At 42.5% G+C, this 288,358-nt stretch overlaps 1 protein-coding gene, 1 long non-coding RNA gene and 1 other non-coding gene across 3 annotated transcripts; 2 read left to right on the forward strand and 1 right to left on the reverse strand.

Moving 5' to 3' along the window:
• The first annotated feature begins 78,548 nt into the window (after positions 1-78,548).
• Positions 78,549-78,621, forward strand: TRNAG-UCC (transfer RNA glycine (anticodon UCC)). Its single transcript has one exon. It is a non-coding gene; the product is annotated as a tRNA-Gly (tRNA).
• A 29,665-nt stretch (positions 78,622-108,286) lies between these two features.
• TRIB2 (tribbles pseudokinase 2) lies at positions 108,287-134,230 on the reverse strand. Its single transcript, XM_060169030.1, has 3 exons — positions 132,649-134,230; positions 127,497-127,789; positions 108,287-110,715 (listed from the first exon to the last, which is right to left on the reverse strand). Exons 1-3 carry the CDS (start codon positions 132,916-132,918, stop codon positions 110,247-110,249), a joined length of 1,032 nt encoding a protein of 343 aa, XP_060025013.1. The 5' UTR covers positions 132,919-134,230; the 3' UTR covers positions 108,287-110,246.
• A 208-nt stretch (positions 134,231-134,438) lies between these two features.
• On the forward strand, positions 134,439-239,287 carry LOC132531520 (uncharacterized). Its single transcript, XR_009544121.1, has 4 exons — positions 134,439-134,507; positions 134,984-135,130; positions 149,455-149,534; positions 238,739-239,287. It is a non-coding gene; the product is annotated as an uncharacterized LOC132531520 (long non-coding RNA).
• The last annotated feature ends 49,071 nt before the right edge of the window (positions 239,288-288,358 follow it).

A 288,358-nucleotide genomic window follows, 5' to 3' on the forward strand; every position in this document is an offset into this window, starting at 1 on the left:
TATAAAGTTTCTCTCTCTCTTGATTTATCTTCCATTTTCTCATTCTTGTTCCTTTATTCTTATAAAGAAAAACATCAAGACTTTGCCTTGCTTGGAAAGCACTAAACCCTGTAACCTCTTTTTTCCCCTCATTTAAAAATGCGCCTTACTGGGCTTCCCTGGTGGCGCAGTGGTCGAGAGTCCGCCTGCCGACGCAGGGGACGCGGGTTCGTGCCCCGGTCCTGGAGGATCCCACGTGCTGCGGAGCGGCTGGGCCCGTGAGCCATGGCCGCTGGGCCTGTGTGTCTGGAGCCTGTGCTCCGCAGTGGGAGAGGCCACAACAGTGAGAGGCCTGTGCAAAAAACAGCAACAAAAAAAAAACAAAAAATGTGCCTTTCTACTTTCTCAAACGGTAAAAAAAATAACTACATTCTGGTTTCCTTCAGTTAGTTGCTTTCCCCTAAAATAATCCATTCACACAAAGGATCTCGTGAGCAATATATAATTCACTGGAGAGTGCCTAGAGCCAACAGAGGGTTTATACTGGCCTAGCGAACAGCAAATTGAAATCCCCCTTAGACATCTCCATAGTGCCAAAAATTTTCCATGGCGGAGGCTGGGTGGTGATTCTCTTCATTCTTTCACCTCTCTCCCTGCCTCTTCAGCTCTTTCTATTCTACCTTTAGTTTTCATATGACTGTCCAAACTCTTCTCTCCTGCATGAGGCAATGCAGGGCTGCCTTGCTCTATCTTTGTCTTGAAACTCACCCATCTACCCACTACCTTACCTGCCCAAACAAAAGGCCCCTCCACTTGCTAGGACCTATGCTATTTAGAAACGAGAGGCTTTAAGTAACGAAACTTATTATCTTCTCCCCTGCTGGATATTTCAGAATGTCTGTGTATTAGTTCAACAATGTTCCAAATTATTACAACCATGTTCCACTAAACAGAGATGTTAAACTGGTATTATACTATGCTTTTAAGCATAATCCTTTGGTGAAAGATAAGTGAAGCCATTGTCCGTGACTGTGCTCTACAATGTAATGTCTGTGACATGGTGCTTTCTCTTTCTGGCCTTACGTGCTGCTGACATTTTTATCCTAGTTTTTACCCCAATCTCTCTACTCCCCCTGATTACAGCCTCCCAGCAAATTCAACTGCTTTTCAGCACATGAAGAGAAATGAGGAATTCAATTTTCAAAGTAGAAATACAATGGGATTTCCTGTTTGTTTCCCACAGGCAGTGGCCTTTTGAGGACAGGAGGCATATGTCTACTTTCCCGGTAATAAATCGTAGGTTATATAATGACACAAAATATTTGGGTTAAAGGAGAGTAACTGGTTCCCTGCTTTCCTTCTTAAGTATATTATCTGGCCCCATTCACTTTATAGAGAACGTCATCTTATCATTTATTCCTTTTTCTCATTAATTTAAAAATGTATACTGAGTATCGGTGCTATTCTAGATGTTATGTTTGGCGTCAGAAATACCAAAGTGAATGTCCTGACCTCTGCTCCAAGGAAGGCTCAATCTAACCATGCAAGAGAAAAGACAAGCAAAGATCACTTATTAAAATTATGGATAATAATGTTTAGATGGTGATGATGATGACTTACATTCATTGTACCAGGAACCATGGTAAACAATTGACCTTTATCTCATTTAATCCTCCCAACAATCCCACGAGGTGTGCACTGTTAATATTCCTATTATATCAGTGAGGTAACTAGAATTAAAGGGGATCCAGTAACTTGCCCTAAATCAGAAAGCTACCATGAGGTAAAGCCAGGAGTGAATTCCAGGTCTGTCTGAGACTGAGTCTAGGCTACTAACTCTTCCAGACGAAACGCTATAGAAAGGAACGAGGGGCTGGATCAGAACAGAGAGAGTAATAACTGCCCTTGCCTAGGAGCAGTCAGGGAAGGCTTCACAGAGGAGGTGGGATTTTTGCTGGCTCTGCAGGAAGAGCATTTTGTGGCAGAGTTGTGTAAGCAAGGGGAAGAGCAGCGTGGCCAAAGGCCATACTAAGGAAATGGGCAAAAACAGATACAGTTTTGGTAAGGAGGAGTAAGTGAATGTGACGAGAGCTTGAGATAATTCATCAGGGTTGTCCTGCAGACAGTGTGGTCTCAGGTCCCAGCAGACTCCTGACAGCGCAGTCAACTGTACTCAGCGCTATCTGTGAATGTCTGTCCAGCGCCACCAGCACCGCACAGGGCTAAGATGCAGAGAAATTGATAAACGAACTGACACAAAGAATCCCGTCACTCTCCACTCACATTCATCACCGAGTCTTGACATTTTTAGCTCCAAAGCACACCTCAAATACATCCACTTCCCCCAACTCTATTGTGTGCCCCCTAGTCAAAGCCCCTCTCCTTTCTTATCTAGGCTGTCATGACAGCCTCCTGAGTGGTGGTCAGCTCCCAAACTTGCCCCTCTCCAGGACAAGGTCCACCTACACCCCAGTCAGGGAAAACCCTCTTCAAACACCAGTGTGATGCTGCCACTCCTCTGACTCAAAACTTCGCACTTAAGGTAAAGTCCAAAAGCATCAACAGGATCCAAAGCCCTGTGGTCCTCCAGCATGTTGACACGCCAACACCCTTCCCGTCCCTGGCCTTCACCCACACTGTTCCCTCGATGCAGGGCTGCCCCCAGACTCTTCCTTTGCCTGAGTCCTGTTCAGCCTCCTTGGGTTCATCACCCCTTCGTGGGAGCAGCCCTCTTCTGTCTCATCTCGATTTTGGTCTCCTTCGTAGTCTGCCTCCTCTTCATACCACTGACCAGGGCTTGAACTGACATGTTCATTTGAGTCATTATTTGTACACCTTCCTCTAACGTAATTAGGACAGAAACCTTGTCGTGCTTGTGTCCACGCTGTGTCCTCAGTGCCTACTGGCGCAGCGCATGCTTCATGCAAGGACACGGTAAGTATATTTGCATGCATATTTAATGGGCTAACTGGACAAATGAATGAGTACATGCTGGAATTTTTTAAAAAAATTTTATTTGAATATAGTTGATTTACAATATTGTGTTAGTTTCAGGTGTACAGCAAAGTGAATCAGTTATATACATACATATATCCACTCTTTTTAAGATTCTTTTCCCATACAGGCCATTACAGAGTATGGAGTAGAGTTCCCTGTGCTATACAGTAGGTCCTTATTAGTTGTCTATTTTATATATAGTAGTGTGTATGTGTCAATCCCAATCTCCCAATTTATCCCCCCCTTACCCCCTGGTAACCATAAGTGTTTTTTCTACATCTGTGACTCTATTTCTGTTTTGTAGATAAGTTCATTTGTACCCTTTTTTAGATTCCACAGCGATATCATATGCTATTTGTCTTTCTCTGTCTGATTTACTTCACTCAGTGTGACAAATTCTTGTTTGAAAAACCCATCTTGAACCCTGAAAGCATCTTGCTCCTCCCTACGCAGAAAATGAACAGTTATCCTTGTTCCCCAAAGTGGATTTGGGTTTTGGAAAAAGCTCAGAGTCATCAGGAGGCAGGACTGTTAAGAAAAGCGCTGACCAGACTAGAGGAGACCCTGACACTGCCGATCAGGGGCCCCGTGAACCAGAGAAAAGGTTATCGTGTGGTCCCGGCAGGTCACTGATGGGGTCTATGCAGAAGAGGCATCCTGCAGCTATTTCAGCAGTGGTTTCCCTAGAAAATCATTTCAAAGGCGGAGCCTCCATCTGCATGTGTGTTTTGTCTGGCACATGTTGTAAGCGTCAGGCTCAGGATCTTCACTGTTAAATTGCCTTTTGCATAAACTGCAATTCTGTGACTGTCCCTCCACCCAAATAAATGTGTTATACAAGGCGTTCATTTACAAGAAATGTCTAAAAGCCTGCATTTGGTTATAAAGGGAAGAACAGTAAAGACCAATTCGCTACAATGTTTCTGGTGTCGTCTTGCTCATGGGAGATGCATCAGGAATTTCCCTGCATGTTATTCCTGCCAGCTGGAGGCTCATGGAAGCCTTGCTCTCACCTGGAGACAGAATCATCTCTGTCACATGCAGCCAGCTACGGGCACACCGTCTCTATCTGCTGCTTGATCACGGCAGCTGAAAAACGAAAGCCTCCTCTGTCTGAGGGCATGCCTTTAATACGAAAAGATACTCCTCTCTTTGATTCTATCTACTCTAGAAAGGCACCTCAAATTCCAAAAACTGAGCACCATAAAAAAGAAAAAGCAGTGCCCATTTTAGGATAGAAATAGCTATGTTCCTCTGCTCTTATAAGGGAGACCCGGAAGGAGCCTCAGAATAGAGTGGACCTTGTTCCCAAACAGGCGCTGCCATTGATGACCTATATTGTTTGAGGCAAGCCTCTTGGCCTGAGTCTCCTCACAGATACGGTTTGGGACGGGAGGGATGTTGCTGGGATTCCTCTCGTTGGCAAGATCCAACATAGTACAATGATAGCCCAGTCATTTAGACTGTAAATTATGTTCTATGGAAATAACAAGTTGCATCATTTGTTCATCTCTGGAACCTTTAATTTCCAAAACTATGGGCTCGGTGTAAAAAAAAAAAAGCAGAAGAGAAATATAAATGGAAGCCACAAAAAAAAATATGGGAATGAATGTCAACAGATTCATCCAACCCTTTGGCTTATGGATTCTCCCCTCGCAGCCCTGTGGGGCTCCCATGCTGCACTGGCGCCCACTCCTGCCCTCTGCTCTGTTCCTGACCTGCCCTCGGGGCTCACTCTATGGACTCTGATCTTCCCCTTGCCGGTCCTTCCAAATGGGATCGTGTGCTCTTTTTAATAGGCTTCCTGTGTGAGCTTTTTGTTTTTGTTTTCGTTTTTTTGCGGTACGCACGCGGGCTTCTCACTGCTGTGGCCTCTCCCGTTGCGGAGCACAGGCTCCGGACGTGCAGGCTCAGCGGCCATGGCTCAGGGGCCCAGCCACTCTGCAGCATGTGGGATCACCCCGGACCGGAGCTCGAACCCCTGTCCCCTGCATCGGCAGGCAGACTCTCAACCACTGCACCACCAGGGAAGTCCTGTGTTTTTTTTTTTGTTTCTTTGCTCATCTTGCTTCTGCTTCTTCTAGGAACGGCCCCTCTTCACCACCCAGCCACCATAGACCTCAAACCTGGTCAAGTGGCTTCAATTCTAAAGTTTTCCTTGTCCCATTCTCAAACCTCTCCTCTATCCTGGTGGGATTTCTGTCATTTACTGAATCTTGTAAACTTGTGCATTCTGTTAATAGCTCTGCCAAAGAAGCACGGTTCCAGATATAGGAGTCAGAAGACCTACCCTTAAACTGAGCCCTAGTGGCTCCTGACGATGTGACTTTGGGCAAGTTACCTTGCTTCTTTGAACCTCACTTCCTGTCAGTAATGTGAGAATAGCAATATGTACCTTAATAGACGCTGTAAGCTTTAAACGGAGCAACCTACATAAAGTCCCTGATATATAAAAGCTCTTAATATTCGTGGCTTCCTTTCCTCTCCACCATTTTTGGTATTCGCCATTTAAAAAAAAATATCTATATATATATATTTTTTTTAATTTTTGCATCATAATTCTTTGGGCCTTTCCCCTTTTTCTCCACTTCTAAACTGTAAGCTCCCTGAGGGCAGGAAAGATGCCTATGCAACTTAATAACCCCACAGTACACTTACAGCTAGAAAGAGATTAATATTGTTGGGTAAATTAAATGGAACAAACATAATGCATATTGCCATTTCCAGAGAGGGACATTGAGATTAAAAGGGACAGAAATCTGAAGTTCTCAGGCGAACTATCCTCCCCCGATGACAGTGGTGGATTGGTAAGTTAAAGAAAAAGGCCCATACTGCTTTCACCCACATGAAACACAAAACATTCCACCCATTTTAATCAGGGCCTTAGCTCACACATTATATACATTTCTTTCATTCTTAGCCTCCCTCTAACGCAGTCACAATAGCCCACTATAAAGCACCATTCCCATGGCTCACTCAGTCTTTCTTCTCCTCATACTGTACAAATACATAAAACCAAAAATGCCCACCCCTGCAGCATTTTACAGGGTGGCCTTTACTCCTTAGTGGCAAGGTTTCTTCACACACTCTCACCCAGTCTTTGACCCACATGCTTAGTCCTTTGGTGCAGAACTATGGGATCCTCCAACATCCAATGTCCCTCCTCTGTTCCTTCAGTGTCATATGTGTCTGCTTGAGAAGATTTACCCATACTCCCTTATAGAGAGGACCATGAACTGCAAGAAGCCCATCATTTGTAGGTCTGGGGACTATTACACCCTTGGCCCTGGGTCTGTGATCCAGCCAAGGTGGAGAAGGCAGTAATGCTAATAGCCATCAGCCATACTGGGGCTAATTTATCTTCATTTCTTTGAAACAGGTTTTTGAACACCTACTCCTTAGATAATGGATGGAAGAGAAAATGGTTTAGTTTAATGTCACCAGGGAAAGAGGGAGGAGAGAGGCAGATAATAGGACTCAGGAATGCTCTCCACGGCTTTGATTTCGCTTGTGTTTATTGACACCTTTTAGGATGGACTACTCTTGCTGTGACTTTAGGAACTTTTAAAAAAAATTTTAAGTTCTGATTAGATAAGTGCTACCAGAGTTATAAAAACAGCACAGAACCTGACGGCAGATGAAGTAGAGATTGACCATCCAGTTTGCCATTTAAGAGCTACTTGACCTTGGAGAAGTGACCTAATGTCTCTGACTCACAGCGTCCTATTCAATGGGTGTTTTAAGTGTGTGTTGCTGGGTTGTTATCAGGGTCTGTGCTAATGAACACAAAGTAGCTGGCAGGGCACTTGGTATAAGCTCTCAGGTAATGGTGGCAGCTCCGATCTTTTTTAAATCGATTGCTTTTGATCTGAATCTGACAGAGAAAAGATAAGCAGATACAAAAGGGCAGAAAGCTTTTCAATCTTTCTCTAAATTACCAGCCACTTCTTTGTGGACCGTCCAAAGGGTTCCCATGCTCTCCCAGGTACTGCAGAGGGCTGAAATCTGCAAACACAGTCCCCAGGCTCCCATTCCAGCTGGTTTTCCTTTGCCTTTTGCCAATGGGGGGCGCTGCTGACAGACTGGAAGGCAGAGGGGAGGTGGCCTGTTCTTTCTGGCTGCCAGCGGCATCTCTGGTGGTGGTAGAGGTGGCTGAAACCACAGCAGCCAGTGAGTGAACCCATGCGTTCCTCCCCCGCAGCGTGGTCCTGGGAAAGGCAGCCGGGGGCTCTTCAGCAGCCAGGGCAGCGAGGTGCTGCTGAGCTGGGCGTCTCAGCAGCTTGAGGAGCAACATTGGCTCCTGTGACATGTTTTGGCTCTGATGGTTCCAGCAGTAGCCTCAGTGGCACAGTGACCTTGGGCTCTGGGTACCAGTTTCTACCTCCTCCATTTTTTTGCTCTTACAGCCCCAAGGATGGTAGCATCTTCCTAAAGTTATTAACTCTGGGTACACTTTCCCCTCCTTTTTATTAAAAGGACTTTTTTTTAGAGCAGTTTTAGGTTCACAGGAAAATTGAGCAGAAAGTAAACAAATATTCCATATACCTGCTGACCCCACCGGGGACAGCTCTCCCCATCGTCAACAACCTTCGGCACAGTGGTACCTTTGTTTCAGTCGATAAATCTACCTTGACACACCATTAATGCTCAAAACCCATAGTTCACATGAGAGTTCGCTCCTGGTGTTGTACAGTCCATGAGTTTCACGACTGTATAACGGCATGTGTCTGATATTACAGTATCCTACAGGATAGTTTCGCCGCCCTAAAAATCCCCTGTGCTCCACCTGTCATCCCTCCCTCACCCCAAACCCTGGCAACCACTGATCTTGTTATGTCTCCATCGTATTGCTTTTCCTCAATGTCGTGTCATTGGAATCGTATGCCATGCTATAGCCTTTTCAGATTGGCTTCTTTCACAAAGTAATATATATTTACGGTTCCTCTGTGTCTTTCGGTGCCTTGCGTAGCTCATTTCTTTTTAGAGCTGAATCATATTCCATTGTGGTCTGGGTGTACCACAGTTTGTTTATCCATTTACTGGCTGAAGGACGTCTTTATCGCTTCCAAGTTTTAGCAGTCATGAAGAAAGCTGCTGTAAACATTCATATAAAGGTTTTTGTGTGGACCTAATTTTTCAACTCCAAGTTTTCAATAACAAGAAGTGGGATTGCTGGATCTTAAGATGAAAGTATATTTAGTTTCGTAAGAAGCTGACAAACTCTTCCAAAGTGTCTGTGCCATTTTGCGTCCCCGGCGACAATGAGGGAGAGTTCCTATTCCTCAACATCCTCTTCAGTATTGGTATTATCAGTGTCCCAGATTTCGGCCATTCTAACAGGTGTGTGGTGGTACCTTGTTGTTTTAATGTGCATTTTCCTAATGACACATGACCTTGAGCATCTTTTCATATGCTTATTTTCCATCGGCATATCTTCCACAGTGAGGTATCTGTTCATATCTTTCACCACTTTTTTGTTTTGTTTCACTTTTATTTTTTTTAGTTTTTTCCAGCTTTATTAAAATATAATTCACATATAAGTGAATGTTGTAAGTTTAAAGTGTATATGTTGATTTGATACACTTATATTTTCAAAATGGTTACCACCAGGGTATTAGCCAATGCCTCTGTTATGTCACATCTTTACCATTTATTTTTGTGGTGAGAACATTTAAGATCTATTCTCCTAGCAACTTTCAAGTATATAATACAGTATTATTGACTATAATCACCAAGCTGTACATTAGATCCCCAGTTTACAGTCGTACCAATAGTGCACAGCTGTTCCCTTTTCTCCACGTCCTTGCCAACACCAGTTATTTGTTGTCTTTTTGACGACAGTCATTCTACCAGGTTGAGGTGATATCACAACATGCATTTCATTTGCATTTTCCTGATGGTTAATGATGTTGAGCACCGAGGGATCTGGGAGGGACTCAGGCCTGTGGCATCAGGGACTCTGAAGCTGGTGAAATCTGCAGGGGTCTGCAGTGGCTGTGCTGGCCATTGGTCTCTTCAGTGGCAAAATCTGCTGGGTTTGTTGCAGAGGAGGTCGCTGTGAATCTTGATCACGCCCACTGCTTGGCTGCTTCTGGAAGTGGGACATTTGTGTGGTGCCCCAAAGGCTGGAGAAGCTGCTCCCTCATCCTACTCTTCCTTTCCTGGTGAGGGGAACTCTTTCTACTTGGGAAGTTCCCTCTTGGTGCTGAGAAGTTCCAGCTTGGGGGACGGGATGATGCAGGCAAAATGAAACTCTCTTCCTTCTCTTTTTGTGCGGTTATTCTTAGATCTTTTGTTTTACTGTGCTGCTGAAGAGCATTCGCTGGACTCCAGAACTCTCCCAGAGCTGTTTTTGTTCATGGACAGCTGTCTAATTGTTGATCTTTGTGGGAGGACAGAGGCTGGTGTTTCCTATATTGCCATATTGGTGACATAACTGTTGCCCACTTTTTAAAAGGTTTTTTGTTGTTCTTTTCTTACTGTTTAGTTTTTAAAGTTTTTTCTACAACCCTTCCAAATTTAGTTTCTTTAGCTCTTCTGTTTCTTTTGTAACTAATTCTCCATATTAAATTCCCTCTTTTCATAGTACTATAATACTGTTTATTTTTCTGACTAGACAATGACTGAGACCTTTACCACATGCCTCAATTTTTGTGATTTTTAAACAATTATTCCAAGGAACCCTGAAATATAAAGAGAGCTATAAAATACCTCCCAAGAGGACAAGTTCTATCCACTGTGGAATTTGAAACCATAATTTTTAAACAAATGAAGAAAAATATCATAAGACTTTTTTGGGGATTGCTTGACTTTCATGAGTAATTAAGTTGCAATGATCATTAATAGCTTGGAATTCACTCATTTGCTCATTCATTCATTTGAAATGTGGTTAAAGCCATTTCCCTCCTCCCCCAGTGAGTGTGATAGTTCTATTTACATAAACAGGTCCTTTTTTCCCTTGTTCTAGTGATATTTAGAGATTGAACTGGTACATTATAAAATGTACTAGCCGAATAGAATTTTCTGAGCAAGTGGGCCACAGCTCTCCATGCTGCGTCATATTCACGAATAGAGGTCACTCGCCGTGAGACAGCAGAGTGCCAGGAAGCTCGGTGCCCTCCTACCCGCCTCCATGGAAGTCTACAAAACTACTCTCACACACAGGGCTCTGACCTGACCTGACCTGCTGTACCATAACTTTTCCTGTTTTTATCTACCTGCTTCAGCACAAGTTTCAGATATATCCCCTCTTAGCCTCCAGACTGGCTGTAAAACAAACATACACACAAATCAATGAAGAGATCACATTCAGATACAATGAGTTTCAATCCACACTAACACTCGCTCAGACTTCAAGAGCAGGTTGCTGGCATCGTCAGGGTAAGAAAACCCTCTCAGTGGAGAGTCCTTACCTGATTTCCAATCCGTGCACATTTTCTCAGGTCCCTGAGCGCTTTCAGTTAATGCATTTGCTTCTGTTGGCACTGAGAAACTCAGGTGAAACAGCAGTGCCTTTTTGTTTGTTTGTTTGTTTTCACGAGAGAGACAGAATTGGCTTATTTCAGTCACCAAGCAATTTCAATTAAGCTGGGCTGCTTTCAGCAAAGACAGCCACTGCTTCACCTGGCATCTTTATCTTGTGTCACCAAACAGCGTGCTTAATTTTATTTTTCCATTGAAAATGTAATAGTTTGCTGGTGCTTTTCAATGTCTAGAGTCTTCATAACACATCTCTTTGAAAGGCTACCACTCCTTTTTAACCTTATAACCGCCACCCCGCTTTCAGCTTCTATTCTGCTCTTAAGATATGACAGTAGCTTCCTGATGGCTCTCATGCCCCACTCTGGCTTCCCTTAAATCCTTCCTGTAAAGCCAGTCAGTTCTGACCACCTGAATGCTGCCATGGATATGGAAATGGAAGTGGATATGGCTCTTATCACTCCCATATCAGTGTTCTCAGTGTGGAGTCCCATGGCACACTGGACGTTCATGACTCGTTTTCTGCTTCTCCAACTTCATCTTCTACCACTTCCCTATGTCCACCCAAATTATTCAGAGAGCAAGTCCATTTCTCTTCCCTGGTTCCCACCTTTTCATCCCTTAAGATTATGCTTGAACTTTGTTTCTACTGCAAACCCATGACATCCCTCTTCCCCACAAATATACCAGTTCTTTCCTCTTTAGGCTTCTAACACTGTGTATATTCACCAGTTATAATGCTTGTCACATTGTGTCATAAACTTTTGCTTATGTACCTCTACCACTATTGATCTGTGAGTGTCTTGAGAGCAGAAAACATATATCTGATTCATTAATGCATCCCTAGTAACTGACAAAACTTCAGGCATATAGTAGGAGAACTAGCTGGCTGAGTTTGCAAAGCCTTCAGTTTTTATACAAATTGTCTTGCATTTGTTAAAAGGCCAGATTCTAGACTCTTGCAGAAATATAAATATGTGAGAGATACACTTTCTGCTACCAAGCAACATAGGATGTACAGAAAGGGTTAAGCTACATGCACAAGTACCCTCATTAGAAGACAGCATGGGAGAAGCCAAGGCAGAAAGGGAAGCAGCTCTAAAGTAGACAGAAGTATTAGTCAGTGAGGTCAAGGGCATTGTTTCAGTCCAGTAAAGTATAGTTATTCTTCCAGAAAGACAGCATGTCTTGGTTTCCCTGCATCCCTCTGCAGGTGAGACAGTGATGAACTTTTCATTGAAAAATGATGGTGTAGTCATCACATAATTGATTATACCAGCTGCAGATCCCCAAGCTGAACATTGCTTTGAGCTGAAAGGTGCTAGAAAATGAAATTTCTTGACAAATTCACTGGAGATTCTCCATGAAAATGAACATGTCCCATTTTCTTCAGGTAGCATACATTAGGTATCTTATTATCCCTCCTCAGTAATTGCAGCCTCTGGGCTTTTGGGGCTAAAATTACATAAAGGTAAAATGGAATCTTAGAATTGTATTACTGGGAGGAAATTAGAAAAGACTCTATGGATGTTTCATTGGCTTCATTTGAATGGAGAAAAGTCATTCAACTCAAATCTCGAACTGTACGCCTTAGTTTTCTATTGCTGCCATAACGAAGTACTCAAGTTTAGTAGCTTAAGACAACACCCATCTATTAACTCACAGTTCTGTGAGAACTGTCAGAATTCTAGATACAGGATGGTTTCTCTTCTTCTCTGCTTAGAGTCTCACAAGGCCAAAATCACGTGTTGTCCATGCTGAGCTCCTTTTTTTTTTTTTTTTGCTGTATGCGGGCCTCTCACAGTTGTGGCCTCTCCCGTTGCGGAGCACAGGCTCCGGATGCGCAGGCTCAGCGGCCATGGCTCACAGGCCCAGCCGCTCCGCGGCATGTGGGATCTTCCCGGACCGGGGCACGAACCTGTGTCCCCTGCATCGGCAGGCAGACTCTCAACCACTGCGCCACCAGGGAAGCCCCTGAGCTCCTTTTTGAAAGCTCTGGGGAAGAAAGTGCTTCTAAGCCCATTTGGGTTGTTTACTAAACTGGGTTATTGCAATTGTGGGACTGGCGTTCCCATTCTCTTATTCCTAGAGGTCACTTGTCTGTCTTCTCATGCTTTCCATGTGGTCCACTTCCATCAACAGTAGATCAGGTCTATCTCATGCTTTAAATCTCTCCCAACTTCTTCTACTTCATCTCTTTGATTCCAGCATGAGAGAGCCGTCTGCTTTTAAGGTATCCTGTGATTTGGTTGGGTCCACCCAGATAATCCAGGATCATCTCCGTATCTTAAATTCAAAAAGCTTAATCATATCTGCAAAGTCTCTTTTGCCATGGAATGTAACGTAGTCACAGGTTCCAAGGATTAGGCTGTGGACACTTTGGGAGCCATTATTCTGGCTAAGACACTATATATGTGTAGTTTACCAAGACATAAATGTGTGAAGGTTAACCAGTCAATTTGTTTTTTTATTTATGTATGGAGATCAATCAGACAGGTGTTGAAATAAAATGGTAACTACTTGAAGATACCCCAAGCAGATAAAACCAGTTAAGCCATGTAAACAAAGTTTAGTCTAGTTTATTTCATGAACACAAGTAAAATTTAACTTAGGTTGTGTCTTGTAAATACCTCTAATCGTCATAAAGGAAACATAAGTTGTCTTCCTAAAATGGCATAAATAATTTATTTTAGCAAATCCTCTGCTGTTTGGAAATCCCCATTGTCATAGTCGATCATGGTAAAAGTTAACTTGCTCATTCTCGCTCTATAAGCCATCCTAAAACAACATTCCTCTGAGCTTCATGCCACGTGTGGGTTTGAAGTCTCCTGGTTTTTGGAGACCTTGTTTCTCATTTGATAAAATATTTGTATCAAGCCAACCTCTCTGAATTTTCTTTTGATACAAGTCTGTGAATGAATGTTGTAGATTCAAGCACAGAAAAGGTGTTTGATAAATACAGTTCTTAAAGATGTTGATGAGTTTGTTCAAATACCTCCACAGCTAGCCAATAAACCTAGTTGAACACATGTTCAGACATCAAGACAGACATAATGATTGCCTCTGTGCTCCCTATTCTTGCTGCTTCCCAAGGAATATTTTTGTAAAGTTTCCAGGTCAAAGGATGATTTCTACTTTATCATGCCAAGAAAGAAGCAAAGGAAGCAACATCACAAGACAGGGATATTATTGTCTCTGCATCCTAGACCCTCAATACTTCCTGCATCTTTGGATGATTCAGTCACTTCCAATCTCTATAAATATAAATCATGCCTGGGAATGCTACAGCCCATTGATTTTCACCTTGTCTTTTGTGGTGGCTACAAATCGTCCCCAATGACCCCAAATGCTTGAATAGTAAGGAATATCATTACAAAATCAGTTTAATGGTGGTAGGTAAAGAGTATCTCACAGCACGATACACAGTGCATAATAAAAAATGAAAGTTAAGTCAATTTCAAAGAGAATATATCAAACATCCAAACTGAGTTAGATTTCCACCTCTTCTCCTTTGACTCCTCATAAAATTATCTAACCACAAGACCCTTACCAGCAATTTTTTACTGTTCTAAAATATTTTGCATATATTTATTATGAGGTGTCTTTTCTTTACCCTTGATGATATGCATTATTAAGCACTCTGATTTCTAAATTCATTGCAGAACTCCTGGTGAGCACACATGATAGAGCAAGTAAAAAATGATGTGATAAATCATTGCCACTGACATTGCTGGAGATTCCTGTTAGAAGTTAAACTTTTCACAAAATGACTACAAAGCGCCTTCTCTGTGCCTAGCACCATGTAACAATAAGCAAGTGTGATGGACTCTATTATATCTTAACAATAATTGACTTTGTTACATGTTCCTTGGATTATTAAAAATGCAAGATTTTAAAGTCCTACAACTTGCTAAAAAGCCTCTATTTGCCTGTGCTTCTTTCTCTCCCTGAACCAAGAACAGAGTTGCCACCCACATGGATGGTAGTGACTAGCTCACACTTATTTAGAGGCTGGGTGGGAGGAAGCATGGAAGGAAAGTGGGCCATCCCTCCTCTGCTTTCATATACAAAACCAAGCCAGTTTCAAGAGCCACTTATTTAAAATAAATGGGGAAAAAATTGAAGGTTTACCCCCTAGAGTTCACAAAAATGGTATGAAATTATACATACACAGATTTGTTTTGTTTTACCAAAAAGAACACACAGTCATCACAAACCTCACATTTCTCTTCTCCCAAATGTGCCCGGCTCAGGAACTCGGTGAATCACACTGCATGAAAAACAAGCCTACTCCATTCACACAAACAAATTGTTTTGTTTCTACTTTATCACTTGTATGAACAACAGAGGCAGAGGGGTTAGCTGATTGTTCAATTACATTTAATTCACTCTAATTTTTTTAAACTGATTCCTTGATAGATTATTCTTAATGAGATTTTTGAAAAAGTGGGTTGGAAGGATGGATTAAAGCCCCAATCCTTAGCTATTCATTTAGTGCTAAGCTATGGGGGGTATTGATTCATTACAAGAGTTTACAACCTAAGCAGGGTTTCTATTCTGTACATCAATACTAATTTAGATATTCATTCTGTAACATTTGCCATCATCAAAAAATCTAGAAACAATAAATGCTGGAGAGGGTGCAGAGAAAAGGGAACATTCTTGCACTGTTGGTGGGAATGTAAATTGATACAGCCATTATGGAGAACAGTATGGAGGTTCCTTAAAAAACTACAAATAGAACTACCATACGACCCAGCAATCCCACTACTGGACATATACCTTGAGAAAACCATAATTCAAAAAGAGTCACGTACCACAATGTTCATTGCAGCTCTATTTACAATAGCCAGGACATGGAAGCAACCTAAGTGTCCATCAACAGATGAATGGATAAAGAAGATGTGGCACATATATACAATGGAATATTACTCAGCCATAAAAAGAAATGAAATTGAATTATTTGTAGTGAGGTGGATGGACCTAAAGTCTGCCATACAGAGTGAAGTAAGTCAGAAAGAGAAAGACAGATACCGTATGCTAACACATACATATGGAATCTAAGAAGAAGAAAAAAGTCATGAAGAACCTAGGGGCAAGACAGGAATAAAGACACAGACCTACTAGAGAATGGACTTGAGGATATGGGGAGGGGGAAGGGTAAGCTGGGATGAAGTGAGAGAGTGGCATGGACATATATACACTACCAAATGTAAAACAGATAGCTAGTGGGAAGCAGCCGCATAGCACAGGGAGATCAGCTCGGTGCTTTGTGACCACCTAGAGGTGTGGGATAGGGAGGGTGGGAAGGAGGGAGATGCAAGAGGGAGGAGATATGGGAACATATGTATATGTATAACTGATTCACTTTGTTATAAAGCAGAAACTAACACAACATTGTAAAGCAATTATACTCCAATAAAGATGTAAAAAAAAAAAAAAAGCCAAGTCTTGCTACTGTATGAATACTGAGAACCATTCACGTACAATGATGTATGAAGCACTTTCACGTGTATGAATCACCACAATACATGATGCAAAGTATGTTTTATTCCACCAGTTTTACTGATGAGAAAATGGGGGCCAAGAGGTTTTAAGTAACTTGGCTTTTGCTATAGGCAAGATCCAAACCCAAGCTTTGTTTGATATATAGCTAGAATTCTTAATCACTATGCTGCACTACCTTCCAAAAGTTTTCTCTTGTTTCCTCTGTGTCTTCCCTTTCGCTCTCATCCCTCCCATTTGTCTGAGAGGAGAAAGTATCCCCTTTCCTTTCCTTTTACCTTCTCCAAGTCCATGTTTCTCCCCCTTTTTCACTCCCGTTTTTGCCTCTGCCACCTGCTCATTCTTCCTTACTTGTAGCTTACCCAGTCATGACAAGACCTTCAGGAACGAGTTAGACTTTCTTCTGCCAAAAAAAAGATATTCCTTAAAATGACCTTCCCTCAGTTATTCTAAATACATTAATGTCCTGATTACTATGGCTGTGTAACAAATTATCTCAAAGAGCAATGGTCTCAAAAAAAGAAATCATTTTGCAATGCTCCTGAATTCTGTGGGTCAGGAGTTCAGACAGGGTGGAACTGGGAGGACTTACCTCTCTTCTACAAAATCTGGGTCTTTAGCTAGAAAGATTTGAATGGCTCAGCTGGGGGGAGACGTGACTCCATGACTGGAGAACGGTAGCTATCACCTGAGGGATCTCCATCCAGACGTCTGCAGGTTGAGGCTGGCAATTGGCTGGAACTTCAGCATGGATCTCAGCTAGAACACTCCATGTGGTCTCCCTGCATTGTTTCTCCATAAGGATAAATTTGGGCTTCCTTTTGCATGACAGCTGGCTTCCAAGAGCAAATATCCCAAAAGAGCCATGTGGAAGCTGAACGGCATTTTGTGATCCAACCGCAGAAGTCGCTGGGTGTCATTCCTCCGTGGTCAGAAACCTGCCTTGATTCAAGAGTAGGAAACACAGACTCCACATCTCAAAGGGGAAAAGCGTCATCATTACACTGTGAGAAGGGCGTGCAGAATGATAAACATGGTGATGACCATTTTGAAGAGTTGAACCTGCCACATTTTTGCTTTGAAAAGGGAAGTTACATCCGTTGCCTCCCTAAAAAATCCTTTAGCCCACGTAATCTGACTTTCCTTTTCACCATTCTATTTTAATGAAATTTAATTGACAGAAGAGTTTGAAGTCTTCTTTCAAAGTTCAAATGGATACCCGATGTTCTTGTCTCTGCTCTCCATCTTTCTGACATGTGACCCATGTGCTGTGTACTCACTTGTTGCCCCTATAGATCTACTCTCCCCTCCTCTCCATCATGGTCGGTAGTCCAGGAAGCTGGATTCTGTGGACCGCAGCCACCAGAACCCCTTACTCCTGGACTTCCGATTCAGTTTGGCCAAGGTAGGGAACCTCCTACCTTTAGGAGACTAAAAAGTAGAAAGAGAGAGGGAGAGCTGGGCACCCCTTCCTTCATCTCCCTCCCTGTTGCATTTTTCTCCTACAGGCCATAACTCCGTTCATGCAGCTCTTTCCTATACCTGAATAATAGAGCAGTCACTGGACATTCCTCTTTAACTTAGTAGGTAAAGCCGTAATTTCAAGGACCTGGCCTATAGCTCTTGTCTACCTTTTTCCAGTCTACAGACACCACTACGTCTTTCGGTATAGCTCCCACTGAGATACTTGCATTTCCTCTTTAAACACTGTGCTATTCACACCTCCTTGCCTTGGGACATGCTGTAGACTCTGGCCACAGAGTCAAGGCAAAATCAACTAAAAATCACGCTTAAGAATGGGCTGATCAATACCTAGTCACTAGATACATGTGACAATTAAAAACTAAATTAATTAAAAACAATTAAGATTTCGTTCCTCATTTCCACTAGCCACATTTCAAGGACTCAATTGCCACAGGTGATTAGCGGCGACTATCACAGACAGTATACTAGAATTCTATCAACACAGGACGTTCTATTGAACAGTGCTGTCTAGAATTCATTTAGGACAGTGATAAAATTGTAGGTGGGAACCTCTTATATGAAGCAGATATAAATGAAGCCCTTCTGGTTGTGCTGAGAGCTGGGGGGGACTTGGAGACTTTGCCATATGTCACCTGTTAGATACCCCTCTGAAAATTTAGAGCTCCTCAGAGAACAATGGAGAAAAGCCAGAGAGACCCACCCAGACATTGTAACTCAGAACTCAGCCACACCCACATGTATGTAGATCAGACGTAATCAGAAAAAGAAGAATGACTCATATCAAATTAAGATATTGCTCATGTTTTACCCAACTTATCTCTGACATATCTGCTTGTATTCACTCCAAATACAGCGATATAGAAACATTATGTCAAAGTATTTGCCTTGAACAAAGATCACTTTTAAACTCAATCTCATTGACATTTAATTTGGAACTTCCGTTGCAAATTGTTAGTCCCAGAACAACATAAATGTTCCCTTTTCTTAAGTCCATTGGAGCTCTTCTTTTCCCTTTGTTCTTTTTTAGCCTCCGTAAATCAATTGAGATTTGTTTTCAAAGACTTCTATCCCTTTCCCGTGACTGCAGGGGGTTGTGGACTACATTTTCCAGAGTATTCTCAGGCCTAGCCCCAACCCCTGCGATGAACCACATTCATGTCCTCAACAGAAAAAACAGAACCACATTCATGTCCCCTGCCTGGTTCCTATAAGGATGAATTGCTAAAACAGTCCTTACTCCTAAAGTGATGAGGTTATAAAGTTCCATCATGTACTTCTCTGTCAGGAAGGGCTGAGTGGAAGGTCTCTGTGGGCTTGGGAAGAAAGGAGTCACCAAATACCAGAAAAGGGTCTGACCCTGTTCCTTATGACTGCCTTGGAGAAACATCTTCTTTATACTACTTTATACATCATAAAGTAACAAATTACAAGCACACTGGATAGTTACTTTTGACTAACCCTCTCACCTTCTTATCCTTTTCTTCATCTCCCTTGCTTTGCTCCTTTGGCATCCAGTGTATCTTCCATCCTTTTCTGGTATCAGCACCTTCTATCCTTAATCCTGATACAGCTGCCTTGCCTCCCTATGTAGATTTGCAGCTCACAGCCAGTGCCCTCGATAGGGCTCCAGGCATTCCAGACTGACATTTCAGAATCAGAGCTCCAGCTCTGGCTCTCCCCAGTAATAGTCTGGGCTAGCCTAGCTTCCAACCCCAGACATCCTAGGAGGACCGAAGATGGAAGGTTATAGAGGGTAGGGATACATGATCCTAAGGACGATTATTGTCACATAAAAATCCCTAAAGACTCACTCTGTTTTTCAATGTGCCCTAATATTCATTGAGCCATATTTTGTCAAGAGCTCTACATATGTTAACTTTACATCATGCAAGATAGATATCTTGAATTATATAAATGTGTAAACTGAGTCTCAGAAAAGCCCATGGACTTGTCCCAAGGTAACACAGCTAGCAAGGGGAAAAACCAGGATAACAACACACATTTAACTACAAATCCCTTGTTTTCCCCAATCTATCATGAGCATCTTCATAAAGAAAGACATGCCTCTCAAGTGAGGTCCATGGATTAATCTTCATAATATCTTGCATGTGATCAGCCATTTTGGCAAACTTACTGAATGAAGGAGGTGATTTCCAGAACTAGGTCATCCCCTTTCTTTGAAGAATGCCTGTGTTGCTTCATCAGCCCCTTTAAAGTTTGACTTTGATGTGAGATGATCTCCAGGTTTTGACTTTCAGAAAACTGGCTTACAATGAGGATTATAGCACCTCGAGGTAGATGGCTGCAATGGGTATCAACCAGCGCTGGAAGAGGGACAGCTCAGGCTCTGGGCGTGTGCTCCTCCTTCTTTGCTCTGACTCTTTGAAACCATAGACACCTGGAGCCTGGGCATGTTTGCTTTGGCAACTAGATACTCTTGTCAGGATGAGCTAAATAATGTCCTCCCCTTGAGACTGGAAAAGACCTTGAAAGTCATCTAATTCAACCTCCTGCCTTTACAGAGGAGAGAGAAATTCAATGGCTTCCCAAGGTCACCACCACATTAGCAGCAGAGCTAGATCTGTGGGCCCCATCTGTGACTCTTAAGAGGAGGGTGTTCACTACTACTTCAGCCCACCTCCACACAAAGCATGAAAGGGCTCTTCTAAAGAGTGAAGTCTTTTCTGACAGTAACACTATGTCATGCAAAAGAGCATGTGCTGTTGAGTCAGACAGAAGCAACTGGAATCAAACACAATGGAATCCTGAAGATGTCACCGTTAGATGTGTGATCTGAAAGCTTGATCTCTTCATCTGTAACGTCATGAAGTTAATGGAAGGACCGAGTGAGACAACATATTATATAGTGATGCTCAGTAAATAATAGCCCAACACCCCCCCCCCCCCCGCTGTCATTCCTAACAGGCTGTGAACAACAGAGCCGGACAGGTTCAGACCAATTTAAATACACTAATTTCAGAGCAGACAATGTATCTATGAATTTCCTTCTGAGAATCAATGTTAAACCATAAAATACTTGACTAGCTGCTAATATTTTCAAGTGGCAATGATAGAAATTAAACTACTAACTACCAGTTTTTGAGTATCTACTTCGTACCTAGTGTACTAGGTAGTGTATTATGCATTCTTTTCACCCCCAAAACAATCTTGTGAGGGAAGTGTGTTTATCTCTGTACTATCAAAGGAGAAACTGAAGCTCAGAAGATTAAGTAAATGGTTCAAGGATACACAATTTCCTCTGTTCCATTTGTGAAATATACACCCACCAACACTGATTCTTGTTAACATGGTTTCAGCCCAGGCACACTTAGAGATGTCCTTAGACCCAGAAAGACTTCAAGTTGAATTTTAATACACAGAGAGAATAAGAGGAGGGGTGGGAGAAAAGAGACTTAACTACTTTTCAGAAGTTGAGAAAAGAGTAGAAACTGCCGATGAATCTCTCTTAGGATTTTTTTTTTCCCTTTCTTATAGGAAACACAATTTGTCAGATAAGAAAAGGTAGAGAAGCATTTAGCTGTCTCCCTCCACCCAACCAAGTCAGGAATTGCTTCTAGAACTGCAAATTTGGCTTAAAAACCTGTGGGCTGACACAAAAACTATTTAGACTCCAGGAGAAAGCTTTGTTACCTATTGTGCTGGTGTGAAAGTAAAATGACGAGAAGATACTTGGGATTTATACTGACTCTTCAACATTCTGAACAAGTAAAAGGCATTGGAAGACTCAAGGAAAGCCCTGGTTTTGTTCCCTGATACTAAAAGCTGAGGCTCCAGAGTCTCCCTGGGAACCTGGAGGTGGCCATGCACGGCATTTGCACAAAGAACATTTTTGAAGAGTCTCGCACATGGCAGTGCTAGTTTATAACAGTTAAACCTGAGTTCAGCCTTATCTCTACCAATTAACCAGTGAAATGATCTGGTACATAACTCACTTATCAGAGCCTCAGTTTTCTCATCTGTTAAATGAGGGCTACAAGGCTTGCCCAGTGATATTGTTGTTGAAATTGGAAAGTGATATCCATAAGGCTCATCACAGGAACATAGTATGCAGTTGTTGTTGTATTATTATATTATCATTTTTCTCTTTCTTCCTTTTGCCTGAAATACCTTTACCACTAGATACCCTTTTAGGAAGTTTTCCACGATACCATTTGTTATGGACTTAATGTTTACTTCCCCTCAAAATTCATATGTTAAAGCGCCTACCCTCAATGTGACTATATTTGGAAACAAGTTTTTTAATGGAGGTAATGAAGGTTCAATGAGGTCATAAGGGTGGGGCCCTGATCCAACAGGATTAGTGTCCTTATAAGAAGAGACACCCAAGAGCTTGCTCACCCTCTTTCTAACACGTGAAGACACAGCAAGAAGGTGGCCAACTGCAAGCCAGGAAGAGGGTCCTCACTAGGAATCAAATCAGCCAGCACCTTGATCTTAGACTTGCAGCCTCCAGAACTGTAAGAGATAAATTTCTGCTATATAAGTCACTCAATCTACAACATTTTGTCCCGGCAGCCCTAGCAGACAGATATGCCATCCCCTATAACCTCAGCATAAATGTGTCCATAAAATGGTATTCCTCTGCTTCTGAACCCCACAGCATGTTTTACCTCTTTTTTATGATATTAACAGTTTCTCATCTATATTAACAGTTTCTAACCTATCTTAAAGGAATGTGGGTGCATGTCCTCTCTCCTAACAGAAGGTGAATTCATCTCAGGATAACCAGTCTACAGCACAGAAATTAGCATCTCTAATTAGCATCTCTAGCTTAATAAGTGAATACTGAATACATCAATTTGTTCACTAATATATGTTGCTCCCAAAGGTTAATATTTGTTGGTTTTCCATAGGTAGCACTTCGTTTGTGCTAAATTCTCTAATTGTACTTAAAGTAACATGTCAAGTTTGTATTATTGATGCAAATGTCTGTCTCCATCCATAGGGATTAAGTGTAGTAACATATCTACTGTACCCTGAGAAGTGTCTGGAACATTGTTTAGGTTAATACATGACTGTGGAAAGAGCATCATAATGATTTGGTATACTTGCCTGGGGACTGGAGAAATTTTATTTGCTGGACTTTCTAGATTGGTCGGGGAGGTACAAGGGCCTGGCAAAGAAGTGAACACTTTCTGGGAAACTAATCACAGCCAGAAAGTCAAATACCGAGACATTGGTTTTGGAAGCCTTTCCAGCAGAGGGAGTGAAGCCTATAAGGATTTCAAAAGCCACACAGGTGAGATGAGACTACCTGAATCTTCAGAAATATTTCCTGGACCCATAATAGCCTTAGCTCAAGTGATTTTTATTTTTTTGAATGAGGATTCGTTAAGAGGTAGAATTTTGGGCTCAGTTTGGGGCATGTAAAACCGAGAGAGTAGGTGAAATACCACAGGAGAAACAGCGGAAAGAAGTAGGGAGAAAGACCAAAATTCTCGGATTTATCTGCCGGAGTCTGGACTCATCCAAGTCATGAGACTGGGTGTTTGTTTGAGGCAAGTTTACCTGAACCCTGGAGAAGTAAGATGGTCCCAAACAACATCTGGGCTGTACATTCACAGAGCTTAGCAAAGAGGTCTGGTTTCCTGCTCTGAACCAGGCCCTCAGCTGAGTGCTGACAATTCAAAGCTAAGACACAATCCCCACCCTGACTGTGAAGATGCTTCACAGACAGATCAGGCACTTGGTGTTAGTGCATATCAACTCACATCCATCTAAATGGGAAATAACCATTTGCATTTGTAACCACAGCATGGGAAAGAAAGTGGGTCAGAGATCTAGAGGAAGACCACAGAGCAGGAGGACAGTAATATCACAAAAACCTGCATGGGCGCTAAGAACAGTGTCACTAGGTCTATTTTAAAGATAATCAAACCAAGGCCCAGGGCACGGAATTGACTTGCCCAAGTCAAGTAGAAATTGATGGTAGCAATATGGGAACCAGAAGCCACATCTTTGACTGTCACCCAGTAGGATCTGGGGGAGACAATGAAGAGACCGGGAATGCTGTACCAGTGTCACCACTAAGTTACTCCTTTGCCAATCCCGAGATTCTATGAAAACAAGAGGTAAAGGAAGTAAGTTTACAGAACTGCTGTTAGACATCTGAGGGTGTCCATTCATCATCTGTGTTTTGAGTGACTCACGCACAACCATAGATATGCTCATGGACACATAAATTCTGTCCTATCACCATCCTGTTGTTAATGCAGCTGTTTCTTCCCTTTCCTTTAACTTCCCCCCCCCCCATACCTTCCACCTCATGTTATCCCTTCCTTATTTTCCTCCATTGTCATATGTATTCATTCACTCAGTTCATGTAGTCATTAGATTTATATACATTTACTAGGCACCGATTGTGTACCAAGCATTATGCTAGATTCTGAGGATGTAGGAATGAATAAAAGAAGACACAAAGCAACAAGAAAAAAGCCCACAAAGATTCAACACCTCATACCACTTATATATTCTAACGGGAGGAGATCAACAGTAAACACAGAAGTAGGTAAATAGTATGAGGAAAAATAAAGCAGAACAGTAGGATAATAACTTGGTAGGAGTGGGCAGGAGTGGAAATGCCTGGTGTGGAATCCTAAATAGGGTGGTCTGTGAATAGACATACACATGCATGGCACTGTTTTGCAAAAACGGGATAAGACTATGCACACTTGATCTACTTCTTTCTTTTTCCAGTCAGTAATACATTGTGGAAATCCCTGCCACGTCCATTCATTTTGTTCTTATTTCTTTGAAGGACTGTATAAGACTCTGAAGTGTGAGCGTATCAAATATCAGCCGTTCAGTATTGATGGATATCCTTGCATTATCTCACTTAATTCTTACAGATGTCCAGGGTGACGGATGAGAAAACAGTGGGACTTTAGTAGTCGATGTTTGCATTTTCTTATAACACACATCAGTGTTTTGTTTTTTTTTTTAATTTTTTAACATCTTTATTGGAGTATAATTGCGTAACAATGGTGTGTTAGTTTCTGTTTTATAACAAAGTGAATCAGCTATACGTATACATATATCCGCATATCTCCTCCCTCTTGCGTCTCCCTCTCACCCTCCGTATCCCACCCCTCTAGGTGGTCACAAACCACTGAGCTGATCTCCCTGTTCTTTGCGGCTACTTCCCACTAGCCATCTGTTTTACATTTGGTAGTGTATATATGTCCATGTCACTCTTCGAACACACCCATGCTGTGGACAAGGCACACAGTAGTGGAGAAAGGGGTCTCTTTGCTTCCCTTAATGTGTTCCCACCCCCTTTCCACCCCATAAGCTTGAGGCTTGCTTTGTTCTTTGTTGAGTGGCTTTCTTAGATGGACTAGAAATGGTAAGACTCTAGAATCTAGTAAAACAAATAACAACATCAGAAAAGATCTTAGGAGATAGCTGGCCCAGTTCCCTCAATTGTTAAGTGGGCAAACCAGGAACCTGTAAATAAGAAAGGACTCCTTAAGGTAACGTGGGCAGTTTGTAACAAAACCTAAAGAATACATTCAAGTCTCTTGAATTCCAATCTACTGCTCTGTCCCCTACACCCTCGATCCTCAAAGTGTGGTCTGCAGATCATCCACACTCAAATCAGCTGCGAGTTTGTAAGAAACTTAGAACCTCTGTCCTTACCCCAAACTTACTGATCAGACAAGATCCCCAGGTGACATGTATATAGACACTACAGTAGGAGAACTCTTCCCAGAGTAAAGGGGAAAGCAGGGGATATAGGCTTACCTGGGAGATGGACCAGGAATGTGTGTGTGTGTGTGTGTGTGTGTGTGTGTGTGTGTGTGTGTGTGCAGGTGTGGAGCACAGATGCACAGATGGAGTAATCTCAGCCTGGTATTATCTGAGAAGATGGAGGGATGCAATAACAATAACTAGCTTTGCCTATCCCCCTCCCCCTTTTAAGCAAAATCTCTAATACCAAGAGGCATAGCATCCCAGATAAATCTCTTGGGATGGGATTTAAATAGAGGCATGAGATCAGGCACACTTGTGCATGCTCTTAACCAAATCTCAGACCCATGAAAGAAAGAAAGAAAGCAGAAAGCAAGCAAGCAAGCAAGAAACAAAGAAGAAAGAAAGAAACAAAAAGAGAAAGGAAGAAAGAAAAAGAAAGCAAAGTCAGAAAGCAAAAGAAAGCAAAGAAAGAGAGAGGAAGGAAGGAAGGAAGGAGAAAGGAAGAAAGAAAAGGAAAAGAAAGAAAGACGAATGAAAAAAGGAACAATTTACATTCTGGTTAATAAAACTGTACTTCATGCTTTTGCTCTTGGAGTATTAGGATGGGCAAGGAGTCACGAGAACACATAGCGTGGGAGTTAGGAGATGGATATTTCCGAATAAATGTAGCATATTTCCTGAAGAAAATGAGTTCCTAGTTTCCTCAGAAGGGAGACACTACATTGTTGGGGAGCAAAAGGGAGCACATTTTTCTACTTTTTCAAATGGCCTGTCATTTCTCTCTCAACGGTAAACATTCCCAGGGAGATTTTTCACCCCAGAGATAAAAACCTATGTTCTTTCTACATGAAAAAATTCATTTGTTCTTCATGATCTGTGTCCTGCAGCCAAGTATCACTCCTAATAACATCTCCATGAACCCTTACCTTGTGAGTTTTGTGTCGCTAACAGTTATCTAGTCAAATCTAGTCTTAGGAACATTATTTTTAGCAATCTTGCACTAAATTATAACTCTTGTATGTTTTAAGCATTCCTTTTGAGTTTCCGTATAAATGTAAGAGGAAAAACTGTTAGCAGAAAAGAAGAAAAAGCAAAATAAAACAGAAACAAAGCAGAAAGCAAGCAACAACATTTTAAAAATATATATACATATATTTTATTTGGATTTACTCTTTAATGTGCGAGCTATATTAGGTTTAACCCAAACAACGATTTCTCAAAGAAGATCTTATTCTGATTTTGGAGATGACGAATTAAAGCTAGAAGAGGTCAATTAGCTTGTTGCACAAGAATAAGCCAGAACTAGAATAAAAAGCTGTCTCTCCACAAGGCTCGAGATGTCCCCACCACCCCACACTGCTGGTAAAAAGTGAAGTATTTTGGAAGCAGCCCATTTTCAAGCTGGTCCTGGCACCTGACTTTCAACAGCAGCCATGGAAAACAATAAAGGGCATGAAATCCCCTTGGGAGGGAGCAGATGATAAGGTCAGGGAACATGGGCGGTTTCCTGGATGGGCCCCTTGGGGTTCTGGGAAACCATGACCACAAGTCAGAGGGCCTGCCCGGCATTGTGTAACATCAGTTCAGAAAAAGAAAGCTCTCCTCTCCCCAGCAGGCCTCCAGCGGGCCTCTCATGACAAACCCCTCTGCTGGACCTCGTCTCTCGAGCTCACGTTGCCTGGAAGAAATGAAGCTGGAGATTCGGGCTGGCTGGAGGAAGGGATGGCCAGCAGGTTTTGAACAAAGCCATCCTCTTTCCACTCTTTAGCGTCAGTTTGAACTAGACAAAGCACTCACGTTGCCAGAGATGACTGGCTGGTTTGAGCTGGCCATTTGGAAAAGCCCTCTCAGACAGCAGCTGTAAATCACGCGGCAACCTCTCTCCATAAGTACCACAGCAGCCAAGGTGCAAAAAGTGATTTACCAGGCAGCTTCCAACACAACTTAATTGTTGGAGCAGGCGGAAGAGGCCCAAAGGCTTTAAAAGCTGAGCCAGGATTCCCCAAAGAAGAAAGAGGGAGACACTTCTTTGAAGAAGGGAGCCAACCGACTCCAGGAGCATCTGGGTCCCCCAGATGCCTGTGGGTCCTCCAGGGAGCTGGGGCTTTAGGCCAGCTTTCTGCCCTCCCTTCTGCTTCTGTATTCAGAAATGGAAATCATGGAGAGGTCCAAGCGGGAGACAAGAAGTCTTCCTCCCTGTCTCCTCCCTGACCATCCCCCTCCCCACATGCTTCCTTAGACAGGAAACTTTAAATTGCTGGGATGGGCCACCTTAATTACTACTCTTTTGATAACTTGGTTCACCCCTTGAAGTTTCTGTAAACATCTTGGAAGTAGTGTAGTATGGCAAAGAAGGGAAGGGTATGACTCAGGTCTCCTGCAGGGGAATGGCTTCTGAGGAATCAGAGAAGAGTGAGTTAATCCACGCCCCCTCCCCCTTAGCCCTCCTCTCCACAATCCCAAGAGAGTTCCTGGACCTACGTTCACAGGTGTCCACCTAATTTCCCATACCGGCTCCACCTAGAAGACCGTTTGTGGCCTTCCCTCTTTCTAGCCACCAGGATGCACTAGCAGAGAGCTGTGAATGCAGCCCAACGTTCTGCTTCTTCCTTCACATCATAATCCTGGAAAGGACCTATAGAAGTTACTCGTTTTGTAATTAAGAATGCTGAGAGAACCCAGAAAGGTAGAAAGATTTGCCCAGGATGACTCAGTAAGGGAGTATCAGAGCAAAGACCCCAGCACTGGCCTCCTGTTTGTGCTTGGCTATTCCAGAGAACCCTGGGCTTTCCCTTAACAGTCATCAGGTTTGAGATCTGGGACTTTTGGAGCCAGCCTTTCTCTGCAACATTACAGAAGTTGTTGGTGTTTTTTTTTTTAATATCATTTTTAGCATCTCCATACGGAGTAAACAAGTGGAAAGAATTATTTGAAAACCAATCAAGCAAAAGGGGGTTGGGAAATACACATAACTTCATCTGGACACACCTATTTCTTTAAATTTCTGTCCTTTTGGTACAATTGCTTTATTTTATGGTGGTTTGGGAAATCAGATCTCTGTCGTTTGCCAGAATCTCAGGTATTTGATTCAAGGGTGGGTGAGAGTTGGTTGGTGGCAGAAATGAGAACTGTTCTATTTCTCCTGTCATCAAAAAACAAACTATCTAGCACCCTTCTCTAGGAGGGGACTGGGCTGGGACAAGGCAGGCCATCTCAGCAGCAAAATCACCAGCTTCGGGGCTCAGAGTTCTTTCTTGACAGTGTGAGAGGCACAGAGCAAGGAGAGAGACATGGCCCATTGCCAAGTACAGGAATGGAATCCAAAGGGATCAATAGCAGTTGTAGATCAGATCACAGAATCAGGTGGAACAGAGTTTGGAATGAAAGCACACCAGGAACCAGAGAAGGGACTGTCTGTCTGTCTGTCTGTCCCAGGCACCACCAGATGCCTGCAGTTCCTTTCAAGGGCTCACAGGAAAGTCAGTCTGTAGTGGGCAGGGCTGTCTGATATGTTGGTGGCAGGGTAGGGGCGTGTGTGTGGATAAACTCAAGAAGGTAGCTTCTTAGTGAAGCGATGTGTTATGAGGCAAGAAATTTATTGCAAATAAGGCATGGCTAGCATTGTTTTAATATAGAAGAATGATTCCAGAGAATTTCTTAACTCCAAGATGTTTGGGCACAAGTCGTTCTGGGACTTCAGCTACAACTGGATTCTAAGGAAAGGGAATGAAGGATTAGAAAACCTAAATGGACTAGGATTGGGGGGCGGGTGAGAAAGCTGAGCTGCTCATGACAGTCAGCCCAGAGGGGCTACAGGAGAAGTACAGTCAACCAGAGATGTGGCTTAGAGAGATGTCAGTACTAGGTGGGTGGAGGGTAGGAACATAGACCATGGCAAGGGGCTGGTGGGGCTAGAGGTCAAGAAAACCTAGAGTTTAGGTAGTGATTTAGGCTTTGGACTTTGCAGGTAGACAGGACTGGGTTTGAATTCTGCCCATATCGTTTATGAGGCTCGTGATCTCCAGCCAGTTGTTTAAACTAAGTCACAATTTTCTAATCTGGAAAAAAAAAAAAAGAAAAGATCATCGTTTCTATCTCAGAGGGTTGGTTTAAAGATTGGTCATGGTGATGCTGGGGATGAAGATATTGGTGATAAAGTGATAGAAGAAGGAGGAGGTGGGGGAGGAGGGGGAAGGAGGATGGTGATGGTGATGGAAGTGGTAATGTGTGTCTTTGAAGCTACATGATACCAAGGTGCATCCTGGGTATGGAAACGGCACAGGGAAAATCAGGAGGTCTCACTTCAGGAGGTTCCACCCTCACCCCCACCCCCAGGGAAGGACTCCTAAAATCTTTTCTATTGTAGCTCGGAATTGGTTCAGGAACTCGATACAGTAAAGAATGATTCCAGCTGGAAGAATCTGGGGCAAAAGGTAGGGGCTGACAATGTTGATCACGTAGATATTTTACCAATAAAATGGAAAAGCACAACCAGGTGGGATCAGCCATCACAGAATATTCAGGACATCTATGTATTTAAGTTATAAGAACACGCTGACAACGCATAAGCCTTACTGCAAGTGTTCGATGCTAACTGTATTTAGGGAGGATGCTGTCAAACCTGTTATACAAATTTCCTCTTTTAAAATACTGTGTCTCCGTTGTAAGCCTTTGTTTGATAGGTGTCATGGGAGGTAATGGAAGAATGCATGTCCTTTGAAAGGAAAATCCAAACTTTGAACAGAGTAGTTTTAGTTCCTTAATCGGAAACCTAGCATCCAGGTTGGTTATGCTGTGATGGTGTATATCCAGCCTGCACTTCTTTAATGCCTTCACAGTTTTATTGAGGGCATACAGGAAAACGAGTTAAATTACCAAAATGAAATAAGATCTTGCTTTCCTCTGTACCTGGGAGAGTTTCTGGCACCCAGTGGAGAGAGAAGAGGGAAAACGGAAAAGAAGTACGAGGCAGACAGACCCGAATTTCAACGTTGAGCTACCAGCTTATTAACTACATCACTGTAAGCCAGGTGGTTAACCTCTCTGAACTTGATTTTCATTTTAAGAATAAGACAATAAAACTTTATTAAAATTTGTAGGATGTGACAATCTCCTTCAAATGCCTACCATTGAGCCTGGCAAATTATATATATTAAGCAAGTGGCTGATCACTCAATGTGCATTTTTTGAGTGAACTAAGTACATTTTCTAGATAATTAAAGCTGACCCCTTTGAGCTCCCCAGAAAGATGTTCATGAGAATTTTTAGTCAATGTCAACCAGTCTCTAAGTGCTATTATGTATTTTTCTGTCTTATTAAATCTGTTGGGGCCTCTCCCGCCGCGGAGCACAGGCTCCAGACGCGCAGGCTCAGCGGCCATGGCTCACGGACCCAGCCGCTCTGCGGCATGTGGGATCCTCCCGGACCGGGGCACGAACCCGCGTCCCCTAGCATCGGCAGGCGGACTCTCAACCACTGTGCCACCAGGGAAGCCCTCAATTTTTATATCCACACAAAAGTGTCTTACTTAACAGGAAGAGAGGAAGCACAATGATTTAGTGGAAAACTGGACCAGGAGTTGGGAGTGTGAGCTTGTAGCCCCAGGGGTTCTAATGGGCAGCCGTGTCACTAGGGGCTAGCGATTTTACCACCCTGGATTTCACTATTCTCAACTAAAAATGTTTTTAACTTAAAAATTAAAAAAAAAACCCAGAAACATCTATGAGTCCTTTCTCTTCTTCTTATATTCTGTTTTGTTTAAGTGAGCCATTTTTTTGGTCTCTGAAAGCATTTTACTGGCCACTCTGAGCAGCTGTGGACAGCACAGTCATAGGGATGTGATGTGGTCTTTGTGGAGAAAAAGGAGAGGTGCATAGCAGTTTGCTTGTTTGGTTATCAAAGAGGTCTACCAGCTTGTTGCACATTAAACGGCAGAGTCCTTTCCATTTAATCTGCAGTCTTCAAGATCCCTTCCGTGCAAAACCACCAGAGAGACTTCTTATCAGCATCTTCTTTTATGGGAGATGAATCGAGGCACTTTCTTCAAACACTAAATCTGTGTAAAGATTTGAACGGAAAGCAAGAAGGAAAGTTTAGATAAAAGCAAAACAAAAGGGTAAGAGGGACAAGGAAATTCAGAGAGAAAGACAAAGTGACAGAAAAATAGAGACAGAAGGGCCGAAAAGAGAAAGACAAAGAAGGAAGGAAGGGAGGGAGGGAGGGAGGGAGGAAGGAAGGGAGAAAGAGAGAAAGAAAGAAAAGAAAAAGAGATCCAGAGTACAAACTGAAAGAGACCTTGATTATTTTCATATTAAGCATGTCTTTTTTCCCATAATCACAGTTACTTCACATCCTCCCAAAATTGGCATGTTTCTCTTGGGAAGATAAACCCTCTTTGGCAAGCTCACCACATGTGAGCCGGAGCAGGAAGCCCGAGTCATCATCGTATTATGCAATCCTGCTTCCGGCCAATAATTGCCTCTCTGACATGCTAGCCTCCCACATTCCTGAGATTCATCTAGAACAGCCAGAAGATTAGATTAGTGTGTATTTTCAGCTAACCACCATCACTCTTAGTTGGTGTGTCTCCTTCTGTCAGCTGAGGCACTCCTGTTTGTCACTACCCTGTCAGGAGTTGTCCGTCCCTCGGGTGACATGTTCTTTCTATGGAAAGAAGGAGGGACAGAACTTCAGAGAAGAGCTGTTTTATCCAAGCCCCTATTACCAAAAATAGGGAGGGAAAGAGGGAGGGAGGGAGGAGGGAGGGAGGGATGGAGGGTGGGGGACTCACGGTTTAACAGCCAAGAGAGGGGTGGATTACATGTCGTAATCTTCAACACTTAGTGTTCCCCTGCTCCCAAAGACCCATCACTCTAACCAGAACCACATCTGCCATTCTGTTTCTACCACTGTGCTTTTATTCATGTGGTCCTCATGTCTGGAATATTCTTCATCCTCATCGTTAGCTCTTCAAAATCTCCTCGTCTTTCAACATTTTGCTTCTTTCTTCTTTGGGGGAACATTTCTTGACTACTTTAGGCCACACGGCGGCTAATGTAAGGATTCCACTACTCTTATCTATTTCATGGCCAAATCACCTCTGCCCAGGATGCTCTTCTGTGAACCCCACAGCTAGAATTCTTAGAAGAACGCTCTGTACTCTTCAGTCTTGTGAACAGTGGTCCTGGTTTACCAGTAGTTCATAGAATGGGGGCCTTTGATACTGTCAAGTGCTCCAGATGTTTGCCCATGAGAGAGAGATTTTTCTACCGATATAATAAACCATGAACACCTGCACCAAGACAGTGTTGCAGGATGTGCCGTGATAAAGATGGAGGATTTTAAATGCTACCTGACTTTTAGACTTGGTTTCCGGCACTGTCCCTGCCTCAGCCCCAGCCTGAGGAAATAGTATTTCTGCCACAGCCCTGTGTATCTGTATGCCAGGGCCGCCGTAATAAAGCACCACAAACTCGGTGGGGTAAAACAACACAAAGTCAGTTCTGGAGACTAGAAGTCTGAAATCATATTCTCTCTAGGGGGAGAATCTATAGGAAATGTCTATAGGGAAATCCTTCCTTGCCTCTTCCTAGATTATGGTGGTTTTCTGGAAATCTTTGGCATTCCTTGGCCTATGGATACATCACTCCAATTTTCCGTCTTCATGAGACGTTCCTTCTGTGTCTCTGTATCTTCACATGAATGTTTTCTGATAAGGACGCCAGTCCTTTATTCGATATTATTAGACTAGGAACACTTCCTACTTCAGCATGGTTTAATGTTAACAAACTACATGTGCAACAACCCAATTTCCAAATAAAGTTACATTCTGAGGTACTGGGAGTTAAGACTTCAACATATCTTTTTAAGGGGACACAATTCAACCCGTAAGACACTGCAGTCATTGTACAGCAAAGGCAAGAAGGCCAGGAGGTGGGGAAATAGACATCAGAGCAAGGAGAGAGGGAGAGGGGGCGGGCAAAGTCAGTGGGATAAGAAATTACTGTGAATGGTTTTTAGGTCTCATTGTCATTGGCTTCCAGCTGAGTGGAGAGGACTGGTTCAAAGGCACAGAGTGAGAGCACACAGGGTGAAGCATCTTATAATAGGCAAGTGTCTGTTGAGGGCCCTCTTTGAGCGATACCCTCTGACCATGGCAAGCTGGCAGTATAAGCTGGATATGACCAACACCTGCAAGCCCCACAGAGAGGGTGAGGTGAGCACAGTGGAAGCAGAGCTGATAATGAACTCTCTTGAGCCCTGAGGGTAGAGAGAATTAAAAAGATTCTCTCCTATGTACAATACATTTGGAAAATTGAACAGACTCAACTTCCCTTTAAAAATTATTCATTACCCTGCTTATAGAGTCTTGCCTTACTGAGTCCTGCAATTTGCAAATGAACTATTGGTCCAACTCCGTCTATTGAAGGAATAATGAGTATTAAAGAGAACCTGGTCTCTGAAGTTGGCTTATGAATCAGGATGATTATGAATGACTCATGCCCTTTGCATCTTCAAAGGGCCTTCCCCTGCTGTGCCAACAGAGGACTTAATCCCCGAGCTTTCTCAAGTGGACCTTAGCGGGGAAGGGTTGCAGGGCTCCAGTGAGACCACCAAAGGAGGGGGTCTTGCGGACCACACGTGGAAGGGGCACGCAATCCACAACTTCAGCTTGCTGCTTGCAAAGTTTATTGGCACATCCTGATGAAGGGCGCCCTGACCACGATTCCCTAGCATCAAGAAGAGACCCAGTGGGAGGCCTTTAGAGTGTGTGCCTTTAACTGCCTTGCCTGAGGCCTAGAGGCTGTGCCAGGGTCTAGCAGCCCTTTGATCGCACTGATGTGTTCAAAGCACTCAAGGATGACAAGTTTCTTCTAAAATGAGGTATTCCATGGATACTGCACTGACTAAATATGTTGTTGACCATGAGACATTGAGACCCTGAGAACAGCAATAAAAGAAAACATGACCCCAAAGGCTGTTTTCCTTCCTCTAATAAAGACAAGAGGTGGAGGAACGAGGAAAGGGGATCCCCAGAGGCAAAAGAGGAGACTGTCCTAAAAAACAGCATAACTAGCAAATGCCACTAAAATCCTCATCAGTGGATGTTAGGGTAAAAGGATTTTCTGGTACCATGGGCATAATTGGTAACAACATAGCAAGAGTTACTAGTTACTGAGCACCCAAGCTGAGTTAGTTTCTTACTAGATATTTTACAATCATAACTCTGAATGGCTGATAACATCACCTTCAATTTTTACTTGCTTTAAACATGAGAATCCTGGGGCTTACACCAGTGACGTGACTTTCCCCAAGTCACACTCTATAAAGTACCAGAGCTGGGGTTTGGACCCACCAGGATATTACCCTCAAGCCTTGTGACATCATGGAAGGAGGAGGGCTTTGAGTTCTACTAGATATGGATTGGAATAGGGCTTCCTCACTGGAAACTGAATGACCCAACTTGCAGACAGGCAGCGTTACTGGGCCATTTCCAGCAGGGTGGCTTAGGAGGACCTTGTCCACCTGCTTCCTCACCCCTTATGCCTCAGAGCCCCTGGGCAGCGCTGCCCTTTACACCTTTCACTGGGCTTTCCAGATCCCAGACACTGCCCTGCTGGGAATCAGCAACTGGGTTGCCCTGTCCAATTACGATTGCTGAATTTGGAGCTCAAATTTATATAATGATCTTCATTAATGGGCTTTGCATTCCCACAGCGTTTCCATCTTCAGAGTGCTCTGTGAACATTAACTAATTAATCTGGGCTACAAATTGTGCCAAGGCCCAGAGGGCTTCAACTGTTCAGTTCCTGGATGGTCTCTGTTGATGGTGGTGATTACAGAAAGCATTGAGTTCCCTTTCACTTGGTGCCTGGCGGTGGAGCGTGTCACCACAGCACCATCAGCTCCACTGCAGGCACTGCTGAGTCCAATTCTTCCGGGCTAGGCCTGCACTTGGGGCTACAAAGAAGAGGAAGCAGAGTCCTTACAGAAGCAAGTGACACGCTGAGTGTCAGCAAACATCATACTTTACAATGAAAGACACAGCTTTACATGAATTTGTTCAAATGGATCACATTCAAACTTCCAATTCACAAATGGAGAAATAGGTTCAGAGGGATAAAGTAACCAATTTGAGTTGCATTTATGGTATGGGGTAGAGCCTAATCTCCTAAATCCCCAAGCAATACATTTTGCCAGGTAGAATAACTGAAATTATGTATATAACCCACAACTTAATATACAAGTGAGGAATGAAAAGTAGAAAGAGAAATCCAAAGGCAAGAGATAAAATTTCCTTTCTGTCAGTGAGGAAGACCTCCTTGGAAATCAGATTTGTGTTGGGCCTTATTTACTGTTTTATTAGCAACTTTGCTCAGTTTTTATCAGGAATGGATGTTGGATTTTGTCAAATGCTTCTTCTATATCTACTAAGCTATGAAAATTTTTTTATTCTGTTAATAAGGTGAGGGTTATGGACTGAATGTGTCCCCCAAATGTCATATGTTGAAATTCTAATTCTCAGGGTTATGGTGTTAGGAGGTGGGGCCTTCTAGAAGGCACAAGGGTGGAGCCCTCATGAATGGGATTAGTGCCCTTATGAAAGAGACCTCAGAGAGCTTGCTTCTTCTGTCTCTGCTCTCCACCATGAAGTACAACCAGGAAAGATGACAATGCATGTTGAAAATACATCATTGAGGATACAACGAGAAGATCTGCAAACAAGGGAGAGGGCTCTCAACAGACACTGGATCTGCTGACACCTTGATCTTAGACATTCCACAGCCCAGAACTGTGAGAAATAAATTTATATTGTTTAAACCATCCAGTCTGTGGTGTTTTTGTTATAGCAGACCAAACTGACTAAGATGGTGAGTTACACTGATTTTCAAATATTGAAGCAACATGGCATTTCTGATATAGTTCAAATGTGCTGCATTCAATCAGCTAAAATTTTGTTAAGAATTCTGCGTCAGGGCTTCCCTGGTGGTGCAGTGGTTGAGAGTCCGCCTGCCGATGCAGGGGACACGGGTTCGTGTCCCGGTCCGGGAGGATCCCACATGCCACGGAATGGCTGCGCCCGTGAGCCATGGCCACTGAGCCTGCGCATCTGGAGCCTGTTGCTCCACAACGGGAGAGGCCACAACAGTGAGAGGCCTGCGTACCCCACAAAAAAAAAAAAAAAAAAAAAAGAATTCTGCGTCAGTGTTTACGAGAGATGTTGGTCTGTCGTAGTCTTCCCTTGTAATGTCTTTACCTGGTTTTGGTATCTGAGTCAGGCTAGCCTCTTAGAATGAGTTGGAAATTATTCTCCTTTCTTCAATTTTCATGAATATTTTTTGATAGAATTACTATTAATTTTTTCCTAAAAGTTTGGTAGAATTCTCCAGTGAAACTATATGACGCTGGAGGGAATTTTGTGGGGATGTTTTTCCACTATAAGTTAATTTTTCTAATGAATACAGGGCTATTCAAGTTATCTATTTCTTCTGGAATTCTTCTGGTAATTTGTATTTTTTCAGAAATTTGTCCATTTCATCTAATTTGTTGAATTTATTGGGATAAAGTTTTTCATAGTATTTATTTTTTTATCCTTTTAATATATGTGGGTTGGTAAGTTTCTGAAAGAAAAAATTAAAAAGGAACTTCTTGTTTGGCGCAGATACTCAACAATATTGGAGACTGGTAATTTTTTATAAGTATCTCTCTCTTTCAATAAGCTCAACACTCCCCTAGGAAGAGGTTTTAAAAAAGTAATCAAATTTATAGGATCCATGTTGAATTAAAGTCAATGAAATTTCTAATACTTTTCATATGCTTTTTAAATTTTAGCACCTTTTTTATTTGTTTAATTACTAAGGCTGAATCTGTCTTGGATTTAGAAACCAAATATTTATAGTAAAGTGTATAAAAGTATAAAAAAATATATCTTTAAACACAATTTTAAAATGTAGCAATCAGCAAAATTAAAAACAAACAAACAAACAAAAAGCTTATCCATACCCTAAACTCATGGTCCTAATAAAATGTCTTCCCAGAATCTAATTAACTGATACAGTCTGATGCAGCAGTCAGGAAATTATTAGTTTGAATAAGGAAAATGTGTATTGGCTGTTTGCTTGAATGAATTGTTCAATATTCATACTTATTTCTTTTATCTCATCAGCAAAGCTCAGAGTTTTTGTATTTGCATAATATTTGCATTTCCATATTGGTCAATTTTGAGTAACCCAGTGTTTCTATCAAACTTGGTTGAGGAGTGGAGTACCTTTAATCTCTGTGACAGAATCCCTGTTTAGAAATGCTTGTTTTTGTTTAAAACAAACACTGGAGTTAGAAAACAGAGTCAAGTTTGAAATCAGTGCTTTGAAATACACTAGATTATCACTTATATTTTCCCCTCAACCACAAATTCAGTGGTGTGCTGAAACTGCTTTACACCATTTTGCCATTGTTAAATGTTCAGAATTTTTGCAAGATGGTTGTTAACCATAGTAATTTTTAAACGTTAAATTATATGAATTTACAATAAAATTATATTTAAAACAAAGGTTATGAATATGCAAAACTCATCACTTCCTAATTATTTTACTACATTTTACCCATTATCTATGCTCTTGAGGTTATTTACATCTATTATAACAGTATGCTGGAAATACCATATGATGGTGTACTGTAGAAAATCTTTTTGCAGCTCAACATTCAGTGATGTCACATTGGTAGATTGAAATCAGCTCTGGAATGTATATTTACATCATGGAATTTGACAATTACTGTAATACAAGTTTTGATTTATTGTTCTGTTGTTTATCTAGATTTAGGAAAATTACGGAGAAAAAGTTAATGCAGATTAAATTTAAATGAGCGTGATGCCTATAGCTGAAACATTGTGAATAAACGTTGTGTGTTATGAGTAAACATTCTTCCAGCATTTGAAAACAATTATCCAATTCAGCAAAGAAGTTGCTCACATCATTGACAAATGAGTGAAGTTCAGACATACTTCTTTGTTGTTTCACTTTGATTTACTTGTTAAGATAAATTAAAATATCAACTAACATTCATGCTGGAACTATACTTGGCTGTCAATTAAAACCACATTTTGTCTATGGATACAGGAGTTTGGCAAAAGTCAACAAAACACTCTGTAAGAAGCTATCACCTATACAGAATTTATAGTAAAAAGTATTGTATATTTCATTAGTAATCATAAATTATGTACTATATACTTTTTTTTTTTTTTGCGCGGTACGCGGGCCTCTCACTGCTGTGGCCTCTCACATTGTGGAGCACAGGCTCCGGATGCGCAGGCTCAGCGGCCATGGCCCACGGGCCCAGCCGCTCTGTGGCATGTGGGATCTTCCCAGACCGGGGCACGAACCCGCGTTCCCTGCATCGGCAGACGGACTCTCAACCACTGCGCCACCAGGGAAGCCCCCAGTACTATATACGTTATAGCAACACAATTAGATAATTTTTTTTAGAAAGCCAGGTGTTAAACATTTACAAGCATACCACTGTCCAAATTTCCAATCTTTATGGGCCAATCTATGTACATAAACCTTGGCTTTTCCATATTCTCTGGTGATTTGGAGAATCTGCAATCTTTCAGAGAACAGCAGATTGCAAGACAAAATGAGTTGAAGTTATTGTGGTCTTCTGGCTAGTATTTTCTGAACTAATGCAGTTACACTGAGTTATTATCTGAGAATAATTAACGAGACTGACCAGGCCAGGGTAATTCCAAGCAACTCTGAATCATGGGGTTCATTCATGCACAAAGTAATTATTGACCTTGTAATTATCACTATGCCCTGAACATATTTAGAGGAAAGTTCTGGATTTTTGCATTCTGTTTACAATCAGAGATTAGTCGTTGCTTCAAAAATAGTGACTAACATTCGTGAAGCATTGGAACCTTGGCAAGTTTTATAATTAAAGAATCGCAGTGGGCCTTCCCTGGTGGCGCAGTGGTTGAGAGTCTGCCTGCCGATGCAGGGCACACGAGTTCGTGCCCCGGTCTGGGAAGATCCCACATGCCACGGAGCGGCTGGGCCCATGAGCCATGGCTGCTGAGCCTGCGTGTCCGGAGCCTGTGCTCTGCAGCAGGAGAGGCTGCAACAGTGAGAGGCCCGCGTACAGCAAAAACAAAACTAAACAAACAAAACAAAACAAAAGAATCGCAGTGATCCTTGATTTATACGTATGTCATGACATTGTATTTGCTGCTGAGGAAGCAAAGTCTTTTTGTTTTTTTCATGTGAATGTGAAAAGGTGTGTGTTTCTATGGATTTCAGCTATCCCTGAAAAATGTAAACCTGTGCCCATACATGCAGAGTGAAGGAGGAGCTCTCAGTGAGTTCAGCAGGAAGCAAACAGGCTATACCCCTCTGGGAGTCAGAGAATTCTTAAGACATCCAGAGAAAGGGAGAAAATAGAACCTGGGGTTTGTCTACAGTCATATATTTACTTGGGAAAGTACCTGTGCTCATCACTGGGCTTACAACCAGTTCTGTAAGTAACCTTTAGCATCTTCCTTTAAAAAATATAACGGAAGCTTTTTCTAGAGTCGAAATCTACGTGCTAAAGTGGGAGTGGGTTTAGCAACGCAGGGTTTGGAGGTCTTTTGGTTTGGTTGGTGGTTGTTTGTTTATTAGTTTTCTCTTACATTTAGAACTCTGAGGACACAGATGTAGAGAACAAACGTATGGACACCAAGGGGGGAAAGCCGTGGGGGACTGGGGTTGGTGTGATGAACTGAGGGATTGGGATTGACATGTATACACTAATATGTATAAAATGGATAACTAATAAGAACCTGCTGTATAAAAAAATAAATAAAATAAAATTCAAAAACTAAAAAAATTTTAAAAATTAAAAAAAACACAAAAAACTCTGAGATCTAGTTTAACATTTCCAATGGTTAATCTTCTTCTTATTACACATATAATTTGGGGAGTTATTTATCCTATTTAAGTTGTAGTCTTTTCAGTATGAAAACAGAAATGAAAAACTATTCCTCAAGGCTTTTGTCAAAATATCTTGCCCAGGGCTCATCACAAAACAGAATATTAAAACAATTCCCTGTCTCACTTTCTTCCTTCCTCTTTGCCTCCTAGCCTTCTTGTTCATCCCCCTTCCTTCCTTCCCAAGTTCTTTACTGTATAAATTATTATGATTGTAGTAATCACTACAGGCTTTTTCAGGTCAAGTTTCATTGTGTTCCCATAAGCAATACATGCCTGAATTATTAACTGACCACTGGGAAGAAAATCTCATAGCGGGACCCTGGCCAGCAGGGAAGCATCAGGGCAGAGAGGGAGGGTTGCCTCTTGGAACCCTGTCCTCCACTGAAATGAGGTGCTGGGAGGACCGGAAAGCCAAATCCAGCTACAAAGCCATGGAGTGAGGGCCACCAGCCAGGATAAACATGGCGTCCCAAAGAATTCAGCAAACAGAACTGAGAACATCAAACATGCCTCACCTGTGCTCGGCCTGAAGAACAAACAGGACATGAATCAGACCTGCACCCTGTCCTCAAGGAGCTCACTATTTAGAGCAGACAGACGCATGAATGATTCTAACACACAAGGTGAAGAGCATTAACCCAGGGCTGGGAGTTTGGGCTGGGCAGGTGAAACAAAAATCTAGGAAAACAAATTGGCCTTCGGGTGTAGGGACTGTGAGTTAGGAGCAAGTGACCCTCAAAAATCCAGATGTGAGATCAGGCAAAAGATCATCTCATGGCACATTTAATGAAAGGCTGTTGAACCAAGTAAGAGCAATCATAATAGTAGTAACAACAGTGACCGTAGTCACGGCCAGTGTTCAAATAGGACCTGCCTTGCAGCAAGCCCTCTTCTAGGACAATTAGGCTCAGCGTCCCAATCCTCACAGCAAATTTACCACTTATCTATGATTCCTACTTTGCATGGATGGAGAAATGAAGACTTAAAGAGGAAAGGTGAAATGTAGCATAGTTTACCCAACTCATTAGTGGCAAAACTGACAATCATCACCAAATTTGCCTGGCTTCAGAGCCACTTTTTTCTCTCTCTCTCTCTCTTAGGCAGTTCTGAAGTATTTCTACTCCTAAATTTATAGACACCAGGGGAGAGAGTAGGATATCTTAACATAGGAACAAAGAAAAAAATGAGGCACAGGGATGAAGCTGATGTTGAAATGTGTTTATTTTTCCAGGGTAAATGTGGAAATTCAGTGTTTAGAACTGGAGCACAAGTTTAGCAGATATTCCCAGCCAGGCTGACTCTGTCTGCAGTGCATGAAAGTTGGATTCATGAAGTCCCACCCCCACTACCCCTGCTGGTCCCACCCCACCCCCAAGAGGTTAGTATTGTCCAAACCATTTCTGCCCTGTTGAAGGAGAGATTTGGGGCAGTGAGGGATGCGGAGTCCTCCCCAAATGACCACACGACTCCCTGGGAAAAGCAGAGCAGGCTGTTGGTCTACAGGTCAATCCTTTATATCCAAGGGCCTTCTCAAAGGCACACTGGCTTGGCTTGAGAGTCTGAGAGCACACCGTGTACTTATTTTTAGGATTCTTTAATGTTTTCAGATGAGTGCAGCTCTGAAATAGAAAGGCTGACCCATTTCAGTGACATTTTCCCAAGGATGTCACAACATTGTGATTGTCTCCCCTTCAGCCCAGAAGGAGTCCCAATGTCCCCAAATTAAAGGAAACTGCCCCTAGGGGAGACCAATGGAAAGGCAGAGGGGGGACTTGGTTTCATAATACATCATCCACACGGTCATATTTTCCACTTGACGAGACTCCCTAGCTTTTAAAGTATCAAAATTCACTAAAAGCCAGTGTAGTTCTGTCCTTTGAATCTTCAAGTCCATCCATGCAATGCAGGAGAGAAATTGAGCACAGGATAATGGATACACAGGATGAAGCCCCAGAGAAGCCAGAAACATGCTAAGAGAAGACTTCACATAGCATTTGTATTTTGTTTTTAGCAAATGAGAGAGAGAACTCAGGGGTGTCATTTCCCCAAGCACACTGAGCAGATAAGTGATCGAGCCATCCTTTCTCGGGGGTTGTGGAATGGCCAGGTATTTGACAACATCTGAATGTCCAGACTTTCTTAATAAACAAACTTTGCAGTTTTAGTACTTTCTTTCCTTTTTTTCCTTGGCAATAGAAAAGTAGAGTGTAAATATGTGAGTAATCCCCTGTATCTCCAGGGAAGGTTTTAAGGATAAGACATGTCTGCCCTAAATGCAAACGACAATGGCCAAAGAAGCCCAAAACTAGTCTTGAGTTTGCTAATGGTTCTGGTTCCACCTCTGTTCAAGGCTTCCGTGAGTTGCTCACCAGTGGGTACCATGCCCCTGACAAAAGGCCAGTGGTTGTGTGGATGGATCCTTCTTCTCTGTTATGTACTCCCTAGACAAGGGACTTTTCCCAAGCTTCCTTGTCAGTGCGGGGCCACATTGATGTGGATTAATCCTGCTTATCCCGCTGTTCTCACTGAGAGCACTCTCCTTCAAGACGCGTACACCCACTCAGGAGGCCACCTGCCCCCCCAACCCCAAACTGTTTGAATTTCCCCCTCCCTCAGTAGGACTAACTTCTTGACTGCTAGCCCTTGGAAAGGTGGAAGAAGAAACACAGATTGGCCTCAAGCTTCCAAAATTTGTCCTGTGTGCCACCCAGTTCCTTATTCTGAGCCACCCTCAGGAGCCCCCCCACCCAGACTCAGAGGTACAATAACTCAAGTAACCTTGCACAGCCTGGACTAGAAGATTTTCACATGCATGGCTGCCTTTGACCAGAGTCATACATTCTCCACGGTAGATTATTCTTTTGGATTCCTTCAACTCATTAGCTTGGTCATGTTTCCAGACTCATCAGATAGATGTTTAATATCAAACTTGTGTGCAAGTCCTGACTCTCCTGATTTGTAAGCATGGTTTATTTGATCTACCAGGCCAGTTATACATGGTTGCTAATCCCTAGAACAATCTTGAGTGTTTACCTTCCCATTTTATAGCCAATTCACTGCCTTAGAGAGGATAAGGCATTTTCCCAAAGTGGCATCACGAAGTAGGGGTAGGGCTGAGATTGTGAAGTGGGTTTTGCCTTTACTTTTCCCAGTACACCCAGATATTGTGCCAACACTGGAACACAGCTAGCCCCCTCTCTGTACTCTGATTTCATTTCCAGTGCCGTGACGGAATGAGAGCTGAGCTAGCCGACTGGAAACATCAGCCAGGGATCCCACTGGGAGCGTTGTGTTTTTTTCTCTAAAACAGGGCTCTGAGGGAGACAATTGATGTAGATGTGGTGAATGTTCCTAGGAAGTCATTTTCTGGCTCAACATAAATAAATAAAAGGAAATGGAGCTGTTAAAAAGTGTGATGTCAGCTTCTACTGTTGTTCATTGACCTTGCTTTTGCTCCCTCTTTCTGTATTTTTCACATCACACTGGCATTCACTGTCATATTGCTATCGTCAATGCTGGGTAACTAAAAATCACATGCGCCAGTGTAGGAACCAGAGAGAATCTAGTAATAACAAATTTGCGGTACTAGTGACTTGGGAGAAATAGTCAAAACCCCCCAAATGCAGAAGATGTTAACCACATCCTTAGAGGGATTTACTGATCTGACACTCTGTAAGTTTGGGGCACATCAGCCTCTCCCCACACTGGGAGAGCTCATGAAGGCACAAATGTTCATTGCTGTTGAAAGATCTCTAAAAGGGCTTCAGTATTAAGATAACCTTGGACTTGGGGCCGAGTCTTTAGATCATTCCCTTGCTCTGTGTGCTTGGACCGAGTGGTTGACCTCTCTGTGCCTCAGCTGCCTGGATTAAAGCATTTAGCAACTAGAGTGGGCTTTTGGAGTCATCTGATCCAAGTTTCTTATTTCTGATGAAAGGCAACTGAATTTCAGCAGAATGAGGGCTTCTGAAAGCTCCCACAGATGGCTGGCCAGCATGGTAGCCATACCGGAGGTCAGGCTTCTGCTCCCTTCCCCAACTTTTGCTATTACATCAGTGAGATACTTGGATCCTCAGGTTTCAGGAGTTGAGGGAAGCTGAAGAATAAGAAAACTTTTCTGTGCATCTCAAATTAACCCTCCAGCGAGAATCTTGGGAGACCTGGGAACCTTAATTTATCTGCTACCCTGGAAAGTGAAGCAGAAACTTGGGACGGGAATGACCGTGGGGAGGCAAACACCAAATCATGACTTAGAACAGATTCAAAGAAACCTGAAAGACCATCTAAACTAGTAACCCCTTCTGGGTTTGATTCTCTTTAGGAATGGCCCCACTAAGAAGTCAGTAGCAGGTAGATGTTCCGAAGGTAGTAAGATCACGACCTTCACGATGCCCCACGCCATTGCTGCTCAGAGATTAACAATGCAAAGTGGCTCTTGTAATCTAGACTAAACTTGTCTTCACTTAGCATTCATTCATTGATCCTAATCATCTCTCTTGAATCACATAGGACATCTAATCCTTTTTCTAGAGACTCTCTTCCCCTGGTACTACTTGTAAGGAGAGGGCTGGGTGTGGCTGGGGTCATCAATATATAAACAGTCTATTAAGTGCTTTTAGTTGTCATTTTTCCATCACCTAAAGGAATAAATGTGGAAATTCCCTGGTGGTCCAGTGGTTAGGACTCTGCGCTTCCACTGCAGGGGGCACGGGTTCGATCCCTGGTCGGGAAACTAAGATCCCACAAGCCAAAAAAATAAAAATAAAAACATAATAAAAGAGTAAATGTTCTTAGAATAATTCTGTATCATTCAACTATTCACAAGTAAATATCTCATCCCTCATTCCATTCTATCAGCTCTGAAGTTACCAAATATTATAAACAATTCCCAGGAAAGTCACACAATGGTATGTGAGATAGAAGAAAAAGAGGATTAAAGCCCTAATAAGCAAGATTCCAACCACCCACCACTTCGCTCCATAAATCCTGGTTTGAAGGGATTTCTGGGTATTACCAACCTTAAAAAGATATCTTGCAACCAGCGTCCCAAGCATCTCCTCAACTTTGCATATTCAGTAGAGGGACTCAACAATGATTAAGCATTTTCTTTTAGATGTAACTTAATGAAGTCATGAAAGCAGATTTCTTCCTGAGCAAAAATTGGATCTAATAACACCATTCCATTTTCATCTACCCCCCCAACAAAAAAAGATGTTTTTATTTATTTATTTATTTATTTATTTTCGGTACACGGGCCTCTCACCGTTGCGGCCTCTCCCGTTGTGGAGCACAGGTTCCGGATGCGCAGGCTCAGTGGCCATGGCTCACAGGCCCAGCCGCTCCGCGGCATGTGGGATCTTCCCGGACCGGGGCACGAACCCACGTCCCCTGCATCGGCAGGCGGACTCTCAACCACTGCGCCACCAGGGAAGCCCAAAAAGATGTTTTTAAACCAGAAAAAATGCTAAAGACAAAGAACCAGATTTTCTTAAACCTACAAAGTTTCTATTTTTCAGAAACCATGATTTTTCCCCAATTTTAAATGAATATAATAGTTAGTGCTTAACACACTATAAATTATTCAATTTGGTGCTAATAAAAATCTTAATAAAACAAAGATGCCTGAATTAAACTATCTTAAAATTAAAAGCACATTATCTTATTAGAGAAAAACAACCTTTTATTTGATTGTTTGTTCTATTGTTATGCATCTTTAATTTCCTCTGAGTAATACTGAATAAACTAACCATTCCGAAACCATTTTCCTGGAACACCAACAATTGTATTCATTTTAGATTTAACCCCAAACTCACATTTCCAACTTCTTGCTTTGCTATGTGCTTTATCTGATTCCTTCTTTCTAGATTCTCTGAGGTACTGAGCTGCCCTCTGCTCATCCCTAACCTGCCTGTTTCAGGAGACAGCATTCTTTCCTGAAGTACCTCAAAAGAAGATGCTGAAATCTCAGATATTCTCGATGGTTGATAACGTCTCTCTGGACATTGTTTCATTACCTAGAGGTCCTGGAGGGTATGGATAAGAATAACATCCTTCAAAGCTTTTCACTGTGCCCGTCACAGAATATATATTTAATAATTGTTATTTAACAGATTCATGCAACAGAGAGAGAAAGGCTTGTAACATTGTCCCACAGAATTGAGCATCTATCAGGTGGCAACCCTGCTCTTTTTGTTTGTTTTAAGTATTTATTTATTTGGCTGTGCTGGGTCTTTTATTTATTTTGCTGAGCATGGGATCTTCGTTGCCGAGTGCAGGATCTTTAGTTGTAGCGTGAGGGATCTAGTTCCCTGACCAGGGATCGAACCTGTGCCCCCTGCATCGGGAGCACAGAGTCTTAATCGCTGGACCACCAGGGAAGTCCCCACCTCCGCTCTTTTCAAGGGGATATTTCACATCTATCACTTATGTTTCTTGAGAACCCATCCATGGAATAAAACAATTTCCATATCTTGCTGAAGATGTTCTTGTATAGACGAACAAGAGCTCTGGTTAAATGTTAGATGTGACCTCAGTTATAGAAGTTCCAAGCATCACAGCACAAAAGAACTTCTTGCTAGATTAATTTTGACACCTTTATTTACAATGGGAATTTCAATGGGAATTTGATGTTGGGCTGTATTATCCATTGTTTCCAAAAATGGAATATATCCCAGAACTTCTTGATTCTAAAAACTCTTTTACAAAAGCAAGAAAGATTAAATTCCCCTCTGCTCGTAGGGTCTTTGATGAGATGTTTTATAGTTCAAGCTAATGACCCTTCCTGTATTTCTGCAGTAAAACAGTCACTGATTAAAAAAGGTAAGAATGATGTCTTTGATTTATAAATTAGTAACTGTCACTTAAGGAAGACATGGCCTGACAGATTTACACATATGGAAAATGTTCATTATCCCCAAAGTGACGGGACAAGAGATCTTCTGGTGATCTGTGGATAATCAATTTCTAAAATAATACCGCAAAGAATACATCATGATGAAATAATGCACCAAACCCATGAATGAAAACACATGTTACATATAATGTTTGTTCAAATGCACATGCAACATTTCCTACACTGGCCTCACAGACCTTCCAGAGCCAATGCTAAAGGGTTAATGTAAATAACAAGAGATTCTCTTGTTTCGGTTGGATAAATACAAATAAAATAAACCACATCATTTTCTGCATTGAAATTACTTAGGTCACAGTCTCTATTTTCATGTTACCAGTCACGTTGTGACTATTTCAAATTATGATCAGAGTGTGTTAAGGGAAAAAAGCAACAACAACATAAAATCAACAAGACTGAATAGAAATTCTTGGAGTATGTGGTAAGGAATACATATACATACCTATGTGTGTGTGTGTTTCCCACATGTATGAGAAACCCAGCTTCAGCCTCTGCTCAGAATTTCCTGTCAGTTGTAGTTCATAGAGTGTGGGATATTCTGTAGCCTTAAAATCTCTAATCTCCCACTTTCCTGGGACAGAAATATCAGTTTGTACTCATCTCCGTTTCCTACGTTCCTTGTGAAAGGAAGCTGTGAAAGCCAGCAGGTGGGGAAGATGTCATGGGAGTCTCGCCTGGGGTCTCATCAGGGGTGTCCAGGAGAGCAGATGTTGGGGAACGGGCCCCAGGCGATCTCCCAGAGGAAAAACACCTTGGCAACTCAACCTACCTGGAAAATGAGGGCATTGCAAAGGGGGTCTTTATGCTGTCTTAGGAAAACGTGCTTTTCTTCACAATCCGTCCTCTGTCTGCTTCTCAGTCTCATCTCCTGTCCTCCTCCCCATCCCATAATCTACACTGTGGCCACACGCAGTTACTCTCAGATCCCAAATTCCCTCATGTATATGCTGTTCTGTCAGCTGGGAATGCTCCCTCCACCCTCCACCCCTGAGTTAATTCCTACTTATCCTTCAGAGCTTAGTATAGGTATTGCCTCTTGTAGGAAGTTCTTCCTGACCCTTGAACAGAGTTCCATGACCCTTCTTTTTGCGTCTATGGCAAGAATTAGAGTAAAATTCTCTCAGGGATGAAAAGACTCCAAGGGAGTTCCTAGGTCCAGTTTTTATTGCCTGTCCACTTACTAGCTTGGTGAAGGACTAGTCTTTTCCGTTTAAGTGTACCAGGCAGTTCTGGGCTAAATCCCTGTTCTACTCCCAGAAAGTACTTTTTCTGAAAGAACAGAGTTGTGTGCCTTCTCCCTATGTCAAGTGGATAGTAAAAACTAACCCACAGAAATGTAAGAGGCAGTAACAAGGCTACCTAGCTGCTCACAGGATCACTGAAAATGCAGGTGTAACCTCAGAACCTTCCTTCAACCAGAGCTGGATGATTGCTGTTGGTACCGGCTGTCCTAATAGAACTGTCCATTGTGCCTGATTTATCTGTTCAGGCTATACCCAACCTCTTCTCCAAGATCTGTTTACATATTTGCAGCTTCCTGCCTGAAGTGACAAATCATCAAGAACAAAGATTACTAGCCTGTTACAATTCAGTTAAGTAAACAAATGTTTACTTAGTGCAGTTGACACAGAGGTGAGCAGGACTCTGCCGTATTGTGGCACCTTATTGCTTCCAAGTATGGTCCCTGGGCCAGCACCACTGACATCCCTTGGTAGAAATGCGGATTCTCGGGCCTCACCCCAGACCTGCTGGATCAGAATCTACAGGATCCTCAGATGATTCTTACACACAATGAAGGGAAAGGTGTGTGAGTAGTCATCAAGTTCGTGAACAGCTATCTAGGGGGCCAGAGCAGTCAGTGGCGGGTTATGGCAGTTCCTTCTGAACCTACTTCTTGCCTTGCCAATACTGGTCATAAATGCTTGCCCTGCTTTCTCCATACCTATCTCATAGTTTATTCTGACTACTGGTGCTAAATGTTTCTATGGCTCCCTTGGCTTCTCCACTGATACCTGGCTGGTCTGTAGCAGGTACGTAGGTGAGACATATTAGCAACTTAACGTTTTCACACTAATCAGCTTGTGAAAAGGTAATAAGGTGAGCACAGTGATGGCAGCCCAGTCTTCAAAAGTGCTGATGGTACAATCAGTTTGTTGAGTGGATACACAGATGTTATTGTAATAGACTGGTTGGCAGATAGCGTTCTAGCTGGCACTAAAAACAAATAATAGGCCTCCTTTTCTAACTGCTCAGGAAACTGAGCTCTTGTGAGTTCCTCTGGGCTCTTCTGCTGCTCTCTGTCTCTCTTTCTCTCTATCCCCTTTCCTGATTCTCCCACCACCCCACCATCTGTAACCTGATCATCACCTTAGAACATATGACACATTGGTCTACCTGACACTGGGACTTTAACCTCACAAAATGGCCCCATTTCTCTCGCTGGGTAGTTCAGCCAAGTCTACCATTGTGCAAGCAAACCCTCTTGCCTTCATTCCATGACCTCAATCTCAGAATCTTCAATTTAAAATGTGTTCCAAGTAAATAACAGTCTGTTTTCTTCAAAGCTCTTTCCAGTTTGGTGAGAAACCCTTTGAGTCTCAGTGTGACTCTTTCACTGAGGGAGGTGGCAAGCACCATTGATTTTGCTTTATGGAATGCTTGCTGTTGAAAGGAGGAACAATGGGATTAAGTAACTTGTTTGCTGTGGTCACCGCCAGAGTTTTTTGGCATCATCATGGATCAAACAGAAGAATGGAAATGATGTAAAGCCCGGACACACTCTTGAGGCGGTGACAAGTCCTCCAAGATAGCTGTGGCAGACAGACAAAGAAGTCCAGACGGCACCCAGGACAGCATCATTCTTGTGGGCCGGTGGTTAGAAAACACATCCCACAGGAAGGGATTGGAAATAATAATACTTTAATGACTTATTATGAGTTTATATATAAACCTGACTGTGCTATGGCAAAAATAGCGGTCAGATAAACCAATTTTTTATGGAAAATGTAACTAAAACAGATGATTCCTTTCCTGGAGATTGAATTTCTTCCAATTAAGATGGTTATTTCCATGTTGGGGTGTGGGGAGTCTTTCTCTCTTTCTAGATTAATGAGTAAAGTATTATGAACAGGAAGGAGACTACCCTGGGAAAAATAATTGGAAGTAAACACAGTTAATGTAACCTGAAAGTCATGTCCAGAGTTTTCTTCCACAGTTTCAACCCAGGATCTTTTGCACTTAACTTGCCCACCCCTGTGGTCATTTCCATCCTCTGGTGCTTTCCAAGAGTGCAATTTTGACCCTTCCACCTCCTCCTTTCTCTCTCAGGAATAATTTCCTCCTCTCAAGAAAACCATGCCAAAAGCCTTCATTATTTCCATGACACTGCTTCTTCATGTTCTATTGTAGTTTTTATTTCACCCTGGGGACTGCAACGCCCAATTCCTGAACTGCTTTGTGCTTTTTAGTGCGTGAGTTAGCACATGTTCTTTTAGAAGAAGTTGAAGTTTTCCTTTTAAATCAACAAACTAACATTGGCTAGCTCCTAAAGCTCACGAGCTCCAGATGCATTTTACCTGGGGTCTGTTTATGCACAAAGATACTGGGCTTTACCCACTGGTCAAAGAAGAAGGCATTTAAGCAGAAATAGGGGAATTTTGATGTCATCATTCAGAATTTGGACTTTGATTTCAGACAGAACCTGATTCAAATCCTGGATTCAATTTCTAACTATAAGAATTCAGTAAACTACTTAATAGCTTTAAATCTCAGGACCATAGTCTGAATATGTGAATGAATAGAACCTACTTAAAAGGTTGTTGGAAAGATTACATGAGATAATTTTCCTACAAAATGATCATCGTTGATTGGAACTTAGAAAACGTTCAATAAATGTGAGTGTTAACATCATAGGAAGATTGCTGAGTGATAGATGACATAGAGTACGATCGTATGTACCAGTTTTTAAACCAAGTAGATTTGATTCTCATCTTTGTGGCCTTCGGTAAGTAGCTTAGAACCCCAGTTTTTTTTAACATCTTTATTGGAGTATAATTGCTTTACAATGTTGTGTTAGTTTCTGCTTTATAACAAAGTGAATCAGCTATACATATACATATATCCCCATATCTCCTCCCTCTTGCATCTCCCTCTCACCCTCCCTATCCTACCCCTCTAGGTGGTCACAAAGCACTGAGATGATCTAGAACACCAGGTTTTTTTAACTTATAGAAAAATATACAGTTGTCCCTCGGTATCCACAGAGGATAGGTTTCAGAACCGCCATGGACAACAAAATCCATAAATGCTCATGTCCCTTATATAAAATGGAGTGGTATTTGCATATAACCTACACACATCCTCCTGTATACTTTAAATCATCTCTAGATTACTTATGATACCTAATACTATGTAAATGTTATGAAAATAGTGCACAGCAAGTTCAAGTTTTGCTTTTTTGGAACTTTCTGGAATTTTTTAAAAGTATTTTTGACCCTTGGTTTGTTGAGTCTGCAGTTGCAGAACCCATGGATATGGAAGGCTGACTGTAGTAAGAACTGTGTCATTTTTTTAAGCTTGAGAGAAGCACCTATAGGCTTTACCACATATCAGGTGTTTAAATCATGATCTCATTATGTTTTGTGACATCTACTCATGAGTCACACAGTAGAGAATAGAGGAAAATCTCAAAAATATATCTAAAGTAAAAACATGAAGTTAATAATTATGGACCCTGGGCTGTATTAAAGTTTGGAGGAGAAAATAGTAAAGGTTGTAGAAGCACTCCATACAGAAATGCATACCATAGTTTCTTGCACTATGATTACATGGTGATCAAAATTTGACATCAGCCTTCCTAATGGCCAAAGACAAAAGAAAAGTATGATCAAGTACAGAATCTGAAATGTCTGTAAGGCGAATATAGAGGAAAAAATACAGAAGAAAAATCGTTGTTTATTAGTGCACCTTTCTTCCTAACATGAAAGGTGACTGACTTAGTTCTTTCGTTTGTTTGTTTTATTTTGCTCTCCTTTTGAGTCTATGACTGGGTTAGTACCATGTTACGTGATACTGTTGGAATTCTGTTGGTCCCTTAAGGTGAAGGGTATCACAGAGTCTCCCCATCAGAAGTAAATTATCCTCAGAATGAAGAAGAGCTTCATTTTCCAGCTGGCGGGCAGCTGGTGTGCACGCTGGACTTTTTGATGAATGGGGTCATTACATTATCTGTCTCCTGATTCTAGACCACCCAGCACCTTCTGGCATTGTCTGGGGATGAGAATAATGGCCTCTTTGTTAGGCTAGCCAAAACAGTGTTTCTGCAATGTGACCCACTGAAGAACTGTTTCTGGGCTGAGCAATTTCCTCTCTGGGAGTGTTGCCTTTGTTGAGCACGGAAACTAGAAAATACTCTGTTCACCAAAGGCACTCAGTGAACGTTTAGATCCTACACCACCTACACCAGTTCCACCATCATCCTCCTCGTCCTTATCAACATCATCAACATCATTCACATTGATACCATCTATTGAGAACTTTTTATATACCAGATAAATTACATATATTATCTCAGTTAATTTGATCAAGTCTAAAAGGTCTAATTTGTATTTTATATATGAGACAACTGAGAACCGTAGGTTAAAAATAATCTAACCAAGAACACACAGCAAGAAAGTTGCAAAGTAGGAGTTTCTATTCCAATTCTAAAGTCTATGCTCTTCCTGGTAAACAATAATAATCCCATAGGATAATATTGTGGAAAGGAGCTCAGAAATCAGGAATCTCAATTCTGTTTAGTCATTTATTCTACAAATATTTATTGTCTACCTACAATGGACCAAATACTAATCTGGGCAATGCAGTGAGTGAGACATAAAAAGTTCTGTCTTTTGGAACTTATATTCTTAAGGTGAAGACAGACTATAAACAGTTTGTTTGGTATGAGGTCAGTTAACAAATTATGTTTTTTCATTTTGTCTCATAGTTCAGGGTTTCTGCACAGAGGTTCAGGCCAGTTTTTTGAAGTTATGGTAATAAATGTACTGGGAAATTTATTCCATGCTAATGCTACATTATAAAGATTATCAATGAAGTTGCTAACTTTAAATGATTCTTTAACAAATATATTCATGTGTCCTATTTTTTCCCCAAAATATAACTAAGATCTTTTTCCAGGGACATTTCACTAAACATTCTAGAACTGCAGAGACTGGAGAAAACAAGGCCATCACTTCTTCTTTGTTAGGTTCATCACCATTGAGATAGGATATTTTTCAGTTAAGTTTAATGTATAAATCCATGGGAAAAAAATTAAAAGCTTTCGTTAAGTAGTTTAGAACCCTCCCATGCTGATTTTTGTGAGCAGTAGTAAACTGGTAATGATAATTTATCTATGTTTTTCAAAGGGTAGGGTCCTTTGATTTGCTAAAAACAAGAAATGGCAATTCATGAGTTTCAGTTGCATTGCTGCAAAGAATGTGATATTTTTCTTTGGAATTTTGGCTTCTTGATATTTCCTGTTCTACTTTGTATGCCATGTTTTTTGGTAGATAATTTGTAATTTAGACCTGCTTAATCTAATCATAGATTTTATTTTCTCCAATCAAGATTTCACTCTTGAAAAATGACTCTTTATAAATGTCTAAATAGGTTAATTGGACTAAAATATGTTCTTAGTATGAAATATATAGATACTATGATGTTTTTCCAACATTTAAGCTTTCACACGTTTGCTGTTAAATTTACACTGGCCTAATCTTTGGTTGTAGCTCAAAGACCTTTTTAAATTTTTGCCCAATTACTAGTTGGCAATCCCTATTTTCTTTCTGCCTAAAAGTTAATCATGATTCCTTCTCTATCATTATCAAAGAAACGGAGTATAGAAACTTCAAAGCACTTGTGAAGTAGCCTTTATGCAGAGTATTTCAGGGTTTATAAGTTTTTTATTCTGATCTAAACTTTTATCATTGTCTGTTGCATGTCTAATTCAACAATTTTACTTCATTCACACTTTCAGAGACTTTCCAAAACATTCAAACTCACAGCAACAAAATCTCTATTTTGCATTTGCTAATTTAAAAGAGGCTGAATTAAATTAAATAATTGATGGAGCAAGCATACCAATAAATTGGTATAAACAAGTCTGGGAACAAACACAATTAAATTGGTAAGCATTAATTTGACTGGTGAAGAGAAGAGTATTATCCTAGTAGAGTGTGCCAAGAGGAATAATCAATCCTGCAAATCAGTTAAGTGGAAGTAAAGAGAGTTTCTATTGTATTATTAACAATTGAAGTATTGGTAAATGATATACATTTTTTAAAAGCTATAACTTTTTATTTTCTGAAATATTAATAAGCTTTGTTGTCATTAATATGTTAAGTGGCCATTTGTCTTTTCTTATTTTATAAATTGTCTATTCAAATCTTTTATCCATTTTAATTGCAATGCTAATTTCCTTTTTTCTCATCACTTTATAAAAGCTTTTACACACAATGTCATATATGTTGCAACTAATTTTTCAAACTTCTTTTATTTCAACCTCAATTATGGTGTTTTTGTTATTCAGAAGTTTGAAATTTTAATATACTCCAATCTATCACACTTGTTTTTATACTTTCTGGGTTTGAAGAGGAATTAGAAATGTCTTCCAAACCCTATATATAAAAAGATTCACCAATATTTTCTTCTAGCACATTTATAGTATGATTTTTTTAATGAACTTAACTAAATGTTGAATTTATTATGTTTATTAAAAGTGAGTCAAGGACAAAGGTCTATCACTCCTCCACCCCCTCCCCAAGGCTAATTAGTTGTGCCCCAAATATTTACAGTTTAGTTATTTATAGTATTGCCTTTATGGCACACTCGACTCCATCATACACATGCATAAATTTCTGGATTTCCTATTCTATTTCATTGAGTTGTTCATGAGCTCCTGTGCCAACATGAAGGTCTGTTAATTATAATGGTATTGTATTGTATTAAGTTTAAATATTTGGTGAGGTAAGTCTTCCCTCATTATTCTTACTTTTCCAAAAAATGTGTTAAGCATTTTTATAAACCTATTCTTCCAGGGGAAGTAGAAAAATATTTCCCTATTTCATTCAAATTCTTATTTCCATGAAGTTGAATACATAGATTAGTTTAGAGATAACTAGTGGCTTTACAATGTTGAGATTTTCTATTCCAGTATAATGTATTCAAATCTTAATTTACATCTGTCTGAGGAGTTTTATAATTTTGTTCATATAGGCTGTAAACACTTGTACTTAAGCTAATGTCTCCTTATATCATATTTTTAATGTTGTGACTTGGTAATTTTTTCATCATATTTACTGTGTAATTATTACTGTACATGAAAGTTACTAATTTGTAAATATTTTGAATCCAGCCAACTTATAATTACAAAAGCTTTATAAAACAGTCTCAGTTGAATTTCTTAGATTTCTAAATTGACAATCTGCTGTCTGAAAATAATGATTCCTTTGTCTCCTATTTGCCAATATTTATAATTTTAATTTTGTCTAATCACTTAATTTGTACTTGCTTCAGTCTTGAAAATGGCAGATGAAGAAAGTATAAATAAATAAAACATAATCAAGGATAAAAGGCAGATATGAAGACAAGCCACTGGAGTTCCAACATCTTGTTACCCAAGGTCTGAAATAGATCATGGAACAAACTGGAAACAAATATTCTAAATGTATTAAAAAAATGTTTCCTGAAATAAATGAAGACCTGAATCCCACCCCCACCCACTCCCATCCTGTAGTCTGAGAATACTTCTCCATCTCATCAACTTTGAGGTTGACCATAGGACTTCCTTTGGCCAATGGAATATGGTTGCTATTGCAAGCCAAGGTCTAAAGAAGCATCACTAGTCTGATGCTTCTGACCTCCTTCATAGGAAAGACATGCTCCTGGTACCTAGACTCCTTTAGCCTGGACTCCAGAATGAAGACACCTGGAACACATGTCCCAGCCCAGGGCCAGGAGGTGAGCCTAAGCCATCAGAGTACAGCTCTATCTACAGAATACATGGAGAAGCCACAAACCTTTGAGCTGATCAGAGAGGGAGAAATAAATGTTTTTATTTTTGTAAGATATTGCTGGATTTTACTGTATCATCACAGTAAAAACTAATATACAAGATATTACAGGGAAAAAAGAAAACAGATCGAGGCGTATTTGATGAAGTTAGCAAAATTTAAGTGTAAAAAAGCATACCAGAAATCAGTTTCTAGGCTTCCTAAAAAAGGGAACTAAATTTTTCCAATTCAGCCATTGCCTCAGCAATATTAGAAACCAATGGAAAATTTGTTAAAAATCTACAGAGATTTGAAAGGGAGGTTGTATGACCCAAAATTTTTCTATAACCAGCAAAGTCATTGTGCATAAAGAGAAAAACAATGAAATGATTCTCCTGATAAAGGATCTTAAAACCAGAACATCTGTGATCTTGAAAAATGTGCTTGAAATCAGAATCAAAATAAAGATGTCATAAGTGAGGAATTTATGGTTTATGAAGAGAGGTAGTGAATATGGAATCAATTTAAACATGGTATCATATCAGAATAGATATTTTCAGAAGAAAAACTACTTAATATAAAATTATAGTTATTGAACTATTGTTGCTGTTCACATTTATTCCCTAGTTTAGGCTTAATTTACATAAAATTTTATTCTCTGTTCTCTTTCTCTGTTTCTTTTTTTCTCTCTCTCTTTCTTCCTTTCTTTCCCACCCGCTTCCTTCCTTTATTCCTTCTTTCCTTCCTCTCACCCTCCCTCCTTTCTTTCCTTTTTTCTTTCTTCTTTTCATTTTAAGATTTCCAAAGAGAACAGTTAGGAAACATTTACTTAGTTCCCCAAATACACTGAATAACTGAAATAATATTTTCCTAGATTGTGTATGGGTATTCTTCACTATTGCCTTACATATAACAAGTAATTTTAATTTTTAAAGTGTCTTATTTCTCTTTAATTGAATAACTTGAAACCATTATCCAATCCCTGAGTTTCCATTTTGTCATCTAAATACATAGATAGACATTAGAAGATGAGGGGTTTCAGTGAGAATTAAAGGAGATACTCTATGTGAAAGTACCAAGAGTGGAGGAGTTGGATAACTGGCAGTTGAATCTGATCACCTACTCAAGTCAGTACAGGACCCCTCCCAGACATGTAAAGGCACCCACTAAACATTTTCATGACTCACCAGACCATAATTCCCTAGAGACATGGGGCACTGTCTGTTTTATCTCTGCATGTTTGAGTCTAGAAGAGTGTCTAGCCCATAACCACCACCCAGGAGATCTGTGTTGAATGCAGGTAGAAAGGGATTTAGAGAATCCCCTCCACACTCCCTCAAAAGGAGAGTTTGCTCAGAAAATGTGTTTCTAGTCTACATCTGTTTCAAATTAGTCTCTCACCAAGGCTATTCATCTGTCTGATCAGTGAGGATACAAAAGGTCAAGTCTTTCTTGCTATCATGAACTAGTCTGTCCAACAGTTCCTAGCATGATGGTCTTTCTGGAAAATATTTAGGAAGACTAGGGCTTTTGTTAGTGATCTCTGTAAACATGTTTGGAACATTTAATATGTGGCTGACACCATGCTAGACGTTTTCACGAAAATTATCTCATTTAATTTGTTACAACTTTTAAGTTGGATATTATCAACCATATTTTGCAGATGAGAAATGAAGGTTTAAATATGTTAAGTGGTTTGCCCACAGACAATAAATGTCAGAGTACAGGGTTTGAACCCCTGTCTTTCTCACTCCACATCTAGTTCTCATTCCATTGTGTTCCAGCTGCCTAATAAAGGACAACTTAGGAAAAACACAATCTTTGTTTCCTTTTCTTTCTTCTGCCCTTTCTCTCAGCATTGCTCATACAATGGAATGGAATTCTAAGGAGATAGAAATAAATTCTTTTCTTTTGGAATTCCTTGTCCTTTGGAGTCATTCCCAGTTCTCGTGTGAACCATGGTTCAACTTCTACATCCTCTCCTCACCCTAGCATCCTCTCAGATCCCTTTTCCAAGAATCCTCTCCCACCCCATGTGATGAATCACCTGGTTTGCCTCAAGACAGAGAACAACAGACTCTAACCACCCTATCATTGTCTAGGGTAAAACTCTCCAGCTATCCCTATATTTAGCCCTATGTATCTTGTTGGCATGAACACACCTAGGAAAGTAATGGACTTCTAAGTTTTTTCTTTAATACATAGAGCATCCAGCAGAAGTTTAAATAAAGTGGCTGTGCTTACTTTTATTCATTTAATCTTTCATTTACTAAGTGTTCACTCTGCACAAGGCATTCTACTAGACATAAAGAACTCAAAGATGAATGTTATATTCTCTGTACATAGGGACACCAGCAGCATCTTGTAGGGGAAGGAAATAAGCATTACAAAGTATTGTGGTAAATTAAGAGATAGTGTATAGTATTGTAAAGATTATAAGCTTTGAGAAATATTAACTTGCATTTGAAGCCTGGCTTTCACATTTACTTGGGTGTATGTGCTCAAGCAGGACTCTTAGTTTTTTTGTTTTGTTTTGTTTTTCCTCTGTTTATATTTATTTATTTTAATTTATTTTCTATTGAAGTATAGTTGACTTACAATATTATATTAGTTTCAGGTGTACAACATAGTAATTCAATATTTTTACAGGTTATACTCCATATAAAGTTATTATAAAATATTGGCTATATTCCCTGTGCTGTACATTGCATCTTTCTATCTGATTTATTTTATACCTAGTAGTTGGTACCCCTTAATCCTCTTCACCTATCTTGCTGCTCCCCCCTTTCCTTTCCCCACTGGTAACCACTAGTTTGTTCTCTGTATCTAGTCTGCTTCTGTTTTGTAATATTCATTCATTTGTCTCATTTTTTAGATTCCTCATATAAGTGAAAACATACTGTATTTGTCTTTCTCTGTCTGATATTTCACTAAGCATAATACCCTCCAGGTTTTATCCATGTTGTTGCAAATGGCAAAATTTCATACTTTTATGGATGAGTTATATTCCTTTGTATATATACACTGTATCTTCTTTATCCATTCATCTGTTGATGGACACTTAAGGCAGCTTTCATATCTTGGTAATCATAAATAATGTTGCTATCGGTGCACATGTATCTTTTTGAGTTACTGCTTTTATTTTCTTTGGATATATACACAGGAGTGAAACTGCTACATCATATGGTAGCTTAATTTTTAATTTTTTGAGGAACTTCCATACTGTTTTCCATAGTGGCTACACCAATTTACACTCCTACAAACAGTGTACTAACATTCCCTTTTCTCTACATCCTTGTTATTTCTTGTCTTTTTCATGATAGTCATTCTGACAGATGTGAGATGATATCTCACTGTGGTTTTGATTTGCATTTCCCCAAGGATTAGATGTTGAGCATCTTTTCATGTGCCTGTGGGCCATCAGTATGTCTTCTTTAAAAAAATGCTTATTCTGGTCCTCTGTACATTTTTTAGTTGAGTTGGTCTTCTTTAATACTGAGTTGTATGAGTTCTTTATATATTTTGGATATTAACCCTTTATCAGACATATCATTTACAAATATCTTCTCCCATTCAGTAGGTTGCCTTTCATTTTGTTGATGGCTTTTTTCACTGTGTAAAAGCTTTTAAGTTTGATTAGGTCCCATTTGTTTATTTTTGCTGTTTCCCTTGCCTAAGGAGACAGATCCTATATATATATATATTGCTAAGACCTATGTCAAAAAGCGTACTGCCTATGTTTTCTTCTAGGAGTTTTATGGTTTCAGGTCTTACATTTAGGTCGATAGTCCATTTTAAGTTTCTTTTTGAGTCCCAGTTTTCTTATCTGTAACATTGGGATAATAACATCTACCCATATAGTCGTTATGAAGATTAAACAAAGGCACATGGCCTGAAAAAAATAGTTTATGCCACATCCTGTGCTATGAGAGGAGATAGTAATATTTTGTCTCAAAATTAAGCCTAGGTGAAGAAATCAAACTAGAGAAAGGAATTTTTATGTGACTAAGTTACACAAAAAATTGAACTAATGTTACTTAGACTTACATGTGTGACCCAGTAAGACCTGAATTAACTAAAATATTAATAATTAAGAAATGTGTGCATGTGTGTGTGTGTGTGTGTGTTGGCAGGGAGAGTGGAGATTTGTAAGACCTTATTTGATTGTTCAGTTAATTGGCTCAACTACCACAAGTATGTTCTGCCATCACAGTTAAAATTATTTTCAAGTTTTTAAAATTATTTTCTCAGACATCACAAGTGCTAAAATAGGAGCTGCATGAGAGAAATATGAATTCACACGATGAAAAACATCGTACAGATAAAGTCTAGCATATCTGGGTCACCTTTGGAGGTAACAACTTCTGTGACACTGAAAGAATTCAAATAATGTTGATCAATCACTTGGCAAAGCATGTCATGGAAAGAATTCAAGTGTCTGTGAAGTTTGAGTGAGAAGTTGAGGCTTTACAAGTATTTCTTCATTCACTGGGAATTTGTGCATCTTAGCCTGAGCTCCCAGCTCCCTGTATAAGCAGGGTCCTGGGAAATCCATTTAATTCTGCTTTGCTTAGAAGGAGGGCTGGTGGTAACCGGGGGCTATATTTCTCTCCGCGAGCTCACACTCGCTCAAATTTCACATGGAAAAAAGATGAGTTAATTGTGCTGAATTTGGAAAATGTGCTCTAGTCCCAGTTTTATTTTGTTGTTGCTATTTTCATTTTCATATTTAAAAATAGTTACAGGATGGTTGCCTCTGACTTCCATTGTCCTCATCCTGCCTCCACAAATGTAATCGAGGCTTCTTGCTAGTCAACTCCAGTAAGAACTCTCCAGATTCACCCAGGAGGCTCCAAACAACCCCCACCCTGCCCCTTACAGTAACTCAGGAATGTAGTCAACGAACACAGTGAGTACACAGTGGCCCTGACAAGGAAAGACTCAAAATGCATAATACATCCCACCTCCCCGGAGACCCCACTGGCACCCCTGCCCTCCCTAAGTGGGACTGTGCTTGATGAGGAAACTGTGTGCTATTGTAATTAACTCCTGGGCTTATTTAAATTTAAATTTACATTCCCTGGGTTTCAATCCTAGCATTCTACTTGCCTGACTGTGGACAAGTTAATTAACCTCTCAGGCTCAGTTTCTTAAACATGAACCGATGGTGTTATTAAACAAGTTTGTGCATGTTGATAACTCAGCCCAGTGCCTGGCACATAGATGCTCATAACAATAATGTTATTATTGCTGCCATAACAAATATAATGAAGTCCTTTCAGCTTCTCAGGCTAAGTCCATGGTCACTGCTAACATTCTCATCCTGCCCTGGCACTAATCTAAACCGATGGCTCCAGGCATCTTTCCCACCCTTTCCAAATTCTAATGTCTGGCTTCAGCTGCCATGCTTTCCCTTCCATAACTTTTCTGTCTTCCTTCTTATATTTATTGTCCAACATCACGGCTCCAATGTCCCAGTATGAGCACAAGACAGGCTTATGTTTCAGCTGGCCTTCAGTCATGCTGGATAATATCGCTCCTTTGTCCTACTCAGGGGTTTTAACTATTCCTGTGCCATGCAGTCTTGGCAGTACGGCAAAGCCTCTGAACACATTTTCAGAATATTTAAATGTGTAAAGAAAACAAAGATTTAAAAGAGACTCAGTTATATAGGAATATAGTTATTCATATTAAAATAAAGGCATGATACAATAATATTTGTGCTTAACACATTATATTTTAAAAATCGAACAGAAATCTAGTAACTATCATAATTCTGAAGTAGTGATGGGTGTAAACATTTTGAGAAATCTACGACTTTAATGGGATATGAAAATAGTTGCGATATCTGTTGATTTTATAGGTATTGCAAATAGGATTGTAGTATGTTGCCCACATTCATAATTAAAGGACATGCTAAATTTCAGTTGAAAAGTAGTAAAAATAAAGATATGAATTTTAGAATTTTATTCATTTTTTTATAGCAGGTTCTTATTAGTTATCCATTTTATACATATTATTGTATGTATGTCAATCACAATCTCCTAATTCATCCCACCACCAACCCCACCCACCACTTTCCCCCCTCAGTGTCCATACGCTTGTTCTCTACATCTGTGTCTCTATTTCTGCCCTGCAAACTGGTTCATCTGTACCATTTTTCTAGGTTCCACACATATGCGTTAATATACGATACTTGTTTTCCTTTTCCAACTTACTTCACTCTGTATGACAGTCTCCAGATCCATCCACGTCTCTGCAAATGACCCAATTTCGTTCCTTTTTATGGCTGAGTAATAGTCGATTGCATATATGTGCCACATCTTCTTTATCCATTCGTCTGTTGATGGGCATTTAGGTTGCTTCCATGACCTGGCTATTGTAAATAGAGCTGCAATGAACATTGGGGTGCATGTATCTTTTTGAATTATGGTTTTCTCTGGGTATATGCCCAGTAGTGGGATTGCTAGGTCATATGGTAATTCTATTTTTAGTTTTTTAAGGAACCTCCATACTGTTCTCCATAATGGCTGTATCAATTTACATTCCCACCAACAGTGCAAGAGAGTTCCTTCCACACCCTCTCCAGCATTCGTTGTTTGTAGATTTTCTGATGATGCCCATTCTAACTGGTGTGAGGTGATACCTCATTGTAGTTTTGATTTGCATTTCTCTAATAATTAGTGATGTTGAGCAGCTTTTCATGTGGTTCGTGGCCATCTATATGGTTCCTTTGGAGAAATGTCTATTTAGGTCTTCTGCCCATTTTTTGACTGGGTAGTTTGTTTTCTTAACATTGAGCTGCATGAGCTGTTTATATATTTTGGAGATTAATCCTTTGTCCGTTGATTCATTTGCAAATATTTTCTCCCATTCTGAGTGTTGTCTTTTCATCTTGTTTGTAGTTGCCTTTGATTTACAAAAGTTTTTAACTTTCATTAGGTCCCATTTGTTTATTTTGGTTTCTATTTTCATTACTCTAGGAGGTGGATCAAAAAAGACCTTGCTGTCATATATGTCAGGAGTGTTCTTCCTATGTTTTCCTCTAAGAGTTTTATAGTGTCCAGTCTTACATTTAGGTCTTTAATCCATTTTGAGTTTATTTTTTGTGTATGGTGTTAGGGAGTGTTCTAATTTCATTCTTTTACATGTAGCTGTCCAGTTTTCCCAGCACCACTTATTGAAGAGACTGTCTTTTCTCCATTGTATATCCTTGCCTCCTTTGTCATAGATTAGTTGACCATAGGTGCATGAGTATATCTCTGGGCTTTTTATCCTGTTCAATTGATCTATATTTCTGTTTCTGTTCTAGTACCACATTGTCTTGATTACTGTAGCTTTGTAGTATAGTCTGAAGTCAGGGAGTCTGATTCCTCCAGCTCCATTTTTCTCCCTCAGGACTGCTTTGCTATTTGGGGTCTTTTGTGTTTCCATACAAATTTTAAGATTTTTTGTTCTAGTTCTGTAAAAAATACCATTGGTAGTTTGATAGGGATAGTATTGAATCTCTAGATTGTTTTGGGTAGTATAGTCATTTTCACAATATTGATTCTTCCAATCCAAGAACATGGTATATCTCTCCATCTGTTTGTATCATCTTTAATTTCTTTCATCAGTGTCTTATAGTTTTCTGCATACAGGTCTTTTGTCTCCCTAGTTAGGTTTATTCCTAGGTATTTTATTCTTTGTTGCAATGATAAATGGGAGTGTTTCCTTAATTTCTCTTTCACATTTTTCATCATTATTGTATAGGAATGCAAGAGATTTCTATGCATTAATTTTGTATCCTGCAACTTTACCAGATTCATTGATTAGCTCTAGTAGTTTTCTGGTGGCATCTTTAGGATTCTCTATGTATAGTATCATGGCATCTGCAAACATTGACAATTTTACTTCTTCTTTTCCAATTTTTATTCCTTTTATTTCTTTTTCTCCTCTGATTGCTGTGGCTAGAACATCCAAAACTATGCTGAATAAGAGTGGCGAAAGTGGACATCCTTGTCTTGTTACTGATCATAGAGGAAATGCTTTCAGTTTTTCACCATTGAGAATGATGTTTGCTGTGGGTTTGTCGTATATGGCCTTTATTATGTTGAGGTAGGTTCCCTCTATGCCCACTTTCTGGAGAGTTTTTATCATAAGTGGGTGTTGAATTTTGTCAAAAGCTCTCTCTGCATCTACTGAGATGATCATATGGTTTTTATTCCTCAGTTTGTTAATATGGGGTATCACATTGATTGATTTGCATATATTGAAGAATCCTTGCATTCCTGGGTTAAATCCCACTTGATCATGATGTATGATCCTTTTAATGTGTTGTTGACTTCTGTTTGCTAGTATTTTGTTGAGGATGTTTGCATCTATATTCATAGTGATATCGGTCTGTAATTTTTTTGTGTGTGTAGTATCTTTGTCTGGTTTTGGTGTCAGTGTGATGGTGGCCTTGTAGAATGAGTTTGGGAGTGTTCCTTACCTGCAGTTTTCTGGAAGAGTTTGAGAAGAATGGGTGTTAGCCCTTCCCTAAATGTTTGATAGAATTCGCCTGTGAAGCCATCTGGTCCTGGACTTTTTGTTTGTTGGAAGATTTTTAACCACAGTTTCAATTTCGTTTCTTGTGATTGGTCTGTTCATATTTTTTATTTCTTCCTGGTTCAGTCTTGGAAGGTTATATCTTTCTAAGAATTTGTCCATTTCTTCCAGGTTGTCCAGTTTATTGGCATAGAGTTGCTTGTAGTAGTCTATAAGGATGTTTTGTATTTCTGCGGTGTCTGTTGTAACTGCTCCATTTTCATTTCTAATTTTATTGATTTGAGTCCTCTCCCTCTTTTTCTTGATGAGTCTGGCTAATGGTTTATCAATTTTGTTTATCTTCTCAAAGAACCAGTTTTTAGTTTTATTGATCTTTGCTATTGTTTTCTTTGTTCCTATTTCATTTATTTCTGCTCTGATCTTTATGATTTCTTTCTTTCTACTAACTTTAGGTTTTGTTTGTTCTTCTTTCTCTAGTTCCTTTAGGTGTCAGGTTAGATTGTTTATCTGAGATTTTTCTTGTTTCTTGAGGTAAGATTGTATTGCTATAAACTTCCCTTTTAGAACTGCTTTTGCTGCATCCCATAGATTTTGGATCGTCGTGTTTTCGTTGTCATTTGTCTCTAGGTACTTTTTGATTTCCTCTTTGATTTCTTTAGTGATCTCTTGCTTATTTAGTAATGTACTGTTTAGCCTCCATGTGTTTGTGTTTTTAATGTTTCTTTCCCTGTCATTGATTTCTAATCTCATAGCATTGTGGTCGGAAAAGATGCTTGATGTGATTTCAATTTTCTTAAATTTACTGAGGCTTGATTTTTGACCCAAGATGTGATCTATCCTGGAGAATGTTCCATGTGCACTTCCAAAGAAAGTGTAATATGCTATTTTTGGATGGAATGTCCTATAAATATCAATTAAATCTATCAGGTCTATTGTGTTATTTAAAGCTTGTGTTTCCTTATTAATTTTCTGTTGGATGATCTCTCCATTGTTGTAAGTGAGGTGTTAAAAGTCCCCCACTAATATTGTGTTACTGTCTATTTCCTCTTTTACAGCTGCTAGCAGAGGCCTTATGTATTGAGGTGCTCCTGTTTTGGGTGCATATATATTTAAAATTGTTATATTTTCTTCTTGGATTGATCCCTTGATCATTATGTCGTGTCCTTCCTTGTCTCTTGTAACATTCTTTATTTTAAAGCCTATTTTATCTGATATGAGTATTGCTACTCCAGCTTTCTTTTGATTTCCATTTGTTTGGAGTGTCTTTTTCCATCCCCTCACTTTCAGTCGGTATGTGTCCCTAGGTCTGAAGTGGGTCTCTTGTAGACAGCATATATATGGATCTTCTTTATGTATCCATTCAGCAAGCCTGTGTCTTTTGGTTGGAGTGTTTAATCCATTCACATTTATGATAATTATTGATATGTATGTTCCTATTACCATTTTCTTAATTGTTTGGGGTTTGTTTTTGTAGGTCCTTTTCTTCTCTTGTGTTTCCCACTTAGAGAAGTTCCTTTAACATTTGTTGTAGAACTGGTTTGTTGGTGCTGAATTTTCTTAGCTTGTACTTGTCTGTAAAGCTTTTGATTTCTCTGTTGAATCTGAATGAGATCCTTGCTGCATAGAGTAATCTTGGTTGTAAGTTCTTCCCTTTCATCACTTTAAATATATCATGCCACTCCCATCTGGCTTGTAGAGTTTCTGCTCAGAAATCAGCTGTTAACCTTATGGGAGTTCCCTTGTATGTTATTTGTCATTTTTCCCTTGTTGCTTTCAGTAATTTTTCTTTGTCTTTAATTTTTGTCAATTTGATTACTATGTGTCTCAGCATGTTTCTCCTTGGGTTTATCCTGCCTGGGACTCTCTGCACTTCCTGGACTTGGGTGGCTATTTCCTTTCCCATGTTACGGAAGTTTTCGACTATAATCTCTTCAAATATTTTCTCGTGTCCTTTCTCTCTCTCTTCTCCTTCTGGGACCTCTATAATGTGAATGTTGTTGTGTTTAATGTTGTCCCCAAGGTCTCTTAGGCTGTCTTCATTTCTTTTCTTTTTTTTTTTTTATTCTGTTCTGCAGCAGTGAATTCCACCATACTGTCTTCTAGGTCACTTATCTGTTCTTCTGCCTCAGTTATTCTGCTATTTATTCCTTCTAGTGTATTTTTCATTTCAATTATTGTATTGTTCATCTCTGTTTGTTCTTTAATTCTTCTAGGTGTTTGTTCTTTAATTCTTCTGCCCTTTGTTAAACATTTCTTGCATCTTCTTGATCTTTGCCTTCATTCTTTTTCCGAGGTCTTAGATCATCTGCACTCTCATTATTCTGAATTCTTTTTCTGGAAGGTTGCCTATCTCCACTTCATTAAATTGTTTTTCTGGGGTTTTATCGTGTTCTTTCATCTGGTACATAGCCCTCTGCCTTTTCATCTTGTCTATCTTTTTATGAATGTGTTTTTGCCCCACAGTCTACAGCATTGTAGTTCTTCTTGCTTCTGCTGTCTGCCCACTGGTGGATGAGGCTATTTAAGAGGCTTGTGCAAGTTTCCTGATGGGAGGGACTGGTGGTGGATAGAGCTGGGTGTTGCTCTGGTGGGCAGAGCTCAGTTAAACTTCATTCCTCTTGTCTGCTGTTGGGTGGGGCTGAGTTCCCTCCCTGTTAGTTGTTTGGCCTAAGGCCACCCAACACTGGAGCCTACCCGGCTCTTTGATGGGGCTAATTGTGGACTCTGGGAGGGCTCACGCCAAGGAGTACTTCCCAGAACTTCTGCTGCCAGTGTCATTGTCCTCATGGGGAGCCACAGCCACCCCACGCCTCTGCAGGAGACCCTCCAACACCAGCAGGTAGGTCTGGTTCAGTCTCTTACGGGGTCGCTGCTCCTTCCCCTGGGTCCTGATGTGCACACTACTTTGCGTGTGCCCTCCAAGAGTGAAGTCTCTGTTTCCCCCAATCCTGTCAGAGTCCTACAATCCAATCCCACTAGCCTTCAAAGTCTGATTCTCTAGGAATTCCTCCTGCCATTGCCAGACCCCCAGGTTGGGAAGCCTGATGTGGGGCTCAGAATCTTCAATCCAGTGGATGGACTTCTGTGGTATAAGTGTTCTTCAGTTTGTGTGTCACCCACCCAGCAGTTATGGGATTTGATTTTATTGTGATTGCGCCCCTCCTACCATCTCATTGTGGCTACTCCTTTGTCTTTGGATGTGGGGTATCTTTCTGGTGAGTTCCAGTGTCTTCCTGTCAATGATTGTTCAGCAGTTAGTTGTGATTCTGGTGCTCTTGCAAGAGGGAGTGAGCGCATGTCCTTCTGCTCCGCCATCTTGAACCAATCTCTCTATAGTTCTTATATCCTTAGGAATTAAGAAAAATAAAATGTTCTCTACAACGTTCACTTCTTTAGTAATCCTCAGAAGAAACATAAAATGTGACCTATACTTCCTTAGCCAAAACTAAATATAAAATCTGCCACCCTGAACTGAGTAGTCCTTATGCTAACTCTTGGAAAGGAATAAAAGATATGATTTTTGTCCATGATTACAAACTTTGAAATTCTATCCACAGACCACTTGGAGGGCTTGTATACCAAAAATTAGGAGTCTTTGGTCTATCCCAGCAATTTCCAGAGGCTCCTGAAGCCAGCATCTCTGGTAAGCTCCCTCTAGATGTCTGTGTGGGTACCAGATGGTCCTAGGTGCTTGGGAACCCTCTCTTTGGAGATCACTGTAGCATCTCTTCACTATAAGTGGAAATCTCCTTGCTTCAAGGCACGGATCAACTGAGCCTTCCTTGGGGAAACTTCCCCAGACCACGGATCCCATGAATGTGTTTTCTCACTTCATGGATGTAAAGCCTCTGCCCAGAGTTTTGTTACTATCCCAGAAACTAGAGTCATTTGTGTTAGATGTTTACTGTTGTTCTACTCATTGCTCAAAAGTGTTTGCCTTGCCTTGCTACTATATTTTATCAACCTAAACAGCAGATATCAGTTATCATTATCACCTCAACAAAATCAGTTTTCATTTTAAAAAGCTTAGAAGAGATCTCATTTGCTTCTTGTAACAAGTCTCTGTGGGTAGATACAGCACAACCATAATCTTTATCTTACATATAAGGAAAACCCAGGTGGCTTTCGGAAGGAAGGAACTCATAAGTGGCCATATAGGGATGGAATCCCCTTTCTCCTGTCTGTCGTCACATCAGCATTCCCTCCAACATCACAGAGTTTGGCCATAACATCAGGTTAGTGAATGCCAGTGGCTGATTCTTTTAAGACTTCTCTTCCTCATAAACCTCATAAGCTGCAGTTGAAAAGATCACACTCTGTTTCTAAAAATGTTGCAAGGCTGACCCTGGGTGTCCAGTTAAGAATTGCCAAAAGTAAACAAGCAAAGCACGTAATCACTAACAAAGCATCTGGAGCCATTTCATACAACATCCTCATATTAAAGAGGAAGAAACAGAATCCAAGAAAAGGAAATGAGCATCACCAAGGGGCAAGAGAAGACCTAGGTCACCAGTGTCCCACTGAGATTTTAGGTTTATTTGTTCCAGTAACTAGCATCACCTTCACAAATGTAATTCATTTTGAAAGATATCATCAACAGGGATATTCATCAGTGTCTGCTATATACAAAGTACTTTCCTAGATAGTCTTGCAAATGAAAAAAAATATTAAACACAGTCTTGAATTTCCTCCATAACATACTTCTTGTATAAAAATATCCATATTATATATTTTAAATCTAAGACTTGATAAGGCTACATTCAAGTGTGTCTATATATCTGCATATGTAGAAAAGCATTTAGGCATACTTATTCATATGAATAATCAGAGGTAGCTACATTACACAAATATATACACACAATAACTGTGATATATAGCATTACACATTTATATATACAGACATTTACATACATACTTGCATATGAATTAGCCTTTCTATACTTTATATAGAAAGTTAATCAGAACTATGTATGCATAGTGCAAGATTTTATGTAATATATGTCAGATATACACATAAGTATACGTTTACGAATATGTTCAGATGCATGTATACATACAGAGGTGTGCAAATATGCATGCATATACATCTACAAAGCAGAAGAACAAATACATGATTTAAATACACACTTATATGTTAAATACATAAAGTGTATGCATGCATACATACACACTATACTTAGACAAGAATATGTGTGCATAAATCTACATATAGATCTGCATGAAATATTGGAAAATTCAGTACTTGTTCATTTGGTTTCCTTCTTTGTATCCTTGACACCCTTCATTCCACCCTACTTCATCAACAAACCCTCCGAGATGGGACTATTTATTAAAATTCCTGCACACACCCTCATTCTTTAAACCTCACTCCCTGTTTGTGTGCTGGCCGTGTTCCAGAGTAGAAGGCCAATAACCAAGTGTTGAGATAGACCCAGGAATTGGGACAAACAGGATAAAGTTTGGGCTGGAAAGAATTCTAGAAACAGCTCATAAAAATGTCCCGCGGAGCTCTGGCAGAGCTTGTGGACCCGGAGCTCACATGGCTTGAGGCTGTGTTTCCTCAAATGAGGTACCTCCATTCAGCCTGCAGGGCTTTTCAGCCAACCCAACATGTGTGACTGTGAAAAAAAAAAAAAAAAAAAAAAGGCTTCTTTTACTCATGGCGTGAAGGAGCAGTTAAGAAAAATTTGAATTGCAAAAAAGTTGCATGAAGAGTCATGAAATTAAAAATGGTTTCTTTATTAAAGTCATTTCCTCAAAGAATAAATAACACTCGAAGCACGTAGATGGTTTTTTTTATGTATCTGTTTATTTGACAAATAACTCCTCTCCACCTGTTGTGACTGTGCTGGACACTGGAAACAGAGAGATGAAAGCTGTCCCCAAGGAACTCACGGTGTGGCGAGGCCTTGGAGCGAGGAAAACGCAGCCCGGTGTCGGTGCTAAACCAGGCGGCACGCTTAGGAAGGGGCCCCCTCGAGAAGTGAAGCATGAGTAGGAGTTAGACGAGAAAGAAAGCAGGAAGGACACCCCAGACCAAAGGAACAGCATGTGCAGAAACACAGAGACAAGGAGAGTGAGGCAATATTGCAGGAAAACAAACCACTCAGGACTAGAGGAAGGAAGCCGGGGAGGAGAGTGGACTTGTTAGGAGACAGGATCAGAGAGAGGACAGGGCAGGATGGGGAGCACTCCAGAGGACTAAACAGAGGACTTTGCGTGGATCCTAAACTCAATTAGCGCCATTGCAATGTTTCTGTGAGCTTCCAGAGCTCAGTCAGTAATCCTAAGACACAGTGACCATAGCAAAGTGTACACGTCATTTTCTTCCATTCCTCATTCGGTATCAGCTAGAGTAAGAATAAATTTGGTGCAAATTTTATTATGCGTCTTTCAGCTGAAGTGTATGTATTACTTAAACCAAGGCAGGGGCAATATTAGGGTTGTAGCTTATTTACTAAAAATAGAAGCAACGTACAAAAATCCTCAAAATTCTACGTCAGTGGCACACTGGTATAGTGGAAAGATTGCAGCTTTTTGGTAAAATGATTGCATGAAGAGCCCAAGGGATGGTCTCTCGATATTCAAATAATACCTTCACAAGTATGATATTAGAGCTCCTCCTATCTACAGAGAGAATCTATTTTTCTATGCCTGAATAGTCTACCGGATTCAACACAGTATTCAACACAAATACCAACACAATGTGCTGCTTTGTGTCAGCCAGTAGGACGAGGTGATGGGGCAGTAAGATAATTCAGTACCCAGGACAACATGCTCACGTTCTTTCCCCCGGACCCCTACCACACCCAGAAAACAAGCCCAGCCTGGCTCCCTGAAGGCTGAGAGACCACATGGTAGAGGGTGTGGTCTCCCCAGTGGAGACCATGCAAAATAGGCCTGCCCCAGCTAACCCAGCCACTGACCCATGACCCAGGAATGAGCCCAGCCCCAGGCAGCAGAGCCTGGTCCAAATCAGCAGAACTTCCCACCTTACCCATAGACTAGGGAGCAAAAATAACTGCTGCTGGTTGTTGGTCACTGAGGTTTTGTGGTTGGTTGTCATGCATTGTCATTGTGGCACTAGATAATTAATGCAGGTCTGGAGTCCCAAAACCTGATCTAAGCCCTGGCAACTTCACTTGGGAGCTCCACTTGTGAGAAAGTCATTGCATCTTTCTGAGCCCCAATGTTACTGTCTATAAAATGGGACTAACCATACCAAGAGCAGAATTTTGTGAGGATCTGAGTGACATGTAAGTGCTGGTATTTAATAAGCACTCAGTAACTGAAGCTTTAATTATTGTTTCCTCTGCGTCCATGGAAGTCCTCATCCAATGGTTCTGACGGCACAGACCTTTAACAGACATTCTCTCTATTGAGGTCGGCAAACCAGAGTTATGAGGTGAAAGTGGTTTGGGGGCTCTGAGCACCTCTTCTTTAAGCCCAACTCGTGAAACCACCAGCTAATTTCAAACAGGCTTCTGAGGACAACAGAAGGCTCCGCAAACAGAGTGACCACAGCGCTGGGAGCCCACTGCTCCGTCTAAGTGGTGAGGTCTTTCTCTCCCAGCCTGGGCCTGCCCACCATGCTCCACGTCCAGAGCTCAGCAACGGGAGCGAGTGGAGAGTCCCCCACTCAGACCACCCAGAAGCCTTAGCCGATGCACTTGGCTGCCTAATTACAACATGAACTGATGAGAATGCGATGTTCCCGCAGCCTGCGCTTGCCGCTGCCCTGACTTTGGCTCTCTGGGTCACTCCATGGGGGAAGCAAAGCCTTTGATCTACAAAGCCCACATCCACTTTGATCCTGGTCACCTTCGGGGTCAATCTTTCAGCAGCTGGCCCTTCCCACCATGTCAGTCACCTGTGCCCTGAGACAGACGTTTAATATTTCCAGATGGAGAGAGACTGGGAGAGATGCTGGAAGCTTCTGTGTTGAAGCCAAAAATGCAATTCAAAAGAGATCTGAGATGCTCTCTGCACTTTGTTTTTTGTCCTTTACATTCCTCTTAGTCATAGGAAAGGAAGGATGCAAAGGCTCTGATGTCCTACCAGGCACTGGGCATTGTTACACTCCTTATCATAACCAACTTGGAATCCAAGTTGAACTGCAACACTTGCTATCTAGGCAACTGTGGGGAAGTTTCTACACTTTTCAAATCTCAGTTTTCCCATCTAAGGAATAACAACAATCTCTTCAATAATAATGCATGTAAAATGCCTGACACTTAAATACTACTGAACATCAGTCTCATACCAACTGCACAATTGAGATAACACCTGCCATCATTAGAGGGGGAAAAAACAGATACTCGAGGACCCAAGGTGAGTTAAGAGGTAGACATGAGAATTGAGCCCAAGTCTTCCAGGCTCCAAATACCCCATAGTCATTCTGCTGCACTGTCTACTGTGAGTTGAACACACTCATCCATGGGTTGCTTGGTTCTCCTACACTCTTCCTCTCTTTGGCTCAGTTGGTGAGGCCAGTTGGTGAGTGTGACAAGGGCAAAAGATGAACTGCCCGAAGGAACATAGTAGCCATGTTATATGATGGTTATCCCCTATGACGTTCACCCATACACTGTTTTATGTGAGTTAATTTCCCAAATCATTCATTTATTTATTCTTTAGTTTTTAAAATGCAGCTTTTCCATTTTGGGTGGCAATATTTCTAAAATGATTGATATACGACTATTCCTTCTTGAGAAAAATTACTGACTACAAGTTTAAACTTTTCTAGATGATGCAATGTCATTATTATTACTATCTATCAGACTATTGTGACTATCAATTAGAAAACTGTATAATAAAATGATTCTGGCCACCCACTCTCTCCCCATTCACCCATCGGGCTCTCAGCTCTCGCCAGTGTTTGTCTCTTGTAGCCTTCCCCTGCTTCTATCTGCTAGTGCAGTGATTCTCAACATCAGTGTAACTATAATTATCTGGGAAGTTTGCTAGCCATACAGATATCAGGACCCCACCTGAGAGATGCTTTAGGTCTGGGGTGAGGCTCAGAACCTCCCATTTTTAACAGGCTCCCCAAGGATATGCTGATGCAGGTGGTCTGAGAATCACACTGAAAAAAATTTTAGGCTGTGGGCTGAAAAACAACTCAATCATTAATCTATTTTAACACGTGTTTTTCCAGACTAGATACGAGGTTCAAGACATGGAGGTGAAATACGCTGACCTCTCTTCCCTGGAAGGTTCACAGTCTAGTGAGCTAACAACCCTTACAAACGGTCATCAAGGCCGGGCCAAGGGAAGTAAGAAGTTTGCAATTGAAAGGGCTCTTAACCCATCAAAGGTGGCTTTGTGATGGCACGAACCACACAGCCCAGATTTGAGAAGGTGAATTCCTGTTCCTGGAGTAGGAAGGTTATTCTAGACAGAGGGAACAGAATGTGCAAAGCCAGGGGTAAAAAGGGAACCTGAAGACTGGAAGGAAATGCAAGTATCAGGATATCGAGGGCCTGTGAGATGAGATCAGGCTAGAACGGAACAAGAACTAGTCTTACAATTGTGGGCTCCGACAGGAAGGTGGGAGTGTATCCTGCAGGTGAGCAGAAGCAAGGGATGGCTTTCTTCGGGACACTGGCAGGATTAAAGCTCAGTTTTAGGAAAGCGAAGTGTCTCAGGGTCCTCAGCCTCCTTCGCCTGGCTCTGTGTCCCTGAATTCTGAGTCCCTTACTGGCACAGGTCCACGTACATAGAGCATTTTTTAAAAATCAATTATTTATGTATTTATTTTTGGCTGATTTGTGTCTTCGTTGCTGCATACAGGCTTTCTCTAGTTGTGGCGAGCAGGGGCCGCTCTTCGTTGCAGTGCGCGGGCTTCTCATGGCGGTGGCTTCTCTTGTGGCGGAGCACGGGCTCTAGGCGCGCAGTTTCAGTAGTTGCGTCATGTGCGCCCTAGAGTGCATAGAGCATTTCTGACCCAAGCAGAAGTATGGTCAGGCCCATGAACTTATGGATTTATAGTAGTCAATCAATCACATCAATGCTACCAAAATAGATCCCTTTTCTATTACAATTTGCCAGTCAGTCATTGTCTTAAATACGTGCTAGTGTGTGTATGTGTGTGCGTGACTGTGTGTGTATAAATATACTCGGAGTGTCTCCAAAGTGTCTCCCGTGCTCTTGTTTTCTCCAGGAAATGTAGGACATTGACCCACATTACTCCTCGGAATGTCCTCCCAGGCCCAGTTCCCATTGTCCCACAGAGTCAAGGTCACCATGACTCACACGTCCATTTGGGTAAAATTATCTATAAAATACTTCCTAGAACAGAGTTTGACACCAAATGCCAGCAAGTAGCAGACAGGGTCACATGACCAGCACTTGCCTGGCCACGTGACTGAAGCTTTTCACCCATGGATTCTGTCATCCCACGGCCTTTCAGCAGGCTTGCTTCCAGACAGGGGCTCCCCAAGGCCCAGCTGCTCCCAGTGCCTTCACTGCTGCTCTCTTCTGCCACTCCATCCCCTGAGCCTGAGTTTTCTGAGCCTTCCTAGAAAACTCAGAGAACGCCAAATTGCCTGGACACCAACAACCCAGGTGCCTCAATGCCTGTCACTCTTCGGCCCTTTTCCCCTCCAGCGACTTCCTCCTCCTCCTTCTCTTCCTGAGACCATGAATACTAGTATTAAGTCATTAATGATCATCATTATTTATTGGGCAATGTCTTTGAAGCAAGAGGAAAAGCACTCTGTGTGTTTCTCTTTTCCTCGCACCCACAATACTGCAGACACCAGATGTGTGCGTTTTTTCCCACATCAAGCAGCTCTCTGAGAGGGTATCCTACATTCAAGTCAAATCTGACTCTGATGGGACCTAGTGCAGACGCCAAAGGAGAAGGGTTCCATCCCACAAGACTGCCTCCCATTTCAGACACCAACCCCAAGTAGTAGGTCCTCAGGTTACCCACAACTTCTGTCTGACTTGGCTACAAATTGGAGGTTCTCACACCCCCTGCTTGAATTTGATCATTGTTAGAACAGCTCACAGAGCTCAGGGAAAAACTGACTTACATTTACTCGTTTATTATATAATAAAGGATACAGATGAACAGCTAGATAAAGAGGTCTGTAAGGCAAGGTCTGGAAGAATTCTGAGCACAGGGACATCCGTTCTCGTGGAATTGGGGTCCACCACCCTCCCAGCTTATGGGTATAGTCACCAACCTGCACACTTTGGAAGCTCTCCAAACTCTGCACTATAGGGATTTTTGTAGAGGCCTCATTGCCTAGGTGTGATCAATTATTCACTCCATTTCCAGCCTCTCTCAATTCTCCAGAAAATGGGGGGGGGGGAGCGGGGTGAGGCTAAAAGTTCCAAGCTTCTAATCATGGCTTGGTCTTTCTGGTGTTCAGCCCCTTACCCAGCAGCCTACTAAGAGTCACCTTTTTAGAACAAAAGACATTCCTATTAACCCAGGAAAGTCCAAGGCGTTTAGGAGCTTTGGGTCAGAGTCTCCTATCATTCAGGAAAACGCAAAGGTCTCAGGAGCTCTGTGTCAGGAACTGGAGCCAAGACTAAAATGTTAGCACAAAAGATTCTTCTAGCATCCTTACTTATAAGGGCTTTAGAACCTCTGTGTCAGGAACCTGGGGCAGAGACCAATATAAAGGTATTTCTTATTACTTCACTATGTGGGCATCATTTCAATACATTATCATTTAATTTAAATCTCAAGGCACCCTGCAAGAAAGCATTATTATCCTCATTTTACAGAAGTGAAAACTGAGGCAGAAAGATTCAATTACTTGTTCAAAAATCACTCAGATAGCCTGTAGTATAGCTGGGATTCAAATGCAAGGTTGATCCCTGGCACCCATTGTACCACTGTCCCATCCCATTCAGCCCTTTTGCCAAAAGAATATTTGCACTTTCACTTTCTGTACCCCACATATTGATCTTGGAGTTTCCAATCTTTGGACTCACAGCGCTAGATGTTATTCTATCTCTAGAATAACAATGACTACCCCAGTACTTCTCAGGGACCTATAGACACTTCAACAAATATACACATTTCTGAACCCAGAGACATGTGAACCCGTTTTAGTCCCACATGTACCATACACATCATTTGTGTAATGACAAAGACAAAAACATAGCAACAATGGAAAGGATGTAGAAATGTCAAGTTCGGTTTTTGAAGTTGAAATGTTTATTAATACCATTTGGGAACTGGCTGTTAAATATGACCATGGAGAAAGGAAAAATCCCTCTTGTCTTTCCGCCCTTCAAAGTCCCTCTGTATTGCAGCTGTGAAATTTCAAGGAGGGGGGCAGGGGTGAGAGTGCTGTACGGAAGACATTTCAAAGATGGAATCTAGTGCAGGAATGAGGCAGTGTGGTCCCAGTGGGTGATGCTGAGTTTTTCCTCCTAATTGAATCCTCCTGTTTGTCATGTTCCGCCTCCCAGCGTTGCTTTTGGACCCTCCACCAACCCACCAAGAATGCAAAAAAAACATCTATAGTTCTTGATAAAATACATATTGAGGGAGATTCTTCCAGTGTTAAAGACACTCACATTTTATCATTAAAGACTCTAGAAGCAGCTTTCAAATGAGCAGGACCAGGCTTAGAAATGGTGGGGTTGTCCCTGGTGGTACTTTTAAGCCAGATATTCTACCCGTTCTCTGGTGGTGAATTACTGAACATCACTCCACTAATTCCAGGATTGTTCATGACACATTTCACATCATCTGAAGAACCCATAACTTATTAGAATGTCAGTTGGGCTTCCTTATGCTTCTTTTTAAAATACAAACTAGGAAACGGGAGGCTTTCATTCACCAACGCTTGAGCACAGATTTATTTTAGTCAGTGCGCTTCCACCCCACACCTGGCTCTGAGCAATCAGTTCAAACAATAGAGTTTAGTGAAGAAGGGCTGGGTGGAGGGAGGGAGGAAGGGGAGAGGAAAAGGAGCTAAGAGCTCAGAAAGAGAAAAGTTTCCAGAGAAGAAAGGGGACCCAGCAGTCTTAGAAGGTTAAGTGTTTCTGTGTCAGAAGGTAAACCCCCTAGTGTAGGAAAGGTAAGATGAGAGCCCAGGAGTGGAGGCCATGGGTGGAATTGATATGCCAGACTTTTCTATTCTGGAGGCTAGGTACATACCAAGAGAAGTGGGCAGTATGGCCTAAAGGAGTCAAACCAGGGCAGACATGGAATTAAGGACACAGAGACATGAACAGTCCTCCTTTCAAATCTAAACTCTGAGCTCTTGATTTGGGGAACAAGAAAGCTAAATTTTAATACTTGCTGGATTTTATAATAGAAATGTGATATTGAGCGAAAAATAACCTTGTACCTCAGTATTCTCATCTGTAAAATTGGAATAATGTGATCTGCTTTGAGGATTAGGTGGTTATTCTCAGGTCACAGTGCGAGATGGTGGCAAAGGTGGAATTAGAAGCGTGGTCTCCTCGTTCCTGGTTTGTTGTATATTCTGCGTGTGTGTGTGGTGTGTCTACATCTGTGTGCACAGTTGTGTGACACCACCTTCAGACAACTCTCCTGTAGGAAACAACAGCTTCACACAACAGGATGATGCATGAGTTTTGTTCTCTGAATCTCCATTCCGGCCTGCATACCTGAAGCACGTAAAGATGAACTTTCTTATCATGGAACACGCTTTTCTAATTCTTGAGGCTGTGGCCAGATGGTATGAACAGCTGAATCTCCTTAGAGAAATAGTTAAGAAAAGGCAAGAAATAGAAGAATACAAAAATAAATGTCTAACTTTCAGGAGAGGAAATCAAAATTATCCTCTCAGAAGAGAGTAAAAACTATGCATTAAGAAGACAAATTATTGCAGTTCAACTTGATGGGGAAAAGTATTCAGAGAAGGCATAAGGGACAATGCCTGAGGTACCAGGGGGAGTGACAAGCAAAACTGCAGGTGAAGGAAATGCAGAAAAAGCTGACACTCTAGGGGGACTTCCCTGGTGGTCCAGTGGTTAGGACTCTGCACTTCCAATGCAGGGGCCGCGGGTTCAAACCCTGGTCAGGGAACTAAGATTCCACGTGCTGTGTGGCGTGGCCAGAAAAACAAAAAAAGCTGGCACTACAGCTAATACTGGCTACTGAGATACCCTCAACCTCTTAGAGGAGGGGTCCCAAACCCCCGGGTCACAGGCTGGTGGCCTGTTAGGAACCAGGCTGCACAGCAGGAGGTGAGCAGTAGGCGAGCGAGTGAAGCTTCATCTGCCGCTCCCCACCGCTCCCCACCGCTCCCCACCGTTCCCCATCGCTCCCCATCGCTCCCCATCGCTCCCCACCGTTCTCCATTGCTCCCCATCACCCTCCATCACTCCCCATCGCTCCCCACCGCTCCCCATCGCTCCCCATTGCCCCCATCTCTCGCCATCGCTCCCCACTGCTCCCCATCCCTCCCCATTGCCCCCATCTCTCCCCATCGCTCCCCACTGCTCCCCATCGCTCCCCATCGCCCCCATCTCTCCCCATCACTCCCCACTGCTCCCCATCGCTCCCCATTGCCCCCCATCGGTCCCCATCACTCCCCACTGCTCCCCATCCCTCCCCATTGCCCCCATCGCTCCCCACCATTCCCCATCGCTCCCCATCGCCCCCATCGCTCCCCATCGCTCCCCATTGCCCCCATCTCTCTCCATCACTCCCCACTGCTCCTCACCGCTCCCCATTGCCCCCCATCGCTCCCCATCGCTCCCCACTGCTCCCCATCCCTCCCCATTGCCCCCATCGCTCCCCATTGCTCCCCACCATTCCCCATCGCTCCCCATTGCTCCCCACCACTCCCCATCGCTCCCCATCACTCCCCACTGCTGGCGTTACCACCTGAACCATCCCCCCGCTCCCCGTCCATGGAAAAATTGTCTTCCAAGAAACTGGTCCCTGGTGCCAAAAAAAGTTGGGGAGCACTGTTAGAGAATGAACGAACATCATGAGGCCTCCTTGGTTCCTCATTATCACTATTTCCCCCTGAATATATTTGCCACATAGAATCTTCTTTTGCTTTTGAAAATCAATGATTGGTTTCTAGCAATGCCTGTGCTTCGGTGTCCCTAATGGATTGGAAATATGAAGAAAGAAGTGAAATTAGATGCTTGAAGGGCATGAGAGCAAACATTGCCCAGCACCTGCTGAATGCCAGGTAACACACCAGGAAGCAACCAGAACATCTCAAATCCTTGTTCTACAAGTAGCACCTCCATTATACAGGTGGGAAGACTGAGGCTCTGAAAGGTTAAGTTGGTTGCTCAGATGAAGGGACGAAGTAGAATTTACATCCGGGGCTGTACGATGCCAGAGCTCAGGATTCATTTATTTCCAAACAAGATGATTGAATCATTTTTTAAAAATTGACAAAGATGATTCTGAAGGAAATTTGCTCAGGGCTCTGCTACCTTCCTTCTCAAAACTGTCTCTACTTCGCCATTCCTTTACTTTGTTTAGTCTCTTTGGGCTCCTTACAGCCACGGGAAGTCTGCCTGGAGGGCGCAGTTCCAGCATCCTCCTCCCACATTACCTCCATGGTTGCTGAGAAGTTCAAATGCACAGACAAGCCCTCAGGCAGTACAAGAGGCCAGCAATCCATCAGCCAAGCAGTGTTCTCCAACAGCCCATTCCTCCGGCATAGCACTGGCACAGGAACAAGTGCTAATTACTTCACCTCCAGCATCCTTCAGAAACAGCAGGGACTGTGCTGAAAACCAGCCAGGGCAGCCTGATCTGCTCCGCAGCTACAGAAGTTCCTGCTCAGAGGAAGTCGTGGGGGGCAGGGGGCAGATCCCTGTGCATGGCGGGCAGCAGGACTGCAGCCTGGAAACGTGTCCTCAAGGAGCATGTCCATCTCTCTGGTCTCCTTTCCTCTCTCTCTTCTCTTCTTTCTTCTTTTTTCTGTTCTTTTTCTCTTTTCTCTTCATCCTTTCTCCTCTTGGCATCTTTTACGTACAGCCTTCTTATATCCTTCTCTACAAGTTCTCTTTCTCCCTCCTTCCTCCCTCCCTCCCTCTCTTCATGCCTTCCTTCCTCCCTTCCTTCATCCTTTTCTACTTTTTTGCTTGCTTCCTTGCCTTCTGAGGCCCTACAACTAGAGTGTTCAGCACAGCACATGATATAGTTTTACAAAAAATAAAATAAGGCCTAATTATGTATATCTTTTTTTAATATCCTGAAGATCTTGGTTTCTTAGAAGCCATGTCCTGCTCTCATAATTCTGGAAAAAATACAGGTCTCTCAAGCTCAGAATTAGGGGGAATCTCAGAGAACATCTAGTTCAATTCTCAGTGGATGCAGGAGTCACGTGGGCAACATACTCAACAGGCGTTCTCCAAATAGTGGTCAGGACCTCCGATCGGGTAGAGAAGAGTGGAGGAAGTGAGGGGCCAGGCAGCTCAGCACAGCACCCAGGTCATCCTGGAAGAGTGGTGACTCTCCTGAAAGCAGCCATCTCTAAGATGGACACCCTTTGTTGAAAATGACTTGGGTCCCTAGGGAAAGCTGAGATATGAAAATCATCAAGGTCAAGTGAGCTGTGCACATTGAGTGGTCCTGGTTTTCTGTAGGGTGTCACGCATGGTACTTGACCAAGATATTCCTGTGGAAGAGTGTCACTGAGGAGGCCCCTGCACAGCCCTCACCTTAGAGAATCAGAGAAAAGGAAAAGTGTGCATCAGTTAGTCCAGAACTAGGACTAGCACCCAAGTCCCTTGATGATAATTACTATCTTAGACCATTGCACTCCGCTATCTCCCTACAAAAAAGCCAGCTGCTCTTGCTGGGAGATTTGGCCACAGACCTACCATAAAGACACATTTTGGCAACTCTCCTTCTCTGCCACCTCACACATCCTGTCTCCTCCTCTTCTCCATCTCTACCTGACCTCCACTCGCTTACTTAGTCCCCCCTTATCCTAGCTGATGGCTCAGATCTACCAGTGACATACGGTAGCCTTCCTGGTCTAGTGGCCAGATCCTTGTCCTGGAGAAGAAGAAAGAATACCACGCTAGAACAAAAAGACAAGAGGCATTCCCTGTCAGCACCAGCACTGAGTTCCAGAGCAAACACTCCAGGACTCCAGCTGCCCTCGCATATGACATGATGAGACCTTGGATACTGCTTTTGAGAACTCCCAGTGATATAGGAGGAGGCATTGGTCTATAAAGACTACATCTCTAGATGTATAGACCTGGATGGGAGTTAGAGATCCTCTACCTCAACCCTTTATGAAATGGAAAACCAAAGCCCAGAGAGGGAAAATACTTGCCAAAAGTCACACATCATTTAATGATCAATCTGAACTAAAAACAAAACCCGCCTCTCATTCTGGTCTCAGAGCACCCACCATCGTGGGAGACACATAAGTGTATTCAGTAAACACTGGTATCCTTTATCCGTTTTCCCCCTCCCCCTCCCTTGTTCCCTCCTTTCCTTCTTTCTCATCGGATTAAAGTAATTTATAAGCACTTAGTGCTTCTTTTCCTGGCATTTTTTCCAAATTTGGTTAGATTTATAGATCTATAATTTTCTCTTTTCATTTATGTCTAAAAATGCACTCAGAGGGGCTCTGAGATCCTTTCTCTGGCCCTTTTCTTCCCACCCCAGACAGGGTTGGGGGCGAACCTAAACAAACAACTTCCTAGAGTTTCTTCCAATCCTGACGGGCTCCCCAGGGCTCCCCGCCACAGGCTGGAAGAGCACGGTGACGACAAGCGCACTCGCGGTCCTGCTCTGACTCCCGTGCTGCTGGCTGGCATTGCCTGGACGTGCTCCTGAGAAAGCACAGGACGGGCAGAGAAAGAGCCGGGGAAGCTGGGGGTAGTAGGAAGAGCGGCCCCCCATCCTCCGTGTGTCTGAGTAGGGCTTTGTGAATACAAAATGTGCCGTTGGATTTGCCAGAGACAAGAGAGTAACATTTGCCTACAAATTCCAGAGCACTGAAGCCCTATAAAACCTCAGTGCTGGGCCAAGGAGAGCAACTGTCTTCTTGTCTCCCTCTGGAGGTGACTTTCAGGGGCTCTTTTCCTCTGGGGATTTGGGGCGGGGAGCAGGAAGGAGATGGCAAGTGGGGGGTGTACCGTGTGCAGCACAGAGCCTTGAGGTCAGAGAGACCCGATTCCCACCCGACTCTGTCACCCGTCAGCTGAGTGACTCTAGTCAACTGGCTTTAGTGCCCCAGGTCCACTACTCACAGCTGGGTGACCCTGGGTAAGTTACTTAACCTTGGAGAATCTCCTCACATAGGTAATGAGCATGATGACACCCACTTGGCAGAATTGTGATAAAGACTAGAAGTGATTAGCACAGAGTGTAGAGTAATTGTAGCTGTCCTGATTATTATCCTGATCACCATGGAGGAGAAAGGGAGGGCCGTTTCAAATACTCCTCCACTTACGTGGGATTCCTCTCCATAGAATACTGTTGCGTGCAGCTCAGCAATGGCAGGGTGAGCCCTTAGCTTCAGCATACTTGCTGTGTCCAGGTTGTGTGTCTGGAGGGAAGCGCCCAGAGCGCCCACCAGATGGGTGTTGTATAAGTAGCATCCTGGCCACACTGGTGTTACTGCCCAAATTTCCTTACCAAGAACTAGGTTGTGTCAGCACTTCTTGGTGCCCTCGCCTCTCCCTCTGGCTGGTGTGGCCCCTGATCACCCTTGGACATGTCCCGACCTGGGGATCCAGGGACCCCATGAGTGGTGGGGAGCTCCCTGGCTGCTGCCTCCTCGGCCACCTATTCAGTCAAAAGAGAGCAGCGCCAGGGATCTGGCAACAACTGGAGCCCCATCCAAGCTTCCAGGCGCGTCTCCATCTGGCAGAGCGTCTTCTGTCTGGGATGCGACCACCCACGCCATCACTTCCCATCCAACAGTCAGGCTCACGGTGATTCAGCTCCTGCTCCAGTTCTGCAGGATCCACTCTGCTCTGAGGGCTGGATGGCCTGTCTGATGAGTGAGCAGGAAATGTAGGCCGTGCTGCACCCCCATGCGAGGCTCTGGGAGAGCCTACACAACATCCGAGATGTCAGGGAAACTTCTCTCCTGCCATTATTTTTAGCCTTATTAGCTTTGCATTATCTTTGAGAGACAAAGCACGGAGAGGCGCAGAAAGAGGGAGTCATCTTGCCTCCTTGTTCTGATTTTGTCACTAGCAACTGTGTGACCTCGCTTCCTTTTTACCTCTCTGAGACTCAGTTTCCTCACTGGTACAGTGAAACACAGATCTTCCTCAACTTATGATGGGGTTACTTCCTGTCCTGATGAGTCTATCATAAATTGAAACTATTGTAAGTCAAAAACACATTTCATACACCTGACCTAGCAAAGAATATCATAGCTTAGCCTAGACTGCCTTAAATGTGCTCAAGCACTTATATTTGCCAACAGTTGGGCAAAGGCCTCTAATACAAAGTCAATTTTATAATACAGTGTTGAATATCTCCTGTACCTCATTGACTACTGTACTAAAAGTGAAAAACGGAATGGTTGTCTGGGTCCAGAAGGTTGGAAGTGTATCGGTTGTTGACCCTCGTGATCGCGTGGTGACTGGGAGCTGAGGCTCACAGCTGCTGCCCAGCATCATGAGAGGGTGTCGTACCACAAAGTGCTAGCCAGGAAAAGGTCAAAATTCAAAGGACAGTTTCTACTGAATGCGTATCACTTTTGCACCATGTAAACCTGAAAAATAATAAGTTGAACCATCGTTAGTCAGGGACTATCTCTAATACTGTGAGCCCATCTTACCATAGAGGGTTATAGCCAGCCTCAAAAGAGGCGATAATGGAGATGAAAGAGCACTGTCAACTGTAAACCAACATCTAATTATTGTAAACTTACTAACCCCCCAGTGAAAAGATACTTTCTATTTTACCCTACAACTGTTCCTTTTAGACTTCACCTGCTTATGTGTAAGAGGCAGGGGCTGGTACAAGGGCTTGGGAGGTTGGGAGAAGAGAGAAGGCTGAAGGTCTCAGAGTAAATGGGGAACACATTCTAAATTTTTGGAGCTTGTTAGACTAAATCCCTTCTTTCTCATCTTTCCTGCTTCCTACTCTCCCAGGATTTTTCTTTGAGGAGACTCTGAGAGCGGCTCCTTTGCCAGACACTGATGCCAGAGATACAATTAGGTGAAACCTCCAGGGATCAAAGAGAGTATAAGCGGAGACAGCAGCAAAAAAAGAAATTAGAATATGGTGTGTGGAGCTGTGACAGAGCAAGTGTCAGATTCAAGGAACCCACGAAGGGAGTGAGCTAATCAGAGTTAAATGAGGGATCTCCTGGCAGCCTTCTGAGAGAGGTAATCTCACCTTTATTCTACAGATGGGGAAACTGATACTCAGGAAGACTGAATGCCCTGCCTTAGGTCAAAAATCAATAAGTGGTGTAGCCTGGGTTCAACCCAATTGTGTTTGGTTCCAAAGATCATTTTGTTTTCGTTACACCATTTTGAGCAACTTTGGCTGCATTGGAAAAGGATGATGCCATTAAAAATTTTATTTTTCTTGTATCAAGATTCTTGGAGTAAGGAGGTAATGATCTTCAAAGCCCTCTAATTCACCATCAAAGGCCTTTTATTCTAGGACCTCCTCCCCAGACTAAACATTTCTCTTCTGACATGAAGGCTCTGTTACAGAGACGGGTTTCCCGATGCTAACCCCTTCTTTCCTCTTCATATGTTCTAACGACTCCATCAGGTCAGTATTGCCAGGACGCAAGGCAAATTCTTAAGCCCCTTTTAGAATCTATCACTCTCTTTCCACTATGCCCTCCCCAACTTTCTCCCAAGTTCGCCCAAGCAAACTTGATCTCTTCTCTTATTCACTGAGGTACCAGTAGCTACGGGTGCAGGGAGCAAAAAGAACACAGCCTTTGGAGTCTCAGGATCTGGGCTCAGCTCCCAGCTCTGCCGTGAATAGTCTGTGAACTTCAGCAAGGTCACTGAGGCCGTTGAGCCTCTGTTTCTTTGTCTCTAAAATGAGAACATTGACATTGACCCTACAGCCTTGATGGAAGCTTAAGTGATGTGATTTATTACTGAGAGCCTAGGGAAGGGAAATGCATTTGACTGTTCTCAACATGGAGGGCAATCTGCAGATAGGCTTCTGATACAGAATTAGCTCCTTTTTTATATTGATTCCCCCCAACTTTATTGAGACATAATTGCCATGTAACACGGTATAAGTTTAAGGTGTCCAACGAGATGATTTGATATATGTATATATTGCAAAGTGATTATACCACAATAAGGTGAGTTAACACATCCATCACTCACACAGGTACCATTTATGTGTGTGTAGTGAAAAAATTTAAGTCTTTGCAACTTTGAAGTACGCAATACAGCATCGTTAACTATAATCCCCGCACTGTACATTAGATCCATATAAACTTCCAGTTATAAGCTCTTTTACTTTAAAAAAAAAAGACCATTCAAATGCCTTCTCTTCGGAAATGATCATCTTTCAGGCAGATGCTCATCGTGCCTTAAACTCTGAAAGTGTAAATCGCTTCAATCTCAGACCGTCCGCTTGCGATCAATGTATCATTTTTCTCTTCCTCCTCCTTTTTCCTGTACAATGTGTTTCTCTCTTCTAATGAAGTTTCCCTCCTGATATTAGCTGTTCAGAGCCCAAGAATACAACACTTGGAATGAGATTCTGTGAATACGTGCTGGGAAATGTGGGCCCAATGTCAAGAATGAGCGCCTCCAGCTCAGTCTAGACTGTAGACCGAGGCTCCAAGGGGAAGCGGTGGTAGAGATGCTGCCTGAGTCATTAAGCACTTGGGCCGGGACCCAGGCTTGGAGCAAGCAGCTTGTGTTGTCGGCCGTGCTCTCCAGCTGGCAGAGCCCGCCGTGGGATGACTTTACCAAGGCCAGCTTCTGTCTCCCGTTTCCTTGAATTTTTCACTTGTGTGACATTGCAGGGAGCTGTGTTTTTTCTCTGTGTAGCTCCCCTGGAAGATTTAGACAAAAGAGGGGGGAGCCATTCCTTGCCAGATTCTTCACCTCACCTGCCTAGTCTTTCAGTTCTAAGTTTACAGGGAAATTTAGCAAAGAGGGAGCACACACCTCCACCCTCCTGCAAGAAGTGTGATACCTGCGGAGTTCACTGAACCCATCCTGGCTCCATTGTGTGTCTTGGGGAGAAAGTCTGTATAATTTCTTTTCAACATGAGGGTAGTAGGTCAGGAAGACAGGTTTAATTACGGTGTCTGCCACCTTAGCCTAGAGACCAGACTTCCCTGAGGAAATACATAATGTTGCATTTAATTGAATCCAAGATGCCACTAGGTAAGCCCTTCTAAGAAAGAAAAAAAAATACTGCCAATTAGACTGACACACTATTGACAATGAAATACATTCTGCAATCAGAGATGTTAAAGTGTTAAAAAGTGTCTTAGAAAAAATGAATTGTAGCACCTATCTCAAAGGGTTCCTGGGAAGATTAATTAAGATCGTGCATCTGAAAGTGTTTTGAAAACTGTCAGGTACCATAGATACACTGTTATATTTATCAGAGGCAGCCCGCTGCCATGGAGAAAGCCTGGGCTTTGAGGTCAGCCAGCCTGATTCAAATTCCGGCAATACCACTTGCTGGCTGTGCAACCTCTGACAATTTCTCTTACCTTTGTGGGTCTCAGTTTTCTTCTCCATAGAAATGGAAATAGTGATTCCGGCTCCGCTTCTCCTAAAAGTGTGACATCACAAGTGTAGTATACAGGACATGTTTATACTGAAAATTTTTTATTTATCTGAAATTCAAATTTAACTGGGTATCCTGTACTTTTATTTGCTAAATCTGGCAACCCTAGGGAAACTACAGGGACCAACATATGTAAGGTGTAAGGCTCTCTGGGTCAGAGGAATAAGACACGGGAATTTTCAAAGGCTCCTATTAAAGGTGAATGAATGGTGATCTGAGGCTAGGAATTCTCACAAGGTTCTCGTGGGGGGCTAGAGACAGCATCGGGAGGGTGGGTCTGAGAGACTGTGTGTGTGATGGGTGGCAGGGTGTCTGGGATATAGCAGAGGCAAATAGACACTGTCTCTGAAGGCTTGGGTGGAAAGAGCATACAGATGGTGCTCAGATGGTATCTTATGAAAAGCCAGGAACAAGTCACCAAATAAATGTCTTTTTTAAAAAAAGAAAAGAAATGAAGTTGACTGAGTAATAGCCGCAGGAAGAGAACCCAAGAGCTGCATTGAGTAAGAACACGTTCCAATGTTTTTCAATAAATGAAGGGAAAGCTGTAAATTATTCATTTGTTATTTCTGTAAGATTTTCAAATCTATGATTTTTTTTTTCCTGTCTTGTCTCCAGTTTTTGCATCCACAAAAATGTTTCTCCTCCTTCGTAAGTAACTTCTTTTTGCAAATGGAGTCTCAAACCACACCAAAATTGTAAATGTAAGGTTTGTTTCTCCCCTCTCGGGTCCCACTGGAGAGAATCCCAGGTCAGCTCTGGGCTTAATACTACTCCCTTGTTACGAGGAGAAGGCAGAGTTTGTGTGGTGTTTGGTTTGTTTTGACTTTAGAAGTTGCTAAATTCAGGTCTTTGATATTTGACCATGTTTCTGAGCTATGGAAATAGACTTGGAGTTCAGTCAGTAAGAAATGAATGGCATTTGTATTTCCTCAGAACACACGCAGACCTGTGAATTAGGTAGACTGGGGTTATGACTCCTGGTTTACCAGCCGGGAGACTGAGTCCCAGGGCTGCAAAGCAGTAGCCCAGGCTCTTGCACTGGGTTGATGAGAGCTGAACGCGGGCCCTGGTCCCCTCCTTCTCCACTAGCTGTCTTGTCACTTCAGTTAAACCATAGGGGTCTCCATTGCCTCATCTGGGAAACACAATGAATATCGATTATGTGCAGGAGTATTTGTGAGAATCATGTGAAATAATACGTATGAAAGTATATTGTAAACTGCAAAACGGTATATCAGTATTAGCAATTCTTATATATTTAGTTTATTGGCAGAACTGGAAGAATCTCAGTCTCTTAGATGGAATCTTCCATTTCTATTTTCATTCCTACACACCCTCCTCTAGGTAAGAAAAACTAATTTTCCAATGTTAATTCTCTCTCTTATAATAGGAATCTCCAACCCTTTCTCTGGAGGCAGGAAAAGCTAACCTTGACTTTGGGATGCCCTCTTACAAGGCAGGGTCGGTGGAACAATTCTCTGGTAACGGACAGAGGCTAGTGTATGTCATAAAGAGAAGCAACAGAGATAAAGAGCTTCAAGGAAACTTTGAATTTTTCATTGTTTTCTGTATATTGTGGAGGAGGGTTGCTCACAAAGTGAAAACTATTTTTTGTTTGTTTTTTGTCTGAGAAAGTCTTTATTTCTCCTTCACTTTTTTTTTAATCACTGTTATTTTCTTTTAATTGGGGTATAGTTTTTTGACAGTGTTGTGTTAGTTTCTACTGTACAGCAAAGTGGAGTTCCCTGTGCTATACAAAATGTTCTTATTAGTTACCTATTTTATACATAGTAGTGTATATATTGTCAATCCCAATCTCCCCGTTCATCCTCCCCCTCCCCCCGGCTTTCCCCCCTTGGTGTCCATACGTTTGCTCTCTACATCTGCGTCTCTATAAGAAAACTATTAAGAGCAAGAAATATTCAAAATCTTTCTCAGCAAAATATAAGTGTTGTTCAGAAACACAAGAGTGTTTTGGCAATATGAGAGTTTTCTGCCAATTAACAGGACCAGTTTCCAAAAGCTACATGTGGAAAACAATATTGTCACTTAATAATCAAACAGGCATAGTTTTCTAGAATCTGTATTATTAAAAATATGATCTAGATATGGACATTTAGAGCCAGAAGAAATCTTAGTAATCACATAAACCTATTCTTGTATTTTGCATATTTTGAAAATGAAGTCTAAATAAGAAGGGATTTTCACAGAACCACACAGCAAATAAGGACAGAGCCAGAAACAGAATCTAGATCTCCTGGCTCTCAGGATCATTAATCTTTATGTGCACCAAGCTCTTTTTGCCTTTTTGTAGACTTTGCATGCATTCTCCTACCTGGAAAATAGATTTCTCTTTATTTTCATCACTCGTCCATATAACAATAATGCAGTATTAATGCACCCGTCATTACCACTGTCGACGTCAAAATATTCTAGAAGTGTGACTCCTTTGCAGTGCCTTTCTCAATGAAACTGTGCTAATTTCCAATGATTCTCATGGTTCCCATCTTCTTATTGAGATAGAAAGGAAATAATTCCCTCTGAAGTGATGACTATAGCTCTAAATGGATCATTTGGTCCTGAGCAGGTCCATTCTTCCTCAACACTCTCCAGCTCTCTTAGTAGCATGGTGCTCTCATTTGAATGACATCTTCAAAAGATGCTGGCTGTATGTATTTTTCACAAAAGGCTTAAAAAAGAACCATCCAGGATTGTAGAGACTGGGTAGAAGGATTATTTGCTGGCTTGAAAAAAAATTTTAAATTAAAAAAAAAACTACATGAATATCTTATAGACAAAAGTGTCTGTGACAAACTAAACTCAGATCTCAGTGGCAGGAAAAAGTTTGTTAGCCCCTGGCAACTAGATTCTAATATTAGACAATGAGAATTATGAACCCACTCTTCCTTTTTTTTTGGAAGGAAACTGGAAACTCAAAGCTAAGATTTCTTCTTAACGTGTATGTCTAGGGCATCTGGAAGTAGTGTTACGATCACCCCCTCTTACCTTTTACCTTGAGCTCAAGAGTTTGAGTTTCATCTTTCTTGTACATACTTTAATTTCAGTTGCCTAGAATCATCTTTGCAATTAGTCAATATTAAAGAAAATACAATAAGTAGAATAAAGCAATAGGTTATCAAAGAATATATCTGTATCAACTTAAGGAAGGAAGGCTAAAATAGACTATGCTACCTTAGCATTGGTCTTCCCACCTGCACCTTCTCAACCGTTCTTTCTATAAATTAATCATCATTCTCTTTGATGGTCGTGGAACTGTCAATCATAGTTCCCAACCCTCTCCTCCAGGGTTGGCACCTGAGCCTGTGTTGAGCAGCAAGAGTATCCTTATGCCCTTGGCTCCACAGATTTGTTGGATCCAAACAGGACCAATAATATTCTTCCTTGAGATGACTATGTGGATATAAAGAGAGGAAATGTTTCCTTCTGCTGGAAGGTTACAGATCGGGGGCTTCCAACAGCCATATCATCTGCTATTTGGAGGTAACTTATGACTAATAAAACCAAGCAGAGATAAGCTAAGTGGAAAGATAAGGAAAGAAAGGAAGAGAGAGCAAAATCTGATGTTCTTATTCAAGTTCTTAGATCTGAACTGATCTGAAGCGAAACAAGAGGGGGCTACGCCTTCCAATGTTTAAGCTTCCCGACCTGGCTGAACCTCAAATTTGATGTATCCAAAGATTTCCAGTACATTCCATTGTTTCTGTTCTAGAGATACTCTGAGTTGAGTTTTTGCACTGGCAGCTGAAGATTTTCTGAATAAGAGAAGGAGGCAGCATGAATCAGCTTAGTGGGTGAATCAAAGGAATCCTGTCTTCAAGTGAAATCTTACACGAAGTCCCAGTGTAGAAAGAGACAGAATGGCATCTCTACAGTTGACGCGGGGATGGGGAGAGGAGGAGAGGTGTGGCCCCCAGCGTGATCCTCTGTGCAGCCTCAATGAAACCTTGAGCCATCTCTGTGGCACCTGAGTGCTCCAAGTAACCAATTTTAAAACTACCTGTGTAGTACAGACTCCAGAGCTCACTAGATTATAAAGTCAGTGACGACGGGAATGGGATCTGTATTACTCTCTTCCACATCTCCATGTTTAGCACAATGAATGGGGAGTAAGTACACAAGTATTTTCCATGTAGGATATTTTTTATGTAGAATGAATGATGTAATTTTTTTTCTATTTGTGTCTCCTTAACTAACTGCTATAATCCTCTTCTTTTTTTTTTTAACAGAAGAAAAAAACAAGTTTTAATTTCATATTTATGGAGGTCTCATAGATACGAGACCTAAGAAGCGACCAAAGCAGGCAGTTTTCATACCTTTTAGACAAAGAAACAATGCATTTATGACAATTGAGAATCTAAGCAGTTTGTTGTAGAGACTTCTTGACCCTGAATTCCCTACCTCTGGCCATGAGGATGTTTCTCTACTTCTTAATGCAGGGAGGGTACCTTTCACATGGGAGATTTATATAATCCCCTTCCTAAATATGACTTTCTTCCAGAGCTGCTGAGAGGTTTAATTGGAACACAATAGGTAGAGTATTTAACATGATTCTTCTTCCACCGATTCCCTCCAAAACTCTTTAAAAGTCTGTTGCATTGAGTAGAATACATGCCAGACTTGGAATCAGGAGCCCCGTAGTTTAGGCCCATTACGATGTGATTTCACGCAAACCCTTCTCCCATTGGGGCCTTCATTTCCCCATCAGTCAATTGAGAGGGCTGAGCTAGCTGAGCCCTCAACTCTCTTCCAAGTCTCCCATTCCACGGCTGAGTGTAGAGGAGGATATTGATGACTCACTTAGCAGAATAAACAAGCTCTCACGATGTGCAGTCTGCTAAAGTAATGAGCAATGTGCGGAACTCTTTCTAAACAGAAAAAAATTTTCACACCAGACAGAGTCCAAAACCTCTGAGGGTTAAATGAGGGGAACTATAATACTAAGCAGATGAATCCTCTAAAATAATATTGCAACACCTCCTGGCATCCCCACCCCTGTTTCCATAGGATGGCTACTGAGTGATTTAGCTGCCATGCCTCAGGACACCTGAGGTCACCTCCAGCCCTGACCCTGCCCCACCCAGACCAGCACACCCTTTGCACTGAGCTGCAGAAAGGAACACATGGGCTCCCTTCCAAAGGTGTCCCAGGGAGCCCATGGGTGGACTCGTTCACTGCCAGTTGGTTATCATATTTCCTTTCTCTCTCCTCTAAGCAAATGTTGATCCCCGAGGTTCTTGGCTTCACAGGAAGCAAATTAAGAAAGACTGAAAGTGGCCGTCTGATAATAAGAAGGCATTATTGCATCTTCCACATGTACTATCCCTGTGACTATCACGGTAGACGTATGAAGTAGGTAATATCATCCCCAAATAACAGATGAAGAAACTGAAACACAGGAAAGTTAAGAAACTTGCCTAATACTACTCTGCTTCAAAGAGATGGAAGCAGAATTTCTTTCTCCATTTCTGTGTTTCAACCCCTACTATGTCTATAGGCCTATGAAGCTATGTTTTCCTTTAGTAAATGTGAGAAAATAAGCTTTTTTCAAAACAGGATGAAATTGTTTTCTCCAACTGGTACAGTATTGACAGTGTAAACTGTGAGTATTGGTGAAGGCAGGTCATTTATTGGGTGAGACCTGGGATCCAGAAGGAAAAAGGCCCAAGTGCCTGAAGTTCTGTTTAACTCTCTGAGCAGATGGCCTGGGATGGGATTGCTGTAAACACTCCTGCATTGATGCAGCCTAATCTGGGCTGTCCTCCTGGGCTCTTCAACAACATGGGCATCGCAAAACTAGAGGCGGAGGCCCGGCTTTCAGCAAAGACAGTGGCAAGAGTCATTCATAACCCCCTTTGGCAGAAATTTTAATCCTAGGACATCAGTCAAAGCTAGCATCTAGAAGCTTCTTTCCCCAGTCTTCCTAGATGGCCTCAGTCCCCACGGAACTCTCTCCTTTTATTATATCAGTAGGTTGTGCCACCATTTCAATGTCCAACACACAGTCCTTGGGACTTTTAGGGAATGGAAACGTAACTAGGCAAAGTCTGTATCTATGTCTGTGACAAAATTGATCCAGAAAACATTGCTTGCGTCACTGTATGCTCTCTCTAACATGTGCGAAAAAATGCTTTTCAGAGTTTGATGGCAGGAAAAGTGTGTTTTTGTTAATTAATACATTTTATTTACTCAGACATGTTGCATTTCATAACCAATTGTGCTTAGCTTTGGACAGTAGCAGTCAGAAATATATCAGAGTATATTTCTATATATGTCAATATACAGTATATATATATATGCATATATATATATATATATATATATTTTTTTGGCTGTGTTGGGCCTTCGTTGCTGTGCACGGGCTTTCTCTAGTTGAGGTGAGCAGGGGCTGCTCCTCATTGTGGTGCGCAGGCTTCTCATTGTGTTGGCTTCTCTTGTTGCGGAGCACGGGCTCTAAGCACACAGGCTTCAGTAGTTGTGGCATGTGGGCTCAGTAGTTGTGGCTCATGGGCTCTAGAGCGCAGGCTCAGTAGTTGTGGCTCGCGAGCTTAGATGCTCATGGCATGTGGGATCTTCCCGGACCAGGGCTCAAACCCATGTCCCCTGCATTGGCAGGTGGATTCTTAACCACTGCGCCACCAGGGAAGTCCCAATATATGCATATATTATAGTGTATACTGATGGGCCTTCTGATGACGCTACCTTTTTTGCCTCACGTATTCCTACTCATCCTTCAAGACTCAGACTGGCCATATTTTTCCTCAGTGAGTCCTTCTTTACCTCCCCCTGAGGCTGGATTAAGTGGCCTTACAACTCCTCAAGTTTAGCTCTATCCCAGAGGTGCTCACGGGGCATTGCAAGGGCCCAGTCTTGTCAGCTACCCCATTATGCCCTGAGCCCCAGTGTTGGAATTTGAGCCATGATTTTCTCCTTTATCATTCATCACACTGCCTTTTAATTGCCCAGGGCCACTGAAAACTTTATGGGAGTCAATGGTAGGGGTCATTGAGTCCAGTGGTCTGCCCTCGTGATCTGGTCAGTGAAGTCTCCCCCCGGGGAATGTCAGAATCACATTTGGACTGGATGATATACGTGTGGCTTAAAAAAAGCACATTTAATAACATAGCAAATTTATATTTAGAAAATGAGAGATGTGCATTCTAAAAAATATACTTACAACAGAAAATAAAGTTTGACAAAATCAGCTTCCTCATCATGAGAATAAGATGAAGATAAACACTTGGGGAAAATATCGGAAAATCCAGCTCCATGGATGGGGTGCAGAAATTGCCAAACTTACCCCAAAAAGCCCGGACCATCCTTTCAAAGGTTTCTCTACCAGGAGCAGCCTCATATGTACATTGAACTTCCCGAGGCCATTTCTCTAAGCATCTTCATAGATTTCATACTGAAACTGGTGAACGTTGTCAAAATAATAGAAAAGAATTGAACTCACATTGAGATGGCTTCTAATTTACTCTTCAGAATACCATCCCTGGCAAAATGATACCAAGCTGCATCGCCTTTGTGAAGACCCAGCAGTCTGTTAAACCTCTTATTCATTCTTTCTGCAAATATTCGTTGATGGCCAGTCACTTCCCAGATTCTATACGAAGGTTCAAGAATACCTGTAATAAAGAAGTGTTTAATAATATGGTATAATATTTAATAGCACGTAACAATATGTAATAAAAGCAGTACCTGCTCAGAAGACCTGTATTCTAGATTTCAGTCCCTTAAATGGCATAAAGAGTTTAAACATTCAATCAGATAGTGTCTGTAGGACTTTGCCCACCACCCCAGCTGCCAGCTGGATTCAATATATTAAAAAACTACAAAGCTTCCTATGCAATAAAGAAAATGGTTGGTAATTTGTAGAAAGGATGCTTTTTCGAGCTCACCAGTTGTTTCTTCCTGTCCTCTTCCCTTACTATCCTCCCTGCCTTGATATAATCATCTTGGCTGTGAGATTCACACCAGACTCCTGTGCTCTGAATCACCATGTGAGACACGTCTCTCTGGTTTGGCCCTGAGGACATCTCTGGGCCATCTTCATTCATTCAACACACATTTGATGAATATTGACTCTGTGCTTGGACCCATGTGGGCCACTGGGAATATAGAGACACATTAGACAGAACCCTGCCCTCAAGGAGACCACAGTCCAGAAGTGGAGCAGGGCCCATGGGAAGGGTGGTTGCTCAAACACACACAGCTTTCTGGAAGAGGTGACCCCAGAGCTGTGTCTTGAAGGATGATGTTGTGAGAACAGCTATGATGTTTCTATCCCTCCCTGGCCTTCAGTGTCCTTCCTCACCCATAGAAGTGCGGAACCAAACTAGATGATTCTTGTTTCTTTGCCAACCAAGTAGCAATATGTAAAGATAGAACCCGTACGCTGGAAGGTATGTAAAAGACTTAAGATGAGGGTTCATTTTTACAATTAATAAGGAGCTTATATTTTAAACATGCCTTTAAGGCATTACATTTTCAGAGCCAGTGGGATTCCCAGTTCTCTGATCATTAAGAAGAAATAAATTCTGACTTCAGAGTGAAGTACACATCCTCCCTGGAACATCCCACCCATAGGAAGGAGAAACAATGGGTTACCTCTTTAGGCCAGGTTTCCTCCTCTGGGAAGGAAGTGGAGATCTATGGGGCCTGGCAGGTTCTGAAGCTCCAGATCCCCTTCCACCCTGGCTTTGGAGGCAGAGGCTTGGGGCTCTAGAGGAATCTAGAAAGGTGGCCTGGGAGGATTTCCTGGGGTGGCTGGGGGTGCCTGGAAAGGGTGCCAGAGGAGATCCACCCACCTCATGAGTATCGTGGATACTCATCTTCTCACCCCCCGCACCACTGCTCCCGTGGTGCCCTGGGAAGCAGAGGTGGGAGATGAAGAGCTTTGCTCTATGAGGCTAGCTTTGGGACACTGATTAACATCCTTGCCCAGGAAGGACAGTGGCATTGCACTGCAGTTCAAAGGGACAACGGAAAGTTGAGGACAGTTGACAAACCATTTAAAACTGAGTGTGAAGACCAGAGGGCCTCTTTGGTAGCTTACAAAGAAGGTCTTATTTGGTTTCGTGGGAGAACAGAAAATGCTCAAACTCAGGGTGTAATCCTTAGTGTAGAGCTTCAAAGGCAATTGAACATGCAGCCAAGACAGCTCTGTTATACCAAGGTCAAGGCCCTGCTTGGGAAAATCTGGATCCCTGTTATATCTTAGTGGATTCCCCCAAAGATTTTGGCTTGCCAGAATCCTGATGTCTCACAGTCTGAGAGCAAGCTCTCCTATTAAAAGCCAGCACCCCTCCTCTGTGGGAGACACTGCACGACAAGAGTCCCCTTTCAGATACCAAGTCAATAATTTGTGTTCAGTAGCTGCAGGACCCAGCTACATAACCCATATAAGTATGTACTATGGTGATTTCCTAGACATTTCAAGGACCTTTGGTCACATGGTAGAATTCACAGAGAAATCCAGAAACCCAAAGTGTCATCATGGCTCCGCATAGCATCCGGTAAGGGAGAAATGGTACTACATTCCACAGTAGCTCCAATAATCAGCCAGCAGGTATTGGTGGGAATGCGTATGTGCAGTCCCGGATTTTAAAGATTCTTGGTCAAGGGGATTAGAACCTAAAAGTACATCGGGAGACCATATTGACCTGGGAACACTCTCCTTAGGTATAAGGTTTACTATCTGTTGTTGGCAGAATAGTGACCCCCAAGCCCAAGATGTCCAAGTCCTGACCCCTAGAATTTGTCAATATGTCAGTTTACATGGCAAAAGGGAATTAAGGCTGCAGATGGAATTAGAATGGTTAATCAGGCGACCTTGAAATATGGTGATTATCGCGGATTATCCAAGTGGGTTCAGTGCAATTACGGAGGTCCTTAAAAGTAGAAGAGGGAGGCAAGAAAGGGTCAGAAAAAGGGCTGTGATGATGGAAGCAGAGAACCCATGTGATGCTGGCCGAGGGGAGCGTCTAGCTGAGGAGTGCAGTTGGGCTCTAAACGCTGGAAAAGGCAAGGAAATGGATCCTCCCCAGACTCCAGAGAAGAAAGGAGCATTGCTGGCACCTTGGTTTTAATCTAGTGAGACCTGTGTTTGACATCTTACCCACAGAACTATGAGATAATAAATTCGTATTATTTTAGGCCTCTAAATTTATGATAATTTGTTACAGTAGCAATAGAAAACTCTTGACACCACTCCAGCAAGAATCCTGGGAATGACACACACCTGCTGTTAGGGGGCTTCCCAGAAAACTGGAGAAAGCAATGGCCCAAAATGAGCCAAACTAAATGCCTGAATTAGTAGGGAAACAGCAGAGAAAGGGATTAAAGCCACAGGGAAGACAACGCACTGGAACAGATGTATTATGTGAGGCCAGCAGACCCACCAGAGGATTACGTTTCATGATTACGTTTCAAAGGCCACCAAGGCCATCAGGAACGTGCTGGTGAGAGTCATCACTAAGTTCAGTGGTGGCTCTTTTCAGAGGTCACAGCTAAGGAAGAGGAGCTGGCATGGAGATGGCTTGCAGGTAGCAATGGGAGTGATGATACCCCAAAGCAATAATGTGTGGACAGCTAATTGCCAAAAATCAAAAGGCCACAATTACCATGATGTCTGCAGTGCATTAAAAAGCAAATAAGAATGATGATCACGAGACTAATGGCAATAAAATGACCTAATAAAGTGTCCTATGCTTTGTCCAGTTGCAGGCAAAGTAAGGAAATTGGAAGTAAGTTTTCAGACTCAGACCTATTGGCATTTAAGGGAGCTGGTTTCTCAGGAGAGAGGGCCCTGCGGCAGTGAAACAAGTGTATATTATACAGGCAGACCTTGTTTCTTCACTCTTTGCTTTCTTATGCTTCACAGATACTATGTTTTTTTATAAATTGAATTTTTGTGGCAGCCCTGGGTCAAGCAAGTCTATCAGAGCATTTGCTCACTTCATATCTCTGTGTCACATTTTGGTAATTCTCAAAATATTTCAATGTTTTTTATTATTACTATATGTGTTATAGTGACTTGTGATCAGTGATCTTTGATATTACTACTACAACTCACTGAAGGCTCAGATGATCCTTAGCATAGTTTAGGAATGAAGTCTTTTTTAATTAAGGTGTATACATTGTTTTTTTGACATAATGCTATTGCACACAATAGATTACGGTATAGTGTAAACATACCTCTTATATGCACTGGGAAACCAAACAATGTGTGTGACTCAGTTTTTTGTGACATTTGCTTAACTGCAGTGGTCTGGAATGGAACCCATATTATCTCCAAGAAATGCATATAATGATTCCTCTGTCCTTTCCTAAAGGGAACTAGAGTCATTTACTTGGGTGGCTATTGCTGAGGAAATAGCAATATCTAGACATTTCAAAGATCTGTGGACACAGGGTAGGATTGACCCTGGTACCCAGAAATCCAAAGTGTCGTGATGGCTCCATATTAGAGTGGAGAAATGGGGGGTGATAATTAGAGCCCGTGACCAATTCATATTGAGTCCACGGGGTCTGCAGACATACCTGATTATCATTTCCCCATCCATCAAATGTATAGAGTTTGACATACTTAGAACATATAATAACACCCACATTGGGTTTTTTTTTTTAACTTAATTTAATTTATTTTTTTTTACAGCAGGTTCTTATTACTTATCTATTTTATACATATTAGTGTGTACATGTCAATCCCAATCTCCCAGTTCATCCCACCCCCACCACTTTGCCCCCTTGGTGTCCATATGCTTGTTCTCTATATCCATGTCTCTATTTCTGCCTGGCAAACCAGTTCATCTGTACCATTTTTCTAGATTCCACACATATGCATTAATATACAATATTTGTTTTTCTCTTTCTGACTTACTTCACTCTGTATGATGGTCTCTAGGTCCATCCACGTCTCTGCAAATGACCCAATTTCATTCCTTTTTACGGTTGAATAATATTCCATTTTGTATATGTACCACTTCTTCTTTATCCATTCATCTGTCAATGGGCATTTGGGTTGCTACCATGACCTGGCTATTGTAAATAGTGCTGCAATGAACATTGGGGTGCATGTATCTTTTTGAATTATGGTTTTCTCTAGGTATATGCCCAGTAATGGGATTGCTAGGTCATATGGTAATTCTATTTTTAGTTTTTTAAGGAACCTCCATACTGTTCTCCATAGTGGTTGTATCATTTTGCATTCCTACCAACAGTGCAGGAGGGTTCCCTTTTCTCCACACCCTCTCGAGCATTTGTTGTTTGTAGATTTTCTGATGATGCCCATTCTAACTGGTGTGAGGTGATACCTCGTAGTTTTGATTTGCATTTCTCTAATAGTTAGTGATGTTGAGCAGCTTTTCATGTGCTTCTTGGCCATCTGTATGTCTTCTTTGGAGAAATGTCTATATAGGTCTTCTGCCCATTTGTTGATTGGACTTTTTGTTTTTTAATATTGAGCTGCATGCACTGTTTATATATTTTGGAGATTAATTCTTTGTCCATTGATTCATTTGCAAATATTTTCTCCCGTTCTGAGGGTTGTCTTTTCGTCTTGTTAATGGTTTCTTTAGCTGTGCAAAAGCTTTTAAGTTTCATTAGGTCTCAATTGTTTATTTTTGTTTTTATTTCCAGTACTCTAGGAGGTGGGTCAAAAAAGATCTTGCTGTGAAATATGTCCAAAAGTGTTCTTCCTATATTTTCCTCTAAGAGTTTTACAGTGTCTGGTCTTATAGTTAGGCCTTTAATCCATTTTGAATTTATTTTTGTGTATGGTATTAGGGAGTATTCTAATTTCATTCTTTTACATGTGGTTGTCCAGTTTTCCCAGCACTTATTGAAGAGACTGCCTTTTCTCCATTGTGTAGCCTTGCCTCCTTTGTCATAGATTAGTTGACCATAGTTGTGTGGGTTTATCTCTGGGCTTTCTATCCTGTTCCATTGATCCATATTTCTGTTTTTGTGCCAGTACCATATTGGCTTGATTACTATAGCTTTGTAGTATAGTCTGAAGTCAGGGAGTCTGATTCTTCTAGTTCCATTTTTTTCCCTCAAGACTGCATTGGCTATTTGGGGTCTTTTGTGTTTCCATACAAATTTTAAGATTTTTTTGTTCTAGTTCTGTAAAAAACACCATTGGTAATTTGATAGTGATGGTATTGAATCTGTAGATTGTTTTGGGTAGTATAGTCATTTTCGCAATATTGATTCTTCCAATCCAAGAATATAGTATATCTCTCTATCTGTTTGTATCATCTTTCAATTCTTTCATCAGTGTCTTATAGTTTTTGCATACAGATCTTTTGTCTCCCTAGTTAGGTTTATTCCTAGGTATCTTATTCCTTTTGTTGCAAAGATAAATGGGATTGTTTCCTTAATTTCTCTTTCACATTTTTCGCCATTATTGTATAGGAATGCAAGAGATTTCTGTGCATTAATTTTGTATCCTGCAACTTTACCAGATTCATTGATTAGCTCTAGTAGTTTTCTGGTGGCATCTTTAGGATTCTCTATGTATAGTATCATGGCATCTGCAAACAGTTTTACTTCTTCTTTTCCAATTTGTATTCCTTTTATTTATTTTTCTCTCTGATTGCCATGGCTAGGACTTCCAAAACTATGCTGAATAATAGTGGCGAAAGTGGGCACCCTTGTCTTTTTACTGATCATAGAGGAAATGCTTTCAGTTTTTCACCATTGAGAATGATGTTTGCTGTGGGTTGTCATATATGGGCTTTATTATGTTGAGGTAGGTTCCCTCTATGTCCACTTTCTGGAAAGTTTTTATCATAAATCGGTGTTGAATTTTGTCAAAAGCTCTTTCTGCATCTATTGAGATTATCATATGGTTTTTATTCCTCAGTTTGTTAATATGGGGTATCACATTGATTGATTTGCGTATATTGAAGAATCCTTGCATTCCTGGGATAAATCCCACTTGATCGTGGTGTATGATCCTTTTAATGTGTTGTTGAAGTCTGTTTGCTAGTATTTTGTTGAGGATTTTTGCATCTATATTCATGAGTGATATTGGTCTGTAATTTTTGTGTGTGTGTAGCATCTTTGTCTGGTTTTGGTGTCAGGGTGATGGTGGCCTTGTAGAATGAGTGTGGGAGTGTTCCTTCCTCTGCAGGTTTTTGGCAGAGTTTGAGAAGGATGGGTGTTAGCCCTTCTCTAAATGTTTGATAGAATTCACCTGTGAAGCTGTTTTGGTCCTGGACTTCTGTTTACTGGAAGATTTTTAATGACAGTTTCAATTTCATTTCTTGTGATTGGTCTGTTCATATTTTTTATTTCTTCCTGGTTCAGTCTTGGAAGGTTATATCTTTCTAAGAATTTGTCCATTTCTTCCAGGTTGTCCATTTTATTGGCATAGAGTTGCTTGTAGTAGTCTCTTAGGATGCTTTGTACTTCTGCAGTGTCTGTTGTAACTTCTCCATTTTCATTTCTAATTTTATTGATTTGAGTCCTCTCCCTCTTTTTCTTGATGAGTCTGCCTAAAGGTTTATCAATTTTGTTTATCTTCTCAAAGAACCAGCTTTTAGTTTTATTGATCTTTGTTATTGTTTTCTTTGTTTCTATTTCATTTATTTCTGCTCTGACCTTTATGATTTATTTCCTTCTACTAACTTTGGGTTTTGTTTGTTCTTCTTTCTCTAGTTCCTTTAGGTGTCAGTTAGATTGTTTATCTGAGATTTTTCTTGTTTCTTGAGGTATGATTGTATTGCTATAAACTTCCATCTTCGAACTGCTTTTGCTGCATCCCATAGGTTTTGGATCATCGTGTTTCTGTTGTCATTTGTCTCTAGGTATTTTTTGATTTCCTCTTTGATTTCTTCAGTGATCTCTTGGTTGTTTAGTAACGTATTGTTTAGCCTCCATGTGTTTGTGTTTTTTATGTTTTGTTCCCTGTCATTGATTTCTAATCTCATAGCATTGTGGTCGGAAAAGATGCTTGATGTGATTTCAATTTTCTTAAGTTTACTGTGGCTTGATTTGTGACCCAAGATGTTATCTATCCTTGAGAATGTTCTGTGTGCCCTTGAGAAGAAAGTGTAATCTGCTGTTTTCAGATGGAATGTACTATAAACATCAGTTAAATCTATTTGGTCTATTTGTGTCATTTAAAGCTTGTGTTTCCTTATTAATTATCTGTCTGGATGATCTGTCCATTGGTGCAAGTGAGGTGTTAAAGTCCCCCACTATTATTGTATTACTGTCGGTTTCCTCTTTTATAGCTGTTAGCATTTGCCTTATGTATTGAGGTGTTCCTATGTTGGGTGCATATATATTTAAAATTGTTATATCTTCTTCTTGGATTGATCCCTTGATCATTGTGTCGTATCCTTCCTTGTCTCTTGTAACATTCTTTGTTTTAAAGCCTATTTTATCTGATATGAGTATTGCTACTCCAGCTTTCTTTTGATTTCCATTTGCTTGGAATATCTTTTTCCATCCCCTCACTTTCAGTCGGTATGTGTCCCTAGGTCTGAAGTGGGTCTCTTGTAGACAGCATGTATATGGGTCTTCTTTATGTATCCATTCAGCAAGCCTGTGTCCTTTGGTTGGAGTGTTTAATCCATTCACATTTATGATAATTATTGATATGTATGTTCCTATTACCATTTTCTTAATTGTTTGGGGTTTGTTTTTGTAGGTCCTTTTCTTCTCTTGTGTTTCCCACTTAGAGAAGTTCCTTTAACATTTGTTGTAGAACTGGTTTGGTGGTGCTGAATTCTCTTAGCTTGTACTTGTCTGTAAAGCTTTTGATTTCTCTGTCGAATCTGAATGAGATCCTTGCTGGGTAGTGTAATCTTGGTTGTAGGTTCTTCCCTTTCATCCTTTAAATATATCATGCCATTCCCTTCTGGCTTGTAGAGTTTCTGCTGAGATATCAGCTGTTAACCTTATGGGAGTTCCCTTGTATGTTATTTGTCATTTTTCCCTTGTTGCTTTTAATAATTTTCCTTTCTCTTTAATTTTTGTCACTTTGATTACTATGTGTCTCGGCGTGTTTCTCCTTGGGTTTATCCTGCTTGGGACTCTCTGCACCTCCTGCACTTGGGTGGCTATTTCATTCCCCACGTTAGAGAAGTTTTTGACTATAATCTGTTCAAATATTTTCTTGGGTCCTTTCTCTCTCTCTTCTCCTTCTGGGACCCGTATAATGTGAATGTTGGTGCATTTAATGTTGTCCCAGAGGTCTCTTAGGCTGTCTTCATTTCTTTTCATTATTTTTTCTTTATTCTGTTCTGTAGCAGTGAATTCCACCATACTGTCTTCCAGGTCACTTATCTGTTCTTCTGCCTCAGTTATTCTGCTATTGACTCCTTCTAGTGTATTTTTCATTTCAGTTATTGTATTGTTCATCTCCGTTGGTTTGTTCTTTAATTCTTCTAGGTGTTTTTTCATTAATTCTTCTGGTCTTTGTTAAACACTTCTTGCATCTTCTGGATATTTGCCTCCATTCTTTTTCTGAGGCCCAGGATCATCTTCACTCTCATTATTCTGAATTCTTTTTCTGGAAGGTTGCCTATGTCCACTTTATTTAATTGTTTTTCTGGGGTTTTATCTTGTTCCTTCATCTGGTACATAACCCTCTGCCTTTTCATTTTGTTTATCTTTCTGTGAATGAGGTTTTCGTTCCACAGGCTGCAGAACTGTAGTTCTTTTTGCTTCTGCTGTCTGCCCTCTCACATTGGGTCTTGACTTATGGATTAAGAGCCAGCATAGTGAGGAAGCCCAAATGAGTCTTTTTTTTTTTTTTTTTTTGTGGTACACGGGCCTGTCACTGTTGTGGCCTCTCCCATTGCGGAGCACAGGCTCCGGACTCGCTGGCTCAGTGGCCATGGCTCACGGGCCCTGCTGCTCCACGGCATGTGGGATCTTCCCGGACCAGGGCATGAACCCGTGTCCCCTGCATCAGCAGGCGGACTCTCAACCACTGCGCCACTAGGGAAGCCCTCAAATGAGCTTCTGAAACTGGTTACCCACCTACTCCATGCAAGTCTGGAAAGTAAATAACAAAAACATCCTCAGGCAGATGGTGGTAATTACTGCTACCCAAAAGAGTCTAAAGAATGAAGGAGTGATGATTTGTTCCTCTCACATTTCCATAATATGGAAGTTTACTTCTTACAGAACCAGAGGGACACTGGAGAACGTCTATGGACCACCACAAGCTCAACCAATCATTAGCCTCTGTCAAAGATGCTTTACCAGATGTGGTATCACTGTGAGAGCAGATTCAAATGGCCTCAGGTACATACTATGTGACCATTGCTTTGATAAATGCATTCTGTTTTATCCAAATCATGGCACTGACATGAAATGGACAACAAAAAGTATTCACAGTTGGCCCAGAGCCATATTAATGCTACTGCTCTCTTTCACAACATAGCCTGAAGACAGCTGGGCCATCTGGACACCCCCACAGAGCATCACATTCACCCATTACCTGGATAACATTATGCTGATCAGGAAGGCTAGCCTATTAAGATGACTGTAATTGTAAAGAGTGGGAGATAAACCTTATGAAGACTCAGGGCCCTGCCACACCACCAAAGTTTTCAAAGGTCCAATGGTCAGGAACATCATCTTCAAAGTAAAGTATCAATGGCTGCATCATTCATACCATACTTAGGAGAAGAAAGCACAATGTCTACTAGGTCTTTATGTAGAGGTTAGATGTTGACAATTCATCACAGGATGAATGAAGAAAGGCTATGATTATGTCTTGGAGGATCTTGGAGATATATAGATAGATAGATAGATAGATAGATAGATAGATATGTTCTTTTTCAGATTCTTTTCCATTACAAGGTATTACAAGATATTGAATATAGTTCCCTCTGCTATGCAGTAAGTCCTTGTTGTTTGTCTATTTTATGCATAGTAGTGTGTATCTGTTAATACAACCTCTTACTTTATCCCTTCACTCCCCCCACCCCCAAAGTTTCTCTTTGAGGAAGGAAAGATATTCCTTCCCAAGGCTTCTGTCCACATCCAGTTGAATTGTGATTAAGTTCAGGAAAGGTGAAAACTTCATTTAGCCTCAGTGGTACTCTCAACTCCTCTCTAGTCCCTTACCTCTGGGAGCTGCAAGAAAACATTCTGGAATGGGTGGAACAGGGGAGAGGGGGCATTGGTCACAGCTCCCAAATTTTAATATTCAGGTCTCTGAGCTGAAAGGCATCAGGGTTTCCTCTGACAGCATTGAGTGGCTTTGGAGATTGTGAAACCACGGTTCAAACAGAAGATTCGACATTAGCTGGATGACATCCTTCAATTAATAGCTTAGAGGCTCACTTTACTCATTTGTAAAACTTCTTGCCTACCTTGAAAGGCTTCTCGATAGACTGAATAGGAGGTGTGGGTTCCTATTTCCTCCCTCCCCTCATCTCTCATTTCAGAGTTTGGTTTCCTGTAGTATACACACACCCAGGGACTCAAATGCACAGAAATAGCACAGACACAACAGGGATTGTCCATGGGCTCAGCAAGGGACTTCATCTCCAAAGTTGAGTTACCTGGCCTTTATCTGTTGTTACAACACTGGACAATTATCTGACTTGTATAAATGGGATCATCTAAAGGCATAGATAATGAATACGAAAGCTTTGGCTTAGACATTTGATATGTTGATATATATATAATCCATACTTATTTCTGATGATCATCTGATACCCATTAAATATTGTTCACTGGGTTAGTCACAGAGGAGAATGGACTGAGTCAGGGAAAAAGGCCACTGGGAAGGACCTAAGATCAAAGTGAGAGGAGATGGGTGAATAACAAATCCCCTGAGGTCTGTAAGGCACAACCCACATACAGAGCTCGTGCACACCTTCGTCCTCCAGGTCAGGGTCCATTACTTAGTCTTGGGGTGGCCTCTGGTAACACCCTTGACTTCTCTGGACCTTGGTTGCTTTATCAAAGCTGCTTTGTCAACTCTTAATCAGGAGTTAGACTTGATCAATCATTTTCAAGCATACCTAGCGGCCGAACCTTCGTCTTCCTCCTTCTATGTCTACATTTGAACTACACACGTGTAAGAGTGGAGCTGCTTTGGCTGTGGCGGGGGACAGGCCTCGGTGGCACTCTCCTTGACGGCACTTGATAAATTCTCAACTCCAGGGCCATTGCCCAGCTGTAAGAGCTCTGCCCTATTATGCCCTCAGCTGCTGTTACCAACACTCACCATGTCAGCCTGGCTCACGACTAAGCTTTTGACATGCCCTACCTCATCTCAGTTAATCCTCACAACACCCTTGGTCCTGATAAAAATGGGATGATTTGCCTGGTCACGGCTAATATGAGTGTGAGGATTCAGAGCACGGGTCCTCTACCTTCCCAGCCCCCGCCTTCACTCCCAGTGGCCCAGGCCCCTGGCCCTGCCCCAGGACCGGATTAAGGAGCAATGGGGTGAAGTACCTATCCCCAAAGGCATGATCGAATCAAAGATTTCTTCTGGCTAAGCCTTGAGACATTAAGAAAAAGGGAGCTTGCTGGTTCTGGGTCCCCACCAAGGTGCAAGCTTTCATATAGAAGCTGGAAGTGTGTGTCAGCAACTCCCTCCCCGCAGTATCCACACATGGGAAGGTTTGACAGAACACAATTCAAACAGGCACTCATTAGGCAGCAGGCCCACTTCTGCTTCATCACAGGCAGTGAAAGAGCAAAGAAATTGGATCAGCCTATCTGTGCCCTAGCAGAAGTCACTACTGGCGGGCTTCCGTCCTTGCAAAGGCTGTTTTCTAATGATGCACCCCTTAGAAGGGTTGGAAGGAAATTTAGCGGTACATAGAGCCCCCAGCACAGATTAAACATCAACGAACAGTTGTTTACTGAATGCCCCCCATGAGCCAGGCATGGGGTCAGGTGCTGCTGGGGATACAGAGGTGATGTCTCTGGATGATAAGCATTCTGTGAATTTAGAAGATGGGTGCAGTTGATTAGAAATCCTCCGCTTCAGCCATGTCCTCCCAAATGCCACAAACCCACTGCTTTGCAAGGACTTTGATGAGCACCGTCCACAGCTTGGCACTGAGGGACATTTACTTGGGCAAGTCTTAGATTCTTTTCTCTCACAGTCCCCTCAGCTTAGAGGACTGCTGTTTCTCTTCCTTTATTACCCAAAGCCTTTTCTTTCTGGACTGATTCAGCAGCCACCCCTTCCAAGATACCACCTGACCGATTTAGACGGGTGGGGCACTCATCTATGGGCTGCCAGGAACCTGTGTTTACCCACCACTGTCTTTGTCTGTTTCCATGTCTGTTTCCCCAACCTGCATTGAAATGACAGAAGAGGCACGTACTGAACGTTTCAGGATTGAATTGACCCTCTCTGGGCTGGAGGTACGTCTCTTAAATGAGGTGTACGGTAGATGGGACTGCTGACAGAGCCCACCTAGCTCTGATACTCCCTGGATCTCTGACTGAGAGAAGGGATGCTGGGTGGACATTTGTTTCTGGGAGCTGGGTGGTCTCCACCTTGGAGATTTCCAGTCAGGTTTGCAGCAGATGCTTTCTCTGGGGAATCATGTGGGATACTGCACTGAGTCCCAGGTAAGCCTTGCTACTCCAGAGCTATCATTACACTCGCCCTGAGAAACTCTGGGCTTTAAAATCTTAGAAAGAGTAACCAGCTTGGGATTCAATGGACCTGGGTTCATTCTTCACTCACCTAAAGGTGGTTTCACATCAGGCAAGTTATACAACTTTCTGGGCTGATTTCCTAATCTGTAATAGGAACATAATTCACACCTCTGAAAGTGTGAATTCAGTGAGATATTACATCTAATTTGGCCAGCATATGCCCAAACACGACAGAAAGGTAGTTTTGCTTTGTATAAATAATAGTGGTTCCCTCATAAAAAAGTGGCAACCTAAGAGAACAGATGAGCTCCTGGCTGTTGTGAGGTGGTCTCAAACCCCAAATAGCGGAAAATCATCATTTGCCAGACCCCAGGGGTTTAGTTAAATACGCACAAGTTTATTGATTGAAGAGATTAGGACAAAAACATGAAACCAAATACAGGACAAAGCACCAGAGGCCATAGATTCCCACCATGCATGTCACCAATCTTTCCTCCTACAGGGGACTTAAAAAATAAGGGAGAGGGAAGAAAAATAGGTCCTTCTTGACTCAGCCCCATCTTCAGAATGTAAAAAACCCTCTCTCCTTTTCATCTTCCATTACCAAAATAGAATCAAGAGCAAATCCATGGCCTCCTTGTCTCCCAACAATGAACGGATAAGCCGCCCTCCTGGGAACGTGAGGCCGGGATCCTGCTAAGTAGGAATAAAGCATCCAAGGTCTGAACATACATGCCACGTACTATAATGAAGCACAGATTCAAGTAACATTTACATACTAGAGTCCACGTGTCACCTACCCAAAAACATGACCATTTCACAAAACGTATACAGGCAGTAAAATCCAAATAACTGAGGTACTGGAAACACAAATATTGATGCCAAAAGAGTTCTGTATCATACAGCAATAGAAAAGCCATAAAAAAAATTTTGCCACTCGAAATCAAATAAAGCTAGCTAGAAAAGCCAAATAAAAGGTTATTTCAGGGACAGAAATACTCAGAGAAAAAATATATATATAAATGTTAACTACAGCATGTAACATGTTACCCAAGTTAACCCGTAATTGAAGTACTGGCTTAATACATCACAATGTGACATTTTCCTTAATAAATAGAAGAGTTCTTGAAAATACAAAGGTGCGTATGGGGATAGAGAGCTTGTTTTATTTATATCATCCCAGCTTTCAGCTTATTTTCCTTCCCGCTTGTCTCGACTGAGGTTTTTTTGTCCTAACCAGAGGGGCTTCCAAGCCAAAAAAGATCATACTCTATAAAGAAAACTCAATAGCTGCCCTGTATTTTATACGTGTGGGACAACCTGCTTCGTTTCACGAGTTGCCAATAAAACAAAGACAAAATATTTCGTTGAGATCAGAGTGTTACAAGAGCTTCAGACTCCGAGAGCATCCAGGATCTCACACTAACACTATCATCTCAGGAAAGAGGCATGCCTGTAACGCAGCCCTCATCGTTCACCAAAAAAAAAAAAAAAAAGGAGTTGAATTTCTCTTTTCCTTTCGTCTTCCTTTCTTTTTTCTTTCTTTAAACTATGATAGCTGTAATGCATCTGGAAGTTTGACTTCTAATAGCTTCCTGCCATAAACCAATGGACACAAAACAGAATAGTGGGTTAAAGGAGAGATTTTTTTTTCCCACTTCAGGGAGCCAAAGTATTAACATGTCATTTCCTGATCAGGATATTCAATGTTTATTTAGAAGAAATGAGTTGAAGAACGCAATTAAAAGACACAAAATGGATTTTTATTTTCTTTTAGTTTTAGCACCCAGGTTTCATGTCAGTCTGTGTGCACCGAATTTTTTTTAAACGAACCCCGTGAATTATCAGATAGGTGGTTGGCTTGTTTAAAAATGAAAAAAAAAAAAAAAAAAAAAACCCTTGGCCAATGGTACCTTCCCTGAATCATGACAAGAAGTTAAATGCTAACAGTGCGATGCCAAGATGTATGTTTGAGGCAGAGAGTTTTGATTCTATCAGGATCTGCAATTATTTTGGAACAAAATGGAAAGTGGGGTAGGCGGAAGCAGCCTAACTGACAGGGGTAGTCTCCGGGGGGGCTCCATTAGGCAAGAGAAGCTCCAGGGGGCTCCCGCCCATCCGACAGGACCCCGGAGGCCGCCCCCATCCCGCATCTCTGGTCCCCATGCTACATGTTCAGTCAGCTCCTTGACGGTTTTCCTTCTTTGAACCAAGAAGCCTGTGAGTGTCAGTGTCTTTCTTGCTACCAAACCAGGCGATACGTGTTCCCTGGAAGAAGTCCTCTCCACTGCCCTCTCTTGCTCCTGGTACCTGCTAAGTCACTGTGGGGCGTGAGCTCAGTTAAAGAAAGGGTCCAAGTTCTCTTCCATGTTGACATCCGGCACCAGCTGATCAGACACTTCCTTAGCACCATATCCTGAATTCGAGACGCTAAAATCTGTAGAAAACCAAGGATGGTCCAGAATTTCCTGCGAGGTCAGCCGCTCTGAGGGCTCCCGCCGCAGGATGCTTCGGATGAGGCACTTGGCCTTGGGCGACAGAGTCTCTGGAATGTTGAACTGGCCACGCCGGATCTTGCTGAAGAGGGAACTGGGCTCAATGTCATGGAAAGGGTACCGCCCAACCAACATGGTGTAGAGCATCACTCCCAGGCTCCACACATCAGCTGCTTTGCCCGAGTAGCTGCCATTGGTGTTCAAGATCTCTGGGCTGACGTACGCTGGGCAGCCGTGCTTGTCGGACAGGGAGTCATCATCTCCCCGCAGAATGTAGGCATCTTCCAGGCTTTCCAGCTTGACCCGAGTCCTGCAAGAAAGGAAGGAAAACGTGAGCTCATAAGGGTGCTCTGAGACCCACGAATCCCATCATTACATCTCATGTTTCCGATGACCATTCATTCATTGGCCCAGACAAACGTTACCTATTGAGCACCTTCTACGTGCCAGACCCTATTCCAGGGCTGGGGACCCAGGAGGCAAAGACTCTGCATGAAACTTATGATCTACCGGGGGACTGCAACCTTCAGCAAGTAAACAAACCAAAAACAGCACTATTATCGCCCCATCTTAGTGACGAGGAAGAAAAAGATTGAGTCATACTCTCAAAGTCACACCTGGGTCATGATGGGGAGACACAAGATTTGAACTCAGATCCAGCCAGCTGGGACGCTCACAGAAGCTCTGTCCACAGCTTCTGGCAAACTTGTGGCGAACACGATGCAACATAGGAGCAGGACTTTTCACTCAACGGCATTTTGGCTTCGCAACAGCCCTTTACTCGGACGTAAAGGATTTTATTACCCCATTTTACAGAAAAGAACATGGAAGCTCAGAGAGTTTGAGTAACTTGCCCAGAGCCTTCTAGTTGGGAAATAGAGAAAACTTGACCTCACATATTCCTAAGTCAACCTGAATGCTCCTTCCACTGCACCAAGCTGCCTCTCTTAGGACACAGGAAGAGCCAGGGAACATTCAATCAGGAGTGCAACCCATTACCTAGTCCTTCCAAAGCCAACATCCTCATCTTCTTTCCAAGATCTCCTGTTGAAGTTGCCTCCTGTCCTGCCCATCACACTCCTAGGGTCTGGTCCTTGACCTGGTACATATGTGACTCAGGTTAACTAGATAGTCCACTTGCGCCAGCACATATGTGATTCTGTCTCACATGGGTACATGGGTGTGTGTGTGAATCTTTCCCCCGCCAGTTAAGGACCACTGAGCTCGCTGATGGATGCAGGACTCTCCTGGGTACGATGGGGAAGAACGGAGGTGGAGAAATCCTGCATTAAACTCTGAGTCCCTGGAACCGACCTCTCACCTTTATGCAGAAGGACTTGATATCATCACCAAGTACAAAAGAAGTATGTGTTCAGTGCCCCCAAGCTCCTAGCCTAGCATCCCTTCCTTAGCCCAGGGGCCTCCCAAGAATTCCTGTGTCCCTGCCCTGCTGTTCTCTGAGTGGAAAGTTAGGCATTATTAACCTTTCAGTGCTTAAAACTGACACCCTCCTCTCACTCTCCTGGCCAGAACACCTCCACTGCCAAGTCCCTGTAAACTCAGTTAATCCCATTCCCTCACACTGATGATGGTCTGCCACGAAGGGGACATGGGACGGGGAAGAGGGGCTAGAGTTAGGGGTTGGGACCGCATGGATAGTGCCAACGAGGTCCTACAAGGTCAGTATCATTCCTATCAGTTGGTTCCTTCATCTCAAAAGGGCCCATCAAAGCATCTACCCTGCTGCCCTGAGGTGTCAGGAGGCTCAGATGAGCTGAGAATAGGAAACTGCTCGGAGAAACCACAATAAGGCTTTATGCCTAAATCAGAGCCCGTGACTCAGGTCCATCCACTGCTACTTCTCTTTCTTTCTCCAACTGCAGGTCTTAGCCTTTCCAGGCAGTCACCACAGCTCCCCTAAGAGCCACTGAAGGGAGGCAAGGCTCAAGTTATTCCAAGGAGAACTGCTCGGAGCTCTCTAGAGCAAAAGGTCTGATGAAACCCTGGGCTGACTCTAAGATCCTATATTTGGATTACAGGAGTTTCCAAGACCAAAGGGTGACTACTTCCTGGTCCTAATTTCCATCAATGGGCAAGAAATAGTTGTGGTCACTGGAAAAGGTGCTGGACTAGGAGGTAGGAGAGCAGATTCCAGGCCATACTATGTCTCTTATCTGCTGTGTGGCTGTGGGTGAGTCATTAAACCTCTCTGTTCTCAGCCTTAAAGCAGAGTACTGAACAAGGCAGTCTTCTTTTCTTTTTTAATTTTATTTTTTTTTATTGTGGTACAATATACATAAGATACAATTTACCATTTTAACCATTTTTAAGTGTACGGTTCAGTAGCATTAAGTACATGCACACAGTTGTGCAACCATCTGGACAAGACAGTCTTAAAGTCTCTGCCAGTTTTAACATTCTGGGCTTCTGTCATATATAGCAACACATCTTCTTTATCTGCTCACCCATATTCTATTATAATCTGGAGTGCACATGCCCTTCTCTTCCCCCTGTAGTGATGATCTGTAAAAATAGGAAGGGTCTAGATGTGCTAATCTGGAATTGAGTGGATTAGAAACAAATCTCTTCTTCCTTTTCCTTTTTCTAATCTAAGGTGGCAGGTGGAGCTGACTCACACCAGCCTCACCAGATGTTCAGAAATTGGAGGTGAGTCAGTGAAACCCACAGGGCAGAGGGGAAGGGCCGCAGTGGGTTCTCTCTGCAGCTTCCCCGCCCCCCCTCACCAGCAGCAGCTCCTGCCCAGCTTTGGGACCAGCCAGGCTCCCTCACCTCCAGGTTCACCGTGTTGGCAGCAGAGCAGCTATGGGAAGAATTATTGCAGGGCAAATAACAATAATAAGCCGTCGCATCTGTGTGACGAGGGGCTATCGTCCGGTGGAATGAGACTTGGAACCAGAAGGTTCGTGTTTGGAGCCAGGTGTGTCCGCCGAAACCCTCCGCCGCTGTCTCAGCTCGTCCAAGCGGGGACGACCATCTTCACCCACACGTCCCCCACCCCCTTCCAGACCCTGCACCGGTCCTCACATACACCGACCAAGCCCAGCCCTTCCTGGGGCCTCTGCACACGGTCCTCCCCACCCCACCCAGGCCCCTGCCCGGAATGCTCTTCTTCCAGATACATGCACCACTCAGTGTTTTCAGGTCTCTGGTCAAATAAATGCACTTGATTAAAGAGACCTTGCCTGACCCTTCTATACAAAGTAGCGCCCCATCCCAGAATCCCGCATCCCGTCATCACCGCCGGGAATACTACGCACTTACACGTCCACGGTTCTGCATTGATACTCTGTATTATGATGCCAGTGGTCGCTTCAGGGTCTTCACCTCATTCCCCACCTCCAGGGGCTCCCGGGCAGGTGGCTAAGGTCACTTTGAACGAGGAGAAAACCACCTGTGTTCCCTGCGGTATCTCCGGCCCCTAGACTAGTAGCCGGCACACAGTAGACACTCAATCCCTCGATCGAAGAGTAAAAGGGACAGTCACGCTGCTGAGCCCCGGGAGCGCCCGGGAGCTCACCTTGAAAGGAACAACGGCCCCTGCTCCGGGTTAAGGAGTTACACCTTCCCAGGACTAAGTGGAGGCCAGGTGAAGGCTCTACGGGGGGCGGGCTTTGTAAATTACAACACCTCAGGTGCCTGGCAGGGTGAGGGCAGGAGGGGGATGTGGCGTCCAGGACCTTTCAGGGGACGGGCTTCCCCACCTCAAGCTCTTTGCTGTAAGCCGATTCTAAAGCCCTTTTTACATTCTTATCTCCTTCCGGGTCACACCCCTAGATTCCGACTTTCTCCTTCACCCCGTTAACCCCACCCCCTCCCTCCCGTGGGCAGCAGGGACCCCACTTTCATCCTCACCGCTCTTCCGGAACCCCCCTCCAGATCATGGACAGGGCCTTCGAAAACGGTTAAGGTCTCCCTCTTGTCAATTAACTCCCTCCCCGAGTTCACCTCTCTCCTCCCCAAACTCAAGACGAGGACTCAGGAGCTATGCAAATACCTAAGGATTCTGAGGGCGGTAAAAAAATCAATTAATCAAAAAGCACTCCATGCGCCGCTGACCTCCGCTGCCCCTAAGCTGATCCGTCGGCCCCTGCCTCCTCCTCCCTTCAGAGGCCGAGCCTCCGGCTGGGAGCATCCGGATCTGTGGTCACACGGCGTTCGGTGCGGCCGGTAGCGACACAGCCACACAGAAGCCAGGCCAGTTCCGAGTCTTGAGGTCAGAGGCCCGGGTTCAAATGCTGCCTCTGACAATTAATAAGTGCCAGATATCAAACACCGTCTCTGCATTTAAGCACGAGTAGGTATCTACATATATTTTCTTTTTTAAGATGTATAAAATAAACTTCCAAGGCAAGAATTATTATTCCTTTACGGGGACACCGAGTCTAATAGAGAGGATAGGTCAGCTCATTTGTGGGGAAGACTAGATAGCGGCTGAGCGCTCGCCTTTCTGCGGGCGGGGAGCTGATGCCAGACCCGCGCCGCCGCAGCTCCGGGCGGAGGAACGCAACCCAGGCTGCCGGGGCTGCGAAGCCGCCCCCTCACGAGGCGCAGCACACATGCGCCCCAGGGTCAGGGAGCCGGCTGCTTCTGCGCAGGCGTGCAGGCGTCCCCCCGGGGTGGGCTGAGAGAAGCCTAGAAAAGGACGGGGAGGAAATGCGGCGCCCCAGGCATTCTTCTGACCTTGCCTCTCTGGGAACATCCTGAACTTGTTTACATCACTCCCAGGCAAGGGTCGAGGCAAGAAGCCTGGATTACGTCTTTAAACAAGGACCTTCCGGGGTGCCCATAGGTCGCGGGCCCGAGCCCGGCTGGAGTTCCAGTTCCGGTCCCCACAGACGTGCCACACAACTGCAGGGCCCTTCAGAAGGTCTCTGGGGCTCAGCTTACCCCCGGGGATGGCGGGGGGGCCTCGCCCTCTCCTCTCAAGAGTGTTGCAGGGAGTGCCCGGCGGAGCGCCTGCACCCGCCAGAGTGGGAGGAAATGAATGAACAGTCTTCCAGCTTCTGACGGCTCCTGATCAGTCTGGGGATTAGGAATTTCCAGGCCGAGAAATCGATTTTCATAAAACTCAACGGGAGCATCAGATGGCCCTAGTCATTCAAATAAACTAGTCACGGGAGACACAGACAGGACAAGTCACACCCATCATCTCGGTTTTTGTGAAGATTAAATGAAACAATGCAAGTACAGCATCTATCAAGGAGCGTAGCATAGTAAGTCGGCAAAAAGTGGTGGAAACTAACTAACCTTCTTATTACGATAAGGAACCTACCTTCAGCCCCAAAGCCTAGAGGGGAAGACAGATGTACGAGCCTCAGGAAGATTGAAATGGACATGAATTCTGTGCCCCGGTACCTTCCTGGGCCCTTTGCACTTGTTTTCTTTTTTTTCCCCTTGCTTAGAATGTTCTTCCCCCAAATATGTGCCCAGCTCACTCCTGCTCACACTATTCAGTACTGACTAAGGTAATCAGGATGGGCTTCATGGAGGTGATGAGACCAGAGATGGTACGTGAAGAATAGAGACTCCTGAAAGTGACAAGGGAGGATGGTGGAGATTTGTGTGGCCAAAGAGCTGTAAATGACAGTGGTTATCTCCTGCAGCTTCTTGGAGGAGAGAGCCCTGAGCCCTGAGCCATGGCAGGGTTGATTTGGCCTGCAAGCTGCATCCCTGCGTGCATTCTGCAACCTGTCCCTGGCACAGGCGGGGAACAGCCTGCTCTGCTTTCAACCTCTGAATGAACAAGGCTTACACGGGGGCCGCCTGTGTCCCAGGTGCAGGCCCAGCCCAGTGCCAGGCCTCCTGTTCTCGGATCCCGAGCCAGGTGCGGAAGCCAGAACCAGCAGGATGCAGTTCCACTCCCCACCCGCACAGAGCATGCGCACCCGCCTTGAAAGCCCCGACCTGATGTCCTGCCCACTCTCAGCAGAGGCTTGAGTGGCTCCCTGTGGGGCACGAAATCGACCTCAGCCTCAGTTTCCCTTCTGTAAAATGAGAACTAATGGTACATGGCCTGAAAAGAGCTCTTCTAGCTTCAGATTTCCCGATTTTACCTTTCCTTTAACTCTTAAGCTATAGGGACTGCAACCCTTCCTCCATAACATCCTGATATTGATATAATAATTGTAGTAACAACAACAGGAAACCACGAATTAAACACCTATAAAATGCTGGGATTTTTTTCAGTCTACATTATCTTATTTCTCATGACAAAACTGAAAGGCAAATATTATATGTGCCACTTCCTAAAAAATAAGGAAAGCGAGGCACAGAGAATGAAATGTTTTAGGTCATACATAGAGTAACTGAAAAAACTGAGCTCTAATCCACGTCAGGAGGATTCTAATGCCAGTGTCCTCTCCAAAAGACACACTGGCACCAACATCACAGATTTACTTGGTGTCCAAGACAGAGAAACTTCTTAAGGGAGACCCTGGGTTTATGGAGACAAATATGGCCCCGGGTTTATTCGGCACCAGAGCACCTACAAAACCATCACATACATGATCTAAGTGCTATAGTTTATGAGGTGGATGGTGGTAGCTGGACCTGCCTGTTTACTAGATGAAGAAACTGGGGTACAGAAAGCAGATGTGACTTGTCCAAGGCCACCTGGAAAGTGAGTGACAGAGCCTGGATTTCCGTGTTCAGTGCTTCTATCCAAAATAGAAAAAAGGTATACACGCAAGCAAATCATCCTTTGCTTTTAAACCTCAAAACCCACCCTGGGCTCTCAGCAGGAAGAGATCAGGACAGGGTCAGCCAGGGAGGGGCCAGGCTGGGAGTTCAGCCAGACCAAGTGGGCTTGGCCTGGGCAGGAAGTCCGGAAGTCACTGAAGGCCGTTCCGTGGGGTGGGTCCAAGCAGGCAAAGGGTCGAGGGAGAAAGGTCAGCCGCAGTCCGCCACAGCCGCTACTGCAAAGCCACCCTTGGCTGCCGGTCCAGTTGTCAAGCAAGGGTCCCAGCTGGGGCTACTGCTGGGGGGACTCAAGGAAGACCTCTGAGCACCATGGCTGCATTTTGCTAGCCTGGCAGCCACCACTGGGACTCCCCAGGTCGCTAAACTGCCCAATAAATCACTACTCCCTTGAGCCTCTGTTTCTTGTGTGTATAGATCTTTCCAGCAGTCACCTCTGAGAGCCACGGATGCGCCAGCTCCCGGAGATTCAGTGAACAGACCTAGCACTTAGATCAAGCTGCTCACAAATTAGCAAGAGAGCAGCAGGTAAGCCAGTAAGGGAACCACTCGGGGGTGGGGGTGGGGGGGAGAAGTCTAAGGGGAGGGGGACCTAGGGAGGGCTGCTAAGTTCTAGAAGGCAGTATATCCTCTGACTGCCCTACGACACCACCCCACAATCTGGGACGTGGTGGTTCCCGCACCGCTTTGATTCAGAGAAATCTGCAGCTTGGAAAGATGAAGTCACTTGCTGGGAAACAGCACAGTTGGGAGGAGAAACCCAAGCGGACTCAAGCACCCAGGTGTTTCCACGGCACCGGCCGCCCAGCCAGGATGTAAAAGCCTGTGTAGCTGGCGTGCAGACGCACGTTCGCGTCCGACTCATCAGGGCCGTGGTGGGATTGGGGAAGCCATACCCCGCCCCCCCCCCATGCAGCCTGCCTGCCGTCGTCATAGGAACGGCCAGGACATCCAAGGGAGGAGACGCAGCTCAGACTCCTCATGATACTCCATCCACCGCTCGCTCCCCTGCATTGAGACCTGGGTCCCCGAGGTTCCCCCGACCCCAGATCAGTCGACTGAGCCTCTCAGGAAAGCTTCCCAGGCAATCATCCCTGCTCCATGCTGGACAGCGCTGCCCCAAGGGGCCACCAGCCCAGTTTCTTCCAAGAGGCAGGCACATCCTGAGGTGCTGTTTCGGATGATTTGGGGCCCAGAACATTCCTATCCATGCCCCACTGGTGGGGTGAGGGCAGGGCTCAGGCCAGTCCCTCCAGCCCCGCCACCCCCAGCAGCGCTGTGAGCGGCTGGTCCACACACTGGGCCGGACGGGGATGCTTCCCTGGGCACGGTTCTAAACTGGGGCATCCCCAGGTGGCCTGAGCAGAGACGGAACAAGTTCAGGGAGTCAGAAAACCGGGTTCTGCTCTTGGTCGTGTCACTAACACGTTATAGGACTTTGGGGAAGGACCTTCCCCTCCTGATTTCTTTAGCTGCAAAGATAAAAGGGCTGGATTTAAATCCCCCTCCCCCCCCCCCCACTGCCTGAGTCCTGGTTCAGCATCCTGAAGGGGATGCCCATCCAGTCCATCCTCCACACACGCTTCTGGAATCACAACGTGACCCCGCCCAGCCCTGACTAGAAAACAACTTCAATGGCTCCTCCTGAATTTCTGATCAAGTTCAAGGTCCCAGGCATGAAGCCAAGGCCCTAGACCTCTTCAGCCTCATCTCTGCCCCCACCCCGCCCCAGAGTACCCTTCCCCAGCAGCCCCTCCCCACCTACTGCGGGCACTTTCGGGACCCCTCCCCTTCCCTCCTCCATCACTCGGAACAGCCCTGTGAAGGAGCCCATCTCCTCCCTGACATAATCCTTCTCTACACCCCACTCCATTGTTGGAATATCCTCTTCCTGCTCGCAGACAGCTCTCTAACGCACACCCTTCCTCTCTGACATGGTGTTAAAAATAACCATTGCACTGTGTCTTCCATTAGGGGAGGACTCTGGTATTGAGTCTTGTATCCCCAATACCTAGCACAGCAAGTAGTGCATAACAGACGCTTAATAAACGTTTGCAAGATAGTGTGATTCTCGCGTCTGTGAGATGCCCCCAGCTCTAACCTGCTGTCTAGAGCTCAGGGCATCTTGGCGTGACGGCTCAAGAACTGCAATGTCTAGAATCCAAAGAAATTTCAAATAGACTGGATTCTGTGCATGGTTTAGAGAAATTCCCACGAGGGCTGGATAAAGGACGTTTAAAATGTGTTTCCATCCACTGTCTTCTTCCAGCAGTATATTTAGGGGATTTTTTCTTATAATATTTATGCCTCCAGGGTGTATGGGGCTATTCATCCCCCCATTGAGTCAAATGTCATACATTCACCAGCACTTATAATGCTAAGTCCTGTGCTAGGCATGAGGGTCCAAATAATAAATGGACCACAGCTTATAGTTCTGCAGAGGAAACCAAACCCACTCCGCAAAGTGGAGCAACAGGACGTATTAGGACTGCCCGTGGCGTTAGTTAACTGGTGGCCGAGTCTGTGTCTGCCAAGACTGCTCAGAGAAAACCGAGTCCTGAGCTTTACTTAGACTCCAGCCGGCCAGGTCCTCATGCTGTTCACTTGTCGCCTAATTGCATACGAAAATTCCTTCTACGGGTTGAGCACAAGGGTGTATTTTACGTAGCATCTATTTCTGCAGCTAACGTGGCATTTGAGGACCTAACCTTGGGAGCCAGGTCTCCTGGGTACAACCCCCAGGTCTGTGCTGACTGGCTGTATGACCCTGAGCCTCAATTTCCTCATCTGTAAAATGGTGATAACCATAGCAGAACTCACTTATTGGGTTTAAATGGCTTAACTTAAATATAGTAATTAATTCAGATGAAATTCATTTAAGTGTTGTAGTTAGAACAGGGCCTGGTACGTGGTGGACCCTAGATATTATTTCACTAACATGTAAGTCCCGTGAGAGCGGGCCTTCTGTCTCATTCGGCATTGCAGTACCTCCAGCACCTAGAATAGTGCCAGGCACACACCACGTGCTCCATAAATATCTGTTGAACAAATAAATGAATCTACAGGTTGCTGGGGTACGAGGCTCACAGCCATAGAGGATGACGGACAGCAGTCATGACAGGTATCTTTTTCTTTTTTAATTTAGTGCTGTTTTTATTAATCTCAAGTATTAGCTTAAACTTCAGTGTGACAGATTTGGGATTGAATGCTTGACAGGTACCTTTTTAAGTCCCTGCAGTGCACCAGGCTCTGTGCTGGATACCCTAAGTTTATTATCTCCAACCCATGTCAGAGAAGGCAGGCCAAGGTCAAATGGTCAAGTGCAGGAATCAAAAATCTCACTGCTGTGCCCTCTGCTCCATTTGCCTGAGGGGTCCCAGTCGAGCCCATGCGCTAATTTATTAAGCCCCAATAGTAAAGAGCCCAGCCAGAAATCCTGCTGGGATTTCCACTATTTAGTGTATTTCTAAGCACAGAACCTTGAGGAAGCCCTCCCCTCTAACTGTGACCTGAAGCCCTTCGTAATAAAATGACACCCACCGCAGACATGGATAATGGTATCTTAGATAAATGTCACTTTTGCATAAATCATTAAATCAAAATGGGAATGATTTGTTCCTTGATGTGGAGCTCTGTAAACAGTTCTCTTGAAAAACCGTGTCTACGTGGGAGATCCTAAGTTTTAGTCATTCTGGGCTCCCATCTGGGCCATGACCGAGACGACCATTAGATCAATACATTCCCTGCCCCCCTCACTCTGTCATTAGAATCCAATCTGAGCGGCTCCCACTCAGTAAAAGGCATTTTCAGTCATTCAGTGCCCACCACGTGCGCATGAGACAGCCTCTGACCCCGAGGAGCTCCCAGGCCAGCAGGAGATGAGGACAGTCTGGAGATGCACACAGACAATAACAACAGAGCGGGAGACACGCTATGACGGAGGCAAGTGTGGGCGCTACTGAAGGGTGTCACCGACACATCCTGAGAAGAAAGATCTGGGGAGAGGAGCTTTCCCTAAGGCTGGGCCCCTTGTACATCAAAGTGGTCAACATGAAGAAGAGAATTCCAGGAGTTCTGGCTCCTTCAAAGCAAAAAGGCAAGGTGTTTCCCTAAAATCCAGTGAGCCTACAACTTAACGTAAATCACTATTAATGAAAGAAAGCAGAGTCTGGTCTCCAGGGATCCAGTGCCTGCCCTTTGTACTTTGTTAGATACTGAGCCCCAAGAGAGGTGAGAAAAACCTGGAAGATCTAAAGGGAGGACTCCTATAGATACTAACACCTGGGAAAGAGAGCACTGACCTCGGTCGGTGTGGGAGGGAAGAGGCCTTCACCCCGCAGGGAGGTGCAGGTTCTCTGGCGCCTGGGCAGAGGGCTTTTGTTCTACCGAAAACCCCAGGCTGCTGGGTTCCTCCGAAGAGTCCCCTGTGGCAGACACAGCACTGATCGGCTTCCACAAAGCAGAGGAAATGAGACCCGTGACGTCAAGAGATAATGATCTCCAAACCAAAGAAGAAACATGTACAGAAGCCGTCTTCTCCTTCACAAGGGGTATTTCTGGGCAAAGAAATGTCAACACTGAACTGTGGTTGGGGGCAGGGAGCTGGGGTGAGGGGTGGCAAGGGAGAGGAGAAATCCAGCTGGCAAACGGGGACTGCTGTAGGCACAAGCCCTGCCCCTGGCGCTTTCTTCAGGTGGCCCCGCTACAGCCCCAGGATGCACCAGCTTAAAGGGCTCTTCACGTCCTGAGTCAGCAGACTGGCCCCGTGTCACCCAGAGGGCCAGACAGCACGTGCAGACGAGGCCAAGGACAGCAGCGGGATCTCGTGCTGACGGCCAGCTGTGCACCCAGCATCAGGTTCACTGCCGTTAATTCACTTAATTTCAGGAGCAAAGTCCTCTCGTTATGACGAGGCAATGGGGCAGAAGAGGTGAAGTAACTTGTCAAAGTTAAGTTGATGAGTAAGTGCAAGAGGAGAGATTGGAATCCAGACAGCAACTCACTTTCCACGGGCATAACTGGCCTTGTCCCTTAGAGGCTGGGATTGAACCATGCGCCTCAAGGAGCAGACTGACCAAGCAGACCCCTCTAACCCCAGAGCAGGGCGAGAGGGGCTGGAGGACACAGGCACACCCTCTGGGAATTTGAGCACTGCTCTTCCTCAGGTTCAGGGCCCCAACCAACAGGGGCCCCCTCCTACGCACACAGACCATCTCAGATTTTACGACAGGAACTGGGGATGCAAAGGGTGTGTCCAGGGCGAGTTCAACCAAGATAGGGGTTTAACTTCCTCAAAACACAAACAAAATGACTGAGGCTCTGCCCTGCAGAAGCATCTCGGCAGGGAGGAGAGGCAGCAGCACAGGGGCAGAAGCACAGTGGCCGGTCCAGGCCTGTTGGGGCAGGATCCCCCACTCCCTGCCTGTGTTTCTGTCCACCTTGCCTTTGGTACATCTCGTCAACCTTCTAGCCCTTCTGAGCATCAGGTTCCACACCACATGTACTTGACCTGTCAGGCGCCCTCATAATACGGATCCAGTGATTATAATTAAAGAAAAGAAAGAGGAGGAAGTGGCTTAAATCTGAACCCTTCCATCACAAGGGCTCCACCTTCATGGAAATGGTTACTGCATTCTCCGTTCTCTGGGAACTGCTCCCCCATAACGGTACCATTTTATCAATGACTCTAGGAGCAGCTGTGGATTAGTAAGTGCCTGCCCTGCCCTGTGAGTCACAGAATCATCTCACTGAACTCTCACAACCACCCTACAGAGATGCAATTATTATTTCTGCTTTGAGGAAAGAAAGTGCAGCTCAGAAGCATGAAATGACTTAATCAGGTAGCTAATAAGTGGTAGAGGCAGAATTTGAATCTAGCTCAAATAAAACAATAAATAAAATAAAAATAAACAAATAAAACAGGAGCAGAAGAATCTGAGGTGCTGCTGATTCAACACAGAAGCAGAAGGCACCCTAGCATCAGGGTTAATAGAACATTGGGTGTCATTTGTATATGATGTCTGCAAAGCCACTTGTGGGAAACTGGACTTGCGGTGATGACAGTGCCATTAAGAATGTTCCCATGGATGGCCATGGACTCAAGAGTTACAGATGGTCCAGAATGGAAAATCTGTGCATAAGAAGTCAGCCCGGAGGCAGGTCTCTTTCTGAACCACGTGGGGCACAGTCAATATCACTACGTAATGCTTTCACCTTCTATCACTTTCAAGATCATCAAGGAACAAGAAGCACATCCTTGAGAGAGAGAAGACAGATGCAAAAGACGGGCTTCCCTGGTGGCGCAGTGGTTAAGAATCCGCCTGCCAATGCAGGGGACGTGGGTTCGAACCCTGGTCCAGGAAGATCCCACATGCCATGGAGCAACTAAGCCTGTGCGCCACAACTACTGAGACTGAGCCTGAGCTCTAGAGCCCTCGAGCCACAACTACTGAGCCTGCAAGCCACAACTACTGAGCCCGCGTGCCACACTGCTGAAGCCTGTGCGCCTAGAGCCTGTGCTCTGCACCAAGAGAAGCCACAGCAATGAGAAGCCCGCGCACCGCAACGAAGAGTAGCCCCCGCTCACCGCAACTAGAGAAAGCCCACACGCAGCAACGAAGACCTAACGCAGCCCAAAAAAAAAAAATAGAGTGCAAAAGAAGTGTCTGGTGATTTGAAGTTTAATAAAGCAGTGCTTCCTAAGTCTCTTCTATGCCCCGCCCCCCCATCATAGGACCAATGCATTAAGGATCAGAGAACAGACACAGACGCCGTTGCCTAACTTTTCAAAAGCTTTCAAATTCAACCCATTGTTTCTAACGCTTCGTTGCTGTCAAGAGAGGAAGAAGCTTTAGTCCTATTGAAATACCTATGGATTAGGTCCTATTGATTAGGACCAAAAGTGAAGGCTGCCAGCAGCATGGCCCCCAAGAGATCCCAGGGCCCCTGAGTCCTGTTCTTCTCAGGAAATACAAGCGAGGTTGCCACACAGCCACCGTGCAGACCAACAAAGAGACTCTACCATGAAACTCGGTGGCCCCTGGGAACTAGAATATGCTGAGTGACAAAACCCGTCTCACAGTCCCAAGTCGAGAAGTTAAAATCCAAACAAGATGAAAGAAGGCCACTAAGCATTATTCATCTTTTACGAAAAGTTGATGGTTGGGTGAAAATTCAAAAGGTCCTGTCAGCTACTGATGAAAACATTTAGAATGTCCTTGAAAAGGAAACAGCAACCTTCTCGGAGCTGCCCAGACAGAGATACATGTCGTGTTCAGCACAGCAAGTGCGTTGGTACCTCAGCATGGTTCGGGGCAGAAAAAGAGCTCTGGAAGGAAATGATAGGATTTCTAGGCTAGCTCCATCATCGGACTGGTTGTGAGACCTTGAGCAAGGTCACCTAGCTCCTGTGTGGCCCCGGTGCCTCGCCTGTGGCATGGGGAGTTCTCCTTCCCCCTGATGGTCCTTTGGGAGGCCGGGCTGCTCGAGCTCAGGTGCTCAGACATGCTGCAAACAGATGAAGACCAGCTTCCTGCCTGTCACTTAGGTTGTCTTTTTCAGAAGGAAAATGCTCTTTGGAGTTAAAAAGGATTGAGCTTTGACACGCCTGCTCCAGTGGTGTCCTGGTTTCACATTCACATGAGATGCCTCTTTCTAGTTCTTTCTAGAAAGGGTCTGCTCTTCTGCATAAGTCAAACATAACTCCAGACTGAGCATCAGCGCCCCACAGTTCTCGTGTTGGAAGCGTCTTACGCGTGGGTATTTCTTCTCCAGCCCCTGCGACATCAAAGACTCTGGCTTTGCCACTGTGCACTGATCAGCAGTCTTACACGTCTTCCTGTAAAGGACAAGCAGCCCTGGGGGAGAATCCCTGCACCAGCAAATGTGAGGTCGGACTCAGCCCTTATCTGCTTCCAGACGGCTGTGGGCTCTGGGGTGAGCACCCTCACCTCTGGGGCTCTCCTTCTTGGTGGCAAAACAAAAGGGCTGAAGCATGGAACCTCTAGCGTCTGCTTCTGCTCCCATGTCCTGTGACCTGGGAACATCCAGCCTACTCTGACTCACTTCACAAATCTGTGCCTACCACGGCTGTGCTAAGCCTGGATGGGTCACCCACCCCATGTCCTTGCTGATGCCTGAAATTCCTCTCTAAAGAGACAGAATCAAAAATGATGTTTAAAAATGCAGATCCCCACGAGAGAGAGCACTGATTGTCCTGACTCCTGGTGGCGGCCAAATGAATTTCTTGAGAGCTGACTTAACAGAGATAATATGTCCTTATTTCTGCTCTTTCATGTCTGTAACTTTGAGACTTCGCCATGCTACACTTCGGAGCCCTCATCTACCCAATGGACATGCTAATACTCACCTCTCCAATTTGCAGAGAGAATTAAGTGTGTTACATGATAACCTTATGGTAGGAGCTTATAGAGGTCACCAAATATTACCTCTTATTTTTGTAGTTAGAGTTATTAGATCTTCAAGGATGGTGGAACACTGAAGGGCAAAGAGGATACCTCTCTGTCAGTATTCTGCTGGGGTCAGATGTCTATTTATCTTTCCATATGAGAATATTCAAAGCAGCACATGCCTGAGTGTTGGAACTCGGGAAGACCTTAGAGCCAGTAGAACTGAGCCAGGACAATAAAAGGATGAGGAACTTGAGGCCAAGGGGAAGGGACCAATATAAGGTCACAGAGTGGAGTAAAGGCAAAAACAGGATAAGAACCTGGGTCTCCAGGCTCCAAGGGCAGACACACCTGAGCTGAAAGAAAAGTAACCATCGCCCCACACTCTAGATTTTCAAATAGCGCCCCCGACCTTCTTTAGTTTGTTAATAAAGGTAAATGCCATCCACTGTCAGAGACCAGGATATTGGCCACCACGGATTCCTATGATACTCCTTTATGGGTAAAAATATGGAACAATAATCAACTTCTGTGGGTCCAGGAAATCCAGGGGCTCTCTGCACTTTGTATACTCAGCTGGATTATAAAAGTTCATGAAATTATTCCATTTGGGTTAATTAACCACAGGCCCTTTGACCTGTGCTAATCCCCAAATGCTTCCCAGACATTTATTGCCCGATTAGCTCAAACCATGAAGATGGAAAAACCAAAGCACACACCACGTGGCCTCTCTCATTTGGATGCCATGAGACTTCTACAAGCAATCGTCTAAATACACCACAGGCCACTGGGATCGATGGCCAACTAAATGGAAGATGGAAAGGTCTGATAGTAAATCTATTCCAGACGGATAAAAGGTAGCCCCGAAATGTTCACTGAGTGAATGAATGAATGATGTGCACTAGCCTTGTATTCAGATGGTCCTTAATAGCTTTGTGACAATGGAACCTTCACTTCACTAAACACTTTGCTAACGGGAGCTGAGGATGCCCAAGGCAGTCCGGAGAATTCCATGACATCATGTATGCAGAGCCCCTGGAACGATCCTTGGAATAGTCAGCAATGGACATAAATCAGCTGCTTCCACTCCTCTAAAAAAGCACATTATTAAAAAGAAAAAAAGTAACTTGAAAGAGTTTTTACAATCAAAGTCAACTGGAGGAGAAAGCAGGGCCCCAGTGGGATCTGCTAAATAGAATGTAATGAGTTAATGGAAGAACCATGAATGAAGCCCAGATGCCTAGCATCCTGTCCGGCCGTCTCCTAAAATAACCGAGACCTTCACATTGCCAGGCATGTGCACAGGCAGGTTCCTCACCTGCAACACTGGTCCTTCGCACATTGCCTACAACATATTCATCTTTCAAGTCTTGGCTCCAAAATCACCTCTCCTATAAAAACTTTCTTGACTCTCCAATTCCTAGTCAGAACTGACATCCCAGCCCTCAGTTCCCACCTGACCCAGTACATAAGTGTATGTAGGGTCTGTAACATTTCCTTTGTAGGTCATTGACTAGCTAATGAAACTTGATAGTCACGGTACTGAGACTTGTAATTCATCCTGAGGAACAGACTTAGGAAATATCTGTTGAATGAGTGACGAATGAATGACAAACAACTGATCCCAGGCGTGGAGCTTTCCGAAGGCGAGCTTTTCAAAATCTTGCCTTATTCACACAGAAAGTGCCACACAGGCTGGCAGCCACCTTCAGAGTTCAAGACACCAAGACAAAAATAACTACTGGGTCACGGAATAATCTGGCACTTGTGAGCATCTGATAACATCTCTTAGAGGAGCGGCAATTTGCTTTCTAAGGGCACTTCAAACACTGCGACACCCACCTCCCTTTGTCTTTCCACGCTCCCTCCTCCTCTCCTGGACGGCAGGCAGCAAAACACAACGTCCACTCCAACCTCTCTGAGCAGCCTGCTCTAGTACACGGGCCTGGACAGGAACGAGACTCACCTTTCTTCGTCCTTAAAGATAAATTTCCGCAGCTTGAGGTCCCGCAGCACCAGCCCGCCGTCGTGGCAGTGGGCCACCGCTGAGGCGATCTGGTAGAACAGCCTGGCCGCTTCCTCCTCCTTCAGCTTCTTGCAGGTGCGAACGAAGGAATGCATGTCCCCATAGCTGCGCTCAAAGAACACATAAGCTTTCGTCTCCCCCAGGATGATTTCGGTGATTTGGTTGATGTTGCTGTGGGCAGACAGGCAAAAGCAGGGGGCCAGGGACTCCTGGTAGCAGCTGATATCAAACACCTAGGGCAGGATGAACAAGACCAAGAGTCAGAGTACAACCAAATCCTGTACAACCGAGTCACAGAATGTGGATGCCTCCCATAAACGTGGGCCAAACTTGGACCCAGACCACACTGGCCTTGCCTCCTACCAGCTGTGTGGCATTGAATAGCTCGCTTGACCTCTCTGAGCCTCTGAGTCCTCACGTGCAAAAGGGCAAGTGATTGACTCACCGTGTCAGGAGGATTATAGGAGAAAACGAAGGTCAGAATGCTCAGCCAGATGTAATACAATACACAAGTTGCGTATCACAAGTTGTGTATGGTATTACACAAACTGTATACACAATGACACAAAACGAATCACAAATAAGTTTATGATTTTTTTCTCTCTATCCTAATCCCCTGTGTTTATAGAAAAATTAAGGCAAAATTTGAAAGTGACCCATCCCAAGCTGCACAGATAACACCTTATTTACCTTAAAAAAAAGTACACCAACACGACACAGCTACAGCAACTGTATACAACATATTTTGTGCTGCATAATTGGGTTGTATAGCAGTATACAACATAACAGCAATTAATAGGTTAAATGCGTAGACTGAAGGTTACCTAATTCAATACCTTCATTTCGCAGATGTGGAAATTGAGGCTCAGATAACAAGTCAAATCAAGCCCCCAGTGGCAGAGCCAGGAAAGGACACAGTCCTTCTTATTAAGAAAGCAGACACGCTCCTTTCTCTCTTCCCTCCACAGATATCTAGCTCAATGAATCAGTTATGCAATGATTTTCTATGAATCAGAATAAGCCTGTGAAATGCCACCTCATTGTGGGGTTATTTAGAAAGAAAATCCATCCTCAGTACCTTTTGGAGACAGATCTAAGAGGAATTAACACTACCGAGATTTTTCTGAGGTTACAAGAAAACGCCTTCATTCATTTCAAGAGCTCCACTAAATCAGGGATACAAATCTCTGGGTTTGGAATGTGGCTTTCCTACCCGCCTGGGAATGTGAGTATGATGAGTCTATCTGGTGCAGCAGAAGTGAGGTGCAGGCTCGACGGTTCCTTGCTGGGAAGCATGGGAGGCCAGGATTGCTCTTACAATACACTGAATGTTATCGGTTCACCATCGCTTAGCTTCTTAAATTTCTTTTTCATTAGTTAGAACATACTCTCCTTGATCATCACTTTGCAGTGTGTGTGGGAAACGCTGGCCTAGAAATAACCAAATTTGAGAATCTAATCCTGGCTTGGCCACCAATAACCCGCACGAGGTGCATAAAGCGCTCAGAATCACTGGGCCTCCCTCCTCTTCAGAAACTGAAGACATTGATTTAAAACATGGTTGACCTTTTTTGGGTCCAGATCCCACCTGAGAATCTGATAAAAGCTCTGTCCCCTCTTAGCTGACAATGACCACTCAAAAGCATGTATAATACTGGATTTGTCTTAAGGGGATTCACGGGCTTTCAAAAACCCAGCCAGGGACACAGGCTGCTCCTTAAGAATCCATGAGTTAAGTCTCTCTTAGCTGCAAAAAACAAAACCCAAAAACCTGTGAGTCAAACCGGCCTCCTAAGAACCTCGGGAGGGCTGGTGCGAACCCCGGCGAGGAAGCAAAGTAACGTTGTGAATGAACCATAATAAGGCATCTCAGGAAAGTGGCACAGCTGCTGCCACTATAACCTAGAATTTAAGAATGAATACTTCAGTGTCCCCAGAGACCACAAATCACACCCTGATACTGTCAAATGATGACCTGCGAGCGGTGACCTCAGAGGTCCGTTCAATTAGGAATCTGAAATGCTTGAGTCAACTTTAACACCCAGACTGCAGGCAGCAGAAACCCAGGAAAGCCTCAAAAATTTCCCGGAGAGCAATAAAGGCTTTGCAGTGGCTAATGTAAACACTGTGTTATATAAGGAGGATGCTGGGATCTGAAGAGCCAGGCTTCAGGCTGTGTCGCCAGTACTCATGGAGTTAGGATTATTTATAACATACTTCCTGCTTCGAGCTGCATTTTTAAAAAATAAAAGGAGTTTTTTTTTTGCTCAGTACCTTTAGTCTATTATCCTGTCCTGCTGCTGAAAAACTGGATGGACATTAAAATTAAAAAAAAAAAAAATCAAACAATTCATGGCAGCTTCAAAATGCAGCCATACCCTTTGTAGAAGAGACTAAATTAAATTCCAAGATGGTGGACAGAGTATGAAAAATAAAGCAAGTACTTACGTTTTCCCAAATGGGTAGGAACCAAACTTTTATTAGTAGCTATAACAGGCATTTATGGGCTTGGATTGGTATTTAAACCATCACCTTCAAGTGTAAAATCAAGCCATAGGCCTGGTTGCCAGCTTCTTTTAAATGTTTAATTTGGAGCCTTCGTTATATAATGTGACAGTTCAGATAAGGCAGAGATTAGGCCATCATTCACAGCCTTTGCAAAAAAAAAAAGTGCCCATTTTGTCAAGATAGTAATTATGTCAATCTGCACAGTAGCTACAAGCATTTCCATGAAAACAGTAAGCTAAGAACCCCCTAAAGTCCCCTTCCTTCATCTGCCTAGCTTAAAGTAGGCACAGGGAGACAATAAACAGGCATGATTATTTTGGTTAAATGACCCTCCAGTCTCTCTCTCCCAAATTATGTCCTACAGAATTCTACAGAGTTCTCTGTAAGTGGCATTTTACATTGGATCTGTTTTTGCAAAGACTTTTTTTCTTGGGTCAACACAGAGCTAGGAGACACGAACTCTATATTCTAAGATGTCAAAAGGAACTGGAATTCAGTGTGTAGATTTCACTGAGCCTTGCAGTAAGTCCACGGTGCCTACGTGAGGGTAGTTCATAGAAGCAGCCTTATAAACCCACTTGGAGCTTCCTAGGTTATGTACAACTGTGCTTGCCTAAGAAGTCACCCACATCACCTCTGGTAAAAAGGCAGGCAAACAGAAGCTGCTGTGTCTTAAAGGGATGACCTCTGTCAAGCAGAACAATGATACTGCACTTAAATCCACTTGCAGCCGCATGGTAATTGGTGAGGGGCTGATTCAATCTTTGCAAGAACTGAACCAGCCGATTAAGTACAGTTTCAGGCCAGAGAGCAAGTCTACGAATGACACTCTAAGGTCAGCCCAAAGTGAAATATGTCTTGAAAAATCTGAAGGGAGAAAGAAACAGCAGGAGCCAGAGTCACCTCTGCCTTTAAACAAAGAAATAGCGGGCAAGATGCTTCTGCAGAATTTGGCGGCAGAGTCCCTTGACTTAAACGCGTCTCCAGCCTTTGAAAAATATTAAAATGCTCTACCGAAGTTTAGCAAAAGGAGTGAAAACACTCACTGCTGGGTGATTGTGCATATTTCATATGAGAGTGGCAGCTCTGTGGAATTCATTCATTTCAAAGGATGACTACCCCATTGTACAACGCTGTAGGTCTTCTGAGAATTCAATCCAGCTCTGAATAGCCTACTGAATTTTGGTTAACTGGGAATAGCTGCTCTGAGTCTCAATAGCTTGGAGAAGGTGCAAAATACCAAATGCTCAGTACAAGCAGAGAGAAATATTTAAAGAGTCTCTGATTTTCCCCAGCGGTCTGAACTGAGCAATTGCAAAACAGACTGGAGACCCTTCACAAAACCCATGTTTCACAATGAAATACTCCAGTCCCCTGTGAAAGAAAGCAAGTCCACAAAGCAGCCTGTGGTTGATGGTAAAAGTGTGATGCATTATTTGCAGCACAGCTGTGCCGAGTGCCCATTTCAAAGACATCAGGGGTCCCCACTCCTTACTACCTCCTTACCTCCCTCCCCCCCAAAAACAACAGTGAGCAAATCTAAAATTAAGCAACAGTGAATTCTTGATCTATGTCCAATTCCTGGGTAGCCTGCTCTACCGTTTTCATTTTTTGTTTGTTTTTTTTTGCAACTAGTCTCCTGCTCATCCCCTTGTCTGGAGCCCTGTGGGCGCACACAAAGACACACAGACACACTCAACACAGACGCCAACCAGTTCAGGGTCAAAGACGAAAAGGAAAGGAAAGTGCCCATCTCTGCGTTAGCACTGTGAATCCCCGAGGCTCCAAATGCTGGCCTCTAAACCATACAGGCAACGGTGTGTGCTGAGGGGTGGAGTAGCAGGGTCGAGGGGGCTCCGGCTCGGAGAGCTGGAGACGAGAAGGAACGGAGACAAGAGGAAAAGACCCAAAGGATTCACAATTTCCTGCACCCAAAGGTGCGCTGGCGGCTTTGATTTCCACCCCCAACCCTCCTTTCAAGGCTCCTGGCAGAAGCAAGCTCTTTGTGAACTCCTTCCCCGCGCTGGGCCCCTGGGCTCAGCCAGAGGGGACACCTTTGTGTGTCTCTTTGAAGGGGCACCTACGGAACAAAGGTTCAACACCTGCACGCTGCTGAGAACAATGGCCGCGAAAGGAACCAAGTCATCAGCGCCTTAAAATTAGCGGGGGATTCCCTCCTCGGTGTTGGAAAGGGGAGGGGGCTGGACCCAGGGAGCAATCCCCGGGCAGCGGAACCCGGCGTCGCGCGGAGGAGCTCCACGAGCCCTTGGGAGCACGCGTGGCCGTGGCCCCCGCGCAGTCCCGCCGCCCTCCCCACCGCGGGCTCTCCCCAAAACGCCCCCGCCGCAGCCCGCCGCATTGCCCGCAACGCTCTAAAAACTTCGCAACTAGTCGAACAGGAACAAATAAATACATAACCCCATTTAACGAGACCACGGGTAATTATCCCGCGAATCTCCCTCCCCCCCCCCGGACTGCAGGGCTCGGCAACCTTCCGCCCCCTCCGGCCCCCTCCAAAAGGCCGGGGGGATCTTCTTAAAAGACAAAAAAAAAAAAACCCAAAAGCAAACCCCGGGCTCTTTACCTTGCACACCAGCTCCTCTCCACTGTGCAGATGCACGGCACGAAAAACGTGGTCTCCCTCCAGAGGTTCCAACAATAAGTATTTCCCGATGCAAGAAACGCAATGCGACAAGTTCGGAGTCTCAGGCGGGCTCGGGGAGCCAAGGTTCGGGCTGAAACTCTGGCTGGGTTCGGCGGACCTTATAGACGACAACTCTTCGAAATCCTGGGTTTTGTTCCGCGATCTCCCATATCTTGCTATTGTGATGGGGGTAGACCTGTGTATGTTCATGAGTGTGGGGATCGCACTCGACAAACAAAAAAACCCGCTGGAGAGACGAGTCGCTGGCGAGTGCGTCTGCAGGCGCCTCGGTGCCACGGATTTTAAAAGGGAACGAGAGGGGAGGGGACGGGAAGGGGGCTACGTGGAGAAAGAGTTAGAAGCCCCCAAATGGGCGCCGCCGGGCACCTTGTCTGCTCCGAGCCCGGCTCCCGGGGGTCCTCGGTCGGCAGCAACTCGGGTCCTTTTGTTACCCCAAAGCCGCCAGCGATTTGCAGAATCTTCGCACTTTTAGTTTCTCTCTCTCTTTCTCTTCTTCCAGCGTGGATCTAGACGAGTAACCAGGTTGCTAAGGTGGGGAGCTGCAGCGCCGGGTCTCCCGAAGCGATCCCCACGCAGGCTGCCGAACCGCAGACGGGGCGGAGGAGCCCGGCTGTAGTTTGTGCAATCTTCGGGGAGCGCACGGCCGCTGCTTGGTCTCAGCGCGTTAGAAACCAAACAAAAAGAAAAAGGAAATAAGCACGGGTACCGGCTCGCGCCGCACCGCAGACAGAATCCGCGCTGCACCCCCTTTTTTGGTGGAAAGGGTGGGGGGCGTGGAAGGGGGGGTGCCGGAGAGGGTAGTTACCTACGTTTTAACTGTAGATGGCGTCTGAGGCTTTTCCAAGACCGCAAGAGCTCTCCAGAATTTAAACAAACAGACAAAAAAAATAGCAAGGGAGCATTTAACTTAGAGCGGTCAGCGCTGCCAACAAAAGATTGCAAAAGCTGGGCACAGAGTTGTGGACCGGGCACAGGTACCACGGCAAAGCCCAGGGCTTGGCCCGCCGGGCGGAGGTCAGCACCGGCTCATGCTGTCGCCGCTCCCTCGCGCTCCAGATCGTCCTCCGAATAAAGCGAGAAGTGCGGGCAGGGACAAGGGTAGATCAATGGTCTCCGAGCTTCCGGGGGTCCTCCCGGCCCTGGAAGGGGATGCACCCCCAGCCCAGTCAACCCGCGCTGTTCCTTTCTCGTTCGGTAACTGGATCTCGCCTTGGAATAATTTGCAACCACTCCGTCTCCCCTTACCCTCAACCCAAATTGCCTGGCGGGGTTTGTTTTGGAGAAAATTGACGGCTTTTCTTCTTCTTTTATTTTGTTCTTCCCCCAACCGGAGGTAAGAGGAATGTGTACTTAAAATTGAAGGGGACGGCCGACGGTGCCCGAGGCCAATCCCCGAGCTCAGCACGCCCGCATCTCTCTGCGAGGCGGTATTAATAGTTACTTACGTGGCCGGGATCTCGGAGCGAGCGGGGCCGTGTGTGCGCGTGTGTGCGCGCGCGCGCCTCGCTCGCGCTCAGTCTCCCCATTCAATGTCACCGACACATTTCTACGGCGCCTCCGCCCCCCCCAGCGGCACCGGCGACTGGCTCAGCCCAGAGCAGGCCCCGCCCCTTCCCCGCCCGGGCCGCCCTCATTGAGCCGGGTGCCCATCAATCAGCCTCGCCTCTGCCAGTCCCGGGGCGGCTTCCCGCGCCCGCGGCCGGCTGCCACTGCCATTGCAGCTCCCGGCCCCGGGCGCGGGCGCTTGCTTCCCAGTTGGATGACTCGGCCCGGGCGAGGTAAACAAAGTGCATTATCCAACCGCGGCCCGGGGCTGGGGAGGTAGAGCACCGGACCGGGGAGGGAGGGTCCCGGCGCCTCCACAGGCTGACTGCGCGCGCGGCTGGGCAGGAGTCGCCCGGTCACAAGTACCCAAGCAGCTCCAGCGGTGGCTAGTGGACTTTCTAACCCGTGCGTCTTCCCCAGAAAGCCGGGCATCCTCCGAGCATCAGGACACCGCTGCTCACGTGTAGCTTTTCTCCGTGGAGAATGTGCTTGCATCAGTGGTGCCGCACGGAGTTTCAAAAATTAGTTTCGTTATCTTTTTCCAACACTCTTCTCCCCATTTAAAAAGAAATCGATTGCTTACTTTTAGTTGGTGTCACCCTCCAAACCCCGCCCCCCACCAAGGCTTTGAGTATTTTCTGCAGAAGACCAGCTTGAAGACACCTTTTAACTCATACCAAAGGTAATCACTAATTCTTCCTCTCCCAAGACAGTGCCCAGAGGGCCTTGGCCCAGTGAAACAATGCCCTCAATGCCCTACGCACACCTCCTGCGAGGCTCCAGGCCGCTAGCCAGAGTGGCGCCCCCTACCCCGACGCACACGTGGACCAAAAAGGCGTTCAACACTGAGAATCAGGTGAGGGCTGCCTTTTCACTCCAGTTATTCTCAGCTTCTGCAGGAGGTGCCAGTCCTCTGACTTAGGCAGACACACGTCAGGAAAGGGGCTTGAACTCAGGCAGAGACTGGGACCTCCAGGCCTTAACCTAACGTGTCCTGGTAAATCAAGCAATCTGGTCGGGGGAACAAACTTAAATATATATATAAATAAATAAAAGCCAAGGGGCTGGGAAAGGGGCGTTTACAAGACTCTTGGAGCTTTTCCATGCATGTATGCATATTTTCTAGTGGGGGAGGAAAAGGGGACTATATCATGTATTGCCCACAGTAGGACACTTTTGAGCAAAAAAGGGAGCTCTGTATAATTATGCCCCCTGGAGCATATTTATAATTTATAATTATGCACAAACAAGTTACTCTGGTGATAAGCAGTTCCTGGGAGGTTGGCCAGAGAGGACATAGACTGTACGACAGGGCCTCAGGGTTTGAAAAGGTCACGGAGTGGTCCCATGCCTCCTGGCAGGTCTCCCCAACCTACTCCTCACAAACCAGGACCCAGTCCCTGACCCTAGGGGGACTCATCTGTTCCCCCAGGCCATCACCATGAGTGGTGAGCAGTATCCTTTCACCCAGTCTGGTCCCATGAAGACACCTGTGCTGGTCCCTGTCTCAGGAACAGACCTCTGTTTCTCTGCTGAGGGGTCAGAAAGAAAGGCGCCAGCCTCCTCTGTTCGGTGGCCACCAGCAGCACTTTATAACTAGGGGTTTAGGAGACCCTGTTCCAGCCCTGTCTGGGCCTCTGATTTTTGAATGAAAATTGAGTCAAGACATTTTTGTTTTTCCTCCCTGGGTCCCCTTTTTTCAACTGTAAAATGAGAAGCCTAACACCCACCCTGCTCAGCTCATGTGATTGCTGTAGAAGGATGTTTTTCAGTTCCAGGAAATCTACGAAGGTTTACCATAAGCTGGGCCTGCACTGGGTGTTAAGAATCCAAGTATGAGTAAGATTTGGTCTCTGACGCCCAGGAGCTCCTAGTCCGGCTTCAGACAGACATATGGAAATACATCATTTCATTGTGTAACCATGTGGCAATTAGATATCAAGGCATCCAAGAAGTGTAGAGGAAGGAACCACTTTTCCCGGGCTTCAGGGAATTTTCCAGACAATGTGATTTTTTTCACCTTGAATTAATCCAGAGCAAGTATTTATTGAAACCTACTGTGCACCAGACACTGAGAAAAGAGATACAAGGATTTAAAAAATGTACTTTCCTGTGCTCATGGATCTTGAAAAGGTTCTATGAGTCATGCAATAATATAAATAAGAGATTGTCATTGGCATTTCAGGCAGAGAGAAAGAATGTGCAGAAGCAAAGGAGTGGGATGTTCTGAAATTTCTAGTAACTCCCCATGGCTCTGGTATTGGCAGCTTGGTGGCAGTGGCCAGGCATGTGGCGGGCAAAGTGAGTTGGGATTAGAATGGGGAGGGGCTGATAGAACAGCCAGAATAGAAGAGATGCAGAGTCAAGGCTACCATTAAATGGGGCGAGTAGCATGGTTGATTGGGGTTCTAGAAAGATCACGCTGGAGGTCACATGGAGTAAATGTCAGTGCACTTGCAAGGAAAGAGAAAGCACTGTCACCTGGGGAGACAGAAAATAACTGATAGTGATGGGTAACCGATGCTGTAAACGATTGTTAGTATTGATACATTCATCACTTCTGATGAAATTATGCAGTGGCCGCAGTCCTGCCCGTTCTTGAAGGCCAAATTCATGACCTTTGGAAACGACTGTAGTGTAGGATAAATTACATAATTTATACCAAGTGCCTTAAACCTTTTTACCTGGATTGGTAGTAATTCTTCTCAGATTGAAAAAAAAAAAAACATGTAGTAGGAAGATCTGTGTGGGACTCTTCATTCATTCACTTTTTAGGTATATGACCTTAGATGAATTTAGATGAATTAATTATAATTAATTAATTAGATGAATTAATTATAAAATAGAACTATAATCTGAATTTTACCTAACGTGAAAATTATGGAAGATGTATATAAGGCAACTAGCACAAGGTCTTGCATGTAACATAACATAATGTATGTAACATAAATAAATATTATTATTATTGAACTATGTCCACAGAAAGCAATCCAACTTTTAATAATAATAATAATAATAGACAAAATGCTTAAAATAGCGATAAAGTGTATAGGAGTTGTTAAATATACAGTTGTAGGTATGGTTAAATACAATTATGTAGCTATGATAAAAGGTGATGTGCCAATTAAAATAAGGATTATATAATTACAGGGAAATATTAAGCAGTCCACTCTGTAGAACGGTCAGATCCAGTTGCCGTAGGTCACTCCTCTGTTCTGCATGCTTTCCAGACATTCTCTGTCTTGAAATGTAGTTAACCGCTCCTTAATTCACTTCATCACTCATTAGTTCATTTATTTAGCAAACGTACAGTAGTTTCCTGCTAAGTATGAAGCCCTAAGTACTGTGTTCGTTGATCAAATAAATGGTTTCTGAGAACAACTCCTAAGACTACTACGTCACTTGAAGGCTGACGTATACCGCGGGTGATGACATTCATGTTTCTTAAACAACTCTCACAGCAGGCCATACCTAGGCTCAAAAATCTGTGGCAAACTTCCACGACGAACTGTAGAGAATGCTACCATGTGCTGACGTGCAGGCTGTGGACTGAACATTCCATTCGTTACACTGGAAGTCCAGAACATTCCATTCCCCACTGAAGTCTTTGTGAATGGCACCCCTGGGGTTGTGCAAAACACTATCTTCTTGACCATACCTGGAAACTTGGGTATAGACATGGGGCTGGAGCTCAACAACTTCCCAACAACTTCATCTCCCACTCCTCTTGGCTACATGCCCACTGGCTACTCACACCGTTTTGTGGACTCCAGTTTCCCACCTCTATGCCTATGACTTGAGTCATACCCTACTTGATGGTTGGTGCCTCTATGTTTCCCTGGAATTACTCCTTTCCAAGGTGTTCCCTCTACGTTGCTCTGATCATGTTCCCTAGTTCTCTTATTTGGCTTTATGGCTGCCTCAGGTTTTAAATGGTATGTTCAAGATCAGGGAGGCATGGGTGTGCTTGGTCAATAACGAGGAGGTTGGTGGTGTTAATGCATGAGTTGCAATCTAGATATTCCTGATGATAGAATCTACAGATCTCTTAGTATCGGAATCAGTAAAAGTCACCAAGAAGATAAGTGCCCCTAATTATTCCTCCATGTTAACTCTAGGAAGAGTTTCTGTCATTCCTTTGTGTAAGGAGGAAGGGAGAGATCCAGGGAAGAGGGTGCACAGCTTCCCTGCTGCAGCTGTCAGAGATGCATTTGGCCAAGTTCACTATGACCCTGGGGTTTGGATACAGTCATGATGGAGAGATAATTTCCAGTGGTGATGAGGCCTGTGGCATGCTCCCAACTTCATGACATAAATTGCCCCATTACTGTGAGAGTCTTCTCTATTACTAACTTTAATAATAATTATACTTTAATTATGCCTTTTGAGTGCTAGACTAGCCACCTTCTCTCTGGTTCTTATACAACCCATCAGAATAGATATTATTACCCCCACTTTACAGATGAAGAAAGCAGGACCCAGAGAAACTCTTTAACTTTTTCCATGGTTGCCCGTTACTCAGTGGCTATGCTGGTCACGTGTGTGTTTGTGTGTGTGTGTGTGTGTGTGTGTGTGTGTGTGTGTGTGTGTGTGCTGGGGAAGAAAGGGGCAGGGGAATGAATAAGGTTTACTACATCACGTTGCCTGTCGTCATGCTTTTTTAGATGTCTAAAGCTTTGGCTTAAATGGCCCACTTATAATCCTTCCATAATAGGGATTTCTTTTCTCAATTTTTCCCAAACAGCTTGTGTTTGAAAAATAGCTGCTTATGTCCAAGGTGAACCCTAGCCGTACCTATTAAAAGGTGACTTTGTGATGGTTTGTTTTACCATGGCTAGGTAAGGGGTCTGTTTTTCTCTTTGGATAAATGGTCCACTAGGAAAAGTCCAGTGTATAAATACAGAAGGAATTGCCATTTTGGAACCGTTTTTTTCCCCAGGCCCTAGGAGAATTTTTTGTTATTGTTGTTGCTTTTAAATTAGAGGATGCCAGGAAACCCAGCATATGGGAATTTTCTGGATATCGCAAATTGTCTACCATCCTGTTATGTATTGCTGAGCAGCTAATAAACAAAAGTGAAAACAGCCAGCTAGTCCAGGAAGTGCTGCAAATTTACATTTATCTAGAGTGTTAGGTTACTGTAAAAAGAGATTCAGTCTGAAGGGTGTTCTGGAAAACCTAGTTACGTGTTTCCATACCTGGCACACAGACAGACCTCGAGGGAGATGCGCGCCCACCTCTGTTTCACGAGCTTTAGGGCTCTGAGTGGCATTTCAATCCCCTGCCCATTGTGGAGTGGCGGTAACGATAATTTCCTTACCAAGGGAAGAGGCTGAATCAAATGATCATTTACGTCCCTCTTCAGCTTTTAAAAGCCAAACTTCAGTTCAGGAAAAACAAGCTGGTCACCAGTAGACCAGTGTCTGAACAAGGACACATTGAGTTGATCTGGGCCCCAACTTGGCCAATTAGCAACATGGCCTTGGACGGCCCTGATTGCTCAGGTTAAGGTCTATTAAGAATTAATACGTGCCACAGCCTCGACAGTTTACAAAGCACTCTTATGAATTTTGTGCCATTTAATCTTCACGATAGCTCCGTAAAGGAGGTTCATTCCTGGCCTTGGTAGGAGAAACTGTGTCTCAAGGAATTTAAGTCACTAGCTTGTGAGCACAAACCCAGCACTTCTGAGAGCCAATCCTGCGTTCATTTTACGGCACAGCTCTCCTTCCTGCCCCTGCCTTCTCCCTCTGCCTTGTCCTTGCCTCCCTCTTTCTCCTCTCTCTCTTCTCTTTCCTTCTGTGTCAAAATTTTGTTTTAAATTTAAAACAATTTTGAGGTCCTACATTGGGGCTCCTTGCATAGAATTTCATTTGATGGTTTCGTTGGATAGTTGCAAACCAGGAAAGCGTATCTAATCAAAAAGGCAATATCTATAGAATAGTGGTTTCCACCTTGTGAGCCCTGGATCCCCAGGTGGGCTTAGAGTAGAGCGTGTGCAGCGTGGAGACTCAGCGCTATAGCGGGCAATCTACTCAGTAGACCATAGAAGGAATGAATGGTATGTCTCACCCATATCTGTGCAATTCACATCCAAATATGCGTGAGTATTTTGGGGGTTAATAAAATATAAAACTGTAAGCAAACAACTAATTTCATAGTATTGTTCCCCATTTAGGCAATTAAAAAATATATCTAGGTATAATTGCTATCCCTTGGGACAACATGAAATTTTATATTATTCAATTTGTGTCCCAGAACTCAGAAAGGTTGAGGCTTGTCCTTCCCTGGATGGATAGCTCCTAGCAATGAAGCCAGCACTTTAGAAAATGTGTCCTGTATGTGTGGACCTGGGGGATGGTGTATGATCCTGGGGGTGTAAACTGGAGGAAGGTTGAAGAAATAGTGTCCTTTGTTCTAAATATGGGGTGTGCGTCAAGCCTCAGGCTTCATTATCTTCATTTGCCTAATAAGAGAGCTTGCTAACAACTCTGACTTTTAGGATATTTTGCTACAGGGAAGTAATTCTCTTTCTAAATCACACAGTTGCTCAGTGACCACAGCGCTTGACCCCTGACAGACTCTGCAACGCATCTAGAAAAGAGTTAGATACAAAAGTTAACCAATCGTCATTCAAGAGATCAGGAAGCTGTTACTGAGCACTTGTTCTGAAGTTCAGTAGCTCTCTGACCTTATGTCAATTACAGAATATCCCTAAACCTTAGTTTCTGCTTCTTTAAAATGGCACCATCATAGCACAGACCTTGCAGGGTGTCATGAGGACTGTGGACAGGTGGGTGAAGCTCTGTTTAGGGCCTGGAAGTAGTGTGGGTTAGCCCTGACTACAGGGCTCCTGTACAAAGTACAGTCAGCCCTCCTTAACTGCGGGTTCCACATCCATGGATTCAGTCAACTGCGGATCAAAAATGTTTGAGAAAAATAATTCCAGAAAGTTCCAATAAGCAAAACTTGAATTTGCCTGCATCAGCAACTATTTCCATAGCATTTACGTTGTGTTAGGTATTATAAGTAATCAAGAGACGATTTAGAGTATACAGGAAGATGTGCATAGGTTATATGCAAATTTTAAAAATTTATATAAGGGACACGAGCATCTGTGGATTTTGGTTTCTGAGGAGGAGTGGGGGAGGGGTCCTGGACCCAATCTCCTATGGATACTGAGGGCAACTGGGAGACAAGGTCACTGTCAGACCATGGGGGAATATGACTACTGAGTTAAAATACTAGGACTTCAAGCCACTGACCAGATGTTCCCTGTCCTCCAGATGAAAGATACTTATTAGCCAGAAATCACATGGTGTAGTAGAAAAAGGCACTAGACCAAGAGCTGAGTTAGTTAAATTTTCTTCGTCTTTTATATGCTTGTATTAGTTATCTGTTGCTGCATAACAAATTGCCCCCCAAAGCTTCAGCTTCCAAGGTCACTCATTTAGATATTGGCAGGTTTCAAGTCCTTGAACGTTGTTGGACTGAGGGTCTCATTTCCTCCCTGGCTGTTGGCTGGAAATCACCCTCAGTTGTCAGTCACATGAGCCTCTCCAAATGTCAGCTGACAGCATGGTATCTTGCTTGATTAGAGCAAATACCCCAGAAGAGCCAGAGAGAAGTCAAAGTCTTTTATAGCCTAATCCCAGAAGTGACATCCTACATCATTTTGCCATAGTCTGCTTGTCAGAAGCAAGCCACCAAGGCCATTGCACACACAACAGGAGAGGATCACACAAGGTGTGAATACCAGGGGCCATGAGGAGCCTTTTCGGAAGTTGCCTGCCTCGGCATTCTCTCGGGTGGTATGTCAGAATCTTGGGGTGAAGATGATTATGTTTAACAGGAAGGGGTGGAAGCTAACAGCTGCCGGCCTACACTGAGGGAATTTGTACACTTCTGATATTCTTCAAGAATTCTTCCCTCTGGCATGGTGGCTCTGTGGCTGGGCAATGGGCTATCTCAGCCTCTCTACCCCCTGCCATCTTTTTTTTTTTTTTTTTTTTTTGCGGTACACGGGCCTCTCACTGCTGTGGCCTCTTCCGTTGCGGAGCACAGGCTCCGGACGCACGGGCTCAGTGGCCATGGCTCACGGGCCCAGCCGCTCCGCGGCATGCGGGATCTTCCCGGACCGGGGCTCGAACCCGCGTCCCCTGCATCGGCAGGCGGACTCTCAACTGCTGCGCCACCAGGGAAGCCCAACCCCCTGCCATCTTGATCTACCTTGAGATGCCCAAGCATTTCCCTGGAATCTAGGAATGGGCAGAGAATGCCCCAATCTAGAGACTTGGAGGCCCTGGAGACCTAGCACCATGTTTTCATTTCCCTCTGTACCCACAGTGCTAGGACGGTGATGGATTCATGGTGGTTGTTATCACTGTTTTCTGGGTAAATCAATTTCTTAGAAGCCTGGTGTTGGAGAATGAGCCTGGATGTGGGAGTGCAGCAGAGAGACCTGGGATTGACCCACATCTGCCTGGGCCTCTGCCCTTCCGTGCCCACCCAGGACCCTCAGTCTGTGCTTGAATGAAAAGGGGCTGCATCTTTTCATCCAGTCTTCAAATGCTTCTTGGAGGTTTCTAAATGATTACTTTTTAAGTCCACATTTCACAACTGAAACGATTCCATTGTGTTCTGAAAATCTCCTTAATTGAATGTTCTCTTTGTCAACCCAATAAACTGCTAGTTTTGCAATAAGATTCCCCTGGCACATTTCCTGGGAGATTTAGTGTGAGAAATTCACTCACACAACTAGAAATATAGTAATAAATGCCTGTCAGCTCAGTTCTGTGGACGGATCACTTTCTGTGTGTCAAGCCCCATGCTAGGTTCTGGACAGAGCACAGCGGACCGTATGGGAACTCACCGTATCATGAAAGACGCCTCTCGTGCACTACCCTATTTCCTCATCTGAGATTTTTTTCTTTTTTTTTCCCTTTTCCTATCACATTTTCTCTTGAGCCATAACTCCCCAAGATTGTCTTACACACACGAAGTGACCAAAGTCGAGGGATAAATGTACCAGGTTAAAGATGACCACAGAGTTCTGACACTCCTCCCATTAGGAGGCGGGGTCCCATGCCCTGACCTTGAATATAAACTCGTGTGAGATTGTTTGGACCAATAAAAAATGGTGGATATGATGCATGGCCAGTTCTAGGTCTTGCCTTCGAGAAGACTGGAAGCTTCTTCCTTAGTCTCTTGGAGGCCTGAGACTCCAAATAAATCCAATCAACTACCCTCCTGGAGAAACCTCACAGAAAGGCCCAAAAGATGACATGGAGAGGGAGAGGGGCCCAGGGGAGCCAAGCCTTCGGGCCAAACCTTGACAAAGCTCCAGGCAGGAGAATGAAAGCCATCTCGATCCTCCCAGACCAGACCAGCCCCCAACAGAACACCACCGAGTTGCCAGTTGCCCAAATACCTGCTGCCCAAAATCACTGTATAATACCATGGTGGTTGTTTTCCACCATTAAGTATCAGGTCAGTTTTTCACTCAGTAATAGAAAACTGGAACAAGGTAGTATAGTCATCCTTCTGGGTCTGCTAGGCAGTTCCTCTATGAAGTCTTACCCAGAGGAACAAAAAGAATTCCTATTGTAAGATGATACTTAATAAACACAGGTTGAATGACTCCCAAGCCCTCCTTCTTCTGATGCGTCTGGTTTAGAGAATATCCTCTTTCCTGATGGGCATGGCATCATTGGGCAATGACTATATACTGAATTCTGATTAATCTGCTATAATTATATGACGTGAACATGGCTGTCTCAATAGATCGGGAGCTCCCCGAGGGAAAGGGCCACATCTTCTCCCTTCTCCTCTGTTCTGTACTTGTCACAGTGCTGGGTACATATGCATGCTGAGAAAATGCGATTCCATTCAGAAAACAATGGATTAGGCTGCTTCCTGTCTCCTAATTCTCAGAAGGTCAGCACTTTAGAGCAAACAATTTCCCATGAAGATGGGCCCGAGAGTTGCCATGGATATGGGGAGAGTATTATCATACCTTGAGGACTCCCCCAGAAATCCCTTTCTTGATTTTCAAAAACCACCAATGCTCTAATAATTATAAAAAATATTTCTTAATAACTATAAATGTGGCCTTATTCCCACCACTCTGTGCAATGCATCATATTCTCCAGTAATTGCGATTCAGGCTCTTGACTGTCTGGAATACCTTTCTCACTTCCATAAATTTTGACAAGATCCACATTGAGCACCAGCTTTTTCAGGAATTCTCAGGTTGAGCTAAGAGTCTCCACTGTGCAAAGCTCTATCTTAGCCAAGCCATATGTCACTGAAATGATCCCTGCATATTCCTATTTTCAACTGGTTAGTTCATTGAAAGTATAGATTGCCTCTTACCTGTGGTTGTACATATAAGACATTTTTTTTGCTGCTCTTTCTGATTACATGTTTTTATTGGAGTATAGTTGATTTACAATGTTGTGTTAGTTTCAGGTGTACAGCAAAGTGATTCAGTTATATATATATATATATTTATATATATATATACACACACACACACACACACACACACACACACATATATATACATATATACATTCTTTTTCTTATTCTTTTCCCTTATAGGTTATTACAAAATATTGACTATAGTTCTCTGTGCTATACGGTAGGTCCCTGTTGGTTATCTATTTTAGCACATAGAAGGCTTCAACAGTGCCTGCACATTATAAGTGACTGACGTAGGCCTTGCCTACTGTCTACCAGTTTATCAAAGGTGTTCATTATTATCCTTGTATAATTGTGGCTAAGAAAGGAAAGTGACTTTCTTAAGATCACCTAACCACAGGGACCCACCACAGAGGCTTGCTAAGATTCCTCCCCATATCCTGAGACTATAGGACTTCTCCCTGGTGGGAGGGCGACAGCTCCAGCCCTATCCTCCCCATGGATACACATCTTTTGTTTTCTGCATCTGGGAAATGCCCCAGGATTCCCTGCTGTGTTACTCAGGGAGACTGTTGCTCAATCCAGCAGCTGTTCTGGAGGAAAAGAAAAAGCAGAGGTTCTGAATGTATCATACATACAATGCAATATTGAATAGAAGATCGCTAATAAGCAAGAATGCCTTGACCGTGCAGGCTCCTTCCAGTGAGGTCTAGCTCTTCATTTCCAGTGGGCGTCGCAGGAAGTACTAGTGTAAAAAATAAAACATATATATTACTAATACGGTGGCTATATAAAACAATATTTGGCCAAGATAGTTAAGATGTGATTCAGTCTTTGTTCATCAAGTTGCTAAATATTATTCAGAGAGTGGAGTCACCATATGGTATAACTGAGTTTCCTTGGGAGGCTGGGTGAAATATCGTGTTGGATATAGAATGTGGAAATGTGCGTGTCTCCTGTGGTTTGAGTCTGGATCGAGCTGCAGACAGCTAATTCCATTAAGTCCTCATGCAAAGACTCCAATGCACACAGCAAATGGAAAAAGCATAGCCCGGCACGGATCACTCTAGGAGGTCAATTTCTCTTCCCAAACTGATGAAGAGTGGGCAAGCCATGCAGCTAGACCCAGATGCAATCTTGAAAGAAAAATGTGTGTGGGCAAGTGCAGTACCAGCTGGGAAAGTCTAAGTGGCTGAAACCTATGACTCAGAAATCTTAAATTGCCTTGAAATTAATGAAGCTCTGTGGGGATGACTCAGTTCATTCATGTCCTTAGCTTGCAGGCTTAAACGCTGGCAGAAGCGGACATTGTCCAAAGCTTGGAAGATCAGACCCCACAAAGGAAATACGTCTCAGGCTGGGAGGTGGTCTGGGGTGCGTGTCCCAGGAGCAGGGGCTGGAGAGGCAGGCGAGCTGGTATTTCTTCTTCCCGTGGTTGACGCAACCTCATTCAAGTGCCGTGCTCTCTGGACCTGATTTCTGTCCCTGTAAAACGAAAAGGAGAGATCTGATGATTTTTTCCAATGTTGTCAACTTCGATATTCTGATTAGCTAGGGTCCCAGTTAAGAAACAGCATTTGCCCCAGATGGTTCAAATGAGGAGATTTTAACACAGGGACTTTTTATAGATGTCTGTGCCAGGTTAAGAGAACAAATAAGAGAGAGTAAGGCACCCAGAGACCAGTAAAGGCAACAAGCCATTGTCACTCCCACGGCCAAAAGAATGAAAGGAAAACAGTGTTATTGAAGCCCAGTGAGAGTTGGAACTCTGGAGAAACCCACCCAGGACTCTGGAGGAGGGCACCCAGTGGGAGCCAGAGTCCCCAGGGGGACATAGTCCCTCCCACACACACCATGATGACACAAAGAGGGAGCAGAAAAGAAATAATTTAAACTGCATCTTATCCCCTCCCCCCTCCAGTTTCCCACTGGTGCCTCTCATTGGCAAACCCAACTGGATGCCCTGAGGCAAGGGAAACAGGTGAAGCAGGCCACAGGGACTGGAACAGTGTGGAGAAGGCTAGAGAATGCATCTAGAGTGGGCGAGAACACAAAAGCCAGCACATAATCTACGACTTTATACGTGTGATCATGCGCCTACATTAGGGAAAAGGGCAGAACACATCTTTTTTTTTTTTCTGGAGAGATTGAAGAATAATTCTCAAGGAACAGAGTTCCTGAGGGCAGGGACCAGGTTTTGCTGATTCTTTAACCCATCAGAATCTATCACAATGCCTGGCACCTAGGAGATAATCAGGAAATATTTGGTGAATTAAAGGCTGATCGCAAATCCACATTTATAAGCATCTACAGGTGTCCAAGCCATGATGGTCTGTTAATATCTGTTGAGTGAATAATGAATGTGTAGGTTCAAAACAAATTACATAATCTTTCGGATAATAGGTTCTGCAGAGCTCAGGCAAAACCTTGGTATTTTTGTTCTTGTAGTTGTTTCTTTTCTTTTTTTTTTTCCGGCCACGCTGTGTGGCTTGTGCGATCTTAGTTCCCCGACCAGGGATTGAACTCTGGCCCTCAGAAGTGAAAGCAAAGAGTCCGAACCACTGGCATTCCCGTAGCTGTTTCGAATGTGATTGATGGTTATCATTGCACAAGCTGTATAAACGTCCTGGACTAGGAAAATGGACCCTACGTTGTGAGACCCAATGATATATTAAATGAATAAGCAAGAGGGGCTTAAAAGAGACATCTCCTGCTTTCCTCAGTGCTGAGATTCCCAGCAGGAGAATCTACAAAAGTAGAATGTTTATCATATTTCAATACACGTGGCATCACCTCCTGACATGTACATGTTCTAACAGAGGGATGCTCTTTAACGAGCCATGGATGGACACCCAGCTCTACCATTACTCAGCTCTCTGACTTGAGACAAAAACTTGACCCAGCGAACCTCAGTTCCGGTTTAATGCTGCCTCTTAGGATCAGTGTAAAAACTGAATGAGAGGATGGGTGTCAAGTTCCTGGTAGAAAGCCGGGCATGGAATCGATGTTCCCTTGCTCTCAGCTCCATCTTTCTAGTGGAGGCATTGATTTCCTTAGAGTTGACATAAGGTGTAAGACCAGCAATGAGAAGAGATGTTTTCTGCATTGCTATCTAAATCATCTTTAACAGAAAGTCACTTCTTTTATTATGGGGACAGTCCTATGCATAAGAGAAGCATAAGACATATTACAAGTTACAGAACACATCTAAATGACTATCCCTTACTGTTCGTATTTAGGAACTGGTGTTCACATGTGTCATCTTAGGATATAGAGGGTCATCCCAGGTACGTGTTGGCAGGTCTTCTCTTTAGTATTCACCTAGCTCGTGTTGATACTGCTCTCCCGCACTTCTATGATGGTCAAATCCAATTCCTTTTAAAGAGGCTGAAATGGAAGATGCTTGTTTTCTTAAGCCTTCTTTGTATCTAAGCAGGGTCATGTGATAAAATCATGACAAATGGAACGAAGGGCATGTTTTGTTAGAATATTTCTTTTGGTCCTCAGTTCCTGAAACTGAGTAATAAATGTGAAATGGATGTCTTTTGTGTGGTGTAACCAGCCTCTTTCAATTACACCTGAGTTTATGATAATGAGGTGACTTTTGGAAAGTCCCTAAGGATGGGGGCTGGTTGCCAAGGGAACCAAACTTGATTAGAGGATTGGAAATTCCAGCCTCACCCCCTAACCTCCAGGGAGGGGAGAGGGGCTGGAGATTGATTTCAATCACCAATGGCCAATGATTGCATCAGTCATGTCTATGTAATGAAGCCACCATAAAACCCCAAAAGGACGGTTTCAGAGAGCTTCCAGGTTGAACCAGGAGGCACCCGTGTACCTGGAAATTGAAGTACCCTGAACTTTACGAGGGCAGAAGCTCATGTGCTCAGGACCTTTTTGGACCCCACCCTACGTATCTCTTCACCTGGCTGTTTATTTGTTTATTAGTATCCTTTAATATCATTTGTAATAAAATGGTAATCTAGTACGTAGACTGGTTTCCTGAGTTCTGTGAGCCACTAACAAATTAATCAAACCCTAAGAGGGGGTGGTGGGAGCCTCTAGTTTATAGACTATTGGTCAGAAGCACAGGTAACCACCTGGACTTGCAATTGGTGTCTGAAGTGTGTGTGTGTGTGGGGGGGGGTGTAGTCTTGTGGGATGGAGCCCTTAACCTGTGGGGTCTGACACTATCTCCAGTATCTCCAGGTAGAAAGTGTCAGAATTAAGTTAAATAATATGACATCCAGGCGTCACAGAATTGTTTGATGTGTGGGTTTTCCAAACCACACATTGGAAGTGAGTAGTGTTGTAGTGGAGTAGTGTGAGAGTGAAGGAAACGTACACCTGGAATGTTGTTTTTATACAAGAGAACTGGAGAGACATTGCCCAGAGGCCTGTGAAATTGAGCTGTGAAATAACCAAATTCCTGTCTTAAGCATTTGCATCCTTAGAGATTCTCTTACAAGCATTTGTACAAAACACTGTTTATGCCTTGTTTTGTCATATTCTCTTACGTGCAGCCGAAAGCATTCTAACAGAGTAGCTCTCTTTAGATTTGTTCTGGGAAAATAACTGAGTCCCTGTGTTCCCATCTCTTTTCTCCAGTGGCTAATTAAAAGCCTAGAGGTCAGAATCACGTTACACATTTTTGATTCTTCCATCCCCTTACTTATTGATCCATTCAATCAATCATTCATTATTTATTCAGTCAATTCAGTATGCACTTATTCAATCTGTACCTATTCTTTATTCCAGTGGTTGACTTCTGTTGGCCCTAGGAACCTTGCTCCAGCATCATGACCTTGAGAAAATCTTCCTGGGATCTCTACATTCAGGTAAGTGCTCTTCCTTTGTGCATTCTAGCAGTCAGTCATTATATCCTTTTTGGCATCTATCATATTATATTGAAATAATTTGTTTGTATATCTGTCCAACTAGAATATACATTTTCTAATAAATGCAGGGACTAGTCAATAGTCTTCCTTCCTTCCTTCCTTCTTTCCGTCTTTCCTTCCTCCCTCTCTCTCTCCCTCCCTTTCTTCCTTCCTTCCTTTTTTCTTTCTTTTTTCCTTTTCTCCTCCTACTTCTCTTCCATCTCCTCTTTCTCCCTTTCCTCTTTTGTTCCTCTTCTATATGCTCAAGGTACGACACAGTAAAGTTCTTGGCCATCAATGAATATTTCAAAACTCTTTATAGACAAGAATTAAACTGGGTACCTTGGGAAATACAGAAGCATAACATACTTGGTAATTAAGGGCAGAGATTGTGCTAATTGACTGCAACCCTAGTGCATGACCCAGAGAATGTGCTCAGTCAATGTTTGGTGAGTGAAAGAATTAGACTCAAAGAGGATCAATTTTATTGAAATGACAAAACTGACAAAAGAATCATTTGGATATGAGTCAATGCTGCCTTGTGTAGCATTAGGTAATAGTGATGTTTCATAAATATGTATTAAATAAATAACGTATACCTTTAATGAGTCCAGGATTTAAAATTTAAAATGTTGCATGTTGTGAAATATGACGCTGTCCTGATGGCTAATGTCTCTGTCTCATTTGGGGCATAGTTTATTCTTTCTCTGGTGATTTGAATTACTAGCGTCATCATATGCTGAGTACTCATAGATAAAATAGGTTGTTTTCTGTAACCTTTATTTTATTACCTTGCACCTTACAACAGTGTCTCACTGTTTTATTCACTGTGTGTGAATGTGTGATGTGAGTGTCCCACTTTTGTCTTCCTTTTATTCCCAATGTTCTTCAATAATTCTTAGATATTTAAGGAACCAGATAAACTTTGGCTTCAAATGTTAAGCTCCATAAACATCTCAAAATGATTCCTTAAGGCTGAGATAGCATTAAATTTAGAGACTGTGAGATGCAATATGGCAGAGTGGATAAAAGCAGTTTTGGAATAAATTGCCCAGAACGAGAAGAATGGCTTCACAACTCTCTAACCTGCAGCCTTTGACAAGTCAGGGCGTCAGTTTCTTCACTGGTAAAATGAGAATAATAATACTATCTATACTTAGGTTCATCAGCTAGACAAAATAAGAAAATGCCTATTAAATATTTAGTCCAGTGTCTGGCACATAGAAAGTATTAACAAAGGTTAATTAGATATTTAATTTCCCAGCATTGTTCTAAAACTTCGCATACCCCTATCCGCAGCTGATGATGAAGGATAACACTCTACCCCAAGGGAACCAGCTCATGGGAAGGGTTGAGTCATCCAGATTTTCTGTGTTTTTATGAGGCCCTGAAACTACTTACCCAATGATGGTGGAGCTGTAGCTATGCAGTTGTGTCTGGGAAGCTAGGGGCTGCCTGCAGTGGCAGGTCCTGGAGGAAATCAATTGAGCCAAACAGGAGATGAAGAAAAGCAGAAATAAGAAATTCAAGGTGACCTTGGTGGGGAGAGAAGACAGCCTTAGCTTCCGTCTCAGTTCCTATGAAGTCTGGCAGGATGGTGTTACTTGTACATCTAGGTTGGACAGGTGATCCTTACAGTAAATTTTCTTTTTAATTGACCAAGTTTGCACAATTTCACGTTCCTTTCAACTTCAACAGCCTTGGGCAGAGAAGGAATCTAACGGTTACGCTGTTTTTCCTATTAGATTGTATTCGGGATCAAATGAAGCCATGTAAAACTTGAAAAAGGAGAATTGGCTCTTTTTCAGGTTTTCTATTTGATATATAAATCTAGGGAGAATTGTAACATTGGTCTATCCTCCTCACAGGCGACTTTGTAAATCCAATGAGATGACATATAGAGAAGTGTCATCTAAAATGAAAAGGATCACAGCCATGTGAGAATGGTGACTGCACTGCTCACATGTGTCAAAGTTGTATCTGGAAAGTCATGTCCTGAGAATTGCATGAATGATTGCTATTGGATATTGGGTCTTCAAATTGCCTTCATTTTAGCTTCAAGTCCTTGGGAGTATCTATGACCTTTGGAACATGTGTGTTTTATACTAAGAAATAGATCCTAGCATGCAAAGACCCATACGTGGCAGCTCATGCATTGTCACGTTAAATTGACCTCAGCATTCTCGTCTGAGTTATTTTCAAAAGGTATTAACCCTGAAGCATTAAGGGTTAAACCTCCAATAAAGATAGAAATGACTAATAGGAGGATGCAGCGGAGAAGCACACTCTTGCACCACACATGATTCATGGTTTATAGAAAACACTTTGTAACAGGTTTGTTTGCTGTGAGCCATCAGATCCACTTTGAACGATGAAAAAACCTTGGTCTTTATGCCAGAAGCTTACCATAACTTTCTCCAAAACTCTTGGTGACCACGTCACTCTGACTTTCTACGGCTGCGTTCTGTAATGCAGCAGAGACCCTGAAACCACGTTCCCTCTAGACCAATGTAATGTAATTAAGAACAGGCATGACACATGAGTTGTCACTTGAGCTATGATTTTAACGCTTTCCACTTAGCTGGTACCTGGCACATAGGTAATGATATGGCCTTAAAGTAAGTCTTTTAAAAACATTTTTTGGCTTGTGACCACAAAAGAGTATCTTGTTTTTAACTCACATTGTTGACATTTCTCACTACTTAATAGAGATTCTTTTAAGTAAATGTGAATCGCGATGTTTAAAGACGTTTAAAAGAATGCGAGCAGTACCTCATGAGAACATCAAAACCAAACCGCCATTAAAAAGATTTACACAGAACTTTCTTAACCCAAATCCTGGACTTTGAAGAGTTGCAGATTAAGGGCAAATTTCAGTATGGGGGAGCTGGGGTGAGACAAAAAGTCCAAAAAAAAAAAAAAAATGAGAGAGAGAGAGAGAGAGAGAGAGAGAGAGAGAGAAATTAGAAGCTGCTAGGAGCAGACCTCTGCTTCCTTGTCCAGGAGCATCTGTCATTTGGCGTTACTGGGCCCAGGATGACTGGACACCCAAACTCTGTTCTGTTTATTTCTGTGCAATTCAAATGGGAATTTGGAAGCACTCTTCAATTGCTGTTGCTTAGAATAAAAAACAACATTGCACTGGAAGGGAACTTAAAATAGGAGTTACTTTCAAGTTTACTGTTCAACCCAGGGTGTATTTTGAGGCCCAAATCATTGAAATTTGATATTCTTTAAAAATTTATTTATTGGCTGACAAATTAATTTTAGAACAGTGATGGTCTATAATGTAGTTCTATTCAAAACTATTTTCAAAAATAAAATTCTTTTTAAACTAAAAATAACACACCCCTGAAAACCAATATTTGTCCATGTACGTTAAAGCGAATGTCAAAACATCTTAATATGGATTTTCTGAAACAAAACATAGTCTAAGCTGAATAAAAAGCTTTAGAGTATATTCCTACATTTAAACGGTTTTTAAGCTATTTATGGCTCCAAAATTATGTCAATATTTTCCTGAATTTTGTCAATAGTCTTAGTGCTTTAATTTTAATGAATTGTCTCCAATCCAGCTCCAAGTTTCATTTTAAAATCCAAAAAATTTGAAATTTGACACTTTGAACTGACTCACTTATCTAGACCCTGTTTTTAATTGTGAAAACACGCTCTATGGATACTGAAGTATTTGGTAGGACCAGACACATTCTGTATTTGAAGGATATCCTTAAACATTTCCTTCCTACTCAAGAGTATAAGTATTTCACTCCAAATATTGTCCCAGGCCCTATTCTTGCCTCATTCGAGTACCTTTCTTCCTCCGATGTATAGTTAGACAAGACTCTGCCAATAAGTTATTTCTCTTCACAATTATTTAGAATATTCTGTCAAACGTATTAAGGAATTTCAGAACTCAAGCCTGTACATCATTTATACCTTCATCCTTGTTCATTTCTACTCTTGCTTTTCTTGGAATAAAGTTTAATGTCTTCTTCTTTGTAATATTTGTTTTTTTATTTGTTTTTGTTTTTTGACAACAGTCACTTAGATTTATTGAGCCTGGCAGTTTCCATCAATGACCTTGTTCAATCCTCAAAGCAGCTCTGTGAGGGCGGCAGTACTGATATCACCCCCATTTTACACATGTGTAAACTGAGGCCGTGACCTCTCCTGCCTTACTCCTGGATCCATGGGCACTTCTCGCCTCTGTACGTGTTTTCCTTTCATCAAGCAGGGACAATAAATGGCACCTACGTCCTCCGGGGCCTGTAGTGACATTATCAGACATGACTGCTGTCACCATCACAGCTCTTTAAACTAACAGAGCCTAAGCTTTGTTTTATTAATTGGAATTTGTTAAAAGCTTCAAAAGCTGCAGGAGTTATTTTGTTTATTTTGGGTGTGTGTGTGTCCCATTTGGTTTTGAACAGAATATAACCAAAATTTAGAGGTCTGTTTACAAAAAGTGTAATGGCATTGCAGAGTACTTAGGCTCACTTACAGAGTAGTTCTGCAAAAATCAAACATTTGTAAAATCTGATTAAAGAAAGGGAATAAAGACTGTCGACACACGTATGCTGATTTTTTTTTTTTAATATTCAGCATTTGTTAACGGTTTTGTAGTTTAGTTACTTGGGATGTTTATTTTCATGTGTGTATTTATGTTTATCTTTTGACGACTACAGCTTTTATTTTGATTGGTAGATTACTGCAGCTCGTCTGAATGGCTTCTGTTTTTAAATTATTGAGGTATAATTTCCATACAATGTTATATTCGTTTCAGGTGTAAATGGCATTGTTAATTATGCTTGCCTCACAACCAATTCCAGTTCTGTTCCACAGGTTTTTAAATTTTATTTTTAGATGGCATTGTGAAAACAAATTTTTTTAATCTTTAATGTGGAACTTTTTCTTTTTTAATTTATACAGCAGGTTCTTATTAGTTATCCATTTTATACACATCGGTGTATATATGTCAATCCCAATCTCCCAATTCATCCCACCACCACCCCTACCCCCCCCCGCTGCTTTCCCCCCTTGGTGTCCATACGTTTGTTCTCTGCATCTGTGTCTCTATTTCTGCCCTGCAAACCGGTTCATCTGTACCATTTAATGTGGAACTTTTAAACTGAATTTGCAGTAACATTTAAATAGCTCTACTTTGATTTCATGAATTTAAAGAAGATCCATTATTGAAATAATTTGACTTTCCATGTGAAGTATCTTTTCTATGTAAAATAGGAATCATTTAACTCTTTGTGAACTTCTTTCAATAGAGCTAACGTGTTAAAAATCATAGTTTCACATTTGGTGTGTGAGCGAGAAAACTCAGAATCCAACAAGAGCCAACTTAATTTGAACTGTGATTTGATCTAAATTCAAAGTCATGCTCCGTAAAATAATTACAAACACACCTTCTGCCACTTTGTGTGTTAAATCAAGGTTGTCAGGCCACTGTCTTCTTAAAATAATTTTGAAATGGATACTGATGCTTCTTCAGTACAATTGGTCTTTTCGTTTTTGTGTGGTTAGTGATATCACAACAGCCTCCATGGTGGAAGATAAATGTTTACTAGCATTTTGTGACATGTCATAATTAACTTTCTTCAGAAACAGAGATTTCTACTTTATATTTCATTAACCATGCACGTGCACTATTTTGAGTTCTCTGATGCCAATATTACTTTCAAATAAAACCATTAAAAATAGTTGTAAGTTTAAATTAAATAATAAATGATACCCCCTTCTCTTTAAACTCTGTAAAGCAGGATTCTCAGACCGTTTCCTGCACATACTTCATATATATCTAACCTATATTTTACTAGTTTCCTCTATAGCCCTCTGAGTTGGCCTAGGAGCAGGCTTCACCGTGGCCCTGGCACAGCTGTGTGGTCCACCAGGTGATGGGCGGCAGCTTCAGGTCTTTCTCTCACTGCCACTCAAGGATGGAAGGAGTTAGCTGTCCTCAACTCCTGGTGTCTGAGCGCACTTTGTCTTATTTGCAAGTCCTCTTCATGTTGTCGTTGAAGGAGAGGTTAGTTACATTCTGTCTGTAAAGGGTCAAGAGAAGAGAGGCGTGGTGTTTTTTCTGCCGTCCTTCAGATTTAATCATATGTTACCGTGGGTCTCTTTTGAGTACATTCAATGCCAGTAGATGGATCATGGCTGAGGCTTCAAGGGCAAAGTGAAGGTCTACCAAACCCATCTGAGCTCTTTTCAGTTCAATGAATAAATATAATACTGTGTTTAAAAGGAGGAAAGAGGGCTTCCCTGGTGGTGCAGTGGTTGAGAGTCCGCCTGCCAATGCAGGGGACACGGGTTCGTGCCCCGGTCCGGGAGGGTCCCGCGTGCCGCGGAGCGGCTGGGCCCGTGGGCCATGGCCGCTGGGCCTGCGCGTCCGGAGCCTGTGCTCCGCAGCGGGAGAGGCCACAACAGTGAGAGGCCCGCGTACCGCAAAAAAAACAAAAACAAAAAAACAAAAAAAAAAGGAGGAAAGAGTGAAGAAAGAGAGAAAGAAGGAAGGAAAAGAAAGGAAGAAAGGAAGAAAAAGAAAAATCTAGAAAATGTTAAAAAGATGAGACACTGAAAAACAGGTGTAAACCAAGCCACTTCTGGGTAAACTAAGATATAAGATCATCCTATGAAGAGAGACAATAAGTTAGTTAATGTCACAAAATTACTGTCTAACAAACCAACCTCAAACTCAGTAGCCTACGACAACAACCTTTGTTCTCATGGCTCTGTGGGTCCGCTGAGGGTGTGATTTCTTCTGGGCGTCCACACACTTCTAAGTGGCAACTGGGATCAGCTCACTGTGGCTTCTCTGATCTTTGTTTCTCCTGCCCTCACCCGGGACAGGCCAGCCAGCCTGAGTGAGTTTTGCTCAAGTCAGAGGGAGGCAAGACCAACTGCTTCTCAAGCCTTTAGTCACGTCAATTAATATCTCATTGGCCAAAGCAAGCCACATGGCCAATGTCAGGTCAAGGGATGGAGAGGTGGTGTGTTCTTGAAAGAAGGAAAAAAAAGGTAGTATGTTTGAATAGTAACCTAATCTCCCACCTAGAGACTCTCCTGGGAACCTCAATCAAGTGTTTTCATTTTGTGAGCATTTCTTATGCACCATCGTTTTTGTGATATACTTTACAATATACATGATCTATTTCTCATTCAATCATCAAAATTATATAAGGTGGATATATTATTATTTCTAATTTAAAAATAAGAAAACTGAAATTTCAGGGACTTAACCTTTAGCTCATGGATGACAGGGACAGAATTCCTCAGGTCTGAGTGACCTCACAACCTTCTTTCTTAACTTCTTAACTTGCTAAAATGCTCTACCTAATTACTTGGCACAAAGAAATTCTTTTCCTGATGGTTGCTAGAGGTCCCACTAGCAGCTTGGAACACATTCTCTTGGAATCATTCTCATCTGAGCAGAATAGTATTATTGATATAATTTTGAGCTGCTGTCATTTCATCCCGCTAAAAAATCACAGCATGAATCTGAAATATTAGGAAGACTTTGGGGCTAAAGAAAATAAGATGTCTGCAGATAAAGGTGTCATATGTACAGGATTCAAGTGGCATCTGTGTGTGCTCATTACAGCCTGTCACTCTCTATCTGCTCAATTTGTTCACCAGGTAACTCAGACAACTCATGGGGTTGGAACTGTGTTGTGCCGATGGTGTTCTGTTTGCTTCCAGCTTAGGCTGAACAAAGTGGTTTATTCTTTTATTTTGTATCGTTCAAGGAGACAGTATTTCTCCTCTCAGCCAACTGAATAAATACCTTCCCAAGATAAATTTTCTTTCCGTTGAGAGTAGCTTGTTTATTATAATCTGCGTCAAGTCTCCCCACCTCATGCCTCTGAGATCAATGGGGTTGGCTAAGAAGTGGGCTCAGGGAAGGGAATTTGGACAGGAGTGGTAGTGAAATCGATGGCTGATGGACAGAGGTGGCCCTGAAGGAAGAGGAGGACAATTCAGGACAGCCTAGAATCTGCATATTATAAACTACAGAGTTTGGAGCTTGCTGGGATACTTTGGAGTCACTCCAAGCTTTTCTTCTTTATGGTTGAGGAAATGAAAGGCAGTGTGAGTTAGCAATGAGTCCAAGTAAGTTAACAGCAAAGGCAAAACGTAAGCACAACTCCTAGCCCTATGTCATGGTTAACTTCATGTGACTCTACTTGATTAGATCTTGGCGCCAGTTGTTTGATCAAGAACTAGTCTAGATGTTGCTATGAAGGTCCTTTGAAGATGTGACTAACATCTGCAATCAGTGGACTTTAAGTAAGAAAGTCCCCCTTGATAATGTGGGTGGGCCTCATCTAATCAGGTGAAGAACTTAGGAGCAAACACTGAGGTTTCTTGGAGGAGTAGAAATTCTGCCTCAAGACCGCAGCATAGAAACCCTGCCTGAGTTTGCAGCCTGCTGGCCTGTGCTACAAACTTCAGACTTGCTAACCCCACAATTGCATGAACCAATTCCTTAAAATAAATCCTTGTCTATCTATATATCTGTGTATCTATCTATCTATAGACACAAACACACATACATCCTATTTGTTCTCTTTCTCTCAAGAATCCTGACTGATACAGAGTTTGGTATCAAGAGTGGGGTGCTCTGTAACAAATACCCAAAAATGTGGAAGTAGCTTTGGAATAGATAATGGGTTGAAGCTAGAAGACTTTTGAGATTCATGCTAGAAAAATCCTGGGTTGCCTTAGAAACTATTTGTAGAAATAAGGATGTTAAAGGTGATTCTGGTGAGGACTCAGAGGTACGTACATAGAGAATGCCATATGGTAACAGAGGCAGAGATGGCAGTGATGCTGCTATATGCCAAGGAATTCCTAGGACTACTAGAAGCTGGAAGAAACAAAGAAAGGTCCTCCTTGAGAGGCTTTGGAAAGAGCATGGCCTGCCTTACTTGAACTTCTAGCGCCTAGAACCGTGAAAGAAAAAACTTCTGTTGTTTTGAGCCCTTCAGTTTGGAATTCTGCCATGATTCTGGAACAGTGCTAGTCTCTAGGGCTACAAAGAATAAGACATGGTCCTGCCTCTCAAAAGAATGTATTTTACACTAATCATTGTATTTATAAGTAGTATAAGTAATATGGCTGTGGGTTGGTTTAGCACCACTGTAGAATGATGGGAGACGGGGACAACACATTAGATATCAGCCTGCTGCCTTTGGATATCAGATACTACCATCTGTCTCTACTCTTATAAATGGGGGGGGTTCTAATAACACGTGCAATGAATTAGCAGTGCCAGGTCTGTGTGGACTGAGAAGGGTAGGGAAGTTTCCCGGAGGAGTTTTTGCCTTAATCTGGTCTTGAAAGATAGATGGGATTTAGATAGAGAATAGGCATGAACGCGTTCTAGAAGAGCGAACTGTACAGGCAAAGACACAGATAAGCCACTATTAAGCTTCTACTGTGCACTGGAAACTGTAGGTTTTGTCTCTCTTACCTCGCAAGCATCCCAGCAACGTGGCTATTATTTTCCCCGCGTCAAGGTGAGGACGCTGACGTTTAAAGACTGGCCTAAACTGGCATGGCGGGGAAGAGGTGGAGCTTCTCTGGCTCAGAGCTTGTGAAATCCCCATGGCATGGTGAGGAAGACAGTGTGGCGGAACCCAAGGTTCTTGTTGACGATGATTGAAAAAACTGTCTCTTCTCCTTACATTTGCACCATTTACTTCTTTGGTAGGTTAAGTTAACACGGGGGATTATCTGAAGATAGTGAGAAAAAACTGAATCAAATTCTAGGCTACGTGTACCACATTTTAACAGTCTGGTGACTCTGTCTGGAATGTGTGTAGCCATCACTGTGGCAAACAGGACGTTTAGCCATCTATGTTGACCCATTATGCTGGCACCAGTGGGATCCAACTGGGCCCAGTCTGCTGTGTGGCTTTTCTCTGTAATGGAATCACTGATTCTCTAGCACGGAGTTGAGTTGTGTGTCCCAGCTTTCTGTTGTGTTTTTGAAATAACTTTGTCCTTTGTTAATCACTATTATATGGAACGGAAAGAGCTTTCCAATCAGTGATTCACTCAAGACCTCCCTTTGTGATTTGAAGCTGATGGAGTGAGGGCAACAGTTTGGATCTTGTAATCCCAATATCTTGATGGCCGTTATGTCACCTTCTACTGCTCCACCACGTGGGGAAAGAACATCATACCGAGAGCCTGGAAAATGGCAAGGTGTAGCTGACACTTCTTCATCTTAGCTAGATGCCATGCGTTACGCTGAGGGCTTCACGGGTAAGGTCTTATTTTGTCATCAGGACAACCCTCTGAAGTAAGTACAACAATCTACATTTCAGGGAGAGGAAACTATGTCTTAGGTCAGGGCTGTCTAAATCCAAAAGCCATTTTCTCAACCACTTTGCTGCACCGTCCTTTGGTTATTAGTAGGTGCTCAATAAACAAATGGACTATTGAATAAAGGATGTTATCTTTGACACACAGTCACTCCTGACTTTTGGGTGAGTTTTTTCCCATCTTTAGTTTTTATATTCCCATCTTTAAAATGCAAATCTTAGATTAGGAAACCTCTAAATTCCCTTCCACTCTGCCTATCTGTGATTCCAGGATACATTTAAGTGTCTGGTTATCTGATTCATTTCAAGGTCCCCCAACGAATTCTCATCTCAGAGGCCTCCTAGAGAACGTAGAGAATGAGCATGTTATGGCTAATCTCTATTTTATTGAGTTTAATCATTTCGTTTAATTGATTTGCTCATTTTTTAACCCTCCTTCCTAAGGATTTGAGAATTTCAAAATTAGAGAGAAGCAAAAAAGAACAGAGTAAGGCAAACCAAGTAAAATGAGACCAGGGTAAAATCAGTAAGTAATCCAGACACACGAAGGCTTAACTCCTTTGTGAAGGGGGTGGATTCCATCTCTGGCTGTGAGCTTCTTAGTGATCAGTTTTTCTAAGAGACAAAAGAGGGACTCAGTGGGAGCCACCCAATTTCATAGACAAGGTTGCCACTCAGCTTTGACTGGAGCTAGGCAGCGGGGCTGGACTGGATGCCACCTCTTGGGCTGACGACAACTTCAGAGACAGACCCATCTCCCTGCTAGACTGAGGCCTCATTGGGCTGTGATAAACTAGAAGAGACAAGACCAGGGTTCAGCGGAGCTTGGGCGGCCCCTTACCATGGTTTCAGCACATGAAGCCACAAGGCAGAGTCTGGTGGACACGGGTGCCCTTGGATCTGTTGGAGGGACAGGAGGGAGGCAAGGCTGGAGAGGGCAGAGGGTGGGATGGCGGCTGCTGAAGGTGAGAAGGCTAATCTGGAATCGAGTTGTTGATCCATGCAAGGTGATGAAGAACTGGACCCAGAAGGGGGTTGTGAGACCCGGGAAGAAAGCAGAATCCGAGCAAGAGTGAAGCAGGCTGGGGATGTCCTGGAACAATTCCAGAGGAAGAATGTGGGTGACAGGAGTGTCTTAATGCCGTCACCGCATGGGCTTGAAGGGAGGGGGCCATACGGGGTATATTTCAGGAGCTGGAGCAGGTGGGCAATGGAAAGGTCTGGGGCTGGGCCCACTGTCTATCAGTCCAAGAGTATCTCTGGGGCCCCGGGCAAGGGGGCCCTGCCCAGGAGCTGCCTCAAAGCCAGTTCTCCTTCTATGAGACCCTAATTCCCTGTCCCTCACCTCTTCCATGTGGCTTCACTAGAGGTCTTGGCGAGGGGCTTGACACTCAAGATGGACATTGAAACTCCCTGAGTGCTCTGGGGTTGAACGAACTGGAAAGAAACAGCCTTTGTGATCAGGATGTGACTAATCTGGGAGAGGAGCCTGTGCTCACAGATGGAAACACCTGTCCTCTGCATGACCAGAGGCACATCTGCTAATCGTGCTCATCTTTCTCTGTAAATGGCAGAATTCAGGATTTTTGCTTGGAGTAGGGAGTAGCGGGGGTCATGTTGTCAATCACACAGAAGCGGGATGAAGCCTGGCCCTCTCTGCCCCAGCGTGTGTGAACTTACCCTCCGTTGCCCAAGTTCAAAACCCAACACCCTCCACTAACAGCCGTATTTCCATTGCAGACTTTGGAGAAGAGTAACTCATTGAACACTGAGTCAGGGCTGGCAGGAACCCTCGCTGGAAGGGCCACTAGATCCGCATGCACTTTCTCACGCTTTTATTCATACCATTTGCCATTTGAAACACTTTGTAAACTGTAAAGCACTCCTAAGTATCGATGAATGCAATCTACTCATTCATTCAGCAAATATTTGCAGGGCATCTAATGTGTACCAGATGCTGGGCTAAGTGCTGGCCCTGCAGACGTGAATAAGACAGGCAGTGTCCTCAGCGCCACAGAGAGCTGTGGAGGGTGGGTGAGAGAATGTAAAGACATTGTCACAAGCAGGGTCTGTCAAAGCAAACCAGGAGTGCTAACGGGAGCCCTGAGACCCCAGGCCCCTGCGGGTGTCAGGTGGGGATGGAGGGTTTTAAGGCGGGGAGGGTTCAGGGAAGGAGATTCGTGAACTAAGTGTTGAAAAAGTGGTCCAAGTTGGACCACGGGGCAGGACACAGTCCAGGAAGAAGGAACAAACGGGAGCAAAAGCCCTGAGGCAGGAGAAAGCCTGCTGTAGGAGAAAGAGCTCTCCCGCTACGTCAGCACATGCAGAACAGGAAGGAGGAAAAGGGTTAGCTTGTTTGCTGGTGAGGATGGCAAAGGCCGTGATGCGGCACAGAACGAGTCTGAGCTTTTAAAAATAGGTGATGGAAAGATACTCAATTGTTTTCAACAGGGAGAGGTTTTGTTTGTTTGTTTGACTCTTGATTGCTTTAGTAGCACTGTTTTTGTTATTTCCGAAAAGATACTCGGTCCACACCAGAGGGTTTTCATTCTGGAGAGGTGTGAGAATGAACTGTGGAATTGTTTTAAATGCACTCGACTGGGTACCGCTGGAGCTGTGGTGGGTCTGACCCCAGTGTGTGGAGCTAAGTGATTTCTGATCTGCACAAGGAGTCGCCTGGAGCGGCACCGAATGTGGGTGAGAGGGACAGGAGACAGGCGGTGAGCAGTGAGGCCGCGTCCCTGATGGTTCAAGTGCACATGACAGATGAATGGGTACCGTGGGCTCTGGAGCATTGCGGTTGTGTATTTATCTGTTACCTAGGACTCAATTCACTCGTCTCCCACCCACTGGAGCCCCCACTGGATGGCATGCAGTGTATACCAGGTAAGGCCGCCGTGGACCCGCTCCGAGGGCCTGTGGTCTAATGCAGCATCTTTACCCTGCTGCATAAGAAAATCATCTGGAGAGCTTTTTAAAAAATGTAATTTTGTGAGCCCCACCCTAGATCATTTAAATGAGAATCTCTCCTGGGAAGGACGTAGTCCTAACTGAAGCGCAAGGTAGGAGATGAGAACGTGCCAAAGGTTACTAGGAAAAGGAGGTGACGTGTCCTGAGCGTGCAGAGGAGAGGCCTCGGGAGGGTGGGTTGGAGGAGGTGCGTGTGAGGGGTGTGGATAGAGACTGTGGCAACCAACACCTTTCCCGGGGACAGAAACGAGCCCTTTCATTCCAGAAAGACACTGCACAGGACTGCAACATCGTCCTGGCTCTGCTTCCCCCGCTGTGCTATCGTTCCAGGCAGTGGTCTAACCTCTCTGTTCTCAGTTTCGGCACCGGTAAACTACCACAGACTGGGTGCTTGAACAATGCAAATTCATCACCTCATGGTTCTAGAGGCGGGAAGTCCAAGATCAAGGTGTCAGCAGGGTTGGTTCCTTCTGAGGCCCTGAGGGAGAATCTGTTCCGTGCTCCCTCCTGGCTTCTGGTGGTTTGCTCTGGCCTCTTTGGCATCATTGCCTTAAGAAGCGTCACCCCAGTCTCCTCCTTCATCTTTACACGGAGTTCTCCTTGTGTCCATGACTGTGTCCAAATTTCCCCGCTTTATAAGGACTCTACTTATACTGGGTTAGGGCCCACTTTAGTGACCTCATTTAATTTGATTACCTCTGTAAAGGCCCTCCAAATAAGGCCACATTCTGGGTTTAGGCCTTCAACATATGACTGGGGCTTGGCGGGGGGGGGGTAGATATAATTTGACCTATAACAACTTGGAATAGAAATTTTATTTTTATTATTATTTCTACCCCTTTTTGAACATTAGGTGCCAGACTCTATGTAACATTATCTTATTAATCCTCCCCAAGCACTGCGCAATAGATGGTACAGACCTTATTTTAGAAATGAAGAGGCTGATCTGCAATGAAGTTTAATAGCTGGCCTGGGGTCGCAGGAAGCAAGTGGCCTCGGTCACTGACAGGGAGCGAATGGTGGAGCCTTTCCTAGCCCAGACCTGGCTGCATGTTACCCATTACGTTTCCATTAAGAACGGGGCAAGCCTGACCGACCTCATAAAGCCCTTTCAGGTTTCTGAGACCTGTCTTTTTCAGTTGGGAAGAGGAAAGGCCTGTTTGGCTTTGCCGTTCTCGAGAAAATGCAAGTCTGCAGGGCTCACGGGAAAGGTATGCGTGTATTGAATTTGTAACAGGATACTGGAGTCCTGGCTGTCTTTCTTTATTCAGAGGGTTTCAGAGCTGGAGGTACAGTACAGGGAGGAGGACAGGCGGTTGTGTAATTCTCTCAGGAAGAAAGCCAGAACGAAAAAGAAGAATGCAAGCAGCGTCGGCACACAGGCAATTTTACAGAAAAGAGATGAATGTTCCACTGTGTCCTGAAATGGTCATGGAGCACTGCGCTGGAGGAACTGCTGCCTTTTGCAGTTTTGCCAGAGGCATGAGCTAGACGTCGTAAACGATCACCCGCTCTGCTCAGCTCAGTTCAGCTGTGTTCGAGGAATAGGAACTGAACAGCTGTTGAGGCTGCGTGCTTACATCCAGAGACAGTTCATGCTCTGCAGCAGTTTGGAGTCTGCAGGTAGCTGCAGACCCACAAAGAGATCACCTTGGAATTATGTGCAGAAGAAAGCTGGGGGGCGGCCTGAGCCAGCCTGGGGCAGGGTGTGTGTGTGTGTGTGTGTGTGTGTGTGTGTGTGTGTGTGTGTGTGTAAAATCAAGGAGGGCTTCCTGGAGGAGGCAATGGATGCATCTTAGAAAAGAGCATATACGGAGTAATGGGGTAAAGTGAGGAAGGCAACAGCACAAGCAAAAGCACAGAGGCACAGGACAGCACACATGGGGACCAGCAGGCAGGGGTGTTTTAATTCAGGATAAATGTGCCTCTTTTGGGGAGATGACTGCTGCCAAGCTTCTCTTCAAGGGTTAAGACAGCACATCTGAGCCTCTTCCATTTGAATCTCACGGGGCCTGGAATCGAGTACAACCTCCAACATTACAATTCTGTTTTGGCACAACTGGCTTAGAGATGCCAAATATATACTCAGCGGAATCTGAATCTGAAAAATCAAAGTCCTTTAAGGAAAGGATTAATTATTAAGAGCATATCTATTCAAGCTTAGCACTTAGGAACCAGACACAGATTGGGTCTGAATAGAGCAGTGAAGAGATTCTGGATGTAATATTTAGATTCTTGTGCCATGACATCTTGCAAAGTGTTAGCTGACCCAGGTAATAAAAAGAGAAGTTCATATACCCCCTGCTAGCTATTAAAATTCTTCCACTACCTTCTCCTGAGATCACCCAAAGATTAGCCAAATATTAGGGAACATATCCTGCGGCTGCAAAGTTTTATGTACTGTGTCTTCCTGCTGGTAAAATGACGCTTAGTTTGTAAAAGTAGCAAGGGGCAGAAACGCAGAAAAAGGATCTGTTGTTAGTGTAAATATACTCCCCTCTACTGTATTATGCTAACGAAGGTATCAGATAAAACCACCACATCACAGAGATACATTTTTCCTTGGAACAGAAGACTGTTTTCTTTGTAATGTTAATCCTAATGTGGTTTTGAGAAGAATATTAAATATTGATGAATCTTTTAGAAAAGTTGTGGATGATAATGTGTCTTAATTCATTATAAAAACTTTTTAGAGACACTGATGATTATTCTTTCAAAATTACCTTTCTGACTGTAAACATTTTGACTTCTATTCAAAGGGAATTTTTACTGTTACATTATCAATATGCAGTGGAATTCATCCTTAAGGCAGGTACTTCAAAATCTGAATCCGGTCTTGCACTGTTTTTAAGGTGGCACATTTGGGATTGCATGACTGCCTGTCATTTGAAAGTATGCCTGGGTGTCATTCAAGAGAAACAGAAGTTACTTTCAGTACTTAAAACAGGAGGAATTTAATCCAGGGAATTAGCTACAATGGAGAAGGAAGATTGGAGAAGCCGAATAAATAACAAATAAAACAAAGCAACCCAGAGATTAGCACAAGAAGGAAAGCCAGTACCATCCCAAACTGGATAGCAGCGGGATGAGGCCATGCTGCCCAAGGCCAGAGGCCAGGTCTCCAGCAGGGCTGGAAAGGCTGCAGTGAAGAAAGAAAGGGTAAACACCCCAGCTCTTCCCTTCCTCTAGCATTCCCATTTCTCATCCAAGACACTCTTTGGCCATCTGGAGCCCAAAGCCAGCTGAGAAAGGAGCCTGGAACTGCAGCTTCGGCCCTAGCACAATGCAGGCTCTAGCAGAGGCAAGGCCAGGGATCTGCACAGCTTGTCAGCTTCTCACCACCTTTACTTATTGGCGAGAGAGAAGGGGCAACGACGTATGAGCCCCTCTTTGATTAAGACGGGTGAAAGGAAAAAGGGGAGGAGGGAGGAAAACGTTTCAAGTAGAGAAACAAGCTGGAATCAGAGCCCTGATCTTCCTTTCCATCTTTTCCTCTACCCTCTGGAGTCTGCCTGGTGTGTTTTCCCATTTCTATTTTTTAGTTTCTTCTGACTTTTCATATCTTACTCCATACCTTTAAAAAATTACCCCCAAGACCTAATGGGTTCCTCCCCGAGAGGTATATTTGCTGGGGGCATCCAGGGAAATTTCTGCAGGAAGAGCACATGCTTCAGACACAGAAGGGTGGATGCCCTTCTTCCCTCTAGTCATCTGTCTTTTGGCACACGTGGCCCCTCCCTTCTCATCTGCTGCCAGCCTGTATCTCCTGAGAGCAAGGACTCCTCCATGTCTTATGGTCTGCTGTATACAGTAGGTGCCCAATAATGAGAGCTAGGATTTGAAACTTGGCTCAGCCATGAACTAAATGTGTGACATTGGGGAAGGTCTACATTTCTCTGAATTCTATTTTCTCATCTGAAAAATAGCGTGAGGGGTTCTTAATATCTACTCTTCATAGTTTTATATGGATGACTTACAATCTACAAGCGTTTTCCTGGAACACTGTAGCTTTGGTTGTTAATCATTTTTAGTGCATCATTCTTGCCTGGGTCACTGCAATAACCTCCTAATGGTCTCCCCACATCTACTCTTATCTCGCATGGTTTATTCTTAACATAGCAGCCAGGGTGCTCCTTTTGAAATGTATTCTGCACATCACACCTCATTTTCAAGCCCTCCCATTGGCTCCAGTACCCTCTTCCCTTGATGTTTACATGGTTCACCTCTTATCCCTTCAAGCTGTGCTCAATGTCACCTTGTTACTGAGGCCTTTTCTGACTCTTCTACTTAAAATTGAGCCTCACCTTCTATACCATGTCAGCATCCTGGCATTTCTGGTCCTCCTTCATCTTTTCAACTTTCCCTTTTGCCCGTAGCACTCAGCATCTTCCCACATACTCGCTCATTCTCTCGTGGTTAGGTCTGATTCCCTTACATACATTTCAGCTGGGAGAGACCAGGGTTCTGGTTCTGCCCTTACCACATGGGTGGCAGAGCCAATCCCTCCGCCCCACTGCCAGGATTTCAGTGACCTCATTATTTCCATGAGCAGGGGTCCAGATGAGCTCTAACTTGTTCTCAGAATTTAAATTCCATCCTGTTAGCCCGTGCACATGTTTTCAGAAGCCGTTCTCTGCGAGTGGAGCGCACCCATATTTCCCCTCACTTATGTGTCCCCATGTCAGGCTGGAGGCAGCAGGTTAATTATATGAGAGGCTATCTCACAAATGAGTGAAAGCAAATGAAGAGGCTTCCACGAGCGCCTCTGGAGGGACAGGGTCTCAGAGGGCATCTGGCCTCTCACCCCTTCGCTCAGGGCTCTTGCCTTTCTGCAGTTCCTATGGTGGCTGCTTCAGGATGGTGTGCGGGGAGGGGTACAGGATGCTGAGAGGACCAGGGTCCAAGTTAACTCTGCATCTCTCTACAGAATAATGTCTGAGCTCCTCAGCCTCAGGTGCAAGTCTGTCCATCCATTTATCTGTCCTCTCGATGACCTGTTTATTCCTTTCTCCAGCCTATTGTCCTTGAGGTACTAGATGCCTTTATAAGTTCCTCTCAAATCATTAGGGTTTTTAAAATTATTATTTCATTTTTTCCCTCCTTGAGCCCTTGCTCATGCTATTTGCTTAGCCCTCGATGTCTTTGCCTATCAGAATCTTCATCACCCTCTTAAGTGCCTCTGGCAGAGACTGGCAGCACCGACTAAAAACAAGGGGGCCCCCCTGCATTCCCCAGCTGCCCTTGCACTTGGTGAGTTGTGTGACTAATTCTGGCCAAAGGACAGTGGATGAGAATGACATGCGACCGTTGCAGACAGAGGTGTCTTCTCGACATGCTCTGCTCTCCCTCTGCCAGCCAGCTGAGGCCAGAAGATGGCAGAGTCTCAAGATGGACACAGCCCAGCCCCCAGAGAGGGCCCCTGGAGGACAGCCGCTCTGAGAAGGGCTGCTGAAAAGGGTTGCATGACTCCATGGTGAGTGAGAAATAACTTCGACCGTGGAAGCCACTGTCAATTTTGTGACTATTTGTAAGCAGGTCAGTCATTCAACAAATACATATTGATCGTGATCGATATGATGATGAACTACATATAATAATGAACAGAACATACCTAGAACTTGCTCACAGGGAGCTTGTAGCTACGTGTGGGGAACAGACTTTACTGGCGTATCACTGGATATATCCAAAGCATAGGAAGTTCTGGGAAGAGCTGGGCAGAGGAAAATGAGAGCCTAGCGTGTATACGTTGGGCATGGGGACACCAGTGAGATGGAATCCAGCTTGAAGATCTGGAAAGAGTCCCCAAGTCAGTAAAATCTTAGCTAAGATCTGAAGGACGAGGTCACTGGAGGGAGGGCTTTCAGGAGAAGGGTGTTCAAGGTGTTCAGGCTGAGCTGGAGGAAGGTCAGTGGGTTATCTGAACACACAGTTAGTTTAACCCATGGTAGGGATTAATACGTTTGTTAAATGAATGACCCATCATTAACTGATAATAGGAAAGATTGAAGGAAGTAGAAGCAAGAAGAGGAAGGAAAATTGGGGCATGAAAGGTACCTCTCCAGAAAGAAAAACACCTGCATCTATAAAGAAAGAGGTATATGAAGTGTTGCCCTATTAAGAAATCTCCCTCAACCTCAAACCTGTTGCAATTAGAGGGAGGAATGGGAAGGGCTTTCTCAATCTGTCCTTTGTAATGTGAAGCTCTGTAAGGGGTTTATTCTGTATTGTGTTTAGAAGATTCCTCTAAGCCTGGCTTTCTCTCCAGAGGCACCAGGAAGCCATACAGGATCCATCAGACAGAGGAGAGGAAATTCTGCTTTTCATTCTACAGAACAGAAAACAAAAACTGATGAGTGGGTCTTTATGGCAAATGTGGACAGAGTGTTTGGGAGAAGATGCAGAAATCCATTTGTAGTCTCCTGCACGAACACAATAGAGTAACCCTGTGTGCTCTTCACCGGTTGAGGAACAGAAAATTTATATCTTATAATCTAAACCGTCAGAGTTTCCTTTATGTAATGACAATAGACTATACACAGCTACCTTTGTGGAACCTAAAAACATCATTGCTCAGGGCCAGATGTCATGCGCAATAAATAATTTAGCAGCAAAGCTCCCCTCATTCTATTTACGGTAAGTTAGAATTCATCTCCGTGGCCCATGTGAAACAGCACTTAGTGGATGGCAAAATCCAAATATATCTCCAGTGTAACCTGATTCGCACTGAAAGAGCTCCAAGAATTCCAAAGATACTGCAGAGCTTGGAATTCCTTCTGCCCTCCAAGTCAACATATGTCCTTTTCTCCCCTCCCGGTTGCTTTTGCTCCAAATAACTCGATGCCTGATGTGTAGGTCTATTTGTTTCAACCTTGGAATGCATTTTTCACCTCCTAAAATGCTTTGCATAGAAACTGTGACACCTCAGTCCCTGGGTGCGTGTTCATATTTTTGCGTCTAAAGAGCTTTTCGCTGTAATATGCACAGCAATCATGTGATGGCCAGGGAGATTCTTTGACGGACGTGGAAACCAAGGCTCAGAGAGCCTGGGGCTTCCCCAAAGTGGTCAAGGGGTGCTTTCTTTCATTCAAAATATTTTAACAAGCACCTTTTACTGGCAAGGTGTCATAGTTACAATGGACACTGGGTTCCAGTGTTGAAAAAGACAGAGGTGGTCCCTAACCTCATCCAAATTATATTCTAGTGGAGAAGACAGACATTTACTATTTATGCAAATGATGCCTGCTTTGGGGCTGTGGCAGTGCCCCTGGAGATGCTTGGGATGGCAGTGAGCATGGGTACCTGCTCTGTCCTGGAGGCCTGGGAACGCTTCTCTGAGGAAGCAGCATGAGCAGTTAGATTTAACCGTTTCATAGAGAGAAGGGGAGAACGTTCCCAATAGAGGGACAGACAGGCAGAAAGGCCCCGAGGCAGAACTTGTTTTAACACAGGAAGAAGATCTTCAACAGGTGGCAGAGGTCTTTAAATTCACACCTTTGAAGCCAACTAACCAGGCTCCCTTGCTGTTAAAATGAAGAGACCTTGTAACATTTGTCCTGGCTGCCATCTGAGAAGACCACCTCTACCTCCCAGAAGAAGATTTTAACCTCAGCTTAGCATGGAGGCTGCTTTGGGACACGAAGGACAAGTGAAAACAACTCATGGCCAGAATGTATGAATTAATGGTCAATGAGAACAACGTTTGTTTCCTGGAATAAGATGGAGGCAATCATGTAAGAATTATAATATAATAGTGTCCTAACCTTGAATGGGATGAAAACATTACTGTTGTAATGCTACCCAGTGAGTAACAGTAGCTTATGTTTTTGCGGGCCTCTCACTGCTGTGGCCTCTCCCTTTGCGGAGCATAGGCTCCGGATGCGCAGGCTCAGCGGCCATGGCTCACGGGCCCAGCCGCTCCGCGGCATGTGGGATCTTCCCGGTCCGGGGCACGAACCCGTGTCCCCTGCATCGGCAGGCGGACTCTCAACCACTGCGCCACCAGGGAAGCCCAGTAGCTCATGTTTTGATAGCACTTTCATATATAATGATTGTCAGCCTCTCAACAACTGTGTGAATGTGTACGATCCTATCCTCCTCATCTTACAGCTGAGGTTACTGGAGTTTAGAAGATGAAGTTACTTGCTTATGTGACTCAGTTACTAAGAGGCAGAACTTGAACCCAAGCCCTTTGCCCTGCCTGTTGCATTTCCTCTGCTCTGCCGTGACCCCTGGATTCTCCACACTGTGGCTCTGTAACCTCGAGTGAATTCCTTAACCTCCCTGCACCTCAGTGTTCTGATTTGTTAAAGGGGGAAAATAATAATACTGACTCACAGGGTTAACGCGACGATTAAGTGAGTTAATATATGTCGTATGCTTGAGACAGAGCCTAGCGCATAGTAAAAGCTGTACAAGTGTTAGCTGTATTATTGATTCTCTTCGTTATTATTACTAGTTTAATATTTTAATTTTATATTAATAGCATTTGACCATTCCATCAGTTTATTCTGAAACTAATAATGAGTAGATAAGATCATCAAAAAGGATATTCTTTATTCTTTTTTGATAAATGGAATCTATTCAAATCAGTTTAATGGACCTTGACCTTCAAAGGAGTCATCAGACTTAGGCTAAAGTGATCACTCCCTTTTCTAACAAACCTGTCAGTCACAGCACAAGTAGTGAGTGACTGAGATTCGTTCATTCATTTTCAATAGAACATGCACTGAGCACCTACGGTATGTCAGACACTGTTCTAAAGCAAAGTAAGCAAAATCCTTGCCTCTGAAAGGCTTACAGCCTAGTAAAAAGAAAGAAACAAAACAAAGACTAAATACATACTATTCCAAGATGATAGGGCTTTAGAGAAAAGCACAGCAGGAAAGGGAATGGGGGGGGCAGGGTGAGGGGGGTTTAAATTCAGTGGTCAGTGGCCACCTCACTAAGAAGGTGACATTTGTGCCAGGACCTGTAGGGGGTAAGGGAGCCACCCCCGGGGCTCCCTAGGTTAATAGCATCCTATAGGCAGACTGTTTCCTATGTGTCCTCTAGTTGCTTCATATTGATTTTTTTGTGAGGAAAGAATCTTACCTTTGCAATTGATTAATTCAGTCATCATTTTCATTCATTTATTAAGCATTTTATGATCATTTGCTTTGTTCGAAGCCCTGTCCCGGGTGCCACGGCTCCAGATGGACAATGCCTCATCCTGGCAATTACTGTGTAATTCTCAGTGTAACCAGGGAGGCTGAAAGTCCATCCACAATAACCATGCTGTGTGATAAGGGCTGCAGCTCGGGGAGCTATGGGAGCACAGGGAGGTATTCCTCAACACCAAAGGTGAGAGAGAGGGGGTCAGGGTCTCAGGGCAGGTGACAGTCAAACGAGCTTTCAGAAAGGAAGGGGACTTTATTAGGAAGACCAAAGAGGGCGTTCCAGGCAGAGGACTGTGCCCAGTCAGTGAGGAACACAGTGGTGTCCTCTGGTGGCTGGAACAAAGGACGGGCGGAGGGTGCGGTAGGAGAAAGTCTGGCAGGTTTGTGAGCACAGGAGGCTCACACACTGGGATAGGGGACGTGACCTTTTTTCCTGGACCTGGTAGGGGTCAAGGAAGGATTTGGAGCAAGGGTGGGGCATTATCGTATTGGTCTGTTAGAATGACTCTCTCCACGGCTGTGTGTGGGAACGATTGGCTTTCTAACGGTACCCGATCATAGTTCTGGAGATGGACTAGCCAGAAACATGACGGATTATGAAGCCTTCCAGGCAGATGGCCTTAAGAGCTGGGGCTGCATTCTAGATGTTGTAAGAAGGGCGACTCGACAGAACTTGATGATGACGTGGTTCAGAGCATGAGGGAGGAGGCCAGGAAGGGTCCCGGGCTTCTGACATGGGTGACCCACAGGACGATGACGTCACTGACCGAGATAGGGACTCTGAAAGATTGTGGGTTCCAATTCAGACATGCTGACTTTGAAGACCTCCAAGGACATCACTGCAACGAGCAGCACCTACCATGTGCCCTGCCTGTGCCCATCAGAAGCAGGCAGCCTGGCAGGTCCTGATCCAGGGTTCATGCCTGACAAAGGCCCATCGTTTTCGCACCACGTGGGGACTGAGGTGGCTTGTCTTCTAGGTTCAGGAGATGCGCTCACAGTAGCAGTTTGGAGAGCATTAGCCACACACCATACGCTGTTTGGAGAGCTTGACAGTAACTTTCACACTGTGATCCTTAACTGCCCTCCAGATGGTTGGTACCATTTTATATTATTCATATCCTTTCCTTTTTTTGTTATTTCCATTTTGTAGAGGAGGAAACCAAAGCTCAGAGCAGTGAATCAACCTGCCCAAAGTCACCCAACTACTTACTAGTCGAGTCAGGACTTGAATCCAGAACAAGTAACAGGACCTGCATTCTTAGTTAACACCCTTCCCACTTAGGGCTTTGTCATTGCTTTGTGTTTTGTTTCGTTTTGTTTGTTTTTTTCAATAGCTTCACTTAAAAGAAGGGGTAGGGTGGAAACTTCAACTAAGTAAAAATAAATTGTTGAGAAAATATTGACTATAGAAAGAGAGCCTTATAGGTATAACTGAATCACTTTGCTATACACCTGAAACTAACTAGACATTGTAAGTCAACTATACTTTAATTTAAAAGAAAAAAAGAAAGCTTGAAGAAACATGGGTCTTACATAAAGTGGATTCAGTAACAAGCTTATTGGTACAAGAAGTCATGCTTTCACTCTCTTTGAGGTTCCCCCCAAAATACATATATTAATCAACCATCATTTATCGAGTATCAGTCTGCACTGGGGGTGTGCTGGGAATGGAACAGTAAATAAGATAAACGCTACCTACGCCCTCAAAGAGCTTACCAAAAAGGAAACCAAAAATGAGGCTACTGTATTGGCCCCAAGGTGAGTCTCTTTCTACCAAATTTTAGAAACTGAAACCTCAAAAACAACTTGTCTTGACTGTGCTCGGTAACCTAAAGCCCCAATGCCCTTCTCTGTTTGAAGGTCACCCTCAGAATCACATGAGCCTCTTGCTGGAGGGCAGAGTTGGGAGAAAAGGAGACTGGAGTGGAAAAGACAATATTCAAATTGGTGGCCAGCACTTTTATTAACTTTTTAATAGTCACAAGCAAGGGCATTGTCTCAGAGCAAGGCTGTAGGATTATTGTCACTTCCATTCCATAGACGAAGACAGTGAGGCTCTCAGATATAAAGCAGCTTGTTGCTTGGTAGCAAAACTGGGATTCAAATGCAGGTATCCACCTGTAAGTTCCTTACCCTGTGTGGGTACCTGGCTTCCCTTCTGTTTCAAAAATCTTACTGAGATTGCCTTTTTCTGAAATGCTTCTAGCCACCTTTGTGGTGGAGGGACACTGGTGAAAAACTTTTGAAAAGTTTGATAGGAAAACTTATCTTTATGTGTCACCATCCACGGCACCAGCTCCGGCAGCCAGTACAGAAAAGAAAGGCTGCTGTGGACCAGCTGTCTTCTCCACTGTTTCAGAGAATATCGTCTCCTTGGGCTTTATAGTTTCTTTTACTTTCTGGAGAAGACCTGTTGCCTTGCTTTCTGGCAGATGTTCTCCTGAAGAGGGGTGTCCCACTCCAGGAAGCTCATGGTTCAGTGTAGAAGCAGAGTGCAAGGTGAGGTATGGGATGAGCCCTCCTGGATTGTCACAGCACGAGCCTGGCTTCCCCTGGAGACGCCACTACCAGGACTGTGAACCTCTGGCCAAAACCACTGTGATGTGCCCCCTACAGCTGGGTCTAGGGATCCTCCTGGGCCTGGCACCCCTCCCCCCGCAGCCAAGGGTGTCAAGAAGATGGCTTGTCCCTGCGTCTCCCTCGGCAGAGGGCCACCGCATGGGGCAACCCACCAGGCCCTGATTTCCCTGCTTCCAGACTGACAGCAAATTCACTTCACCCAGACTTGTGTTCCTGCGGACACAGGAAAACACGAGCTGTCATTTTTCCTTTAAAAATTGTAGGATTCCTTTTTGTCTTCTTCTAGCTAGTGTTCATGGATATATATGTATGTATCTATATGCCGATATACATATATATGAATATATACCGAGATGGAAGAGCTGGGAAAGCTGCAAAATTATGTTACACTCCAACACATTAGCCAGGAAAATCCCTAGGGAAGCAGGAAGAGGGTTGTGAGGGATGATGCTTCATTCAGGGAGAGCCTGGCTAGAGCAGATGAAATTCATCATTCTGTTCTTTGGCTCACAATTTCATACCCAAATACATACCAAAAAAAAAGAAAAAAAAGTTCTTCTGGTGGTTATGTTCCAGACAACAGGGTGCTCTCCCCCTTCCTCCTTCCCGCATGGCCACTGAATTAACCTAGCAGTGGAGCATTATTCCCAATTGGCCAGAATTCTCCCTGCACCCTCCATGTACCTGGCAAAGTGGGAATTGCTGTGAGCTAGTTAAGAAATGTACGGTCTCCAGAAACAGGATTACAGCTGGTTAGAATTGTGCAATGTGCTCTTACAAAGTCATTTAACTCTAAGACGCTGGAGGTCAGGACTCACATTGCATTGGCGTTCATACTCTTGACACTTAGGGAGGAGACTAGACCTTAATAAACACTCAAGGATTATTCTTGGAATAAATATATAGTGAATGAAAACTGAGCATGTTAATATTATGTTTAATACCATTTTTCTTCTAGAAATATTATCTTTAATACCATTTTCTTCTAGAACATTAAAATGCTAAAATGTGTGGTCTGATTAGAGTATAGGGCATTTTAACATAAGACACATAATAGTCTTTTTTTTTTTTTTGCGGTACACGGGCCTCTCACTGCTGTGGCCTCTCCCGTTGTGGAGCACAGGCTCCGGACACGCAGGCTCAGCGGCCGTGGCTCACGGGCCCAGCCGCTCCGCGGCATGTGGGATCTTCCCGGTCCGGGGCGCGAACCCGCGTCCCCTGCATCGGCAGGCGGACTCTCAATCACTGCGCCACGAGGGAAGCCCCATAATAGTCTTCTGATTAGAATCTTTGTTGAGTGGTTCTCAGGGAATGGGATGTTTGAGTTGAATTCTGAAAGGTTATGCAATCTGTTCTCCTGGTACCCTGCTCCAGTTCAGGTGGATTTATGTGTGTTTGCCTGCCCCACTGAACTGTCATCTCCTGGGAGGGCAGGAATCAAATATGATATAACTTCTTTGTTTCCAATAGCACCTTCCAGAGGCAGCACTAGGAGTCAGCATGTTGTATTAGAAAGAGCTGCCATTTGAATCCCACTCTTACTAATACTTACTTGTTCTTTGAGCAATTTCTTAAAAACACTTGGAGCCTTGGTTTTCTCATCTAAAATAAGAGATCATTGCTATCTCTTATTGAGATAAGAGATATCTCTTATCTATCTTATCTCTTATCTGTCTCTTATTTCACCTTCTAGAGGTTGTTACGAGAATTAAATTATTGTTAGGGATGTAAAGGGTCTAGTATAGAGACTAAAATTATTGTCATGTGGTTAATGACAATATCTCCTCTCCTCATCTTCCTTGGTAAAGAAGAGATGTTGAGTGAGTCAAAACCAAAGTCAAAGGGGACAAAGGGTGGTGACAGTACTGAGTATTTATGGTGGCAGGGCCGCAGTCCCTAGGAAAATCCACAGAAGAGAAGAGAAAAGTGTCAAGCATTGACTCATAGACAGGAAAGGACAGGCTAAGGATCAGGGCTCTATCCAGGTCCTGCAGGAGTAGATATGGCAAGACCAATGTAGGAGATGGGATCCTTTTCTAGAGAAATCCTGATTCCCAAAGCAGGTGGTGCTTTCACGCTATTCCCCAGTTGGAACACCAGCCCTTACTTACAAGTCGCTCAAACCTCACCTCCCCTGGCCTTGCTCAAGTTTAATAACGCCTTCCAAGAGCCAGCTCTTCCCAGGGGGACCTAGTATTCCTTTGGCCTTACTGATAACTTTGTTTCCTTTACCCATTTAGTATTGAACATCAGGACCAACCCAGATCCCACTGCAGACCCACAAGATCAAGAGTGCCAAGGATGGGGTAGGACAGAGTAGAACGGAGATTTTTAGAGGGCCTATGCATTGTAAAGACTATCACGACCTCATCTGAAATGAAAAGAAAACCCCAAAACAAAGCTGTAAGATAAAAATGAATTCAACTAGGTTGAATGGATGAATGTTTTATAAAAACCGTCAAAAATCAATTTCTTTATTAAAAAATGTCCTTGTGTGCAATTAGCCTGGCTAGTGTTTGGTCTGCCAGTTGGGACAGTTAATACCAACGCACAGCTAGGACTGAGGTCCCACTGAGAAGGCTTTGGCTATCCATGGAGCCTTTTCCAGAGCAACTGGGGCTAAAGCCCAAGGAGTAAAAAGCCTGTCAGACATCAAATCTGAAGGAGAGAAGGGAGCGGGGCTGGCCTCGAGACAAACCAGTCTAACCTGGAAGAAAGCAAAGGGAGAACATAGAGTTGCAAATTTCTACTGGCCAAAGACCTAAGGGAGCAAGGTTACATCTTCCAGTTGAGGAAAGAGTAATTGTAGCATGTAAGTTGGATGTCCAAGTAATTTATCATTCAACCCAGGACAATTCTGAGAGGAAAAGGGGTCAGTATTAGCAATTATGCTGAGAAAAAGCATAGGCAGAAGCTAGGAAGTATGTCCGCCTACCTAAACGGATAGCATTAGATCTGAAGGTCATATTATGGGCTCCTTGGAATAAGATAAGGAAAATAAAAACGCATCTTCGTATTTGGACATACAAGATTTACTTGGTACATACATGCTTGATGTAGCATTATAAAAATTCAGCAAGTAAAATTCACTTCTTTGGCTTAGAATTCAAGGTCTTCTGCCCTCAGGCTTAGCTTATCTCTTCCCACACTCTGGCCCAAGGAAAACTAAACTTTTAGCATCTCCCTCCAAACTCTGCTTTTTCTCACTTTAAAATTCTATCCATCCCTCAAGATCCAAGTCAGGGTTAATAGCCTGCAGGTCTGGTCCCACTTCATGTAGATGGCTTTTAGAACTTTCGATCTTACTTTATTATAAATTAGGTTTATATTTTATTTGCCCCCTGACAATTTTTTTGCTCATAGTCACCTTTTTTAAAGTAGTTTGTAAATTAAAATTATATACCGGGGCAGGACTTGGAGTTAGCTTTGGACTAGTGTAGATTTATACTTCTGTTATGCTGCACAGTTCCCTTTCTGCAGGGTCCTCAAAACCCAACCCTGAAACAGAGCAGGACCCTGTGGTGCTCCGGGGCATGGAAGCCTTTCAAACAATTGCTAATCAGGGAAGAGAGGGGATGCAGAGACGAGGGAGAAGTAGCCCAGAAATGATATTGCAGCCTTGGGGCAGGGTCCTGGTTCCGCCTCAAAGGATACGCAGAACAGTATGTTTGAGCCCTTTACAGAACTAAAACCTCCAACAAATAGAAGATGTTAGCATTCCTCATTCCAGAGCGCCCACCTGAGGCTAGAATAAAGGAGCCAGAGAAGCTCCCTACCTGAGACCACAGTAAAGGAATGCAGGCCCCTTACACAACCTAATCCTTTTCAGCAACCCTACCCTTGAGCCATTGCTATAAAATTCCTAACCAAACCTCCGGGGATGGGACACACAGTTTTGAGGGGCATGGGCCCACTGTGTCCCCCTTTGCCTGGCAAGGCAATAAAGCTATTCTTTTCTACTTCACCCAAAACTGTCTCTGAGATTCAATTCAGCGCCGGTGCAAAGAGGCCGAGCTTCCAGCATCAACCCTGGTGTCTCCTCCCTACCGCATACATTTTACTTCCTTTACCACCAATGGCACATATTTATTGATCTGCCTTATCCATTGCTGGGAGATCCTCAAAGGTGGGGATGATCTCGGGAGGCCTTGGCCTGCAGCGGCTTGAAGCAGGATTTCGGTTCCGGCCAGAGACGGAGGTCGGGGCAGCGGCAGTGAGAGCACTGAATCCTAGCCACTAGGCCATCAGGGACCAGGGGCCAGTGACAAAGCCCTGGCCCATCAGCTGTGTAGAAATGAATTTCCACATAGAGGTGGAAAGTAGTAAAGCAAGTAAAGGTTTATTAGGAGGAAAAATCTTACAGTACGTGTGGATAGAAACACGGGTGGGCTCAGAGAGAGAGTCGCGCCCCCGTGGTAGTTTGAATCACTTTTATGGGGCATTTGTTCCAGGTTTCCTTTGACCGATCACCTTGCTTTGCTTGGTTCTGAGTCCGTATTTGGTATATCTCAGGGTCCTCCCATGTGTGCGTTGCACATCTCTTAGCCAAGATGGATTCTAGCGAAGAGGCCTATGGGTAGTTGACGTCACTTACTGTGGGGTGGCGCCCCCTCCCTTTTTGAACTCCAAGGAGCCTTTCTGTGCATGTGTTGTCAGGGAGGTCTCCTTGATTTCGAGAATGAGGACTATGTGGTCTTTTATCTCTGATCTGGGAAGGGCCCAGCCTCCTCCATCATCCTGCTTTTATGGAGTTTCCGCTATTATGGAGTTTCTGTCCACAGGGTAGAAACTGTTCAGCCTGGGGCCCATCTATCTCCTGCCTCAAGGAGACTAGATCTGCTTAAACTTTGCAAACTCCACCTCCCACACTGCACAGGAAGGGGCCCCCATCCAGTAAATCTGCCCGTGAATTCAGTTCGTGATATCATTTACGTTCCAATTTACCCACTGATAATGATGAAAGGAGCAACCATGTTCTCAATTTCTTCTTCTCTCAGAAAACTAACTGTAAGGTTTTTGTGTGTAAGGGAGGGGAAGGAAAGGAGTTGGAAGGACAGTAGCTTCTTTGCTAAATTTGGAAATAAATTCCCAGACACTCTGTAGATGAATGATTTTTGGTAATAATGAAACTTCTCCACTTTTAAGTTGAATAATATATAGTTACTGACAAAGAGAGGTTAAAAATGTTAATTAAATCCACATCTAGATAGTCAATCAGATAGCTATTATGTAAGCTTAATTATTTAACTTTTTTTAGTTATCTCCTGCTGACTCATGTTCTCCAAGAGCTGCCTTTCGAATCACAAACTATTCTTGCCTGTCAAACTTTTCAATGCCTAGAGACATTTCTATTTTGTCTGCCCTCTCTTGTCAGACTCTTTGTGGTTTCCTCTGTCTTCCAATTAAGCGTTAACACTGATTCTTAGATAATTCATTCAAATCCACAGGAACTGAGTCGTCTAGGAAGGAATTTTAATGACAAAGGAATTCAATGCTCATTTTCTTCCTTTCATCTCTGAACATTAGGATTTACCAGGTTTTCTTTGAAACTATATGTGACTTCACTCAGCGCTGGAGAGTTGGTGCCTGACCACATGGCTAGAAGGAAAGACAGAGATGATTTCATGGAAGTTAAAAATTCAGAGAAATATAGATTTTGAAGCAATTTTAGAGCTTCCTTTGTGCAGCCATGTCTTTTATGGGTAGAAGCCTGAGACTCCCTAGAAGAAAAGTTTGCTGGCGAGGCTCATGCAGGAGTCCTAATTCTCAGTCAGATGACCTTTCCTCCACCATCTGCTGCTTTGGGTCTACAACTTTGGAGGCCAATGTCCACTCCAAAAAGTCAAGTTCAGGCATGGTGAGGCTGTGATATTGAACATCTTGTTTTGAGATCTTCTCTGCATTTTCCCTTCTTCCTCTTTCATTTCATCCCCTCTCTGGAGTAGTATTCTGTCTAGGGCATAGACTTTAAATCAAAGCTCAGAAGAAAACACTTCAAATGAAACCAAAAGAGCAGCAGTGTTGAGACCTTGCTTTATCTCCAGCTCTCCTGGAGCTGACCACTGAAAACTTTTCTTAAGGATAGTTTACTCTCAAGCAGCCAGCTAGCAAAACTTATTTAGAAAGGAGATACTTTCATTTAAATAGTTCGAAACCGAGTTGGCCTGGGAGAAGTGAAGAGTATCACTCATCCACATGTTACTGGCTGTTGGCCGAGATTCCTCAAGTAGGAATTATTTAGAGAAATCCAAGTGGTAATGGACATGACTCTGGCTGTGAACTGAGAATTTTTACTGGGGGCATTTTTGACTAAGAGCAGAAAAACTGCTTAGATAAAACCAAATATAAAAACTACTTCAACTTACTACTAATTTTTTCAACAATTCACATTTGTTTTATAAAGATAGATCCTGGTTTAACAATTTTTAAGATCATTGAAAGAATAAGAGATACTTTTTTTGATTCTCTATTTCATCTGGGCGCTCTGTTAGTGCTTCATACGAACACGAATCCTTGTATAACCTTTCAGGTAAATGTTTTCTTTCACACTTTATAGATGATTTTGAGGTCTAGTAAGTCACTGTTCCAAAGTGAAGAATCTTGTTAAGTACCTTTCTAAGCTGGGGCTCAAACTCAGATCTGAGCTTTTTCCAAAGTTATCTGATGTCAGTGTTCTTTCCACTGAACAGATTTCCTCTCTTAGAGTTCATCTCAAGACAAATCCCATGCAGCTCTGAAATTTCAGTGCAGATGCTTCTTCCTCGAGAGAGCCTCAGATGCATACCTGGACCACTTACGTGCTACTTCACATACTCATTCACAAATCATTCATTTATTCACTATCCACAGAGTGTTTGCATGTCCCAGGCACTGTGCTAGGTCCCAGAGATTAATCAGAAATTATTTCTGTCTTTAAGGAGCTCAGTGCCTTAAGCTAGATTGGATCAAGTTTCATTCATTCATTCATTCATTTGCTTACTGCCTATGGATGTCCTATTGTTTCAGCACCATTTATTTATTGCAAACCTATCCCTCCTTCATTAACTTGTTTTCAGACCTTTGTCAAAAAATCAGTCGATTCTATTTGTGTGAGTCTATTTCTGGGTTCTCTGTTCTGTTTCATTGATCTATGTCACTAATACTGTACCGCCTTGATTATTGTAGCTCTATAGTAAGCCTGACAATTGAAAAGAGTGATTCCTCCACTTTATTGGTCTTGTTCAAGATTGCTTTAACTATTCCAGGGCTTATGCCTTTACATGTAAGTTTTAGAGTAAGTTTATCTATGTCTACAAAAACCTTGCTGGAATTTTTATAGGAATTGTATTAAACTTATAGATCAATTTTTGGAAAATCGGCATTTTTATTAAGTTGACTGTTCCAACATTTATTTGGGTCTTCTTTGATTTCTTTAATCACCAATTTATGATTTTCAGCATACAGATCCTGTATTGTTTTAAGTACATACTTAAATATTCTACTTCCTTTGGACGAATTGTAAATGATATAGTATTTACAATCCGTTTACCACATTTTCATTGTTAGTATATATAATTTTCTTTTATTGTTGATCTTGTATCCTGTGACCTTGCTGAAATCACTTATTAGTTCTAGAATTTTTTTTGATTTTTAGATTCCTTGGGATTTTCTACATAGAAAATCATGTCATCTGCAAATATAGAGTTTTAATTTTTCGTTTCCAATTTGTGTGCCTTTTATTTCTTCTTCTTGACTTATTGCTGTGGCTAGACCTTCCAGTACCCTCTTAAGCTGAATGTACCCTTAAGCACCTGATAACACCAAATGCTGGTGAGGATATAGAGAAACTGGATAAGTCATACATTGCTAGGGGGAATGTAATATGGTGTAACTGCTCTGAAAAACAGTTTGGTGGTTCCTTAAAAAATTAAACATGCAACTATCATAGGACCCAGCAATTGTTCACTAGGCATTTCTCTCAGAGAAATGAAAATTTAAGTTCACACAAAACTTGTGAAGGTTCATAGCAGCTTCATTTTTAATAGCTAAAAACTGAAAATAACTCAGACGTCCTTCAATAGGTGAATGATTATACAAACTGTGGTACATGCATGCCAAAGTATACTAGTCAGCAATAAAAAGAACTACTGATAAATACAACAACTTGGATGGATCTATAGTGAATTGTGTAGAGTAAAAAAGAAAAGAAAAAGCCAATTCCAAAGGTTATGTACTGTATGATTCCATTCATACAAGATTCTTGAAATGACATTTTAGAATTAGAGAACAGATTAGTGGGCCGGGGATCAAGGAGGAGATGGGTGGAATGTGGGTGTGACTATAAAGGGGCAATAGGAGGGATCCTCGTGGTGATGGAAATGTTCTGTATCAGTGTTAATATCCTGGTATTGTAATACCATTTCAAAATTGTAAATCTCTGGAGGTACGGAGGTAAAAGTATTGATACATGAGATCTCGCTGAATCATTTCTTATAACTTCATGTGAATTTACTATTATCTCAAATGAAAAGTTTAATTTAGAATGTCCAGTGTACGAATGTGATACAAAATGTGCAATACAAATATTAATAGTAGTTTTTACTATTATCACTATTTCTAGTATGATTGATATTAAAGAGAGGAGTTACGGAGAGATTAAACATTAAGTAAAGAATGAGAAGGAATTAAAAATAATGATCCCATTGCCAAGCCTTGGAATGACATTTTTGGTATGTGGTTGGAGATGGAGAAAGGCTGGCTAGAAAGGTCTGCTGGAGTCTGCTGTGCTCTCCCGAGGATGCCCTGCCTGGACATTCCCTTTTCATGAGGAGAGAGGCTGGTGAAAGGTGAGCTAAAGGTGCTCGTCATTAATTAAGCCACATGAGGGGTGCTAACGAAGCTTCCTCAGACATTTTCTCCCTGAAGTAGCAAAGGCAGGTGTGAATTCACAGAGGTGCACATGCATTCAATGGGAGAATCAACCAGGTAGTGTCCAATCGTATGATGGAGGCCAAGAAGTGTGGGCTTTTGGAGATGATGAGGAAACACTGGAGCTGTTCTGCAGGGAGGGATCCAAGGAAGCTACATTTCACACTGGCTGTGCTACGGAGAAGGGAGAAGAGGTGCACGGGAGCAGGTCTACAGGCTGGGTCATGGGCCAGAGGTTGTGCTGAATCCAGGGAAAAGATGAAAGGAGTCAGATGCAATGCAGGGGCAGGAGGTCCCTGCTGCAGAAGAACGAGGCTGATTTTTTATAGGTGTTTGTAAATGAACAAAGTAGGGAGTTCTTCTACTGCAAGCTGAAGAGATTGTCTGGGGTTTCTTACAATGAGGGAGGGAGGATTCAAGAGGAGTCAGTTAAAAGGAAGATATTGGAAGATGGGTACTTAATGACTGTGTGGGATCCAGGGTTAAGAGGCCAGATTTCTTTCAGACAAAAAGAGTGCCATCTCTTACTTTGAGATATAGAAGATGGATAAACAAGGAAAGATAATCCAGAGAAAGTTTGAGGCTTGGAGAAGTAGGCATCAAATGGGATTGAGAGTCCAGAACAATGTCTACTTCGTGCATTCTTCTAATGGCAGAATCAGCTTCTTCAAAAGTTCTTCAGAATATTCCAGTCTGGGATACTCCATTCAGAGGAGGAAAAAAAAAAAAAAAAATCAAAAGAGAAATGGCTCCCAATGGACTAAGATAATTCTTTTTTCATTTTTTATAAATTAGTTTATGGTCCGTGACATTAAGAAAATCAGTGCCATTTCTCATGTTTACATAGCATTTGCTTAGCTGAATAATTCTCCTCCAGGGTGTGAATTTCTTCATGATGGATTTGACAGGAGACATCATTAATTCAGAAAAGTCTCTCTCTTTACCTGTCTGATCTCCTCCAACTTATAAACTCATACAATACTGAAGCCAGAATTCTAGTTTCCCCGCCTCCTTTAAGAGATGAAGAAAATGTAGATCAAGCTAGAAGGGTTACCAAAGAAATCAGTGAGGCTAGAAACTGAATTTCTTTTTTACTGTTTTGATTCTCTTTTATGAGTCTTTGAATCAGTAAAATGACTCCAATTTAATACAACCCTGCCCGATCAGGGTTGCTGACTCCCTTCAGTAAGTCCAGGGGTTTCTGGGGTCTGGATAATAAAAAAAAATTGAACTAATGGGATCAGAGTTGGTGGACCTCAAGATCCAAAGGAAGAGAAATGGACAGTACGGCTAAACCAGAAAAGCCATTGGGGGAGTGAGGTGGAAAATGAGATGAGGTCAGGAGTGAGGAAGATAGAAGATGGCAGAATGGAGTAAACAGACAGGTATGGAGACTTCACATGGCTCATGTGTACTGACATCCTCTTTTCTTTTTATTTATTTAAAAGTTTATTTTATTTATTTATTTATTTTTGGCTGTGTTGCGTTTTGGTTGCTGCGTGCAGGCTTTCTCTAGCTGCGCGTGCGGTCTTCTCATTGCGGTGGCTTCTCTTGTTGCAGAGCTCGGGCTCTAGGTGCGTGGGCTTCAGTAGTTGCAGCATGCAGGCTCGGTAGTTGTGGCTCACGAGCTTAGTTGCTCCACAGCATGTGGGATCTTCCCCAATCAGGGCTCAGACCCATGTCCCCTGCATTGGCAGGTGGATTCTTAACCACTGCACCACCAAGGACGCCTTGGCATCCTCTTTTCTTTTCTTTATTTTTTTTAAATCAACACGGTAGGGACTTCCCTGGTGGCACAAAGAGTAGCCCCCACTCACTGCAACTAGAGAAAGCCTGTGCACAGCACCGAATACCCAACTCAGCCAAAAAAGAAAAAAATCAACATGGTAGACCATGCAGGCATGAACCTACGTAGTATGTGCCTGCAATTTGCCAAGTTTGTTAAAGATGGAAGGAAATAGAAAGCATTGAATACTTGACTCTCTAGTCCCAATGCCCTGTTATTGGCTTCATTTTGGCATATTTGAATCAATCTTGAGCACTCTGGACAAATGGGACTGGACTGAACTCTGCCACAAATTCACTGGGTGACCTTAGGTGTTACCTTTCTCCTCTCTTGGCAGAGGAAATGAAGGTATTAAACTGGTCCCTGGGGACCTATTCACCCCTGGAATGCTGTCATTGTTTCTGGACAAGATGGTCAGGCTAAGCATAACTGGTAAATTCCATGAACCCCATTTTCTCTTTCACCCCAGCCCCCAGATATTTCAGCTCCCTGTGGGGTGAGTTCCAGATGCCACGAAAAGATCACCTCTTCTCCCACTCTGATGTTCCTCTGAGAGATACAGCAGCCAGAATTCCTTCCCTAGCTGTTACCAGGATACATTTTATTCCCCATGCTCTTAAAATTCTCACTGCTAGCATCCTGAGCTGGGACGAGAAGCAGGCATGGCAAACATCATGCAGAAGGAGTGGCTTGTGTCTGCTCTTTGCCTCTGTCTGATTTACACAAGATGCCCTTGTCTTGGCATCATGCTATAGTGAGTGACCTCTGAGGTCTCACCATGAAGGGAACAATTGCATAACTGGAGCAGTTATGCTGAAGGAAACAAAAACATAAGGAGATGAGCCTGCAACCTGTAACAGAGAGGAAGTAGAGAGCACAACAGAGGGATTCCACACGTTCCACTGTGGACCCAGCATCACAGCACGGCACAAGTATATTTTGAGGAAACCTTCCAGCTTATGCAAATACAATCTTCTGTCATACCCCATTGTCTTCTTCCTAGAATACAGGTACAGTGATTTTGAATTTCTGCCACACATCTTTAATTTATATTATAAAATTTAATAATTTTACGTTGTCCAGGTACTTGTACAAGATCTATTTCATGCCATTTAACATAACTGAAGAAAACTTAAAAAAAAGAGATTTGGTTCATCTAGAAATGAATTCTGGCCTGGCAGTATTGACAGGGAGATTCTGGTCAAGTGGCTTTCTCTCTTTGGACTTCAACTCCCAAATTAATGAATTGATTTTATCTTTCATTTGTTCATTAAAATTCTATGAGTGTCACCCATGTCCCAAGTGCTGGGAAAATAAAATAAAGCTATCGCCTTCAAAGACAAATCTTCACTTATTAAGTGATAGATATTGACTTCAAGGTTGTGAGTCTCTTCTCTAAAGTCAGGCAATCAAACCATGGATGGGGTTATAATGTTGTTTTAGGTCCATGGGTCATCAGCAGGCCCTGAATACTGTGGAAAGAAGAGAAGCTTTGCCTCCTGGATGGCTTGGGCTCCATCCTGCCTCTGACCTCTACCAGCAGTGTGACCTGTGGCTATGTGTGTATGACAGCACTTCGTTAGCTACAAAGCGATGACAAATGTCAGGGATGATCTATACAAGAAGAACTTGCTTATAGTAGAGGACAAACTGATATTTCGAAAACTAATCTCTCCTTGATTGCTCAGGTTCAAGATTGACCAAGATTTTGTATCTAGTTAAATTTTTTGTTGAATGGTATTTTTAAAGTTTTGTTTGGATTTTTTATGATCCAGTGACTTTTGGCAAGGTATCCACAGAAACGAGCTACAACGTGGTGCAAAATTTGGGCTCCAGGTATATGCAAGAAATGTTCCTAAAGGTAGTTCTTGGGAATCTTGTTGGAAGAGCATCTAGAAATAATGGATTCTAGCCACAACATTTTCTGGTGAAGAAAATGGAGTCCAGAAGAAAGCTAATGATTTTCTCTGGATCACATAGGAACCCATCTGGCAACTCCCAGATCTTCTGGTTCCAGTTCAGTGTCTGTTTGATTATTCTACATTCCCTTATTATATAGCTTTTTCTTTTATTTGTTACTCTGGACTAGAACTAGAGATGGACAATCCCAATGCTCTTCCAAATAGTTCCCTATGTATGTTTGAATCTACTAATTCTTTTTTCAGATTTATTTAATTTATTTTTATTTTTGGCTGCTTTGGGTCTTCGTTGCTGCACTAGAGCTTTCTCTAGTTGCGGCGAGTGGGGGCTACTCTTCGTAGCAGTGCACGGGCTTCTCATTGCGGTGGCTTCTCTTGTTGTGGAGCACAGGCTCTAGGCATGCGGGCTTCAGTAGTTGTGGCACGAGGGCTCAGCAGTTGTGGCTCACAGGCTCTAGAGCACAGGCTCAGTAGTTGTGGCACACGGGCTTAGTTGCTCCGTGGCATGTGGGATCTTCCTGGACCAGGGCTCGAACCCACGTTCCCTGCATTGGCAGGCGGATTCTTAACCACTGTGCCACCAGGGAAGCCCTGTATCTATTGATTCTAATGCCGAGTTAGGATATCATCTTTGTTACTGGATTTATTCGAGAGATTGGATTACGTTGGATGGGAGTTGGTGAGATAGATGTTCATTATAACCCTTCTAACATTCCTGAATGATAAGAACTTATTCCAAATCCAACAGACATCATGGATGACTTGATCACTGAGTAGGAGAAGCAAACAAACAAGCATTTGTGTGTCCTCATGGGAGGGAGACCTAAATTCGCATCATAGCTTCACTACGCCTGTCTGAACTTAGGTTAGTTACTTGACTTTTCTGAGATTTCTTGCTCAAAAATGCCCACAGAGCAAGGGTGGTTTATTAATTTTCTTAATCTGCTATAATAAATCATCACCAATTTGGTGGCTTAACACAAACAAACAAACAAAAACTTATTCAAAAGTCTGAACTTCAGTGGGGACAGTCTCCCTCTGGGAACTCTAGGTGGAGAAGCCATTTCCTGTATCCTTCAGCTTCTGATGGCTTTCCTGGCATTCCTGGGCTTGTGGCCACACCACTCCAATCTGCACCTCCATCTTCACATCACCTTTTCCTCTGTGTGTGTGTTGTAAGGACATTTTCATGGGCTTTAAGATGCACCAGATAATCCAGGATGATTTCCTCATCTCAAGATCCTTAACTAAATTACTTCTGCAAAGACTCTTTCTCCAAATAAGGTAGCATTCCTAGGTTCTGGGATTTACATGTGAGCATGTATTTTTAGGGACTCACCATTTAACCTACTACAGAATGTGTGAAGATTAAATGCATAAGATTAAATGCATATCTCTGTCTGACACACAGAGATAGGGCTCCACTAACGTTGGTGGTCTCCTAGCCCAGCATTTAGCGAAAATTTAGTTGCCTATTTTTCTTTAAAAGTGGAAAGTGATTTTCTGCCTAGATAATTTGGTTACTGTTGAACCTACAAGCGGCTGCCACTTAGGGAGCAGCCACTACGAAGCTGGAAGTTTTCAGGCATTGCCTGACTTAATCCTCACAACTGCAAGACTAGAAACTTAGGCTCAGCGAGGCTCAATCTTTTGCATGAGCTCAGTCTGTGCGTGGCAGAGCCTGGAGTCCATCCCAGGCTGGCCTGCCCACTGCCTGTGGTGTACCAGTCTGTCTCTTCCACTAGGAAAGTAATTGGCTGAGCAGACCCAGTGCTCAGTGAATTCGGGCTCCTCAAAAAGTATTCCTCTTTGAAGGCAACAAATGAGAGTCCACAACCTGCCTTTTCATTCCGATTTCTAGGCCGTCTCATTCTAGATGGGGAAAGGTCTCTGAAAGTATTCTGAACTTTTTCCTCCTGTGCATCTTCTATTCTGAGTCATCTGTGTGTGCAGTATGATTAGACTATTCATCAAATTCTTAATAAAAACGTTTTCTGAAAGGGTGCCCACCATGAATTATGGAATACTTACTTTCACTTGCCTCATCTCATTTGAAAACATGGTGCGCCATGATTAAATATCTCTGCCATGAGCATTTGGGCTTTTCAGAAGAGCAGTACATTGAGATTTACTGAAGTGTTTGGAGAAAGTTCTGATAAAACAGTAGACCGTGGAATCTGCAGCTCAGTGAATTGAGCTGACGGAAAACAACATTCAGAGGTCTGTGGGTTCCGAGGCCGGGGATGATTTTCACATCTGATGAGTCTTCTCTGTGTTGGTGTGCCTCATTCTCATTCTATCTGTGGGGCCTCATGAATGTCAGGGAGGTAATTGAAGACAGGAGGATAAGGCTGCTTTAGACTAAAGGTCCATCTTCCTGGAGTCCTCTTGGTCTGAATTAGGGATAGACAGCCCAGAGTGAGGCAGCAACAGGTTGCTTAGGTCTGCATTGGTCAATTAAATTTTGGATGAGTGCGTGTGAACCTGAGCACTGTACTCTGTAGGGGCACGATGAATGGATTATTCAGAGAATAGATACCAGGATTGGGTGGTAACTGGAAACCAAGTTATAGGAGATGCTGTTGAAGAGAATGATGGTGGATCTCCAATATCCAAGTTCAGGAATCTGAAAGAGTAGACAATCTGCTAAATCTCAGGGGGTACATGAGAACCAAAATATGTGAAAGATGCAAGAAGACCTACAAAGGGTAAGCAACAGCCTCCAGCCGGGTGCCCACCAGTTGGACCCAATAAATATTTGTTCAGTGAATAAATGAATGAACATAAATGGAAGAGGCTTTGGTGTGGAAAGATTGGATTTCTGAGTCAAATAAACTGAGATTTGATCTGCCATTTCTTAGCTGTGTGTACTTGGTTGAGTCATGTCTGAGTTGATTTCTATTCTTTAAAATGAGGACAATGGAACTTACTTCCCAACACTGTTACGCAGCTTAAGATTAGACGAGATCAAAGACTTTTTGAGCCCTGGTTAGTCTCAGCAGGAGCACAATTAGTGGAGCTAAAGAAAGAGGAAAATTAGATCAAAACAAGAGCAGATGTGGCCAGTGTAAGAGCTGTGTCGTCAGGGACATTTCATGGGGGAAAATGGCTGAGACGGGCCACCAGTGGCACCACTGAGTAACCCATGTGTGTGATGATGACTCTATGCCATTCAGAAAGTGTGATAGTAAAAAAAAAGTAAGACATGTGGAATTCATCAAGGGAGTGTTCTTTAAAAGCTGGGTTTAAAAAAATGTTTAATGTGTTTCATTTATTCTTTTATTCATGCTTTCACCCTAAACAAGATAGAAATAGTTTTTAGGAACTTTTCTTAAGTGTAGCGGCTCCTTCCTAAAATGAGGAATAATACCTTAATTCTTCAATTGTGTGATTCGTGTTCACTGTGTTTTTATGAGGCCAAGCACTACTCCATTTGTTCTTTCTGGATTTCTTTTGTTTGTTGGTTTTGTCTTTGGCTGCACCACGTGGCATGCGGGATCTTAGTTCCCCAACCAGGGATCGAACCCTCAACCCCTGCAGTGGAAGCACAGAGTCTTAACCACTGGACTGCCAGGGAAGTCCCAAACACTTCTCCATTTGAATAAGCAGTTTCTGTTTCCTGAGTATGAAATTAGAGGAATGCAATGTTAATTCTCAATTAACATTAACTATAAAACCATGTCATTTTTTTTTCTCCCATCAACGGCATGGTCAAGGTTAATAGGGCAGCCAGGATTCTTGATGACTCTACCTCCCAGACTCAACCCTTCTTCCTGCTTAGACCCCATGCCCCAGAGGTTTTGGCAGCTTCCTGATTCTTGATGACTCTGGAAAGCTTTTTCCTGACTCTGCCAAGCTTACTTCCTTCTTTTTTGTGTGTGTACTGAATCATCTGCTCACTTCTATTACAGCACAAATAAAATAATAGTAAAATCTCTTTTTTTTTTTACATCTTTATTGGAGTATAATTGCTTTACGATGGTGTGTTAGTTTCTGCTTTATAACAAAGTGAATCAGTTATACATATACATATGTTCCCATATCTCTTCCCTCTTGTGTCTCCCTCCCTCCCACCCTCCCTATCCCACCTCTCTAGGTGGTCACAAAGCACCGGACTGATCCCCCTGTGCTATGCAGCAGCTTCCCACTATCTATTTTATGTTTGGTAGTGTATATATGTCCATGCCACTCTCTCACTTTGTCTCAGCTTACCCTTCCCCCTCCCCATATCCTCAACTCCATTCTCTAGTAGGTCTGTGTCTCTATTCCCGTCTTACCCCTAGGTTCTTCATGAAATTTTTTTTTCTTAGATTCCATATATATGTGTTAGCATACGGTATTTGTCTTTTTCTTTCTGACTTACTTCACTCTGTATGACAGACTCTAGGTCCATCCACCTCACTACAAATAACTCAATTTCGTTTCTTTTTATGGTTGAGTAATATTCCATTGTATATATGTGCCACATCTTCTTTCTCCATTCACCCGATGATGGACACTTAGGTTGCTTCCATCTCCTGGCTATTGTAAATAGAGCTGCAATAAACATTTTGGTACATGACTCTTTTTGAATTATGGTTTTCTCAGGGTATATGCCCAGTAGTGGGATTGCTGAGTCATATGGTAGTTCTATTTGTAGTTTTTTAAGGAACCTCCATACTGTTCTCCATAGTGGCTGTACCAATTCACATTCCCACCAGCAGTGCAAGAGTGTTCCCTTTTCTCCACACCCTCTCCAGCATTTATTGTTTCTAGATTTTTTGATGATGGCCATTCTGACCAGTGTGAGATGATATCTCATTGTAGTTTTGATTTGCATTTCTCTAATGATTAATGATGTTGAGCATTCTTTCATGTGTTTGTTGGCAATCTGTATATCTTCTTTGGAGTAATGTCTATTTAGGTCTTCTGCCCATTTTTGGATTGGGTTGTTTGTTTTTTTGTTATTGAGCTGCATGAGCAGCTTGTAAATTTTGGAGATTAATCCTTTGTCAGTTGCTTCATTTGCAAATATTTTCTCCCATTCTGAGGGTTATCTTTTGGTCTTGTTTATGGTTTCCTTTCAAACTACCACTGGCATTTTTCACAGAACTAGAACAAAAAAATTCACAATTTGTATGGAAACACAAAAGACCCCGAATAGCCAAAGCAATTTTGAGAACGAAAAACAGAGCTGGAGGAATCAGGCTCCCACCTTCAGACTATAGTACAAAGCTACAGTAATCAAGACAGTATGGTACTGGCACAAAAACAGAAATATAGATCAATGGAACAGGATAGAAAGCCCAGAGATAAACTGACGCACATATGGTCACCTTATCTTTGATAAAGGAGGCAGGAAGGTACAGTGGAGAAAGGACAGCCTCTTCAATAAGTGGTGCTGGGAAAACTGGACAGGTACATGTAAAAGTATGAGATTAGAACACTCCCTAACAGCATACACAAAAATAAGCTCAAAATGGATTAAAGACCTAAATGTAAGGCCAGAAACTATCAAACTCTTAGAGGAAAACAGGCAGAACACTCTATGACATAAATCACAGCAAGATCCTTTTTGACCCACCTCCTAGAGAAATGGAAATAAAAACAAAAATAAACAAATGGGACCTAATGAAACTTAAAAGTAAAATCTCTTTTACTAGTGCCTAGAATATAGCAGACACTACATCACAGGTTCTGCCTATATCGACTCATGAAATCCTTTCAACAACCTTGAGAGAAGATATTATTTGCATTTTACAGATCTAAAGCTTCCAGGGCTTAGGAAGCTTGCTAATATTAATCACTCAGTTAATGAAAGGCAGACCCTGAACTTGAATGGAGGTTTTCCTGGATCCAAAGTTGTTTTCCTCAACTTTAACATGATATTGTGTCTCTTTCCACTAGGCTGTGAACATTTTTCAGGGCAGATATGGACTGTAATTTACTTCTGTGTCTTCATTGCCTTCAAGGGAGCTATACTAGATGCTCAGGAAATGTCTTTAGTATCATGAAAGGTGCTTCTGAAATAGATGGCTCCTAGGAAGGAACTGAACACAAATCACACACACACAGAAACAAACACATACACAGACACACACACAGAGACAGAGACACACCCAGATACACACACAGAGAACTACACACAGAAACAGAAACACACACACAGTGACATAAACACATACAAACACACACACACACACACACACACACACACACACACATACACACACGCAGCCCATTAAGGAAACTTTTTTTTATAGCCTAACATAATGAATAGAGAAAGTCCCTGATGATCGTACAGAAGGTCCCTGATGACTCAGTGACCTGGATTCTGACCTGCCTAGCACCTGCGAGAGGGTCAAGTTGCAGCACTGTTGAAGCTGCCCAGTCAGCCCACTGCGTCTCCGAGGCCTGAGTTTTCATACAATCAGTGACTGGGAGTTTTCCCTTGCGCGTTGGTGAGCTTCCGACGAGATGGAAATAGGTCTGTTTGTGTTTAAGGTTGCCCAACTCATAGCCATTTCCAGCACCAGTGAGCAAAAGCAGGGAACATAGGAACGAGGTGCAGGACAAAGGGGAAGGGAGAGGAATGCTGTGTTCAAAGCTCAGCCTAGGTCAGAGTTACACTGCAGCTCAGATTGAAAAGTTCTTTTACTGCAATGCAGTTTGCTATGTTTTCTCTCAACAAACTCCATCTAACAATTTATTAGCTTTTGCCTCAGTCTGTGCCACCATTTTCCCCTTCTTCATGAAGCTAAGAAAATAAAACATGAAATTGCTGTTGGTTGAAGTATCCATTTCCCAGGGCTGCTGTAATAAATGACCACAAGCTAGGTGGTTCATAACACCCCACGTGTATTCACTCAAGAAGTCGGCAGGACCTGAGGCAATCTGTATGCTCAAGGGCACAGTTTGTTCCTGTTGCAGGTGGCCCAGGCGTTCCTTGTCTTGTGGTCATATCGCTTCCATCTCTGCCTTCAAGGTCACATTACCCCCTCCTGATCTCCTATCTTTCAGGATATATGTAGTTGCATTTAGGGCCCATGCATACAATCCAGGGTAAGGTGCAATGACTCTTTCTCCAAATAAGGTAACATTCATAAGCCAGGGGTTCAGGACACAGACACATAATTCCGGGGGCCACCGTTAAGTCAACTTCAGTTCATACAGTGTCACCTGAATTACCTGGGAACACATTCAAAAGACGCATCTCTAGACTCAGGTTTAGAAGACATGGGGTCAGGAACCTGAACTTAGTATGAGCTCCCTGAATGAATCTCATAGCTCAGCCAGATTTGGCAAACCCTGCCTGGAGCTTAGACCAATACATCGTTCATTTAAGAAGTCTCCAGAATGATCTTTCTAAAACAGAGATCAATAGCATATCACTTCTCACATTCAATCCTCCACTGTTCCACATACTTCTTAACTTCCCTCCTGAGGCTCCACATACAGAGGGTGCTCTAGCCATGCAGGACCCTTCGTAATTCTGAAGGTGCAGCATCTTCTCTTATCTCTGGAGGTGCAACATCTTCTCTTATCTCAAATGCGTGACATCTGACCTCCCCTCTATTCAGAACCTTCCCTCCCCACCTTTAGTTTTATTTACTCTTCTGTGTATTTCAGCATCGATTTCAGGTAAATCCTCCGTGGTACCAGACGAGTAGCAACATCTTCTCTTATCTCAAATGCGTGACATCTGACCTCCCCTCTATTCAGAACCTTCCCTCCCCACCTTTAGTTTTATTTACTCTTCTGTGTATTTCAGCATCGATTTCAGGTAAATCCTCCGTGGTACCAGACGAGGTTTGGTGGTCCTGCTGTTTACTCTCACCAGCTCTGGGTTCACATCCCCGTCACAGAAGTTAGCACATCAGACTAGGACGGCATGGTTATTTCTCCCTCTCTCCCCTTAGGTTGTGAGTGCGTTGAGGGCCAGAACCGTGTCTCACTCCCATTTATTTCTCTAGTACTTGGCAGAGGGTGTGTGACATGTCATAGGGATTCAGAATATGTTTACCATAAAATGAAGAATGAATGATTCCTCCTTATATCAAGTTTCCCTCTCTCTCAAGGTCTTTACCAAATTTTCTGAGTATGCTCATTCCAAAGAGAATTTTGTTTAAAGAAAAAAGCCCAGGGTTTCAGATTGCATTGCATTAAAAACAAAAGTCATGTTGTTCTTTTCTTTTTTTTTCATTGGTGGCCTCATATCCCTTTAATTTGGATGGGATTGTTTACAAAACCTATTTACATATTCATCTCACATACCAGTCAAATGAAGTAGGCAGGGCGGTTATTAGTATCTTCATTTCACCCATGAGAACATAGATCCAGTTAGATCAATTGACTTATCCAGGGTCACCCAAGCATTCCGTGGTGAAACCCACATTATCTGACTCAAAGACAGCAGAATTTGCACTATCCAAGTTTGGAACTTAAGATGCCTGTTAAAAAGTATACTAGGAATGTGTTACTGGGATCAGGCTGATCTGTGATGGGTACAGAATATGCAGTAGCAGAGAGGCATCAGGATGATGCAAAGGGAGGGACTGATGGTGGGACTGGGGGGCCAAAGTCTCCCTGACCCAGTTACCCAAGGGACAAAGCAAAGTGCTGTTGACAAACTGCAGTGTTGGCTGTGCTGGGTACAATTCTAGTCCGAGCTCAAGTAACTCTGTGGCTGAAGGTGGCTATCTTTAAATCCTTCAACACAAGTCTGAATATCTGGAGTTAAAGAAGAAAGGTAGAAGGGCATAGGGCTAGTCGGCCCTGAGGTCAGTTTCCCCTCTAGCCAGATGTGGACAAAGCAGGAAGAGCAACGCCCCTGTGTCTGACCTTTGCAGGCGCGGTGACCCACCCACTGGTAGACCTGACTCAGTTCGTGATCAGTTAGGTTAGTACCGCTCCTTGGGGGAGGGACGAGAAAGGGGGCATAGGGAGACTTCTGGGGAGTTTCCCCAACTCACGTTGGATCCCGATGACCAGTTTGGTGGTTCCTTCATTTGGAGAAGCCCGGGACAGTCAGGGGTAGTACAGCAGGTGGTCCTTCACAGCGGTGCATTCAGAAATAACAGAACAAGACAGGAGACTAGGAAGCAGCAGTTTGATTACATGGCCCTTGGCGCCTTGCAACAAATAATATCTTGGTTTGTAGAGGTGTGGTCTGGAAAATGGGCCATGCTCACCCAGGCAATGCCCAGAGATGATCCATTGTAATGGAAAGACGATATTGGATCTTCCACTTACGTTGATCTTGTATCCTCTCCTTTTTGACATTTTTGTATTTTTTTGTGTCAGTTCAATAATGAACATGACATTTTTGGGTGCAGTAGTTGGAGTATATAATATATAAACAAATAAATATATGTATAAAAAGGTAAAACTAAGATCATTTGTATATTACTGGTCTAGAGATACAAAGTCAATCAACCACGTATTCTAAGCCAGGCTGGAATGCTCTAATTCAGTGACTCCCAAACACCATCCCATAAATCTGCTTTGATTTGGCTTCATGAGAATAACTGTTAAAAACACAAAATTTCAGGTGCCACTTCTAGAAATTCCATAGGTTCAGAGTGGGGCCCAGCAAGCTTCATTCCCTGCCTTGTCCTCAGGTGGTTCCAGTGCAAAGCCAGGGGTGCTCCTTTCTGGACCTTGGTTCTCCTGAGGTACAGCAGAGAAACTGGGCAGACGAGAGCCTAAAGCCATTTCTCTCCTTGATGCTCTGTGAGTCTATTAATTTAATTTATATGGAGGAAAGGTCATGGCACCCAGAATCTGGAAAGCCGGATGCTAATTTCTACATTTTCATTCATTCACCTTCTGACATTGCCTCTGGGCATCTCAGTTCCCTTATCTGTTGGATAGAAACAACAGTTAGCATTTACTCAGTGCTTAACTGAATGCCAGGCATTCTAAACAGTGAATGTCTAGTAACTTATCTAATACATCAACTTTATGAGGCAATAAACTTATGTTTATTATCACTATTTTGTAGATGGGGAAATTGGAACAGAAAAGATGAAGTATCAATAGTTCACCTAAGGACACACAGGAAGTAGATGTTATGAGCAGGTTATAAACCCTGTTAATGGTCCCTAGAGCCCACACTCTTAAACACAGTGGTATTAGCAAGATGTAATAAATTAACCTATAGGAGAATGCCACACCAATGACTAGAATCCAATGGTTAAAGAATTCCGTGATTCCAATCTAAGTGGGAACAGGGAGTTATTTATACGCCTGATTTGCTGTGTCAGATTCATCTAGTGGCCTAAGCATGGTGCTGTGGGAAGGATCCAGAGCCGGGCATCAGGGACCTGGGTTCTAGCCCTACCCTGTCATAAAATCAGTGAGCCAATCACTCCCTACTTGTGCCTTTCAGCTTCCCCATCTGTATGACATGCTAAGGTGCCTTCTGGCACTAAGGATTTATTCTCTGTTGCCTGTAGGTAAAATTTTGAAAAACATGCTTATTTGAGGTGGAAACCGTGACAATACCAGTCACAGCTTGGTTGGCTTTGCTGGAAGGTATTTGAAAAGACTGCATGTACCCATGACAGAGGCCAAGACAGCCCACGTCTGAAGCCTTGCGCATTCTGTTCCTTTGCATTGTCAGCTCCCACACTGTCAGTTTCCATGGAGTGATGGGCACTAGAGGGCCTGAGCATGTTCAGCTACAGGAGCCGTGGGGCTGTCAGGAGATGTAAGGAGCCTAACAGACATCAACCAGGGAGCCCTGAGGCCTAAAGTCTCCTCCTGGGAGCAACTCCCAGTGGTTTAACAATGATCTTGCTTTGAAGCCCTCCCTCTATTTAACAAAAACCTTTCCTTTTATTGTTTTGAAAATGTCAGAGGGAGCTTGAAACCTGTATGAAGGATGAGGGAGAATTACAAAAGTAGTGTCATGACCCTGAAGACAGAGATCTTCTGAATAGGACCATTAATTTACTCAGTGAGCTTGGACTGGTCATTTTTCTATCCTGGACTCATAACCTTTATGAGTTAGTAGCATTTTTTAAATAAATGAAGAAATGAAAAAACAACAGCTCACCACCATCATCTCACACACCTGTAAGGCAGGTGTTAGGATGCACGCTACTGAGGACCAGTTGAAGCTCCTGGAGGTTAATGACTTAGCATAGGTTACCCAGCAGGTAGGCAAAGATCTAGAGCTAAGTCCAGATCTCCCAGATTTTCTTTGAGGCCTTGTCTACTGTACCCTGGCTGCCTCCCTGGAGCTGGATAACTCAACTAGGCTGTAACCATGTCTTAAGCCCCATCTTCCCTTTCATGGTCTGAGTGCGGTGTTGTGTCACTGGACACAAAGGGCTCTTTCACCAGCTGCCTCCACTAAGGACCACCCAGGACAAAGTCAGTTTCAGCCACAGCTGGACAAATTTAGGTCAGATCTGGAGAAGAATTTCCTGGCAGGGCAGTTACAATGGGACAAGTTCTTGAGCAAAGTTGTAATTTTCATCTTTGGAGAATAAGAAAATCAGAGCAAGTTTCCTCTGTGTCAAAGGAGCAGAGGCTTTAACTTTGCAGCCTCTTCATATCTCTTTATACCAGACAAGTCCTTGAAGCCTAGAAGACAAAAAACTTGCTACAAGAAGAAAAGAAGTTGCCTGGTGTAGTAGACAGAGGGGGTCAGTCTGCAAGTATTTATCAAACCCTCAGTGTATATCTTGCATTATCTAGATGCTGGGGTTAGAGCAACAAATGAGACAGGGTCTCCATCCAGATAGAGATTTGATTCTCGTGATGGGAGACAAACTCATCAATGAATAAGATGATATCCTATACCAATGAGACTAGGAAGATAAAATACAATAATTTGAAGGAGAGACTTGGGGCTGCCTTAGCTGGGTGGTCCAGGTGGTCCAGGCCCTCCACTTCTGAGGAAGTATCTTTGGCATTGTGACCTGGAGGATGAAAAAGCAGCAACCAGGTGGACATATAGGGGAAAAGCATTCTCAGCAGAAGGAACAATAAATGCAGAAGTTTGAAGCCCAGCAGACCTGTTGTGGTATATTCCACTTACTAGCTGAATGTTCCTCTCAGAGCCTGAATTTCCTCATCTGTAAAATGGGTCAGTATCAGCACCTATTCATTGGTTTACTGAGAAGTTTAAATGAGAAAAAAAGATGCTCAGAAATAAAACAAGACAGAGTCCCTGCCCTTCGGGAGCTCACAGTACAAGCAACGAGGAGGAGATGCAAGCAACTCAATTTAGAAGAAATAAATATGAAATATATGATAAATGATAATCAACATCATCAAAGTCCAAAGTGCTTGTCCCTCCTAACATACAGACCTACTGTTGTTATAATCTATTGTTCAAATCATAAACCTATAAGGAGAGTGAGCCAATCTCTGCTGGAAAATCTTTCTCCGCCCTGGGGCACGTCTAATGCTCTATATACCCCAGTGTCCCCTATACCCAGGAAGCTCGGTGACAATTTTTAAGACATCAATCAGCAAGAGTAACCTAAGAAAGAAGAAAAGAAGTATTAACCCTGAGCTCCGGGTGTTTGCAGTCATAAGTAATAAACACGCACACCTTTGTCTTCTTGCCTGGAGGGATGTTCTCCTATGGATGACTGAGATTGTCTAGTGTTTCATTTTAAAGAATACTTCTCGCCTTCCCAGACAATTAAAGGCTACAGTTCATGCTGATTATAGCTTTATTCTGGGGACTCCATTTTTTTCACCTCCAAAAACAGTGCTTATTTCACCTTTGGATACACATGATACAGTTTCATTTGATGGCAGTATTGAATGTCTTTATAAGAGCTTGCACGCTGTCATAGCCGGGAGATTATATACCATGGAGGACTGTGAAATCAATTGAAGAATTATCTCCTGAAGAAAAACAGTGCTGCCCTAGGAGGTGGTGGAATTGACTGTTCTATAATAAGGAACAGAGCTCAGGCAGCACTTGGATGGAGAACTTTCAACCATACCTGATATGTCTCTGCAATTGGCATTGGTGCTTTGTCCTGTTCGTGCTGCGTCTGCACAGTATATGAAGGGGCGGGGCTGCCTCCATCATGGGCCACATAATGTGCTCTAACTATAAACCACCTGTGACCTTGACAGCAGTCCTGAGAGGGAGGCCTCAGATCATTCCTACTGAGCAGTAAATAAATGCAATCAGAGGGGTTCAACTTGATCGTGATCACATGGCTGGTAAGGGGTGGAAAGAATTCCTAGCCTGTGTTCTTTTTTCATTGATGCCACATATCCTGAAGTGTTTTGAATAAAGTGTAAGATTCAATTCAAATGCATATAAGGATGGCCATCATTTAATCGGTACCATGATCGCACCCATATTTGGTCATTACAAAGACAACTGAATCCTTTTCTGAGAATGCAAATCCTTTTCGACATGCTTTAACCGTAATTGCCTCTTTACGGGGACGTTTGCTGTGCATTCATACATATCCTACGGTCTGCCTGACACGACCTTCTCCTTCTACCCCTGCCTTCTGGTAAATCCCTTGTATCCTTTCTGAAAATTTCCAGGTAGAGGTAATTACTCTAACCTCTGCTCGCAAAGTGCCTGCCCCTCCCATCACCCTGAACTGTGTGAGCCTTCCTTACAATCTACGTCAAAACTCAGTTTCACCTCAACAGCCAGTCTGCTTGGGGGGCGGGGACAGGACTGGGCACAGTTCATCTTTGTTCTACAATCGCCAAGCACAGGGTCTGCACACAGTAGGCACAGTGGTTACATGCTTGAAGCTGAAAGGGAGGACGGAGGGAGAGAGGCAGAGCCATGTGTCCGCCCCCTTCACCCATGTGGATTCAGATAACTGAGGCAGAAGAAAATACCCCAGGATTACTATAGCAAAAGGCAGCCGTGGTGGGTGTGTGGGAGCAGAGGGCCGACCAGGGTATTTCAGAGTCCTCAGAAAGGCTGAGAGCCCGCTGCACTGGTCCATCCCTGGGCCAAAGAATTGGTGCTCCTTTCACAGGCATTGATCAAATTCCAGGAGGGCATCTCCGTAATCTGCACATTCCAGTGGGTTTGTTATCAACCTTCTGGTGACAGAGGGGTGAGTGAACGCAGGAGGCCCTCGTGTAGTGGGGAATGTTACAAATGCCTGGCACCAGGCTGAGCTCCTAAAATGCACCCTCTCCAGCAAAACGTCCTCCTTGAGCACAGTGTGTGAAAGTGAGAAAGGACAGGAGGTGGCCTTGAGTCCCTGAGATGCCAGCCCTCCCTGCTGGGCCCTATACTGTATGAAACACATGACACAAGCCACCCCTGAGACGGGCACTGCCATTGCCCTTGTTCCTTGATGAGGAAAACGACCTTCAGAGAGATTAGGTAATTCACTGCAGCCAGTGGGTGAAGGCAGAATTCATACCCAGGTCAGCCTGACCCACCCCTGTTCTTTCCATCTCCCCGTTCTCCTTCATTTCTGGAAATGTTTTCCTTTCTTAAATATCCGGAGAACATATAGACATTAAATATTAAACTATATAGCATTTTCCCCTGTTTGGTATGTATTTTTCATAGTCTACTATGTGAAGACACACTGCAGGGCACTTGGGCATCACAGGGAATCATTTGATGTGGGATCTACCTTTGGGTACTTGCCATATAATTGGGGATTGAATCAAAGGAAGAGAAGAGGTCGGAGAATAGCGAGAGCTTGTCATCACGGGCCTGAGTCAGTGAAACAGGCATGAGTTCTGGAAGGAGGGGCCAGAAGAGGCCAATTCGCAGTAGCAGGAAGCTGAGGACAGGCTTCCAGAAGATCAAGAGATCCGGGAGGACACCTGTGTATGGCCGGCTGCTTGGTTCCATCTTCATTTTCTTAACAATCACAAGCCCTTTGGCTTTTGTGATTTACATATGTATTTTTTTTTCTTTTAACAAGGAAAATACAATGTCAGTCCAAGAGTGTTAGCAGAGCTTTATGAAAAAGGTGATTTCAAATCGTTCTGTGTTTGGCAAACTTAGTGGCTCTGTCTCGACTCAACCACCACCGGGACGGGGGGGCGGTGGGGGATGTCCCCTGAGAGCTGCGTCCCAGTTTTAGATATAATCTCATTGATGCCAGTGTTGGAAGATCCCCTTAGAGATTAACTTCCTTTCCCAGGGGAAGAAAGAGCTCCAGAGAAATAACTGGCCTGGGGTACCTCACTGATCTTTGGATCCAATCTCAACATTTCCCCATTGAGGAAACTGAGGCCCAGGGGAGACGGACGTAGCTTCCAACTCTTGGTCGAGACGATGTTATTCGCTTGGTCTTCTACATTGTTAAACATCATTGTCATTCAGTATGCTGTAGTAAGAATTCTCCATGTCAGTTTCCGAGCTATTGGGCTCAGATAAGTATAATGTATCTTTATGAAATTTCATACCAAAATCTTTTACATAATCAGCATTAATCCACCCATAAATGTAAAATACGGAGCCACGGTGAAAAATTTTATGCAATGTTCTGTGTGCTGTTTACACAGATATTCCGGGGAGGGGAAAGGGAGGTGTTTCTGGAAAGTGGTAATTTTCTCAAAACTTTGATATGTTGATTATTTTTCCTTTAGGATAAATATAATTGATCAACTCACACTGAAAAAAATACATACGCTTTAGAAATTGTCATGGATTATGGGGTTGGATAATTCTAGATATATGGATTCTAGTAGAACTACTGCCAGAAAGGTTTCTTATTCCTGGAGCTCTGTTGTCTCGTATGTAATGAACAGTTACTGCATGGAAGGCATGGGGTTAGATACTGAGCACTGACTTGGGGAAAAATACCAGGAATAGATACTGCTCAGAGTATGCGAGAGGAGAGATCACCAAGGGACTGAGACCCACAATACAATAATAATACAATAAGTGATGCGTGATGCAAAAGTATCGGTCTTTTCCAGATTAATTTACAGACAACACGATGTGTATCAAAATTCTAGAGGTTTTAAAAGACAAAATGTTTCTGAATTTCATTTTGAAAAATTAATGAATAGGAGCAGGGGAGAAATTGGAAAACCAGAGCGAAATGTAGGACTTGATTTATCGTTTGCAAGAATGCGTTATGTAGCTACAAAATTAAGACTGTGACAGCTGTGAAAAGTTGGCAGTAAAAGGTGCGGCACAAGAAGTACAGCAGTCAAACTACTCCTGTTGCATATAAGAATCTAGTATGTCAGTCAATAAAATATGCTGACAGATTTTGCTAAGAATTTTTTAATTGCAATTAATTCTTACCTCATGTCGTACACTAGGATACATTCCTGCTGAGTAATTAAATCCAATGCACATTTCTAATTTAATTGACTATTTAATTGTTACTGGGCTGAGGAAGAGCTTCTAATAACAATGGAAAAACAAACCAAAAAGAAGAAGAAGAATATATTTGAATATACACAAATTAAAAATGTTGCACAGCCTGAAACTTTAAAATCCAAATTGAATAAGCCAGTGGGGGGAAAAATAACAAAACAATGACAAGGAACACAGTGAAGACATTAGGAGGAATTTCAAAGAAAATTCAAAGGTTCTGTACACAAATGAAAAAAAAACGTTAAATTACACTAGAAATGTAGAAATTGGCAAAGATATTGACAAATCATATTTAATGTTTGGGAAAATACTCATGAGATACAAACTTGAAGACACACGCATGCTCAGATGTATATCCAGATGGTGGCATGTTTCTAGTGTCTTCTTTTTACTTTTCTTTAACTTTCTAATAAAAAGATTAATTGATAAGAAAGAAAAGGCCTTTATTAAAAATAACAAACCCAAAGGAAAATGAGGTCAGATCAAGTTCTTTCGGGTCCTGGAGGAAATGGAAATTTCTAGGCAGAAGCATTTTTCAGCTTTGCTCTCTCATCTCAGATTTCCCTTCCTTGTTCTCCCCACAATCCCCCAAAGTCACTGCAGTCCCTTTTCTCCTATGCGAACTGAGCTTTTTCCTTCATAGGATGTTTTTATTTAGGTTGAAAAGCAATAACAGTCACAAGACTTTTCCCCCATAGTCATGGAATCTCAAACCACTCTTCCTTGTGATGTCATGCTTTTCTGTGGAGAAGGCTGCATCCTGACAAGGGGACCAGGCAGTGAGCTGTGCATGTCAGCTCACCCCATCCTCAGGAATATCCAGCCTACAGGCGTGGGCACCATGAACTCTACTTACAAACCAGGAGAGGACATCTCAGAAGGCACAAAAATTCATCTGCATCCCCATGGAGCCAGGATGAGGCAAAGTCTGGAAGGGAGCGGATGGGAACGCCATGTGTAGAACAGGCAAGAAAGATGGGCAGGAAATTTCTCTGACTCTCAGCTCATTGACACTTCTCCTTCACAATGTCACAGTCCCTTAAAGGGACAAAATTTGCATTTGTTGAGTGCCACAAGAATCCAGGCAGTAGAAAGAAAAAAAAAAATAGGGTGCATTACTGAGGGGAAAAAAGGTGCAATTGTTTTTTTCTGGATGCACAAACCTAAGAAACAAAACAAAAACAAACAAAAGAAGCCAGGCAGCCACACGTTGTGCTGGGAACTTCGTACATTGCAGCAAATCCTGTGGCAACCTGGCAGGATAAGAGCTATGCCCATCGAAAAGGATGAAAGTACTGGGACCTGAGATGCTGACAGGCTGGCAACTAGCCTGAAGCTGTACCACCTAGAGAAGTTCCTAGTAAATCCCAATAAGCTTTCAGGAATGACGGTCTGATGACACAAAGCCCCTCGTTGTTTGCTCGCTTTATGTAGAGAAGGTAAACCCTAGACCCTCCCAACTCCCGTTGCAAGCACCCATGGAACTGTTTTTATCATCTTTATTTGTGTCTCCCTGTGGTGGAAGTTTCTGTGTGATTTCATGTCCTCTTGTATCATCCTTGTTTCAGCTTTGCTTCTCTCCAAGTTTACCTTCTCAAAGGCTCAGAGAATCACAGAACTATTCTCTGAAAAGGCGTAGGATGACTTGGAGTGAAATGAAACAGGGGTCTTTACTACCTACATACATATTTGCAAAGAAACGGCATAAGCAGTTTCCCAGGTGGACATTTTTATTTTTTTAGAAGTTATGCATTACAATTAGCACAGACAGGAAGTACTCTTCCAACTGCTCCCCATGGGACTTCCCCCACTTTCAACTACACCCTCCCTCACATGTATACACATAAAAACCAAAAGAATTTATGGACAAAATCAAACACGGACACTATAAGTGACTTCCATCCTCACAGCTCCCCTCCCCCAGCTGACTGATGCTATGGGCAACCATTACCAACAGGTACCATATGTTTGGGGCCACATGGCAAGGCTGGTTGCAAGTCACAGCACAGCTCCAATAACTGTGTGTGGGCGGAGAGGGGCACCACTGGATGTGTTCTGTAATCAGTCCTTCTCAGAGTGGCTTCTTTGTCAATCTCAGGTCAAAAGAGGATGGCTTTCCCCGGAGAGAGCGATAATAATAGCTGAATTCTTGATAAAGCAGAAATTTCATTTTCATAGCTCCCTAAGAGTGCTCTACATGACTGGGATGAGAATGTACCAAATCTAGGATGTGCTGGGCTCTGGGCTGAGCACTTTATTATCTGCAGTCACGCAATCATTTCTTAGGGCAAGCTCTGCAAAGTCGGGATGCTTATCCCCATTTTAGAGCATGGGCAATTCGCTTACCTAAGAGCACACAGCAAACGTACAGCAGGGCTCTGGGACTCAAGGCTTTCTTTCTTTCAAAAGCTTATTCTTTCTGATTCAAAGCTTGTTCTCTAGCCACAGCACTGCCCCGCTGTCTTCAGGGTACAGCTGCAGGGCAGGGCTGCATCTGGTGGGAGGGATGCTAGGGTGTGAGCCAGAGGGAGCACATCACATTGGTGTCTGCAAATGTTCTGCTCTGGCTTTGCTACTCATGAGCAGGATAAATCAGGCTCGTCCCTGGACCTCTCTGGCCCTCCATAGGGGCTAGTTCTTATTAACCTGTCTTTATGGATCTATATAATGCTGCACACGCCCCCTCCCTTCTCACCACACTCCTGGGTGCTTGGTACTCTGACCCGTCTGCAACTCCCACTCCACACTGCTTGTGCAGGACAGCAATTTAACTCTTACGCCCATGTTTCCACTTTTCATCAGTGTAATCATGAGACAGGACTGCAGCATCCTGTTCTTTTACAACCTACTCATCAAACAAACAAACAAAACCAGGAAGACTCATATCTCGCAAAGTTGAATCCAGCTTAAAATAAAATGACGATAAAATTAGATCATACATGTCAATAGTATACGGGGAATGTAAGAGCTCAATACTCGTTGTGTTCTCTACTTTTCTGGGTCCCTTCAAAGTCAAGCCCTGTGCTAGGCATACAACATTATAGTATATGTTCATAACGTCCTGTTAAATCAGCAAATGAATTGATGATGTCCACATGAAACAAAGCCCATTGGCAGGCTTAGCTCCCCTTAAGCAGAGCTGGGAGCTCTGGAGCCTGACTCAACAATGTAAATTAGGTCAGTTTTTGTTTCTGTTATTTACAAATGAATTCAATTGTACTCTCAGTTGATCATTCTGATTAGTCCTGCTGAATGGGGACTTAAGTCGGTTACATATAAAACCTAAGTATTCTGCCCATCTCAGAATGAGCCAGAGGCTGAAAAATGACCAAGAGCGTCCAATGATTGATTGAATGACCTCAACAGGACAGAGGAAAGGAAGAGCCTGCAAGTTTTTGGGCAGCGGATTTAACATCTCCAAATCCCCAGCCTCATTATCTATGAAATAAGCATGGATTATAAAAATAATGTAATGATAATAACAATACTAAAATAAGCTATCATTTGATGAGTTACTACCAGGTCCTGGACCTTTAACAGAGAGCATCACATTTAAAAATTTTTCTTTTTCTTCTCTTTCTCTTTCTCCTTCCCCTTCTATGAAGGTTAATTTTATGTGTCAAATTAGCCCAAACACTTGGTCAAATGTTTCTGTGACGTTTATGTGACATGTTCTTCTTTCGATGAGATGAACATTTAAGTGGTTGAACTTGGAGTAAAGCACATTGCTCTTCATAATGTGGGTGGGCCTCATCCAATCAGTTGAAAGCCTGAATAGAACAAAACTCTGACCTCCACTGAACAAGAAAAAATTCTGCCAACAAATGGCCTTTGAAATTGAATTGCAACTCTTTCCAGTCTCCAGACTACCAGCTCACTCCGTCAGATTTTGGACCTGCCAAGTCTCCACAGTCACATAATCCAGTTCCTTAAACTAAATTTATCTCTCTCTCTCTCTCTCTCTCTCTCTCTCTGATGTTGGCCTGTTTCTTTGGAGAACTCTAATACAACCTTTCTTTCTTCTTTATTTCCCTACTTTCATACCTACACCCTTCCTTCCTTATAGATTAGAAAATTGGTTCATGGAAATGACATCAATTGATGAGGGTCTACTGGCTTGTAGACTAAATTTCAGGTCTATCTCCCTCCAAAGCCTCTATGACTGCCACAGCTCCAGTTAGTGGATTGTGACATGCTGTGCAAACAAATGGGCCCTCCTTTGGTGGATCTTGTACCACAGAGCACATCTGGCTGTGGTTTCTCATCTCTCATCAATGCTGCACCTTCAGGAGCTTCCATGAAACAGTCAAAGACTCCCGCAGATCTGCAAGGCTACATAGAGCCTGCCACCAAGTATTATGTGTCTCCTTTGTTGTATTTTGCAAATAAAGCAGACATTTTACTAGTGTTAATGTATCGTTTCATGGAGAAAAGTACATCTTATGAGTGGATCGAATCTACATAAGGTGCAGTCAAAGTCACATGCCTCTTCAAGCTCTTGTTTCTCTCTTTTCCTCTCCATCCCCATCTCACTGCCTGAGTTCATATTTCCACCAACTCTTCAAGAGTGTTCTCTTCCTCTGCTCCTACCAGCAGCGTGTTGCCTACAAACCATTTTCCACAATATAGACAAGATGATGTGTTTAAACTGGAAATCTGACTACCCTACTTCCCTCTCCCCCAGGCAAAAACCTACCAATTGCATGATTGTTCATAGGATCAAGGTCAAGCTTCTTAGTAATATAAACTCCCCATTATCTATTTTCTGCCTTAATGTCATTTCTTCCTAACCCTCTGTCTTACCTTATGCTCCAACCATAATTGATGAAGGGCATTTTCCCTGTGGTAGGTTCTATTATTTTTTAAAATATTCAGTGCCACTCCTTATTAGACACCTCTATGTGGTGCATTAAACAAATCCAGCCCGTGGCCATGTGACCTGCTTTGGCCAATGAAATGTAACAGGAAGTGACAAGTAGCACTTCTAAGCCATCATGACATTTTACCACATGCCCTCTCTGTCTTCTGATCCACATGTTCTAGGCAGGGGCTGCTTCTTTAGCCTGGACTCCAGAATAAAGATGTTGTGGAATCAACCCTAAATCAATCTGTGATCATTATGTGAAATGAGCAAGAAATTCAGGCTTATTGTAAAAACTGCTAAAATTTTAGGGTTGCTTTGTGATCATCACATGACAGTCTGTGCTGACTAAACCCTCTCTCATTCTGAATTAGGTAACCCTTCCTTTAGGACTCACTGTGCCATGCACTCTATTTTTATCACAGCACTTATCACATTAAACGGCATTTGATTTTACACACTTGTCTTCCTTATTATTTGGAGAAGACCTCAAGGACAAGAGATTGTGTGTATATTTACCAATGTACTCCCAGTGCCCAGAACAGACTACCAATTGGAACATGCTGTCTAAATGTTTTGAATCAATGTCTTTTATTTTTAAGATGTTGAGGGTAGGAGTTTATTAATTAATTAATTTATTTTTGCTGTGTTGGGTCTTCGTTTCTGTGCGAGGGCTTTCTCTAGTTGTGGCAAGCAGGGGCCCCTCTTCATCACAGTGCACAGGCCTCTCACTATCGTGGCCTCTCTTGTTGCGGAGCACAGGCTCCAGACGCGCAGGCATCTAACTTAATATGCTAACGGATATAAATGCTGAAAGTGTTGGAGAAACTTTCTGCTTTCTTCCAGCCCTCCCACTATTCCTCACTGCTGTTGTATTTGATGCATCCCAGATTCCCAGGCTGAACTTGGAGGAATTTAACTTCCTCCTGCATCCCAATAATTCCCTCTCTACTCTCATCCTCTCATTCTTCCGTCAGCAATCCCTGGGGGATAATTGGCATTTACTACCTTATACAATATGGGGTTTCCTCCTCTAAGACCTTCCTCTGCTGATGTTCTCCCAGGCCGTCTGCCTACTCACTCTCTCTCCAGCTCTCTAACACATTTAAATTCTTTATTTCCTCTGACATTTTTTTTTTGACCTTATAACACGCTCATGTTTCCTCCAATTTAGAAAACACAAATCAAAACAAGCCAGCATTTCTAAAAGAGGCTGCCGCTTCTGTGCCATGCTTTTCCTCCTGGCCATTCTGTCTGGAGCAGAACACTGCAGCGTTCATATCCTCTGAGCGTCACTTCACACTCATCCCTAAACCTCCTGTACGTGGATTCTGTACTGAACTGAAGATAGATTGGTGTGTATCTTCCACCTTCCCAGCTCAGACCCGGAAGAGACACCAGCTGGAGCTTTGTTGCCCGGGAGCTAGTAAGGAAAGCCAGGATACAAAACGTCAGGACGTGAATCTGAAGAAGCCAGAATGCGAGGAAACTGGAGGTGCCATCCCCACTAGACTAAGAAACCAGGGGAGAATGGGCACAGGAGCAGAAAATGGCAACTTGGCTTATAAAGTACATGGGAAATTGGTTAGGGCAGTAGATGTCGAGCAGTTGTCTGAAGTAGGCATTTTCTACCTCTTTTATGATCAGGCAAATGGATCAGTTTTGAGAACAAAAGCTCATAGAAAACCCATCATACAAAGCCTTTAGGGGCTGTTCTTGTTTTTACTGGGTGTGAAGAGCTTGGCTGATTGGACTGCCTTCAAGGGCAAGGGCAGAACAGAGAAAGCCCTTTAAGGCTGCCATGGATACCCCATGGCCTGGGCAGGCACCTTTCCTCCATCTCTTCTCCTCCATATCTCTACTGCTCTTAACAGTGTCTCTCTCTCCACTAACGCTCCCCCCATATTTATCATCCTCTGCTTCCCTGCTTTGATCTCTAGGCTTTAGGGCAATGCACCACGCTGGTCTCGTAATATTTCTCTAATCCTGCTTCTCTGCACTTTTCACTGGCTTCAAGTTTGCCTCATCCCATTGCAATGGCTGCTAGAACTCTGTGCTCCCCTTTCTTTGTACCATTCTGCTCTGGAGAACTTATTCCAGCTATCACGTCAATGCAAAGACAATCCATAATTACATCCTTGACACCAAGGCAGCCTAAATGATTAACTGAACACCCCGCTGCATTATGATTCAGCACATCCACCCTGAAACCCAGTGTCTGTCTCCAAACATCTCCCTTCCCTCCCATCCGCCTTCCTCTCCCTGTTATCTCTGTTCATGCAGACCAGCCAACCACACTTGACTTCTTCCCCTGCCCACGTCCCCACGTTGGCCAGTGGAATGGTCTTGTCTGCTCTTCTTTAAGAATTTGTTGTTTTTGTTGTTGTTTGCTTCTGTCATCTTGTCTCCATCCCCGTCGCCTCTGGCTTTGTTCTCAACTGGATTCATCGAGTGATCTCTCCTACCTTTTATCTCCATGTCTGGGTTTCCTCTCTCTCACTGTGCTACAACAGTCTGATATTCTACTAATGATGGAGCCCAAGCTCAGGAAAGTTGAGTGATGTTTCCAAGACTACACACCATGTAATTGGCAAAGCCATGTTCAAACCCGAGTTTTCTGCCTCCAAATTCTATGCTCTACAGTTAACATTTCTGTAATTGGGATGTTTCTTGCAGTATGTACTTACCCCAGAAAAGGTGGGGACACTATACCCTTGAAATAGATGAAGAATTAATCCTAAGTGTATTCACTTAGGTTGCTGAAAAAATGATGGTGGTTTAGAGGAAAGGAGTAAAATGAGACCTGCAGAAAGGCATCCCAGTGTGACTCTCTGGGGGGACAAGAGGAGCAGCAGAAGGAGACCCTTCACATTTGATTCTAACAACTCTGTGATCCTCACCCATTTTATATTCGAGTAACATCAGACTCAGAGAAGTTAAGAAAATTTCCCCAGGTCACCCAGCTAGTAAGTGGCAGAGACAGGTGTCTCATTCTCTTTGTCTCCAGAATTGGTTTCTCCCTAGTCCCCCATCTTCCTTAAAGCCTGGGAACTGTTAACACACACACACACACACACACACACACACACACACATATGATTAATAGATTAAATCACCATCCCTCCTTCTTAGTACCTAAATCATTTCTCCTGATTCTTTGTCTGTACCATGTTCTTTATGCCTGAGTCCCCAGGATAAAATTATAAGGAAATGTGTCTTTTCAACATGACTGTAATAACCTTGTTCTCCCCCATGAAGTACTTAGCAAAGTTATTTGCATACAGTAGGGCTTAAAAAAAAACTGTGTGTCCACGTTTTTTGGTTCTTCTCTCATTTTGGCTGCAGGAACCCAGTTGCACTGTGGAGTTCAAGGTATCGGGTAGGATGAGTGATCCAGTCTTTAATCACTTCCTTGGCTGACAGACCTGTGTCTGCAGTCTCCACCTCTAGAACCCTGTGGTCAAGCCCTTCCCCAACCTTCCCAGGGAGCAAGTTCCTGCCAGTCAGCTCATTTACATGGTAATAAGAGTCCATCTCTGTCTTTTTATCTTGAAAAAAGAAAAAAATCAGTACCTTGACAGTTATTCTTCCCTGATGAGATGTCTGATAAGCTGTCTGTCTTAGACACAAAGTTACTTTATCACAGTGTTTTACAAATAAGAAGAAAATTGTCAAGATCCAAATAAAAATGGTGTCTACCTCACCAGTCCTGACATTCCCCAGGAGAGCCAAGCAGAGCGGTGTCTCTGAAGCGCAGCAGCCGGGGTAGCTGGAGCCTGGACAGAGGCTGATGGGACACACCCAGAAAAGCCAGCTAAGGAGGGGTCTTGACTTGGGCAGACCTGCCCCCTTAAAGATAGAACAACGTAATGCAAAGCGGCTACATCAGTCTCGGACTTGGGTTCAAATCCCCACTCAACTTATTTATTTCGGACAGGTCTAAACTTTTCAGGCTTAGGTTAAAGGGGGGAGAGGGGGAGGGTTGTATTTGGAGTTTGGGATTAACAGATGTAAACTATTATATATAGGATGGATAAACAACGAGGTCCTGCTGTATAGCACAGGGAACTATATTCAATAGCCTGTGATAAACCATAATGGAAAAGAATGTAAAAAAGAAGGTATATATATGTATAACTGAATCAATTTGCTGCACAGCAGAAATTAACACAGCATTGTAAATCAACTATACTTCAATAAAAAATCTGTTTTTATAAAGGGGAAAAGAAGCTATCATTTATGAAGAGCTGACTCTGTGCCGGGCACTTTGGTAGTTATCTTTACAAATACCACCTCATCTTATCCTCACAAACTTATACATTAGAGATCATTTCCCCTCCTTTTCAGATTGTTGATTTTTTTTTTGGTAACTACCTTCTACAATACCTCCCTTTTTTTTTTTCTCCAAGTAGCCTAGGATACCACATCCAACATATTTCTACATTTAATGAGTAGTGTATATGGAACCTGAATTTTTCTGAGCCTGTCCTAGGGGTCATGTGCTGTGTCAGGCATTTTATATCCTTAGTCTATTCTTTAAAAAAAAGAAAAAACTATTTTATTCTGCTAAGAGCACAACATGAGATCGACCCTCTTCACATGTTTTTACATGCACAATACATTGTTGTTGACCATGGGTTGACCATTGTTCTTGTTCTGTGGGTCTCTAGAGCTCATTCATTTTACTGAACTGAAACCTCATGCATGTTGATCAGTTGCTCCTCACTTTCCTCTCTCTCCAGCCCCTGGCAACCACCATTCCATTCTTTAATTCTATGCATTTGACTATTTTAGACTTGATAGACGTGGAATGATGCCATGTTTGTCTTTCGACCACTGGCTTATTTCACCTGGTGCAGTGTCCTCATGTTGTTGCAAATGGCAGAATTTCCTTCCTCTTTCTGGCCACTGTGTGTATATTCCACATTTCCTTTATCCATTCATCCTTTGATGGACTCTTAGGTTGTTTCCATACCTTGGCTCTTGTGAATAGTGTTGCAATGAACCTAAGAGTGCTAAAATCTCTTCAAGACTGATCTCTACATCAGGCCTGGAGGCAAATATAACCCCATTGGCAGAGGAAAAATGTTCAGAAAGACTCAATCTCTAAACTAGAGTTACCCAGTTAACGGTGGCCAGGTCAGAGTTCATACTCAAGTCTGGCTACCTCTATAGACTTTGCCCTTCATACAACATCGAGGTCTTCCTCCACTTTTATTTTCTTATTGTCTCTTCCAGGACTTATAAAACCTTTATAAATGTTTCATCATTCCTGATTAAAGATACAATTTTATAAGTTACATCAGTCAATCTTTATTAAAATCTTCTAAAATATTCCAGCTTGTGATACTGGAATTTGTATTGAAATTTCCAGCAGTTGTTTTTTTTTCTTTAATTATATGCTAATTGCTATTTCTAAGCATAATTAGCATTTTGAATTATTTAGTGTAATTACGTCAAACAACATGTTTAATTTGTCATGTGAAGTACAATAATCAGTAATAATTCTTGAAAGGATGTCATTACAAGTTTGAGGTATTTACAAGGGATAATTACGTCAAATGTGATAATATTCAAGAGTAATACTAGAGTTTATAAAAAGATATTGCTGCAAATATTTGGAAGGTTTAATGTTGTGGTCATTTTAAATATTTTTGTTCTTCAACAAAAGTCAAACCTGTCATGGTTTAGTGGTCTGTTTATCAGTTAAAGGAATAAAAATGAGATCTTAGATTACAGCTGAACTAATATTTAATCCGTCAAGTGTTCTTCCCGCCTCCCCCCTTTTTTTATCTCCAGAGTGAATAGTAATGGTTTTCCATATTAAGTAGTTATACTTAAAAAATGACTCTGGGAAAATAAGGACAATCCAGAAACAAATGGATTTCCTCCAAATATGGAAATTTCAGGCTCAGATAAGAGGTAAGCTAGGTTAAATGACCCAACCATTTCATGGCTGCATGGCTTGCCATATCACTGACATACTTAATTTTCAATAACCTTGCTACCATCATGGAGGGGAAATGAGATGATGCTAAATTGTTTTGTAGTTAAAGGTGGTCAACAAGTGCACCCATTCCATCATTGTGTGGATATTCCAGACTCAGTCTAGAACAGCACCAGGAAAATAAAAAATTATAAGTAGTTCTAGTTCTGTCATCACTGAGCTGATCTGGGTGATCCTGTACGAGCCATTTTACCTCTCTGGGCTTTAGTTTCCCCCCTTAAAAAATAAGGAAAAAAATACAAATTTCAGTAAGAGGAGGCAACAGAGTGGTTGGGTTAAGCCAATGTTCACTGCGTGAGTTAATAAATGAATAAGCTTTGGCATGATGTCTAAAATAAAAGCTGGTGAAAGGTAACAGAAAATATTCAGGATTTGAATTCAGGCAGAAATGGTTAAGTTATTCATTCATTTATTAATGCTACCATAATTTATTGATCATTGCCTAAGTATCAGGCCCTTGGCTAGAATTTGGGGAGTGTGTCAGTGAACTAAATTAACACAGATATATTTTCCTTATGTTCTAGCTCAGTATTTCTCAAGGTGTGATTGAGGATGCATCAGAATCAGGCAGGGATGTTATAAATGAATAATTACACTGTGCATGTTAAAAATGGGCCACACCCTGACCTGCTAAATTAGATTCTCTAGGTATGGACTTTGAGCCTTGCTTTTTTTTTTTTTTCCTTTTTCTTTTACAAATATTTGATTCTTACAGTGCTTAGAGTCTGAGCATTACTGGAGTACATGTTGACTAAGTTACAAGCCAAGTGTGTGAACTTGGAGTGGTTACTCAACATCTCTGTAAAGCAATTTCATCATCTGTTAAATGGGACGAGTACTACACACCACAGAACTTAGTGGTGAGAGCTATAAATCGTCTCCTTAAGTTGCCTAATAGGTACTCAGTTAATGTTCAGTGATTTTTTTCAAAGGAAATGATTTTACAGGTACCTGTGATCCCAGAAAGGACATGAACATGTGATTTCCTTAAATCAAGTCATATTTTAACTATAGTAACAAATTTTTCCATTTAAAATGAACAACGAGAGTTCTCTGGTGGTCTAGTGGTTAGGATTCCAGGCTTTCACTGCCGTGGCCCGGGTTCAATCCCTGGTGGGAGAAGATCCCACAAGCTGCGCAGCACAAGAACAACGACATCTCAGGGCTATCAGTTCTGTCAGCTTAGATTTCATGTGACATAGTTTCAATTCAATTGGACAATGAGTTATCAAGTACCCACTCAAATGTAAGGGTGCAGAGATGTGCAGTGGGGTTCTTGACTTCCAGCAGCTCATAATCCTGTTAGGGATACAGACCTGTAGGTATGAATCATGGTCCAAGCAGGGAAACAAGCCGGTCGGGGTGTTATAGGAAATGGATTATGCAGGGGTGAAAAGCAGAGAGGGGAGGGGCAATACAGGAATTGGAAACAGCAGTAAAAAGCTCCCACCTCTTAGCTGGAAAGAGAAAGGGAGGAGGTGGAGCGACCCTGGCACAAGCTGAAACCATAAGCTTGCCTGGGGGAGCTGGATACAGAGCCGAGTGAGCTGCTGCCGGGAACACCCTCTGAGACAAAGCACAGAAGGAGACAAAGTTCTGGCTTTGCCCTTTTTCCCCCCCTCCCATGGCTTGTCATTCCCTTACGTTGACAGAATCCAAGCTGAAGCATCTGAACAAGGACCCGGGAAATGGAGCCTGAATGGGGTCAGCCTTCCTGCCACACAAATCAGGGGAAGGAGAGGGCAAGATTCAATGTGGAGGCAAATGGCAGGACTGACACATAAGGGAGATTAACGCAAGAGGCTGCACTAAGTGTTAAGACAGAGGTGTGTGGGGAGAGAGAGAGAGGACAGCAATGTCCTAGAGGAGCCAGGCTGGCTGCCCAGGCAGAGCCTTGCAAAGGGACAGAAATGGGATGAGATCACCATGGTTTGGCATCTTCCTTATGGATTTTCTGGTTGAGAGTCGGTGTTTTGCCAAAGCACCCTTAAGTGATGAGAGTCCGGGGTTCTCAACCTGCCCGTCAAAACTTCGGGCAATGGAAGGGAAAACCAGACCTTATTATTACTGATGTACAAGGAATGATACCTTTCGCAGGATACTCATGTCTAATGTATGTCTAGTTTCCCCTTTTAGTGACAGGTATTTGGGAAGCTAAGTTATAATTAGAAGTGGTTCCATAAGTCTAGAACCAGGATGAGCGGGAAACGGAAGAATCTTAAAACTGAGTGTAGGGCTTCCCTGGTGGCGCAGTGGCTGAGAGTCCGCCTGCCGATGCAGGGGACACGGGTTTGTGCCCTGGTCCGGGAAGATCCCACATGCAGCGGAGCAGCTGGGCCCGTGAGCCATGGCCGCTGAACCTGCACATCTGGAGCCTGTGCTCCGCAGTGGGAGAGGCCACAGCAGTGAGAGGCCCGCGTACCGCCAAACAACAACAACAACAACAAAAACTGAGTGTAATTCAGCGACATCTCTTCTGTAGGATAACTGTGTTTCATCCCAAGAAGCAGGGGGAGGAGGGAGATGGCGAAGGAGGAAGAGGACAAGAACGCTGTCACCAAGTGATGATATGTTTCTTTACCACCTTGAATTTTTATCTTAAACTTATTGAAAAAGCTATTTTATAATGTTTTAGACACCGAAGCGAAAATAATATGAGTAGCCAAGTCCAAGTTCATGAATGCACAGTCAGTGATAATTACAATATTAATACTGCCTTGCTGACAATAATTTTAAGTCTCTCTCACTTCAGATGCATCTGGATTTTAGAGCTGATATGTGTTTGTAAAAATGCACGTTAGACCTGTTGGAAAATGGTAGCTTCAAGAGATAGGAAAAGCTCTTTAAGTTTCTCAGCATCTAGAGAGAAGTTGTGTTGACACTAACTTCACCTTGCTCTTGGATTCTCTTTGGTCTGACCTCCAGGCAGAGACCTCTCCGTTCTGCCCATAGAGGAAGAACCGATACAATAGTTCAGTTTCACTTTCCTTAGGCAAAATCACACTTGGCTATCTACGATCAGGCCAGGCATCTCTAAATCCCCCTGGCCTTCTATTTACAGTACTAAATTTAGACTGCAACTAGAGGTGACTGGTATCACCCATGACATTTTAAATCTTCTTTATTTCAGTTTTCTTGATTGGAGTCAGGAATTTCTGGAGTGCTTTACTGTCAACTGCATGAAGACAGATCTATTTAGTATTTTTAACTTATAAGTATCTTACAGCCAAATATAGTTTCCCCCCGCCCTGCATTTTCTTATTCAACCCTCGTGAAAATGTCGTGGGGAGGGCAGACACCTAAGATTGCATTGCTGTTATTATCTTTTTTAGGCAGAGGACGAAACAAAGCATCTGCTATTTCTTTTGCCAGCTGCCTGAACTATACAACTCTTTCCAACCTGGGTAGAATATTGTCTCTAAACAGAAACCAATTACTTTATCTGGTGGGCAACCAAATAAAAGGTGATCTGTTACATTGCCGGGTTGGAAAAGAAAGCCACATGGTTGTGTTCGAGTGAGAATATGCTGGTCTCTACCGTGGAATCTTTTTAAGGGATTTTCAAGGACAGTTGGACTATATTTCACTTTCCACCTATATTAACTTCATAGCCCCACCTCCACCAGAAATATGCCTTTATTATATGTCACCAGAAAGACACAGATGAGGCCTCATGCAGTGTATATATTATCCTGGACTCAGTGAGCGCTTACTACCTCCCAGGCACCATGCCAAGCCCTTCACAGGCATTAACCCCAATCCTTTCAGCAATCCTTGGCACTACATGTTATTATTCCCACTTGAAAAGGAAATACAGAGAAAGCAACCATCCTGCTAAGCACTGTGCAGCCAGGAAAGGGAAGAACTGGATTTCTAGCCTGGGTCTGACTGGTTCCATGATCCATGCTTTTTTTTTTTTTTTTGCGGTACGCGGGCCTCTCACTGTTGTGGCCTCTCCCGTTGCGGAGCACAGGCTCCGGACGCACAGGCTCAGCGGCCATGGCTCACAGGCCCAGCCGCTCCGCGGCATGTGGGATCTTCCCGGACTGGGGCACGAACCCGTGTCCCCTGCATCGGCAGGCGGACTCTCAACCACTGCACCACCAGGGAAGCCAGACCCATGCTTTTTAATCTCTTTCACATTGATTCCTAGAATAAGCCCAGAGTTATACTAAAGGGCTACAGTTTGTTGCATGACTCAGTCTGGAATCCATTTCTTAGGCCTCCTAAGAAGGTTTCTCTTTGTAATATGGGATTTTGGAACTCCTAATTCTAACATGTGCAATTCTGCATTATAGCAGGACAGGCTGGGGGCTTGGGGTCGCAGAATGGGTCAGTAGAAGTAGGCACAAACCAGACAGAATGTTCTTGCCTAGTATACGGTCCTTTGCAGGTCTTCTGCTGAATCTTCTATTATCCTGTTATCCTCCCTGAAAACAAGGGTGATGGAGGACACACGGAGTGAGCAGTTACCTATACTATATGCCTGTTGCGTTGTGAGCAGCATGTAACAGTGCTGGCAGACTTGTGCGGATGTCAAAGCTATTATCTCCTTTGACTGCACTGCTTTTAGGTCACTCCTCTTTGTCCTTGACTATATCTAAAGACCAGGCTTTGGGCCAAAACCTGCTCTGGCTTCAAAGAAGAGGTTTGCTTGTGGATTCTATTTATGTGAGAGACGGTTTATCACCCATACTCTTAAAAGATACAACGAATGTGTCAGGCCGACAGGTGCACACACGTACAAGGAGAGACCAGAGACGCTACTGCCAACATGTGTGAGTGTCATGGGAAAACAGAATTAAAGCAAGTGTTAGTGATAATTTAGTCAAACTCCCCATTTTACAGAGAAAAAAAAATTAATGGTCCTAAGCTAGCAGCTTGCACAGGCCTAGATCTAGGAAGTATTTAACCAGTATCTGGAGAGCCGCTTTGGCCAAAAATTCATTAATTCTAACTCTACTGGATTTCTGCCTGGTAATCATAGAAACTTCCCGTTTCCACTATTTGCTTTTGCACTTGTATTCCTGCATGAAATGCTGCCATTTTTCTGGCCACCCGCTTCTTGTTGGACTGACAAATCCCTACTCTTTCTTCAAATGCTCAAATGTTTCTTCTTCCCTGACTATTTGGAGCAGGGGGCAGGGGCAAGGCAGACTGTCCTTTCCCAGGGCTGCCACCATCATTGATTTACATGTGCTTTGCACATATGTGGACCATTTGCAATGCATCATTTCCCATTGATCCCTTTGGTTTCACAGTGAGTTGTTCATTCTTCACTTGCTCACCCGAGTGCCCACCACAGTTTCTGGGACATCGAAGCTCCTTAGTAAATATTTGCTGAAAAAGTGTTCTTCACATACCTCATTGATGTATTTCCTGCTTTGTTCAGATATCATTTAAAGGAGATTGAAAGGAAGGAGGAAATGTGAGGAATGAGAGAGGGAAGAGAGAGAAGGAAACAGCAAACTAGAAGGAGAGTCAAGAAACAGAAGGTGGGAAGTCATGAAAGATGAAGAATAGGACGCGGGTGCTTTGGGGCCAGCCTCGGGTCCCTGCTCCACAAGGCTTTGTGCTGCCTCTCGCCCTGCAGAGGGCTGGGAAGGACACAGGAGAGGAATGAGGGCCAGGATTGGGCTTTACTTCTGACACGGCCGTGGGGTTAATCACGTAAGGATTCCGGGACTCCCAGCCTTTCAGGGCTAAGTGCCCCATCGCACTGTCACCCCTCGAATCTCTTCTGCACATTCCATGGGGACGACGGAACTGTGTGGCTGGGGAGGCGTAACTTTCCCTCTCCTTTTCTCTGTGTTGACTTTATGGTTGGGTTTGTGAGAGCTTTTCTCTTTCTGCAACTTCCCCACATGCCCATCTACCCTCAGGTCAGTTCCTCCCGTGCATTTCTGGAAGATAGTGGGCCTTACAAGTGCTAAGGAATACACACCAAGGCACTAGAAAGAGCTGCCTTTCCTCCCACTGTAAAACTGTTCTGAGGGACACTGTTAGGTCTGTTAGGTCTTTTTGCTCTGCTGAGTTCTGTTCAGCGAATCATTGCTTTTCCTTCAGGCTGTCTCGCTTTCTGCCAACTAGAACTAGCAGAGCTGTTTAACATTCATATCCTGTGGCTTATTTTGAACAATTGAATCAATATTTCATTAGAAAATTGCTTTCTGAGTCTACTGGAAATGTGATTTTTAAAAGATGGATTGCATTTGTTCTTAAAAACCATACTAATTATTTTTATTTACAATAAGCTAAACATAGTTAAAACGCAGAATTGATAAGTTCTGGCATGTGTGTGTGTGTGTGTGTGTGTATCTGGTGAAACCATCACCACAATCAAGATAATGAAAATATCCATCACCTAGAAGTTTCCTCATGCCCCTTTGTAATCTCTCTTTCCTGCACTGCACCTCTTTGTACCTCTCCCCTCCACATTGATGTGCTTCCCCTCACTATACATTGTTACATTTTTTTGAATTTTATCTAAATGGAATCATACAGTATGTGCTCTGTAGTCTGCCTTCTTTCACTCAGCATGATTATTTTCAGATTCATTCATTGTACAGCAACATTTTGGTTCCTCTTATGCCATTGTATGAGTATACTAGGTTTGTTTATTCATTCACCTGCTATTGGCATTTGAGTTATTTCCAGGTTTGGTCTATTACAATTAAAGCTGCTATGAACATTTTTGAACAAATCTTTTCATGGGCACGTGCTTTACTTTCTCTTGGGTAGATAAATAGGGATAGAATGGGTCATATGGTAGATGCAAGTTTAACTTTTTAAGAACCTAGCTCTTAAAGTGGTTCCACCATTTTACACCACACCAGCAGTGTATGCGGGTTCCATATCCTCACCAGCACTTGGTAGGGTCATTCTTTTTAATTTTAGCAATTCTAACAGGTGTGTAGTGGTGCCTCACTGTGGTTTTAATTTGCATTTCCCTAATGATTAATAGTATAGAGATTCTTTTCATGTTCTTATTTTCCATGTGCTTATATCTTCTTTAGTGACATGCATCTTCAAATAGTTTTCTCAGTTTTTGTTTTGCTGTTTTTGGATCCTTTGTTTTCTTGTTATCAAGTTTTGAAGATTTGTTATGTATTCTGGATACAAGTCTTTTGTCAGGTGTATGATTTTTAAATATTTTTTTCCCTTTTCTTGGGTCTTTCTTTTCATTCTCTAAGTCTTTCAAAGAGCGAAGGTTTTTAATTTGGATGAAGTCCAACTTATCAATTTGTTCTTTTGTGGATCCTGTTTCTAGTGTCGTATCTTTGCCTAACAAAAGCTCACAAAGGTTCTCTACAAGAAGTTTTATAGTTTTAATTTCTACCTGTAAGTTGATCATCTGTTTTGAGTTATTTTTGCATATGGTGGAAGACATGGATTTCAGTTTATTTTTGCCTATGGATATCAAATTGTTGCAGCATTATTTATTGAAAAGACTATTCTTTTTCCATTGAATTGCTTTTACATCTTTGTTAAAAATCCATTATCCAAATACCTATGGGTCAATTTCCAGACTCTATTCTGTTCTATTGATCTATACTTTTCTATACTTGTACTAATACCACACTGCAGATTTATAATAAGTCAAAATCAGGGAGTGACAGTCTTCCAACTTTGTTATTCTTTTTCAAACTTACATTGGCTATTTTAGGTCCTGTATAATTTCACATGAATTTTAGAATCAATGTATTGATTACTACTAAAATGTCTGTTGAAGTTTTGATTGGTATTGCATTGAATTGATAGGTTAATTTGGGGATAATTTACATCTTAACAATACTGAGTCTTCTGACCCAGGGACAGGGTATATCTCTCCAATTTTTAGGTCACCTTTAATTTTTCTATGCAATGTATTTAGTTTTCAGTCTATAAGACTTCCATGTACTTTATCATTATCATTATGAAATTATTTTATTCCCAGTAATATTTTTTCCTTTAAAATATATATTTTTTGATATTAATATAGCCAGTATAGCTTTATTTTGAGTAGTGTTAGTATTTGTATCTTCTTATATCCTTTTACATTTAACCTATTTGTATCTTTATATTTAAGGTGTGTTCTGTAAGCAGCATATAGCTGGATATTTCTTTTTTGTAAACTATGACAACGTCTACCTTTTAATTGAGATTTCTAGACTATTTAAATTTAATGTGTTTATGTGTTTAGGTTTAAGTCTATCATCTTGCTATTTAAAATTTAAAAAAAAAAGAATTCCAACTGTCCTTTGCTCCCATTTTCTTCTTTTTTGTTTTCACTTTGGATTAATTGCGCATTTTTTCATAATTCCATTTTATCTTCTCTCTTGGCTTTTCAGCTATAACTCTCTGTTTTGTTATTTTAGTGGTTGCTATAGAATTTAAAAGTACACCTTTAACTTATCACAATCTACCTATAAGTGATACTGTGCCACTTTGAATATGGTATAAGAACCTTAACACAATATGTTTCCATTCCTCCTCTCTCAGACTTCATGCTATTGTTGTCATACATTTTACTTATACATGTTATTCTGTATGTTATTATTTTTATTTACAGTCAGTTATCATGGAAAGTGATTTCCATAATTAAAAAGCCATCTATTTCCCAGGTAGTAAGCATTTCTATTGCTCTTTTTTCCTCTGCCTAGACTCATATTTCCATTTGATATTATTTTCCTAAAAGATTGAAAGGAAGCCTGAAAGACTTCCCTTAACATTTTTAGAGTGTGTGTCTGCTGGTGATGAGGCTTTCAGCTTTTGCTTTTCCAAAAATGTCTTTATTTCACTTTTGGTTTTTGAAAGATATTTTTGCTGGGTATAGAATTCAAGGTTGACATTTTGTTTCTATCAGTACTTTTAAGATATTCCTATCCTGTCTCCTTGCTTGCTCTGTTTCTGATTAGAAGTCTCTGTCACTCTTATCTTTGTTCCTTTGTATAAAATGTGTCTATTTTTTTTTCCTGGTTGTTTTTAAGAGCTTGTCTTTATTGCTGGTTTTGAGCAATTTGAGTTTTGTGCCTTGGTGTAGTTTTCTTCATATTTCTTAGATCTGTAGGTTTATAGCTTCATCAAATGAAAAATAATTTTGCCCATTGTCTTTCAAATATTTTTTCTGTTCCCTTTGCTTTCTTCTCTAATTCAGGGACTACAAAGTATATATTGAGTTGCTTAAAGTTTCCTACAGCTCATTAATGTTCTATTCTTTTTAGTTTTTAAATTATTATTCTACCAGTGGTTTGTTTTAGTTGCTTCTATTTCTATGCCTTTAGGTTCACTATCTTTTCTTCTGAAGTGTCTAATATGACATTAATCCTATCCAGTGTTATCATTTTTCTCTCTAGGAGTTCAATTTGGCTTTTAAAAATTCTTTCATGTCTCTAACTTTGTGAATACTTGAAATACATTTATAATAACTATTTTAATGTCTTTGCTAATTTTAACCTTTGTATTAGTTCTGGGTCAGAATTTTTTATTGGATGGAAAACATTATAAATACTACCTTGTTAGATACTTTTTTTTTTTACACTCTTGTAAACATTCTTGAGTTTATTCTGTGATGCAATTATTTGGGAAAAGTTTGATCCTTCAGAGTCTTGTTTTTGTCATTCATTAGGCACATCCAGAGAAATTTAGGGCTTACTCTCCATTACTGAGCCATGAATTTCCTCAGTATTCTACCCAAAGCCCAGCGTACACTGAGTTTTTCCAATCTGGCTGGTGGAAACAGGTACTATTTCCAGCCATGTGTAAGTGCTGAGCCCTGTTTCTGTTAATTCTTTGGATGGTTCTTTCTCCAGTCTTGGGTAGTTTACTCATGTGCTTGTCTGGATCAATATTCTGGTGAAAACTTAAAGAACCTCCTTTGCATTTCTCCAGGATTCTCTCTCTCTTCATATCTTCCTCTTCAATACTCTGTCCTACAAATCCTGACTTCCTTGGTTTCTCTGAAATCTCATCTTTGTTTCCCTGCCCAAGAAGTTCACCACATTCTGCCTAGGTTCCTTCTTCCTGCAGCATAGTCTGCAAACTATCTCAAGGTGGTGAACTGGAAAAATTGTAGGGCTTACCTCCTTTGTTTTCTGTCTCTCATGGATCATTGTCTTTAGTTGCCCGATGCTCAGTGCCTTGAAGACCATTGCCTCTTATTTTTTGTTAGTTTGACTTTTTTTTTTCAAGTGGGAAGCTAAAGCTAGTTCTGTTGTTATAGCTTGGCTCAATGTCGGAGATGAATTGTGTTACTTTTGATCCACAGAATTATATCTCCAACAGTATAATAAAAGCCAGAAGACAAATATAATTCAATATATATATGTGTATGTATACATACATATATATATATATTTCTATTCTAGACCTCCTTTTTAATCTTACCTGAATCCAACTAAAGTATACTTATGGTTGTTCTGAGGACAAAGCATTATTGAGTTGTGGCATGTAAAGAATTGATTTTGTATCCTATTCATTTCTAACAATTATTAAACATGTGATGTTATTGTGGTACTTTGAGTCACTGGGGAAATGGAATATTTTGGACATACAGAGCCAAGGGAGTCTGAGTGGATCTCTCATGGGTCCCCATCAGGACCATATTCGCAAAAGGTACTTAACAAATATGGTTGAATGAACAAATAAGGGAAGAAAGTGTGACTGTAAAATGATGAGGCTGGTTATTTAGTGTGCATATCTTCATGGATGAAGAAGAAGTCTAGTCCGGTTGGAAAAGGACATAGACTTTGGACATGGAGGAAATTGAGGTCTAATTCTAGCTCCCCTGTCTATCAGGTAGGTGAAAACAAGTTAAAATATCTATGTTTCAGAGTCTTTGTCTTTAGAGATAATGTTATCTATCTTGCAATACTATTGTGAAGATAAAATCAGATGTGCATGAGCTTCACCTACATAGAAAGAGCATGGTATGCAGTAAGCATCCAATTAATGTAAATTCTCTCTCTTACAAAGCAGCCCATGGGGAAAGGTAAAACCTGTACATGGTTATTGCTCACAATATGCAAAGGATTGATTTAAGACATGGATGAACAGACTTAAGGATTTCTTCACTGAAGTCAAATCTTTGAACTTTGAGAATGGATTTGATTTTTGCAGAGAGCCAAGAAGTATTCAAAGACAAGGCAAGGAAATAAATGGAGTGACTTATCAACGGGGATAAAAATAAATAGGTACAAAAGGATGTGACTATAAAATCATGTCATACAAAGTCAAGTGTTTCACAAGTAAGCACTCTATCAATCTCCGGTTTGGGAGCCAAAAGTGTTCTGAGGATTACTACACCATAAGAATAAGCTTTCCACAAACTCTTGGAAGAAAATACATTCATGTAGATATATACCTTCTGCTCTTTCAAAAAAAAAAAAAGTAAAACAATGAAAGAAGTCTAATTTTATTACTATCTGATCACACTTTTTATAATTCCTTGTATCCATTGGAAATGTGCTTTCACATATGCTCATTTGTAACCTGAGGAAACAGAGATTCAGGTAAGTTTTAAGTGACTTGCCCAAGGTCACACAGTTGGTAATTCACTAGGCTGGATTTTGAACCCAAATCATGCTCTTTTCATCATGCTACCTATCTTTATTTTGTACCCTAGTCAAAAAACATTTCATTTTCAGAACAAAATTAATGTAGTCGATCAACCGATAACACCAGGGAAATTATTTGGGGAAGTAAGTAATGCTACAAATTATTACTTTTCTTCTTATTAATTTTTATTCCCAGTGTTTCAAGCTGAAGATAAATTTAATCTGCAAGCATTCTTAAAGAGTGACTTCAGTTTTGTGTAGCCAGGTCTTGGCAGTTGGAAAACACATGCAGTGACATGAGTGAGAGTCTGAGCCCTTATCTCAGGGGTCTCCGGTGGCCTGTGGGCTCAGAGTACAGTGGGAACTGCTTTTCCCACACCTTTTTCTCAAGCATGCAAGTGCAGAGAGCTGGGATGGTCCAGCTGCATCTAATTAGACTCCTTCAGACAGGAAGGGAGAGGAGCTACAGAAAACAGTGGAATGCACAGTCTCACTTGCACGAATGCTTCAGCCTCCTCACCCGGGCACGCTGAGCCCTGTTGTGGAGGAAGCCCAGGCTCTGGAATGCAGCGATCTTCACAAGGGGAACATTGTTCTCTGCAGCGGACAGTTCACTGCGCTTTAAGAGTGCCCACACTGTGAGTCAGTGGGGGAAACAGATCTTGGCTCCAAACCAGCTTCACTCTGCCTTTCCTGACCCAGATGCAGAAAAGTCTGGTTTTAAAAACCATGCACCTTTTAAGATCAAATATGGGCTGTCCCTATGTCTAAATATTCTTGTTATTACAAAATATCTAGACCAGATTGAGATGAAATATGGAGCTCTAAGAGAAATGATATTCTCAATTAAGCAGCTGGGTCCATGTGAGGAGACCAGCAGTAGGTTAGAGCAGCGGACACTGGACCATTGGGCTTTCCCAGTTGTCATTGGACCTAAGCAGAAGAAACAACTCTTAGTCAAATTTGGAATTATTGGGTGTTTTTTCCTGCCTTGCCAAAGCCCGTATGTCTCACCAATACAACCTATTGGGCTCATTGTTTGGCATTTTTTGCTGATCTCAGCTCAGGGAGAAGACGTGCGTGGAAAGGCATGCCAAATCATCCTCAAGGCTCAATTTTAGAAGGATAATCTTATTTTCCATTGTACTAGTTAAAGGTACTATTGACTTAGATTGTTAAAGCTTAAAGTTACCCGAATGTAATGACTCCAAGTATATCTCATCAAAACCAACATAAAGGTAATATATAGTTTTGGGCTAGAGTCCAATATTTGGGTGGTTTCTTCCTTCCCTAGTTGACGTAAATGACGGTGAGACCAAGGCGGCAAATTTACCCTATTGGGAAAATTTTAAATGCTTAATCTAAAAAAAAAAAATTCATAAGTTTGGTATTGTTATCCCTACTATAACAGAAAACTGCTATTCAAAGAGTGCATTGCATACTTTGTTAATTACAAGACCAGTGAACAGTAAAGCTCAAACTTAAGATTTGGGGTTCCTAATAGTTGGTGTATTAATTTTTACATCCCTTGACAAACAAACAAATATCCCTTAATAAGGTCAAGATAACACTTGAATCAGGGCAGGCTGCCTTCCCAGTCCTGGAAATGTGTCAGTCTATAGATGTGTCCATGTATTTATAGAAGCAGTGGATGGTGACCAGGAGTGATCTAGACAGGCCCTATTCACCATTGATTGCTTAGGTTACCATAGTCAAGGTAGATAACAAAACCTTGGCAAAGTTTTTATAGGGATTAAGTAGGAAAACGTATGTCAGGTGCCCTGCATGGTGCTTGTATGTGGTCAAATCTGAACTTAAGATCCGGAATACATTTCAAAGGGACTCTGAGCTTGGGGAAAACCTCATTCCTTGGCTTTGCGAAGCGCAGGCTCTGGACACGCAGGCTCAGCGGCCATGGCTCACGGACCCAGCCACTCTGCGGCATGTGGGATCCTCCCAGACCGGGGCACGAACCCGTGTCCCCTGCATCGGCAAATGGACTCTCAACCACTGTGCCACCAGGGAAGCCCCCTTGGGAGCCTTTTTGTAAACTTTCATCTGGGATGTGTGGAGGTCAGGTATCATCAGGGACCTTTGTCTCTTGCAGCCATGCACAGGGAAGTTGAATTGCAAAGCCTTGTGCCTTTCCTAGTAAGTGGCTACCTCTTCTACCCAAAGGACGCAGAAGACGTTGCCTGAGCTGGCTTCCCTGTTCTGATCCAAAGCCACACACCCCACACTAAACAGGACAGCCTCTCTGCAGAGTGAGGGAGGGTGACCAGAGCCTTGGGGAGGCCCCCACTTGTGGTCTGGCCTCAGTCATAGTTGGTGATATCTGGGGCATGACGTAAGACTGAGTTGTTTGCTTAACTTTTTAGTGAGACTAGTATCTGAGGCTCTGCTTGTATCTTTTTCTGGTCCCTGATGTTTCTGCTACTGGTATCTATTTCTCCTTCCCTCCAGAGCCAGCTACATACAATGGAATGTTTCACGGAGATTCCCTGCACCCCCCTTCCCACTGCCTACTCCCCTGCTATCTCCCTTCACTCTCCCCACCCTTCTCTACACACTCAGATCTCTAGGATAGGAAAAGTCCTCACTGATGAAAAATGGCATGTTTCTAGCAACCTGACATGCACCCCTTTTCTGGGGTGGAAAGACGCCTAGAGTGGGGTATGGTGTGTCCAAGAGCTGTCATCTGACAGAGGGAGAGGAGGGGTGGCAGTGTGTACGCTCAGGTTTCCAGGACTTTCCATGATCTTGTTGCTGCCCTTCTTCTGGCTGGAAGATTCATTTCTTGCCTTGAATACAAGCAGAGTTCTTAGGTATTAACACGCAGCGATCTCCAAGGCAGGACTATCTGAGCTCCAGGTGCCTTCATCCAATCAGCTGCTCTAAACTCTCTCCGGATGCTTCACAGGCATCTCAAAATCAGCAAGTCTAAACGTGAATTTATCACTGTCCCATCAAACCGGCCTAGAATCCCATGTTCCCTACAGCCCGAGAATAGACCCATCAACTGCCCAGCCACCAAAGCCAGAAACTTCCCCTTCCCTCACCCCTTAACCAACTAATTCCTATGCTCCACTGAATCATATATATATCTTGCATATCTCTCCCTACAGCTGTCTCCACTGCATATTCTCACCATTATCATGCCAGTATTTCCCTTCATCATCTCTCACTTGGACTATTGAAGCATGTCCACTCACCACGAAAGTTTTAAATCATAACAGCTTCTGGACCCCTTTGCTGATCAATTAAATTACTGGGAGAGGGGTGGAGTCTGGGTATCAGTATCATATTCAAATCTTCTTGGATCATTCTAACTTATAGCCAAGGTTGGAAACCATTGTTCAGTAATGCAAATCTGACCCCGTCTCTCACACCCATGCTTGAACAGCCTTCTTTCACTCTTACCTGACCTTGAAACAGCATCCTACCTGGGCATGCATCCCGGTCCCCTTTGCCATTTTCTCATGCCATGTCACCAGTAAGCCCATCTCCTGCATTTTAAACAGGATCTGTCCTCTATTTTGAAAACTGTGCTTGATATCAAATGCTAGTAGTGCAACTGGTCAAGGCTAAATGAATCATGGTCATATTTTATTTTTATTTTTATCTGGGCATCTCCCAGCAGGATGGCGTTTTGGAAAAGCCTAGTCTGGGAGGGAGGATACCTCATTTATTCACTGGATATGTAAACAGCTTTTTGTGTGATCTTGAGTAAGTTGCTATCTCTCTCGCTCTCTTGGCCTCAGTTTCTCCATCTATAAAATGACAGAAGTAGATTCGTTTCTGATATATTTGTTGTAAAATTTTATGATGATCTCCATTAATGTGTATTTCCCTCAGAGCTATGTGTGTTCCTGGAACTTATTTCTTACCTGGAAGCATTTATTTTACTCTGTCATTGAGCTGTTTCACAGCTCAGATTTTTATCATGACTAGTCATTTTTGTCTGTTTTCTAGAAGACTGAGCCTGGTACAAGTCAGTTTAGTTTGATAAATGGGTTAAAAGCCTCATGGTGAGAGAGAAAACAAAATCCCCAAACTTCCACAAGACACTCATGTGACAGGAACAAAGAAACACAGGAAACTCACAATCCCCCACACCCTTCAAAAATGTGACCATAGTAACATCCCCGGCCCTGATAATAAAGAAGTCAGCTCTTCTGGGGTTCCGAGTACACATTGGGACACTAGCTAAATCCTGTGGGCTTTCAGCTCTGAGGCCTGCTGGACCCAGCCCATGCCCCTTGGTTTCCAGTTTGAACAACCAGGCCTTTTCAAATGGAGTACTGAGGCATCAGCATATTTTTACAAAATAACATTCCAATGATGACTTAAGTGTCACCGAATTAGAAACAGATGGTTCACATTCTCTCTTAAATATACATGTTTGAAAATTAAAGCAAAGAATATTTGACATAAGCTAGTGAAGGGTTTTCCCAGTCTTTTAAGGATTAGAGTACCAGCGTGTCATATTTAGTTGAATCCAAAGACCTCAAAATGTGTTCTTCAACCATCAGTTTTCTCACTGGTAGAGATGAGACAAGCTCCCAGTATTCAAACAGATCCGTGTTCTCTCAACCTTGGCTATACATTGGAGTACCCTGGAAAGCTTTGAAAAGCAAAGTGAGGCTTTGGTCCCTCCCCCGGAAATTCTATGGAATTGGTCTGCAATCGGTCCTAGGCATCAGGTTTTGTTTAAAGTTTTCCAGGTGATTCCAGTGAACAGCCAAGGTTGGGCATGTCTGTGATGGAGGACTCCAAGGAGCCTGGGCTCTTCAAAACAAAAAGCATTTTTCTTCAAATTCTCTGGATGAATCAGAAGGAAACATAAATTGATATGTACTGTGTCCATGCGAGCTAGAATTATAGGAAACAATGGATGTTTCAAGATGTCCACAGATAGAAAGTTTGCTTGGGAAGGGAGTCAGTTTTCATCGCTTGGACCAAAGGTAGGCACAGAGAGGCCGTAAACGGGATTCTAGCATCAACTTGAAAATAAGCGTTATGGGAAGTATTGCATCCCCTGCAAATTCACATATTGAAATTCTAACTCCCAGCACCTCAGAATGTGATTTTATTTAAAGATAGGTGTTTTTGCAGAATAGTGAATTAAGATGAGGTCATTAGGGTGAGCTCTAATCCAATATGACTAGTTTCTTTATGAAAAAGGGGAAATTTGGACACACAGGCATGTGCACAGGGAGAACATCAAGTGAAGATGAAGACTGAGATTGGGGTGTTGCCTCTGCAAGCCAAAGAATGACAAAGATTGCAGCAAATGACCAGAAGCTAAGAGAAAGGCATTCTAATAGAATGCCTAATAGGCTGGGTTCTCCAGAGAAACAGAACCAATAGGAAATATGTGTATATCCTCTATACACACACGTCTATACATATATACAGATATATGCATATATAAAAGGGTAGTTATTATGAGCAATTGGCTCACACAATTATAGAGGATGAGAAATCCCACAGTCTGCCATCTGCAAGCTGGAGACCCAGGAAAAGCCAGTGGTATAATGTTCAGTCTGAGTCTGAAGGGCTAAGAACCAAAGGAGTCGATGATATAAATCCCAGTCCGGGGGCAGGAGAAAATGAGAGGAGATGTCCCAGCTCAACAGTGAGGCAGCAGAAAAAAAATGGGGAAGAATCCCTCCTTCCTCCGCCTGTTGTTCTAGTCAGTCCACCCACACTGGGAGGACAATCTGTTTTACTGAGTCCACTGGCTCGAATACAGATCTCATCCCAAGCACCCTCGCAGACACACCCAGAAATAATGTTTAATCTGGGCACCTCCTGGCCCAGTCAAGTTGACACAAATTAACCATCACCTGCATGGAACAGATTCTCCCTCACAGACCTTAAAAGGAACCAACCTTACTGACACCTTGATCTTGGACTTCTGACCTCCAGACTGTGAGACCATACATTTCTGTTGTTGAAGCCACCCAGTTTGCTGTACTCTGTTACAGCAGCTCTATGACCTGATACAATAAGCTGGATGGTACTTAAGATTCCTCTCCCACAGAGACTCTCAGAGGAGACAGGATCAAAATGGGAAATAAATCGGCATTAACTGAGCACTTACTATGTGCCCAGCGCTCTGTTAAGTGCTTTGCAAACTCTATCACATCTTAATACTTATACCACGTTTTAATGATTGTTGCAATCATCTTTACTTACAGATGAGAAAACTTAAGTGAAGTTAACTTAGCTAGACGAGCCATCATAAGCAAGAAAAATTAAAAAGGAAAAGGCCATAAGCCCTGGAGTCAGGCAGTTGAAACCAACTGTTAAGAGAGAGCTGCTGGTCTTCCATCTGTAAAGTTAGAATGATACTATGACAACAGTAATAATAATGCTTAGATCACGTGATGGATGAGAGCGTTTGCTTCCTCTGAAGGGACTGACACGGGCAGGAAGTCAGTAAGAGTCAGCCTCTGCCTTTCTTCCCAAAGCCAGGCAGCTAGTGGTCGAGCAGAGACAGAATTGTAGCCTGGTAAGCAGTGCTGTCTGAGGGCTCCCTTAAGCAGGCAGAGCCATACCTGAGAGGGCTTAGTATAGTTAAAAATAAACAAATTAAATTAAATAGGGTCGTGCAGTGAAGGACAGGACAGCCAGGGGAGGGAGATCTACCTTGTACCAGCCACAGATGCTATTGCCTTTGGATTCTGAACAAATTTTAATTTTTTTCCAGAAGAAAGAAGAGGCAGGATATCAAAGAAAAACAGTTCTAAAGACCCTTCCACCTTCCTTTGGGGAACCATAAACCAAAGCCTGCTAACCACAGCCGAGGGAATGGTTAGTTCACACCTGGGACCAGGCCTGGAGACAGCCCTGGAGCCTCTGCCCTGACCCGCCGCAGGGGCTGTTCTTTGGCTGTCACTTTCCCGCACAAACACAACCGAGCACGTTGCCCAGGAGAGACACAGCAAGGCCAGATGGGGGCCCCACAATGCACCACGATCACCATAATCGGCATATGCTGTTTTGCCTTGTTGCACAAGACTTATTTTCATTTCCTTTGGCCTCTTCTGCTGACTGGTCAGGGGTGGGTGAAAGGAGGGAGTGGCGCCTGGCACTTACTAAAAAGAGAATTGCAGTCCCCAAGCAGATGGAAGTATCTGCTTTGCACAGGATGGTGGCTTTGAAGTCTTCCTGAACTTGGAACCATGGGAAACGAGGGAGCGAGGCGATCACTCACTGCTCTGTTTCACAGCTGGAAAGTGGGGCTCCGAGAAAGGAAATGTATCTACTTAATTGCACACAGAGAACTTCAAACGGTTGGGATGAGAATTCTCCAAGGCTCTTGAGTCTACTGCAGTGATTGTCCCAATTCCTCAGAGTCATATGTTTGCCTTCCATGGCTTTGCCCACACTGGCCCCTCCGTCTGGAATGCCTCTCTCCTGGTGCTGTGGTGTGCCCTAAAAGCCTCAGCTCAGTCCTTATCCCCTCCAGGAAGTCTTCCCTGACCCATACACCTGTTCCAGTTTGCGTGATGGGCCCATTCTCTGGGCCCTCATAGCATTTATCTCACTGTCCTGTAATTGTGGCCCCCAAATTCTCTCCATCCCCTGGAAAGCAGCTCTTTAAGTGCAGGGCCCAAGGTACAACAGAGCATGGCACGGGGTCAATGTTTGGCCATGTGTGTTGAACTAGATGTCCCTGTCCTGGCCCACCTGGCTCACCTGCCAGAGAGTCCCTTTGGAGCTTTGGGAATATTGTGGTCAACTAGGATTTGTGAGGTTGCCTTACCTCTAAAGAAAAAGAAATCCTGCTTCAACTCCAAAGATAAATTAATTCAAGGGCTCAGGAATGGGCTTCAACTTAGAATCAGATGGCAGTTTCCCAAGGAATGTTTGTACTCTAGGTAGGATTGGCTTGTATACAATTATAGCACAGAGTTTCCCATGCAGCCTCCTTCAGAAGCCTTCAAAAGGCCCCTTGGATCTCCTGTGATTTCTGTTGTGTTAAGGCGTCAATGTCTCTTTTTAAATAGAAGTGCTCTCTGAGTTGGGAAATCCAAGGAGTTAGTGCCCTGAGTTGAATTAGCATGCACCATTAGCAGGTATAAGAAGCTGAGGGAAGGGAACACTGAATGTTAAGTAGGAAAAGCCATTGAAATTGCGAGGTAAAAGAGAAAGGTAACACCACATGACTCATCCTTGAAATTGTGCAAATGCGTCCCATGGAAGATAAGAGAATTCTCTAAGTCACTGATTTTCAAACTTGCCTTGCCTGTTAGATTCACTTGTGAAAATTTTCAAAAAGGTTCATGCCTGGGATGTACCCTAGACGTTGAAATAGACTTTGGGGGGGTGAAGCCCAGGCATCAGTATTTGTTAAAACTGGTCCAAATCATTTTAATGTGCAGGCCAAGGGGAGAACCATTGATGGGGATCCTCGATTTGGTGTTGATGGGAGGATCCACCTACCTTTCAGTGGGAGTTCAGGATCATTTACTGTGATTGTGGAAAAACAATATGAGATCTACCCTCTTACATTTTTAAGTGCACGATACAGCGTTGTTAACTGTGGACACAGTATTGCACAGCAGGGTTCTAATTGTGCTCATCTTGTATAACTGAGACCTTATACCCTAGCAGCTGTCAACCATGATTCTACTGTGTCTGCTTCTATATGTTTGATTATTTTAGAAACATCATAAAAGTAGAATCACATAGTATTTGCCCTTTTGTGGCTGGTTTATTTTATTTAGCGTAATGTGCTCCAGGTTTATCCATGTTATTTCATACGGCAGAATTGCCTTCTTTTTCAAGGATAAATAATATTCCTTTGAATGTTGGTGTATGTGTGGTGTACGTATACGTCACATTTTCTTCATCCATTCATTGATTAGGTTGTTTCCATATCTTGACTCTTGTAAATAGTGCTCCGGAGAACGTGGGAGTACAAATATCTCTTTGAGATCTTGATTTTAATTCTTTTGGATATATATCCAGAAGCGGGATTGCTGAATTGCATGGTAGTTCTAATTTAATTTTTTAAGGAACCTCTATACTATTTTCCACTGTGGTTGCACGAATTTACATCCCCACCAACAGTGTATAAGAATTCCAATTTGTCCACATCCTTGCCAGTACTTATCATTTTTCTTTCTTTATTTTTTTAAGAATAGCCATTCTGACAGGTGTGAGGCAATATTTCATTGTTGATTTGCATCTGATGATTAGTGATGTTGAATATCATTTCATATACGTGTTGGCCATTTGGATTTCTCCTGAGATTGGACCATTATCTTACACGAATATCAACTCAAATGAATTAAAGATTTAAACGTAAGACCTGAAACTGTAAAACTCCTAGACAAAAACAGGGGAAAATCTTCAAGACATTAGTCTAGGCAATGATTCTTGGATATGACACCAAAAGTACAAGCAAGGAAAGTGAATATATCAGACTACATTACACTAAGAAGCTTCTGCACAGCAAAGGAAAAGGTCAACACAGTGGATGGGAAACATGGAACGGGAGAGTATATTTGTAAACCATATATCTGATAAGGGGTTAATATCCAAAATATATAAGGAACTCCTACAACTCAATAGCTAGTAATAATAATAACAATTGAATTAAAAAATGGACAGAGAGATTGAACACGATTTAAACTTACGTTCAAACTTTTGAATTGATGGACCTCTGGGTCTGCACCCATTGTGAGCACCTTGTTGACGGGATTTAGGTTGACTGAGGTTTTGGAATCTGCCCACCTCTCCATGCCAGCATCTTTCCTAGAGAGCAGTGCTGCAGCCTCCCCTGACCACCCATGCTCCCCTTGCTCATACTGGTTTGCCATGCAGAGAACGGACCCTTCCAGGAGTCAGCCAAGCCCTTGCCATTCCCCACCATCTTTCAGCGTAAGGACTCAAAACTGTAGGAAACTTGGGCTGTTTATGGCCTCATTCAGATTCTCTTAAGTTTAGCATAATTGATGACAGGGGACACTTTTCACTCATCTTTGGAGACAGCATATAGGTGAGCTGAGATAGCAGAGACTTTGGAACCAAACGTACCTGTCTTTAGGGCTCAGCTCCAACATCTCCTGGCCAAGCAACCTTGTCAGTTCCACCTAGGAATCTGAGTGTCAATTTCCTTTTCTGTAAAATGCAGACCCTAGCACTTGTCTCAAATCATGATAGGGAGAATTTCAAAGTAAGAGCATTTGCTATTTAGTAAGTTCTCCACAGAAGTGAGATCCCTTCCCTCACCCCTTTGCCTTGTACCTGTGGCCACCACAGTTCAGACACATTGCAGATGATGAGATAAGGGGCTGCTTTGAACACAGATACATAAATTAATTGATTCCAAGTGTGTCGTGATCCACAAACACAACATAAGCCTCTCAGGCTTCGTTGTTGAATAATAAATGGATTTTAAAAGTCCTATATTATGGGGTTTTAATTCATCGTTTATTGGGGACTTCCCTATAGAATGTGAAATCCTGTTAGGATGCCTACACAGAATGAAAACACCAATTACCCTGATATACAGATCCAGTCCCCACCGAAAGCACAGGGTACAAAAGGAGCCCGTCAATGAAGCATTGTTAGACCGGTCCTGTCAGGAAATGCTCGTCCATGGAGTAGGCCCTGCGGTTTCCTCCCCTGAGGCCTTTTCCTGCAGACGGCAAGTCTGGGGCTTTGTCACAGCAACGCCTTCTTATAGGGTAACCCTCTAGCGCCAGGTCTGCCACGCCCTCACTCATTTACGTTAATCCTCACCACCTCCATTCACCCTCTTTTACCAGTGAGGAAACTGAGACCCAGAGAGGTAACGTGATGCCCCAAACACTTGTGGACCTCACACCAACGTCTTCGCCACCATCTTATCTTCCTTTAAAAGCCTAAGACAGAATCTTCTAAGGCAAAGGAGGGGATGAATCATGGTCTTGCTTTCAGGCCCAGCCTGGATCTACAGGCTGCATGGATTCAAAACTCCACATCATGAGGAAATACAGGCAAATCCTTTAACGTTGAGATTTTTGAAGGAGCCTCAGAAAGATGCAGGAGAGCCGGAGGCACGTGCAGATAGATCGAAGAATATAGTGAAAATGTATTTGAACACAATCGTTTCAGGCAGCATTTTCTGATTTCTCTGGGACGGATACCTGATGACAAGGATAACAGAGCTCTTTAGAATCTTGGGCCAAATCTTGCTCCAGGGAAAGAAGGCTTCCCAGCTTGCAAGCCAGAGGTGAGACAGATTGTCTGCAACCTGCAACCTCACGTTTTAAAATTTTACAGTGGAGACCTTCAAAATGCACCAGACCTTCGAAATGATGTTTCACAGAAAGTTTCAGCGATGTGGGCAATTTCATACATTAGAGCTCATATCATTTGTTCTTTTAGCTGTGGCCATAGTGATCTTAGTTTGGTTCTGTGTACCTGCTGTGCACTGTGCTCTTTCCTGGCCCTACTCATAGGCTGCTTCTCTCCCAACCAACCCCCCTTTATTCTACTAACTCCTATTTGTCCTCTGTTTTCATTTCCCGTATTCTTCCTTCCAACACCCTCAAGAGCTTTGATCAGGTTCATTTCTGTAATTGCTTTGTCTGATTCTACCTGCCTTGCTAAGTTTTGTTCTCTGTGTTGCTCATCTTTTCCCCCCCAGGACCTAGCATATGCCTGAAACAGTAGAAACTTAGGCACGTTGAATGAATGTTAAATTTTCAGAGTAAGATGTAAATGGTGTGTGTACACCTGCATTATATAATCTTCTCTCAACAAAACGTTTTATGGGCCCTCACACATAGAAAACACAGGCTATAAATATTTACCACTAGGGTCTGGGATTATAGGTATATTTTCCCTTATTTTTAGTCTATATCACTTGTATTTTCTACAATAAGCATATGTGATTTTTATAATCCGGTAATAAAAATCAAAAGAATTGCCTTAAGACTTGGTGAAGAATACAAAGCAATACATATATCGTGTTCTTCCCGTAAAGCTATTTATATAAAATGTGTATTTCTATTTGCGGAAAAATAATCATAGTCATTTACATAATCACCGCAATGCTTCATAGCTTTCGAGGTAGTTTTAATCCACCCCCTTATCGAACATTCAACAACCCTTGACATAACTAGCAGAGAGGTTTGCTTTTCACTTCGCAGACAAGGGTACAGAGGCCCCAGTCATGTGCGGTATGAAAAGAGGTGGGGCCCCGGCACCTTGAGTTGAGCGCCCACTTGGGAAGGGCATCTGAGTTCTCTTGGCCTCAGTTTCCTCATCAGTCAAGCTGAGAGAGAAGCACCAATCAGAGAATCAAAGCACCATGGTGGAGTCACCACCTGCACACAGAAGATGCTCCGAAACCTCTCTGACTCACCTGGGGTTTGTCACCTGTGCAGACGAGGAGCTGGTTTGGAACTCAGGCTTGGCTGTATCTTTTCCATACATGATGCTGTTGATTGAGTGTAAGCCACCACCGCCACCTTAGGGTATAACGTACAGGAGCCTACTCACAGTGATGAAGGGATGGGATGTATCTAGTAGAGGAACGGCCTTTGTCTCTCTAGGAAGGCAGTGGTTCTGCCTGCCGTGGGTTGAGTAGTGTGTCATGTCAGCAGATCATGCTGCCTCCTCCTTCCAGCACGTTCCTGGGGCAGTATTGCTTGTGCCATCTTCGTGTCACTGTGGAGGTATCCAAGCCAGAGCCCAGGAACTCCTATGCCTGCGGAATCAGCAGCTGGAGGAGGGTCAAGGCTGCGGGTGTGGCTGAGATTGCGGAGCCATCATGAGGCAGTCGAGTGACGAGGATAACTTTTCTTCCACAGATGCCTCGACCAGAGCAGTCGTCGCCCTGGACCATGTACCATCTAATGATCTGCCTCTATCCATGCGAGTTCCTCAACCCAGCCATATATTTAGTTAAATGACCTTTCATGAGCTGTCTTGCGTATAGAAGACTCTCTGCCATGCTGGAGAAATAGAAATAAAAAGCAGGGTCTATCTTTACAGATCTTTGCATCCCCAGCCTCAAGCAGCATGCATGGTACCCAGTAAACCCTCAGTAGACTGTGAGAAGTGAACGGATGCACATGCAAGAGACGCCTCCCAACGGCTGACCCACTGCATTTAGAGATCCCTGTGCCGTCAGTTATGAATTCATATTTTAAAGAATCTGGGGAAGATGCCCAGTCCGAAGGTCTTCAACAATTGCACTTGAGCTCTTTGAAATGTCTCTTTAGGGTGGATTCCTGGGCCTGTGACCTGTCCAGTCTTATAAGATCCTGCCCTTAGAAAGGTCCCAGGCTTGGTTTAATTATCTTTTGTCACCCTTTTGAAATTCTTAACAGCTTTTGAATAAAGGCTGCACATTTGCCCTGGGCCTTGCAAATCATATATTTAGTTCTGTCTCTTCTTTCTCCAAAAAAGGCTCACGACACTGGAGGACTTTTTTCAATATTAAATAACTTAGACAAAACAACATGCTGAGGAACGAAGTCGGGCCGAATCAGAAACATGTGTTAACGTTGACTCCTGAGCTTAAGAAAATGAAGATGAAAGAGGCATCTGTGTGATTAGCTGAACTTCAGCCGCTTGAAGTTCAGCTGATCAGCAAACGTTTGAAAAAATTCAAAAACCTTGCTACAAGGAAGTTCTTCTGTTGTTTCTCTATCTCTCTGGCCTTAGATTCTGAAAACCTTACCCCAGTGACTTCCATCTATGAAGCGAGTATGCTCCTTATACCTCGGCTGGAGATGTTTGTTCATTTATTTTTACAATTTTAAAAATTTTATCGAAGTACAGTTGATTTACAATGTTGTGTTAATTTCTGATGTACTGCAAAGTGATTCAGTTATATAATAGATATATATACTCTTTTTTATATTCTTTTCCATTATGGTTTATCACAGATATTGAATATAGTTCCCTGTGCTATACAGTAGGACTTTGTTGTTTATCCACCTATATGTTATTTTATAATTTTTAAGGGTTAATTTCCATTTACAGTTATTACAAAATATTGGCTATATTCCGTGTCCTACAATACATCCTCGAGCCTGTTCTACACCCAACAGTTTATACCTCCCCTCTCCCACCCCACAGTTCCCCACCCTCTCCCTCCTGGTGACCACTAGTTTGTTCTCTATATCTGTGAGTCTGCTTCTTCATTGTTATATTGACTCGTTTGTTGTATTTTTTTAGATTCCACAGGTAAGTGATAACGTACAGTATTTGTCTTTCTCGGTCTGACTTATTTCAGACAGAATCTGACTTATTCAGTTGGAAATGTTTGCTTCAAAATAAACTGGTATCTTCAACACTGGAGCTTTATAGTGAGTCCAGGGAACATGATTAACCAGGGCAGGTATTCTGTTCAGAGGGTGAGGAAATAAAAAGAGTCAAAGCTGGGAACTGGAGCCCCCTCAGCACAGAAGAAGTTTCTGGGAGTCTGAGCCCCAGCTTGCATTGGAATGTGGAAGAATAGAAACTTGTCCTTGGGTCCCCTTGTCATCGACCATTTTGTTTAGAGAGTTTTAGAGCAACAACCAGTGAGTTTACTGGTGTCTGAGGTCCTGCTCTCAGATGAGTGACACTGCACCTGGAACAGCAGGATTGACAGTCATAGGGAAGCTGACATCTGTCAAGAGGGGCTCATCCGACGTGTGGGGTGATTGGGCCGAAAATTCCAGATTGTTTACTCCTCCCTCCATGAAACCCCTGTAACCATGTGATAAGGTTTGGTCTCATATTTTAATCTATTCCTTTTCACATGTCTTTCTGTAGCTCTGCCATTAGGGAGACCTGCAAGTAAAATTCCTGATGGTGAGAGGGTGTATCTTTTAAAGAAAAGGAGAGAGGAACTCATGCTTGTTGGGAACTTAAATACTTTACTTATATTTAGGCATTTATATCTTCCAGAACCCCCATGAGATGATTACCATTTCATAAATAAATACATTTGTCAGAGGATGTAGAGCTGTTAAATAACACAGTAACCTATGGACCAGGATACGGAGCAGCATGAAGTCACTCCACATGCCTTGCTCCTCATTTCCCCAGGGCACACACACCAGCTCTGAGGCCATGGAAGAAAGATCGGTTCTGGGGTCACCCTGAGTGAAGTGGTTTGCTTAAGGTGCTCTTCCTGCTGAGAATCTGAGAGCCAGGACCCCGGTCAGGCAGGCTCGAGGCACTTCGTCATCCTGAGAAAACTGCTTCACTTCCTCGGGTCCTCATGCTCCTGATTAGCCAGTGCAAACACGAACACCCTCACTGCCCACCTCCCTGGACTGTTTGGAACTAGAGGGAACACGTTTCAGGTAGAAATCCTCCCAAAGAAGTCAGTGGCACGTGATGACAAGGTTATTGTTGGTGATGTAATTTGTTTTTGCAGAGACCTGAATAGGTTTATTCTGGAGGTGATAATTGGGAAGGGCTGTCCCCAAGCCCCCAGGCACCATAGGCAGCCAGGTCGAGCTATTTAAACTGAGAATTTCATGAACAAGGCAGAATAAGATGTTCAACTCCTGTGCAGGCAGGGTGAGGCAATGGCATTCATCGATGTGGCAGAGGAAAGATGGGCTCGGGTTCTTAATTAAGGGACCCTGTGAGCACGTTTCCTTCTCGGGCATCTTTTGAGCAGAGAGAGTGGTGGCTTCCACAGAGGGAATGGGCCCCAGCTCCCTCCCCGGCCTCAGCCAGCTGACTCCCAACCCTGGGATCTGGGTTCAGGAAGATCAAGTTTACATCCTAATCCTCAGGAAACTTTGCCTCAGCTCACCAGATCCATTCCAACCGAAAGGTGAAAGGCAATGAAGAGTTAGCTGAGCCAAGAAAGACAACCACACCAACACAGACCAGAACGAAGTTATGTCACGCTGGGCTTTCTGCACCGTTGCCACCATTAACACCTGGAAAGCCTTTGATTCTCACATTAGCAAAACATGCCATAAACCACGAGCTTCCCCTCTTCCCACAGACCTGGCCCCATCGCTCGCGGGAGGGGGACTGTCACAAATGTGCCATTCAACCCCGGCAAGGCTGTCTTGATCAGGCCTCAGAGAGGAAACTTCAACCGAGTCTTCGCATAAATGTGAAGGCAATTACAGCATCCGATCCCAGCAGCCACTGCGGGAGGGGGTCTTGAAGTATCTGAACCCAGAAGGACAGCGGAAATGAGTGAGTCAAATCACCTTATTTTACAGAGAAGGAAATTGACACTTCAGGTGAGGATTTTCGCCTGTAACATGAATTTTTTATGTTTACCATGTGTCAGACACCGTGCATAATGTTGAGGATGCAATGGTTCCTAACCTCAGTTCATTCGGAAGAGACTGTCAGTCATGGTCATGGTACCTAGAATGTTCACCATTTACGACCAAATACAAAATAGCTGTGGTTGTAATGAGAGCCCCATCTTCCCAATTAGAAAGCCCAAAATAGGGTTGTGCACACACACACACACACACGCACACATAATCACACACAATATGGAAGTAGCTAAGTTGGCTAAAACTTCATAAAATATTTACATTTCAAATTAGTTGTACATTGCAAATTATATAATTTATAAACGATGCTAAATCTTTCTATTCTCATTTCATGATGCAAGTATATTCAGACTCCCCACAGGGACCCTCAGTGTCAGTAACCCCTTGTCAGGAGAACTGTTCTTTGAATCATCTAACACTCGGCATCTTTATTTCCATCTGTGTGAGAGGCAGCTCTTCTTGGATCCTTGTAAGATGTTGTCACTGGAAATTTTCTCTTAAGCCACAAGTTCCATTCACTCTTCATGAGCTTCTCAGCATGAATCTGTTTCTCTAGTGCTTTTTGAAAGTGACTTTCTTTTAAAGGCTTGTTGGTGACCACATGCCAGGAAAGAACTTAAGAGGTCATAATCCCCCTTTACCCAGAGGAATAACTACACCTAAATTAAATTTCTTTGCCCCGTTTGTTAATAATTCCATTTGGTGACTTCTAGGAGGATCCAATACCAACATTTACAGAGGTTACTTCATGCTAATGTCTCTTCTCCAAATACTACTCTGATTTGAAAAACAAAATATTAGGGGGGGAGGTCCCTGTAATAGACTTTATATGGAATCAGATAGCATACAACTCCCTATTTTCAAAAGGATATTTTTTGAGGAAGATATTTGGCCTTTAAATCTGGCATTCGTGGTAAATAAGTGTAAATAAAAAGGTGAAAAGAGGAAAGTGTGATTGACTTTTTCTAGGGGAGAGAGAGGATGAGTCATTAAACTTTCCAAGGAAGAAGTGATGTCCGACGGTGATTTGGAAGAACCAGAGGATAAGATGCTAAGGAAATTCAGTTGGGAAAAATCACTCATACAGAGGCGTATTGGTGAGAAGCAACGCAGCTAAGAACCATGAATGGCCTGAGGGTTTATACTCGGGCTTTATTATTTACAACCCAGTGAGCAGCACGAACTTCATGGTCACACTGGCTCTCCTTGTTCCCCAGTCTTCATGGAGCCAACACAGAAGCGGGCCCAGGGTTCACTGTACACACAGTAGGTTTGCATCACAGACGACAAATCCCAAGTTTCAGGGCAATGGAAATCCTTTTATTGGACAGCAAGCAAACTTGTGCAACTTCTGCCCTGGAGAGAGACACGATCTTTATTTTACTGGACAGTAAACAAACCTGTTCTCTGTTCCAAAGGGTGACACTATCTCCAAGGCTGTTGACAAGATGGACTGAAACAAAATTGTTAGTGCTTCTGCTTGCAATGCTTGCTGAAATCAGAGAACCCAGTGGAGAATTGTCTCCCAATAGGAAAAGCAAATATACTTGATGTGATTTGTGGTCACAAAGCTGACCAGATCTGCTCACGTCCTGGGCAGGTCACTGACACTGCCCTCCCCCCCTCCACTATTTGTGGGGCTCTTCTGTGGGGTCAGTGGGTCTCTGGACGCACGTAAGCCTAAGGGGCTACATGATGAGGGAAGAGCCTATGTGGTAGATAGAATTTTAACGTGACCCCCAATGACCCGTACCCTTGTATGTTCCCCTCCCCTCAAGTGTGGGAAGTGCATATGGGGGTATCATTCCTATAATTAGGTTACATTGTATGGTAACAGTAAAGAGATGTTGAAGATGTAATTAAAGTCCCTAATCAGTTGACTGACATCAACTGATATCCCAAGTGGGTCTGACCTAATCTGGTGAGCCTTTTAAAAGGGTCTAAAGGCAGCAGCAGACACTCTTTTCCATTGGTCTGAAGAGGCAAACTGGCTTGTTGTAGAAGTAGCTGTGCAGCAGGGAATGATGAGTGGCCTTTAGGAGCCGAGGGCCTCAGTCCCACAACCATAAGGAGCTGAGTTCTTTCAATAACCAGTGAGCTTGGAGGAGAACTTTGAGCCTCAGATGAGATCCTGGCACTGGTCAACACCTTAATGGCCTAAGCAGAGAACCAGTTAAGCTGTCTTTGGGCTTCTGACCCACGGAAACTGTGAGGTAAGATGTCTGTGTTGTGTTCAGCCACTGAATGAGTGGCAATTGGTTACACAGCAACTCATTCAGCATAAAAGTAACTTCCAGTAGTTACATGCTCACCTCTGCTTGCATGAGAGAGCAGAATGAAGACACATGTTTACTGAGCACTAAAAACATGCAGGACACTAGATGGGCATTGTGAGGATTAACAACGATGCCCTATGCAAAACCTTCCTGCATTCTCTTTTGGCCATTTTGGGAGAAGGGAACATTGTGAAAAAATTAGCTCCTAACACACAATTAATGTATTTATTTGTTGTTCCTTCAATAGACATGAACCGAACACCTAAGTATATACCAGTCAGTGTGCTAAACCTGCTGGAAAATCCTGACTTCACTTTCAGTATAATTCTTACTTCTCTATTTTTTTCCTCTCTGCCACCAATGGAGCCAATTATGTCCACCTACAAGCTTCCCTCTACTCTAGCCTAGTAGTTCTACGTGACTGTGGAGCTTCAGAACAATACCCAACCCACTGCCCTAACCAATTAAGTCAGAATATCTGGTGGTGGAGGCCAAGGATCAAAATATTTTTTTAAAGCCTCCTATGTGACGTCAATGTACAGCTGGGGCTAAGTTATAGATAGGAAAGAGTTAAGATCCTGAGCCTGCGTGCTCAGTGAACCAGACCTTTTCAGAGCCTTCCCCTTCTATGTTGGGAACAATTTCATCTTTCAATTGATCAGGTCAAAAATCTTTCTCAGCCTTTCTCTTCTCTCCCATAATTTTCATGATTTTTCCTTTTCCTCTAGTGACCCAGGTTTCTTTGGTTAACTAGTCGTCTACATCAGACGTTGGCAAATTTTCTCTAGAAAGGACCACATGGTAAATATTTTAGGTTTTGTGAGCTACTGGATTTCTGCCCAAACACTGCCTCTATACCAGGAAAGCAGCCGTAGATTATATGTAAATGAATGGGAAAGAGGTGCCTGTGTGCTAATAAAACTTTACCTGTGACGTTGAAGGTAGAACTTCAAATGTTTCATAGATCATAAAATTTTATTCTTCTTGGATTTTTCTTTTCTTAACTATTTAAAAACGTAAAAATCATTCTTAGCTCAAGGGCAATACTAAAGCAGGGGTAGGCCCAATTTAGCTTTTGGACCATTATTTGCCAACCCTTGTACTACATCATTGATTCCACAAGTATTGATTCAGCTTTTTACTGCCTCTATTCCCTATTTTAATATTTTGTATAATTGTATTTTGGTTTAATTGCATTTTTCCTCGAACTCTGCCAGCTCCTTTAAAACCTTATCTGCTGGGGTTTCCCTGGTGGCACAGTGTTTAAGAATCCACCTGCCAGTGCAGGGGACATGAGTTCAAGCCCTGGCCCAGGAAGATCCCACATGCTGTAGAACAACTAAGTCCATGCGCTGCAACTACTGAGCCTGTGCTCTAGAGCCCGTGTGCCACAACTACTGAGACCGCGTGCTGCAACTACTGAACCCCATGTGCCTAGAGGCCATGCTCTGCAACAAAAGAAGCCACCGCAATGAGAAGTCCGTGCACCGCAACTAAGAGTAGCCCCTGCTCACCGTAACTAGAGAAAGCCCGCGCGCAGCAATGAAGACCCAATGCAGCCAAAAATAAATAAATTAAATAAATTTAAAAACAAACCTTATCTGCCACTGGACTGGCGCAAATTCCATCCCACTTCATAGCACTAATATTTACTTACATGCTAAGAGCAGAAAGCAGATGCAGTCTATTTATTTTCCTGCCATTTGTACTGAATTATTTTCATAAATGTGCTTTTGCCCTGAACATTTACGGCTATGACTTACCTTTTTCTATGTCAGAATCTTTTCTTGTCTTTTACTTTTTCCTCTATGAAGTGAGATCTGTTCATGTCTGCTGTTGGCCAGCAGACGGGGATGTGCATTCACCTCCATCTTTTCTATTGTCCACTTGGATGGTTTTGGGTGATTTTTCTCTCACATCTTAAGCTGTGCTATAAGCACCATCCCTAACTTCAGGTCTAGTATCTGGCAGAACTTCATCTTGTGCTGCTTTACTGCAAGGCTGGATTTTTTTTCCCTTCCATCCCCTCGATATGGTCTTCTGAATATCAAAAATGTTTTCTCCTCAAGGGAACCCTCCTACACTGTTGGTGGGAGTGTAAATTGGTGCAGCCACTGTGGGAAACAGTATGAAGGGTCTTCAGAAAACAAACAATTGAGTTGCCATACGATCCAGCAATCCCACTTCTGGGCACGTACCCAGACAAAACTATAATTCGAAAAGATACACGCACCCCTATGTTCATAGCAGCACTATTCACAATAGCCAAGACATGGAAACAACCTAAGTGTCTGTTGTCAGGTGAATGGATGAAGAAGATGTTATATATATATGTATGTATATCTATATACATACACACACAATGAAATACTACTCAGCCATAAAAAAGAATGAAATAATGCCATTTGCAGCAACACGGATGGACCTAGAGACTATCATACTAAGTGAAGTAAGTCAGACAGAGAAAAGCAAATATCACATGATATCATTTATATGTGGCATCTAAAATATGCCACAAATGAACTTATCTACAAAACAGACTCACAGACATAGACAACAGACTTGCGGTTGCCATGGTAGAGGTGGGTGGGGGAGGGATGGATTGGGAGTTTGGGGTTAGCAGTGCAAACTATTATGTATAGAAGGGATAAACCAAAAAGGTGCTACTATATGGCTAGGGAGCTATACTCAATATCCTGTGATAAACCATAATGAAAAAGAATATATATATATGTATAACTAAATCACTTTGCTGTACAGCAGAAATTAACACAATGTTGTAAATCAACTGTACTTCAATAAAATGTTTTGCAAAACGTTTTCTCTTCCCATCCTCTCTTCTGTGTATTTGAAAGAATCTATACTTGTTTTTATAAGCCTGTGAAAATGCATTCCTCCTAGCACAGTGCTTCTAATTTGCTGCTGCCCCTAGTGGACTTGTTACTGACAATGTTCTACTGTGTGAGGTCCTTTCCACAGCTGGACATGCTGATATCAGGGCTGGGTGAGCGTAAGTGGGCAGTGGGGTCGGAGGGAAGGAAGCAGGCCCAGTCTCACCTGGGTAGATGTGTCTGGGGGCCAAAAAGGCCTTTTTGTTCAGCATGGAGATGAGGGGCTTGGGGTAAAGGCTATGCAGTGGAGGCGGCAGCATCCTCCAGCCTCTCTGCTTTCAAGTTCTGAGGTCCAGGTAGGAGTCACTCACTGGTCCTTTTCCCAGTAAGCTCATTGCTACTGTAGGTAGGAACATTTCCTTCAAATACCAGTATACCATTCATGAAAATGCCCACTTCTAATAATACTGCACCTTTGCTATTAAAAAAAAAAAAGTGTTCGCAGGTATGGATTCAGAACCACTAAGTGACTTCCCTCAAATTTCGCAACACATAAGGATTGGAAACAAGACTTAAGCCCACGTCTCCCTTCTACTCTCTCTCCTATCTCGAGGTTAGACTATCAAGAAGTTAGCGGACAAGTCAAAAAGTAACAGCAAAATGCATTGTATGTTGTTGTAAAAAATGGTAAAGTCATTCATCAATAGAAGATCAACTGCTCTCAATGTGTTTTATGGGGGGTTTTGTCTGGTCCCATCTCTGACTATCCAGTAGACATTGGCATGAAGAAGCAATGTACAAAGGAAGCCTATATTGTCATAATCCCAAGTTCTCTAGCATTTGATTTATAAGTCTGAGGCAGTTTGGGGAATGCTGGCGCCCAGGATGCAAATTGTGATCTATAAATTAATGAGTGATTAAAATTGTGCTAAGACAAACACATAGCCATAAATCTGAATGATGCACGATTATTGCCAGCCATAGCCAGCAGATGTATAGAAGTAATTGGCTTTTAATGCTCATTAGTCAGTTTTATTACAGATAATGCATTTGCATGATGTTTGTAAATTTATGCTCCAGTGGGAAGACGCAGTGACAGCACAGTATAAACAAGCAGAGGGATTACGAAAAACGCATCCAAAATGTATGAATGTGCTCAAAGTTACATTTATTTGTATGTTTATTTGTTTTTAACCTTGCTTCCTTCCAAAACAAAATAATTTACGGCAATTTGAAGAAATAGAACCATTATGAGAATTTTTCAATGAAGACATTATGAAGAAAAGAAAAATGAAGGTCAGAAAATACAATGAACCAAGCAGCGAGTTAATATGCAAGATGAATGTCATAATATTCTATGCACGCGATAAAAATGTAATGCAAAGTATCCCCTGCACTTATTAGCATTCAAAGCAAAAGAGTCAAAACTGATTAGTGTAAGGTTCATGTGTTCCTAGGGAAGAATGTAAAAACAAAGAAGTATGTTTTTCTCAAGGGAAAGATAACATTTCTCAGTAAAATGACCAGAGGGAAATTTACCTAATAGTTGTTCAGAAAGGTGACATGGACATAAAAGGAGACCAATTTTCAAATATATCTCTAAAGCAAATACAATAGAGTTTTTTTTTTCTTTTCTGATAATCATGTGAGCTGATATCCTTCTGCCAAATCACACTTTAGTAAAAAGCAGGCCCTTGAAGATGAGAATTTACCTCTCTTTCCAATCCCCTTCCCTGCCCTATTCATGCGCACTTCTTGGCCCATCATCCTTCCCAACTACCCATATTATAATTTTAACTGGATAAAAATTTAGCATTTACCTTATTATGACTGTAAAAGCTATTCACAGTAGAGTGATATGCTACACTTCAGTGAATTTCCTTACACAGCTTTGATTTTCCTAAAATTGTCTTATCTCTTTTCTATTTATTATTGCTAATTCGACCCCCAAAATCTTCCCCAGAAAGAAAATCTCCCCGTAATGTAGTTGGATACATCCAGTAATATAAAGATTTCATCTACCTGAAGACATTCTTTCCAGAGGCTTCTGTTCAGACTGGCAGCTTGCTGAGCCTGGGATCTCTTCTCACTGTCACCCTGGAGACCCCCCTTGGCTCTCTTGTATTGAATTCTTAGTTTAATGAATCCCACCTTTGTTGATGCCTTCCCCCTTTTTAGGTAAAATGCTTCCTTGAATAGCTATCTAGAAAGGAGTATGGGGGGGTAATTTTTGAGCCTGTAAACATCTCAAAATGACTATTTTAATAATCACGCATAATTGATGGTAAAGATGGCATAGAATAATGGCTGGAAATATTTCTCTCAGAATTCTTAAGGAGGTGCCGCTTTGGCTTCTACCATGTTGCTCCTGGAACCAAGTTTTTTTTCCTACTAGGAACACAACGCCACCTAGAGACTCCGATTCAGTGCATTTACTGCTTCCTGGAGAATGGCATCCCATCCTCCACCAGTCTCTGAGCTGGTGCTTCAGCTGTGCTCTTGCTGTTCCAATGCTCTTTCAGGCTAGCAGCTTCTGGGTGGTGTCATATTTATGATCAGTTCTGTGGTCATTGGCCCAGGCCGTCACCAGCATTGCTCATCAGAGGGCCCACTGGTTTTTTGCAACTTTATATAGGATCCTATGCGAGTGGATCCAACACCCCATAGATCTTCAGACAGTGTTGCTATCCAAAAACCCGTGTGCAGTAATATCTAAAGTATCTCTCAATTTCTCTCAGAATGAAATGCAGGCACGTGCAGTGTGGGATGTACCACCAAGAGACCAGCTGGTCTGCTGAAGGAGTGGTGCTGTACCAGAGACTGAGTGTCATCCTGGATTATCAGGGTGTGCCCTACATCCAATGGCAAGTGTTCTCACAAGAGACAGAGGGGAGATTTGGTAGACACAAGGGCAGGAGTCAAGGTGACCATGAAGGCTAAGGTTGGAGGGAAGGAGTCACAACCCAAGGAATGTCTGGAGCCCCTAGAAGTGGAAGAAGAAAGGGATGAAAACTCCCCTAGAGCCTTGAAGGAAATTTGCCCTTGTCAACACTTCAATTTTGTACTTCTAATCTCCAGAACTGTGTGTAAGAAAATAAATTTCTGTTATTTTAATGGTAATTTGTTATGGAAGCCAGAGGAAACCAATATAGATGGAATCCTGGTTTGCCCCTGAACACTGAACACCTAAATATTCTATAGATTTGACACTTTGTAGGGTTTATCTTCCCCCTTCAGTTGTATATGTGTCTCACTAAGCCTTCCACAAAGTAGCCACTTTTTGCTCCTCTAATCTGATAAGCATGACTTATCAATGTTGTGGGTTAATGTAATATTCTGTGGGATATCAGATAGTCCAGAGTCTTTTCAGACTATATTTTTGGCTAGGTGAGGGAGAGAAGTAACTAATATCATTCTGGGGCAAAAGCATGAACCTATAGTTTTGTCTAGTCAGAGTAACACGAATTATTTTTGATCTTCTTTTCTGATAGGGATGGAAAAGGTTGGCCACAATCAATGGACACAAACCATGTACTTTGAAATCATGTTAACAGGCAGTATCGATGATACTTGGTCTGGAACAGAGATGGAAATTGCAGCTGGGATTACTGCTTGGTGGCGTTTATGGTCGTCGGTTATCCTCCTTTAGAACTCATCTTCTTTCTGCAGGAGATTGATGAACTAAATGGGGTTTGACAGGGACCACTCCCTATGCATCATTTAGATACTTGTGAATGAAATTAATGTTCAACAAATGTTCACCTGGATGTCATACCTTTCTTGATTTGCTTTCTTGGCTCGGTGAAAGGAGCAGTTGCAGAAACATCTGGGGAAAGGAGCCGACTTTGTGGACCCACAGTTGGTTGCATATTGGCCAGGACTCGGTCTGTTTACTTGGCCTCACTCCAACACTGGGGCCATGATGACTTTTGAGTCTGGTATCAATGTCAAGTTGGGTTTTCCTATTCCCTCTGTATAAAGTTGTCCAAGTTGATGACTTTGGGGAAGGACTAGGAGAGTCATCATCATGACTCCGATGCAATTCTCCATGGCATTGCAGGATCCTTCATTCTGTCCTCTCCCTTATTTAATAGATTCTCAGTATTAAAATTGGCTTAGGTCCAGAAGCTATGTAGGAGATCATAATTTATTTTTTTAACGGAGTCAACTGTTTTCACCCTCCAGATCATTCATCCTTGATTTTTTCTAATGAGGCAATTTGAGTATTGTCCTAATTGGCTTTCCAACTACTTTGACTCTAGGGACACTGCATTCTAATGATTATCTCTACAGCTCTCTTCTTGCCTGCTGCTACAATCTTGCCATGTATTACAATGATTGTGTCTACCTGTATTTCAACAATTAAGTGACACCACCTGGCTTAAATAGAGATTCTATCATCCTCATGGCTATCCGTGACTCTAGTTCTATAATGTGCTCCCCTACTGTCAATCCTGCCCAAAAAGGAGAACCGCCAATGAACTTCTTAGTGATGTTGATGTCCCTCTCACCAGCACATTCCTTGTTTCCTCTGGGAAAACCCATAAGTGGGTTTTTCATACACTGTATATCTCCTCCACATGCTCACTTCCTGAGCCTTCGAGTCCCATAGAACACAGACATTCTGGCATTTAGTCCTCACTCACCCTGGGTATCACTTTTTCTAGGCTTCTAGGAACAAGTTTGCACCATGTCCGAGGGTTTTTGCTAAGTGTTAACTCCAGTGTCTTGCAGGGGAGAAACATCTGGCTAGGTTAATGGGGGGGAAGGTCCCTTGAGCAGGCTCAGAAATTTGGGGGAATTTGGGAATTCAAAAATTTTAGGGACATCAGCCCATATGTCTTCACTCCATGTGTCTGGGTGCTATTCTTTCCAATCAGGCTCTTTACCCAGGCATAAACATGTTGGCGATGAGTTTACTCTTCTTTGTAGCTCAGCTGCCATGATGACTAAGTTGTGAGGCTGTTCCTCAGCTTCCTTTGCCCTTCTGCTACAGGGGATGGTAGCCTTTTTATATGCTACTACAGACACTCTGGCTTTCACACTTGGTCTCTTAATTACTCTCAGTTTTAGCTTTATGTTTTTCTAGATCTTAAATACAGCTCAACAATAGTCATCTACTAATCTCACTGCTTTTATCACCCCTATTTTCTCCATACGTTTCAGATGCCTGATGTATTACACCAGTTAGTGCATTCCCTTTCACTGGCATATCATCCCAGCTCACCTCCAATGTAAGTTTTAACAAATGGATACCATCTTGTTCCAGACTATATGTGCACCACCAGCCACAAGTGATTGCAACCTAATAACCAGCTGGGTGGTGGATAGTCCAGCTCAAAAATCCCATTTTAGACCTTGAAGGCCTACTTGTTTTCCATGTATAGAAAGCAGTAGGTAGTTCAGTGTGAGTATTTATTAGATGAGGCTAGAAATATGGGGTGATGTCATATTGCCTTGAATTCTCTTATAAGGTGTCCTGACAATATTCTGTAAAGGGTGGCAGAGGGCATGGGCTTCTTGAGGGTTTTGATCTGGTGAGTGAGTAACACATCTGTGGTTTATGGTGGTCCCCCTGTAGAAATGAGAGGAATGAACTGGTTAAGGGAAGAATTACAGCACGATGACCAAGTAGGAGGCTGACGCAACTGCCTGGTGAGTGACTATGAGGCCTAAAGTACGATACAAAATGAAGGTGGACCAAAGGGGAAAGGGTGGGGTGGGATAAATTAGGAGTTTGGGATTAAGATATACACACTACGGTGTACAAAATAGATAACCAACAAGGACCTGCTGTATAGCACAGGGCACTATGCTCAATGTTTTGTTATAACCTATAAGGGAAAAGAATCTGAAAAAAGAATACATATATATTCCGTAACATCTGATGGAAAACCCGAGCGAACTTTTTGGCCAACCCCGCATATAAAACTGAATCACTTGGCTGTACACCTGAAAATAACACAACATTGTAGATCAATTATACTTCAATAAGTTTTTTTTTTTTTAAGTAAACGTTGAGAGAAAACATTCCAGTGGGATATTGGAACCACATTTTGGAAAGACGCCCTGTGAGCCATAGCATCACATGTTCACTGACCCTCACAAAACTCATAACCTTACCTTGTCAAACCTTCCCGACAACCAAGTGACTCAATATTCTGGTCTCCCACATACAGATAAGGACACTGAGCATGGAGGCCATAGATGACCAGTGGAGGTGGGATTTGAACTCAGTCCTGACTGTCTCCAAAACCCAGCCTCTTTCACTGCAGCTTTACCCACTTGATCAAGATTACATCACTTCAACTCAATTCATTTCTTTCATAATAACTGCATAGCAGTAACTACATTTTTTTGTCTCCACCTTTGTTTAGGTACTATTACAAGATATTTAGGAAGCGAAGACACTCGCTGAACTGTGCATCCATTTGTTATGACCGACCTTTAGGTCTGAGCAGTCCCAGAGCCACTGAAAGGTGGCGTGGTGTTCTAGAACTCCACAGGAGCTAACTACAAGCACATACCTAAGGAATGAGACAGCACAAGGCAGTGTATTTCAGCCTTCTGTCAAAATACACCAATTACTGATTTGTTGGTCTCTGAGCCCAAATTGGCTCCCACTGGCAAGCAAGGTCATTGTATCTGTCACCCTCTTCACACCCCCTGGGGAACACCTTTTCCAGACACTGCTGTCACCTGAAACCAGATTTGATTTCAGTTACCTGCTCACTGTCTGTCTCCAGGCTTTGAAAGAGTTTTAGCAGGAGGACAGGAACACTGCTTGTGTGCACCACGCACTGATCATGCAGCCTCACGTCCGAAGCTGGGGAAGCCTTCTCCCTAATGGGCTGATTACTTGGATGAAGATTTTGCAAAAAATTCTCTAGCAGAGACCACTGAGCTGTTGCCCAAGGTAAAACTATTCAGTGGCTTAAGCCCAGAAGAACTTTTTTTTTTATTATTATCATCACTATTATTTTAAGGAATTACCAAAGATTGGCTCACAGTGTGTCTTTTGCTGTAAGTCCATCAGTGCTCCATGCCCCAGTTTTATAAAGTCACCTAAAAATATCGCTCATCACCTGCTGTTGACAACTGGCCACCAGCGGATTTGAATTGGGTGATGTCTATTGACGGAAAAGATCTGTCCACATCCATTTCTGAGAATCAGGTGAAATCCTTGTTTCACCGTCAGGTGGCCTTGAGTTTGAATCACAGCACCTTTGCCTTCTAGCTCTCCAAATTCCTTTATATTCTTCTTCTGCCTTCTCATACATGGTGGGCAGGGTCTAGCTGTACCAAAATGTACTATCTGAGCTTGAGTGCATTTCTCAGCCCAAATCACCTTACATATTTGGAGGGAGCAAAGAGACTCAGATAGAGAGCTGGGAAATTCTCAGATAAGGAGAGCAGGAATGAAAAAGAGCAGGCAAGTTGAGCGTGAATGGGAGGGGGTGGTCCTCTTCTTCTGGTTTCCTTCTATGTATAGGGGAGTCTGCAGGTGTTCTCTGGGTAACATTAGCCAGTCCACTTTCCCTCTGAAACTGTTTCTCATCTCCAACAAGAAATAGCAGTCTGAACTCTTCATGGTCATAATAAACATGAAGAGAAATAATATATTTATGGTGTCAATCATAGAGCCTGGCATATGAGATGGATTCCACAATGGAAGTCTCTCTTTTCTTCACTCATATAAGGATTTTAGAATTCACCAGGTGCTTTCATAGACAGCATCTCTTAAATATTTCAAAATCTCAGTGAAGAAATTAGGATCAATCTGTGTTTATATGGCTATTTAGCAGATGAGGAAAACTGAGGCTCAGGAAACTGGTCAAAACCCTGAAACTGATGTGTACCAACATCCCCGCCACTCCCTGCCTGGGTCTCAAATCATGGTGGATTTCCCCTTATTTTAAGAATTTCAAATCGGGCTAGTCTCATCAGGGAACTTTAAGGTGTTGATAAATTGTGAATTGTTGCTTTTCAGAACCCTGCACTCCAGAGATGGGAAATGCTCCACTGCATTCTGCCACCATATTTGAACCTCTCCCACAGCCTGTAATTTTCAATATTATCTACCCCAGACTCTTCTACTCTTCTACGCTGAGAAGTCAAACTTAATTTATTTCATAATAGTAGACATATATTAAGTGATTTTACAAATCTAACTTCCCTTCATTTCACTCATCCATTTCCATTTTGAGAGAAACGTCACACGTAGAATGCTCTCAATAAAAGGTAATTTGAGAAAATAGACATTTAAAAAGCAGACACTTGTGCCAGTTACTTTCGAGGTGCACAGAAGGGACATGTAATGGGCTGAACCCTCACCCAGCTGTCTGCTCTTTCTCTCCTGCAGAGAAGTGAAGGGGGTCTGCTTCAGCACTGTTCCCCCAGCCAAAGAGGTGGAGGCGGAACCTTCTGGAAGATAGCTGTGCTTCATTGAGTTAGCCAGTGAGAAACTGAGTCATGTCTGCAGAAGTGCAGTGCTGAACGTGGGATCATATTGTGAATCGCGTCCTCAGGTGTTAGCAGGGAAGGAATCGGAGCCCCAGGGTTAAAGAAAGATTGAAGCAGACGTTGCCTTGAGATAAAAATGATGGTTGTGTTAGAGGGGTTAGAGTGTTATGCTTTCCCTTTTAGAAATTTTACTGAATGTTTTCTTGGATTAATATTTCCATAAAAAATGAAGTAAGAATTAAACTGGCTTATTGGAACCCACTATGTCTGTGTCTCAGAGAAATCATCATATGCCTACTTTGGGTCGATGCCTTTGTGCATGTACACAAAGTTCTTCTTATGCCACTGTCTGTCTTCTGAAGCACTCACCTTAGCCATCTTGACCATGTTCCCCTCCAGAACTGGTTACTTAATTAGCTGGGCCTATTGCAAAATGATAAATATGGGACCTCTGGTTCAAAAAGCATGCTCCACTTTTGCATCTGATTTCACTTATGAAGTACAGGTTCAAATATAAAATTATTAAGAATTTCAAGCTGGCAACAGCAAAGCATTAAACAGAGTGTGGGTTCCTTTCAATCTTGGACTGGACCAGTACCTGCACTGGTCATATGCTTGTTCTTGACCTTCATGGTCCATCATGACTTGCTTTCACTCTTGTTTATGGCTCTGAACTGGGCTACATATTATGTAATTCTAGATCTTCCTTGATCATGTTTTGCAGCAACACGTTGATTACTTTTTACCCAGCTTCTTTGAGTGGCCATTCAAATGTTAATAGACATTTGGTCATGTCCAAAAAGTCCATAAGGACATTCGGTAGATGACAAAAGGTTCTTGATATTTGGTCATATATGGTCCTGTCTAAAACATCCATGGAAACATCAAGTCCACACCAAAAGGTTATATTTGGTCCTGTTCAAAACGTTCAGGGAGACATTCAGTCTGTGCCAAAAGGTCCTTGATATTTGGCCCTGTCCAAGACCATTTGGCATGAACCAAATATGCCCATGGGACATTTTAGATAGGATCAAATTTCAAGGACATTTTGGGGTGAACCAAATGTCTTTCTGGACAAAATGTCTTATGGATGTTTTGGACAGGACCAAATGTCCTGCAAGGCCGTTGAAGTGTTTTAGACAGTCTCACGGGGTTCCCACCTAGCCAAGATATGCACGGGTAGCAGGCTCCCTGGCTGTTTGTCAAGTGGAACCAAGGCTTTACGGTTAGTGTAAATCCATATATGATGTTTCAACATTTGAGACATCTTTTCAATGATTGATTTTGTTTTTTCTTTTCCTTCCCAGCCACTAATGCAACTCTTTTCTCTCTCTTCTTGACCATACCAGTTCTGACAAATATCTACATGACCATGGAGAGAGTTTCAGTTTCTTTCTCTTTGTGCTTCTCACCCTCTGGGGAAGATGCTAATGGGCAGTGGGATGCAGAAGAGACAGATAGTAGGGGAGAGGACAAGCAGAAGCCTGAGTCTTGATCATCACCAGTTGTCAAAAAATAAGTAAACCACTAAAGGACTGGTGTTTACGGCATCCCCGTATCCAGAACAGGGCATGTCACACCAGAGTTACGTCTCACAATGAATGACCATTTTCTTCCAAGCTTCTTTGGAGAAATAAAAACATGTTTTAAGTTGTACTTATGTTCCTTTTTTTAATTCGGGGGAAATGTAATCATTTAAATGTGTGCTTGTGGTAACCCCTTAGGAACGTCCTTCAAACTCTTGTCAAAATACCCATTACACAAGAGAGAGTACATTTTCCTTTCTGTCATCCCTGTATTATATTCGAACTTTGATCTATCTTTTTCTCACATGATGCTTTTGCAACTTTCAGAATGCCTTGCAAATGATCCAAATAGATTTGCAGAGAGCAGATCGGCCGTTCCTGTCAGTGTGGCATCAGGCAATCCCCATGAGGAAAATGCTCATTAGCAGTTACTACTTTGATGACATCACCAGAAATTTGCCTCATTCACTTTCTAACATGTAATTTTGCTTTGAGAACACTGCACATTATAAAGAGCTATTGGTAAGGCCTTTGAACTACCACATCTCAAGTCATCTTACAAATTAACTCTCCCAACACTGATCACTTCCTGCCAGCCTAAAGCTTGAGGGAACTCCTGCAACATCTGAGGATCCTGTGTACGTACAAGTTTTATCTCCTCACTTCCATGTTTTCAAATTGTGGCAGCCTCCCATCAGAACCCAGTCATCTGCAAAATTACGAAGTTTGAGGCGATAAGAGGTAGTGAGGGGAACTCACAGTTTTGAGTCAGACGATCTATACCAATCTTTGAGCCTTGGATAAGTTACTTAAAGTCTTTAGGTCTGTTTCCATCTTTTCCCTATAACTACACTAACCATACAAGAGCATATACCTAAAGGTGATTTTTAAACCTTTAAAAAATTAATTTAGTATAACAAATACAGTAAGGTATAAAACCATGAGTGTGTTGCTTAGTGAATTTTACTAAGGAAACAAACCCACGTTAACAACCACAGAAATTAGGAGATGGAACATTACCAGGACCCCAGGGGCAGCCTTCTTGCCCCACAGAGTTATTATGACCCCTCCTCCCAAAAACCTGGACTCTTCCTTCAATTATCATAGTTAGGTTTTGCTTGTTTATTCATCCCTGGTGCCTCATGCAATAGTTAAAACTTTGTCATAGCAACATAGTATTCAACTGTGTGATTGTATAACAATTAATATACCATGGAAGGATATTTGCAATGTTTCTATTTTGGAGCTATTATGAATGATGTTTCTAAGAATGATCTTGTGCCTATCTTTTGATGTGTATTTCTTTTGGGCATACATTTCTAAAAGTGAAATTGCTCAGTCAAAGGGTACGTATATGTTGAGTTTTAGGTGATACTGCCCAAAAGTTTTCTAAACTAATTGCGCAAATTCACACTTCTGCCAGCAGTGTTGAGAGCAGTTCTACATCCTCCCCATCACTTAGCCTTGAAGGTCTTTATGTTTGTTTGTTTCTCCTTTCTTTTTCTTTTTTTAAAATTCAGTCTTTCAAACAGTGGTGTCTAGTGGTGGTTTCAAGGAACAGTTTTTAATGATTGTGATATTGAACAGATTTTTGCTCACATTAAGACTTTCGTCCATTTTTTCAAAATTGTATTTTTTGTATTGATGTGAAGGAAGGAGTAGACAAACCTTTTCCCATTCCTCTCACAAAGTACAACTAATATCAACATACGTAGAAGGAAAAATTATAAAAATAAGATCAGAATTCAATGAAAGAGAAAGCAGACCAAAATAGAAAAAAGAATCAAAATTGACATTTTTGTGGATATTAATAAAATTAATACATTCTCAAAAAGACTGTTGAAGACACACACACAAAAACCCCCCACAAATTTCCAAAACTGACATGAAGAGACCCTGTAGGACTGCACAGGTCGCAAGCCTGTTCTTGACCTCCATGGTCCATGGTGAATTATTTTCTCTCCAGTTTATGGCTCTGCCCTTATGTCTCTAACCTGAGGCTACCTATTATGCGTTTTGATCTTCCTTGACTATGCGTTGCAGTGACATGCTGACCACATTTTATCCAACTTCTTTGGCTAACCCAAAGAAGCCTAACCCAAAGAAGCTTAACAGTCTTTAACAATATCGTAAGGGAATACAGAGCCTACAGATATTAAAATAAATAAAAATATTGTAGGAGACTAAATAACAACTTTTTTATTAATAAATTTTCCTAAAAATGTTTACTACTTAACTAGTAGTAAACTTACTACTTAAATAAAATTTACCTCTCTTTTCATTTTAACTCAGGGATAGTATTTTTTACAATGAGATTATTGTACACTTTATTAGTTCATCATTATTTTTACAATGATGACCAATCCCTGGCATACCTCATTTTATTGTGCTCCACTGATAATGAATTATTTACAGATTGAAGGTATGTGGCAACCCTGCATCAAGCATGTGTATAGGAGCCATTTTTCCAACAGCATTTGCTCACTTCATGTTTCTGTTTCACATTTGGATAATTCTTACAATATTTCAAACCCTCCACCAGCAAAAGACAGTGACTTGCTGAAGTCTGAGATGATGGCTAGCATTTTTAACAATGCAGCATTTTTAAATTAAGGTTTATTTATTGTTTTTTTTAGATATTATGCTATTGCATACTTATTGACTACCATACAGCATAAACATAACTTTTATATGCACTGGGAAATCAAAACATTTCTGTGCTTGCCTTATTGTGATATTCGCTTTATTTCAGTGGTTTGGAACCCAGCCTGCAATATCTCTGAGGTCTGCCTGTAGACTATCTCTAGCATTTTCTATTGCAAACCAGTGTAATGACGATGTTTATACATGAATTTGCAAGAATTTCTCTGGGGTACTCATCTAGAAGTGAAATGTCTTGGCTAAAGGGTATGTTACCCAATGTGACTGAACAATTTACACTCACATGAGCAGTGTGTAAGAAGTCCCTTCCTACATTCTCATCATCATTTGGAGTTGCACTTTTTAAAAATCTGATGGCTGTGATATTTATGATGTTTTATTTTGCTAACAAAAGATTAAAAAACTTTTCATATTATTAGCAATTTAGATTTCTTTTCCTGAAAATTATTTTTTCCCATTGAGTTACTCACTTTTTTAGTAATGCATTTTGGCAATATCTTGAATATCCAATGGACATCAATCATATATTGGTTATATGAATGGCAAATACCTTCTGCCATTCTTTGGCCTTAAAAAAAAGCTGCAGTGTCTTTTGTCATACAGCATTTTCCATTTTAAGACAATGTTATCAATATTTTTCATTATAAGTTATGTTCATTGTATTTTATTTAAGATGGTCTTCATTGTCAATTCCAAGGTCATCATGTTAATTTATATTTTCTCTAGGTGATTTAAAGGTTAGTGGTTTTTCAGGTTTTAATCATCTGAAGTATATTTATTTTGTACAGGTTTGGGTGGAGATATAATTTTTCCCTATATAAAGAGCAAATTTTTGCAGCACCAATTATCGGATATTTATTTCCCTTTGTGATTTGTTTTTTTTTTTTTTTTTGGCTGCGTTTGGTCTTCGTTGCTGCGTGTGGGCTTTCTCTAGTTGTGGCGAGCGGGGGCTACTCTTCGCTGCAGTGTGTGGGTTCTCACCGCAGTGGCTTCTCTTGTTGCAGAGCGCAGGCTCTAGGTGCGCGGGCTCAGTAGTTGTGGCCCGCGGGCTTAGTTGCTCCATGGCACGTGGGATCTCCCCGGACCACAGCTCGAACCTGTGTTCCCTGCATTGGCAGGTGGATTCTTAACCACTGCACCACCAGGGAAGCCCCTCCCTTTGTGCTTTGAATGCTACTTCTCATTTGACAAGTTTCTATACAGGTGTCAATCTGTCTCTGGGTTCCATACATTGTAACATGAATCTATTTGTTTTGCGTGGTACTGAACTAGTACCACTGACCTAGTACCAAACTGTTTTATAATAAGTCAATTAGTTTTTAGAGTGAGTCCTCCCACTTTATTTTCTTTCAAATATAAGTGGCTATTCTTAGCTACTTATTCTGTGTTATGAATTCAGGGATTAGATTAATAAGTTATATGAAAAATGCAATCATTTGAGAATTTAAAAAATAAGAGCTTTATTGACATATAATCTACATATCATAAAATTCACTCTTTTAATATATACCATTTAGCATATTCAGAGTTGTACAACCATTGCTACTATTTAATTTTAAACTATTTCCATCACTCTCAAAAGAATTTTAAACTATTTCCATCACCCTCCGTGACCCCTTAGCAGTCATCCCCCATTCCACTCACCCTTTAAACTCTGACAACTACTTATTTACTTTCTGCCTCTCTGTATTTGCCTCCCTGTATTTATTGACATTTCATATAATGGAATCACACACTACATGCTCTTTTGTGCCTGGCTTCTTTCACTTAATATTTTCCAGATTCATGCATGTTGTAGGGTATAGCAGTACTTCATTCCTTTTCATGGCAAAATAATATTCTGTTATACAGATATACCATATTTTGTTTGTTTATGTATCAGTTGATGGGCATTTGGGTGTTTTGACTTTTAGGTGATTTTGAATAATACTGCTTTGAAATCTGTATCGAAGTTTTTGTGTGAATATATGTTTTCAATTCCCTTAGGTGTACAGCTAGAAGTGGAATTGCTGGGTCATATTGTATCTCTAGAGTTAAATTTTGAGGATATCAACCTGGGTCACCTTTGAGGTTGTCTCCTTTAATTGTCTTTTCTCTTGAGAATGGATCACATTGTCCACATTCGTTGTATGCCAAGCACCTTGGGATTATAATCTAAGGTATTTGCTGCCCATAAAATAAATATGTAGAATACATACTGTGTATTTGAATGCTATGCTGTAGAACAGCAACATATTGGCATATTAGGTAGAGGCCAGATTTTCTTATACTTCTCTGAAGAGTATCGGTTATTTTTCAAGCAGGATTTAGCTCGGTTGGACTCAAGCAGGTTTCACTTGATTGGGCTCAAATAGCAAAATCTAGCTCTTAAATGGCAGCTCAGATCTCATTTCAGATCCTTTTCCTTTATCTGGATTTGGTTCCATATATGCGTGGGTCAGGAATTAGCAAGCCATTTAGGGAGTATTCATATGCAAAATTTCATTTCAAATTTATCTTTCATCTTCTGTTTCCTTAAAATAAAGAATTGAAAAATATGTAAACTATTTTAACACTAGGATACAAATATATGTGAATTTTTTTTTTTAGTTTTCTTATTAAAGCCAGTAAATATTGATAATGGCCATCCTGAAATGCAGCAGAAAGTAGTGGGCTTTACAATGCCTTTGATTTGATTTTTTATTTCTTAGCAAAAAAAGAAATGAACTCTTTCATTACTATAATTAGTATTTCTATAATTAGTATGCTTTTTGTCTTTTGAATTGTTCTGCTATTCCTGGACTAAACCTCACTTTGGTACACACATATTGACATATATATATATGTAGATTCATGTGCATTTAATGTATGTTTTATGTAGTGTATGGGTGAAATGGTACATGCAGTTTACATGTGTATATGTAGTCATATGCATAGATAAAAGTGAGTTCATATATACACCTACATATCTATGTAAATGTGTACATGTGTGTTATATATGTTCATGTATATTATACATATTATATATACATATGATATTTTATATATTGTATATACACATTTTTATACATAAAGACTGCAGAATAATATTTTTGACATTTTATTTGGGCTTTTACTTGGATGTTCACAAGTGACATACATCAGTTTTCTCTGTGCTCTTCTTTTCAGATTTTGGTCTTAACCTTATGCTGGTGTGGCAGAAAGAATCTAAAAAATGTCCTTCTCTGTAGCTTGAACAACTTAAACACATGGGGATTATATAGTCCTCAAAAACGTTCAAATAATTAGCCTGTGAAACACCTTTTAGCATTGTTGTGGTTGTGTGTGATTGTGTGTGTGTGTGTGTGTGTGTGTGTGTGTATGGGTTAGGGGAGACTGTCCAGTACTCTTTAAAGAAAATTTTTTGTGTGGCATTAATATGTTTGGGTTTATAAGGTCTTTTCCAGAATGGGTTTCAGTCATTTATATTTTCTTAGAAATTCATCTTTTGGAGGGATCACAAATTTATGTACACAGAGTTTAGTGACACACTTTGGCAATAATTAGCAATATTGAATATGTGTTTTCCCTTTAACTGAGCAATTTCATTTGGTTTAGAACAATCTACAGGTAAAGGTGGACAAAGAGGGAATTTGGCAAAACATTGCATCTTTCATGATTTTGTTTCTATAAATGTAATACCTCATGATTTCAAATATATTTCCCAAATATGAATGTATACATTGTTCATGGAAAAAGATGCTATTTTATAATTTGGTTCAAATGATACGTAGTGATTTCATGATAGTGACTGCCTCAGAGAAGAGTGAAAGGAGAAAAAAAAGAACAAAGAGCTAAGGAGACATTATATCTGTGATACTTTATTTTATTCTTTAAACATGTCTAGAAATAAATACAAATAACAATGTGAAAAACTTGTCAATTCAGAATAATAGATATGTAGTAGATTCTTAACTTATTCCACTTACTAGTCTGTACTTCCAATTTTTTTTCTTAAAAAAAAGCAAACAAAATAAATAAAAAAGAAAGAAGAATATAAGTCCCTCTGCATCTCATGACCTCCACACTTTCCCGCTGCCCGGGAAGCATCATTGTTCGCAGCTCGCCATGCAGAACTTTCTCCATATATGTAGAAATGTGCATTTCAACTCTTCCAGAAATAATGAATTATGGGAAACACTAGCTTTTGTCTTCAATTTGCATTTTAATATAATTTGGAAATATTTTGCCTTTTGTTAGTTCTTCTCCTGTTTACCTTCATACAAAAATAATTTTTCCCATAAACCTACCCTCTCTTGATTTTCCACTATGAATGTAGGAAAATAGGAAACATAAATTCTCCTCTCCCTCCCTACTTCCTGACATTTGTTACAAAACATTTTCCATGCTTCGTCGGAGTTACACAGTCATTTTTCTTCCTAAAGAAAAAACTTAATTTCTCCTAAGTTTTATAATCTCATGTATATTTTAGGTAACGATAATTGCCTCAATTATTTCACCATAGTTTTATGTTTGAATAGTTTAGTCCTCACTGCCAGTCTTTTCATATCAAGCCTTTCTATTTTGTGAGTTTGATTTTTTCTTTTTTTACTCGGTAAATTGCTTGTTTTCTTCAGTGAGCTTTTTCAAGAAGGCTTTAGTCTCTGTATCCTGGTATTTTTCAGAATGCATGTTGATTTTCTTTGTACCTGAATGACTCAGAGGTTGTCTGTAATATTTCTGGATCATACAGTTTCCCACTGTTTATGCCTCTGTTGACATTCCTGCATTGTCTTCTAATAATGCTGTGTAGATGTCTGAATGCAATGTGATTCTTTTCCTCTTATAGGATTATTTCTTGTCCTCAAATGTTCAGGAACTTTGCCAAGGTCCAAACAATAGCTACTAATTATAAAGAATATCCTCTGTACCTAAGTACATTACATGTTAACTCCTATAATTCTCACTCACAGCAGATCATGAAGCTGGTGTTTTTAATATTCCCATTTTACAGACTAGACATCAATTTGAGAAACCCGCCCAAAGTCACATAGCTACTCATGGATGGAACCAGGATTCATGTCAGTCAGTTTCTTATTGGCGTGGCTGGCTCTTATATTTGAAGATTAAGCAACTTTTTCTTTTCAGGGATATTTCTCATATTTTTATATTAAGCGACTTTTTCTTTTCAGAGATATTTCTCTCTGAGTGTTCTTTTTTTGTTCTATTATTTCAAGGACACAGATGTCCACATGTAGCTTCTTTGATGTGATGTGTAACTTCCATATCTCCTATTGTCACTGTAATCGTTGGCTTGCTGTGCTGTCCAATGACCATCTTTGTGATGATCTCAGTCCTCTCATCCACATCACAGATTTGATTTCCAGTTCGAATTCATTCTCTGCCCCATCCTCTGTATTATGTTTATTAATTCTACAGTGATGTGTTTTGATACTCAACTTCATTTCCCTGCTTTTGCAAATTATCAATAATTTGATGATCTTATATTTTAGATTTTAATTTTTCTTTACATCAATCAGTTCATCTCCATATTAGTTTTTTTTAAATAAGTTCTTTTGAAATGTTTTATACAAATACTTATTCTATTACTTGGGGTGTATCCTCTTCCAGAAGGTATTCTGTTTTTATTTCAAATGCTACCTTTCTTACTTTTCTTTGTTTTCTTTGGTGATTTTTAATAGCAGCATGAGATTTGTTTTTCATTTTACTCATCTTTTGCATTGGCTACACTACCTGGATACTTTCTTTGTTCAAATATAGTCTATGCCAAATCTTCCTGATTACTTGCCTGAATTAGTGAAAGTGTTTTTATGTCTTCTCCTGGAAGTTCCCTTTGTGAACTGGTTGTTACTGGTGTTTATTTTCTTAAGGAGCCTCAGATGCAGTTGTGACTGTTTTGACTGATGGACACATGCTTACAATTTCACATAATTGTATTATTATAGGAGGGTTTATGCTGACTAGTCCAGGGTGTATCCTTCTTATGTGAGCAGTGAAGTTTATGCTGGATTGTTCTCCGCATACAGACATAGCCTGACAGACAGCACAGCTCTATCCCACTCTTGCCCTGGGCTCCCCTCAGCTGGGATCCCTCTTCCTCCCCAGTCAGATGAGGGGAACATGAGGGACACTTACTGTCTGAACACGGTGCTATAGGGAAAAAGACCATGTAGAACTCCTTTTTCTACTTCCTTCTGCACTATTTCGTTTCTCAAGGGACAACCAAACCCCATCAGGTTTCGTCTTATTTTATTATTGTTTATAGTGGAAATAGCTGTGATCAATCTGTTTCCATGCCTGATAAGAAATAACTGTTTTTCCCTTCTTTGGAAAATTTCCCATCTTGAGAAAAGGCTTTTAATTTGGAGGAGACATTAACAAAGTCACTCAGGATGGCCTTCCAAATTGGCAGATACAAAGAAAATTTTGCAGAATTTTGCCTATAGGTGTCATCTAACACCCTATATCACTTCTTGAGGAATAAGAAAGTATTTGGATTTCATTTTCTAGATCCCTCTGTCATTCTGTTTTAAGATTACCTTCTTCAAAATGAGTAACAATACACTCTTCTCGATCTGTTTTTTATACACTCTTGGAGAACTGATTTTTTTCAATCTTTTTTTCTCCTTTCTGTTTATCGTGTTAAGTGTTGGGTTGGGAGGTTTGCAATCCTCCTGCTTTGAATCGTGCTATTTTCCCCAAATCCCCCATCAGCTTTCATCCTGTCTTCCAAGTCATCTTTCCTACCTTTGATTTCCATATCTGCAGATGAAATATTCAAATACCTCCCTTTAATATGGTTCACTGTCACTAACAATTTACGACCTATTTTGTTTCCTTTTGTTTTGTTTCACAACCTCTCTTCTCTGGACAGCCATCTTTCTTCCTTATTTATTAAACGTTGACTTGATTATGATCTTTTCCAGCCTAATATTCCCGCTTTAAAATGTTATAATCAACCTCAGTGCCCCGTATCTGTTGCTATGTACAAATTAGCCCACGCTTAGTGATTTTAAAGTAACATGTTTCTCACAGCTCAGCTGGATGACTGATGGTTCTCCCTTGAGGCCCCTCACTTAGCTGTAGTCAGAGGAGGAGACCAAAATCATCTGAAGATTTCTTTGCCCATTCAAGTCCAGCTGGGCTGGGAAGAGGTGAACATCCAAGAGTTATAACAGCTGGAGCTCCCTGGGCATCTATCTCTATCCCCAAGTTGTCCTGCCATGGAGTTTCTCCAGCATCATGGCTTTGAGGGCCAGGCAGTGACAAAGTCCTGCCCAATTTCAAGAGGACAGTAAATAGACTCCACTTCTTAACTGGGGCATTGCAAAGTTGTTTTTTTTTTTTTTTTTTTTTTTGTGGTACACGGGCATCTCACTGTTGTGGCCTCTCCCCTTGCGGAGCACAGGCTCTGGATGTGCAGGCTCAGCGGCCATGGCTCATGGGCCCAGGCACTCTGCGGCATGTGGGATCTTCCTGTACCGGGGCATGAACCTGTGTCCCCTGCATCGGCAGGCAGACTCTCAACCACTGTGCCACCAGGGAAGCCCATTGCAAAGTTCTTGAAGATCATATTGGACTGTACCTACTAGTATGGCTATTTTCAAAAAAAACATCAACAATCTGTCAGTCCTCCTTCTGGCCGCAACAGTTCACTTTCCTTCCACATGAAAAATATACCAACCCTTACCCACAAGACCCTCCAAAGCCTTATTCCACAATGGCATCAGGCTCAGGCTTTAGATCCAGAATCTCATTATCTAAATTAATTCTAGATGTGATGATACACCTAGGGTGCAGTTTCTCAATCATACTCCTTGAGAATGGTTCTTCTTAACCTGAGGATTTGTGATGGGGAGAGAAAGTCTTCTGCCCCACCATCCTCCTTATGGCCAACATAGAAAAGTGCATCAAGCACAGGATTACCACTATAGACATTCCCACTTGAAGGAGGTATACTGGGGCACACACAGAAGTTCCTGGCCCATAGCACTCCTGAAATCAAGCCTGATTCATGTTGTCAGTTCTTGATTAGAGCTCAACTTTAATGCCTGGAGATGATTCTTTGCTCTGGGACATAGAGAGGGGACATGTCTATGGGACATAGCTCCGCCCTCTGAATTATTGTCCCCTTTTCTAAAAATGTAGCACATGTTCACAACTTCATAGTTTTGTCAGCCTGCTTCCCACCTGTAGTAATAATGGGTCCAGCGCTCTCTTTTTATTTCTTAGTATCCTTATCCCTTTCGGTGTAAGCTAATACAATTCCTTTAACAACTTTCTGATTCATCAATTTATAATTTGCCCTATTAGGTAACAGACACACTCACAACTTTCTTCCAGATAAGCCTACTGTACTGTGGACTCTCTGGGGGATTGCTGTGTGACAATGAGCTTAAGATTTTCAGAAGACCCGTGTTGAAGAGATAGAATCAGCAAGCCATGTCCTTATGATGTTTAGAAAGATTTTTGTCTATTTGAAAGGGTCTATTAGACAACATCTTAAATAGTTCTATGTTTTTAACAAAATGCTTTACTCTCACACCTTTGGCTTCTCCTTTACATCATATGTTCATAGAATTATATTGATTCTGTCTTCTGTCTAGAAGAATTTCAGCACTGTTTACCCACTGGCAGGGCTGGGAATGGGAAACAGTTTTATTTCCAAACTACCAAGTCTTAGGCTCTTTCATATTTATATTCTTTAGATTATTTATCTCCTTTTACATTTTACTATTTGCCCTAAGAAGAAGCCACGTAACACTGTCAACATCATACCCAGAAATCTCCTTAGTTAAGTCAACCAGGACCTTAGGTATGTTGCTGTTTCCATGTTACAGTTGGCAATCGATGCTAAATTTTCTACCACTCTGTAAGAAAGTTCCTCTTTCCTCTAGTCCTACTAATCTTTTGCTCACTTTTCTCTAAGTCTTCCCTAAATATCTCCTTGGGGATCATTAAGATCCCATTAACCATTTTTAAAAAAACTTTTATTGGAGTATAGTTGATTTAAGATGTTGTATTAGTTTCTGCTGTACAGCAAAGTGAATCAGTTATACATATACACATAGCCACTCTTCTTTAGATTCTTTTCCCATGTAGGTCATTACAGAGTACTGAGTAGAGTTATAGTAGGTCCTTATTAGTTATCTATTTTATATATAGTAGTGTGTATATGGCTCTTTTAACTTTTTCTTGGTCCCTTAGTTCCAAAGTCTCTCAGTCACTTAGTCTCAAAGCCACTGCCACACGTCAGACTGTTAGAACAGCACCTCACTTAATGGTACCAACACGTGTTGCAGTTACCCACTGCTGCATGACAAGTCATCCTATAACTTAGCGGCCTTAAACAACAGCATTCACTTTATTATTGTGTTTCACATTTCTGGGGGTTGACTGTGCTCAGTGGGGCAGTTATCGCAGTTCTCCCCCACTGCCTTTCATGTAGGTATAGTCTAGTGTGGCAGGAGCTGGAACCATGTGAAGATCTGCTCTCCCATATGTATGGTGACAGGGCTGCAAGATTCTAACTGCTGGGGACTGGAAGGGTTGGAATACTTGGATGTTTCTCTCTCGATGTGGTGTGTCCACTTGGCCTTTTTAGCATGGAGGCTTCAGGATAGTTGGAATTCTTATATGATGGATCTTTGCTCCAAAGTGAGTTTGCCAAGAGAGACACAGACACAGACAGAGAGGCAGAATCTGTCCACCTCTTCTAATCTAGCTTCAGAAGTCACATATGTCACTTCCACAGTCTTCTACTTGTTGGGCCAGCCTGAAATGCCTGCCAAGACTCAAGGTGAGAATACATACACTCTGTTTCCTTGATGAGAAGATTCTGGAAGAACATGTGGGACCAGAATTATTGTTGTGGCCATGTTGGGAGAATATAATCCACCACACTGAGTCCTAACTAATATTTCAGGACTTCAATTTGTTTTAGATGTAAAACACTGGGGCACAAGTAGATTGAAAGTGAGAATAGAGATGGTATGGTGAACCCCATCCTGAAAGATAAGAATAAGCTTGAGACCCTCTCAGAAGGGAGTCAGGAACTCTGAGCCAGGGATTACAGCTGTAAAGATTTCAAAAGTTTTTCAAACTTTGCCACTTCCTCTCTTGTTGCCATTGCTGTCAACCCTTGGACTTGACTTCAGGAGAAATAAGGAAGAGTATTAGCAATAGACTGATTCCATACTGCAGCTGTTTATAGAGCTAGATCCTCAAAGGAGAGCATGAGGGGTGTCTGCTCTCTAAGGCAGTGCAAAGAGCAAAATCTTGGGTCTTGCAGCCAAGAATCACAGTGCAGGACTCTGGATGGTCAGGACAGCCATGCAACCATGAAGTGGAGACAAATGGGGCAGGCCCTGGCGTTGTACTATTTAATCTTCACAGCAACCCTGGAAGAAACCTTTCTGTGTCATAGATGAGAACATTGAGGCTCCTGTGTTTGATCAACTTCACACAGCTACGAAGCAGAAAACTAGGACACGAAACCACACAAGTCTGTTCCTGAAGGCTGCGACATTTCACAGCAGTGCACTGGGGCAGGTGTATGAGAAGACCATGGCCTCTCCACTCTTCAAGGGCACGTTCATCCTCCCTCCCTGGACACAAGAAAGCAGAGACCAATAAAGACTCAGAGAGGCTGGTCTGAGGGCAGGGACATTTGCTCCTTCCTTCACAGAAGCACTTAGAGATTGAGCCAACTCCTTGCCAACTATAAGTTATTCTAAAGGAATGGAAATAGTCCGTCAACGACTTTTGTGCCCCTAACCTCTGCTAAGCACTTCAACTTCCTTATTTAACTTTTTAGAGCATCTATTTAAGGTAGTAGTTATCTAATGCATTTTTCCAGGTGCAGAAGCTAAGACCCAGAAAGGTTGTCATCTTCCAATGTCACGTAAATAGTAAGCGGAAGAGTCAAGAATTTAGCCAAAGTTGACTGGCTGGAAACTTATTTTTGGGTTTCCAAGTGTGCATTGAAAGACTGCCCAGGCTGGTTGGGGAGAGACTGAAGGAACTTCTGTTGTCTGGGGAACTACTGGATGGGCCTGGGCCCCTTAAACTCTTCTGCTGTACTAAATCTTGGAGTGTATCATCAAGAGTGAACACAGATTTCAACCATCCTTAGGAAGCTGAAATCATGCAACATGCCAGATACACTCATCTGAGTTTATTAACTAGGGATTTAAAAATCTCTGTCCAGATTGGTTTTCATCCACATGTTCTAAGACAAATAATTGCAGATAATTATTTAATGTTACATCTATAAATTGATACATCAAGCTAAGTGCTTAACGCACTTAATAACTATTCTTCGTCACAATGGCTCCATGACATGGTTTACTGTCCTCAGGCTACAGGTATGAAAACTAAGGACCAGAGATGCTAAGTAACCCCTGGCCTTCTGGGGTTGCACAGCTTATTCCGGAGGAACCAGAATTAAGATGCAAGTTTGCTTAACTCTGAAACCTGTGTTCCTTCTGTCATTCCCCAGTTCCATTGGGAAGAGTCCCCTTCACATACCCCTTATACTTAAAGGATAATACATGCTTCCTGGCTTATGCTGTCTTTTTCCTGGAGGATTTTATTCAGAAATTCATTTGTCTTTGCTTCTTGGGGGCTGCTTCCTCCTGACTTATGACTCAAGCTTTTTAGATCATTTGCCCCCCAAACCTCTCATTAGGGAATCCAGGGTGGGGAGAGTTCTAGGTATAGTTAAAAAGGATTTTCCCCCCCTTCCTATTTTTGCTTTTATTTTTAACTGCACTTCTTTCTGACAGGAACTCTGTTTGTCCTGACTTGCGTCTGATATTATGAGTCACTGGGGAGATATAATATGCTGATTGCCGAACCAGGTTATTATTTTTTCTTTTTCTGTGACTCATTCTCTTCAAAATCTCTAATTTATGATAAAAGTCAGTAAGATGTAAGCACAAAAAATGTTTCGAGCGGGTTGTCTTATTAGGTTTGGGCCCACTTTGTCTTTTTTAACTCTTGGGCTGAACAATGTAAACCAGCATGCCTCTTAGAAAAAGCTAGAGCCAGCGGTCAGTCATTCTCCCTGTACCAGGGCCAGACAGGATGACCTCTGGGCAGCAATGGAGCTGGATTCAGAGGATGAGTTCAACCCACGGCCCCAGATGAAGGAAGAAGAGAAAGCCTTTAGTGAGATATTATTAATGTTCCTATATATGGGCATCCAAAGCGCAAAGAGCAAAAAAAAATTTTTGATGTACAATGTTTCTAGTAAAGAAAAACTGTAAGCTGTCATCCTCTTAAAATGCCACTGAAAAATGAAGCAAACTCAGATGCAGAATAGGAGCGTGGTTCAACATCATTACAGCGAAACTAAGAAAATGTACTCGGGGATGGAGAGAGATGGGAAGACTTTTCTGGACCACTTTATTACATAAACAAAGAATCAGACTATTAGGTCAGGACAGGATTTTGAAGGCCTCACCCAATGCATGGCCACCTTCCGTAGCCCCTTGGACCCATGCAGCCTCTGCCTGGAAGTAAGTCTCCAGTTACTGGGAGCTCACTACGTGCTCAAGTAAACAACCATCAGAAATTCACTAGTAATTGAACACTTACTCTGTGTCCCGATCTCTCCCAGGAATCAAAGATACAAATGTGATACCCATGGCACTGAGCTGCTTTGGTCTTAGGAGGACAAACTTCTTACCCAGCCCCACCTAAAGTTCCTCTGGCACCCCAGCCTTGCTCTAACCCTTCTCCCTTATTCTGGGCAGTATCCAGAGCATGAGACTGAGGCAGCTTCTAAGCAGCTATATTTGCCTTTTGTCCCTGGGTTGCTTGTTTGTGTCAGGAGCCATGCCTTGTCAGTGCCACTACCTGGGAGTTTTCCAAAAGTTGAGGGAAAATCATCTTTCTCCGAGCTTCCATGGTGCCGTAGCTGGATAGCTCATATCCCTCTTCCAATTTAAGTGGTCTCCTCCTGTTATGGACTGAATTGTATTCCCCCTACCTCCACCCTGACAAATCTGTATGTTGAAACCCTAAACCCCAATGTGATTGTATTTGGACATAGAGTATTTCAGGAAGTAATAAGGTTAATGAGGTCATAGGAGTGGGCCCGTAACCTGATTGGGCTGGTGTTTTTATAAGAAGAGGAAGAGATACCAGAGATGTGCATACCTTGAGGAAAGGCCGTGTGAATTAGAACTTGAAGGGTAAGTAAGAGTTCATGGATGGAGAAGAGAGAAAAATGTGTCCCAGTGAGAGCAGTGGCCTGTGAGGCAGTGGGGAGGTGTGAGAAAGTGAGACATGTGTGAGGAAGGGCACGTGGGCTTGTGTGGTTACAGCTCAGGGTTCTGCCTTAGGAGGGGAAGAGCACCACAGAGGATGTGATTACTACAGATTTACTGGTACAATTAGCAAACTGTTTTCCAGACAGGGAAGGAGCATTTCCTAGGCCCTTTGAGCCCATGTTTCTTCTGAGAAAATATGAATGCAATACATGACACATGAAAGACATGATTTTTTACTAGAAACTTTCCTGGAGTGGGAGAGGGAGGCCTGGGTAAAGCACAGTTCCTTGCTCCCCTCTCCTAAGTGTACGCTGGTACCAAAGTGTAAAATGGCACCAAAAAAATAGAGAAATTAAACTTTGCCTTTCATGGAGATGCTCTCACTGACAGTTCCACCATCAAATCAAGATGCAGGGAGGAGAGCTATGCAACCTTTTAAGATCCTTCATTGGATAAATAATAGAACATGGATTTAGTCTCAGATCTTTGATTCCAAAGCTGTTCTCCTCAACCATGTTCCCTCCCTCAGATGTTGAATTTTTATAAAGAAATAGAAGCAATTTAAAGTATTATGATAACTTATTTTTCTGACCTTAGGAAAGTGTCCAACAATTGCCTAAATTACCTATGGAATAAACAATTCTACTTTGGAACTGCTGACTCTCTCCTCCCTCACCAAACTGAAGTGGATCACTTTAATGGGAAAAATGCAAGTTTACATTTTAAAAAACAATCTACATAAGGTGTTAAGCCAGTACCTTATATACAGTAGTTGCTCAGTAAATGTTGGCTATTACTAATGCGAATAAAAAACTATATTTTCCTAATTATGTATATATATACATATATACACACATACAGTTAAGAAAATTTTGTTTTTCCTAATATATATGTGTCTGTGTGTGTGTGTGTATATATATATATATATATATATATTCACATATAGTAGGTAAATGGGAATTTAAAACAAAGTATTACTCATAAATACACTGATTTAATTTACTCATTTCTTCATTCAGCCAATATTCCCTGAGCATCAATATTCTCTAGATCTTTCAGATCAAAGCTTACATCCTTCAAGAAAGAGTTTACATCTCTAAACTCCAAAAGGAGCTGTGACTCAATCAGCCTTTGTTAGCAAAATAGTATGGCAAGTGGTACAAACTTTGATAACGTCTTCATATGACAATGATTTTGTAAGACTTTCTGTAAAGAGAAGAGAAAGATAATCCCGTCTTTCCTCTCACAGAGTTGGTTGATTTCTTTTAGCTCTTAATTGATCAGAAAAACTTCTTTCAGCATCATCACTCCTTGTCAGTCATGCCGTGAAATTGTTTACTATTGTCAAATGTGGAAAAGCCACCATCATGTTTCTTTTATTTAAAAGCTATACAATTTGGGTTCATTTCAAGTTTTCTTGGCAGTAGCGATTCTTAAAATCTTTGATTAGACAATGTTCATTAACCAGCTTGTCAAAATGTCACAATTGTGTATTATGGGTTTGTTATTTTTGTGGATGTCAGTATTTTCATTCAAATCAGCAAGAATTTAAACAGTTATTTTAATAATTCTATTTCATCTGATTTTCTTCTAAAAAGTGTGAGGTATTTAAATTGTATCTGCTGCATTATCAAGTGTATTCTTGGAAGGGTAGAACTTCTGTTTCAAATTATCTGCTTTTAATTTTATATGTTTGATGATTGGGAGGATTTTCCACAGATTAGCTCCTGGCTCTGTGCATTTTGAGACCTTGTTCTCCACTACTCCCCACACATTGCTGGGTTTATGGAGTAAGTGCATACTGTGAATTAACCTTCGACCCTGCATGTTGGGTCTTGGAATTGGGGGAGTCGACACCTGGATGGTAGGACCATTTCTAGACTCCATTCCTACACAAAAATGGTTAGCAGTAACTCAATTGTTCTGGAAGTGAGTGTGAGACATAGATTCATTTCAAGAAACTCAGACTAAGGCCAACTCAAGTTCTTCTTCCCAGTTAGATGCTCAAAATTCCCATGGCCACTCTAACATCACCCAACATGAGGGAAAGTTTGACAGAGAAAATGGAATGGGCAGAGATAGTGGTCTTAATTGATTGTGGTTAAAGAATCTTAACTTTTGCAAATTTTATAAAGCCATATGACTATCTAAGCAAGCTGCCAGGGCCTTCAAGGGCCTTGGGAGGGGCCCAGGCAAAGGAGGATGCTGAAGCTTAAGTTCCATTAAATTCATGGGAAACACATGCCTGGCTCCATGTTTGGAGCCTTTGCAAAGTGAAAGACCAGTTTACATCACTCTGAAAAGCACTGACTAGGATAACGAGAACACAGTCTAAGCCCCAGACCATGACCCAGGACCTAGATTCTTCTATATAAATAGGCACATCTCTTGTGATCATGAAGCCTGTCAGGACCTGGACATAAAAGTCATCTCTCTTTCCATGTACTTTTTGGCACCAACTGTCGATTTATAGCTGTGGTCATTTAAATGGTTCTGGGTAAAGAATTACAACTTTGTACTCTAAATCAACCTGCCAGGATGTAGGTAAATCCTCACCTATAGTTCCTCAATGTTGTAATCTGATCAAAAGCAAAGACTTGAAGAAATCATGACCCCAAAGTGGCCCAAGCTGACTGTAAAACAACCAGATATCAGTAGGAAAGAGTGAATTGGGCTCTAACTATATGAGGGTCTGAATGGCTGGAAAAGGGGGAAAACGTGCCTCATGGATGTGCAGAGTCTCAGCTGAATGCTCCAAGGAATCGTTCCCTTGAGGGTTCTGCTCTCCTAGTTTCCTTGGAGATCCGTCCTCCACACTCCTACAACCGGGGTGGTTTTCAAGAAAAGAAAATATGACCATTTCACTCCTTTCCCTTAAAACTAGCAATAGTTCCAATGCATGTTAGAATAAAGTCCCAAGAATTCAGCAGACATGCAGAGTCTTCATTACCTAGCCTTTGTCTGACAACAGTATTATCTCACATTGCAGTCACCATCACCTCTATACCTGTGGTAGTCAGGGGTCTCCAGAGAAACAGATCCAAAAGACTATCTATATCATGTATGTTCTTCCTATCTATCTATCTATCTATCTATCTATCTATCTATCTATCTGGATTTAAATTAACCATCACAATACCCTTCCTAGGTTGATTGCTAATGCCTATTTTTATTTTTGTCCATATCATATTGCTCTGGGTGTTGAGTCTAATTAGGGAGTCTGTTAAGTTTCTTTAAGATTCTATTAGTCAGTGTCTAGTAACCAACCACTTTAGGTGTTTCACAGGGAGAATTTAATACAGAGAAGGTGTTATAAGGACAGAGAGAACAGAAGAGAAAATAAAAGGGGTGAAACAGTAAAAGGAAAAAATGGTATTACCCAGAGCTCAGAATATGCTGACACCCTTACGCAGCAGTCTACAGGACTATACCTGCTACCAAGCTTTTGGAGACACTATCACAGCCAATCCTGACTCTATTTAAGGGGCACTGCTTGGGCCAGGGCTGGAGCTACAAATAGGTACTACTTCTGCTCAGGCCACTGAAGTCTGCAACCCCCTTATGCTCACGGCCAACTACATCCATCAACTTCTACACTGTCAGAGGCACAAACCTCAGCTTCTCTCACTTGTCTAGAGATCCCCAGCCAGCACTTGCTATCAGCAAGGGAGCTTGGAAATACAGTTTGCAAGCTCCCGGCTTAAGCATACAGGCAAATGTGTCTTCTACCTTGGAGGGTCTCTGGGAGCTTCTGATCTGGAGGATTTTACTGTTGTCTTCACATGTCTCTTTTCAGCCTCTTTGTCAAAGCAGCAGTAAAAGTTTAAATAAGTTAATCTGTTGCCAAGCAACTCACTTTTGTCTCAGCACACTTCTCATTGCCGGTGGTTGCATTTTTCTATTTCTTCAGTGACAAGGCACTGGCAGGTTTTAAAGAATTATACATACACCTACGATACCCAGAGGTTTAATATTTTTTTACTTTTCTAAAAAAGTGCTGATTTTTATTACTTTAGATAGAGGTCTCTCTGAAGCTGAAGAGTGAAGTTATGTTGCTTTTCAAAATCTCGTGTACTTTCAAGAGACATTGGCTGCATCATATATATTTACAGGCTTTTCACTTCCTTGTTTTAAAAATGAAGTAGATTTAGTGCCTTAAAGAAAGCCATGGATCTTTCCATCTTATCTTCTTTTTTTGGTGTTCTTCTGTTGAGCATTAATCATATTCCAGATTTACCATTGTTTCTTGAGGAAAAAGAATGTTCAAAAGAAACTAGCTGCTGAAGCAGAGATTTTGGACACTACCATTCAGCTGTTATTTGGTCTTTCCATTTTAAAAGTTTCAGTTTATTCTTCACTAGGAGAACTCTATATATACACACACATACTTATAAATGTGCATTTTTTTTCACATCTACCTTCTACCTGTATTAGTGGAAGGGAAGAGAGGGACATTTGTAGAGTACCCTGTTGTTGGTAGGTGCTGTTCTCTATTTCAGCCCTGTGTGTGTAGTTCATGGTTTCCCCTTAGGTCTTATTGTGCCCATTTTACAGACGAAGAAGCAGGATCAGAGAAACTGAGTAACTTGCCCGAGTCACACCTGTCATTGTCAGAGAAGGAATGAAGCCCAGGCGTGTTGGTGTAGAGGTTTGAGACTCTGTCACTGTTCTGTGATGGTCTTCTAGGGTGTCCCGGGTGCATGTTTCATGCTTAGAATCATGGTGAAGTTGATGAACCCGAAGAATCCTTTTAAAATCTGAGTTTCTAAAGTTTCTCTTTCAGTTTTGTTTAAGGTTTTCTTTTTCTCACTGTGATCCTAACCGAAATACTTTCACATACCCAATTACATAATAACAAAAGTCTCCAGGAAAGAGAGGATGGTGCCATGAACAATCAGTCAAGAATTCTTATCCTAGCTACAGAATCTGTCACACCAGCAGTTTCAACCTGGGTCTACTTTATGAGCACATTTTAAAGACATGGTATTGAGCTATGGCAGCAGCAGGTAATTCCCTTTGGTTGTCCTACCAATGAGATATTTTGACCAAAAATTCTAGAAGGTAAAAGACACTGCACCATTCTGTTGCCTTTAATATCCACAGACTCAGCTAAAAAATGACTTTATCTTTAGCTCTAGCCTATCTCTTATTTGTGTTTTTGGCTTTGCTGCCACAACTGCACATTTTGAGAGCAATAGTTAAAATAGGAGTAAGTATTTCCTTCTGTTTTTTACTTAATGGGCTGACCAAGACTTAGGAGACAGGGAAAGCAAGACCATCTTTTGGTCAAGTATATTCGGATTCTCCAACCAAAAGTATCAACCTTGCTGCCTGTTGTCACCTAGTGCCTACCCCCCACACACCAGTGGAACCAGGGTTTATTGTGTCTTAAAGTATTGTTCTTTATGTTATATTTGTTTCAATATATTAAAATGCCAGCATCCTAGGAGATGTAAAAATGTAGCTATTAGCCAGTTGAACTTTGAGTGGGAAGTTGGGGAATTGTTTTATATGGAGATGGTGTAAGAAGAAAAGGTCATTGTCAAGGTGAATCAAAGTATACTTTAAGTCCAACTCTAAGATTCAAAATCCCTCCTCTTAGACCTGACGCCATCTTTATCTCTAATTCATAACCTTTGAAATGCAGAAGTCTGAAATAGGTTCTGCAAAAACAAAAGGCATCAGATGAGTGCATGTTGGAAAGAAGAGAAAAACTACTATGAAGAAGGTAAGGTCCACACAGTTATAGAAACACCTTCCCTTCTGCCCTGTTCCTGGGATTTGGGGAAGTTAATCTGAAGAGTTTTCGTCTATCCTAAATTACCTTAGATTTGATCATTGTATTCATTATATCATGAAACATTTGAAGGTGCATTATTAAAATGTATTAGCATCTGTGTTCATCAGTGATATTGGCCTGTAGTTTTCTTTCTTTGTGACATCTTTGTCTGGTTTTGGTATCAGGGTGGTGATGGCCTCATAGAATGAGTTTGGGAGTGTTCCTCCCTCTGCTATACTTTGGAAGAGTTTGAGAATGATAGGTGTTAGCTCTTCTCTAAATGTTTTATAGAATTCACCTGTGAAGCCAGCTGGTCCTGGGCTTTTGTTTGTTGGAAGATTTTTAAACACAGTCTGAATTTCAGTGCATGTGATTGGTCTGTTTATATTTTCTATTTCTTCCTGGTTCAGTCTTGGAAGGTTGTGCTTTTCTAAGAACTTATCCATTTCTTTGTGGTTGTCCATTTTATCGGCATATAATTGCTTGTACTAATCTCTCATGATCCTTTGTATTTCTACAGTGTCAGCTGTTACTTCTTTTTCATTTCTAATTCTATTGATTTGAGTCTTCTCCCTTTTTTTCTTGATGAGTCTGGCATAGATGTAAAAATCTTCAACAAAATACTAGCAAACAGAATCCAACAGCACATTAAAAGGATCATACACCATGATCAAGTGGGGCTTATCCCAGGAATGCAAGGATTCTTCAATATATGCAAATCAATCAATATGATAAAATATATTAACAAACTGAAGGAAAAAAAACCATACGATCATCTCAATAGATGCAGAAAAAGCTTTCAACAAAATTCAACACCTATTTATGAAAAAAACCCTCCATAAAGTAGGCATAGAGGGAACTTACCTCAACATAATAAAGGCCATATATGACAAACCCACAGCCAACATCATTTTCAATGGTGAAAAACTGAAACCATTTCCTCTAAGATCAGGAAGAAGACAAGGTTGTCCACTCTCACCACTATTATTCAATATAGTTTTGGAAGTTTTAGCCATAGCAATCAGAGAAGAAAAAGAAATAAAAGGAATCCAAATCAGAAAAGAAGAAGTAAAGCTGTCACTGTTTGCAGATGACATGATACTATACATAGAGAATCCTAAAGATGCTACCAGAAAACTACTAGAGCTAATCAATGAATTTGGTAATGTAGCAGGATACAAAATTAATGCACAGCAATCTCTTGCATTCCTATACACTAATGATGAAAAATCTGAAAGATAAATTAAGGAAACACTCCCATTTACCGTTGCAACAAAAAGAATAAAATACCTAGGAATAAACCTACTTAAGGAGACAAAAGACCTGTATGCAGAAAACTATAAGACACCTATGAAAGAAATTAAAAATGATACAGACAGATGGAGAGATATACCATGTTCTTGGAGTGAAGAATCAACATTGTGAAAATGACTATACTACCCAAAGCAATCTACAGATTCAATGCAATCCCTATCAAACTACCAATGGTATTTTTCACAGAACTAGAACAAAATATTTCACAATTTGTATGGAAACACAAAAGACCCCAAAGAGCCAAAGCAATCTTGAGAAAGAAAAACGGAGCTGGAGGAATCAGGCTCTGGACTTCAGACTATACTACAAAGCTATAGTGATCAAGACAGTATGGTACTGGCACAAAAACAGACATATAGATCAATGGAAGAGGATAGAAAGCCCAGAGATAAACCCATGCACATATGGTCACCTTATTTTTGATAAAGGAGGCAAGAATATACAATGGAGAAAAGACAGCCTCTTTAATAAGTGGTGCTGGGAAAACTGGACAGCTACATGTAAAAGAGTGAAATTAGAACACTCCCTAATACCATACACAAAAATAATTCAAAATGGATTAAAGACCTAAATGTAAGGCCAGACACCATAAAACTCTTAGAGAAAAACATAGGCAGAACACTCTATGACATAAATCACAGCAAGATCCTTTTTGACCCACCTCCTAGAGAAATGGAAATAAAAACAAAAATAAACAAATGGGACCTAATGAAACTTAAAAGCTTTTGAACAGCAAAGGAAAACATAAACAAGATGAAAAGACAACCCTCAGAATGGGAGAAAACATTTGCAAATGAAGCAACTGACAAAGGATTATCTCCAAAATTTACAAGCAGCTCATGCAGCTCAATATCAAAAAAACCAAACAACCCAATCCAAAAATGGACAGAAGACCTAAATAGGAATTTCTCCAAAGAATATATACATATTGCCAACAAACACATGAAAGGATGCTCAACATCACAAATCATTAGAGAAATGCAAATCAAAACTACAATGAGGTATCACCTCACACCAGTCAGAATGGCCATCATCAAAAATTCTACAAACAGGGTTTTCCTGGTGGTGCAGTGGTTAAGAATCCACCTGCCAATGCAGGGGACATGGGTTCGAGCCCCAGGCTGGGAAGATACCACATGCCATGGAGCAACTAAGCCTGTGCGCCACAACTACTGAAGCCCATGCACCTAGAGCCCATGCTCCGCAACAAGAGAGGCCACCACAATGAGAAGCCTGTGTATCACAATGAACAGTAGCCCCCACTCACTGCAACCAGAGAAAGCTCGCGTGCAGCAACGAAGACCCAATGCAGCCAAATAAATAAATTTTTAAAAAGAAAATTCTACAAACAACAAATGCTGGAGAGGGTGTGGAGAAAAGGGAACCCTCTTGCACTGTTGGTGGGAACGTAAATTGATACAGCCACTATGGAGAACAGTATGGAGGTTCCTTAAAAAACTAAAAATAGAACTACCATATGACCCAGCAATCCCACTACTGAGCATATACCCTGAGAAAACCATAACTCAAAAAGAGTCATGTACCACAATGTTCATTGCAGCTCTATTTACAATAGCCAGGACGTGGAAGCAACCTAAGTGTCCATCGACAGATGAATGGATACAGAAGATGTGGCACATATATACAATGGAATATTACTCAGCCATAAAAAGAAACAAAACTGAGTTATTTGTAGTGAGGTGGATGGAACTAATTCTGTCATACAGAGTGAAGTAAGTCAGAAAGAGAAAAACAAATACCAAATGCTAACACATATAAGTGGAATCTGAAAAAAAAAAAAGGTTCTGAAGAACATAGGGGCAGCACAGGAATAAAGACGCAGATGTAGAGAATGGACTTGAGGACATGGGGAGGGGGAAGGGTAAGCTGGGACGAAGTGAGAGAGTAGCATGGACATATATACACTACCAAATGTAAAACAGATAGCTAGTGGGAAGCAGCCACATAGCACAGGGAGATCAGCTCGGTGCTTTGTGACCACCTAGAGGAGTGGGATAGGGAGGGTGGGAGGGAGATGCAAGAGGCAGGAGATATGGGGATGTATGTATATGTAGAGCTGACTCACTTTGTTATAAAGCAGAAACTAACACACCATTGTAAAGCAATTATACTCCAATAAAGATGTTAAAAAAAAAAGTATTAGCATCTTTTTTTTTTTTTTTTTTTTTTTTTGCGGTACGCAGGCCTCTCACTGTTGTGGCCTCTCCCATTGCGGAGCACAGGCTCCGGACGCGCAGGCTCAGCGGCCATGGCTCACGGGCCTAGCCACTCCACGGCATGTGGGATCTTCCCGGACACGAACCCGTGTCCCCTGCATCGGCAGGTGGACTCTCAACCACTGTGCCACCAGGGAAGCCCAAGTATTAGCATCTTTCATGATAATTATTCACTTAATTCTCCCAGCAGCCCCTCTCCTTCTAGGCTGTGAAGTTTGTTAAAGGGAGAGAGGGAGTCCCATTGTTTCTTCCTCTTTTAGCTCCCTACTGTCCCCAAAGCACCCAGCACAGGCAGGCATCTTATTGGCAGTTTTAGAAGAAGCTATGAATGCCCTCTTCCTCCTTATTTTCTCTTCAGATCTGCCTACCTACAGAGAGGAGAGACTTTTAGGGATCAGCTGTGTCCTCGCAAAAAGAGGCCTGTCACAGACAGTAACTGGGTGAGTAAATCTGTCCAATTCCAGGAGTCAGTACAGGAAGTTCACTGTTGCAAAAAATCTAAACTATATCCTCCAACTTGGCCTTTCTCACTGTATTTTGATTTTCCCTGGGTCCTGTGGCTAGCTCCCAGTTGCTTCACAGCTTTGTCAAAGAGACAGTTAACTATTGACTTCTTCAACTCTGAAGTGCCAACTAGGAACCCATCATGTATGTATGTATGCATGTATGTATGTATGTATGTATGTAGTACTGATTACATACATTCACTCATTCAATGCTTGTAAAATTTCCGGAGGGGTGGTTACAAATGGGGAGATGGTGCTTCAAGGAATTAAGAAAAAGAAACCTTGCTAGAGTTAAACAGCTAATTAGTGGCCAAGCTGAGAGTCAAATTCAGGGCTACTTGACTCCAAATTTCCTGATATTTGTACCACCATCCAAGACCTTTGTAATCATTGCTTTTGTCCCACTTCCATCTCTTCACATGTGTTTCTTGGTGGACATAGACACCTACCCCAGGTGTGATAAAAGAAAGTCTCCTTTGTGGTTCAGTTCTAGATACTGCCTCCTGACAGTGTTCTTTCCACGGCACCACTGGGCAGGGTCTGCAAAAGAGCAACAGGCCTCTAAGTTCTCCTGCAGCTTGTTCATCCTGTGAGTCATCTAAGATCACCTTTTTACTTCTCTTCATGACCAAGGACCTGTTTACACCACAGTGTTTCTTTCTCCTGTGAGAAGAAGCAGATTCTGACAACAAAGAAACCCTTGCCAGGAGTGGAGTGATCTCTTGTGTAGTCCATTGCTGTGACCAAGGTTGTATGCTTCCATCCACTCGTTTATTTATTCACTCCTTTTTAAAAGACGCACTGAGCCTATTTAATAGAAGACGTTCTAGAGATGCAAACTTAAAATAATAACACGTTATGGACTAAATGTTTGTGCCCCCCAACCCCCATGAATTTGTATGTCGAAATCCTAACCCGCTATCAGGAGTTGGGGCCTTGCGGAGGTAACTAAGTCATAAGGGTGGGGCCCTCATGAATGAGGTAAGCGCTCTTATAAGAGGAACCCCAGAAAGCTCTTTTGCCCTTTTCCTGCCACGTGAGGACTCAAGGAGAAATTGGATGTGTACAGTCAGGAAGAGAGCGCTTCTCACCAGAACACATGTCTGCTGGCACCCTGATGTCGAAGTTCCAGCCTCCAGAACTGTAAGAAATAAATTACTGTTGTTCATAAGCCACCCAGTCTATGGTACTTTGTTACAGCAGCCAGAACTAAGCAAATAACTTTCACAATTGTCTCTATTCATTTTCTTTAAATTAAGGTAGAATCTGAGCATAATTTCCAGATCGCCTGAGAAAACCAACCTGTCAAGGACAGATAAGATTCCTGATAACTTTTTCATGAAAATGGTTAGGGGGCAGAGTTAGGGTTCAGGGTCACTGTCCCTCTCTTGGTTGGAAAGGCAAGTCATTGCACGTGGTTGGAGAGATACTGTGCTCCCTCCCTTTGATGGACGATACCCTCCAAAGCTGATTACACTCTATAATAGCAAAAACAATCTGCGGATTATAAGAATCTAGAGCAGGAGGAATCATCCTGGTCTCTGCCTGATGAGACGTTCACCAGCCATGTGGAACCACTTTTGGTTGCTCAATCACTGTAGCTCTGAAATACTTTAAAATTCTGAGCCATGTGTTGCCACATACTAAACACAGATTCAGCAAACCATCCGCTGCGGCATTCTCGTGGAATCACAGTTGAAGGGTTGTCAGAGGTTCTGAATTTGCATACCAGAAACAGCAACACTTCATCAGGGCTTTGAGAAGGTCCCCGGGGAAGCGGAGGCATTCCTGCTTTCCTTCCTTCCCTTCTATGTAAGTTCCCAAACACTTATTTCAGACACCTGGATAATAGGTTATGATAGGTGAGTTTCTTCCACATTGCATTTAATGAGGATCACATTAAATTCTCTTGTTGGAAGAGCTTGAGAAGAGGGAGAGAACCAACGTGAATCAGAACTGTGAGGGCAGACAGTCTGTGGGGATGGTCCCCATTCAGACTGAGAATGATCATTGCTTGTTGGTGCAAGGAAGCAGTCACACATGCTAAAGAGTGTTTCCTTATGCTGCTGTGTGTATTTAAGGCTGTGTCAGTCCTAACATAGATGCTTTAAAAAAATTTATCCTTTTCCACCAGCAGTCCCACTCCTAAAATAATGTTCCCACCTATATTTGCTCAGCTAATTTCTTCTCATCCTTGATATTCGGCTCAAATATTACCTCAGGGAACTTCATTCATTCCACATCACATGTCCCTCCCTTGTGTATACCTTACATATACCTTATGTATACACCATATGTATACCACTCTCAGATGGAACTGTTAGTGCCCTACTAGGTACCAACTCCTTGAAGGAATGGCCCTGACTAATTGATTTCTGTGACCCCAGGAGCCAGCATGGCATCTGGAAAAGAGTATTCACCCAGAAATTATTAATTGAATAAATTAGTGGATGAATAAATGATCACAATTGAAAAGTTATTAGTTATGTACATATTTCTGGTGAATGGTATGAATCCATAATAGTTTTGTCCAACTTATTCAAATTTTCCAGAATCACAATGTCTAGGATTTTCCAAATCCTCATGAAATGAAGGGTCAGGAGCATGAACTGCATTTGAAATAGCGGATCGAATCATCTCATCCTCACCTGCTTAATAGAATTACGATGTGAATAAATTTCTTCTCAGTTTTGATACTATGTACCTGGGATTTTAAAATTATTTTGAAATATAATATATATAAAGGAATATACATAATGTTGATGTACAATTTAAGGGATAATATCTGTATAAAAGAATAATAATAAAAACCCTCATGAACCTCCTACCTCGCTTAAGAAATAATGGACTATGGTCTTTGCCAACCTGGAAATGAAATGTGAACATATGACTATGTCTTAATTATAAGCACAATTTGTGAAAACTTTATATTGTATTTAGTAAACATGATTAACATTAGCAAAGCATATATTCATTTACGATTAAGACCTGAAGAGTCAATTTAATGCTCTTGTAATCTCTGTGATACCTATTGTATTTCATGCGGTATCTCCTTGCTTTCCTGGTGTTGGATTACTCGCAGTTTTTTTTGTGTGTGTGTACATGTGCATGTTTTAATCACCAGTCCAGCATTTTCCCTGAATTGTATACTGCATATATCTAATTATCTGATAGACATCTGTATCTGTACTTGCAACAGGTCCTCAAACTCAACATTACTAAAACTACATTGCTTAAATTCTCTCAGCACCTCCCATGACCTAATCCTTCCCTCTTTCTTAGTCTGGTCATTAACTCTCCCACACCATACATTTGGTGTTATCATGAGTTTTTTCTTCTCTTTTAAAACTGCACTGTGTCATGAAACCCTCATAAACAACTTTTCTATTCATGGCTTCTTTCATTCTAAGATATCTTGCACAAAATTTCCGGATTTTTTTTAAAACAAATCTCTCATCAATCACTCCTCTGTTTAAACAATAAACAGACAAATACTTTGATGCATCTCTGTGACCTGTGATCTGGAGAGACGAAGGTTCTATGGTGTTAACTCAGGAGCCATCAGAAGGAAAACCCAGTGAGCAAAGGTGTGGTTTCCTAATCCCAGACTCCAGGGTCGCCTGAGACCCACAGAATGTTTACTTGGGTCCAGCTACCACAGAAAGCAGAGGCAGAGATACTCTTCTGCATGGGAAGGAGGGGCAATGGCTGGTGAGAACCTTGGACTCGAGGAGAACAGGTCACTGGGCTACCCTCGCCCCATTTCAATGGGGCACACACTTGTCAATACATTGCTCCTCTTTATTCTAGAAAATCTAGTCTCAGTCTTATACAAAACATCCAGAACCTTCTCCTCTCTCAAATTTAGCAAAGGCCTATTCATTTTGCGTGCTTGATGCAATTTAAGGGTACTGAAGAGACTCTGCAAAGAAGTCAAAGTATTTCCCCTGAGGGGCTTTGGGTAAATGAATTTTTTATTTATAATTAAATGATTGAACTGTGACTGTCCCAATCAATCTGACTGTTCCCCAATTACAGATTAAAATACCTGTAATGGCCCCTTGGATTTCTAGAAGGTTCTATAAGTTACTAGGAGGTTTCACGTGCACCATCTATATATATGTCTCTAAGGAAAGAAGGACTCAGATGATTATTTCTGTTTAGTAAAGTTTCCAAAAGAAAATGGAGGCTTCCATCAGGTAAATATTTTGGCCAGTGCTACTTTGCTAGCATCCAAGACAGACCAGTTGAGAAGCCGGGTACCTTAAAGTTCCGAGGCTCTTGATTGGATCTACTCTCTGGTATTCACACTATGATTTTTGTTTCTTTTTGCTAACACAGTGGATCCTGTTGTTCAGGCTTGCATTTTATTCAAGACAGAATTGTTTATTAGGAAGTGTGAGGGTTGGTAAAAACCTGGATTAAAGTCACACTCTTGTTACATATTTGCTATGTGACATTTGATGATTTATTTAACATCCCTGAACTTCAGTGTTCTCACATGTAAAAGAGAGATGCTACGATCTGCATCCCGGGGCTGTGTTGAGCATCACACAGGACTCTACGGTAACAGGTGGAAACACCGTGTGTATTATACGTACAAGTTGCTGTCCCTGTGAGGGCCACTCCCCAACGGTGGACACATAAGTGGTCATCACTCAGCTTGTCCCTGACATCCAGGCTCCTGCTTTCCATTTGGGTCACATCCAGTGGAAGTCAGTGCCTTGAAAGGGGATTCCATGTGATAGCACCTCTGGGTCTGCCATATTTAGATGGTACACAATTAAACTTAAGCCTTATTGAGGGACTATTTTTCTCAGTAGATGTAATTAGAAACCAACTCTGAATAGTGTTATAATTATAAATACAACTTAGTTTGACTCAACAAATATTCACTGAACACCAGATTTTATGTATATAAAGATTTAATAAGGGAAAAATTTCTTTAGTCAGGAAGATAAGCACGTAAATGATATCTTAGTGTGATAAATAAGAAATGTACATGCAAAGGGCTATGAGGGCACAGAGGAGAACAGCATAAGCAGCTCTCCTTCATCAGTGGATGGGTTTAGGGAAGTCACATGGAAGACACAGCATCGGACTAAGACCCTGGAAGAAGAGACTATGTTGTCCTGGTAGAAAAGTGGGAAAAAACAAAACAAAACATTATGGGCAAAGAGAACAACACCTAAAATATCAACCAAGGTGTTCTGACCGGTTCTGGTTGCCACTCCTTACTCCCCATTTCACCCTGGGGAAATTACTAGACCTACCCTTCAGTTTCCTTATTTGGAAACCAATTCTAATAATACCTACCAAAAAGGTCT

This window comes from Lagenorhynchus albirostris, chromosome 13 (assembly GCF_949774975.1).
Source record: "Lagenorhynchus albirostris chromosome 13, mLagAlb1.1, whole genome shotgun sequence".
Classification (NCBI taxonomy): Eukaryota; Metazoa; Chordata; class Mammalia; order Artiodactyla; family Delphinidae; genus Lagenorhynchus; species Lagenorhynchus albirostris.

Coding starts and splice junctions, on each gene's coding strand:
- TRIB2 (XM_060169030.1), bottom strand. CDS start 132,918: ATGAACATACACAGGTCTACCCCCATCACAATAGCAAGATATGGGAGA. Junction 127,790..132,648: donor GAGAGGAGCTGGTGTGCAAG/GTAAAGAGCCCG, acceptor ATCCTGCCCTAG/GTGTTTGATATCAGCTGCTA. Junction 110,716..127,496: donor ATCTTTAAGGACGAAGAAAG/GTGAGTCTCGTT, acceptor CCTTTCTTGCAG/GACTCGGGTCAAGCTGGAAA.